This window comes from Heterocephalus glaber, unplaced genomic scaffold, assembly GCF_053883595.1.
Source record: "Heterocephalus glaber isolate CG9 unplaced genomic scaffold, H.glaber_assembly_v1.0 deba00000621, whole genome shotgun sequence".
Taxonomy (NCBI): domain Eukaryota; kingdom Metazoa; phylum Chordata; class Mammalia; order Rodentia; family Bathyergidae; genus Heterocephalus; species Heterocephalus glaber.
Genome location: NW_028258153.1, coordinates 3,513,002 through 3,790,571, shown reverse-complemented (window position 1 = coordinate 3,790,571; position 277,570 = coordinate 3,513,002). Strand labels below are relative to the sequence as shown.

Genomic DNA, 277,570 nt, shown 5'->3' with positions numbered 1-277,570 from the left:
CTTTCCATGTACCAGTTTCTACATATTTCATATAGAAGCCATCATCTCTCATCTGCTTGGCTTCAAGTTTACTATGAGACTGACAATCAGATATTTTAGTGCTGGACAAAAAAGTTTAAATTCATTCTCATATAAATATAATATGAACCTCAACATGACCTTAAAGCTGGCTAAGGAAACTCTCCCACTGAAAAATTGCAACCGGCTCGGAAAAGGCCATGTTGCTAAAAACACACTTTGGTTTAAATCAGAAACCACCTTCCGAGCAGTAAGGAGTCTCAGGATTTCGTCATTATATCTTTTCTTCCGGAATCAAAACTGCCCTCCCTCCTCACCCTTGAAGCCACTTCAATAAAGTCTCTTCCTAGTGGGCACTCAGAGGAAGTCATTTGTTTGATGTATGTATTTAATTTCTTGTACATTTTTGCACCTCATCTGCAAATCTCACTTTCTATATTTATCTGGAGACCCTCTGAGGGCCTGCTGATGTTGACTCTTTCTTTCTAAGGAAAAGGAATATGTGGGCCAAAGGGAGTCGTGCAAAAACAGGGATAAAGAGTGAATAAAACTGAACATCCGGCTACCTGCCCGGGACCCCTCCTGTCCCTCAGAAGCTTTCCTATCAATAAATATCTTCCTACTTTAAAAAAAACAACAACACTGAACATCAAGGTTCAGGGTTAGTATCTTCTTACTGCTTTATAAAGCTGAACTTTATAGTTAAGACAAAATATTGGATTTTCTTTCCTAGTTGATGACCTCACTGCTGGATTTGGATATATAGCATCTTTCCTTTGAAAAACTGAACGCTTTAGAACAAATTTTCTCTAAATCATTTTTCAAGATTTCCTGTTACTTCATCTAAAGCTGCTTTCCATTAATAATCCCTCAGCATAAAGCATCAAGACACATAGACACTGTAATTAGGGGGATTTCAATTACCTATGTGAGGAGGCAGGTAATTGACAATCTAATTAGTCTCATTTCAATTACCATTTTTCTCTTCATTAGAGCAGTTAGTTGGAGAGTGGAGAAGATTTGTAAAATATTCCAAGGCTATGCATTTTCAAGCTAGATTTACTAAAGATTAAGGTTGGACTTTTTCAAGGCCAAGGGAGCATAAGAAATAGGAAGGTAAGAGCCAAGATTGCTGCCACATGCAGGAGCCAGCATTTTAGAAGTTCATTGAGCAAAAATGTGATGTAAAACTCAGGGGTAGAAGCTGGCAGGTGATTCAGGTAGAACTCATTCATTGTCCGAAGGAGAGTTTATTTGAAATATGCATTATTGAATGAAGTAATAATTGTTCTTTTTATTGAATACTTTTTTGGGGACCAAACACCCTATAAGCATCTGACATGTAGTATCCTTTCACTTTTATACTTAGATCAACTCCATGAGGTTAATGATGTTATACTCCCCATTATATAGGTGAGGAAATTAAATGGCAGAAAGATTATGACATTATCCACATACAGTCATTCTGATTCTATAACCGTGCCTTAAAATTCCATGTTTATCTTTGGTCTCTGGAAGAGCAGAACATGGCTTTGGATTTCAACAGACCTAGGGGTAAATCCCAGTGTGTGATGAATATAAATTTTAATATTGAGCAATTATACATTATCTTTTTAGTTAAGTCTTTGAAATTCAATTTATATTTTGTACTTTAGTGTATCTCAATTCAGACTAGCCCCATTTCAAATACTCGGTAGCCAGCTAAAGCCAATGGCTACATATTGGGTAATGCAGATGCAGATTTTTCAGGAATCCTATGCACTCCACCAGTCCCTTAGAGCCCCCAGAAGATTTCTATATACCCTAAAAATAGGGTAAGCCCTTCTGACCCAGTTGGAATTCTAGTGCAACTGCAGGCAATACAATCTTGAAATAAAATTTGAACATCTGTACTAAGCTTTGTTACCATTATAATGCTCTGGTATGCTATATTTAATTTAATCCTCACAGAAAACTCACACTTTATAATCCTTTTACAATTTAAATTTCCATTGATTATTGATGGGTTCAACTACCATGTTCTAACTATGTTATTTGGACAAGTTACTTAACCTCTCTTGGATTCATTTTCCTAATAAAATAATAATGTAATAAAAATGTAACAATCCCTGGCATGGAAGGTAGCTGTAGAGATTAGAGAGAATGTACAGGAAGTATCACAGAATAAACGCTCCGGAGGGCTAGTATGTATTTAAACCATGCTGACTCCAAACCGCATATCCTTCCCCTAAATCAAGCCATCTGCATGAACAGGTAGGTCTAGAAGATTTCATTTTTAATGAAAGGCAGAAGTCTAGAGTCTGGCAGAGCAATTTCTCATCCAGATAATGCTGACTTCGACACGATACCATTGTTTTCTAAAAGTCCTTAGTTCTCAACTTTTCCACAGAGTTCCTGACCTAACTTTGTATATTCTCTGGCTTGGATGGTTTGGATTGTTAAATGCCAGTTTTTTGGAAGGATTCTCACCTTTTGATGACACTTGATAGACCTAAATCTCTCAACTGTATGAGTGTTCAAGTCTCTTCCTTTGCCTGGACCACTGGGCTTTCACCAAAGGTTGAGTCCTGAATTTCTTGACACTGCATTTGACCATGAATCAGGACTGCTTACCTGTTTTCAGGAATGCAGACTCCAGGACCACAGGTTATCCCAGAAGAAGAAGCTTCCAGGGTAACACTGAATGAGTGACAAACAGGCTTGTAACTTGCAAAGTTGGCCATTCATATTACTCCGTGCAAGCACCTGCTTATTTTAACTACACATGAGTCTTGTTCAGATTGTAATAAAAATGCTGGCCCCAGGCTTGATGCTCTTGGATTTCATGAGAAATAAAAATCTTACCCTGGGTATTTATTTGGTGTGCATATTTCACACACTTTCATTCCTGAATTTTTATCAATCTTTTCACTACTCCCATATGCTGAGAAAGAGGACAAAGTCAGGTGGGTCTTGAGTCTTTTTAGTTGTAGTTCTAAAATGCTATTCTGTTTATCAAAAGACTTATAAGTGGCAGTGGAATGTGAGTTCCAGTGGGTAGTTGGGAGGGGAATAGACTTTCAATAGCATGGGATCTACTCAAAGAGATTGGAGCACAGATAAAGCCAAGGATCAAAGAGGGTAAGGCTAGGTCTAAGGGACTGAGTACAGAGGGAAGGGCCAGAAATCCAGGTACTTAAGATGAAGGTTTAATAGCATTGACTCCATCAGTTCTCAGATGAGCTTACTTTGTCTATTACTTATCACCACAGTTACTTTTTGAAGCCTCCAAATTTTCCTCAGGAAACTTTCCCTATAAAGAGCCTAACAAAACTTTCTTTGGTTGTTCTTTGAATGACAACACAAATCAGAAGTTGTTCACCCAACGTGCCCCTCCTGAGGGACTGTTCTTTCTATTAATGTTTTTATGACCATGCAGGTTCTGGAAAATAATTTCTTGGTTCTGATACCTGGATAATACTGACCACCTTCTGAACCAGAAGGGAAAAATACTTACTGTCTCCCTACAGAGGCTTGAATCTGACTGACTTCAAGCCACGACTTTAACTGCGGAGGACTTTCCAAGCTTTCAAAGGATCAGCATGGATCTTCAACTACTCACCATGGCTCAAGCTAAGACTCCTACTGCTGAACAAGTACAGCTCCTCTCTCAAGTACAGTCCTGAAACTCTTATCAATGGGGATGAAATTTCCAGTGTGCTTTTTAGAATATGCTGTATATTATTTTTAAAATGTGATTGAGCTAGAGACTTGCTCTCTTTTAGCACCACTTCAAAAGGGGAGGAACAAAAAGATCAAATCCGTCCCCACCAACAGAAAGACAATGTTCAGTTAACCTTATTCCTTCAAATGCCCACGGCTTCTTTGGTTCACCAACTGTCATAAATTTGCTCCCTCCAAGCACAAAAGCTTTCTTTGAGGTTCAGAGGTTGAGTTTTATCTGCCTCCAGGGATACAGAGTTGTTCTTTTCTGCATTGGAGGGCCCGGAATACTGTTGTTGGCCTCTTTTGAGGCAGGTTTGGTTTTCTAATGAATGAGTTGTGAAATGAGTGAAATGAAGCTCCCTAGGAGGGAGATAAAGCAACCTTGTCTCCTCCAACGCAGACTGCATCTGTCTATCACACATCAAAGCAAAACCAACACCTACGCAAATCAATCCACCCCTACAACTTCTGTAAAACATTAACTCCCCAAAGCAAGGGAAAGAACTGGACTATGGGGTGACTCACACTTCTCCATTTTCCTTTAGGTAAAGAAAAACAGTGCTCAGTTTGCATTCTGCTAAAATTATTTTCAGGTGGTACATTCCTTCTATTATTTTTTATAACTGGACCATTGGCTAAGACCAACTTTTGGTTCAGTTAATGATTCCACATTTCAAAGGCACTGTGGGAATGGATTGTGATTAGAAATAATCAAGTTCAAATATGCAGTTTCCTAGATAGAATACTGTACCGCTGAGTGTCTTACTGCCAGAGGATTCATGTTCTCAGTACTTTTTTCTAAATTCAATTATAAGTCTATAGGACTATAGAACTAACGATGAAGAAAATCACAGTGGAAATATAAACAGAGTAAAAGAACTCCTCAGTGCTTCTTAAAGTTCAAATTCTTTTTACAAAGATTTGCGTTACTGAAAGTAATGGAAATTATAAAAACAATTACAGATAAATCCATCAAGAAAGGACAAGGGCCACTCATCAACCCTAGTAGGGACTGGAAGATATATGAAAATTGAAATATTGGGATGTCTTGATCTGGGCTACAATCTTCTATTCTGAGCTACCATTAATGGACTAGATCCATTGACCTCCACACTTAAATTGTGTTTACAATTTCCCAGTTGTATTCTGGGCATAGTAATAGCTGTCAATTGTGAAATAGATTACGTTGTTCTGTTTTGATAGCTAAAATAACATGAAGCAAACATGTGAAATCAATAGAGTTATTTTGATCAATCCTTTCGAGCATGTGACTACCCAGTTCCACAATCGTCAGTTATCACAATTGAAAGAAGACTGAAATCTCCATGGAACGACTGCTTCCAAACTATCATGTAGGGAAAGTTCAATTCATCTGCACATCCTTCTGTAAAATTTGAGACATGTGGCACCATTTTCCTTTTCAAGTAATGTAAAGAGGATGATATCACATCTTCTAACAAAATTTTGCAGGACTTTTCAAGGCTTTACCTGGTTTTCCTCTCATTATTGATAATTTTATATACAAAGGATAATGAAAATTAAATACTTTATGTTTTTCCTTATTTTGAAGCAAATGCATATATTTATTGATCAATGTTTATCTGGTTTTCATGTTTCAAGTCTCTTGCTCCAAGGACACATTGTAAAGTTGGGGTATAGCTGCTCGTCTGCTAGATTCCAAGTGTAAGAGTAACCAGAATCATGTCTCACTCATCTTCTGTTGCTAAAAAGCCTGATGTGACACCCAGTGCCAAGAAAGCAGTCCTATTTTTGTAGGGTTGTTGGATGGATTTTCAAACGTGCCTGAATGTCACCAGAGAATTCCAAATAATTTCAAAAATATCAGTGATGAAAAATAAAAGAATGATATTGTTTGGCTTATTGAGTGATTGTAGGATTATCTGGGATGAATTCATTTTCCAAACAAAATGACACCAGCAACCTCTCATAGCCAGTGTAGTCAGTTAGAGTAGAGAGCAAGACTTCAAGGTACTTCAGACTTCTAGTTTGTTATATTTATATATTTTAGGATAAGGCAAGTACTAGCTCTATAAACCAGGTTCTACTTTAGGAGGACTTTTAAATAGGGATAAAATTATTCTTCAAGGCCTTTTTTATCCTGTTTCACCTTAAGTAATGTGAAGCTATTCAGGCGACTGTGTTGGTAACAAATCTTCATGATTACATTATTCACAATCAATTCTATGAACTCCAGGGATATCAATGAAAACAATGGCAAGTAAAGTTCCATAAACATATAACTACCTGTGTTGATGAAAAATTCATCAGTTTCCTTTTCTTACAAACTTTCATCTAAAATTCTGCCCTATGGTACCCACACCTAATACAAGCAGTTATAAACATGGAATTTTACATATAGTGCTTATCTATCCACCTAGACCCTTCTATTAAGGGTTCTGATTATTCCTGCAGTTAAGGAAACTGTTTTCCTTAGTATCAATCCTCAAATGCATTTAATTTAAAAACCCTTTGTTTATTTCATTTAAAAAATAATAATAATTATGAAACATCATTCTAGATACATTTTGTTTAACGCTGACTCTACACTGAGCTCTGATCTCTGTTGGTCATGTGGGATTGTCCAGGAGGAGCAAGACTGCTGCTCTCATAGTTTTACGTTCCAGTAGGGAAAGACCAACAAGCAAGGGATTTTGATGTAGTGTTCAGTGCTGTGACCACACACAGGGCGAGGGACAGTGTGACAAATATGACAAACACATACCTCATGAACAATCTCTCTGAGGAAGTCACTTGTCATTATACAGACTTTGGAATAAATTGCCTTACATCCTCTACCTGAAAAGATAAATAAATAAACACTTCAGATACATCTTCAAAAACAAATAATCCTGGTTGTAAAGCCTCATGATTATGATTCAGTAGAAGATAGAGAATGTTCCATGTGAAGGAAATCCACTTGGCAGAACTTGCAAGGCATGCCAGCAACCCGATAATGTGAGGAACTCGCTGTTGTAAGTTCATGGGAAGTGTTCCAGGTGACATTTCCTGAAAACTGAATGCCCCCTTACCCAAAGGCCTTCTGTGAAATGGCTTTCCTTCTTAGACCTTCCCAGCTGCTTTATAGCTTAGATGAGTTCAACTCCTTTACGTTTTTTTCTTCAGTTTTCCAAAATATTTTAGCTTCTGTTCCATCATTTAAGGTCCAGAGAGCTTTACACTCTAGTGGTCCTGTGGGTTACCTTTGCTTCTAAATCTAGCTTATAAAGCTTCCTTCAAGAAATGTTCCTGATACATCCCCTAGCAAGGTCAGCAAAATTTTCTATAAATGACCAAATAGTAATTAGATGGTGTGGGCCACCTGTGGTGTCTCCTGCTTATTCTTAGTTTTTTTAATTGTTTAAAAATATAAAATAATTCTTAGTTCACAAGCCTTACAAAAAAACCTCTGTGGCCTTGATTAGCCTGTGGGCCACTGTTTGTCAACCATCAGAGCACAAATCATGTGGTAAATGTGTAACATATATTTGGTTATTGAAATTCACAAGTTTTCTACACTGTGTAATCTTGGGCAGGCAGTTTTCTAAGAAAGAGGCTTGCTTAGGAAAAGACTCAGGACTCACACATTCATATGAAGTCACTGATATCACACTCACACACCCTTACACACATACATTACACACTCACACACCTGTCACAGAACAATCCAATCTGATGAAACAGATGGCATAGTGGTTCTCAACCCTGGCTATATATTCGGATTATCTAGGATACTCTTTAACAATACCCAAGCTCAGGCCCCAGTGTAGACTAATTGAATCTGAATGTCTGGATGGGAGCCCAGGGATCTGTATTCTTTAAAGCCCTCCAGGTGATTCTATTTTGCAGGTTGGTTAACAATCAATGTTTTAGAGCTATGGTTCTCAAACTTAGTGTGATTCAAAATCACCTGAGGGTTTATTACACCCAAGATGGTGCCATACCCACAGGTTCTCCCTTGCAGTAGCTCTGGGTGGGGTCCTAGAGTGTCTTTTGTTAACAGTTTCCCCAGTGATGTTGTCACTCCTGGCCTTGGAGCTACACTTTGGGAAACACAACACAGAGAATGGAAAATTCATCCAGGTGAGAACTCTTCTTCAGTTGGGACTATTAACTGATATGGTTAGCTAGTTGTTTTGTTTTTCCTTAGCTTGGAAGTTTTTAGGGTCAAGCCAAAGAAAGTTAAGAAAGTAACTTGAGGGCAGGGACCATGTGAAAGCACAGAGTAAAACCATAACAAATATTTGTTTAATTTAGAACAGGAGAGGAAAGTGATTTTGCTTTTCTACTGGAGTAGGAATGAATCCTGAGCAAACAGCAGAGACATTTCGAAGACTGCTTTGAACACATCTCCCATGACAGGGAGAATGCTCATGCTGAGGAAAATTTACCAAAGCCAACAATGCTAACTGAGCGAGTTAGTGATATGGTTAGGGCCATGTATTTTGAGGAACTCATCTAAAAGACATGACAGTGCCATAAGAACTGGTAAAACTCTATTGAAACTTTCATCCATGAAATTTTGCTTAATAAATAAAGAATCCCATAAATTCTGTGTCAGAAGTTCTTTTCATCAAACTCTGGCAAAGAGAACCTGAGAAATCCTCGCTACCCAAAGTGAGGTCCCTGGACCTGAGCAAGTCACTTGGGGATTATTAGAAATGGGGCTTTATTCTAATTTCAGTGGCCCACAGGAACTTCTGCTTTCATGGGCTCTATCTTCCATAAGAAAATGGAAAATTACATATTATGATTAGGTTAATTTAAATATATATTAACATCATATATTACGACTTTTTCTTTAACAAAAAGGTTTTTGATTCTTTTGACTTTAAAAGAAGTTGAAACACTTAATTTCTACTCTGCTTAACAGACAAGATGGGCATGAAAAGACTTAGGCTCCATCTCAGACTTAGCAAACCAGAATCTGCATTTTAACAAAATCTCCTAGAGAGGCAAATATGCGTTAAAGCTTGAGAAGCATCCTCTAGAAGTTAAGTGTAGCTTAACAAATGAGTGAAAAGTGTAATTCTTATTTTTCTATACTTTCTGAATCCTAAAACATATGCTACCTGAAAGTATACTCCCAAGTCAACTGTGTGTCTCTGAAATCCCAATGACCTTGGGGTTGTGCTGTCTATACTTACCAAGAGCTCTGCAGCATGGTCCACACGGAAGATGTAAAGGGAATTGGCATTTTCACTCTATGCCTCTAATAACATTAATGAATACAGGAAATGGTGTGTTTGTGTTGAAATACAGCTTCCAACCTAAGAGAAAAAATATAGCTAATGTAATAGATGGAATTTATCACCAGTTTCAAAATAGCTATGGTAAATTTTCTGTCTCTGATTCTTAAACCATTTTAACAGTGAAATTACTTTAAAATTCTAAATATTAAAAAGCAAATAGGGGTGGGGTTGTACCTCAAGTGATTCAAGTTTATCCTTCTTTATGAAAGAGCAGTACTCCATTGTGTATAAATACCACATTTTCCTTATTTATTCATCTGTCAGTGGACATATAGGCCACTTCCAAGATTTAGATCTTATGAATTGTGCTGCTATAACCATGGATATGCATGTATCATTGTAATATGATGTCTTTAACTTTTTTAGGAAGATACCTGGAAGGAGAATAGCTTGGTCAAATGGAATTTCTAGTTTAGGTTTTTGAGGGATCTCCATATTGATTTCCATAATGTGTATATTAGTTTATATTCCCACCAATAAAGTAGAAGGATTCCTTTTTCCATGGAACCTTTCCAACATTTGTTAAGTGAGATAAATCAGACACACAAGCTTAAATATTTCATGCCTTCTCTTATAAAAGAAACCCAAAATATAAATAAAGAGCAAGATAAAAGATAGGTAATAGAGAAAAGAGAAATAGATCTTTTGCAAAAAGGAAGAGCTAGAGGGAACAGGGAGAGAGAAGAGAGGAAAGAGGTGAAAAAAGAATGAAGATGTGTTAGGTACATGTACCAACTCCACACAAAGAATGTAATCATTACGTACTCCAAATGTACTAATAAATACAAACTTAATAATACATTTTTAAAAGACTGAAACAAATTGGCATTCTCTATTGAAGATCCAAAATGGTAACATTGTAGCATATTTTCAAGGAAAGTGGTGACTGTCAAGCAATCAAGAAGTAAAATAGGGAAATAAGTAAAAAAGTAAGAATCAAGACATCCATCCACCCACAGCATGAGATGAACAATTTAGCAATAAATTTATAGATCAAGATGAAAGTGGAACTCAAACACCAGGAGAAGGACTGAGCTTCTATGCCTTGTCCCTGGCATTTGTATATAATCCTTTAGAGGAATAAATTCATAATGAAATATATAGAATTCATCTGGCTGGAGTAGACACATGGAGAGGAAGATAGTTCCTATGACAGATATTCTTTTCTTTTTGTAGGAACAAGATCACTGATATTTCTTAAGTTATGACAATGTGCCAAGCAGTATAGCTATACTGTAACATGTTATCTCAAATAATGGTCAAAGAATCCCAATGAAATAATGGTAGCCCCATTTCACTGGTGAGGAAGTCTGTCTCCAAAAGTTCCAACAGCTTTCTGACGGTGAGAGCCAGGATTCAAAGGCCAGTCCTATTGATTCCAAAATATGTGATCTAAACCACTGTAACATATCGCCCTGCTACTAAATGTTGGGTAGTAATAAACTACTGCTGTCTTACATTTTATGAAGATTTGTTTCATTTATTTCGATAACATTAATAGCAATAAGAAGATAAAACAGCCCTTTGGGAGGATGAAGCACGAAACTGGTGAAAAGCATGATAGAGTTGCAAGCATTAAGTGCAATGCCTACTTTATAAATATGACACTAACACCTGTTTCTTCATTTTCCTTATTATGTAACATTGTTTGAAAACTTATAAAACAAAATAAAGAATTATTCCACTAAATAGACTACATTTCAAGTTTGAATATCGAAATAGATGTTTCTATGGTTAAGACTAATATATCTATCTTATCTAGAATATTAATTTTGGAATGTGATCTTCTCAGTGAATATTAAATAGCAAAAATAACCTTTGCAAATTAGAATCCCAGTCCCACAAATCCAGTATCTGTTCATCCTTTGAATTCTATCCATCTTCAATTCTGCAGGCCGTGGTTGTGTTATAAAAGTCACAGCAACACGGAGTTCCGATTTGTCGATTACACTTCATAGATATAAGGGCAGCCAGATAAAATCTATTAGGCCAGCAGAGTACCCACTAATGTTCCAGTGGCAGTAATTAAATCCGGATGGAAAAATAGCTACAAATATTTCCCCAAACCTGAACCAGATGTTTTGGCAACGGGATGAAGGCACAAACCTGAAAAACTCCACATGTCATGAGCAGAGGCTCTTCAGAGGGAAACTGGGAGCCTCAGAATGCACACTGTCTCAGCCTGCTGGCAATATTAAATAACAGCACACACACACACTCAGAGTCTCCCCCATCCCCTTATCTGTACACACAGTATGTCCAAGCACACAAAGAAACAATCAGAACTGCAAATTTACTAAAGCCTTTTTAATAATAAGGCACAATAGCTAACACATTTATATTTCCACTTGTGAGGACACAATCCATTCATGCTAGTGATCCAACTCCCTCACGCCTCATAGATCATCTTTCCAGGTAGCTTACCCAGGATACAATTTCCTAATTAATAGGCAATAAAAATATTAATTATTGCCATTTTCATTTAGTGTTCAATTAACAAATGAAAACATAAAATGCAGTTCACGGCTGGACAAAGGTTACCTGGGGAAGCCATAAATCACTGGTATGTTTTTATTTCTACTTTTTTGGTGGCTCACTTACCCACTTCTATGAGACACCCACTCTGACCTATTTCCCCTCCCGGTAACTCATGTGAATATCTTGACAAAATGTTTTCCAGCAAGGGAGAGCTCATTCGAGCCCTGGCATGTATATCTACCATGAAGCTGTCATGCTATCCTGTCATGAAATGAGATGAGAAGAGTCATTTGATCCGTGGAGACTTAAATTAATAACGGTGACGCTGGTTTCCATCAGCAGGGCCAGCACAGTGGCTGTGAGGATGCCTGAAGCAGCAGGGCTGTAATTCAGTGCAGCGCACCTTGAACTTCAAGAAGGGAGGCATAAAAGGCAGGCCAGACACTGTGCCCACACAAGAATGTGGTGGCCACCGGAGTGACACTGGCCACTGTCTCCTTAGGCTGGTGAATTTCCTTCTGTCAAGTCAATTGCTACCCTAGTAAATATCTGATCAGAGTTAATTTATCTCCAGTGTTAAGGAGGTTAATGACACTGTTATTTTCTCTGCTACTGAGTTTTCCTGCATGCCTGCAGGATAATATTCCTAGTAACCACCTCAGAGGGAGGAATCACTGAGAGGAACTGCCTGGACCATAAATAACCTTTAAAAAATAATGTGTCCTTTAGAAGGAGGAAATCAAGCAAAATAATGTCAATTACAGAAACTGTGGAGGAAACGTTTCAACTGTCACAAGACAGTAAAATGGCCACACATTCCCATAAAACACAATAGCAAACAAAATCCTACATAAGAGACTGGAGGTATCACTCCAAGCAGTTCTTCTCAGTTCAGTTCGAAATTGGCTAAGGTAAGAGTGACACATATTTTCTAGTTATCCCTCATAATTCTTCTTGCTTTATTTCCCCCTCAAAGGTTGCTTTAGAGACCTGAGCCTCTCATGGCAGAGAAGTACATTTAAGGGACATCTTTCCTTAACACTCTCAGTACCAAGAAGCCATTCATTCGAGATTCAAGAATGTTCTCAAGAAGTGATCAGCTCTGTGCTCCTTGTGTCTCCCCACATTCATTGATTATATCACGACTTTTTTGATCTGCTCATAGCTAACTTTGCAAAAACACATTTGTATAAAAGTCCCTGGTGTTAAAAGCACCATTTAGAATGTTATTCTCAACTTATCAATAAATACAACAAGAGACAGTTTGGGATCCTCCGTTGCTCTGCCTTTCAGCGATTCTCAAACTGAAAAGATTGTTCTTGAAATGCTTTGAGTAATGACCAGTTCATTGTTATCCTTTAGAGCTAAACTTCTCTTCTTTCCTTTTAAAATCCTGACCTCCATAAAGGTACAAATTTCCAATGATGAATGTCATTATATTGTATACCGAAAATGTACCGATAAAATTTTTTAAGAACCCTGACCTCATTAGCATTATATTAAGTTCCACCCATACAGAGAAAGAAATCTATTATTCCTGAAGTTTTTCCAGCCAACAAATTTCCAAGCAGTAGTACTACAAATGATTCCCAGCAAAAACTGCAGTGTGAAATTAATGAAAAATTTTAAGTAACCCCTCAGGCTCTTACTATTCTATCTTTGGAGAAACAGTTTTAACCTGGCTAAAGCAAGTGTTAAAATGTTTTTATGTAGCCCTGTGTCTTGCCTCTATGTAAAAATATATGGAACTTCACCCAAGAAGGTCCAAGCTATTGCTGAAGTCACATACCTCTCTTTAAGATAGCTCTTCTTTTATTTAACCAAAGGTAACTTTTTTTTTCTTGCATTTCTTTCCTTTCACCTTACATCACATGTGTTTCTTTTTTGGAAGGTCTTTTCACACAAAGGAGCCGAGAACTGATCACCTCATGAGAGTTACAGTATGTAGGAGGTGTCAGTAGAAAATAACAAAGATGAGTTGAAATGCTGATGCAGAGAGATCAGCTGGATTTACTTGCAAGCTAAATGATTTCCTCTTTTGTGCTATTTTTGAAGGATCTAGCTCAAACACCCAAGCCCTGACATGGCTTGGATATGGTTGGAATGTGTCCCTTGGAGTGTCACATGTTGGGAGCTTGGCCTTTGAGGATTCATGTGGTGATGTTAGAGGTGTGAGGTCCTGAGCTCCTAAAAGTACTGCCTTTGGAAGGAACTAAGGTATTTCTCCTGGAATCCCTGAGTCTCCTGGAGAGGGTGGTTATGAAAGAGATAATACTGACCTTACCCCCTCTTCTCTGGCTTCCTGTCTGGCATCGCGATCTCTTACTCCATCATGACAACACTTTAAACCCTCACCACAAGCAAAACCAGTGGAGCCACCCCATCTTGGACTTTGAGCCTCCAAAACTATGAGATAAAACAACCTCTTGTCTTCAAAAGTAGCCTGCTTCAAATATCTCTTTACAGTCATTGAATATGGACTGGCATGTATCCTTTTCCAAAACACAGGAAGTATTTTATGTTCTGGATCTCTTGGACTACTCCTAAATAGTCAAAATGATAAATACTGGTTCTGCGATTTCCAGAAGCCACACAGACACACATACACACACACGTGAAATTGTTTCCCTGGCCTCCTGACAGTTTGTTCAGCCATTTAGTGTCTTATTGTTCCTCTTGGATGGACCATGCTTTCCACAGCATCTGGAAATTAATCTACCAGGTGCATTAGACTCATGAATTCTAATTACAGCTAGAAAAGTGTGCATACTTATCCCCGTTGAACATATGAGGATACGAAAACTGAGAGAAGATGAGCAATTGTAGGGATGGCACAGCTGTTAGTGTGGAAAGAAGTGACTTCAAAGCTTGTGCTCTTTGTGTGTTGCCTCTGCCTCTCAATGTTATGTACCTTGTGTTGACATTCCCCACCCTAGGAAACAACCAACATCTCCAGGCTAAATACTTGTCCAGACATCAACTTGACATTGGTTATTATCTCTGAGTACCTGACAGTATCTGTTTGGGTTGTGAATCACTGTTTTGGAAACCATTCCCTCTTCCCAGTAAAAATCAGAGGTGTAAAAACTAATTTAATCATCTTCATGAGTACTATGGCTGGGATGGTATATTTTTTTCTATTGTACTATCACATAGATATGTTATTTGTTGGCAGTACAAACACTTGAGATAATTTAGGGTGTGGTGATTCAGAAGCACAACTGCTAAACAAATTGAATAGGGAGGGTAAGAAACATCAAAATTGGAATTCAAGAGACAGGCAAGGAAGCCAAGGAGTGAAAATCTAGAAAGTACATCATCACTACTGCCACTGAGCAGCTTGGCTGGGACTCACAGCAGATCCCACAGTGGCCATCTCTCCTGCTGGGCTGTACCCTCTCAGCACAAGACAACCCAGTTGACTTTCCAAGTCTGGTAGGAATGTTAGATGGTGAAGCCTGTCACCTTCCTTTTTTCTGGTCTCCAGGTAGTGGAGAGAAGTTGGATAGATTCTGTGGTAAAATGCCAGCTTGACCTCCCAATCAAAACTCACAAAGTTGAGACTCATCAAAACCAGAAAAAGGGCTCTTTTTTGAGCATTAATAAGTGCCCACCACATGTAGCTCTGAAAGACTCCTGCAAATGGTTACGTTTACCATAAAAAAATCTTCACAAATGCGTATTTGAGTGGGTGAGAACAGAGAAAGATGACTCACGCTTTCCTCAATTCCTGAGTTTATAAATGTGTTTGTTGGTGGTTGGTTTTAAACATATTAATATTATTTTCAAATATTTGGTTCTGATTGATATTTCAACTCATGCCAATGGGATATAGGAAAGAATCTCCTATAATTCAATATATACCTCTTTTCATTATTACAACTAGAAAACATAGAAATACTCCTCTGGAAAAAATGAGCACCCAAGGGGGAACAATCACTCAGTAGAGACAAAGTCTCGAATCCTACTTTCCAATCATCACCTTACAGAGAGCAGTGGCTCTCCCTGGCATCCGTGCTTCAGACTGAGGTCCCTCATTTGTGATTTGGGACTAATAATATCCTGGTAGAACATCTACAAGGATAAAAATGGTAATTCCTGGAATATCCCATAGTAAGCACTCAACAATGATTAAATCTAAATGTTTATCTTTCTACAGGATTATATCCAGTAGTTATAAACTATTAATCATCACAATTTCCTCCCATAACTACTCTGTGCTCAGAAGGACAACTCCATATCCTAAGTACCTCTAAGTGGGCAGTTCCAGATGAGGTTACTTTATTGGGTTCTAAAACTTAAACCACAACTATAAATCACATTCCTCTCCAACCTTGATGTTATTGAGATTCTCTTCCAGTGAACTCATTTTGCCTGGGGAGTTTCATCATTTGATAAAGCCTCAGGGCCAAGAAACCATCTAGTTTTGAAGCATTTAAATAGGCTAATGGGGGAAAGGGGCAGGATAGTTCGAGGTAGCTTCCTGTGCTCTTGGAAGCTTGCGATTTACTTACGGAGCTAATTCAAAGGCAGAACCTTCCCAACAGTAAATTAATATGCACTTGAGTCCACTAACCAACAGGGGCTGTTTGAGCTCTGGGATGGAGTGATCAGTGGGGTGTAACATAAGCAAGAAAGGGGGAAGGAAGCAAGAGTTCCTGGACAATATTTGCTCTTGAAAAGGGCATTAAAGGAAGAAGATAATTGGAAGAAGACAAGAAAAAGAAGTTAGTCTAGCCAAGTAATCTAGAATAAGATAAGGCAAGATGGAATAAGGATGTTTTAATGTATGCAAGAGAAAAAAATTAATATCCAGAGTGTTCAGTAAACCAGAAAAGTCGCTTTCTTCATTTTCTCCCACCTCCAGAGGAAATTTCCTAGCTTGTTTACTAGGCTGCCTGAAATTAGTGTTGATATGTCATATGGACCCTCAGAACTCCTGGTAACTTCTCTCACCTGGAGTTTACTACTGACCATAGCCAACAAACTATGTTTTCATAGTAGTCCTATGTCCTTCATAAATTATTTTTTCCAGTTTTGGGACTGCATCTCTTACACTGTTCAGGTTTGTTTTAAAAAAAAATTCTTTCCCAAAAAACTGGTTTTAGGATCCCTGGGGACCTTCCACATGTAGTTGCCTTGGGGCTTTTCTAAATCTCTGAGATTCCTCATTTTTACAGCAATGGAAGGAAGTATTCCAAAGGGAAATTCACATTTACAGTATGGAAGGTAGCTTAGGGACTTTAATTTAGGTTCCAAGAGGGTTCTTAACAAAAAGCATTTGTGAGCCTTTGTTTGAAATGTTATTTTTATGATGCCAGCTATGGTAATTGTGTTATCCTTTATGTATTAGAGGTAGGTAGCTAATTTCCAGAGTGATTCTGTCCATCATTGTTAGACTAGGTGTGTATTGTCCTGATCTCATCAGCCGACTGCTGATTATTTTTCTTAGTAGAATCATAAACGTTTTTAGGCCTCTCTCTTGGATGTTATTTTCTCTATTTGGAATAGCTAGTTATCTTTGTTCTCATGGTAATTAAACTCTACTTCTATCCTGTATCCTGGTTGTATTCACATTGAAGGTGATTGAGACACCCTTGAACAGTATTGAGATATACTAGGAAAGTATTAGTTCCAAATCTCTCAACTTGTTGGGTTAGCTCCTGAATTTATTTTTATACTATTTATATTTTCCACCTTTAAAACTTAGCTCTTTAAATCAAGCATGGTGATGCATGTCTGTAACCCTAGCACTCCAGAGGATCACGAGATTGAGGCTAGCCTGAGCTAAATAGAAACTTGTTTCTCAAAACACACACACACACACACACACACACACACACAACTTCTTTAACATTTTTGCCAATACTACCATATGGGATTATACAAACTCAGGTCTAATGGATTTCATAGAAACTTTTGAAACTTTTGCTCCTATAGTAAAAGAGCACTTGAAAGACAACATAGACTTACTGTCATGGTTTTACAGCAAATTTATATATTCCAGTCATCAGAGGTACTCTGAGATGAGAAAGTTAACCGTGATGGAGGTTCTCAGGCCAGCATTTGCCTCCAACACTTTTGCTTAGTTAAGGAACTCTGAGGAGTCTGTAGTATCTGCAGTTCAATGTCCCCAGGGCCACCAGTATATGTGAAACAATAATGACTGAAGCAAGAGTTTAGTACCTGTTAGAGAAAGGAGGAAAAACAACAATCAGAATAAAACAAGTCGCTTTTGTTTTAAATATCTTTCCAATATGTTCTTTGATCTATGTTTGTTTGAGAGAATTTTTGTCTCAGGAGAATTCTAACAGCTATTCTCTTCCCAAGTCAAAGACTGGCCACCTACAACAAAAGGGTGGGAGGAGCAAAGACTGGCTTCCCTAAGAGTAGTTGTTATTCATTTTCTCACTTAATCTGTGAATTCCCATTGAAACCTTACTGTGGCTCAATTAAGCTACAGGCTGGCTTCCCCCAGTGGTAAAAGAAGGAGACATAAGAAGAGAAAGACAGATTAGGTTTGGGGAAGATTAACAATGAAATGAAGTGCTTGCATATTATTACCCAGCTCCTTAAAGTTTGCAAAATCACACCCAGCATAGATCAGGGATATTAGTTATCCACAGCTATTTAACAAAGTATCTACAAACTTAGTAGTGGAAGAGTGTACAAACATTTATTATCTCCTATATCCTGTGTCAGGAATCCACATGAGTTTACCTGGGTCCCTCTGGTGTACGGACTACCAAGAGATTGTGTCTAACTCTCATCTTAGACCTCAGTAATGACTGAAAACTCAGTGTGTGGATCACCTACCACTGAGTTTGCCTGTAGGGTCATTGGCAGTCCCTTGTTCCTTGCTCTGTGTTGGTCTGAGGGCTTCCTCCTCTTGCTGGCTGTTGGCCAGAAATTTTATTCAGTTCTTTGTCACGTAAGCTGCTCCATAGGACATATCACAATATGGCCACTGGTCTTCCATGTAGCAGGCAGGAAAGAATGTTTAGGATGAAAGGCACAGTCATTCTGTAAACTCATCTTGGAAATTATATTGAATTACTTTTGCTAATTCTATTTGTCAGAAACAAGTCACGAGATCCAGGCCATGCTCAAGTGGTGAGAATTCCACAAGGGTGTGAATCCCAGAAGGTGAGTACATCTAAGCTGCTATATACTTCACTACCTACAGGCTTGGAGAAATTGGAACCATATGCTTTCCTCCTGTCTGCCGATTAAGAGGTACAAAGACTAGAAATAAGGTTCTTCGGATTGTGGATACAGCTGAGATGTCTATAATGTCCTGGTTTTACCAGGACAGTCATGGTTTAGGCCTCTTGTCCAGGCCTAAAATAATGCCCCCATTCACTTTCAGAAGTACTCAAATTGGAGGGATAGATTACATCAGAAGTATCAAATATAACTTTCTGTGTTGCTGGAAATGTTCTGGTTCAATATGAGAGCTAGTAGCAACATGTCAATATTGAATACTTGAAACATGGCTGAGCAATTAATTCTTAGCTATATTTAATCTTAATTGATTTGAATTTTAATGGTCAAATGTATAATAGTTTAGTTTCATAGTCACAAGTCAGTCCTCAACAGAACAGCATAGTTCTATGATTATTTTTTTTTTCTCAGTACCGGCGATCGAACTCGGGACCTTGCACTTGCAAGGCAAGTGGCAGAAGCACTGAGCCAAATCCCCAGCCCTAATTCTATGGTTTTTCTAAAGCCATCTTTCTACAACAGGTTAGAGTCTGAGATTGGAGAGCAACCACTTTGACCCAACTCTGCCCAATATGGTGATCACTTTAATGCTATGGACATCCAATAAAGAACGTTCTCCTGTAAAAGGAAGCCGAACTTCACAGAAGTTTTGATTGGCCTGTCCATCTTCACTTTCTTTCTTTCCATTTATTCTATAATCATGCTGATCCAAATGCTATCACTGCTGCCACGCTCTCCCCATAGAACGGCTCTTGCTAAGGTCACAAGTGACCTGCAATTTGACATAACCCATATATTTTCAAAAATTGCATCTTTCTATTTCTGATCATCCCTGGCACTTGAAACAATTTCTCTTGTGATAGCTATGAAACTTGTTTCCACTAGTTTTCTTCCCACCTTGCTGGCTGGTGTTTCTGCCTCCTTGACTAGCCCTTTCTTTTCCCATTGTTCTCTATATATCACCTTCTTTATGAGCCATGTCAATTCCAACTCTACAACATATCTCAAATCAATCTCTTCCATCTCTACTTCATGCTAGACAGTGTGAGCCACCCTCATCTAATCTATCATCGTAATCTCATAACTGGTTTTGTGACTTCTGCTCTGGCCTTTCTCCATTCAGCAGACAGTGGTCTTTGTAAATGAATCAAGACCACCTCTCTCCACTTGTTAAAATGCTTCCAATGGGCCCACAAATCCCACATGATCTTCTCAGGCTCTTCTCTCTGATCTCTAGCCAAAGAAGACTTCTTTTAGTTCCTCATATATGCAAGCACTTTCCGGCCTCAGGGTTTTCACTTGCTCTGCTTTCTCTCCTCCGAATGTCTTTTCCTAACGTGAGTAACCTCTCCTCTGTGTCAGTGCTCGCGTCTCAGCTGGTAAGATCACTCCCTTACAAGATGACCCTAATCTAATTTATGTGTCTATTATTCTTTTGTAACATTCGTTATACCTTAATGGGTTCATTTATTTAATGTATTAATTTCTCATGAATGTAAGCTTCACTATGCAAGGATTTTATCTGTTTTGTTTTATATTGTCTGAATTATCAAGCATGGTGCCTGGCACATACTAGTTGCTCAATAAGTATTTGTCACTTGAGTGATTTTCCTTCCTGAATGTAGTGCACCATTTGGAATTAGCCTTAAAACTTTGAAATTGCTCTGAGGACAGCTTAATATTTTTATGCTTTTTGATGATTCCTCTGCATGTTCTAGTCGAACCATTTCTAATCCTTTCTTAATTTTTGGCAGTTTTCATGTTTGGGAATTTGATGAAGACTCTCTGGCACCTGGGAAAATAAAACAATGAGCAAATGAATTCACCCTGAGTCATGGTCCAGCTGGGCCTGCGGTTTCAGCCTATGTTCTCAGCTCCAAAATCATCAGCAGCTGATATGGATAATGTTCTGTGTACCTGTTAAGTTTGTGAAATTAATTCCTAACTTGGCGTTTAAATCCACCTGTCTCCTCTCTGGACCAGCCATGCTAGGACAAGTCTCTCTCTCTCTCTCTCTCTCTCTCTCTCTCTCTCTCTCTCTCTCTCTCTCCTGCTTCATTTGATTAGTGTTCGTGGACATAGACTTTGCTCTTTCCGATTTTACATATGACTGTTTTGAACTTCATATAGGATACAGAGCCCGCTTTAGCACAGCTCCAGGCTCTCTGCCTCTTTGCATCTTTTCCCACCTTTCCTGGTCCCGCTCCTAACACCTACCTAATGTGCTGCCTTTGCAGAAGCCTTGGTGTGTGGTGGAACATCCCAGCCCTGCCTTCCACCGTCCAGCTTCCAAAGGTGACTCAGGCAATGCCTACACACTTCCTCCTCCTTTACATACAGTAAGGTTTTAATCTCATTGGTTCCCGGTGGAAAAAATGGGCTGCATTCCTGCAGAAATGTAAAGGCTGAATATGAACCCATTGATTAGGGACACCTGGAAGGGCTCTATCCCAGCAGTTGGCGGCCCACACCAGGGAGTCTGTGCCTCCTACCTTTGTGACATTCTCTGAGCCCTTGTGACCTTCCCTATCGTTTATGTCTCACACCTCGATGTTTCATCATCCAGAGAGCCTCTGAGATTATCCTCATCATATTTCTGTCCACAAAGGCTGACTCAAAAGACTCCAGAAAAATCTACTGCTTTATTGTTAAATCTCTCATTGTTTAACTACAAAGAGCAAAATCTTTTTTACAGAATGTTTCCAGAACAAATCCTCCTTTCTCTTAGTATGTTCTACGACTGTAAAATTGTTTCTATAAAAACATATCCATATGCATATTCATTAAATATTCCATTAATACAAAAGTACCTAACCAGCATACGTTCTTTATTTCTCAATGCAATTAATATGCTACTCAATTCCCTGAGCAGCTGAGACTTCTTCCTTCTATCTAAAGCTGCTAGGTTGAGATGTCAGACTGATGCTGATTGAGTTACAGAGTATCACAGTGTGATCTTGGAGAAGTCACTTTACATTCCTGAATTTCAGTTTCTTTATCTATAAAATGGACATACACAGTACCAGCTGCCCTGCAGGGTTATGTAACAAGATGAGAGTACCAAGTGATAGGTATATTGAAAACTTAGGCTGAATTATTTTTGAGTCTAGAGATGGAGACCAATTAACTGTGGAGCAGGTCTTCTCTGTTATAGGAAGAGTCTCCTAAATGCCTGACTCAAATTACACAAAAGTAGAGTGAATCGATAACTATTATCTAGGACATAATGTATAACAAAATCTTCCAAGAATCAGTCAAGACTCCCTTTTCTTGGGATCTCTGAAGAGGCAAATTGGTCCCCGTGGAAGAGCAGGTCAATGTGTACAAGGGTTTGAGGGAGAGGATGGTCCAAAATCCATATTCCCTATGCAATGGTGATATGATGTCAAAGTGACTTGTTGATGTGGACTGAGGTGGCGTTCGAAACTCAGATATCAAGAGGAGGTCATGATAGGTTTGGGGGACAATGGCTGATTAATGGACTATGAACTAAGGAGCCAGAAACTGGAATGCAGAGTGGGCAGCACCGCATGCTGACATAGAAAGCCAGTGCATCTCAGCAGCAACAGGCAAACCTGACCTTGGGAGGTGCATGACCAATCTTCAAAAACACACTGTAGGCTCCAAGAAGCAGCAACAGTAGCCTAACGGGATGTTCATTTTCTCTTCGCCTTTCTTTCTCTTCCTTTCCCTCTTTGTCCTCTTCCTTCTCCTAGGAGAGTTTTGCAAATAACAATATACTATATAAAATATGAGGCTTTTTTCCAGCTTTTGCATGACTTTTCCTGGAGCCCAGTACACCCAAATCCACACTGAAGTCCTGCCAGAGACCAGCAGGGACCAGGAATGAAAACAAACCATCTGAGAAACACTTAGAACTCTCCTTAACTCTGAAATAGATGGTGCAGAGGAATATTTAGACAACTGTAGACTAAGGAACCAAAAACGAATCAGCTCTGAGTTTGCATGTCAAAAGCTACATGGAGGCCTTTGTAACAACCTCCTACTTCCCATTTGTGACAGAAAATAGTCCTTCACTTCACCTCTGATGTGAAGCTGCCACCACTTCCTGTGCGACCAGGAAAGATACCTACTGTGAGATTCTTACTAAGGTTTTGGCCTTCAGCTAGGTCTTGGGCTCCCTCCCCAAAACTGTAGCACAGAGTCTAGCATCCTTAGGCAAGCTCCTCCGGCCATCCTGCAGCAGGACTTTTTCCTTAGGGTGCGTGCATTACCCACAGTCCCACACAACACAGCTTCTCTCCCACACAGAAACCTAACTTGCATCTTCTTTCTGTTTGTCTTTTCCTTACCACACAACAAGATCATCCAACTCCTCTTCTATTTTCCACACCTAGGATCCTCAGTCACATCTGCTTCCAAATCCCTATTTCTAAAACCAGCTTCTTTTACCCTAACAGTTATTCTGAAATTGCCACTGTTGTCTCAGTATAAACTGTAGTCATGCCTGACTCATAGCACACACTCCCTAAATATTTTTGAATTAACTATTTTTCTTCATGAACCCAGGATACAATAAATTATTTTTAGCCATTTAAAAATTTCAGCCTTGCTGTAATATTAATCATTTTCTTTGGAAAGATTTACTACCTTCATCCATCTGTCTTTCTGGCTTTAATTTATATTTCTATTGTTACTAGCGATAATAATGATTGCTATGTATTATTTATTTGTTGATTTATTTATATGCTGCCTCGTTACTTGCTGTACCTAAGAACTTAAGACAACTTGCAAGAATACAAAACACACAGCAGTATGACACAGATTACAAGTGGAGGGGAAGGCAGGAAAAGAAAAGGACGAATTTAAAATGGGTTTTAGAATACAAAAGTGAGTGCAAAGCTTCACACCAGTAGGACCCATACAGCTGTTCTGAGTCAGTCACTAATCTGATTCTCAAGTTCCTGCTATCCGCATCAGGAGGAGAGCCCAGTCTTTGTGACAATTCAGTGTTTATAAGACAAATGCAAAGGAGTCACTCAGGAAAAAATACAATAATTTAGGGTAAGACCAGGCAGGAATGACTCCCTGAGGGACCATTGAAAAGAGTTTAGAGTGCCACATGCCCAAGCAGGCTTACAGGCTGCACATAGGAGTTTTATAGGACTGTTGGAACACCGCTCCCCTTCGAAAGCCTGTGGTATCTTTCCCAAGGACAGTAGAATATAAACATCTTGACAGGGTGTGGTACCTATGATATGATGCAGACATACAGTTCTCTGGTGATCAGGCTTAATCCAGAAGTAAATATAAAGATCTGGAAGAACAGATGCACTGTAGCTTCCAAGAAATTTTTCCTAAAGTTTGCTTTTCTCAGCAAAGTTTTGATTTAAAAGTGGGTGCCAATCACTATCAATGAGAAATCCATTACTTGTCAGCTGCTCTGTACTTTATGGGAATCCTCAGCCTAACCCTAGAAGTAAGTGGGTATTATTATTCATACTATGTTGATGAGGAAGGACTCCGATGAGAAGGCAACCATGGCTAGAAAGAAAGGTGATAGGCATTTGACATCCAAAGGCTGGATTCCAAACTTTCCTAATTGTTTTAAATTATGAAAATTTGCAAACATTCAGAAAGCAACCGTATAACCATCACTGTGGTGGACAGATGTTAACATAGGTCTGCTCTTGTCAGTATGCCAACTTTCCTCCTCTTGGTGCCTCTGTGGTGTCTGATAGATGGAAACAGACTGACAAAATTTGGAAGATTGCCTTTTTCCAACCACACCAGCAGAGACATTTCTGGCTGCCTTCTCTTATAAATCTTTAACTGCCTTTGCACAAAATGGAGTGGGCTGCATTATGTAAAGCACACTGAGCTTCTTTATTTCTCCCTGGGCATGCATGCAGGTGCAACTGGGGACTAAACCACGATTGTGTCCTGGAAGAGGGATGGCTCAGCTGTTGGATCATTGGCCAACTTCTGACAAGGGGAGATGCCTGTCCTCCTTTACCCCCATCTAACCCTGGTGACACAAAGCACAATATATGATTGGCTAGTAGTTATTTTTTCTTCAGTGTGGCTCAACATAAATGAGATATGTTGGAAGCATGTTTATTTCAAGGGTGCCATTTTGTAGGCAACTGAACTTTTACATATAAGTTCAGTGGTGAAAATTTTGATTTCAGATATTAAAGTGGACTCAAGAGCCCATAATCATATGTGTGTGTTGATTTTCATCTTCTTCCATATCCTTGTTAATGTAAAATCTGGAAAGTCATTAAAAAATGAAAGAACTTTTCAAAATCCAAATAGAGTAAATTTTAAGAATAAGAATGAACAAAGCTGTAGTTGGCCCACCCCACCCCATACTCTTTTTTTTTTTTTGGTACCAGGGATTGGGATCTTGCATTTGAGAGGCAGGTGGCGGAACCACTGAGCTAAATCCCCAGCCCTTATTTTTAATTAATAAATACTACACTGAGAGGCTGAACATCTAGGAGGACCAGTGGCAGATGCACACTGATACATGATAGATAGATAGAAAGAAAGATAGATAGATAATAGATTGAATGATAGGTAAAAGAGCATTTGACTCTCTTCAAGTAATTAATATAAAACTGAACAAGATGACCTATATATTTGTTACTGCACTTATGTGAAATGATGTATTTTAGTCTTATAGCTTTTATTTGTACTCTTAATTTATGAATCCCCGTAAAGAACTTGTGACTGATACAATGAATATTTGAATAAGCAGTGCTGCATTGCAAATATCCTATTAACTAACCAAAAAAAAACTAACTTAAAAAAATAATCAACAGCTCCAAAAGAGTTCAATTTCCCCGCCAATGTTTTATTCAGCAATCTATTTCAATAAGCATTTAAAGTCTTTTGCTTTCTTCAGCCAAATGTTAAAGATTTGCACTTATTTCAAGTTTTCTAAAGATTTCTTAAACCTCTCCTACTGTTTGCTTGCACGACCTTAAATAATTTTCTTTCAGACCCTTTTTCCTCTTCAGGCAGGCTGTAAAGCTTAGACTTTACACCTAGGAATGATCTACAGTGGCAGTGAGGCATAGTGTGCCTGTGTCTCCTGAACCAGAAACATAAAACAATTATATGGATCATTTGAACCAAAACGCCACCATTTTTTGTGGTTGTGTATTTCCTGACAATGTCAGTTTAGAATCATAAATATTTGTAATTAGGCAGTCCTTAGTGATCTTATTGATCGACTTTCTTTCATTTTTTAAAAATTGTACACTGAAGCCAGAGGGCTCAAGTGGTTTGTCCCAAATCATGTAACATATCCATAGCAGTCAGCACTCAGACTATCCAGTCCTCTCATCTCCGTGAAGCCTGCACAGGGCATCTGAATTTTCCAGGCAGTATTTCTTCCTGTTTTCCTCTTTTTTTTTACTTTCAACCTCATTACTTTGTCCTGTATGTGAAGACAAAGCCTTGGCTCTGGTATGACTCAAATAATAATGATTTTATAACTGTTCAAAAAGAATAAATCTTCTATTTGTTTTAATAGTTGGGTTTATTCCTCCACCTCTCAGAGGAGAAGTCAGTGTCCTCCTCTTTCTCTGACTCCATAAAAAGATAGTTAAACCAAGCAAAATATTTTAAAGCTTCTTTCCCTCCAGAAAAAGTATATATACATCTCTCTCACCTCTCTGTCTCTCTCTCCCTCTCTCTCTCTCTCTCTCTCACACACACACACACACACACACACATACACACACGTAAGCACCCACATCAGGCCAACAAAATCAATTGCTGGAAAGCAATACAATAAAAGAGACAAAAACAGCTTTCTGACAAGCCCAGTAAAAGTCTTATTTCATCACCAATTTCACGCTCCTGAACTCTGGTTGATCTTGGTCTAATATCCTTCTGTCACTATTTCTTGGTGTCCCAGCTCCAACTGGACATTGGATATGGAGCATGAATCTGTCCATTAAGGACACTGTGCCTGTAATCAAATACTAAGACAATATTATCTCAGAGTGTGTGGAGGGTATCACTTTCTTGCTCTTCTTAAGTATTCATAGCTAAATGATTTATGGACACACAAATGGATATAATGTCCCATCATATATAACAGGACTAATATTTAATGTTTCTTTTTTACTTTGTTTGAATAAAATCCCCCAAAATACTTTTAGCAAATGATCATTAATTATGTGCTTTGTCAAACGCTCTTGGTTCCTAATAAGGAGGCCTCAGAATTTACAGTCCACGGCTTTCTGCTAGTGCCCATAAATTCAGACTGGGTGACAGTGCTCAATAAAATAGCCCCATCACCGGAACAGAAACCTCAAATGCTTCACTTTGGAGCAGACCACAATTTTTTCAATGCATAGAACCCATGAAACAAATTCCCTTTATAAGTGTTTTTACAAGGGCTGTCTCAGATTATCTGAAGCTGTGTTTTAACAGGACTCTATGACCCACCAGGGCTGAATTAGGCTTTAAGCCTGTGGATTTTATCAACTCCATCCTATGAAAAGATGAGCTACCTGGGACAGAGAAGAAAACCACAGTGGCTTCTTGGGGAATATTTATCACCAAATATGTTTTCTAAAAAAATTTAAAATTTAAAGGAAAAATGTTTAAATAGAGTTGTGACTTCATAGTCAATTTGCTTAATCCTCCACGTCACTGCAAATCCATTATGCACTTGGGATGTCAGAGGGCTCTACAAATTACCACGTTGTTTGAAGTTGTCTGCTTTCTGAAGTGGCTTCAGTCATTTATTTTCACAGCAATATTATTTCTTCGACTTACAAGGTATGTAATAGCGAGGTCTTTGGGGATAGCCATCTGGATGGAAAATGATTATCTGTGTTTCTAAAGAAAAGGTAACTTGTTGTGTATATGAAATTCTCCAAGGAGCATGTAATTGTAACATTTTAAGAATAGGAAAAGCCCAAACTGCAACTTTTAAAAATTTACAAGAAATATCCAGATATAAGAGAGAATTGAAGAGAAGATAATAGAAAGTGTGTCATTTTGACCTGAGGTTACTGAGAGCAAAAAAGCAATGTATTTAATCTTGAGTTCTTTTAATCTGAAGTCATCCAAATACTTTAGATCAAAAAAGAGCAGTGTATGAAGGGCCTTATTGTCTTTTTTATTTGAATTCTGGACAGGGAAGTGAAGAAAGGTTTGGACCTTCAGTTTGGCTAGAACTAATGATTGAGTGGGCAGGTTGGATACTAGGGCAAAGTGACAGATCGCTGTGAACATTTTTCTCCGTTCTAGAAAATCTGTCCTGTGGAAGTTTAAAGCATCAACAAAGAACAGGGAAATGTATGCACTGCCCAGCCTTTTCCCTGTTTTGAAACCATTTAGCAATACAACAAACAAATGTTGCCATTAGAGATTTTATCTGGAAGATATACTTCTAGTCAAAGTCATCAACTCAGAGTAACACAAAAAGCAACAACACAACAAAGGGAGGAAGCACATGAAATGCAGGGGAAAAAATGAGGAGGGGAATCTCTCACCTGTCCAAAAGGTTTAAAGAAGATGAATAGGACAAAGAGTAAGATGAATGAAGTCAAGATCCCGAGCCCAAATATAACAACTTTCAGCTGGGGAAACTGCACCCGTGGGTGCACAGCGCAGGTTTCAGGATTCCCTGGCCAGGGTTCTCTCCACTATTCAAGAGTAAATCTTTGTAGAACGAAGCTGGACTGCAAACCACAATCTTGGCCCTTAGGTCAAGATTGCCAAACTTTGGCCAGGATCCAGCCTAACATCTTCTCTTTCCTGAAAAACAGGCCTGTCCTGGTTTTGCCCAGGTATTGTTTCATATACTGGTGTCAGCTTCATTCTTAAAGAAGAGACTACTGTCCCTAAAACAGTGGAAGCTCGTTTACCCTGGGAGACACAATTTATACATATTTGCTTCAAAGACATAATAAATCTCAGAATGACTGAGAGGGGCTACTCCTCCCAGTCCAGGAAAGCAACCTGCTCTGGTTTCCAGGACAGGCAACCCTGTTTCTTGTAGAGTGAACCTTGTATTACCGTGGCTTTCCTTCCTCTTCAGTGCCTCTGTCATTACCTACTCCTCCACTTCTTTTTTCTTACTAAAGACCAAAGTAAAAAATGTCCCAGTTCCCTAAGTCCCATTTATTGTTCAACCTTCCCTGTGCCTTTCAGGCCAAATCTTGGATCTTTTAAGAAATCTGCTTTTAGAGTCTTAAGTTGATTTCTGCTGCTTCTAATCTGTCTGCAATGTTGTATTAATATCTTGCTTGGTTTTAGAGAGACTGTGTTAAAAGTTATTTGGTACAGTAAGCCTTAAGGCAGTGTCACCATTGTTTTTTCAAAAGCATTTTGTTTCTGAGCTCTTTGATGGGAGAAGTTATTTATTTGGGTTTGAAGTTGCACTTTTGGAATGGAAAGAGGGGTTATTGGGGTCACATGTCCCCATTAGGAAGGAATTGTAACATTAAACAAGAGCACCAGTGCAGAATTTATTATTCTCTGAGTGATTCACCTTACAGGAAGGAAGCATTTGCCTCTGCCAGAGTAGAGAGATTGTTTCACAATGTTCATAACTGAAACGAAAGCAGAGAAGCAAGATTAAAACTAAACATCTCCAATTTAAACATCCAAAGCAAATTTTTCTATTGATTCATATATTAATGATCAAGAGGTATATTGAAGAATGAGTTGGAAAAGCCATAAAGGACTTCTGAAAAAAAAACAAAAACTGAGAGTAACTAATTGTGAAAGCGAGAAAGATGCTTTGAATTCAGGGCTTTTATCTGGCTACCTATAAGAAAAGAACGTTTTTTGCTGTAAATTGCCCAAGAATATCTGCCTGCAAAGCTTGAAAATGTTAGTTTGCTTCCATGGATAAAATCAGAATGGTGATTCAACCCTTAGCATGTGCACCCTGAAAGTAGCAAGTCACTAACAAAAGCATTGCAGTATTTTGGCAAGTGGTCACATCTGGCAATTTCATTAGTGCACGTCTTTTCATCTGGAAATAGATCCAGATGTTTTAGGAGAATTTGTATTGGATCTGAAAGAATCTGGATCCTTTTGGTAAAAGTCTATTTTGTAGACTGATATCAAACCCTTTAGCTCTATCTACATGAAAGGGTCCAGGTTCTGTTTCTGTGTGATTTAGACCCAATGGAAAAGCCAAATGCTTTTATAGTGTACGTGCTCCATCCTGATGGGCCTGGAGACTGTTACTCTCCTGCCTTCTACAGACCACCCATAAAAAGAAAAGAAAAATGACCATCCCTAGAGTTTAATGCAGAACGTAAACCTTTACTACTTTATTAGATACTATATTCTCACAAAAATGGACTATTCCCATTGAACTAAATTAAAAGAAACTTAGATGCATCAGAAAGCCCCAACGAAGTGATCTATTACATCTGTCTTCTTATCTTTGGACACGGATTGTATTTACAACAACTCCAATCAATAAACTATATAACAGTTTTAAAGTCCCCCCTGAGAAGTGGATACTGTAATCATTATCATTAATGTGCTTTGGTTAGATCTCACAAACCCTCCATGAAAAGGAAATTGTGTTTATTTGGAGTTATTGAGCATTAACAGGCCATCTTCTCCATTCTGTGGCTTCCAGATATCCAAGAAGTGAGGGAAATAGTTCATCAATCATTATACACTTTCTTTACCAGGGTATCGGGTCCTACCATCCAGGATGTAACACTAAAACAGCTACCACTGGGTTAATCTCATCCCATTGGTAACCAAATTCCTGTGTTACTTTTAAGGCTCTGCATTTAAATCAGACTCTCCCATTTACAGTCTGTGAAAATTTGGGCTGTAGCTCTGAGACATTGGTACCTATCTCTTCTTGGTTTCTCTAATTCTCTTCTGTACCCACTAGAGATATTACTTCTTTCATGTTAAATGTGCTGATCATGTAATATGTATAGGCACCAAACATCTATATTATGTAAATCACTGTTCTGCAATATAGCAAGTCTGACAGTGTCATAAAAGAAAATTAGGGTAGTCTGACAGGATTTAAGCAGCCACCAGTTATTTCTTAAGGTGATGTTAAACGAGATACATTATCTATAAGGAACACTGGATGGGACCTAAATTATTGCTATTAGTAATAGGTAGTTTTATTTTATTATTTCTAAGATATATGGCCATAATAATATAATATGGTGGAAAGTAACAGACATTGTTCCTTTATAGCATTATAGAACTAGAGGGAAAATGAATTCAGTTCACATCCCAAATCTTCCATGTTCAAATGTGTCTGGCTACAGCCTTGGCCACAATGCCTATCTTTATAAAGTTGATTCTTGTGAGTTCCTTTGGAACTCCCAAAAGTGACCCATTGGCTTCGTCAAATTCTGGGCAATATGAAGTCTTCTCTAAAATACAAGTCCCTGCAAGTGTGTGGATATCCATTATGGGTGCAAATTTTTTGTGTATATGTGTGTTAATACAGATAGTATAAAGCACTAAAGTAACATTAAAATGTAATCACAAAAATACCTGGGACAGTTTCATGAGGCTTTTTTTGACAGAAGTACCTATCAAATGGCTACGTAATATTGCATATAATAATGTGAAAGGACTAAGATGTGATACTTATATGTATCAACTCCTCAAGATGGCTGTATTCATCTTGTATCACAAATATTTACTATTAATAAAAAAAGAGACAGGGTATATCATTTGCAGGTAGAAATTTCCTATGATGAGTATTATCATTATGTATATCTAAATTGTACCAATAAATGTTTTGGTTTAAAAAGGTAGAAGAAAAATAACATATAGATGGGTGATACATACACACAGTGGTATGCAGGAAAATGTTTCACTTGCTTTCTGAGAAAAAAAAGACATTCACTACTTTGGCATTTGCCGGTTTCCATGGTGTAAATACTTCACCATGGCTGCTTTAAAACTATTGATGTGATTGAGCATTCAGTTTTTTTGAGCAGCCAGGGACTGGTTTTACCACATTACTTCTCTCTCTCTCTCTCTCTCTCTCTCTCTCTCTCTCTCTCTTTGTCAAGAAAGAGGATTTTTGACAAAGAGGGGGATTTAACTAGTTGATCTCAAAGTTGCCTTGCCATTTAACATTATGCTTTCTCTGTTTACATTTATGTACTATAACTTATTGGTATAGCTTGAATAGGATACTAGGTGGTCCAGAGTGACATTAATCCTACTGAAACTAAAAAGTTTATCAAAGCAGAAATTTAAAGGGCACTACACAAATCTAGGGCTTTGAAATCCATCGCTTCTCCCAGTGTTTCCCAAGTGCGTGCAGAAATGGATTTTCAGATGGCTATTTATCATTGCAATCACTTCTTTCCATGGGATTTGTATATCTTTGTGTGTAATTTTTTTTTCCCCTTCAAAATGACTGTCTTTGTTTCAGATGTTCCAAAAAGAAATTTCATTCTGTGCCCTACCAAAAATAAAAGAGGGACAAAAGTTAATTGTATCTGAACTGAAGTGTAACTATGGCCCTATTAAAGAGGTGTCGTTATGGGCTATTGATCGCAGTGCACAGGAAAAGCTTGTCATGTAAAGTCGAGAGGTTAATGTAATTACAAGAATGGGCAGCAGGATCAGCTGTAGCCCAGAAGTGGTGAATAACTAAAAGCTGCTTTAGAGACACATAATGTTGTCAAAGCATAAATAATTCATCCTAGCATTCGAGAAGAAATTACTCCACTGTTCCAGCATATTATTCAACCATTAAAATCTTGCCATTTAAAGACTTTTGATGTGGTCATATTTCCAGTTTCTAAGACATACGGAGGCATGCTACCTTTGTTAAGCCTTATTTTGAGCAGTTTTCAAAGTATCAGAGGGAATGTGGAAGAGATCCACGATTTGTTTAATACCACAGTACAGTTTTAGATAAGAGAGAAGAAGCTGGGAGGATTTATGCTGTATCTACTAGCCAAGTAGGAATGAAGATTAAGCAATATGGGATAGAAGTTTTAATTCTTGAGCTGGGCCAAGTTTCATTCACTCTAAGCCTTTGCTGCTCCAATCCCTGAGAAATTTCTTTAGTCCCCCAAAATTAGAATAAGAATGAGAAATAACACAGATTCCCCCTACTCTTCTGGTAAGTATTCTCATAACTGCTCACTGACTCTGATAAAAATGCTCTAACAATCTGGTTTGGAATTGAATTTCCTTCTCTTTGGATGTTGTTATTGTTTTGCCTTCAATCTTTCCATTTAGTAACAAGTTTTGAGCAACCATGGCAAACTGATAGCTCCAGGCCACTCGGAATCAATAACCACCTGCTATCTCTCTAGTGGTCACAACTACATTTATATGGTCTTGTTTTAGCATGTAAAAGGCAATGAATAAAACAATTAATATAAAAATGCATATAAATATGAAATAATAAACAAAAGTGACCCTTGGGGGGCACATACCATTCTCTAGTTCACTCCCAAGTCCATTATACTCCTTGAACTTTGGTCCTCTAAGATGACCCAGGTTTCTCGACCAGCTGACTTCCGTTTGGAGATCAATGAGTGGAAGACCTAGATGCCAATCTGAGAGCAGGAAGAGAGAGCTGAGGGTGCGCCTCACAGGTTCAGTTCTGGAGGTAGTTGTGCCTTTAGGGCATCTTTCAGAAGTCTTCCATGTCTCTGGCCTCCTTTAAGCTTTGGTAGTACTTTTTTTTTTGTACACAAACATTTGTTTCTCAATTAAACATTCCCTTTAAATACAAGGAATGAATTCTAAATCTTCATAAAGATGAATTAAAAATGAAATCCCTTCAGTTTAGTGCATGTAATCACTGTGTTCTTGGTCGCTTCTGGCGTTTATTGTTTAACATCAAAAACAAAGACAGGTTATTTAAAAATCATGCTACTGGATTTTTAGTTCTTCCTCTAGGACCAGCTCCATACGGAGCTGCAAAGTTTAAAATTGTATATCACCAAATTGAAGCAACTTTAAGGGTGAAACGGCTGTGCACGGGACCCTACAAGATGTAGTCGAGGTCGTAGTGGATGCAAGTATTGTTGTTGTCCTTGTAGATGTGGGGGTAGTGGGCCATGAGCGCGTCCTGGGAGCCGATGTAGATGGAATTGTAGATCTTCCAGTACATAGTCCCAGACCTTCCGAGCCAGATGAAACAGACCCTGCAGGCGGTACTGCAGCGTCCTGCAAGTACGCTGGCGACCCGGAGCCTCTCCAGCACGCCCATGTCAGCCTGGATCACGTGGGGCGATGTCTCGAACACATTGGGCCACACGTAGTTCAGCAGGTGATTCAGAGAATCCTCACAGCCAAAGTCGTACACGCCCAGGGACATGTGCTGCTCCACCGCACTGGCCTTCTGCCTGTGCGCAAGGTTCCCATCCATTAAAGCATCTTACAGTAATGGCGTCATGGCGTAAATGTAGTCTTTGCCCATTTCACCAATATATTCGAACAAGAAGAACAGCGATTTCAACACCCCATTCAGTTCGGGAACTCTGTACTCCTTCATGAGGGCGAGGAGCACTGTGAAGGTGGAGCAGTCTCGAGGATGATAGCTATGGCCACGGAATGCGCACTCTGTTCTGCCTTTCCTGAACCTTGAGGTTGTTTAGAAGCATGGCCAATACATCGTGAGGGCCAATGGCCTTTATAATATAGCCAAATGTGTTGACTGTGGCTCTACGGATAGCTTACTTGTGAGCTTTTAGGAGCTCTAAAAGCTCAAAGCAAATCCTCATCCACTCTCTTGCAGACACATATTCAGCTCCCCTGTCAGCAGTATGTCCAACAAGGTCGATACAGTTCTCTTGCACTTTCTCATGCCTGTTCTTCAAGATGGGAGTGAGTCTGGTCAGCAGATCCTTAATTGGCTGGTGGGGTCATCTTGTACATATCTATTACATTTACAATAGCCTTCAGGGCTCCAAGAATGCTGCCCAATACTTTGGGATACTCTTCACCCAAATATTCATACAGCATGACACCCAAGTGCCTCATCAACTTTTCCTTCTGACAAGTCTTCATGACCACAGCAGTGCGAGAGATGAAATCCACTGCCTGCTGCCTGACTTTGGCGGATTTGTTTTTTAAAGGCCACAGAACTGTACTGCAGATCTGAGGCAAGTATGGTTTGACTCGTTTCCCAAGTGCATTGACCACTGTGCCGAAGCCATTCAACATCACCGAGTCCTCTAGTCTGTTCTTGGAAAGCATAAAGAATACCATCAATCAGTTGTTCTTCAAGTTTGTGATCAATATCGGCTGCTCCTAGGTTGCCCATAATTTTCTCAACTGTTTCCATCACCGTTTTTTGGTACTGCTTGGCTTCATCTTTCAGATCGTCCACAATCCTGCATATGATTTCTGCTGCACCTACTTTGTTTGCTAACTCCACAGTGATATCAACTAACTGTCAGTAATTTCTTCTATCCAAAGCCATTCTGTGCTCCAGAAGTGTTTAAAGAAAGGAGGAAGAATCTCTGTTTTAGTGTAGTTTGCTTCTACAGCATCTGTTCCACAACACTGTTTTACTACCTTCAGCATGATTTTCTTCATGTCTTCATCAGGAGACTGGAATTCTCAAATAAGGATTAACATCACTTCTCTGGTATAGTAATTGGCATATTGTGGATCCACAAGAGGGATAAGATACCCAACAGCCCTTAAGAGAGCAGCCAAATCCTTCCCTCTGTGTTGGCGGATACCCTTCCACAGGGCCTTCAGCACCAAATCAAAAGACTCGATACCGTAAGGAGTCGCTGCTTCAGCCAAGGCAGCAATGGCCAGCGTGCTGATGGTTCAAACTTTCTGCTGCTCATCCGCAAGACCATGCTCAGTGATTTCAACTAAGCTTCTGAGCTGTTGCAGGATGGCACAGCCCATGAGAATCACTGTCTGCTGTACAATCTTAATACCCATGTGTCTGGCTTGCCAAGACGTCTTGCTTTTGCACACAGCTTTTAAGAATGGCAATAAGGAAGGAATGCCAAGCGCAGAGGCTACAACAGCGAAGGCTGTAGCTGTCGTGTTACAGACATACTCGTCCATGTTGTCTATGTCAGGTCTCACGGTGGAGAGCATAGTAGCCAGACCAGCAGCCTTTGCCAAATTAGAAATGATCTCTCGGCCTTCCACTCTGGCATAGTAATCTTCATCAATCAATTAATCTTGTGCACATACGGCCATACTAAGTCATCTAGTTTGTACAATATCCTATCAATGACTTTCATGCGCAAATGGCACTCCTGGTCCTCAAGTGTAGAAGGCATCAGCAGGGGAAGAATCTGATTAAACAGAGGCCCAGCTCCAAACTCCCTCGCTTTATCAGTGATCCGGCATAACGCAGCCTTTCTCATTGGAGGTGTTCCATTCTTAATTTTTAAAAGCAGCTTCATTATTTTTCTCTCCTTTTGTTCTTCTGGACTAAGTGTTGATTCATCAACATCAACCAACAGTTTATCAAAGTACTGAATATCATCAGGTTTTAGGAATGGAAGATTTCCAGAAGGCAGGTCATTGACACTTTTCATAGTTCTGTCTTCTGTCTGCATGTGGAAAACAGTCATTCCACCTAACAGTGTTGGAGTTGCTGTCAGCTTCCAGGCCAGGGTTCGAATGGAAATATAACCAGTTGGAGGTGGAAGTACCTTGTATTCTTCTGGGAATATAGCATCCAATTCTTCATCAGAGAGTGGGCAGTTTTGCTCATCAATTTCTCTCTCCCACCTCCAAGCCTAAAGCTGTTTAGTGATCATACTCATTATGTGACCTGGAGTTGGGGTGGCCATGTTCATGGCTGGAGTGCCAATGGGCATCTTTCCAGCAGTCAGAACAGGAGTGCTTCCACCCATCTGACTGGCCAGGGTCTCATCCTATCGGGACTTTCTTTTACTGGCTCCAGGAGTCGATGTCTCCCCAATTGAATCTCCACCTTGATCTGTTCAAGGAGTCTCCACCCATCCACTTCCGTGCCCAGGAGTATCTCTCTCGGTTTTGGGGGTCTCGTCTCATCTGTTTTTATGAGTGCTAGAAGTCGCGCCTCTGTGGCCCGGGGTCGCGTGGCTGGGTGTGTCGCCTCTGCCAGGAGTAGCAGCTCCTGCAGGTGTGTGACTTGGTGTGGGATCCCAATTTTTTGAGCCAGGGGTTGCTCCAGGGGTTTCACTTCCTTTTGCACCACTTGGTGTCTCATCCCATCTTAAGGATGGGGTATGCCCAGGGGTCTCTGCCTGGTCCTAACTGGACAGCTTTTTGGGAGTGGCACCAGGAGTCTGGTTGGCAGTCTGATCCCAGCGCCACTTTTGCTTTGAGGGAGGCTGGGATGCTTCTGCACCATTGCTGACTTTCAGCTCTCCAGCTTTAACTTTCTCTGCTAGCTGTTGCCCAATTTCTCTCTCTTCCTTAGTCAAGTGCTGTTCTCGCATTACATCCATGTAAGTCCAAGTGTTCATTTTAGGGTCAGGGGTCTTCCCTCCGTCTGCAAAAGGATCAAGATGCTCCGGGAAAATGATCATGGTCCCCCTGTGCTTTTTGTATTTGTCCTCCCTGTCTGCAATGTTCGATCTTCGGAGGCTGGTGGTCAGCACACGGTTCAGATTGTTCTGTTGACTGTGGAATATAGTTGAGCAACGCCACAGGGGCATGCTACCCTGGCTTCTTCTGGCCAAGCAAGCTGGTTAATGATGAGTAGTAATTGTCATCATCTTCAGGTTCAGTGGCAGCAATTGATATCATGTAGCCAGCAAATCTGCTGTCACTTTCACCATAAATCTCCTTGTCATAGTAGCCTGTGGAATCAAAGGTCCACTCCTTTTGCTTCACCAAGAGCCTGCCTTCTTGCCTTGAATCTTTCGAATTTGTGCTTCAATATCTTGCCTTTCAGGAGGGCTCCTGTCATCCCCAGAACTCATGAGCATGTCACGCTGTACCTGGATTGGACAAACAATACAGCTGATGGATGGAATATCCGCTTTCCTTATATAGTCTGGATTTGAAGCTCATGCCAGGCAGAGGGTGGCTGTGTGTCAGCTTTGGTAGTACTTTTCCACTCTTGTTTCTGCAGACTTTTGCAATCTTAGCAACACTTTAAGTCTCCAAGTTCCTCAACAACCATGGTGGGCTCTCTGTAGGCAGTCCCTTTAAAAAGGTCTTCAGATCTCTCAGCTCATTGATCCTGATTGATACAGACAGCTAGTCACCTATCAGGGGAAAATTCCCCCTCAGAACATTCTATAGAAGAAATGCCTTGTCATTGTCCTTAGAGCATCATAAAAGTTGCTAAAACCATGACCAAAACTTTTTAGAGAAAATCATATCAAAACATTCTGAATCAGAGAAGGGTGATGTCCCCTTTTACAGGCCAGGTCATACCAGCAGCCAACTCATTGTCTTCAACCACTGTGAAGAGGACACTTGTATCAGAGAGCTGGGCTCTGCTTTTAAATCATTCACATTATACACTGGCTATGGTTTATTTCAGTCATTGCAAAGATTTTCTGCTTTTAAACTAAAAGCTATGTCCCTCTGGGTTATTTCTGGTTTTGGATTTGCAATGAGATGATATAAACATGATTATTTTTAAAAAAGAAATATAAAATATTTATCCAACATGTCTGTATATTTCTATTCGTGGAGCTATCCAGCGGAAGTGTACTCATCCAAGCTGTGTGATATGTTATAGGAGTGACACTGTGGTTCGCTTCAGGCACTGCTTCCTTACTGTCCTCAGTACTAGCAAATGTTTCCATTTCTCAGCAGTACATAGAACTCATGACTTCATTCCTTCGTCAAGTCCATCCATGTTCAATCCAGTAAGCTGTTGTATCATTTCCATCTCAAAAACACATGTTAATTCTCTTTATTTCTATCATCACTAATACTTAGTGCATCCTGCAATCATCTGTGATCCCCTGGATTAATATTAATGGAATAACCTCTCTGCTTTCTTTTTTGCCTCCCTATTCTCCTTTTCACACAGAGCAGCTAGTGTGATGTTTCCAAAATTCAGGTCAGATTGCATCACCCCTTCCTGCCCCCAGGAAACCCTCTGGTGGCTCCTTTGATCTACCAGACCCCTACGCTAACCTGCTGCTTCCTGTCCTTGTCCCTCCCTCATGATACACTAGGCATTATGAACTTCTTTCTAAGTGGCAAACACAACTTCTTTGCACATCCTGGTCTTCTTGTCCTCCTGCCTCGAGCAATCTGTTTCCAGTCTTTACTTGGCTGCTTACTTCTGCCCAAATACCACACTTTCAGAGAAGCCTGCAGACCACACTCTGTAACATGCTGCCGCTCAGGCTGCCCTCCACCTCAGCCTACTATGTAGTTTCCCTTTATTACTTATCGCTGTCAACAATGCATCAATTCTATACTTGTAACTGTCCTACCTAGAATATGATCTTGAGTTCAGAAATCTTGCCCATACCGTTCACTCCTTCTTCTTTAATCCTGAGCTATTCCAGCATATAGAGTTATTGTCTTTCAACAAATATTATCAATAAATATTGATAAATAAAATAAATAATAAAATAAATATTGATAATGCTGTTTACTTTGTGCTCCAATCATTTTATTCTCTCTTAGTGGGAATTGGCCCAATCTTACCTTGCTCTCTCCAGTGCTGGACCATACTAGAATGTATGTGACATAAAATCGTCCTCATTTTCAATGCTTCAAGAATACTTTCTAAAACTTTGCTTCTTAATACAATATTAACCTAGTGGTCAAGGAAAGAACATGGAGCTTATGAATTCAGAACTGGGATACAAAGGAGAGCTGAAGAGAACAAAAAGAAGACCCAGAACACAAGTCTTTTCCAGAATGAGCGAATCCTTTCCATACCAGACCCCTAGGGTGGAGCACTGCCCCATTCTTTCTAAAATCATCAATATTAGAGTTAGTGCCTAGGATTAGCAATGTTCTAACTTCTCACTTCACTCATAGCAAACTTTATCAGGCAAGTTTGGAAGTTCAGAGGAGCAGTCTTGATTTGGAATTCTATGAGGCACTGTGTAATTGGGCAGTTTATCTAACCTCATTTTTCTCATCTGAAAATAAGGTAGTTGCAGTTGATGCTAATATCTACCTGTCCCTGCATAAGGCGGAGATGACTCAGATGACCCAGTGTCTGTGTACGTGCTTTGGGATGTGTCCTTCACCACACAAACTGACTGCTTGCTAGGCAATCATTATGGTTGAGAGAGATAGAACGATAATTTACAAAGGCAAGGGGTAGAAATCTACACCAACCATCACAAGGGTCTACAAAGAACATTCCCCAGGTGCTGAACATTTAGAGAAAATTAGAGCATTCACTTTGGCAGCACATGTACTAAAATTAGAGAACGAGAGAAAATATCAGACCTTTGTGGAGGGGTAGGAGCCAGAAGACCTTGGTCTAGGAAGTTGTGTTTTGCAAGTTTGTTTGGTGGGGAGTATATGCATTTTGTTTTGTTTTCTGAGGCACCAGGTATTGAATCCAAGACCTTCACATTGAGATACACCCCAAGCCCTTTTTAAAATTCTTTGGTCAGAGACAGTGTCTCATTAAATCACTAAGTTGCTCAGACTGGGCTTAAATTTGTCATCCTTTTGCCTCAGCCTCCCAAAGTGCTGAGACTATAGGTGTGCATCACAATACCAGGCTTCTAGAAAATTTCTGTAGAGATGATGAGACTTGAACAAAGAGCTATCATTTAGCACACAGAAAGAGGGACAGGTGACTAAGCAGAAGGAACCTCTGTCCAGAGGTTAGAGAAGTAAGAAGGAACAGCAGAAGCAGGTGCAGGGAGTGTCTGAAAAAGCCTGGGGTGTAGTAAGAAATGAGATGAATAAGCCAAGAGAGGAGCTAAACAGTGGGAGGCCCAAAACTCCAGAGGAGGAGACAGTGTCGTGATCTGGAACCATGCAGGATGTGATCAAAAGAATATCCTGTAGCACTGAAAATCTCATTTTTTAAATCAAAAGAAAACAATGCTTGCATTGGGTGGGGGGCGGATGGATCCCCAGTGAGTGCAGTAAATCTAGCTACACCTGGAGAACAGAGATCTCTCTCGGAAGCCACATTTTGTGAAGGATCTTGGCCTCAAAGCTCCTGGTGGAGAGCAGGGAGGCAAATGGCAAGTGCATCCTACAAGGGGGTCCCACTTGTGCATAACCCAAAATCTGACAAAATTTTCTTTTCTGTTTGTGATGAACTCGGCTGACTTTAAGAAATAAAAGAAGTTTGAAACTTCAAAGATTTCAGCAGATTTAGAAATCTAAGAGGCAAATGAAAAAGCCCACTTACCTGGAAACTAGTAGGTTTGGATTTGGTTCATGTGGCCTCCAGCTTGTGGGCTCAATACTTACTTTCCAAGACCTTAGTTAATTTGTTGGTTAAAAATTTGGTTAGAGTAGAAAATTTCTAAAACATTCACATAACTAGCTAGTGCCAGAGACACTAGAAACTGCCTGCTTATTTAAGTCTAGAGGCTACTTAAATCACCAGAAATATCGATTAATTTTTCTCATTTGGACTTATATAAAGGATGGAAAATAGAGTGGTAGAAATGGAAGGAGTTTGCCGGTAGCGGAAACCAGGTCAAATACAGAATGGTTGACTATGTACTGAAGTCCAATCATCGAAGATCTTACTATGGTCACAGATTTAAAAACTCACACAAAGTGTGGCTTAGAGGGACAATGGAAGGGAAGGCAGATTGGAAGAAAATGCTCTCAAACTGTGTTCAAGAGAATCTCAGCATTTCTGGGAGACTAAATCTATTATATCAGGAGGAGAGAAAGAGAGAGAGAGAGAGAGAGAGAGAGAGAGAGAGACTTTACATTGAGAACATCCCCTGAAAGCCTCTTGCCCTCAGAGGTGAGGTTTTTAGGTCATTGGATCAAGCGAGTGCTACACTCGTGAAAAATTAATCCACCAATTAGCCTATAGCTAAATCAGTTGTTATGAGGTTTTGCTGGTCAGAAGAGGTAGGTCACTGGTGGTTTGGCCAGAAAGGGTATATCTCCCTCCCTGCCTCTTCCCCTTTCTTCCTGCCTACTGCTTCCTGTCCACCATGATGTGAGTGGCATTCCTCCACCCAGATCCTCCACCAGCAGATATAGATTAAAAATGTGAGCCAAAATGGAGCTCTCCTTTAAGTTGTTGGTGTCCTGTATTTGTCCTCCGCAACAAGAAAGTGACTAAGATAGTCAAATAATTTGGGAAATGATTATTCAGCCAAATAATAGAGCTTTCTTTGTGGCAGGACTTCTTAGCACCTTTTGTGTGTTCTAGGGTTCCATGACTCAATAAAGACATCATACAAAGCAATTTCTTTTCTTTTTCTAAAATACAGACATGATTTTCTTCCTCACCATCTTCCTGCCATCTGCCCCTACAAACATTTTAGCGTATGTAATGTTTGTCAAACAATACAAAATCCCTGGAGTGCTTGACCCCTGGGTCAAATGGTCCCAGTAGAGGCCATATAAGTATTTAACTCACCCTGTGGGAGTAGAGTGATAAGCCCTAAATTAATCTTCAGGCAAAATTAAGCACCTACTAATTGACAGTTGCCATGGTAGATACTAAAACTTATTGCCACTATTATCAGAAGATTTTGAGATTCTCAAAAATAAATGCTATACACATAAAAAGATTCATAACCAGATAAATGCTCTTTCAAATAAATGATTTTTGGTAGAAGGAGTAGCACCCTTGGCCTCTACACTGAGTTACTTCCCCAGCCCTTTTTTTATTTTTAATTTTTGTTTTGAGACAAAGTCTCTAAGTTGCCCAGGCTGAGCTCAAACTTTCAGTCCTCCTGCCTCAGCCTCTCAGTGCTGTGATTGCAGTGTGGACTACAGTGTACAGTTCTCTAAGATTCTCTTATGCGCTAAGTGTTAAAAAGTATAGCAAGGACTGTAGGGATCTTGGGAGCCTGAGGTTTAATGCACTTTAGCCTTGAGAAGAGCCTTGTGTAGTAGGGGTTTGGCATTGTCCTGGGAAGTGGGCGGGACTAGGTCGGTTTGGAGGAAGAGTTGGACATTTTAGTCCAGGGCTGCTGGGGTCCACAATAAAGAGGTCAATCCACAGCCGACCATTCCAGGTGGTGAAGGAGAATGCTGGATGACCAAGGAGAAAGTTGTGGGTTACAAAGGGCTCATACACCAGGCACAAGACACCTGAGCCCCACCATGCAAAGGTGGGGAATTATGCAGTTTAGGGCAAGCATGGCATGTGCTCAGAAAATTGTCCTTGCTGTTAGTGTCCCAGGAACAGACCAAAGATGCTGACTAGCCATTGGCCCCATTTCAAGACCAATATATATTTTTTAAATTTCTGGAGTGACCATTTACAGTGGACCCTTCGGTTTATATGCTTTTTTACTTTATTTTATTTTATTATTTTATTTTATTTTTGCAGTGGTGGGGATCATACCAATGGCCCCATTGCAGTTGATCCTCTGTATTCACAGATTCCATAGCCATGGATTTAACAAACCACAGTTTGGGAAGAAATTTTCCTCTCTAGTGAACAGGTACAGATTTTGTTTTCCTCATTATTTTCGAAACTATAAAGTATAATAACCATGTATCGGCATTTACATTCCATTAGGTATTATAAATAATCTATAAATGATTTGAAGTATATATGAGAGGGTGGGTTGTACATTAGTGGTAGAGCACTTGCCTCACTTGCTAGAGGCCCTGGGTTTGGTCCCCAGCACTGAAAGAGAGAGAAAAGAAAATAAGGAAGGGGAGAGGGAGAACTGATGCAAATAGCACTTTTATTACAAAGTACTTGAGCATCCACAAATTTTGGTATCCATAGGAGTCCTCGGAACCAATTTGTACATATACCAAAGGATAAGTCCATTTCATGCCAGAAAGAGTTTAGGGGAGGAGTGAACAGAGTGTTACTATTTTCTCTCTTATTTTAACAAATAAACCACCTTGTGGTAAAGGAAGGGTTGGATGGACTATTTTTAGCCTCTTCCCAATGGACACTAGTGATAGAAGATACAGACATGTTCTAATCAAAGGTTCAGATATTCTGCCAGGCTAGCTCTAAGCACTAAGTAAACATTCTAAAAATAATATAATAAACTTATACAACCAGGAAAGACAAACTGTGGATGGAAAGTGATTTCAAGTGCTTCCTCATTCACTTTGGAGCTTTATTTGAATATCAGCCAAAATGAAAGAGCCACCGACACATCTAAGGGAAAGAGCCTCAAAAGAAGCTTAGCAAGACCTCCTTCCTGAGTATTTTTACTTCGAGGCTTAATAAGAGCCTTCCCTCGCCCATCTGGAGCTGTTCCTCAGTAAAGAGCAACACAAAGTAGTAGCCTGATAGCAATATGACCGAACCCCTCCTCACTGATGTCACGTGTGAATGTGGTGGGCCCAGTCTCTTCAGAGGTCATTCTGAAGCCAAGCAATAGGTGCAGAAATGAAACAGAGAGGGGAAGCTGCGAACAACTGGTCCTACACAGTCCCCACCCCAGCTTCACCCTTCCCCATCCTGGCCCATCCCAACTGGCCTCACCTACTCTCTATCTGTGGGAATCACAGGATGAGAAAGAAGTAAATTTGCTACACAGACTTTTTCAGGTGAGGAGATGGGGGAGAGGCTGGTCATCTAAGGTACCAAAGGGCCTAGGTTTAGTGTTTTGTTTTGTTTTTTGTGATACCTGGGATCAAACTCAGGACCTTATGCTTGCCAGGCAGGTGTGGCGCCACTGAGCTAAATCCCCAGCCCCAGGGCCTAGGTTTAGACCCCTCAGTTGAGTATCCTTTGTCCACTAAGCTTGGGACCAGAAATACATCAGATTTTAATTATTTTTAAATTTTACCATAATTGCATATACATTATGAAATATCTTAAGGATGGGACCCAAATCTAAACATGAAATTTATATATGTTTCATATACACTCAATATACATAGCCTGAATGTAATTTTATATGATGTTTTAAATAATCTTGTACATGAAACAAGGTTTCATGGTGTGAAATTTTCTACTTGAGGCATCATGGTGGCCAACAGAAAGCTTTGGAGTTTGAACCATTTCAGGTTCCTGATCTTTGGATTAGGGATGGTCAATCCAGCTTTACAGAAGTTACATTAGAAATCTCGTTTTCCTATGAATATCTTTAAGTATTCTACATTGCTTCCAGTGAAAATGCCATGTATCCATTTTGGAAATGTTTCTCCTTTTCAAATTGTATTAAATTTTGGAAGTCTGGACTCTCTTTATATTTTAATTAACCTATGACTTAAGAGATCATTATACTGGCATATCTGGTTAGCAATAAAAGAAACAACACAAAACCGGAATGGCTGGAAAAGTAAAATATCAGACATTCCAAAATAATTTTTCAGGCTCCTCTGCTGACCTTCCAACAAACCTCCAGTTTCCACTGAGCACTAGTTAAAAACCACGGCTGGGTTGGCTTCCAACTACTCCTTCTTACATATGTAGCCAGCCTCCCACCCACAGAGCTCAGCAGTTCTGGCAGAGGCCAGTGCTTGGTGTTATGAGTGAATGCAATTGGAAAGCACACTAAGTAAAATGAAGTTCATTTGGACAGGATCATGAGATAAATGCTCAGTTGTTTAACTGTCTCCTTTTTAAATGCAACTGCTTTTAGCTCCCTTCTTTTCAAAGGAAAGCTTGAGAATACAGCACATGATTTTTTGCAGGTTTTGCTTACTCTAAATAATGCAATCAATCCAGCCCCTCCATAGATAAGAGTGTAGGGGGACAACCACCAATCCCATCAGCAGTCCTGCCAACTCCATCTTGCCTGAGCCTGACCCTCTCCAGAAAGCTCACTTATAGAAAGATACCATTGAGTGCTGTCCGAGGAGCTTCCCCACAGGAAAATGTGATGTCACTGTTTCTAGGAAAAAGAAATTCACCTTGAGCTGCAATAAACTGACATTGCCTACATGGTGTCTTGCGCCTGATTGCATGCAATGGAAAATAAATCCTGGCTGCCCAGCATCCTTCTGCTAATCTATCTGTGTTGGAGAAAAGAGGCAGGCAAGATGATGTGGAATAGTTACTGCACATGGCATTCATCTTCCTGCGATGATGAAGCAGGAGACAAAATACTCAGTTTGTCAGAAACTGACAAAGCAGGGAGAAAACCAGCAGCTCATTATCATTTCAAAAGCTGAGCAGAGGTTTGAGCAGGAAAGAGAGGAAGCAGAGATGAGAACACAAGGACACATGTCCTCCCTGTAAGAGCTTGACAGAGTGAAATAAATCAGCCCCATTGAAGACACAAAGCAGTACCCATGGGCAAGGCAGCGGGGCATGTGTTTGCTCTCTCTGAAGTTTCTGAAGCATCTCCCAATTTAGTCAACGGTGGAAGAAGCCAGATGAAAGATGATCAGGATTGGAGTGGCTGGTGGGAAACTCAAGAGCCCTCCTCGGTATGAGTGTGTGGGCAGAGCAGGATGTGGAAGTTGGCATTAATGTGTTGCCATCTGGGAGAGCCAATGTGACATAGCCGGTGTACAGCAAGAGCAAGCGGTGAAGGCAAGCAAAGAGGAACTCACGGAAAGGAGGCCAGCAGACCAGCCCCGTGCCACACAGGACAGTGATGGCCAAGGTGACTGAGTGATTTCCTGGCCTTGCAGGGACTCTTTGAGGTCATATTCTGCCTGTTCAGCGGGAGTAACTGGCAAGGTAGAGTGGAAGGTCATTTCGGTTATGGACTAATTCAGGAAAGAAAATGGGAGTGAATGCATGTTAGCCCTTCTTTCTCTAAGAAATATCTATGCCTTCTTCTCCACCCAACTCCACAGTCCTCCTCTGATTGGACAGCACCAGAGATCAAGTTGGGTGTTCCCGTGCAAATGACACAACACTGAAGGCACTCTTAAATGGATTGGACCAGAAGAGTGTAGGTTTGGGTCCAGACTCTGACCCGCTTTTTTTAATTTATAGGTTTATTCATATTCACTCCAAATTGTGAACAGTCTAAATATCCTTTAATGGGTGAATATTAAAAAAACCTCTGGTATAACCGTACAAAATACCATAAAAACAACACAGGTGAATCTCAAAGACAGGATGCTGAGAGAAAGAGTGAATTTTCAGGCTCCATCCTCTAGGACTCTTTACGTGACATTCTGGAAAAGGCAAAGTTACAGGGATAGAGGATAGATAAGTTTTTATCAGAGGTTGGAGTGGGAAAACATGTCTAGATTTTTGTAGGGGACAGAACTGCTGTGTATCCCGACTCTGGCAGTAGATACATAGTCTACACATGTATAAAATGCATGGAACTGCACATCCAAATCAGTTAATTATATATGTTAATTTGGAATTTAAAGATTAAAAAAATACATCCAATGAAGTTCTTTTTAAAAATGCCTTCACAGAAATTTTCTAATTTTCTAACCTGGATCTCCACCAGAACAATTGCATTGTGGGAGCTCATTCACAGCAGTCCCGGAACCTGATTTTCCTTCTTCTCCCCTGACTCCCCCACACTGGGCCCCTGGATACTCCCTTTATGAAAGTGGGGTGTGGATAGGTTTGGAGAGAAGAGGCATCTGGCTTCTACTGGCTCTGGACTCACAGCTCAGCATCAAACTGTTAAGCGTTGCTCTTGTACTTTTTTATCTCATGTGTGGTCTCAAAAGCTCTGCAGTACGATAGCTGGTCTTGAGCCAGATCCTGGCAGTGAGGGGTCTGAAGCAACCCTGAGCTCCACCGCCTAAGGTTGGCATCCACTCATTTGTCCCTTGGACACATCTACCTGTGGATCCCAGGAGTCATCAGAGTGGGCTGCTGGCTGTAATGGTCAGCAATTCTAAACAAGGCTTTTGGGGAAAGCTGTAGGCATGCCCTTGCTTCAGAACACCCCACACACACCCAGGTCACTTTGGATTAAACACAGCAGGAACTCTAAAAAGGCTTCTAAGTCTAGGCCTCTTCTGACACAGGATTGAAACCACTTTTTCCTCAGAGAGGGTGACTTTCTGGAAGAGCACTGTGTAAACAATGTCTTCATGAGGATAAGTGTGTTGAGCTGGGAGAAACAGGGCCAGAGTACACTACTCAGGATAAAATCTGTCCTTTACATTAAGCACACACTGTGTGCTGGGCACTGTGCTGTGGGATTGTTCTGTCTTCACAGATGAGAACACTGAGGCTCCCAGAGGCACCAGCTCACAAGGAGAGGAGGTGACAGAGCTAAGTCATGGTCTGCAGCTCTAGCTTTCCAAGCCAAGGCCTGTGAAAGGAACCTTCCCTGGAGGCCTGACATCAGGCCTACCTTCCTCATGGGCCCGGGAGAAGGGAACTAACACCTTCTTTCTCCAAAGGCGTGTGAAGTACTGCCATGGGCTCTCTAACACCTTGTCTTTCATGATAGCAGTCAAATAATTAGGTGAAGGTTGGCACTTACTCCAAGAATCTCAGGGTGTGCCATGGCTCTGGCTTTGGATTTGAAAGAGTGAGGTGGGCTGTGGCAGACTCCATTCTGGGTTGGTCAGTCTGGGGTGGGCTGCTGGAATCTAGGCCGGCTACAGGCACTGGACTCTGGTCTCTTTGTCCAGGGTATCACTCACCTCACCCCACCACTGCCCAGTCCATTGCCCACTTCTCAAAGCGTAGAGAACTTATCTTCTCTTACAGTTAGTGACTTTAGTCTTTAAAGATTTGGATTATAAGATTAAAAAGCTGTAGCAACCTTTCTTTTTTCTTGCCCTTGTAAAAGGCATCATCTGGTTTGCTCCTGTATCAACAAAAGTAGAATGTTCATGTTCGGATCTTGGAATAGGATCAATAACAGATCTGTACAGCTGTCCCCAATGCAGAGGCTGTCAGGGTGGCTCACAGTGGAATTACCAAGTGAATCTCCTCACAGATGCCTGGAAACACCCCCTTGAGGCAGTGATCATATGCACAGTATTCTTGCCAAACAACTGGAACTCATGGTGGATGAACAGCTCTGAAAAGTCATCACTGGGTTGGATGATAAGCCGGCAGGACTTGGCCTACGTGTGAGCATCCGGCAGGGACATGGCATGGTACTTCATGAGGTAGGCAAGACACACAGCAGCTGAGCGGCTCATGCCAGCAACACAGTGCAGCAGTGTGCAGGCTTCTTTCATCTCCACTGAATGGAGTGTTCAGCAATGGGGTCAAAGAAGTCACAGATCTGAGATGGGTGCATGAGGAACAGGCACCTGTGTGTGCCGAGTGTTCTCGGATTAGGTGTTCACTACCGCCTCTGAGACACTGATGATGGTGATCAAGTCCCTGGGCAGCAGGAGCTTATTGTTGGCAGCCACCTCACTGGAGATATACAGGGCTCTGGTGATCTGGGAAAGGCTGCTGAGTGAGGACTGCGGGAACTGTGTCAGGAAGGCATGCATGGTGATGTCCTCAAGGCAGTGGGCCAGCAGTTGGAGATACCTGAGGCTGTGTGTCTCTCTTCCAGGCTATGTCCATGGAGAGCGCTCCAGGTCAAATGGCAGTCTTCATCAGGCATGAACAAATGAGAAGCCAAAGCTTTGTTCCTCGCTCAGTAGGTACCAGCAGCTGTCCTCAGTCAAGATAAGCGAGAGCTTCTTAATTGGCTGTCAAGACTTTCTGTGACTTTTCTCCTACAGCCAGACAGAGGGCTTCGCTCAGGAGATAGCAGCATGGGGAAGTCCCAGGTGAGGATCTCTGGGGCAGAGAAATCAGTCCGGATCCCCAGAAGAAAGAGCCAGAGGCAGATGAAAGAGGAAGCAGGACATGAGGTAAGGCAAGGTCAGAACAGAAAGAGGAAGCAGGAAGTGAGGGATGGCAGAGGTCAGAGAACTACTCCAAAGTGAGGATCCAGCAGTGTCCGTGGCCGCATCAAAGAGAACCTCGATAATAATTGATCAAATACGTATTTATTGTGTCCTGACTATGTGCTCCTCTAGGCACCATGTGTTCCAATTTAATAAAGAGTAATAAAAGGCCGGGGATTTAGCTCAGTGGTTCCGTCGCCTGCCTTGCAAGAGCAAGGTCCTGAGTTTGAACCCCGGTACCAAAAAATAAGTAATAAAAATGCACTGAAGAATTTCAAGCTCTGAAAAAGCATGAAGCATGTTCTATTTAGATTTTTTAAAATATTATTCTGGCTGAGGAGTGGAAAATCAGTGGGGAAGGAAACAAGGAATAGAAGGAATTAAATGGGACGCTCCAGCTGTAATTCAGGGTGGAATGAATAGCACCTTGGAGTTGGGTGATCCTGATGGGTGAAGTGACCGGACTGAGAATATCTTTGGATTGTGCTGGTGGCACTTGGTGAGGCTGGTGTGGGAGAAACAGAGAGAAGATCAGAAATAATTCTACTCTGAAATGTGGAGCCTGGATGAACAAGGACTGGACAAGGATTAGACCCAAGAAGAAAATAAAAGTGTTGCTTGGATATGTAAATTTTCATGTATTTGTCAAATAATAAAGTGTGATAATTCAAGTACATATGAATCTGAAGTCCAAGAAAAAAAGATGAGGCCTGGATATGCATCATGTGGAGGAGTAGAAATGTATATGTTATTTAAAAATGGGGATAGGGCCGGGAACTTAGCTCAGTGGTACCATTGCCTGCCTCACAAGCTGAAGGTCCCAAGTTTGATCCCCGGTACCAAAAAAAAGTAAAAATAAAAATAAAAATGTGGATAAATGCAATAATAGAGAAACCCTCTAGAAAGAAAAGAGGACAAAACATGTTAAAATATTCCCCTATTTCCTCACTAGCCTTAGGAATTATTTATTTATTTATTGTTCCTTAAATTCTCTTATTGGTACATTTTAGGTAAACAATACATTTACATTTATCATTGGGTGCTTGTACCTGTACATGATGTATGTTGGTTCTTAAGGAATTATTTAAAATAATAATAATACAAATTTTATCTTTGACTAAAAGAAGCATCTCAGTTCTAGCCACTTGACTCTTACGAGCCTGTATAAAGACTTTCCTCATTATTTCTGTTAGGATAGTCTTATTTTTTAACTAATTTATGGAGCTCTTTATATTTCAAGAACACAAAGCTATTCCTTGCTCATATGCACATAGTTCTGCGTGGCATTTATCTTTTAAAATTCTTTGTGAGATTAGGTTTATCTCCTTTTAGAGCAGAGAGACTTTTGTAAATAGAAATAGACTTCTCCTTCATACTTTTCCCTTTGGTACACTGTTTTACAAGGCTTTGTCCTACCACCAAGATTTAAGGACAAAAATGTGGCAACCCAGAAATTTATTACGGCACTACTTATAATAGTATTTTTAAGAACTAGAAATAAAACAAAGAACTAGAAATAGCCCAAGGATTTATCAATAATGGACTTGCTAAATATGTGACTTTACTTAATAGAATGATTTTCAGCCATTAAAAATGATGTGCCTCTATTATTGACATTGAACTATCTCTCTATATATTTAGTGATAAAACATCATTATAGGATGACTCTTTTTTAATAACTGTTTTATATGAACAACAATATTTCCTTTTCTACTACTACTAATAAGGCTAACATTTCTTTAGCACATACTATACCCCAGAATCTGTCACAGGCATATATCAATTTAATAAAGTAGAGAACCAGCTGTAGATATTTCAAGGACTTCATAATGAAGTTATCACTGCCTTTCACCTAATTGGCAAGTCAGAAATTTGGCTGTTGCCTGCTGTTCATAAATGGTTCCAGCTCTTTTCCTGGAGGCCAAAAGGCTGAAGCTTTCCTCCAGTTCATGGCCAGGGGCAAACGTTCAAAAATAACCCAATATTGACTTTGACAGCTTCCCACCTGCCTGCTTGCTCTGCTTCCCACATTTCTAGAAGCACAGTCAGCAACCACCCTCACCCGCTTCTTCTGTTATTCATCCACAACCTCCTTGCTACCCTGCTCTCCCAGAGCTCTTCTCAAATCCTCCTCCACCAGCGAGGATAGATCATATTCCCTAGGCACACTTAGTTACACCAAGGAATTATGAGGAAGACCACAGGAGTCAATTAATTTTTTCTTAAGCATTCATAGCTGACAATCTATTGACCTTCCTGGAGTTGAATCAAGAGTAATATCATTTGCATTGAAAATAAAATTGAGATGAGAAAGGAAAGGAAACTCTCTAACCCCAATGATTCTCATTGATGGAATACGAACTAGCATGGCCAACTGAAGGGAAAAGATCCCTGCATAAGCCTTGGACACTCCTGGTTCTGCTAATGGTGAACTTGGGGATGGACGGGGGGACCCAAGCATAGGAAGAGGTCACTACCTTCTAGGCTGCTTTTGATTTCCTTCTTTCCCCTACTTCAAACCCACAGGTCCTCTAAGTCTCTGCCTCTGGCCCTGTTTTGCTTTGTCTTGAGGCTATTTCCGCCATGTCCGTGGCTGTGAGGTTCTGGCAGTAGAAGGTCCTCCCAGCAGAGTGGGCTCCTGGCGTCTGAAGGTGCCCCTCCCCAGGGAAGGTCAGGACAATATATGGCGCAAGGCACCCCAAACCATTTCACTCATCTGTACTCTGCATCAACCTCGCATTTCCTGTCTCCAAAGAGTCTCACCAGATCCTAAACTGGCCAGGACTTGAGAAAACTGAGAAACCACACTGTCTTGGTCCAAAGAAATAGACACACAGGCCTTACATTTTTCTCTTCCATTAGCATTCAAGTATTTTAATGCATACCAGACTTCACTATTTTTTCCTAGGGGAGGATATTTGAGTTTTCCGTGGCTCATTTTATTCTTAATATTTAAAAATCTCTTCTCTCAATGAGGCATAGCCATAATTGCATTTGTACGAAGTAGGCTGTGTTTGGTTACTGGAACTGTTTTGTAAATGTGGTGACAAAAATCAGCTGCATGTTCCTTTTGTAAGGTGCCTGTTCCTCTTCTGAAAAATTCATGAAAGACTTGAAGGTTTTTAAGCCATCCTGAATCCCAAAATGTGTGGATACCAATGCATAAGAACTTCTAAGAAGCTATTTAAGCAGGTATATATAAAGAAAAACCCATGTGCAACAGAAAGGGCATTCAAATTGTTCCATCTAACCACAAAGAAGAGCAAATCATCCCCAAAGTATAAAATGGTTTAGAGACAGGGAATTGAGAGCTAAATTTGAAGCTGACATCTTGACAGCCCCATGACCTAGTTTCAGGCCTACAGCTCTATACGAGTGACAAATGAGGGAAAAGGAGGAAGGGTAGGCTGCAGGAGCCGGAGCAGAAGAAGCACAGGAGAAAGATAGGAAAGAGGAAGAGGGAGCAAAGACATCAAAAAACTACAAGGGGGCCGGGATGTCACTCAGTGGTGCCTCCGCCTGCCTCACAAGCTCAAGGCCCGGAGTTTGATCCCCAGTACCAAAAAAAAAAGGGGGGGAGAGGGAGAAAGGAGAGAGGACAGGGACTTAAAAAGAATTAAAATGTGTACCATTTCCCCATGCTGTATTCATTATATACTGAAACATACTGAAAAAAATAAAAGTTAAAAAAAAAAGAAATACTACCACAGAACAGAATAGGCAGACTGACTTCCTACAAGTTGCTGTTTGGTAGGTAATCAGTACATCAGAGAGACACTATAAATTTGAATATTTTAATACTTGGAAATATAAATTTATTTATTTCAGTGCAAGAGTGATCATATTATCTACTAAAACATAAAATGCAATGAGTACAGAAAGAGTGAAAATGGGTATTTTAGATTTACCTACTTCTTAGATGGCTAATATAAGGCACACAAAATATCTAAGAATTTCTTGGAATTTCTGTGTATGAGTGTAGGAATAATGTTGGAGAAGATGAATTTCCCAGGAAATTGATTTGGAGCTTGTGGTCAATGGATCTACTTAAAAATATATTTCTTCCTTTTGACAAGGAAAATATCTTAAATTTATCTCTTTAATTTCAATGTCTTTGGGTTTAAAAGATATGGGGGGGGCGCATAGCTCAGTGGTTCTGCCACTTGTCTCACAAGCACAAGGTACAGAGTTTGATCCCCAGTACCAAAAAAAAGAAAAAATATGAAAAAAAGATATCAAGGACCCAACAAACTGGAGGAAAGAGAGAGCAGACTGTGCCAGCAGGTCATTCTCCAGAATAGACCACATGCTAGCTCATAGGACATGTCTAAGTAAATGTAAAAGAATTGAAGTCACCCCCTGAATATTATCAGACCATAGTGCAATAAAATTGGAGATCAATAACATTAGAAACCACAAAACCCAACAAACACATGGAAACTGAATAACACCCTCTTGAACAACCAATGGGTCACAGAAGAAATTAAAGAAGAAATTAAACAGTTTCTACAAGTAAATGAAAATGCCAGTGCAACATACAGGAATCTATGGGACACAATGAAAGCAGTTCTATGTGGGAAATTCATAGCAGTGAATGCCCACATTAGGAAAACAGACAAAACTCAGATAAATAACCTAATGCAGAACCTCAAGCTCCTAGAAAAAGAAGAGCACACGGGCCAGGGGATTTAGCTCTGTGGGACCTAAAACCACAAGATGTACTTTGCCCATCTGCTTGTGATAAGTGTTCAGCCGTCCCCTGGCAACAGCTACCCCAATGTCCCAGGTGTAACCGTTTGCAGCTTGGGTACACAAGGCACAACCAATCAGGTTTAATTGCCAATCTAGAATCTTGCTGTAACTACTATAAAAACTCCTGCTGATTTGGAGTTGAGGCTCTCAATCTTGACCCACTGCGGTGGTGACGGTTAGGAATCCCTGCTCGAGCTTGAATAAACGATCCTCATGTGTTTACATCGGAATCAGCTCCTTGGTGGTCTTTGGGGACCTCGAAATCTGGGCACAACAGCTCAGTGTTTCCAGCTCCTGCCTCGCAAGCGCAAGGTCCCAAGTTCGATCCTCAGTAGCAAAAAAAAAAAAAAAAAAAAAAAAAAGAAGAGCATAATGAATCCAAAGCTCATACAAGAGAGGAAATTACAAAGATCAGGGCAGAAATCAAAGCAATGGAGACTAAGAGAAGAATACAAAAAAATCAATGAATCAAAGAGTTGGTTTTTTGAAAGAATCAATAAATCGACAAACCTTTAGCCAAGCTTATCAAAAAAAGGAAAGAAAAGGCACAAATACATGCAATTAAGAATGAAAAAGGTGACCTGGAAGGAAGCTCCCCCGCAGCCATCCCAGGCTCCTAGGGCAGAGAAGGTGAACCCGTCCCAGAACCCAGAAGGAAGCTCCCCCGCTGCCATCCCAAGCTCCTAGGGCAGAGAAGGTGAGCTCCGTGGGCGCCAGAAGCAGGTACCCCCCCCCCCGTGGAAATGAGAAAACACATAAACAAGCCTCAAAAACAGACTTCCAGATCACCTACAGAAACCCCAAAGGGAAATGAGATGGAACAATCTGATACTCAAACACCTGGACTCTCTGAACTGGCAACAAAAGAGGATCTGGGAAAAATGAAATCAGAAATAATTACTCAGATAACAAAGATTTTGCTCATGGTGCAAGACATGATTAATAAATCTAGAGAGAACACAGATAAAAAAAATAGAGGATCTGAGGAACATGATGGAATCCCAACATAGGAAACAAATGGAATCCATAAAACAGATACAAACAGATTTCCAAGAGATTAAAAACTCCATCGAAAGTCTATGCAGCAGAATGAACCAATGTGAGGATAGAATTTCAGATATAGAAGATAACATTGCAATTAGTGAGGAAGAAAAGAAAAATTGCTTTAAAATTGTAAGGGACCATGAGAAATCAATCCAGCAGCTGCTAGATGATGCAAAGAAGAATAACATAAGACTGATTGGAGTCAATGAAGAAAGAGGAGAGAGTGCAGATGACAAAAAAAAAATGGTAAAAGAAGTGATGGCAGAAAACTTCCCAAGCAGGGTAAAAGAACTTCACATACAGATAAGTGAGGCATATAGGACTACAGCTACCCTTAATCAAAAAAAAAGTCTGCACATAGGCATATAATAGTTAGGATTCCAGAAATCCAACAGAAGGATAAAATTCTACAAGCAGTGAGAGAAAAGAAACAAATCACATGCTAAGGAAAGCCCATCAGAATCACAGCAGACTTCTCAATGCAAACCCTCAAGGCAAGAAGAGCTTGGAGTGATGTATTTCAAGCCCTAAAGGAAAACAGCCTCCAACCCAGATTGATGTACCCTGCAAAACTATCTTTCAAAATTGATGGAGAAATAAGATACTTTTATGATAAAGAGCACCTTAGGAACTTCATCAATACCAAACCGGCACTCCAGAAAATTTTAGAAAATACCCTAGGAAAAGACAATGAGGATCACAACCCCAGGAAACCCAGCAGAATGAATCCATTGGGTGTGACAAATTAAATGCAAAGGGGGAGAATCCAACAAAAAGAAAAAGTCATGACAAGGCTTTTAAAACTTTTAATTTCATCTCCCTAATGAGTGTATAATTCAATCTTATTATTGTACCGATTAGTATTTTTCTGATTCTAGAGTTGCACACCATTCCTTGTGCTATACTGGCTATTTATCATCTTCTTATGTCTACATTTTAATTGGGTTGTCTATTAATGAGCTCTAAGAATTCTTTATATATTCTGGTCATAGGTTATATGCATTGTAAATATGGTGTGTTTAAGGACTACTTTTCATGTTAATGATGTCATTTAAAGTTCTAAATTTTGATGGAATCTCATTTATCAATTTTTTTCTTTTATACATCATGATTTTTGTATCCTAGGTAGTTCTTGTCTACACTGAATTCATAAATATTTTCCCTTATAATTTCTTCTTAAAATTTTATACTTTTAGGCTTTCATATTTAGGTTCATAGGTCCCTTCAAGTTATTTTCATGTACGGAAATAAAGGGTTGAGGTTAATTTTTTATATACAGATACCAGGTGTTCTATTGCCATTTGCTGAAGACACTATCTCCTCTTCGGCTCTTGAACTGAGTTTATATTCTATAAAATGCTAATGTTAAATAATCTTTCAAAAGTCTGTGGACCATATATGTGTGGTTCTATTTCTAGATTCTCTGTTTTATTCAAATGATCTATATGTCTTTCCTTATACCAACACTGCCTTGATTACTGTAGCTTTAGAAGAAGTCTTAAAATTAGGTATTAAATGTCTTCCAACACTGTTTTTGTTTCTGTTTCTACTTTTAACTTTTCTAGGTCCTTTGTATTCATACATAACTTTTAAATTTCAATATCCAATTCTTCATTTATAGCAAGTTTACACAGACCTGAATTTTTATATATATCTTGTGTTTTCTAATCCTGCTAAATTCAAGTACAAGTTCTAGGGGCTCCTAGAGATTTCTTAGTATTTTCTCTGAAGATGATCATTTCATCTGCATATAAAAATTTTGCTTCTGCCGTGCCAATCCTATCCTTGTTGTGTCATTTTATTGCCAGACTATTTTGGTGGGAACTAGGTTTCAAAGTTTAATGGACAGATAAAGAGTAAGCATATCTGCCCTTGTTCCCCACCTTAAGGAGAAAGCATTGTATCTTCTCCATTCATATAAGGCATTCTCACTGGAAGTATGGAGTACATGTCTTTAATCTGTTGAGAAGTTTCTGTTCTACTTCTAGGCTCCTGATAGCTTTTACCATGAACAGCTGTGGAATTTAGTCCAATATTTTTTCTCCAACTAGTGACAGGATCATATGGCTTTTTCCTTTCCTCTGTTAAAATGATGACTTTTGAGGGTGGATCTTCCAATGCTGAACCAACACTGCCATCCCTATAACAAAACCACTTTCTACATCCTGCCAGATCTGACTTCTAATAGTTTGTTTTGTTAAACAAATTTCTATCTATGTTCATACTTTTTTCTTCTATTATCTTTATCCATTTTTAGGATTAGCACAACGTTGAGTTCCTAAAATGAGGGGAGAAGTGTTCCTTCTTTTTTCTGCTTTAATTGTTTGATATAATTTATAAGTTAAGATGTTTATGAGCCTGCTGTTGTCATATAGGTAGGTTTTCAAGCTAGGAATATACTTTCTTTAATAGGTGCTATTCCAATTTTATATTTCCTCCAGAGTTAGTTTCTTTAATTTGTCTTTCAAGTTACTTCTTAGAAGTTGTCAAATTTATTTCCAGAAAGATTTTTGTAATATGCTTTCTATATCCTTTTAAATTCTGTAAAATCTGTGGTAATGTCTCCTAGATCTTAATATTGTAATTTTAAAAATGTATAATTGATATTGTGTAACAGAAAGAAAAGTTCTAAAAGAGCAGGGGAATTGGGAGGGGTAGGGGAAGAGAAGAAACGGAAAGGAAAAAATATGAGAAGAGGAAAAAAATGGAAATAAGGTCTTTGCAAATAGGGAAGAGTGGAGGGGGTGAAGGGAGGGCAAAGGAAGGGGAAAAAAAAAAGAACCGAGAGACTCGTGTAATGGTACAAGATCCCAATGATGAATGTAACTGTATTTTATACCTAAAATGTACCAATAAAGTTAATGGGGAGAAAAAAAAGAAAGCTTAAGAAGTTATAACATATCAAATTCTACAGCATTTTATTCACTGCAGTAAATAAGAAACTATTTAAATTATTTTTTTAAAAAGATTGAAATAAATCAGTTATTTGAAGTTTTCTTCTTAAAGAGGTAGTTTTTCTATTCATAGAATTTGATATTACTTATTATTTTACTTTGATTGTACACAGAATGATAACTTTAATGGTTTAAGGGTATTAGAGACATGTAACCTTAGTCCTTCAGCTTTTTGAAGGAGGAAGACAAACTCTAACATTTGTCTGCCAAAGATGACATAGACACATTATAACAGCAAATAGGGAGGATGATTACTCCATACGTTTTGTTGATAATTTCCTAGTGTCTTATTGCTGTTACTATTTTTTATTTAAAGCATTCTGAAACATTCTTACACTATTGAATGTCATTATACTATTGTATTGTACTGGGTACATCTTAAGAATATATTCTTTGCCCCTTACTTTTCAATAATTTTCTTAATTAAACATGTGCATCATTTAACTTAATTAAATATGTTCATGAGAGGCTTACACTGTGCATTTTATACAATCTTTCTAGCCTTTTAATATTGTTTGAATTCTTGAATTTATTGGAGGAGAGGAGATACACTCAAGTAAAACCTCAGGCCTTTTTCTGGATTTCATATAAATTTTCCATTTTCCAACTGCTCTTAAGGTCTATAGATACTTTTTATTAAGCTTCTCAATTTTCTGTCAATAAATTCACCTTTGAACAACAACAACAAAAAAGAATGAAAAAGGTGAAGTCACAACAGATCCAACAGAAATCCAGAGGATCATCAATACCTACTTTGAGAACCTCTACTCCAATAAAATGGAAAACACAGACGAAATGGGCAGATTCCTAGATACATATGAATTGCCAAAGTTAAATGAAGAAGATATAGAAATTCTAAATACCCCAATTGCAATGAGTGAAATTGAAAATGTAATAAAATATTTACCAACAAAGAAAAGCCCAGGTCCAAATGGCTCCACTGATGAATTATACAAGATATTTTTTTTTTACTGACTACATTAGATACATTTTATTTTGCTTCTTCATTTACAAAGATTTCAAATGACTGCATACATCAAGGCATTAACCAGAATAAAATTTCTATGGAAGCAGTTTGCTTAACATATTTCTATTATTACCTAAGGTCGATTGTATCTAGCAATTTTTTTAAGACTTTATTTCCATTTCTCATCATTTTTCCTTTCCCTTCTTTCCTTTCCCCTGCCCCTCCCACTACCCCTACCCCTTTGGACCTTTTCTTCCTATTTTGCATTATCGATTATTCATTCTAATCATTGGTACATTTTAGGTATACAATATAATGACATTTATCATTGGAAATTTGCACCTTTACATAGTCTCTCTTGGTTCTTATTTTTCACCCTTGCCCAGCCCTCCCTTCAACCACTCCATTCCTCCCTATTTATAAAGATTTTGTTCCTATTTTTCCATTTTCTCATATTAATCCCATTCCCTTCTTTCCTTTCTCATAGCCTTCCCACTTCCTTCCCCTTTGCCCCTTTTCTTCCTATTTCACATTACCTATTATACATTTACTCCTTATTTACACTTTCAGTTTCTCACACCAGAGAAACTATTTGGTATTTATACATGTGTGTCCTATTTATTCCACTTAAGAGTATTGCCTCAATGTGCATCCACTTAGCTATAAATGTCTCTAATTTCTCATTTTTTATGGATAAGCAGTACTCCATTTTATAAAAAAGTCACATTTTCTTTATCCAGTCCCCAGTTGATGGGCATTCGGGCTGTTTCCAAGTTTTAGCTATTACAAACTGTGCTGCTAGGAACATGACACATGTATATCACTGTGGTATGATTCTTTTAATTCTTTGGGGAAGATCCCCAGCAGGGGAATAGCGGGGTCAAATTGGACTTCCAGTTCTAGTTCTTTGAGGTATCTCCATACTGATTTCCACAGTGCTTGCACCAGTCTACACTCCCACCAGCAATGGAGCAGAGTTCCTCTTTCCCCACAGCCCCGCCAGCATTTGTTATTGGTTGATTTCATGATAGCAGCCATTCTTTCTGGAGTGAAGTGGAATCTCAGTGTTGTTTTCATTTGCATCTCTCAAATGACCAGTGATGTTGAACATTTTTTTCATGTATTTATTTGCTATTTGTGCTTCTTTGTCTGAGAAATGTCTATTCATTTCAGATGCCCATTTTCGGATTGGATCTTTATATTTGGGAGGTCTGATCTTTTTAAGTTCTTTATAGATTCAAGATAGTAGACCTTTGTCTGAGGAACAGCAGGTGAAGATCTTTTTTCCCACATTGTGAGTTGTCTCTTCACACTGCTGGTGGTTTCTCTTGCTGTGCAGAAGCCTTTTAATAAGAAGAGATCCCACTTGTTGATTGTTTGTGCTAGTTCATGGGCAACTGAGGTTTTGTCATAAAATCTTTTCCTACACCAATGTCTTCAAGAGTTCTACCTAACCTCTGTTCCAACTGTTTCAGAGGTTTTATTTTAATATTTAGATGTTTAATCCATTTTGATTTTAGCTTAGTGCATGGTGAGAGATATAGGTCTAGTTTTAATCTTTGGCAAGTTGAAGCCCAATTTTTCCAGCACCATTTATTAAAGAGGCTATCTTTCCTCCAGTGAGGATGTTTGGCTCCTTTATCAAAGATGAGATGGCTGAGTGTGTCTGGCATTGTTTCTGCATCTTCTAGTCTGTTCCACTGGTCCTCAGGTCTGTTTCTTTGCCAGTACCATGCTGCTTTTATCACAGTAGCTTTGCAGTACACTTGCAGGTTGGGGATTGTGATACCCCCTGCCATGTCACTGTTAGCTAGAATTGCTTTTGCTATTCTGGGTCTCTTCTTGCTCCAAATGAATTTTTGGATTGTTTTCTCAAGGTCCATGAAGTATGCTGCTGGGATTTCAATAGGAATTGCATTAAATCTACATAGCAGTTTTGGAAGTATGGCCATTTTCACTATATTAATCCTTCCTACCCAGGACCAGGGGATGTCGGTCCATTTTCTGATATCATCTTCAATCTCTCTTTTCAGAATGCCATAGTTTTCAGAGAAGAGGTCTTTGATTTCTTTCATTAGGTTGATTCCTAGGTATTTCAGTGTTTTGGATGCTATTGTGAAAGGAATTATTTGCCCTATTTCTTTCTTGGTGAGTCTGTCATTGGTGTAGAGGAAAGCTATTGATTTTTGTGTGTTGACCTTGTAACCAGCTACTCTACTGAATTTGGTTATTAAGTCTAGAAGACTTTTGGTAGAGTTCTTGGGGTCTTCTATATAGAGTATCATGTCATCTGAAAATAATGACAATTTGACTTCTTCATTTCCCACCTTTATTCCTTTTATTTCTTTCTCTTGTCTAATTGCCATGGCTAATGTTTCCAGAACTATACTGAACAAGAGTGGTGATAGTGGACATCCTTGTCTTGTTCCTGATTTTAGTGTGAAGGATTTCAGTTTTTGACCATTTAGTATGATATTGGCTGTTGGTTTTTCATAGGTGGCTTTTATCAATTTGAGGTAGAGACCATCTATTCCAATTTTTTGTAGGGTTTTTATCATAAATAAATGTTGGACTTTGTCAAATGCTTTTTCTGCATCTATGGATATAATCATATGGTTTTTGTCCTTGGCTCTATTGATATAGTGTATTACATTGATTGATTTGCATATGTTGAACCATCCCTGCATCCCTGGGATGAATCCCACTTGATCAGGGTGTATGATCTTCTTGATAATCTTCTGCATTCTTTTTGCCAGTATCTTATTAAGGATTTTTGCATCTATGTTCATTAGTGAGATTGGCCTATAGTTCTCCTTTTCAGTTGGGTCTTTCTCTGCTTTGGGGATCAAGGTGATGCTTGCTTCCAGGAATGAATTTGGGAGTATTGCTTCCCTTTCCATTTCATTGAAGAGTTTAAACAGTAGTAGCAGTAGTTCCTCTCTAAATGTCTTTTTACAAGACATTTAAACAAGAACTAATGCCATTACTCTTTAAACTCATCGAGGAAATTGAAAGGGAAGCAATACTTCCAAATTCATTCCTGGAAGCAAGTGTTACTTTGATTCCAAAACCAGGGAAAGACCCAACCCAAAAAGAAAACTACAGGCCAATCTCCTTAATGAACATAGATGCAAAAATCCTCAACAAGATACTGGCAGACAGAATACAGAGGGTCATCAAGAAGATCATACACCCTGACCAAGTCGGATTTATCCCAGGGATGCAAGGATGGTTCAACATTCATAAATCAATAAATGTAATACACCATATTAACAGAGTCAAGGACAAAAACCATGTGATCATCTCAATAGATACAGAAAAACTATTCAACAAAATCCAGCACCCATTCATGATAAAAAACCCTTCAGAAAATTGAAATAGAAGGTCTTTATCTTAATCTGATTAAGGCTATCTATGAAAAACCAACAGCCAACATCATACTAAATGGCCAAAAACTGAAAACTTTCACACTAAAATCAGGAACAAGACAAGGATGCCTACTATCACCACTCCTATTCAATATAGTTCTGGAAACATTAGCCACAGCAATTAGAAAAGAGAAAGAAATAAAAAGAATAAAGATAGGAAAAGAAGAAGTTAAACTGTCATTATTTGCTGACAATATGATACTTTATATAGAAGACCCAAAGAACTCAGCCAGAAGACTTCTAGACTTAATTGACAGATTCAGTAGAGTAGCTGGATACAAGGTCAACACTCAAAAAACAATAGCCTTCTTGTACACAAATAGCAGACTCATTGAGAGAGAAATTAGGGAAACAATTCCATTTATGATAGCATCCAAAAAAATGAAATATCTAGGAATCAATCTAACAAAGGAAGCAAAAGACCTCTACACTGAAAACTACAGCACTCTGACAAAAGAGATCAAAGAGGATACAAGAAAATGGAAAGACATCCCTTGCTCCTAGGTAGGAAGAACCAATATAGTGAAAATGGCCATAGTTCCAAAACTACTATATAGATTCAATGCAATGCCAATTGAAATTCCAACAATATACTTCACAGAACTAGAGAAAACAATCCAAAAATTCATTTGGAACCAGAAGAGACCTAGAATAGCTAAAGCAATTCTAAGTAACAGAGACATGGCTGGGGGTATCACAATTCCCAACTTGAAACTATACTACAAAGCTACTGTGATAAAAACAGCATGGTACTGGCAAAGAAACAGACCTGAGGATCAGTGGAATAGATTAGAAGATCCAGAAACAACTCCAGACATGCTCAGCCACCTCATCTTTGACAAAGGAGCCAACCACCATCATTGGAGGAAAGATAGCCTATTTAATAAATGGTGTTGGAAAAACTGGATCTCAACCTGTCAAAGATTAAAACTAGACCCATACCTATCACCATGCACTAAACTAAGATCGAAGTGGATTAAAGATATAAATATCAAGACAGAAACACTAAACTTGCTGGAAGATAAGTTAGGTAGAACTCTTGAAGACATTGGCATAGGAAAAGACTTCATGAACAAAACCTCAGCAGCATGGGAACTAGCAGAAAGAATCAGCAACTGGGATCTCATTTTATTAAAAAGCTTCTGCACTGCAAAAGAAACCACCAACAGAGCTAAGAGACAACCTGCAATATGGGGAAAAAATTTTTAGCAGCTGTACCTCAGACAAAGGATTACTATCTAGAATATATAAAGAACTGAAAAAAATCAGACCCCCCAAATTCAAATACCCAATTCAAAAATGGGCATCTGAAATGAACAGACATTTCTCAGACAAAGAAGTAAAAGCAGCAAACAAATATATGAAAAAATGTTCAACATCACGGTCATTTGAGAGATGCAGATGAAAACAACACTGAGATTCCACCTCACCCCAGTAAGAATGGCTGCTGTCAAGAAACCAACAAATAACAAATGCTGGCAGGGTTGTGGGAAGAAAGGAACCCTTCTCCGTTGTTGGTGGGAGTGCAGACTGGTGCAAGCCCTGTGGAAATCAGTATGGAGATACCTCAAAGAACTAGGACTAGAGGTCCCATATGACCCAGCTATTCCCCGGCTGGGGATCTTCCCCAAAGAATTAAAAGAATCATACCACAGTGATATATGTGCACCCATGTTCATAGCAGCACAGATTGTAATAGAGAAAGCTTGGAAACAGCCCAAGTGCCCATCAACTGGAAACTGGATAAAGAAAATGTGTTTTTTTTATAAAATGGAGTACTACTCAAACCTAAAGAATGAAAAACTAGAGTCATTTATAGCTAAATGGATGCACATCGAGGCCATACTCTTAAGTGAAATGAATAGGACACACATGTGTAAATACTGAATAGTTTCTCTGGTGTGAGAAACTGAGAGTGTAAACAAGGGTTAAAATGATTAAAATGAATAATTGATAATTTGAAATAAGAAAAAAGGTCCAAAGACAAAGGAGTGAAGGGAGGGGAAGAGGAAAGGAAAAGAAGGAAAGGAAATACTATGAGAAAAAAAAATAAATGGAAATGAAATCTATGTAAATAGGGAAGGGTGGAGGGGGTGAAGGGTGCACAGGTAATGGGGAAAAAATAAGAAGCAAGATATATCATGTACAGGTACAAGCACCTAATGATAAATGTAAATGAATTGTATACCTAAAATGTACCAATAAAATGTACCAATAAAATTAATTTTAAAAAACCCAAAAAGCATGGCAGCCCAAAGCCTTCATAACAGCTCCTCCCCTGAAGGAATTAAGGCTTAGACTTGGCTGACAGTAGAATTGATTGGATCCCCTCTGAAGAATCTATTTGGTTCTAATTTATACAGATCCAAAGGAATCCTTTGGGGTGTGGACCGAGACTGAGTTTTGTTCCCATGAGATATTCAAATATACACCTTTCACTTTTTTATAAGAACCTGCAAGAAGCCAGTTTATAACAAAGACCAGAGTAGCTGTAAGAGTGATCTTACCACAAAGGTTTGAGTCTGTACAGATGTATCAAGACCTGAGCATCATAAGGAGACAGAAGAGAAAGTATCCTTGTACACTGAACAACTGGTGCAAGATCCCAGGCTGGCACAGTCACTGGCAGCAGGTGCCTCACAGGATGAGTGATGCATCATCAGCCACTCTTCCGTAAAAAGCATCATGTAGATCTGCAGCAGCAGCGAGATGAACAGAGGTAAATCCTGCCCCTATGGTGCAAATCCACAGCATTACCTAGGTTTCCCCACAAGACATTGGCACCTTGGTTTGCAGTTTCGTTTCATGGGCAGATGCATTCATGGACTCCATAAACAAAGCTGGGAGATTTCAGAAATGATAGGAGAATGGAAGGTTCACAAAGCTATAAATCAGGGGAGGATTTGAAGCCCATGAAAATTGGATATTAAAATTGATGTAATACATTCATACTCTCAAGGAGAGAAGGATGGACAGAGGGTTCCACTTGTGTTGGTTTTTTCCTGTTAATTATTACACAAATCTACTCAAAAACAAAAAAGCTGAAGATTTAACTTCTCTAAGAGACTACCCTTACATGCGGAAAATTCCTTTGGTTAATAGTCTAGGGTTCATGTCTCAGAGGTGGAAGGTTTGGTTTTTATAAAAAGATATGCTGGGATTTAGGATGGGGGAAAAATCCATCTTCCAGGTCCAACGTTGCCTAGCAGACTCCCTTGTTACCCAAATACCCATTCTGTGGTTATGCTTCTTTTACCCCTTTAGCAAAGTGAGGAAGAGCAGAGAGCCTTAATATTTAATTGCTTTGCAAATATTACATGTGGATTTCACTGTGGAGCCCCAGCCCTGGCCTTTCCAAATTCAGGCTTTGATAAGCAGAATCTCAATGGATTTTTGCCCAATGCTTAATTGTAAATCCCATTTAGTGTCCTTGCAAGATCTTTAGAACATGAATGAACTGAGATTTCACTTAAATATAACTTAAGCTTTTAAAATGTTTAAGATAAAATTTGTCATAACAAAAATGAAGTATTGGTTGAGATAAATGTTCTGGCCAGGAGTTGGCACACTTTTTCTGCAAAGAGTGAGATAGGGAACATTTTTGGCTTTGTAGGCTATAATGTCTCTCTCACAACTAATTAAATCTTCCATGGTATTAGTTATGCCATAAATAATACATAAACAAATGGGTGTGCCTGTGTTCCAATAAAACTTGATTTACAAAACAAGCAGCTGGCCCACAGGTGACAGTCTATTTATTCCTAATTTAGGTCCTTGTATTCTGCCACATATAGGTTCATTTTTCTTTTTCGTGTTGTGTTCTTAACAATGGTAGCTATCTTTGAAATTATAGGTGGAGAGGACAGTGTAGATTTCATAAGATGGAGAGGTAGCCATCCAAAGAGCGAAATGCCTCTTGTGCGAAAGGATCAGATTGCTAAGTAAATGAAAAATTAAATTATTTTGGTAAACAGCTAATCCTCCACCTTAAAAAAAACTCACACGGGAAAAAAAAATAAATGCTGAGATAAACTCTTGGCATTATATATTTAAAAATAAAGATCTGGTAAGTTTGTGGCCTAATTGTAAAACCGCACACACACAGTGAAAATAATAGTGCTATGCAGAGATGATACATGAATTACTTTATTACGTGGACTGATGACTATTTGAAATGCATAGCTACGTAAAGTCACATTTCCTTATGTAAGCAACAAAGCTGTGTCTCTTGATTGCTGATTAAGCCCATAAATTTCAAGGGATGATAGGCATAAAGAGCTAACGCCAAGGAGAGAAACAAAACAAAAATGGAACTTGCCTGCCTTTGTGGTGGTCTCTGTCCCTGACAACAACCCTCACAGCCATAAACCTTGGAGGGGAACTTTTCTGTGAAAGCTAGTGGTTTTTCACGACCAAACGTCATGTCCAAAGATAATATGTTGATTTAAACTTTAAACTTTCTTCAGGAAATATTTTTATAGGCTTGGTTTTAGTAAGGCCTCTTTTTCAGGCAATAAATATCCGAAAGGGAACATGTTGTTTTTCTGTAGTTTCTGTCATAATATAAACACAAATTCCTCACATGATTCTCTATTTTGCCCATCAGAAAACTAGCCTCATTCAAATTTGGAAAATAAAATGATAAATTCCTAGCAGCTTCCCTGGTAGGAATCCAGTGGTTTCCACAACTTTGCACAACTAGAAAGAACTCCTTTTGATATAGGGTTTTTTGTTGTTGTTTGTTTGTTTGTTTGTTTGGTAGAAAGTGTACTTAAGTGGGTTTTTTTATTTTGGTACCAGGTATCAAACTCAGGACCTTTCGCTTGAGAGGCAGGTGCAGTGTCACTGAGCTAAATCCCTGGCCCAGTGTACTTAAGTTTTAAAGAGAAATTTATGTCAGATTCTTGTCTGCCCATGGTTTTTACCTCTTTTTTTAAATTTAATTTTCAAATTAACATAGGAGAATTAATATTATATGTACTGTTCTGTTTATTTTGACACATATGTAGACTCAGGTCAATATTATAACAGTCAGAATAGAGAACAGATCTGCTACCTCAAAATATCCTTCATGCTGAGTCTTTAGCGTCCCTCTTGCTCGCTCAACGCTCTGATTTGCTCTCTGTCACTATAGGGAACAAGTCTCTGAGACTTTTCATTTTAATAGAAGCACACAGTTTTTAATTTTCTAAACTGCCTGTTTTCATTCAGTATGTTTCTGAGATCCAGCCAAGCAGTCCTATGTATCAATAGTTCGTTCCTTTCGGTTGCTGAGTAGTTTTCCATTTTCTCAGTGTACTACGGTTTATTTCTGAATTCACCCATTGAAAGACATGTTTTCTCCAGTTTTTGGTGGTGATAAATAGAAGGGTTGTAAACATTCATTTACAGGTTTTCGTTTGTGAACATAAGCTTCAATTCCATTTGGGTAAATACCTAGGAATACGATGCCAAGTCATATGGCAAGTGTATATTTAACTTTAAAAGAAACTGCAAAACAGCTTTTCAGGGTAACCATACTATTTTACATTCCTAGCAGCAATATATGAGAGTAACAATGAGTCCAAATCCTCACCAGCACCTGGTATTAGCAATATTTTTAAAGTCATTCTAACTGGTGTGTAGTTGTGTATAATTGCCCCTAAAAATATTATTTTTATTATTTTTTGTGGGTCTTTATACTTTTACTATAAATTATATTCTCAAATTTCTTACTCTATTCTAAGAGCTAGAGATCTATTCTGCAAGGAATATTACACTTTTTCAATGTCTTCCTTTCCCCCGATTCTTGGTGATTCCAAGTTAATTGGCGTTATGGTTCCTGTGTTAGAAAGCGCAAACTCATTTGGTTAGATCCTGCTGAGGAATGAGTTGGCAATGGAGACTGAATCACTTATGGTGGGGCCACACCTCTATTTGTCAGGGATCAGCCATGTTGATTCAGGTGTGTGCGGTACTCTATAAGGAGCAGAACTGGACTGTCTCAACAAGATTTGTGTCCACAAATTATAGTACATACCCAGGCAGGCTTGCTGTGTAAAGAGGATTAATAACAAACACAGTGTATCTCAATATATGTTGACAATGTACATCATAATGGATTTGTACAAGTAGCCAAATGGAAAAGTCAAACTTGCATTTGAATATCTCGTTCTTAGACCAAAACTTCTATGGGCCAATTAATAGTGGTAACAAAAGAGGGTATAGTTGAAGATTTCAATGCGAGGATTCACTTGAAAATTGCCAGGCCACAGAGGGTGGAGGGGAAAGAGCTAAGTACCAGACAGGAAATGAATCAGTCTTGCTCTGGATGGAGTCACTCATAACCCATTCTCTTAGGGTGGACCTTGAGGTGGCTAGAAGTGGACACAGGATTAAAGGAGAAAGGACGTGCTTTGTGGAAGTATGGAGGTAAAGAGGCCATTCTTGATGCGATGAGGATGTGCAAAAGATGTAAAAAATGTTTGCATCTTATTCATTGCAGGTTTTCAAGATTGTACACAATATAAAATTAAAAATATTTTAAAAGGGGATGATTGGGCACCATTATATAGGATAATTTGGAGAGGATAGAACAGAGAGCGCAGGAACCACTTGGGAAACTCTGGAAATAATCTTGGTCTATAATTTCCATGCAGCCAAGACTAATCTCCTTTCTGGTTCCTTTTCTGCTCTTGTCATTCCTACCTCAGCCAGCACCACAATGCTTCAATGCTGGGTTACTCATGGTTTCAAATTAACCAACTGAAGAAGGTTAGAAGCAATGATCTCTTGTCGATATCACACATCTGGTCAGCATTTAGATAGTGAGGGGCAGTGGCATGAAAAGGCTATCTCCATATTTTCAGTGCAAACCTTGTTTTATACACTGATATTTTTGATGAAAACAAAGATTCGTGTTCAGTGTGATGTGAATTAATGAAGCCCCGACCCATGCCTCACTGCCTGGGGAGGTGACTGTTGCCCTGCAGGCCAGAGAACCCCTGTAAGGGACCAAGTACCTTCCTCACAGCTTCTTTTTCTTGCTAGATTTGCAGAGAAAAAGTTGCTACCATCTAGATATCCTCAGGTGCAAATCCCAAGAAATGCATAAACGAAGTTCAGGGAAGGATTGGACTTTCGATTCTTGAATTTGCCACAGGTTCCTGTGCACAGTAGTTTCTTAATGTACACAGTACTTATATAAATTGAGTTTAATCTCACCATCTTCTTTAGTATAACATTTTTTTCCTGCTCCATTTTCTTTCTTGTTATTAAAACAAGAAAAACTTAGCAGTGAGAAGAAAAAACATCTGTGAAAGAGAAGCTACTATCAAGTTGAATGTAGGCATTTAAAATAGTTGTGGATGTCTTGGCTTATGTAGACACACTTGTCGGAAGGCTATAGGTGATGTGCTGCATGGTACATGTGCATTGAAACCCTGTAGGAGGAGCATTTGTTCATACATAATCAAACATACATTTCCTAAACTTTAGGGGAAAATTGTCCAACAGAAAATCTTAGGGTTGGCTGGCAAAGTCTATTGTCCACTTACCTTTCATTCTACCTCTAAATAGCTAGAAATAAAAAAGAGGAGAAAAACACCTGGAGGGAAATCTTTGAATGATCTTGTCTTCATGAAGGCCTGCTTAATTATATATCCTTGGCCAACAGTGTAATTTTTTTTAAAAGCTCTAAAAGTCAGATAATGTTAATGACACTTTTAATGTATTACTGGGCTTTATCAACTACACCCATTCAATGACTCTGTCAATCAATAACTCAAATATTCTATATTTTAGGGAAGATTTTACCCATCCAACTGATCAAAAACTAAGAATCCAAAACTAATGCATTAGTATCTAGAAGGAAATAAGCCAACATGGTTTTTTAAAGATACCAGAATACAAAACTGACCTCATCATTTTGAAGGTAGGATTACAGACTTCACTTTATTTTAAATGAAATGATGTAAGATAAATGAGTGAGATATCACAGTAAGGAAATCATTATACATATCTGCAATTCATCTCTCCATCTAAAATGGATATCTCAGCTGTGCTTACATGCACGATAACCTAACCAGTCCCAGACTGACTTGATCAGTTCACATTGGTGTAATGATATCTCATTTTCCTACATACCAGGGAGCATGTTTTTAATTGGCCACATTTTTTAAAAGCCTCTACAGAATCAGTTTTATCATTTTCAGTGTTATGGCTACAAGATTTTTTTAACTCCTTTTAAGAAAATTACATTACTTTTTATTATGCTTCTATTGTCAGAATCTGAGTTTAAAGTTTCAGACCAGCTCCCAAGAATTAAACTAACTCCCTTCCCTCTGAGTCTTTCTATATTCTTCCTATATGTCTCAGATAATCATATATCTCCACACAGTTCCTCAAAAAGATTATGCAATACAATAACACAGGGAGAAGCCAGGACAACAACTCTTTCACAAATCTTTCCAATGTCTTTGTGTCTGAGGTTATGTGGGTCAGAATACTGTCTTCATTTGTTTGAACATATCTGGATTACTGGATTTCAGAAGAAGAATAAATAGAGACGGTTCTGAATCTGCTGCTCATCGGATATACAACCCTAAGCAGAACACTTCTGAAATCACAGTTTTTATTTCCACAAATGTTGAGGGGAGAGGAAGAGAACTCTAAAGGGTTATCACCAATGTTCCTTCCCCTCAGAAGCAGTCCGAGATTTTTTCGTAATCACCAATCAACATCTGCATGTTTAACAAACAAATCAAGACAGTTTCCCGGCTTTATTCTTTCACGTGTGCTCCGGCTCCGGGGATCGCAGTGCAATTTCCAAGCATAGCTTCTCAACTGTAAAATAACTTCCTAAATGCAATCCCATGCATAGTTCTTTGAGGCTGTGAATTCATGCTTTTCCTTTCCCTGAGCCTCTATTGCATAACTTAGACAATGCCAGGTGATGGACTCTAAATCTCATCAGGTTAATTAGCCACTGTTTATTTGTAAGCCTCAGTCCTCTTGACTTCTGAGGTCTGTTTTGTGTACTCTGTGTTTCACCACCGACCTCTGCTCATTGTAACCTCTATGTCGGTTACCAGTAAAGTTTCAGCCAAATGTTCAGTTGGTTTTTCTTTGTGTTGGCATATTGAACAAATATTTGTTGAATAAGGACTGTATCTGGTGAGGGATAAAGAAACTATAGGCTCATGTATAGTCCAGTCCATGGTTTCTACTCAATTTAGTGGGAATTTTACCTGTTTGCTGTTAACTCCTATTGCATGGTAGTTGTAAATAACAATAATAATAATAATACAGTATTTATGGAGTTCTTTTACTCTCGGTTGCAATGAACAATTGCTGAACTCGGGCCCCCTTTTCTCATTCTCATCTCCATCTGTCCTCTGTAAGCCTGAGAAGAAAAGGAACTCAACTCTCCAAAGAGCTGTCTATGGAGAGAACACACGCCCGACCTCTCCCATGACCTGAGGCCCATAGGTGGTGGACAGCAGCCCACTGTCGGGTAGTGAGGGAATGGTGCAGTGCTCCATGGAGAGTTTAAAGTAGGTGTCCTCCACACATGTGTAAATGCCAAATGGTTTCTCTGATGTGAGAAACTGAAAGTGTAATTGAGGACCAAAATGTATAATAGATACTATGAAATAGGAAGAAAATGTTCAAAGGGGAAGGGGAACTAGGCAGGGGAGGCAGGGGAAAGAAAAAAAGTGAGAAAGGAAGGAAAAAATGGAAACAAAGCTTTTGAAAAAAGGGAGGGATGGAGGGGTTGAGGGGAGGGCAAGGGAATGTGAAAAAATAAGAACCAAGATATGTCACATAAAAGTACAAATTCCCAGTGGTGAATGCGATCATAGAGTATACCTAAAATGGACTAATAAAGTTAATGAATAATAATAATGACAAAGAAAGTGTCCTCCGAGTGACACACGAGCAGGATGGTCCTCGGGGACCGTCGGCGCTGCTCACGTTAAATGTGGTTCGGGGCAACAATCTGAAAAAATTGCCTCCTCTACTCCCAAGAAAGGAGTATTTCCCAAAAGGTGAGAGGGGAGGGAGAAAAAAATGTACTGCCTAAAATACAAATATTTCTAACGTGATGGTTTTTAAAATCAAAGGCTGACGACCTGCCCCCTTCCCACTGCCTTCAGGATTAGAAAACCTATTTTGATCAAAGGTGAAGGACTTCATATTTGCTCTATGTCTTGAGTTATTGGAAAGAACCAGGTCTAGGGCTGGGGATTTAGCTCAGTAGTTCCGCCACCTGCCTTGCAAGCTCAAGGTCCCGAATTCGATCCCTGGTTACCCCTCCCCCGCAAAAAAGAACCAGGTTTGAACTAGCAGTCACTAGTGATGCCACGCATCCTTCCAGAGCCTCAGCTGCAACCCAGGAATTTAAACACATGTGGAAGCGGGAACTTGGCTTGCCTCAATATCAATAAACTTGTCTTTATAGCAAAAGACAAGGCTTGTTTGCCAGACCTGTAAGAAAAACATATCTGTTTTGTGTACTGCAGAACTCTGGTCCATGGACATTGTCACTGAATGAAGGCAGCTGCCCTTTGTGCCGGAAGGAAAAACCTAACAAGAGCTGAGGGCTGCCTGGGCTCACCAAGTGCTCTCAGATGCCTGCCTTCAAAGATCCACTGTTTTTCATCCACCAGAGATTGCCCTTTTTAAAAAGCTGGTCCTGAAATGTATTTAAGTTCTGCCAGTCACATTTCTGGGGATTGGTACCAAATCAAGACAGGCTGATTGAGGCTGATTTTGAGTTTATACAAAGCAGGAAGAGTGCATAATTTTCCATACAGGTTTTTTATAAAAAGACATCTGACCCTGTATGTGTTCATTTATACATGAAACCTTGAGGCTTATTTACTTACGTTTGTCAGTTCTTTAAAGAAAAAAGAGAAGGGAATAGACAGAAGTTGATTGCTATTGCTGCATGGAGTTTTATAAAACCACTCTAAAGCGAAGTAAAATGAGTTGTTTAAAAGAGATGTTTATATCCCTGTGCTATCTTGGTAAACTTAGTTGGCTAGTGTAAGAGAAAAAATAATTTAATTTGCCAAGGAACTAGGAAATTACATTAATGTAGTGACATAAGTATGAAAATTAAGGTAAAAAACTCAAATGTTCATCTGTCAGATTTGTATTTTTTGCTACTTATGAAATACATCATTTTTGTTTTCTCTTTGTGATCTGGAGAATTTCATAGGAAGGACTGACCTGGTTGAGAGGGAAAGTCTGCACTAGTGAGACACGAAAAGCCAATTCTTTATGCCTTCTTGCCTTATTTATACATTCTCTACTTTAAAATTCAACTCTTCTGTATTTCATCTTTCTTTTTGGAAGCAGACACCTGATCCCTGAGGTTAAAAGTGGTCACTTCGTCGCCCCATCTTGTGAACAAAGGCACTCACTGCATTTGGCAGGGGCAGCAGAATGTAATGATGAGAACATGGGCTTTAGAAGCAAAGCACCCAATTTAATTGCTGGCTCAGGCATGATGCTCTGGTTGAAGAAGGGAAAATGTTTGCAGCTGCAGAACAGGGAGAGTCATTCCCATTTCAGCAGACCATTGGGCTACAAAAAGAAATGCAGCTTAATTTGGTCACTCGTGACCTGGTACCCAGTACGTGCCCTAAGCAGTTTCCATGCTCTGGGCTGAGTGATAATAGGATAGTGAGGGGCATGTTAGTTTATATGGGAGTTGAGACTCTACCTTAAACCTGTTGTCAGAGTACTAGTCGGTAAACTGGATGCTCCTCCTCCACCTATTGTTTAAAGACATATAGACGGATTTATTCCCTTAGTCATAAAAAAAAACTAAGAACTGTCATTTCCAGATGGTGCTTTGGAGAAGCAATAAGAATATAGAGTAGTATTGGCCAAAATAGGAGAAATCAAACCAAAAATCTTCAAGGTTTTCCTTTGTCTTCCCTTAAAATGATAAAAATACATATGGCAAAGACAGATTTCTTGTGAAAACAAAGATACTCAAGTTTCCAAACCCTCTCTTCCTAAACCACTCCTAAATCAATATTTACTTCCAAGCCTAATTTTATGCTGTTTTTCATAAGAAGGGCCCTCAGCAGTGAGTAAACTTCAAACCACACAGCAGCATGCACCCCTATAAAAGTCATCTTTAGTAAGTTTTTTTTACCTTATTTCTGCTCCTCTTCCATATTGAAGTTTTGGGTTGAATTTTGAATGGGGAGTTTGGAATCTGATGTGCAAAGCAAACAAAAGAAAAGTGGTCATCTGTTTGGCTGGCAAAATCCTCAAACTCCATGAACACTAAGCACTGACGTGTGTTTACTCTGTGGGATCGCAATACCTCACTTGGGAATGTTTCTTCCTCAATTATAAAGCATTCTTTTGAATATTCTAATGGACCAATAGCATGGATACCTGAGAGGACACAAACCAGAAGTGAATAACTGAGGGAATTATTTCAAATTGATGACACCCTTGTAACTGCTACTTCTGTTTAACTCCCCCAAAAGGCCCTGTACCCTGTCATTTGTTTATGTTCTCCAATTTTTTTTCTAAAGTCTTCAGACCTTCAAAAAAGTTCACCTTTGGTTGGATTCATCAGTGTTAACACTTGGCCACATTGGTTGGCTCTTCCGTCTACTCCTGCTCTTTCTTGTTTAACCATTTAAAAAGTATTTCAACACCCTATTCCTCGGTTTCCTGTATTTCTTAAGAGCAAGACATTCTCCTATATAATCATACTCCTATGCAACCATTGTCAAAATAATTGTCGATTCAGTAACATTGTCTAATATCAAGTCCACATTCAAATTTTCCAGATTGTCTCCAAAATTTCTCTCCATCCAGGATCCATCCATGCGTCTGCATTATTTTCAGTTATTTTGTCTCTTTGGTCTTCTTTATTCTGAAACAGTCTCACTGCCATTATAAACTTCCAGGCATTTAAAACGCTAATCAATTGTCTTATAGAATGTCCCAGGGCTGAGTTTTGACATTGTGTCTTCTGACGGTTATTGTTTGGCATTGTTTATGGTCATAGTTCTACCTGTTAGTGGCTGCCTCAAATGTCACAGGTAAGATCAACAACTTGATTTTTAAGAGCTCTGCGAAATCACAATACAGGGTCTCTTGATCACAATGCAAAGGGGAACTATAATTAAAGATACAAAAATATAAAGCTTTTACCTTTAAAATAATTGTATTATTATGAAATGTATTGAGATGATAGCAATACATACAAATTGCAAAGCAGGTTGATGTCAAAATGTTATATAATACAATAAGTGTTAACAAATTCAATACATTATTATCAGTAAGTACTAATGCAATAATCACTGATCATAATATTTTTCTGACTCTTTTATGCCTATTATTAAATCAATCAAATTTATACTTTTTACAACTTCATTTTCAATCAGTAGAAGTGTCAGTAAAGGAAAGATCACAAATAATTTTTCATAATTATTAATTGGGAGAAGGGGCTTTCTTCTGCAGCTGTAAGTAGAGCTCTTGAGACTACTTCATAGACTGTGAAAATATTGGGAGAAATTTTGATAAATTGTTTTGAATTTTAATTTTTTATAACCAGAGCTGATGATTCCTGAGAAAAAGTATTTTCAATAAAAATTTAACTTACATTTTGTGAAATTCTGAATTTATGTTCCAGTGTAGATTTATACGGTAACATTGTATGTTTCTTCCTACAGTTTTTTGTAACTTGTGGAGGTCATAAAAAAGCGGGGCTTCTTTATTTGCATATATTTCAAACTCCCATTTAAATTTTTTTTCTTGGCAATAGTTAGTTCATCCAAAGTTTGATTTGAAAACAATGGTCTTTTCTATTGAATGTGGTGATCTTTAAATTTAATTTGTATTTTTAACCCTATGGATATTTGATTTTCGGTGACGGTATGCTTTCAAACCCAGATATTCTAAATTCTTTGAAGAATTCTAATGACAATCTTAATCAGTTTGGGCTCTATAACAAACCTTAGACTGTATGATTTGTACACAATAGAAGTTGATTTCCCACAGTTCTGGATGCTGGAAGTCTAAGATCAGGGTGCTATAATGTCTGAGTCCTGGTTAGGGCCTCTTCCCTGTTACACACCATCACTTTTGTTTTGTTTCCTCACAGCAGACAGAGTGAGACGGCTCTCTAGACCTCTTTTGTAGGGGCACTAACCCAGTAAATGAAGATTCTATTCTCATATCCTAATTACCTGCTGAAGGACTAACCTCCAAATTCCATCACACTGAGGGTTGGGATTTCAACATAAAACCTCAAGAAGACATAAACATTGTAAACATTGTCTATTTTCAATTACTTTATAACATTTATTGTAATGTCCTTGTGTACACTATTCTTGTAGTCATGTCTTTACATTTGCAGTAGTTGTTTTACTGAATATGGGTCATCAAAATCCCTGTTTTCTATTACTTAATCCATGGGGTCCTGGTCTGCACCAGGCATAGAAATGGGCCCTGGGCAGCCAGACCAATGGCTCAGCCAGTTGGCCATCTCCTACACACCCTCTCATGTCCACTGGTTTGAGCCCACACCTGCTGCCAGCTGGAGCCTCCCTTCTGCTCCCCCACATGTTCCATTGTCTCATCAGACTTCACTTACAAGGCATAAATTAAAAGATAAAACTATCAGTAATTTCAAAATGGAACATCAGAGCGTTAAATCTCCCATGAGCCTTTTCTGAGAGTGGGATCTATGCAACTTTGCCATGAAGCTGACCGGCCCAGGGACTGGTTATGTAACTATGCTTAAGCAATTCAGAAGGGTAGATGCCTACATATGTCATGGCCAGAGCAGGTGTGTGACAAACTGAGACATCAGAGACCAGTGGAAAAATATCTGCTTCCAAGGAGCGCTCGTGGATTGCTGTCAAGGAACAGAGGTTCCTAGGTTCAGTGCGTCTCAGGATAACTGGGACCATCCTTAAAATCCAGGCTGCAAAGACTACTCCTAGTTTCTAACATGGCAGGTCTGGGGCAGCTTACAAAGTGCATTTCTAACAAGTTCCTAGGTGACTGATGCTGTGATCCACAAACTCACTTTCAGAACCACAGCCATAGGGTGTAATGGGACCAGTTTGTTTGATATTCTAATGTTTTGACAGCAAAAATCTATATTGCACATGAAAATTTCCAAATTTTTGACCAAAAAAATTGTGCATATATAAGGTACAGAATATGATATTCTGATACATGCATATATTAGAAATGATTTCTATAGTCAAGCTAACTAGCATATCCATCACCTCACATAATTACTATTTTTATGTATTTGTTTCTTTTTGATGAAAACATTTAATATCAACTCTCTTAGAAAATTTCAAAAATATAGATGTTACAGTATTATTACCTATTTCACCACGCTGTACATTCACTCTCTAAAACTTATTCATTCCAAATAACTGAACCTGTGTACATGTTAACATTTCTCCATTTGCCCCACCCTACAGCCCCTAGAAACCACGACTCTGTTAACTCCTTTTATGAGTTTAGCTTTTTTAGATCCCATGTGTAAGTGAGATAATGCAGTACTTGTCTTTTTGTATCTGGTTTATTTCACTTAGTATAACATCCTCCAGGTTCATCCATGTTGTTGCAAATTGGAAAATTTCCTTCTTTTGTTAAGGATGGAAAATATACCATTGTATAATATATAATACACTATACATTATATAGATATATAGGATATACTTATACAGTGGTACCTCTGTTCACGAACACTTTTGTTTGTGAGTAGTTTGGTTCATAAACAAAAGTGTGTTGCAAAATTTTGTTGTTTGAAAACTCTGCATCAGGTGACAGACACAGCCATGGCCATCTTTCCCACACAAACACGAAGGTGGCCATCTTTTCCAAAACTGTGGAACAAATTAAGTTCGTGAACCGAGGTACCACTGTGTATATATTTATATGTACCATATATTTATATAAAATATGTAAATATATAGTACTTTTTATTCATCTATTAATGAACACCTACATTGTTTGCATATATTGGCTATTATGACTACTTGTACATGAGATACTGATTTCATTTCCTTTAAATATACATACAGAAGTGGAATTGCTGGATCATATGGAGGTTCTATTTTTTATTTCTTGGAGAACTGCTATGCTGGGCTAGGGATGTAACTCAGTGGTAGAGTGTTTACTTAGCACACAGGAGGGTCTGGGTTCAACCCCCAGCACTTCAAAAGCACACACATAGAAAAAAATGAATTTAGCAAAAGAACTTCCATGCTGATTTTCATGCCTGCACTAATTTACATTCTCATCCACAATGTATGAGCGTTACCTAAACCCTAAAAATCTTCTGTAGAGAAAAGAAAACAATAGAGTGAAAAGGCAGCCTATGATGTTGGAGACAATCTTTGCAAGCCACACTTCTCTTAAAGGGCTACATGTTAGTACTTTAGTGCTGCTGTAGCAAAATATCACAGACCAGGTAATTTAGCATCAATAGAGGTTCTTTCTCACCATTCTGGGGGTTAAAAAATTTCTGCAAAGTGTGGGCAGATGCCGTGCGTGGTGAGGGACGCACTGTGCTTCCAAGGTGAGGCCATGTTTCTTTGTCTTCAGAAGGAGACAAAGACTGTGTTCTCATATGGTGAAAAAGAAAGGCAAAAAGGACTCGCTGTTTCCCTAGATCCCTTTTGTAGGACACGAACCCTGATCATGTTCTAAAGGCCCACCTCTTAATATCATGTCTTTGGGGTTTAAGTTCCCACATAGGAGCTTTGGAGGAAGTGACATATGCATTCAAAACACAGCAGGCTAATATCTAAAATTCATAAGGAACTCAAACAATTCAAAAGAAAAACTGCAAATAACACATTGAAAAGTGAGCAAAAGACGCAGGCGCAGTGGTTCATGCTGGTAATCGAAGCAAGCTGGGTGAGTCGGAAGGATCAAAAGATGAAGCCCAGATGTGCCAGCTGCACAGCGACTTAGTAAGACCCTGCATCAAAATTTACAAATGAAACAAGGGCTGGGATGCAGCTCCATGTAAAAGTGCTGGAGTCAGTCCCAAGTACGGAAAAACAGAAAAGAGCAAAAGCCCTAAGTAAACATTTCTCACGAGTACACATACTAACGTCTAATGGGTACGTGGAAAGGTGCTCAACACCACTAATCATGAGGGAAATAAAGTCAAGGCTACAGTGAAATGTCACCCCATACCTATACCTGTTCAAATGACTATTGTAAAAAACACAAAAGAAATCTTATTTTTTTTAAATGTTGAAAGTTTTGAATCGCAATCAAAACATATATGTAGATTAGAATGGCCCGAGTATTCTTGATTCATAATTCTCCCACAGAGAACTTATGCTAAATTAGAAGAAGATAACAGTTAGAAACCTTAGTGTTCAAAAACCGACTAGGAAATTGGGTCAGAGATATAATTCAAATAAGGCCAAAACCAGTGGAAGTTGAACTGCATTACGTATTGTTTTAGATAAAACTGTTACTAAGTTCCCCGAAATCTAGGAAGAAACAAAAATGTCGGGAGTAAATACACAGATACCTTCAGAGGTACATTATCAAAGTAATAGGAACATATACATCGCAAATTATGGAAAGGAATTTCTCCCTATGTCTAGGAGCTGTGAGGCAAAACACACCACAGTCTTGGCCTCATTTTCATCTGAAATGCAAAGTGCTTCATCACCTTCTTCCTTTCCTTCCAAGCCTTAAACTTCCCTTTAGCACAAATACCGTACAATTGGCTGCACAAATTCAATATTCAACAGCTATAATTAGGAGAGGGAGAAAGCAAGGAAGGCATATTTTTCATAAAGTGAAAAACTACAGCTGAATTCATTTTACTTAGCTGCAATTAAAACACATTTGTGAATTTATAAATATTTTGTAGCATGGTTCTACAAGTGTTTCTAATTTGAGCGATGACAGGTGTTGTTGTTTAAAATAAATAGCAATCCTGGGGTCTTTTACTTAGGATTCAAAATATGTCACTGTGAAGGGATTAAATTGAATGCTGCTAGATTTTCTTCAGGAAAAAGAAAAAAGATCTTTATGCCCTGCTTAGTGAACTCTAACATAGATCAGAGTAGCAGGTGAAGAAGCAGCTACTCTTCCCAGGTGCTATTGTACAACTTGTATTTAATTTTCAAAATAGTCTGAGATTTAGCTCTTTGTGGCCCCATATTATGGATGAGAAACTGAGCTCAGAAATGCGCCAAGCTCAGACTGCCAAGAAACAGTGGATGTGACATTTGCACACAAACCCTGACTCTCCCACTGGAGTGGTCGCTGCTTAGTTTTGCCAACCACAGCCCAGCTGAATGCCTGCAGGCACTGCCAGTGCAGAGCAATGCCAATGTCACAGGCAGCCCAGGAAGAGGGAGGGCTGTGAGGTTCAAATGAAGAACGATCCAAATGTCTTCCTGTGCGCGTATTTGGAACACGATGAAAACATTCATTCCTAAACTGTGAAGTCAGGCTTTCTTCATTCACATCCCACCTCTGCCAGTTCACAGTTCATGACCTTTGGTAAGTTTCTTGGCTACTCAAAGCTTCATTGTCCCCCTTTACAAAGTGAGGACGATTATAGCACCTATCCCACCAAGGATGAAATTAGGTAATGAACATAATTGGCCAAGCACATGATCTAGCACATCAAGAAAGGACAGAAAACCGTGAGTAGTATGTTTACTCTAAAAAGAAGACTGAAAGCATCCCCTGTCCCCAAATATCTTATCTATCCATGATCCATACCTAAAGCAAGAACAGGGCAAGGTCAGTCTTGAAGGTCACTAAGTCCTACTCTTTTTTTTTTATGTCAATGTAAGCGTCATTTTCCCCAGAAACATTTCCCAGGTGTCTCATACATGTTTTTATAGCATTCTGTATGTCAGTTCACACAAATGATCAAATAAATTCGATTCTAATCTATTATGCTGTTTGCTTATTTGACTTTGTCCTGCTTAGACTGTATGCTTTCTTTTCTTTCTTTCTTTTTTTTTTCTTTTGGTACCAAGGATCAAACTTGGAACCTTGTGCTTGCAAGGCAGGCGGGAGAACCACTGAGCTAAATCCCCGGCCTTGACTGTGTGCTTTCTGAGGGGCAGAGATTCTTTCTGTTTTACCCAACTTTGGATATCTCTGGGAGTGCTGGCTCTCTCATTGTGACACGGGCTTCCCTAACTTGCAAAGCCTTCTGGGAATCTTCGCAGTGCTAGGCCCTGTTTAGGTCTATGGGACACACCTGCTTCTCTCTTGTGGCCTAGCATGTCCTATGCTGTGCTCTCCTCCCAGGCACTGCCAGAACACTCTTAGCATCCAAAATGAGCAGCACCCCGTGCATATGTAGAGAAGAATCTCCCTCACTCTTCATCTTGCTTTGTTGCAAGTTATCTCTAAGTAGCAGTGGAGTGCCAGTGGTGGGAAAATGGGAGTGGTCTACCCTATCGGCATAAGTTTGAAGAGGATCTGAAATCAATAAAATCAATGAAAAATCAGTCTGCTTTATACGGTCAGTGAGCACCAGCAAGTCTAACAGTCATGGTGATAAACTCCTCCCTGAAAAAAGAAATAGTTGATGATTTCTTAACAATCGCTGTGGCCATTGTTGGGCTTTGAAAAGTAATAAGAACAACAAAACTAAAAGCCTTCATCCAGGCTTCAAATGCTTTACTTTTGATAATTTATCTGTAAACCACATGGCGCTGTACATATGAGTTAATTCAGAGAATTCTCAATCATGCAGTCCTTCTCCAATCACATAGGCTCTGCTACAGAATTCCCTTTGAGGAGGAAGAAGGGAATGGTTTTGGAGTCAGCCCAGCTCATTCTGGGTACACTTTATGGTTATGTATTCAGTCCCCTGAATCCCCCGTATTCCCATGTGTAAATCATAGATTCAGAAAAAGAACGGGGTGTTGATTGTAAAGACAAAGAGGTGGGTTCTGTGGGGTCTCATAGGGTTTCAGTTCCTGAAATTTAAAAACCACAAAGAACAATACAAGTTTTAGCTTATTCAGTAAGTGCAAATTTAAATTCATACCTTTAATATTTTCCTCAATTTAAGAATTCTATGAAATTGAAACTTATTCTTTTTACATTGCTTTAAAGTAGAATAACAAATCAAGAAAATAATGATTACTGTTACTACATGATTGCTATTAAAAATAATTTTGTAGACTAAGGAAGAGGAATATTATAAAGTGATCAGCTTTAACAAATATGTTAGGTTTGCCATGACAGGCTGTGTTCTCTGGGCCTCAGAATCTTAGGAACTCAGCGTGATCTTTCAAATGCAAAAGCCCAGTTGCAATGGTTTATTTGTCAACTTGACTGGGTGAGCGATGTCTTGATGGCAGGTAAAACACAACTAGAGGTGAGGTGGGGTCTACAAGGGTGTTTCCAGAAGATACACTGGAATCAATACACTAAGAGTGAAGATTGCTTTTTACCGATGAAGAAGCTGGACATTATTCAGTCTGTGAGGGCTCCAGTAGAACAAAAATGAGGAGGAAAGGAGGCGGAATTCTCTGTCTTTTTTTTTTTTTTTTTTTTTTTTTGGTACTCGGGATGGAAACTTTTGCTTGTGAGGCAGGCAGTGGAACCACTAAGCTAAATCCCGGGCCCTTCTCTTTCTTTTCTTGACCTGGGACATTTGTCTTCTCTGGCCCTCCAACAGCAGAGCTCCTGGGTCTCTGGCCTTCTCAATAACACACCAGTATCCCAACTAGAGACAATGAATCTAAACTGGAGACAGGAAAACAAAGTCCTTGCTTCTAGATGGAACCTATCTTGCCCCAGACCCAGCCTATTCATTTCCCAAGGTTTCTCAGGCTCTGCTGCAGAGATCCCGAGGAGCCTGCCCTGCCAGTTGTCCCACATTCCCAGATCCTGAGCACATGGCTTTTCATGCAGTTGAGAATCAAGCTGGGACCTCCTCTGCCTTCAGACTGTCAGGGCAAGTATACAGTAATGTTAGATGGACAGGAGCAAGAACGACATGGTCGAAATTTAAGTGCACCCACCAAGTTAATGGTGATTAATCTGATGTGTTTTCCTCTGGGCTATATGAGGAAAGAGAATGTTGGGGAACAGAAATGGCAGAAGAGTCAGGCAGGGTTCAGTAGGAGTAGGGCTGAGGAAGGTGTGTGTGTGTGTGTGTGTGTGTGTGTGTTGCTCCAAGGGCTGGAGGTGAGCAATAAGGAGAGTCCCTGTCTTGTTGCTTTTCTGTTTCCATAGCACACCAGGTCTCAGGCTTTGCAACCACTAATTATTTATTCCTCACAGCCCTCCAGAGAGATCTTACAGACTAGGAAACACGCCGAGCAAGATCAAGTGCCTCGCCAGGCCCGCAGAGCACTTCAGTGGGAGCGAGGGCTGCCCAAGAGTTCCCACTCCTGTGCGCAGGTCCCCAGGCCCTTTCATCAGCCTTTGCTGAAAAAGGGAAGAACCACTGCCTGGCTTCCAGAGCCATCAAAGACTTGAATCCACTCACTTGTGCTTAATCGTAATTGAAGACCTTCAGGAAAAGGACTTTAGCCTTTTGAAAGTAATCTAAGGTAAGAAAAGAAAAAGGAAGCATTTAAGTTGAAAATGCTGAGTCTGGACACAATTCCTCCTTCCTTGTAGCGTGGTGACCAGGGGTGAAGCAAGATTTTATTGAACCCACCATTTTGAACCCCGAGAATATGTGGTACTTGGATCCATCTAACAATAGGGCGGGGAGTTAGCACTGCACAAGCAAGAGCGTAAGTCCAACTTCTGAGTTCACTGGAGATGCTCACAGCGGTCTCTGTAGCCCACTGCCTCCCTCCTGCAATGCAGCCACCACCCGCAGGGGGGCTCAGGAAAGCCCTGCAGCCCCCGGGGGTCCTGGCCAAAGCGCAACCCGTGACATCTCCACAAACTGACTCAGGACAATGCCTAGGAAAGGCTGTGCACAGAGCTAATTGTGTAGCTGCATCTCAAGGCCATCGCAGCTGCTCTGATGATGCTTTATATCTCCTTACCTTGGCCACTCCTGGAGTTCCGCCCCTCTGGCTTCCCACCGCCTCTGAGCTTTGATCCTTCTGTACCCCTTTAGTCTCCTCATCAGAGCCAATGTCCCACCACTCCCCTGATTCCCATCTGTTTCACTCTTCCATCTGAAATTCAATCTATTACCAGCCAAATTATTTTTAATGTATTTTTACAACTGCATATCATACTACAAAATATTGGGTTTAAACGTGGCACTTTTCATACATGCATATAACATTTCAATCATATCCATTCCCTTCATTACCCTCATGTCCCTTCCCCGTCATCCTTATTCTCTATCTCTTGTCTAATAATAGTCACCATTCTGCTTCTGTGTAATCTTTTATTTGTTGTTTTAAAGATTCCACATATTAAGTAAAACATGAAATACTTGGGGGGTTTTAGCCTGGCTTATTTTGCTTAACATGGTGATCACCACTTCCATCAATTTTCCTGAAAATGTTCTTCTTTATGGCTGGATAGTATTCCACTGAGTGTATATACCACATTTCCTCATCCATTGTCAGACGATGGGCATCTGGGCTGGTTTATATCCTGGCTATTGTGAGTTGTGTCACAATGAACACAGATATGTTGGTATCCCTATGGTGTATCAGCCGAGGTCTTCAGTTTCACTATTTTCTCCAGGTAGGCACTGTCTTTTTTCACTCTTACTTGAATCTGTGGTCTGACAGCATGACTTCCCCAGCAGCTCTCACCAGCAGTGATATGTGGGCACCAGATAATATCCTCCCTGCTCTACTTAGCCATTTCCATGCAACTTCTCATCCTTTTTTCTTCAAACACACAGACTTCACTGAGACACATCCCGTAGCACCATCCACTACCCCACCTTGTTTCATCTAGCAAGTGTCCAATGAAGCCTCCATATTTACTGAAAATTTTAGGACCCACTGCCTTTCTTGCCAAGATTAGCTTTGTCCCTGTTATTACTTTTGGTAACTTCAGCACCTAAGAAATAATTGACCCATCACCCCACCTCTCACTTCCAATAACCTTCCCTTCTGTTTATTTTCACCATCAACTCTTATGATTGTAACCTGGGTCTCATAGTAACTCATAACTGTTACTTCTATCATCTTGACTTCAAGCACTGCACTCTCTAATCATCAGTTTTATATTTCTAGCTCACATAACCCAATACTCCTCCTATCACAAAAATTCTTTGATCTTCATTCATACTTTCAACCTATTGCCTGTAACATACCTGCCAGTCTCCCTGGTGATTTCGTATCCCTCTCTACTTAACTTATACTCAAATGCCCACCCTGTACTGTGGCTTGGGTGTTGAGAAGAGACTGGATATTTCTGGCTTGCAGTATTGCATGCAGTCATAATCAAGATGTGGGCAAAGGCTGCAATCATCTGAAGGCGAGACTGGAACTGGAGGCTTTGCTTCCAAGCTCACTCAGTGCCACGGCTTTCGGCAGGAGTCTCCATGGTCGCACCATGTAGACTTCTCCATGAAGTTGCTTGAGTGTCTTAAAAGATGGCAAGAGCAGCAACCCACTCTCCAGTCCCCCTTCTGTCTCTCTTAGAAGCTATCTTTCTCTCAATAAATTCTTCCTACTCTTAAAAAAAAAAGAAAGAAAGAAAGGGCGTAGGATTTAGCTCAGTGGTTCCACCGCCTGCCTAGCAAGCACAAGGTCCCAAATTCAATCCCCAGTACCAAGAAAAAAAACAAAAGATTACATTTTTTGCAAGGTTAGACAAAAATAAACACACACACAAAATGGCAAGTGGCCCAAGAGTAAGAGCAAAGAGGAGATTATAATGCTTTTTATGATCCATTCTCATAAGCTACATCCCACCACTTTGACCATATACCACATATACCACACATGTGGATTCTTTGGTCAACAGTGGACTGCACATTAAAGGGAATCCTGTAAGATTATATTTTCTATAATCTTAGGAATCATAGCCATCTTAGTTTGTGTAAGTACTGTACATTGCATGATGTCTGAAAAATGATGAAATTACCTAACAATACATTTATTAGAGTGTATCCCCATCACTAAGTGACTCAGGACTGTATTTTATTTGTTAGAAAGCAAATAACTAAATCCAGTATATATTCAAAAGGAGGAAAATTAGGTACAGCATTTTAAAGCCAGAGGTAGCTATTTTTGAACCACTGCACCATTTTAGAGAGAAAGAAATTGATGTGCACACAGGTCAAATTATTTGCCTGTTATCACACACTTTTCCAAGTGGTAATCTTGAGACCTACTATACTTCCACACTTTGGCTCTGCCATTTTGAATACATGGGTTTGAAGGTTGACATTTTTGTCTGCCCTGGAAGGGAAAAGAATGTAGAGAAGCCTCAAACATGGAAGGTTTTTGTACACCAGTCTTAGAAGTGAAATAATATTCTTTCTCCTCAATTCCATTGGTTAGACCTCAGTCATATGGCCACCAGTACCTACAAGGAATGCTGGGAAATACAGTCTAGCTGTGTGTTTAAGAAGAAGAAATGGGTTTGGTGAGTAATTAGCTGTTTCTGTAAATCTCATGCTCATGCTTATGAGCACTGCAATATGAAAAAAAGTTTTTTGCCCCTGGTACCGGGGATCAAACTCAGGACATTGAGCTTGTGAAACAGGTGCAGTGCCACTGAGCTAAATCCCCAGCCCCCATATATGTAAGGAAAGGGTGTCAGATGGAGGAAGAGGCAGAATCGTGATCTGTCTCCACAAATAGAAATTATATGTCTTTTTAGGATAAATTGGCAAAGCAACACTGTATACCTCCAGAGACTTTCTTTTTGTTGCAATTTTTATTGTTTGTGCATTTGCTTGTTGATTGAAACTACCACTGGATACACACATCCACCCCACTCTGGGTCTAAAGCTCAATTTTTCTAGGAGAGTCTACATGTAAGAATGTCCTTGCAGGCCAAATACATCATTTCATTGTCACAACATGCTCGTAAGCTTCATAAAGAGGTCTATTTTAGAATTACTCAGAAGACAGGACCAATTTTCCTCTTCATTTAAAAACAGTAAACCATGAAGCCTATGGAGACAAATTAATCTGCACCAGTTCCCTTCTTTATTTAGGAGGGCAGCATTCCTCCAAGTCTCCTCCAGATATTTATTAGGTCCTCGGGGGTGGCAACATCTGGAATACCAGGATCTCGCCGTGCCCAGCACCAAGTACGCTTCCCTCAGATGACCCAGCATCTCACTGAGGCTGCTGGTTACTTCCATAGGCAAGAAGTCTCTGGAGAAACATTCCCAGTCCTGCTCATCAGTTCTCCATGGGTGGCCACTCTAAACCTGGGATGCCAAAGCTGACTTAGTGTTTACAGCACTTGTGGCTATTTTATGAATACTTGTGCTTTATTTTCTGGCTTTACCACGTGGTACAATATAATATGGTTCAAGAAATATTTACTTTTTCCCTCTTCCCCATGACTGGAGAGAATGTTTCCTCAGTCTTGATGTTTGACTTAGCTCTCCAACTTGCTTTGACCTCCTTGTGGGTAGAATGCATCTTTCTATCCTTGACCTAGAGCTTGACTTGCTTTTGCCAGTGGGGTATTAGTTTATATGACTTAAGAAAAAGCTTAACTATGACATACATGCATGTTTTGGCTTGGTCTGTTGCTCTCCTACTTTGGCCATGAGAAGAGCATGGCTTCTCTAGCATCTGGTCCAAGAAAGATAAGAGACATGTGGTACATTTCTGGAGTTTACCTGCAGAGTCAAGCCACAGAAGTCTTCTCTAGATCAACTGAACTCCAGCTAACCCATAAGTGTATGAAAGAGAAACAGGTGCTTACTGGTATATATATTCCATTTTAAGGTGATTGGTATGCAGTTTTTAATGTAACAATTGCTGACTGATAATATTTTTATTTGGTTTTAAAATCCATCTCTTGGGGTGAGCCACGGTGGGGTAAATACTAATCCATGTAATTCCAATGCTTTCCCATCCTCTCTGCTCCCTTCAGATCCCCTAGGACCAAACCAGTCAAAATGAAACAAAGACCTGAGTCCAGTTTGGAATTTATCCGTGATCACTTGGTACATTTTATTAATAGCGAGCACCCCATATTTCTCATGCATCAACTATAGAATTTCTTAAAAGTGGCATTTGGAGGACCTGGGAGTGTAGGTCAACAGCAAAGCATGTGGATAGCATGCACAAAGCCCTAGGTTCAATCCCTGGCACATCCCCCACTCCAAAGTTTTTGGAATAAAGTTTCATTACCAACTTAAAATTGTAGACTCAACATTTCCTTTTACGCAGAAGTTTACTAAAGTTTTCTCTATTTAATTAGCTCTCATGAATCATATGTCTTTCACATAAGTGAACTTGCCCCTCAAGGCTAGTGGTATCTTTGCTGGCAAATATTTTTACAGAAAAGGCATTTGCTTCAGAAATAAACATTTAATTTGGATAAATTTTAATAGCCACAGTGCCTGATTCTGATGAAAATGTTTACTAGCAGCATTTCTGCTGTGGAGCCATTTGTTTCTATTATTTTGACAGAAATAAAATTTGGTTGGTTGTTGTCTGAGATGTGAAATGGTTTTGTAAGCATTTCAGCTTGATCCCCAGGAAAGCAGTCACAATATTTCTTCTTCAAATAAATAGGAATCACCATTTTTCTATTCATTACTTCAATAAGAAAAGTTTAAACAAGCAAAAGGATTTGCAAAACACTGCATCAGAAAAACCTCACAGTAAACTGCAACAAAAGTTAGTACACTGTAAATATTTTTGCAAAGGTTTGAGCAATTTTGTCTTTCTATAAATTCTTGTTTGTGTAGCAAGAAAATGAAAAGTTAAAAGGAAAAATTCTGTTGTCTCCCTTTATCATTTTGGAATAGCAGATATTGAATTCAGCAGAACAATATGTATGCTTTATGAGTTATATATAAGGTGGAAAAGTGGAGTCAATTTTCATGCAAACATATTAAGCAACATAGAAGTGACTTCTGTAATTAAATCATTTTTTTTAATCATCAAAATTGAAAATAAGAGAAAACAACTTCTGAAGAAGTCCAGGGTCAATCAGCTAAATAAACTAAAATCATTCAGCCAACTAGCATTGATTGGATTTAGCAAAATGAAATTGACTTCTCTCCAACTCCACCCACTTCACAAACTAATTAAAAAAGCACATCAGCAACATCTTCAATCAGCTAAGAAAGATAAGTGGGCTTCGATGTAATCAATTCCAACTCTGTCGAGAATAGCAATAGATCCTCAAAGAACTCCAGAGAGCTTTCTGAAAGTTACTCCACATCAATCAAAGGGAAAAATTCCTCAGAGCTTGTAATTTTGGGGGACCTTTGTGGACAACGAGGCTGTAGAAAGAAAAGCACACACCAGTAGTATATTAGCATCCAAGATCTCCCTCAATTTCAGTCTACCTAAACACCCATCAAGCAAGGGTAATAACAATGCTAGGATCAGTAGGGCTTGTGGGGTCATTGGTAAATCATTTAAAATGTCTAGAGATGTATAAGCTTGTACAGTCTTTAAATGGAACAGAGGATTATTAGATTACCTTTGCAAGGATTCCTGTCTGCAGATCAGTGAAAGGCCATTCTGTGAGTGTCTCGTTCTCTTTACCAAACAGAGCGCAACAGAAGATTTTGTTCAGTTTTAATAGAAGAATGAATAAAAGAATCACTTGAAGTTCACTGAATGGCACTAGAAGTGCTATCTTTCTGTGTGTTTTCATTCTCAAAGTACTAGACATCTACTTTCTGAAGATATCTACCTATTCCATGATTTGTTCAATTGCCAGTGAATGCTAGGTAAAAGATTCAGGAGAACATTCTTTCTTTCTTTTAATTATTGAGTTAAAAAGAAAAAAGAAAAAAGGGAAAATATGAGAGAAGAGATGATATAGAATGGACTCTTGTACGATGTTAAGTTTCCAGGTACATCTCATTGTTCTCCAGTGGTAACACGGCAGGCATTGATCTCTCTCTCTCTCTCTCTCTCTCTCTCTCTCCCTTTTCTCTCTTTTCCTCCATTCCTCCTTTCTTTCCTTTTGCTCCTTCTCTCCCTTCCTCTTTTTTCTTCCCCAAGTCTCTATTGTGGTTTACAGTTGCTTTAGATAGGTGTGAAAACGATTTTAACCCTTAAAGATAATACTAAGCATCTATGAAACACCTTGGCCCAGTGATTGTGGGTTGTGAAGTTGGGACAATTAGGACAGCTGGTTCAATGAGATCACTGCGGATGCTTCAGAACAGCAGCCATTTACCAAGTACCATGGAAGTATTTCAATATGGTAGCAACTACTTACTGCAGCAGTACCATTGTGTACCTGCTAAATATCAATGCTGCCTCTCCTGAGACTATGTCTAAGAATTCTCTCTTGAGGAAACACATACTTATGGACCAAGGAATGTAATGCAGACGTTGAACTTCAGAGCTGAAAAACATTAGTACTTATAAAGCCCAAATCCTACTTTTAGAATTAGGAGTTACATGTGACAGACATCTCAAGTTCATAAAGCTCTTTGTGGCAGAGTTCAAGTCAGGCCCAGTGTCTTCTAAACGGTGCAATATTCTTTTCAAAGACATCAAGCAGAGAGTGCCTATTACATTAAGTAGGTTTTCTATCACTCTGGGCTACAGCTAGAGGAAAATCAATTTCAAGACATTGACCAGAAAATTAAAAGTCTTCCTTAAAATGTGAAATGTTATTGGTTCTCTTGAAAACACAAATTCCTCCTACATCCCACTCCTCCATTAAGACATTCAGACAGATCAAAACAGTGATAGCCAACTTATAGCAAAAGAAATGCTGAAACACAAGGACTGCAATACTTTCACAGTCCTGCTCAGTGGAAGTCCCCAGAAATTAATTGGAGAGCAGAGCACACTCTTCTCCAGTCCTACCTTCACTCTTGGAAGAGGCGTGATGTTGTCATGAAAGTGCATCTTTGGTTAGTAGACGGATGTGAAACAAATCTCAGCATGACCATTCTACCAACAGTTAAAACTTGGGTACGTGGCTTGATCCATTTCATTCTTCTTTCCTGTAGTAATGAAAGAGGAGTCATGCGACTTGCAACCTGGGTGTTGAGAATTAATCAGAATAAGAAATCTATGTTGTAAAGGGTAAGCTGAACTGTCAACTCGATTGCCTTGGGAACCAGCCAGGGGATTAGTAAGGCCTGCTTCTGGGTGTGTGTGGGTGGGTTGGAAGGTGAGAACTTGGGAAACCTTCCCTTCCTCTGGTGCTGCTGCCCTCCTCTGCTTCCCACCCACCATGCGCTGAGGAGTTTTGCTCCACGGTACCCTTCCGCTATGATGTGTCTGCCATGGAGCCAGCAGACTGTGGGCCTCTTAAAGTGTGAGTCCAATAAACAGCTCCTTCTTTACTTTGCAAGTGGCAGGTGCTGTGTCCCAGCAATGCAAGAGCTGTCTAATACATATGTGCAGTTCAGAAATCACCAAGTTCACCTGCTTGTTGTCACAAAATAATGTGATGGTTGGACTGAGGATGTGGCTCAGTGAAAGAGCCTTGGGGAGCACGTGTGAGTCCCTAGTTTTGATTCCCCTCACACACACACATACACACACAAATGATAATTTTATATTTCCTTTTTATGGTCTAAACTTGACTCATCCAACTAATGGCAGATGATCTCTAAGTTTTCCAAGAATTTCTTAGCTTCCTGCCTCTCGTGCTGTCCAGAACAATGCCATCAGCTCTTCCCCGTAGCATTGCTGTGATGCACACAATTTTCCTGCTAGCTGCTCTCCTGGGTGTCTAATTCTCATGACAGGGTCCCACTGCCTCTGCTCTAGTCTCACTGTCAGCTTACTACTCAGTCCCCCCCAAATCACATTTGGGACTGGATTAGCTAGGATGTGGTTTGCTCCAAACTTAGCTGAGGTTTAGGGATTCAGAAAGAAATTTTCAGCAGCTACCATCCCATATACTCAGTTCTTCTAATTGGATCAGCACCCTGCCTGTCTCCCAACTTACCTCCTGGGGAAAGGCCAATCACTATTTCCACTAGAAATCTCTAAGCTCTCCAATGCTTTCATTCAAGGCAAACTTCACTTCTGAACCATGGACCTCATGGAAGATAGGTATCCTCTCTACCAGCACACAGGTCAGCTCATTTCCAGCCCTGGAACCTCTTGCTTCTAGGCGTGCTGATGCTGATTAATATTTCACTTGGGGCAAAATCATCAGGTGTTAAATATGGACTGGCCTGATGGCTCAAATATGTCATTCACAAAACTCAGTGGACCTGTAGACAGAGGACATTAGTCTAGGTATTAACCTAGGATACTTAAGAACTCAAAAATATTAGAACCCCCACACACATAAAAGACTCAGTCAAGAAATAAGCAACTGAAATGAACAGACATTTCTCAGAAGAAAAAGTACAAATGGCCAATAAATATATTTAAAAATGTTCAACATCTCTGGCCATTAGAGAAATGTAAATGAAAACAACACTGAGATTCTACCTGATGCCAGAAAGAAAGCCACCAGCAAGAAATCAAATTATAGTAAAGGCTAGTAAGGCTGTGGGGAAAAGACAACTCTTCTGGATTGTTGGTGGGAATATAAGAACAATTACTATGAAAATCAATATGGAGATTCCTCAGAAAACTAGAACTATAAATTATATTCGACCCAGCTATTTCCCTTCCAGGGATCTTACCAAAAGAGTTAACAACATCATATCACAATGATACATGCATATCCATGTTTATCACAGCACAACTCATAATAGCTAAATCTTGAAAGGGGTCTACATATCTATCCACAGATGAATGGATAAAAATTGTGGTATTTATATACTATGGAGTACTACTCTGCTATAATGAAAGATAAATTTGAGTCATTGGTAGGAAAATGAATGCACCTTGAGACCATAATTATTTATTTATTTTTGGTACTGGGGATCGAAGTCAGGACCTTGCTCTTGTGAGGCAGTCGCAGTGCCACTGAGCTAAACCCCTGGCCCTTGAGGCCATAATTTTTCGTGAAATAAGTCAGTTACACAAGCTTAAATATTAATGGTTTCCCTTCTATGAAAAGCCCACAGTATAAATAAAGAACAAAATAAAAGATAGAAAATAGGAAACAAGGAGATAGATATTTGCAAATGGGAAGGGAACCAGGAGATGAAGGAAGGGGAGAGGATGGGAAGGATGTAAAAAAAGAATTAAGATGTGTTATGTACATATACACACTCCCAAGATTGAATCTGAATCCGATCATTATGTACTATAAACACACACTAATAAAAGTAAAAATTTTGAAAAAATAGTCAACGAAATCTTTTCTGAATTCTTGTGTATCATCAATTTTTTTTTTAATACAGAGTCTCACTATGTACTCCAAGTTGGCTTTGAACTCACTATGTAGCCCCAAATGGACTCAAATTAATGATTCTCCTGTCTCAGCCTCCCAACTGCTGGGATTACAAGCATGTACCAGCATTCCCAGCAAGTTTATTTCATCTTAGCACTTTATGTGGGACAAGAGTTACTCAGTCTATACCACTAAGATAAGCCCAACTATTTTTTCCCTTAAGTATTTTTTCCAAAATGAAAGGCAAAAACACAACAAAGTGTACATCATTTTTGTTATGGCCTGTTTCACCTTCTGTTCATCTGTGAACAAAAGCTCAGTTTCTGTCTCACACCCATGTAGACACTTGCAATCTCATGTGCACATGTGTACACAAAAATGCTGGTAAAGAAACAGGACCTAATTCTAAATGGAAGCCAAATCATGACAAGGTCTTAAAAACCAAAAGCCTCTTACAAACCTGTAAGTAATAGGGATTCAGCTTAAAATATTTTGTTGACTTCCAGTCTTGCATGACACATGCTAAAATTTGATTATTGTAACTCATCATTGTTATGGGGATAAGTAAGATGAAGTAGCAGTAATTCACAATATCCAAACCAAGTAAATGAAATCCACTATCCACTTAGTAAGTATTAAATCTAAGGAGGTAATTCTCAGAGGAGAAAACAAAAAGCACAGTGTAGATAAGGTTGCAGAGCAAGAAGATAAAGAGATCATGCACCTGATCACTTATCCATTATTTACTGGTGCACAGCAACCTTAAAATGTTAGAAATCATCTGCATTTTATATATGAGGAAATATAGCTATCTATCTACAATGGCACAGCTAATGATTATGGAGCTGGAATTTGGCACAATCTATTTGGCACAAAAGACAACGATTTTTGTAATACCCCTCAACATGTTCGTCCATCTGCCTGACACCCAGGCTAATCATATGTGATGATGAAGATGAGGGAAAAAATGAAGAAAAGTGAAGTCTCGATAGCTTTATGATGATTCACATATTTAATATAAAAATATATGCTAAAGATAATACTAGAGAATTATTTTTTCTTTCCTTGAATTTTAATGTAGTAACAATGAATCCCAAGCATTCATTCATTTATTCAAGTAATTTAGGCAGCATTGATTGAGCAGCTACCATGTAGTGACAATGGTGTTAGGTATGAAGATATAGACAAGAAAAAGATAAGATTCCTACTTTTGTTCATCTTAAAATCTAATGGAGGAAAACTAGCAGAAAATCAACAAGTACTCAGCAATGTTAAGAAACACTCTAAACAAGTAAGCACACAGTGACGGGAGGCATCACCCAGCTCAGACTAAGAGCGAAGGGAAGTTTCAAGAGGCACTGACTCAGGATGCATGGGGATTAGCCAGGTGGATGCAGTCTAGGAGAAGAGACAGAATAAGTGAGCACATCTGGAAAAATTTACATAGCTCTCTGAAGCTGGGATAAGTGACATTTACATCTTGAGGCTTAGTTTCTTTATCTGTGAGTTAGAAGTTGTGAAAGTACCTTTTTATGTGGTGGTAAATGGTTTGTTTGAGCTAACAGGTACCTAGCAAGTTCATGGGGAGAAAGAGGGGGAAGAGGAACATAAAGGAAGAAAAAGAGGAGGGGAAAAAAAGAAGCAGCCCTGATTTGTATCTTTTGCAGATTAGCATGGTGTAAATAACCCCATGATGGCTAATTTCAAGTCACCGAGATAGCATGAAAAGGCTCATGAGATTCCTGAAAGACATAGCTATCAGGTCTCATGAGGCTGTGCCAGCAGTTGCAGTACCTACCACTGGTTCAGACTTGCTTTCTTTGAGATTCTTTTCACTTCAATGTCACTTTCATGCTGAGGATGGCTTTTCTTATGGTCACAGTGACTGCCAGAGGGAACACTGCCTGTTGTTCACAGGAGGGCGGGTAGGGTGTGAGAATGATTGTTTCCCGCCCCATGGAAAAGAAGACTCAGGTTTCCCTCTGAACCAGTAGAGTCGAGGGTTTACTTGAGTTCTGGCCCATGAGGGTAAATTTATAGCTGGCATGGGTCAGTTCCACTCAGGTGATATAGAGAGAGACGCTAGACCCTGTAAGGTGGACCAGGACAAGATCTAACAGGAAGTACATGCTGGTGAGCTACTCACAGAAGCCCTAGACAGGCTGGGAGATGGGGTTATACCTCATTTCCAGATAGATGCAAAAATACTGGGCAAGCCAATTATTGGAAAATTAGTCTCCCTTCCAGAATTAGTCAATTCTTATTTAAAGAGCAGCCACTGTTTCTAGCATCATGGCCCTTTGTATCAGGGAAAAGTTTGATGATGTCAGCTCAGGTCTTCACTTCACATCTTTTATAAACAGCCCAGACCTGATTCATAAAGAGGCAATTTGTGAGTATCTTCTTGTGTTACAAATGAGAATGAATTTTGATTCCGTAAGTTTCTCGCCATTTTAGGGGAGAAAAAAGATGAACTCAATTAAACCTTAACTGAATGGTAAATGAGGTAGTGATTCTATTATGTCATTCACAAGATAATGCAAAAGCAAGAAGAACCTACAGGGCAATTAGCCCCCTGAGAGACTCTAATATTCTAATAAGTCACAGAAATAAATTCTGAGCAATTTAAAGAAGAGCTTTATTAATTGCAATGTTCACCTGTCCGTACAAAAAAATTGTTGCACATGAGTGTCTTCTTGCCTTTTTCTATCAAGTATTTCTTGAACTTCTTTGCAACTTTCCAGCCCCTCACATTTGCCTCTGGCTGATTTTAAATTATGCTAATTGAAAGAGGGGAAAATGCTGGTAATGGAATAAAATGGAATGCTGTTTCTTATAGCATCTGGTGCAATCTGAGCCATTTAAAAGTGCATCTTATGGAATAGAGATACGAATGAGCAATGCCAGTCTGATTACAAACACTATGGGTCTCATTAGAATATGTCAATCTGATTGCTAGGTAGTGATACACTGCAGATTAGTAGGCTATAATTGCCTCTTACATATTATGTATATAATGTATAGTTTCTCTGGGTGGATGTTACAGCCACTTTCTCTTGTGGCTATCTTTTCCAGCTCTACACAAAGCAATGTCTGTGCTCTACTAAGTTGATTTTTGCTGGGTTCTTGGGTCCTAATTTTATTTTCCTCTAAGTATTCATCAAGTTTTCTATATCAGTGTTGTAAACAAAGAATTATGTCCAGGGTGATTGCCAGAAATAAGATATGTCGGTGGTCTATTACCTCCTCAAGTGGGAGCAGCCAATGGCTCAAGGCACTTCCTCTGAAGGGAAAGGGTAAAATAACTGAGCCCAAAGCCCACTACACAGCCACAAGTCTTAATTAGGTTGTTGATTTAAGTGTGTGGTGCATTTTTTCATCGTCAAAATCCATTTGGTTCTTTACTATGACTGGAAGAATTTCAGCCCGGGTCATGACTTTGGTGCACACTCTAGGATTTGCAACCTCTTATGTGGACTCTGAAATCAGCACTCCAACAGTCACATTTTGCAGGAGTTCAGTCTCTCCAATCCTTGCTCCCTATGCCACATGGTCGCTCCCTATGCCACATGGTCTCTCCCCAACCAGCACGACAGCCCCTAGACCACTAAGGGAAAAGGGCAAATCTCTAGTCAGCTGCCAGCCAGGTAAGCACTTGGCTTAGGCACCAGAACCCCCGCAGACGCACGGTGGCCAGGGATCCAGTAGGCTTCAGCTCTTCTTGTCTTGACCCCGGATGAGCTGAATTCTGTGCAACATGAGACGCATCCCTTTGTCTTTTCTAGCTTTTTCATGAAATCCCCAAAATGTGCTTCCAAATAGATTCAGGGTTTCATTTTTCAAATATGGTTACAAAAGGCTAGATTAAACTAGTAAAGTTGGTTTCCTTACTACAGAACTTCTCAGAGCCTTCCATATACCAATGTGCTTTATGAATCTTCACTATTACTCCATATTACTTGGCTATGGAATCCTCCCCACCCCAATCTTGCAGCTACTGAATAATACACATCAGTACCTCATGCTTCAACTCAATACATACCCACTCTCTATTGCGCTGTTTGGAAAAAGTACTCATTCATGTGGTCTGCTTGGCCCACGTGGACATGTTCCACCCAGCACAGCATTTTTTATAGGATTGATTACATTGATTTCTCAAAAGATCCTGACAGTACAGGAAATGTTTACTCCCATTTTAAAGATAAGTAAAGTGAGTTTCTGATTTGCCCAAGATCACACTAGAAAGGAACTTATTACATCAAGCTCAGCTTCTACCTCTGTTAATCTTCCTCTTATCTCAGGACTCATCTTCTGTTTCTGTTTGGCTAATGACTAGCCTGTGTTTGTCACAGTCCATCATGAAAGTGAAGAATAGCATTGGAGAAGTGCTGTTCATGGCTTTTATGCTTAGAACATGGAAATGATAATTAAAGAAAATCACTACCTCTCTCTGGCTATATATCAGATGGCAATATCTTAGCTGTAATAGATTGCACTCTGCTTTTAGTGAAAAGTATAATGTGAAGATTAATTCCCACAAAACACAGTGTGTTAGATGAACATTGCATTGAAGTTATAATTTGTTCCATTAGAGCTTACCAAAAATAATCAACATGACAGATCAGTGGAAAAGAAGTTGCCTGGCAAGAGAATAGGCAAGCAGTGTTCAGAGCACAGTGACACAAACACTGCTATAGTGGCAGCACTACTATCAAAGAGAAATGTACCAGCCTGACAAATTTTTTAACCTGAGGGAGTGGAGCAATTTGGGCACATCATACAGAAGGTCTGGGTGCTGCAGAGCCTGGGGCAAGTTGTTGGATTCCAGCTGCTGGTCTTTAAATCCCACATTCCAACTCTAATTAGCAGAATGACCTTGGATTATTTTCTCACCTCTCTATGTCTTAGTCTTTTCATCTTTAAAATGGGGATAAAGGTATTCCTTCTGTGTGCTGTTGTAAGAATTTAAATATGTTCCAAAATGTTAAAAGAAATAAAAACTATAAGCTTGGGCTCTAGCTCAATTCTTCTGAAGTCTCAGAACAGGGCTTTCAGGCTTGTCCATCTGATATAGGACACAAGGCTAAAGTGGCATAGAAGTTTCCATATTCTAGTTGCATTTTTATTTTTCAGAGGGAAAAATAACTTCAAATTTCTTGTCTGGGATTAGAGCATATTCTACATTTCCCATCTCTCTCCCTTCTCCTGGGGAGACTGAATAATTAAAGGAATTTAAACATTAAACATCAGGTACTTTTGTATATAAACAGAAGGCTGTGGCTAGAGAAAGCAGTCTGTTTTGCAGAACAGCATCTGGATATCCAAGGATGAGAATGTTGAGTGTTCTAGCACACCTGAGCACTGCTCATGCTGCTCTGCACCTTTGGCAAGTATCCACCGGACACCTTCATGGGGACTCGAGAGTCAAAGCTTATAGATGCACTTTCTTCTACAGGCAGTTCTCCCTGACCTTCTCTAGGTGTACCAGCCTCCTTTATCCTGTGGTAGGCTGGCTACTTCCTCAACAGTTTCAGTTCCTCTTCCTGTGTGTTTATGATGACCTTTCCCAGCCCCCTAGCACTTGTGTTTGGCCAAAGAGATGTGCTCTATCCAGCGATGTGGGAGGTAGAAGCAAAATTCCCTTTCAAGCCTGGCCAGGCAGCTTTCAACACAATTGTCCACATCTCTGTCCCATTACGTGGTGACCTTTGGCCACATATTGAACATGGTAGCATCACAAGAAGGAAAGAACTTGGGTCCATTGGTCACTGCTTGAAAAGTTTGCAGGAATATCCTCTGTACCTTCATCAGCCTGTGATGTGAGCTAAACATGAATGCTCAGTCTGTTAAACCACTGAGAATATGGAGTCACTTTATTACAGACAGAAGCTAGCAATAATCCTCCCAAATAATACAAAATTTCATATTCTATTACACTGAAATCAATCTCAAAATTATTGGTAAGATTATATGTGGCAATTTTGACACCATTCTAAGAGCTCTTTCTAGAAGGTGTAGGGAAAAATACTTATAAGGCTGACTTTCTGTCTTGCTAACAGGAAACAATTCCAAGCCTAGTAGAACCTTACAAATCCCAAATATGCTGCCAACTGGGTACATATTAATAGAGCTGATTCCAGAATTGACTATATAATAAATAAATACAAAATAACCAAACGTGACCCAGATTCTGAAATTTTTTGTTTCACTACCTGTTTTAAAAGGTGCTAGCAATACCAAAGGGCATGACTCCGCTCTGAAGCCAATTGCTGTTAGGGCTTTGGTGAGTATGCTATAAGTCTTGAGCTTTACTTTCAATTGACAAGAACTTGACCAATTAGTGGCTTATTTAATGATACAGGATCATGAGGACAGTGTTCATCCTTTAAGGGCGTAGTTTTACTTTTGCATTTGATGAAATATTTACAAAACACCCCATTCGAATCCATACATGAATGTAATTGTTAGCATTTGCAGTTTTAGGAAATCTCTTGGATTCCTTGGAATGCCAGTGAATCCCCAAGGATCCATGCATCCCGGGTTAAAAGTTCCTGGCAAGAAGTGAATCTGAAGAGAGGAAAAAGAAGGGGAGATATAAGAGAGAGATTCATAGCATCAAAAAGGCTACTGAGAATAGCTACCAGTTGTTGAGTTCTGGCGAGATGCGAGACACTGTGTTTAACACTTTAATATATATTTAATCTTCATAAAAGCTTTTGGCATTGTAATTGCCATGGTACAAACAAGGAAATGGACAGAGAGAAGGTAAGAGACTTTCCCTAGACCGCACAATTAGTAAATGGCAAAGCCTGAATTCCAACCCAAGTCCATAGTCCTATTACAGTAGAATATGGAATCTTAAAATCAGATTTTCTAATGCACTATTCTCAAGGGTGAGAGTTAGAAGCCAATGTCTATTTTACACATTGATACATGTACTAAATTGTCATACTGTACCCCCAAAACAAGTACAATAGGGGCCGGGGATTTAGCTCAGTGGTTCCGGTGCCTGCCTTGCAAGTGCAAGGTCCCGAGTTAGATCCCTGGTACCAAAAAAAAAAACAAAAAACAACAAAAAAAACCAAGTACAATGAAAATAGAAAATAAATGGAAAATAAGTCAATGCTTTTTATCCACCATAAGTGTGCTCTGTTAGAATTTAATATTTTACTTTAAATTGTAAGGAATAACTAATTTAGAGAAACCATCTATATAGCAAAAGTTATTGAAAACACATAATCAGATTTCAGGTTTGTATACGGCAACTACTTTATTATTTTCAAATGCAAACTCTTTGCATTTAGTTTGCTATTTTACAATTTTACAAACTAGGTATAAAAGACCATAAATAAATGACATAAGTTATGTGTACCTAATGTTCTTGAAGGAAAGAAAATTACCTTGACAAATTAAAACAAAATAGAAAATCTATGTCTAACTCAAAAGATCGCTTGAATTTTGGAACATGTATGAACCAAGCAATGTTCTGTTAATTTCTTTTTCAGTATGAACTAAATTATAATATGCCTTATACATTCTAGTTTTAACCACAGTCCTTGCATATTCCAACATACTTGGAGTGATACAAAAAATAAATGCACTCTTCCATGTGTATCAATGCTTGATGTTGTTTGGACAATGTTAAAGAAGGGAAAATATTGCTTCTAGAACTTTTTGTTCACTGGTCAGAAGTGTCTTAAGCAAATATTGAGGCTATACAAGTGTATGGGTTAATACACATCCTTCACAGATTGAATATGAGGTCTCAGAACACACACGCTAGTGGTGTAGTGAGAACAACCTTTCTTAAAAGTAATTTTTTAAACACACCAGAACATTTCATTTATAAGACTGCTAAAAATAACTTGGAGCCCACAGACACACGGTGAAGGTACTTGATCTGGTGCGAGGGAACCAAGCTTCATGCTGCTTAACAGATCTGAGCATGAGTTAGCATCCAAACACACTAAGTCAGTGCTTGCTCAGGGGTTAGACACAGACCAGGACATTGGCCTTCTATCCTTACGTCTGGGAAAGATGACCTGCTCAGAGATTCAACTTCATTTTTATACATATTTTCCAGGCATCAATGCATAGGCACATCCCTTTAAAAATATATTAAGGTCCCCAAAAAGGGGTGAATGAACTTTGTCACTCTGGCATAGCTATGAGAACACAATGCCACACACCCTGTCAGAATGCAATAAATATTTATTGATGATTTTCTCTACTTGTTCAACAATAATATGGTTCAGAATCGTTTTCCTCCATTTTTCCCTGATTTGATGTTATAGCTTATATAAATGGCCACAGTTCTGCAACCATAGGTTAGAATAAGCAAGGCAGCCACTCAGATTATGTAAATTGGCAGTATGTCGGCTGGAGTTTGGTATCCTATCATTTCAATACTGAATCTTCACACACCACAACTCAGATTCGCGAAGGCTGATGCATCTTGAGGGCAACAGGAGTTAGCTGCATATTAATTACTGTAGAATTTTCCATGTAATTTAGGAACCTGAAATTGCTTGAGCCATTTCATCCCAACTACATTAATCTCAAGAGTCACTGGGATGTATTTTTCTGTGACATTGGGAGACAAAGTATTAATCCAGACATCATCTCAAAGCTGACACACATATCTACGTTCATCTCCAAAAGTATCTGATTTGCATATATTTGTTTGCATTCAACAAGTCCATTTATGCAGGGAAACAAAGGCTACTTGTACTCCATTTGCGATTACCAGACAGATTCCATCCCCTTTTCTCTCTCCAACAAGGAACTGGTGAGTTAGAAGAATTCAATCAGAATTTGTAATTTTGATAATGGACTGTCACCTGAATGGGTTTATATTCTAAAATTATTCCACCATTAAGGTGAAAATGTTTCTGCCCAAAGCTTTAGAATTATTCCTTAAGGTTAGTGTGGTGGCTACAAAAACACACTTACAGATTTAAGACATTTAACATCTCCAGGTCCTTTCCAAGAGGACGGGCATGGTCTCCAAGTCCACTGTATCATACGGTTCTTTATCTTGGAACTGGTAGGAAACCAGAACGTTTTAGATGTAACGTTCCACAACATTCACAGGCAGTCTGAAGCATGAGGATACACACACACACACACCTATGCACACGCACGCAAACACACTCACACCTATGTACACACATCAAAAGAGATAGTCTGCTCATATTTAGTCTAGGAAAAAATATATTTATATCACTGCAATGGCACACCCTGGGTAAAATGTTATTTCAGCAATGCATATCATAGGCAGCTCATGAGAACTGGCTTTGTTCTATGTGGTGGCACCTGACCTGGTGTCCACAGTAAAACCTGTCGCCTTTGGTCACTCGCTGCCACAGCGATGCAGCAGTGACATACAGGAATGGAATATGGAAATACGTATAAATAAAACCACGAGGAGTTTAGGAGCAAGCACTCTGCAGAGCTGGTGCCATAAGACAGTACATTCCTCCGTGCAACTGGAGAACAGATGCTGAACTTTAATTCTGCGGATTTCACTGGGAAACGGGGTTCAAAAATCATACATTTCTTCTTTTCAGGTATAGGTGTTACTTCATCCTTGTCTTTGCCCAGAACTGGTGTCACAGAAGCAGAAGAAACACATTTGGAAGGAATTGAGGAGGGTGTGTTCTGTTTTCTTCCAAGGGCTTTGTAATCGACAGGAAGGGCTGTGAGGCTGTGATAGCAGAATTTACTCCCTGCAGAGAAAAGAACAAGACTTTAGACAAAACATCAGCCAATATTAACAGCCAGTGACCAACTTATAATATTGTGAGAAAGAATACAGGTTCATAGAAGGTGGTATGGCTCCAAAAAAAGTACTTAAGGGGGAAGATCATGAATCCGTACTTTCTTCTGCTGAAAAAAATAATCATTATAACAACAAAAGATAATTTTTACCAACAGCTTAAGGACAACAGTTCTGAGGTTTGGATCAGAAAATTGAAGCAGAGACTAAGCAACCTGCCCAAGGTCATACACTCTGACCTCAAAAAGCTGGAATCAGAGCCACAAAGTTCAACTCTATGGCCAGGCTCGAACCATTCTGCTGAACAAACTCTCTTTGAAATAAAAATCTGGAATTGTTTCAGTTCACAGTCCACCAATGGTCACCAATAATGACTGAAAATTGCAAACCAAGAAATAAAAAGCATTGGATGTTTTCTTTGAAAATAAAGAAACTTCTAAAGAGCAAGATTATCTTTTTAGTAAAAGCTCCAAATGATCTGCAGGTAATCAGAGAGGAGAGGGAGGCTGGGGCCAGGGCACAGTGACTATGATGACAGCAATGAAGGTCTCCAATCTCTGGGCTCCCCTGAAATGCCAAGAACACATCAACCACACCCTAGAGTTCTAGACATTGGCCTAGAATCAGACAAGGCTGGCCCAGAGCCTCACCATAGCTGCTCATGGTCCTCTCAATTTGTCAAATCACCAATTCAAATGAAAAGAGGAAATTTTCCTTCTTTCATTTGTGACAAATGGCCTTCAGGCTTGCTCCTTGGACCATACCTTCCACTAAGGGGCTGTGTTTAATAGTTGATGGCTGCAAATGTAGAGCAGGGAATTAAGGAATTAAGGCAAAATGCACCTTTGCTGACAACTGTGGTTATTTTGTCCAGTCATTTATTTGTTTTTGTTCTTGGTTTTTTTTGGTACTGGGGATCGAACTCAGGACCTTGCGCTTGCAAGGCAGGCAGCGGAACCACTGAGCTAAATCCCCAGCCCAAAGTCATTTATTTGGTGTATGTGCATATTTATTTGTAGGAAAGAATAGATAAAATTTTTTCTTTGAGTGAAATGGCCACTTTTAAATGTGTACAAAACACTGTAGGTCTATTTGGAGAGACAGAAACAAGGGATTCTCACAAATTATTCATATTGAAATCAGTTTTTAGAATTGAAAATTATGAATGTGGGTTAGGGTGTAGTTATCAATATCTTCTGAAGGTGATTGTTTCCTTTCATTGCAATGCAGTTTTACTTGTGAATTTATATGAAGAAAAGAGGAGAATACAAACTTGACCTTAAAGTTCTGCAATATAATCACATTATGTGGGTGGGCACCATATATATATAATATATATATATTATATATATATATATATTTTGGGGGTGGCACTGGGGATTGAACCTACATGCTTCATACTGAGCTACATCCTCAGCCAGCCCTTTTATTATTTCTTAATTTGAGACAGAGTCTCGCTAACTCCCTAAACTGCCCAGGTTGGGCTTGAACTTAGGATCCTCCTGCCACAGCTTCCCAGACTCTGTAATTAATTACAGGCATACTCAGCAGGCAAACTGTATAATAAATAGTTTCTGTTCCTACTAGAAATTCCATTCTTAGAGGAGAAAGAATGGCCTGAAATACATTTGTCCCTTTTCAGTATGCCAACCCCCTTCTTCACTTAATGCCAGCATATAGATGTCTATTGTGTAAATATATTTACAGTTTTAAGTGAGCATTTTGTGGAGTTGAGGTTCTTGCATTATGAATGAAAATGACTGGACATCTGAAGATAGAAGAGTTGGAATGTAAAGGTTTATATCTAGTTGGTGCTAGAATAAGAGTTGAGAAAAATAAGTCTCTCTCCTTTGATTTCAGACAACTCCTTTATCATGGGGAATTTCTTGAACAAAGACCACGTAAAGCATGTGGTGTATGAGGGGTCATGAGTTGCTGAAGGGAATTCATTGTGACTAAATAAACAAAGTGCCGCTCCTTTGAGTCAGCCAGAAAGTCATCAAAATAGCTTTACCATCCGGTTCCTTTCATTGCAATGGAGCGGTACTTGCCAAGTTGACTGCCTTTCCAATTATAAAATAACAATTTCATAAATTTCTAGGGTAAACAATGTATGGTAATCCCTTAGGAGTCATTTGCTAGAGCTACCACTTTTGTATAGATATACATTTAGCCCCAACTGCCCATAAATCCATTTAAACCAGGGTTGTTTATCTGCAGGATCCCTACAACTGAACTGCATTTCATCCTGCTTGGGCCCACGCAGTACAGCATGCAGGGTCACAAGTGAAAGACAGCAGACTGAGGAGCCATCAAAGGAAGCAGACTGCCCTTTCTCCTGGAAGCTCACTGTGCTGTCCCCAAGAGCATTTCATACACACACATCATCATCATCCATCAGGAAATGTGTTATTACAAAGGTATCATCACCTCTCTAACTTACAGGGGAGGAACTAAGTTATAAAGAAAAGTGGGGTGAATTTCCCAGTGTCAGCATTTCAGATGGCTTTAGAATCCATAGCTGATCCAATGCCAGAGTCTGGCTCTACCCCTGGGAAGCAATGGGACATTCCTACTGTTCCCATGTCTCTCTTCTGAACCTCAAGGAGGCAGTGACTACACTAAACACTTTTACTGCTGATGGTGATTATTTTAGGTAATTGGAAAGGTTTGTGTTTTGGTGGGGGGGGGGCTTCCATTGGCTATGACTCTAACACATTCAAGTGTTAAAATTAAGATTCAAAATGTAATCTTTAAATGACGTAAGATTTCATATTCTACCTTTCTTTCAATCCTCACTTGATTATTTCATTTATAGAGATACCTACCAAATAGTAACAAAACTACTCCAGCATAGTATATAGCTTTAATTTCCTGGGATGTTTTAGAATCAGTACATCTTCTCTATAGAAAAGTTCTGCTTTAAATATGTTCAATACTTAGAAAAATAAGTAAACAATTCTTTAATTATTCAATGCCTGCAAGGTAACAGCCTGTTTTAATTTAATGTACAATTTCATAATGCTTTCTTATCGTAATTGGTCCTTTTTTATTGAAATCAAAATACTCAACAGCTTTGTTGAAAGAAAAAAAAATAACATTTTCTAAAAGCAAACAACAACAAAAAACCCAACCAAAACCAAAAGCTCAACCTACACTGTCAACTTTCAACATGAATTTCCAGAACTCATACTTCAGCAAAAGTGGTGATAAAACAAAAATTGTTGGAGCAGTTTTAAAAACAAATTTTACATTCCTTCTGAGCAGAAAAGCTTTTACAACTTATGTTGCAAAAAAAGGTTTCTACTAAACTGTCATGATTTGACAGCATCAAATTTAACATTCTTTGCTCGATAAGAAATAGCTTTCAGGATAAAACTGAGAGGGGGTAAAAAAGGTTATTAAATTAGCCAAGCTTTTGTTTAAGTGATAAAAATGGAACGTTTTTTGAAGTTAAAATTTTCCCAGTCCAAAGTTAGGTCTCTTGCTTCTAGGATCGAACAGAGCCATTTAATTCATCTGTTTTAAGAAAATCATAAAATAGAACCATTGAAAGCCGTTTATGAACTTATGGCTGAAAGATGCATTCTTTACTAGGTTACTTTCAGACAACAAGGAAGTCAGCATGAGGGTCATGTCTCCCACTGACATCTTTGTAAATCCTTCTCAGCTGATCCCTCTGGGGCAATGATTCCTGGAATAGGACAGAGATTAGACCAATGCAAAAGACATCCCAGCCTTCTCCAAGGAAGCAAACTCTCCCAAAGGAGGAATGTGTGATTTAACAACTAGAGAGAAAGGTCCTTAATGTTGCAATCAGGTACCCAGAAGATACGAATGTTTGGTACCAAAGGACAAGAGGAACCCTTCGTGAGCGAAAATACAGCCAGAGGCATCTCCACCTTGTGTAATTTACATTTCACGGCTTCCTAGAAGAACATTAGCGGAACCATACTGTATTTGATGTCCTTTTCTATTATCAGGAAAGGCCTGAACTCCTGAAAAAAACCCAATAATACTACCTAAAGGACATGAAAGAATACTTGCTATTCAGCGTTTCAAATGAGATCAAGTTTACACACACACATACACATTTGTTTTTTGCTGGAGATTCATTGTTGATTCTTTTGGCTTACCTTATAGATTTGAGGTTGCTTCTTTACAAGGAGGGAAGTATGAAAGTTCCCTGTTCCAGATTGTCACAGCCCATTTTCTATAAGTTAGTTATGATAAGTTTGCAGAGTCCACAAATAAGACTATATATGGCACAGCCTCGGGCCCAAAGAGACAGACTTCCTTTGTCCAGTTAGGGGTTTGGGGTCTTGTATTTTTAAAAAATCTGCTTTCCCTTTTTTTCTCAGCCCCACCATGTCCGAAGAATCCACCAGTGATGAGGACCCTGAAGAAGCAACACCCACGAGCCACATGGTTTTCATCCATCCTTTTTTCCATGCTATGAACCAAGCCCTAAAAGCTACAACTGCATCCTTCGCAACTGTTCCCGGGCATGGTCCTCACACCAGTGGAGGGAGATGACTGTAATTTATGCCACAAACAAAACACTACGGTTGTAATTCCAAATGGAGGAGGGATCAAGGATCCTCGGAGAAGCTCAGTGTCCGGCGGCAAATACAGCATCTAAACTCGGAGGGAGGCAGAGTTCTATTTATATAGTTACATGTATTTTACACACTGGCGATGGACTTAGGTACTTCTGAGAAACCATTTGTTCCAGGTCTAATCCCAATGACCGGCTGTCATTTCTGAAAAGCCCCACCGTTTCAGCAATCCGTACACCAAGCAACGCTGCAGATACTTCTTCCTTTAATTTCCGAGGGCGAAGACGAAGTAAAAAAAGTGCAGTTCTTCAATTAAAGTGCATGGATGAGGTAAACTAATTTCAAGAGTTCTGAGTTTATTCGGTACTGGCTCAGACAGGAACCATCCTGCCGTGCATCTGCTGCACCTGGGTTCGCATTGCCTGGACGCTGCTCAAAATCTTATTCTGGTGCGTGATGGCCGTGATGCCAATTCTCACCAGGTCACTGTACATGGGGTGATGAAAAAGGAGAGAAAAAGTCACAAGGGCCGAGAATCTCTTTCTCTGGACTTCAAGCAGACACACATTTGAATCAGCCACAGTTAGCACAGCACAACAAGGCAGGTGTATTAAAATGTTCAATTCAGCAATGCAGCGCAACAATGTAGGGGATTTATAGAGGCTGTGCAAAAATATACGCAATCAAAATGAGAGGCATTCCAGTTTTTGGGTTTTTTTATTATGAGTAGGATGATTATGTAGCTCAAGGCAAAAAAAAAAAAATAAGGAAAATACTACGAAATCTAGATTTACCCTTTCGTGTTACATCGCTGAGTACTTACTCCTGGTTCATGTGCACCACAGCCTCTAGTGTGGTATAACCGGCAGCTGTGAAGTTATCCTTATACCGGTCCATTTTAATGGCCTGGAGCCAGTCGCCTACTGATACGACGGCAGAGAATTCAGGAGAGCTGGGATCCAACAAGGCAGTGTTAGGTCTAGAAGTGAAAGGAGAAAGTGTAAACAGACAGGAGCTAGCAGCGCCACAGGAAAACTCAGAAGTCACCCAGCCTAAAACAGGCAAGAGCAACTGAGAGAGAGCCAAGAGAAGTTTGAAATGGAATATCCATCCTCAAGTATAACCATGTGACTTTTGCCCTTAATTTGACAAAGCTGCGAATATAGGTAATAATCACTTATTTGTGCTGAATTTCATTTCTTGAACTTGTTTCATGTGGCCCTCTTCAGAGCACTAATGCTCATAGCAAGTCTTTTAACATCCCAGCGAGGGGTAAAGAGTGAGGCAGCCTTTGTGGCTGAAACAGCCTGTGCAGAAAGAGTTCAGTGCCTGCTAGCACTGAATATTACAGATGTTACTTTGCAACTATGGAAAGCTTAGTGAAGTACGAGGAAGGAATATTGTGAGCTTGTGACCTGCCAGACTTGATGGAAGCAGAGAAAACAGCGAGAGTTCAAGTCCGCATGCTTGCAGCCCGGTCTGCAGGCAGGCTCAGGCCATTCGGCCCAACTAGGGACAGCAGGGAGTTAATCCCCTCTTTAATCAACCCAGGCCTGACCAGCACGTGCACCAAAACGGGCAGACAGAATGGCCACTTTGATCACTGTTTGGACTGTGGAATGTGCTTCTCGTATTCCTTCACTGGGGCTTCTAAATAATGATTTCAACAAATTCAAAGCCTTTCTTATTAACTTATTTATTAGTCTACTCATTTCTCAGGCCAGGTGTTTCATATTAGGCCACTGTCAAGAATGACTGGAGGCAAGAATTCTGCCATTAATCATCCTGTTGATAAACAGTAAATCACCTCTTTTAGGGAAAGTATTTATTAGGAGAATTGTAGTGATCTTCATCACGACTTCTAAATAATCGAAGGACAGATCTTCACAGAGTTATTTTATGCCACCTTTACTATGATTACCTCTACAGAAATACTGTTATTTGTTGTTACATTTTCCTGAACTTGCCTTTTCCTTAAAAGTTTGATCTTAACAATTGGACCTGACTTTCATCCTGAGATTATGTTTGAGTACAAACATTTACATTGGAATTATATAATTTCAATCAAGCAGTTCTTTCCTGGTAGTAACAAAATTAGGTCAATATAATGCCTTGATTGTCTACAAAGAAGAATTAATCCAATTCCATTTAAAATTATTTACTTTTATCTAAGTTATTTTGCTTTGCACTACTTCCTCATATAAATGTTACAATAAAGATTTGTTTTACTGATCAGCTTTATGTCCAAATAATAGTTGACTTTGTGACCTCTTTTGTACCCATTACTTGAAATAAGTTTAATATTCTGAGGAAAACTGCAGATGTTTACAGTGAGAATAATCAAGATTTTAATTCCTCTCAAATTTGAGTTACAGAATTAACACCTAGAGTTCTAGATATGCAATTGAGTCCCGGATATACAGCAATAGCATTTGTCTTTAAACCAGGACTTATTGGTTTGCTTTTCCTTCTAACTTCAAGCCAAGCCCATTAGCAATGTAAGATAGAGGCTCTAAATGCCTGACAAGGTCAAAATGACCTCAGGATGAAGATATCTTCATTCATGGTCAATTAACTCTAAGGGTCAGTCTCAAGCTTGCTCTGGAAGTATCTGTGTTCTTTGTGGAACACCATGACATTTGCCTAATTTTGTGCTGGAGCACATAACATGTTAGGTTACATCCTATTATCAGCAATACTAATAAGCATTGCACCATCAGTGAGAAAAGTTTAGAAATAAGAAAAGTGTATCCAATAATTCAATTTACTCTGTACTTTGGTGCAAAGCAGGTATTGTGTGGTATTAGAGACTGAACACCTTATGTATTCTCCTAAATACATGAGGAGCAACAAGAGACTGGCCTTAGAACCCGCAGACATGGGCTCAGGAGCTGAAGATCTAAAAGACAGATGAGGCTGACCTTGAACTGAAGAAGCTGGCTACACCTAGAAAGGAGGCCTCATAGGCCCCTTCTCACCATCTCTTGAGAACAGAACAAAAAACAGCCCAGAAATGGTAGATTTCATTCTTCTGTTCAGACAGTTACCATGTGGTCGAGTTAAGATGTGAATTTAGGCCATTTCCAGGTGATTTCAAGAGCTTTTTGTCTAATGGCCAATGATAGTGATCAGAAAGTACAGAGGAGAAAAGAAGGTTCCTTTGCTATCTACTCCAAATTCTCTTTTTCATGTATTATGATAATAAATGTATTCCTTCTCTTCCAGGACCTTGAAGCCAAGTTTTTAGGAGAAAGAGTGAAGGAAAATACCAGAGGCCTGCAAAGATTGACAGGGCTTAAACATTATGGAGGAATGAAGTATTTTAAATCATAACCTGATAAAAGGAAGAGGCTTTGAGAATCTCAGATTTGGAGATGAGGTGGTGCATCCTTGTCACAGGCCAGAGTCACTTGGTCTTATTGCTCTTGGCTTCTTAAACGATTTAGATAATAAGGGTGGTGTGCACTCTTTCAGACGGAACTGGCACGTAGGCATCCTGAATGTGATAGCAGCAAAGCTCATATGCTGCATGGGGGAAAGCTCCCAGTGAATTATGGCACAAGGAGTATCCTTGTGTACTTCGTAGGCTGACACACTTCATGTCACTCTTGCTAGTGAATTAACTACTTCTTTCACAGATGGTCCAATCCTTTTTGTTTTAAAACTCCTTCTCAAAAATTCATCTGCCTGGTTTTTGTAACTTGATCCATTTCTACATTGACTCTGTGTCCTTCTAAGACTCAGAAAGGGGAAATCAGACTGAAACCTAAAGAATCTCCTGCTACAATTAACACTTGATAAGTCAACTTAGAAATGCAGTATTTAAAGACCTTCCATCTTTATTTTTTCTTATTTCATGTTCTTTTGTCTTTTCAAAATATACCATCTACTTACTGACTTAAATGTCTTCCAAGAGTATATTTCAGCCTTTTGCTAAATTTTCAGGGCCAGCAGGATAAAATAAGCACTTTAGTTCTTTCTTTTTCCTTTTAAATATTCTCACTACTATGAGGACTAACAGGCATGAGGCTCTTTAAAAGGATGAATAGAAGTACTGTAAATTCTCGACTAATTGAGAAAGAAGCCACCCAAGTTGCAGAGATCTATCAAGTGGCCTTTGCAGAAAAGGAAGGAATTCAAATGAGTCACCACTCGCCCGCCACCTCTGATGCATCCTCTCATACATCACTACTAAGTCAGCATGGCAAACCTGGAGCTCTCCGTCCCTGTCCTCTTCAAGCTGTTGGGATTTCGGATGAGTTTGTCCAACATGTTGACAATCTGCCCAAATTTAGGCCTGTCGCTTCTCTCCTTCTGCCAGCAGTCCAGCATCAGCTGGTGGAGTGCAATGGGGCAGTCCATGGGCGGGGGTAGCCGATAGCCTTCCTCAATGGCTTTAATCACCTATGGAGACAACAGGATGCTATGTTAAGCTGCCAGGCAGGCCTTTGCTGGAGGTTCACCCTCCAGACAGGCATGTTTCTCATACATAAAGTTACCAGCAAGCTTGAGCATGGAATAGCGCCAACTCCTCCACAGAAGCCAACACTGGACCTGAGTACTGCTGGCAGCAGGAGCAGGAAGCCAGCTGTTGCTATGAGGTGTTCTCGAATGGCAAGCAATGCCAATCTGAAACTCTAAAGGGAAGGTGCGGTCCTAGTCCAAAGTTGTTAGAACCCTATTAGATCAGTAACATGGTATCAGAGTTTCGGTGGTGCCCTCAGAAATCACATGGTCCTGCCCCAACCCCTACCCACTTTGCAACACACCATTAGCACACCTACACATTCCCAGCAAAAGAGACCCTGAGCTAGCACCAAAGATCCCTTCAGGGGCATTTACAGAAAAGGAATTCCCTTGGCATAATTTTAAGCCTGAGTCCTCCTGCTCACACAGCTAACACTGGTCAACACTGGAGATGCCTAACCATTGTCCCTTTTGGAAGATTATACCTTTAGACATCAATTTTGTGTCTCTTTCTGGATCTCAATAGTCTGCAGGCTGACTCTGTTAAAAGTATTAGTAATAGATTTTTTAAATTTAAATTTTAAAGGAGACCCTTGCACACCTAAGGAAAGAAGTTAAAATGGTAGGCAATAATTATCTTATTGTGCAAGACCATCCAGAGTGCTTTGCTTGCTTAATAAGATATAAATCATTCAGCAGTCTCTCTCTGCCAATGCTAACTTTTCTAAGCTGGCATTATACTATTTTCTCATTGGCTTTTCTCTAAGCCCCTCCCATTCGGGGTATGAATCCCAGTAATGTAATAGAGTGTGACTCATGCCTCATTTAAAGAGGGGAATTGCTCCATAGTTTCTTGGCCACTCATAAGCTTTGTTTAGGAGTAACTCTGAGCTTCTGGAAACTCTTTTATTTGTTTGAAGGTTTGAAGTTTTATTTGTTTCAAATCAGCAATTTTGTTTTGTTTAATTTTGCTACCAAAATAATTATTTTGGTAGAGAAACAGTGGCTGTGCAAATACTGGTGACCACATTGAATCCACCCAATGGGTCTACTGACTGCTTAGAAGTTGGCTTTCAACTGAAGTTAATTTAGTTGGATCCAATTTCTGGCTGCCAATTTGACTATTGTCTTCTTAACCAGCAAACTGCTTCACTTTAACAATCATCTTTTGATTAATTAACTCCTTTTTCTCCCATGTACTTTGTGACATCTCATTCTATTATCTACTTCTCGAAGGTAGACTTGTCTATGGCATCTCATTTTATTCTACTTATTTGTGGCAAGTACATTAGGTCAATTTGATCTTCTGGCTTTTTTTCTCTTTTTTTCTTCCAATGTACATGGTTTTGACTCTAAACTTGATGAAAACATTTTACATTGAATTGACGAGAATGCAAGCAACATTGCACTAAGGTAACTCAGTTTGTTGTAACTTCTCAGACTGATCAATACTCTCTCAAAAGCCCTCTGTTCCCTATCAGCTTGGAAGATAGCTTGTGGGTTAACAAAGCAAATTTTCTCAGTTTACTGCTGAATCTTTCAGGGGAGAAAAGGATTCAAACAAAAAATGTTAAGTTTCTACTATTTTTGATAGTTACTTTTGTGCAATGAATTCTACCCAGAAAGGTCATTCTCCAGGTACATTTCCTATTGATTCCTGTTCTACACAGAATCTAGCACAGAGAGACAAATACATGTGAATGACAGATCTATATTATTGGTGGGCAAAATTGGCTTCAGATGATGTTTTCATGGATAAAGCCAAAAAAACATAAATAATAAGTACAACAGCCAATTGTTTTAATAAAATAGAGAATCTGTCCTCGTTGCAGATCTGAAAATATGTAAAGCGGGAATATTGGTATCTTTAGATACTGTGCCCTTGGGAACACTTAGCCACTTCTCTCAATTGAAATAAAGGAAAGTTAAGTATCAAATAATTACATCAATACATGCTTGATTTGCTCAGGTTTTTTTGTCTTTTTCCATCTGAGGGTCTATAACCTGCATCCAAATGTTGATATAAGAAGCTATTTGAAGGTATCTACATGGTATAATCACATCAAATAAAAAATCACACACACTTCACTTCCATAGTCTTTATCCAGCTTGTAGTTACCTGCAATTTAGGCCAGCTGTGCTGTCTTTCTTCCCATCCACTATGACTCTTCTTTTACGAATTACAAATAATACAGTATCAATACTACACTTCCCTTTAATCGGGATATTCACAGTAGAGAATTCTTTTTTGCCCCACTAGTGATGTAGCGCATTGGTTTCTCTACAGCTCTGAACATCTTTTACTGATCAGGCAACCTGCATTCTATTTGAGTGCACCTGGTTCTTTGTGTAATTACCAAGGCTTGCAACTTCCTGTTCCTTCAGGAGAGCAAGGCAGCACTACACACTGGAGAGAGTTTTAAAAAGAAGTTTTTCTAAAATATAATTTTAATTGATAAGCTGAATACCTCGCACTTGTAAACATCTTCTGATGGTCATTTACCTTATACATAAAAAAATGAGAAGTTCAAAAACTATAGGTGGCCATTTTATTTTGAGTTTCCAAGCCCTTTATAAGTAACTAAAATTTTTCCAGAATTAGCTCAAATGTGTTCGAGGAAGACCTCTGATCTAGGGCTCTTTGTTTGGATTTTTCCTTCCTTACTGGAGATGTTTGTAATTAAATTCTATTACTCTGGAATCTTATTAGTGTCATTATTGAATGCTATTCTGAAATTGCAGGCATCATGGATACTCCCATACGAACTAGTCCAGATGGTACATTTAAAGGGATGTGCATAATTTACAAAGGGTCATTTAGTGAAGCTTTATTTTAGAGTCCTTGAGGGGCAAGCTGTAATTACAACTATGCCAGCTTTAAAATATTCACTAGTTTTCTTTCAATAAACCTTTCATGTCAATTTTATCACATGTGAGTTTTGTTTTTTCATAATCTTTATTACATTGCCTTAAAATCCAAACATCAATTTTGCTTTAGTATGGTACTGAAAGTTCACTGAATAGAAACATTATCCCGTGGTGTTTATTATCAGTATCTATTTGTTTGTGTCTCTCTCTCCCACACTATACCGTAGAAGTTGTTTAATTCTGACCTTTGTAAGCAAAAGTCACTGTAGGTCCTAACGTGGAACTAGAATACTAAATATATTTATATGAAGAACCTTGAATTTATATTATTTCAAACCAAATGCTCATTTCATCACACAGTGAACCAGGACTTCCTGAATCTCAATGCAAAGCCATATATTTCAGAACACAGAGACTCACATCTTGATTGGACATATCCCAGTAGGGTCTCTCTCCATACGACATCACTTCCCACATAACGATTCCATAGCTCCATACATCACTTGCTGATGTGAATTTACGATAGGCAATTGCTTCTGGAGCGGTCCACCGGATAGGAATCTTGCCACCCTGTGAGCATTTAAGCCATAAGTTATTCCCTAAGTACATTACTGATATGCCATTTTTGTTTCTGAATGTAGTCACTTCTTGCCGGGCAGGACAACAGCATTCTTGAGTTAGCTCTCCCAACAATACGAGACTTGTTTATTTTAACTAAATTCTTCCAGCTTGAGACAGTTCTCCTCATATGTTTCCTTTAGTCATAGGGAAGTGACCAAGTAATCTGTCTTAATTACTTTTTTAAAAGCTTACCTATTATCTGAGCTCTGCTTAAGGCTATACTGTAGAAGAAAGGGGAGAACCTGGGGATTTTACGAAGTAACGCATGTTATCCAGCGTGTGTCAAAGGATACATAGCTAACACTTGTTTTGACTTCTTAGTGCATTCCTTTTCCCAGCAGAACAGAGGTAATGCTTAACACTGCTTTAGAAATAAAGAATAAAGGAGGATAAATATGAAAATTTCTGCTGATCACACTGTCTTTTTAGTAGTATGTAACATGCTCAATATATCTACCTAGAAGAAATGTTAACGGGCCCTTAAAGGAAGCCAAATAATAGCAGATATTAGCTCTATTACTGATTTGAATAGAGGAAAGGTAGCGTCTTAGTTACTATTTAATTTTTTAAAACATTCACAAAATTGGTAAGTCAACAATATATTACCAAGAAAGTTTAAATTGCTGCTGCTTGTTTTTTTAACCTCCAATGTCTCTGGTTTGTTTATCCTTCTGTGTAAAGTATTTTTAATTTAGTTTCAGATTTTCTAGGGCTTCATCTGAGGAAATTAACCAACTTGAATACAGACCCTTGAGCTATCCAAGCAGCCATGGTTTAAAGTTTTCTTGGGTTCATTAGGCCTATTAAACAGAACAATAAATTGTCCTGCGAATTGCTTTGATATACTGCGGTTTACTCTGCAAATCCATTGTATGGCCTCTCTTCTCTAAATATTTGGCTAAGGGTTTATCTATGTTAATGTATCATTTCAGAAGCCTCCTTTAACCTCCCTCTTGTTGACTACTGAGAAAAAAAATAAAATATCTTCAGCCCTCACAAAGAAGTATTCTTTTCGAAATGAACAGACTTGAAATTCAAAAGAGGATATGTATAAGAATCAAAACTGGAGCCAAAGAAACTGAATACTACTCAAAAACCTAAATAACCAACCAACTAACAAATCAAACAAACAAAAAATTCTCCAGTGCTTGGAATTGCAGATGTAAAATGTTGAGTGGTAGAGGGGGAGAATGGCTGGTAACTGTCTACCCCATGGATTTTAACAGTGTCAGCCTTAATAGCCAATAACTGTTTTATGATTCTGTGTTTATTCCATTAGTGTTTTATATTCAGATTGTCAGCCTAAGATAGCAGTGCCATTAACTTATACTTTTGAGAATACTCTCAACTGTGCCCTAATCCACGCTTATCTACCAGCAGTAAAATGAAGGCCATTAGATACTGGAAAACCTTGCGTAGTGTAAATGTTTTATAAATCTTGTATATACATTCTCAGATTCAGTAGCCAAACAAGCAGAAATACTACTTTGTCTTGTTTAGAATAAGGATTAAAAATAAATAAAAAAGAGCCAGAAAGAAAATCTCAGAAAAGGGAAGACAAAATAAGAAAGGAAGAAAGTATAAATGTAAATGTTATAAGTGATGCTACCTTCTGATTTTCATAGTAACTGATCATCTGTTTTGTAAATTACCCTTTATACTTGCTTCTCATTTTGCTAATGTTTAAAAACATCTTCTACATTGTCCAAGAAATTTCAGAGGAGAAAGAATTTATTTTGGTTGTAGCTGGTAGCTCTGTAAAATGGTCATACATTTAGTCTGTTTCAAAAACCTCTTTTTCAGAAACATGGTTTAGAAATGGATGCAGAGACAGGAAGAGGCTCTGAAGGATGAAGGAACAAAACAAAACAAAACAAAAACACAAAGGGCTAATTATTATTAAGGTGAAAAGATGGGATCTGTTTCATCATAATGAAATCCCAGGTGGCAAATCGTTCTTACCCTAGTAGTATAAGCTGCTTCGGGATCATCCTCCAGCACTCTGGACATGCCAAAATCAGACACTTTGCAAACTAAGTTGCTGTTTACCAGGATGTTCCGTGCAGCCAGGTCACGATGCACGTAGCTCATATCAGATAGGTACTTCATTCCAGACCCAATACCACGGAGCATGCCCACCAGCTGAATAACTGTAAATCTGCCATCATTCTTCTGAACAGAAAAGAAATGGAGAGAAATCCTATTAGGATTAGGCCAAATTAATTATCACCCTGCATTTATTACTGAGACTTTTTTGATATCTGTATCCGCTATGCAATGAAACTCAACATTATTTCCGGACTGTTCTGACCAAAGTCACTAATTCACTCAGAGTGTACTGTAGGAATTGGTTTGCTTCCTGTGATAGATGGAAATTATCCAAGTGTAATGAATCTATGGCTTAAACCACTTCACTCTACAAGAATAAATCAAATACCTCCCCCATTGCCCATGGATTATTTAATACCCTTAAAAACCACATTATTTTCTATTTCTCTTCTTCTTCCTTTGCTCTGTTCATAAAGTCCACAACTATAAGCAAACAGAATGGAAAAGGAATCTGTTAAGCATTTTCTAAACACCCATATTCTTGGGTTTAATATAAAACAGACACATACCCTGAGGAAGGCATCCAAAGACCCATTCTCCATGTACTCTGTTATGATCATTACTGGTTTACCTAGAGTTTTCCGAAAGAAAAACAAAAACCCTTGATGAGCGGTGCAGTTAATGAGATAAAAATGGGCTGTGCACAATTTTACTGCCAAGACACCTGTCTTGTGTGATCTAATTTAATTAAAGCAAGCCAAGCTTATGCCTCAGCTGTGGGGAGCTGGGGATGAAATATTAAAAGGACGAGTAGGTTTGAATTCCATCTGGAAGGTTAACCCTTTGGGTGGCTTGTTGACAAGGTCTTTAACTAAAGTGGCCTCTGGTGTCCAGAGAGCACATGAATGGATAATTGCTTTCTCAAGCAAAAGGGGGAAATGATAATGGGCAGGCCTGTTTGAACATGAAAAAATCTTTAGGATAATTAATTTATTTTGTCCCCAGAAGAGCCACTTGTGTGATGCTAAAGAAGTCATTGGACAGAGGAACTTTTTTTCTTTACTTAGGGAAACCCCAGTTTCAAGAGGCAGGGTGGTGTTGGATATTTCATGATCTGGACACATCTTAAAACCCAAGCATGCATAACGTACAGTCTTTTGTCTTGCTCTGGCCAAGGGCTTCATTTAGCCTTCCTCTTCTTTTACCCTATCTATACATAAACTTGTTCCATTTCCTTCCTTAAACTATCCACCTTGAAACACAAAACCATCACAGAAAATATTCAGTCAATTATTTCATCTGAGATAGGAATTTAAATTCAGTACTAGAACATGCTCAGTACATTGCCCCTACTTTAGCAAAGAAATCAAAATGATTTCATACACTAGGTCTAGTTGGGGGGACAAATAGCACTTTCACTCCTCTTTAGTTCTCTTTCTGAGGACCTTAGGAAATAAGAAACATTCTTTAGTTTCTTTTTTGCCAATGGACAGAAGGTCCGAAATGCCTTCTTTCTAAGGGGTGTCATTGGAGAGAGGAGGGTGGTAATCCTGTTTCTTACTCAAACGAAGGTAAAACAAAGAGTCCATAAAAGACTTCCTTGGATAAAAATAAAACATCAGTTTAATAAATCTAAAAGATTTATTTTTATTGCTGTCCATGCTGATTGTTTGGACTTGTCAGTCAGGGAAAATGGGCTGGACATTTCTGTGTTGAAAAGCATCCATTATTACTCTCAATGGACACATTTTCCACCCAGAGATGCTGTTGGCTACTTATTTTGTTTATTTTGTGCATGTGTGCGAAATCACTCACAGGCAAACATTTTGAATTACAAGACAATAAGAGTATTGAAGTGAAAAAATAAAAGTTCATACAAAAAAAAAGGCATCTTGGCGCAGACCAAAGGATGGATTAAACCTTTCCAGTTTTCTCCTTTGCAGAGGGGGGATCCTGGTGCCTCTTTCCATCCTCCATCTGTATAAACAGGATGCATTTACCCTGTACATCTGCATCCCGGTCTTTGGACAGATCAAATCATCTGAGTGAGTTCTAATTAACTTGCCTCAATCAAAAGATACTTCGTCAGCTAATGAAGAAAGGCTGGCTCTCTTGGCCAAACATTAACACCTACTTCTCTTTCACCAGATTCCTCTGGAGCTTTGGAGAAGAGAGCAGAAGAGGGAGAAGAATCTATGGTGCTCCTGCCAATTTACAAAGTTACTCAAGTAACTGCTGGTAATGAATTCACACTCTTCCATTCTACCCTTTGACCCTCACACTTCCCTAGTCTGACACTTGACACCATCTCCACAATTTTTCTACATTCTTTCTTCTGTTTATTAAAACATATCCATTTGTCAGAATCTTTATGAGCTCTGCAAGGGAAATAAAGATGAACGTCTCCATCAGCAGAAGGGCTTGTTTAAAATGGGCTGGGGCTGTGCTCATGCATAGAGGTGGCTCTTCCCCTGCAACAGGCAGGGATGCAGGGGGACAGGAGGAGGGGCACAGGGGCTGCATTTCCGCTAGAAATTTTAAATCATTTTAATTCAGCGACAACTGCATTATGCAAATACATCCAGTCATTTATAACAGTTACAGCTGTAATAGCGATGCCTTTTAAAGGCGCGGTGGGACTTTAATACAAAGATTCCCTGTTTCTTCCCCTTTTCTGCCAAGGTGCTATGAAAATCACTGTCTGCGGCAGAAAAAACACCTCGAGCTGAACAGAGCCTCTTTTTTGGAAAATGGACCTGCAAAAGTATTTAAACGTAATGTTATCTTTTAATTAAAGTAGTGAGGGGCTCCAACCAACCCTGAAGGCCACAGGCAACAGAAAAATATCCTGTCTGTAAAACTAATCTTAAAAAGCCAATAGAGGTATTCTATGCTAATTATAGCCCTCACCTTAGGTGAAAAATCATATATCCTCGGCACTAAGTTTGCTTTCTGAATGTTTCTGAACAAGAGGAAAGATCCACTTCTTCAGATAAAATAATACATTTAAGATGAGGTTTGTTTTTTTTTTAAAATTGGCCTTTATGCTAACCACTCTAAATATTTTATTTGTATCCCTTGTAAGGCAAGTTCTATTTTTATCACCATTTTCCAGATGAAGAAACTGAAACAGAATGACTGAACTACTGGCCGAGGTCATCTGTTCTAAGTACACAGCTGTCTTTGGTCACTAGGCCAATGGTTCCCAAAGCGGAGTTCCTGGACCTGCAACATTGGAGCAAGCTCTTGTGAAATGCAAGCTCAGGGGTTCTACCTCATTCGCTGATGCCAACCTACAGGGATGAGTTTTAAACAGAAGCTGCTTTAACAAATGTGTAACAGGATTCTTGTTTATGTTTAACTGAGGACCTCTGAATTATACACTTTCACACTTTGGTAAGCTACCATTTCCTCTTTGTAGCGATTCCGTGCCTTCTATCCTACTACTACTCTGTCTCACTTTTACTCTTGAACCCTTCCCAGCTCCACCCTGCACGCCCAGCTTCATGCTCTGAAGTAGCCAGCTCCCAGTACTCTGCTCCTGCATCCTTTACACAGACACATTGTATCAAACAAAGTGAGCCTTGACCTTCCAAAAGACAGCCCCACGCCTACAAGATCCTTGACTGGTGCAGTACTATAATTGGTCCCACCACTCCAGGAGCAGCAACACCCTAAACAGTCACTGCTTCAGCTGCACTGTCCACACCGCACTTTATTAGGATGTCTTAGCCATGTACAGATACACATGGGCTTTGCTTGGCAAAATGCATCTGTTCATCTGTGTCATATTTTAACTGAAGCGTAGTTCACAGGCTCAAGGAATGCTAATGGACTAAAAAAAGAAGGTTCAGCCAGGTGTTACTGTAAATAGGCACTGGATGGCACCAGCCATAAATCAGGCAGAGCAGACAAGCAAATCCCCCCCAACATAATAAAGATTTTTCAAGATTCACTCCCTGCATCTGGCACCCAAGCTTCCACACAAGGTGTGTTGAGGTTTTGGTGTGCTTTATATGAAAAGTACTTAAAATTTATTTTGCTCGCCATCTGCTCGTGCCTACCCTATGACAGTCAGTTTGGCCTGGCAGAGATTTGAAAGATGGCATGACACACCAAAAGTCTGCAATATTAATTTCCCTAAAATCTCACACAAGCTGCCTTGGAGATGGGGTATCAGCTGAAACCATAGACCCATTTAGCGCTGACTACAAGATTAATGACTTGTCCTACACCGAATTCCTCCTATTAGCAACCAGTGGGTCTGCTCCATCTGCCACTTCCCTGCAAAGAAAACGTCTGTTTAGTATCCCAGTAACTTCTAGCTTGGCTTTGTAAAGGGAGTGACCCCACATACATTTGGTGACGACGCCTTCCAAGTGAATTATGTTTGGGTGGTCAAACTGTCCCATGATGCTGGCCTCGCTCAGGAAATCTCTCCTTTGCTTGTCTGTATAACCAGCTTTCAGAGTCTTGATAGCCACACAGATCTCTCTCTTGCCAGGCACTTTGAGCCGCCCACTGCAGACTTCACCAAATTCACCTTTAGGAGAGAAAAGGAATCTATAATGCACCAGAAACACATTCAAGATTCAAGGGTTTTAGCTAACATTCATGGAGTGCTTATTATCTGCCAGGCAAGGTGCTAGTGCTTTACATAGATTATTTCATTTAATCTTTCCCCAAAACTCTGGTAGGTGCTATTATCACTTCCATTTTCTTTTTTTCAGGAGAAACTGAGGCTTAATGGAAAAATCTGTGCAAAGTCTGACAATAAGGAGCAGAGTGAACATTTTGAATGTAATCAGTCTGACTTCCCCTCTCACATGCTTATTCATTTTATTCACATGCTTACTCTTGCTTAGTTACGCCTCACATGTTTATTAATTTCTTCCTGAAAACAAGATCAAAACTGTGAAAGGTCTTTATTGTAGATATTTTATACTTCAAATAAGGAACTCTCATTACACGATATTTACATATATAGACGTACATGCAACACTCATATACATTTATATAATTTACATACATGCATTTAAATCCACCAAGATAGCTGATTTGCTAGACAGATATTCAGACACTTACCAACTCCTATGACTTTTTCGATCTTAATGCAAGATGCATCAATCTCCTTGGCAAATTCTCGAACTGCCTGGTTGGGATCTTCATATGTAAAGGGATCCACGTAAGTTCTAACACCTAAGTAATGAAGATGGGATAGGTTGAGTGAAAGCTTCTCAGGAATTACTAATTAATAGAAGTAGTCCCGGCCTAAAACATTCTTAACAGGGAAAAGTTAGGCTAGCTATATGGTCTTAGACTATTGAAAATGTTTTAAGTTTTTGCGTAGATTTTTATTAGTGAGTAAATAAAGACTTGTTCCCTGCTCAAGAGTCCCTAGCTCTACTGACTTCCTGGACTGGACTGTCTTCACATTTCAAGGACGAGAGTTTAAAAACAACCCATCCCATATACAGAAAGGGAGTCTATAAGGAAATAGTGAAGGTGCTAGCTGAATACTGTTGCCCTGGTCAGTTTCTCAGGCCTTTTGTCTTGTCCTGGACTATGTTCCACCCCACACCAGTCAGTCTGTCTTAGTAAATATAACAGGAACTTTGTCATCTGCCTTGTCTACATGAGGTCACGTTTCCTTCACTAGCTGGATCAATTAAACATGTGACCAATAATTAACATACTTAGATAAAACCCACATTAACATAGACAAAAAAAGATAGTATCACCCGCTAGTTGATTTGGGAATATAGACTCTGTATGGAACCTTCACTTTCATTCTGTTTTAGAAAGAAGGTGCTATAAGCCAAGATACTGAAGTTCCCCAGGAAGTTTGAGCTGAAGAAAATGATGCTGGCTTAATTATAAATGGTTTGGACACCAGGAAGTGGAGTTCAGCTGTACTTAGGAGTCACAAAATAATTCAGAATGTGAGTCTGAAGCAACATAGTTATACTAATCTATCTTCACTGGAGCCATTGGGACTCCTATTTCTCCAAGCATTCTCCAAGCGTTCCATCTTTTCCTTTGTCTCTGTATCTACTGTTAGGAATAATCTACTTCAGTTGGCTTTCTCTTGACACTTGTTTTTCACATAGCATTTTTGTTTCTAAACATATATACTATATGAGAACAAAATGCTTTCTTTCAGAAAGAGAACAAGGTGGACAAGTGAAACTTCATCAAACCCCTTGTATCCCATCATTGTATCTTCTAGCCTGAAAATCTTCTTCAAGCTTATTCATGTTTCTCTCTGTCACTCTTCCTTCATCATCTTGTATTAATGTGAGCGACTAGTTCCGGGTAAGTTCTTAAATGCAAAGAAGTTAAAATTAAATTTAAATTCCTCTTACTCACAAGAGTTGCGATTCAATTATTCAACCGCACATGTGACAACTGGCTAAGAGCGCAGGCAGAGCACATTGTCCCAATCCCAGAGAGTCCTATGACAAAGTACTCCTGGATAGTCAATCACTGTTCCTTTCAGGATCTTCTACTCTGCCTGAGCCATTCTGGACCCAATTCTTTGAGTTTATTCTTTGAGCCCATTTGAAACATCAAAATACCTAGAATCCACTGAATAATTACTGAGAGTCACTAACTCTGCATCATGCACTGCTGTTTTTTAGGAAGTAGTAAATACTGTTCAATTTATTATTCTTTTACTGCTCTCTCTCCCCTATTTTTATATGAGGAAAATGACTTATAAAATCTTGCCACCTAACTACAAGAATGAGTCAGCTACACTAATCCTTTTTTTCAGTGTGCAGGATAAAATAAGGACATAGAAGATTCTAAAGGAATTTCTCCACCTCATCCTAGTCTTTAATTTCACTTTAAACCATCTTGAGTCACCTGTTTGATTTTATATCTCTGAAGTATATTAACTGGGATAATTATGTAAATAATAATGGCCATGTTAATATTATTTAGACACTTCTAAACTAGAAAACAAGACATGCTCTAAAGAAAATTATTTTAATACAGCGTTCTGTACCTTGATTCAAATGTTTCTCTTCATCTGCTTCTTGTTTTGCTTTACTGTATTTACTCCGTCTATTAAAAAAAAATTTAAAGGAAAATTACTCCCCTCCAATTCAAGATGAGTTCTTGCTACCATAATTACATCAAGCAGATACAGGGCACATTTCACAGATGAGAAGACTGAGGTGCACAGAAGTGAAATAACAAGGTAAATATATTTCTCACCCAGGTAATGAGTCATGGCCAAACCCAAGCAGAGTCTAGAATCTCTGCTCTTAACCACAATTTTAAACATAAAACAAATATCTTGTAATATAATTTCAAATCCAGAGAGGAAAGATCTTCTTAGAGATACAATTATTGGCTATTTTTCCAGATTATGTACATACATGTTTATATTATATATGCATATATTCCATATTAAAATATGTTGTCATGAGTAATTCTACATAAATCAAATGGCAGTGATGTTCAGTATGATAGATAATGTAAGTCTTGGTATTATAACCATGATAACCACTACCACAAAAACTCATTAGCGTATTATACTCTTAAAGCAATGTTTTTGTTGATTTCAGCTGCTATATATAAATTTCTAAATTATTGATAAAAACTGAGATAGTAAATATTTGTTTTATGCTGGATTGCATTCCTTAAGATTTCAGAGAAAACTAGTATGAGTGAAAATGGGAAGATTTTGTTTGCTTTGTTCAATTCTCTTCCGTGAAACTGGTATACGGTTTCAACACTTTCGTTCTGCTCCTATGTCGTATGGGAGCGAATTCTGGTTTTATTGTAAAGCTTTGGGAATTAGAAATCTTTAGTACATATAGATTGTGAATCAGTAATACATAAATATATGTATTAATTATATGAACTGGAAAATCAACTCAAGACTTGGGAATACAATTTTAGCTTTTGCAGTGCTGAGAATTGATCTTAGGGCCTTGTAGATGCTAGGCAAACACTATCACTGAACTACACCTTTAAGTATAAATTTGGAATCAGAAGAATATTACAATGGAATTGGGAAATAATCTTAAGTTGATATAGCTTTCTAAAGTTTGGGAAGCTGAAAACAAATTAGTGAATGTGTTCACGTAGAGCTGTCAAAATGCAAAATTTACATTGGACTTTAGAATTATCTTGTATTCTCATTTAGTTTCAAGCCTCTTACAGGTGAGGGAGCCGAGGCTCTGACGTGAGCCACAGTGTCTTGGCAGTGTGGTCCTGTCACAAAGTCTGATGCCCTCGTCCCTAGACTCTGAACAGGCAGGAAAGCAGGATAACCATGCAACAGAAGAATGAGCAGAGAACCTAGGAAGCCAGGCAGGAAACAGCAAGGCAGCCCAATGTTGGGCATATGTACAAAGCTCCCCTCCCACATTCCTCTCCCAAGTGTCAGCAACATAGGAACCAACTCAGCAATCAGACCCTCCAAGCCTACAGATGTTCCTCTGTGTGGATAATTCCCTGGCAAATAATAATACCTTGCACTTTCACACTGCATTTAACTTTTCAAAGTGCTCTCATCACATGTATTATCTCCTCCCCTAACTGTTTGCAAAGCAGGAACCAGCTTAGCAAAACAGAGACCCCAGTTACCACGCTAAACTACAAAGTGCATATTTCAGTCCCAAATAATAGCCTGTGTTTCCCTTTGCATTTAAATTTTCAAAAGGCCTTCAGAGGATCTATTATTTAATTGCATCTTTACAGAAAGCCTATGAAAGGAATCAGGTGGAAAGACACATATTTAGCACCACTGCAGATGAGGACACAAGGCCAGGGGGCACGTGAGTCATCCAAGTCCCCTCAGCAAGTGCAGAATGTGATGGGTCCCCAATCTGGCCAGGGACTGCACAGTACCTGTCCCATTGGAGATGTAGGTCCAAGGTAACTGATAAGGCTTAATTGTAAGTGACAGCACATTTGATACCAGTAAACCCACTTACAATCAACAGCTCTTAAAATCAATTGCTCCATCAAAGAAACTAAATGGGTTGAAGTACCTTGAAATTGAACAACTTTATAGGAAAGCCAGTTTCCTCCAACCCACTTCTTCATCCATTCCCCTCTTTCAAAGGAATTGTCTGCATGTTAGGTTGGAGACTACTAAAACAACATTTTATATCAAGAAGACATCAGGATGGGCCAGGGATTTAGCTCAGTGGTTCCGCTGCCTGCCTCACAAGCGCAAGGACCCTAGTTCAATCCCCGGTTCCAAAAAAAAAGAAAGAAAAGAAAACATCAGGAGGGGCGCCCCAGGGTGTGATAGGATCCTGCCAGCCACAGGGATTATATCTTATCAAAGCTCCTAAAAGCTTTATCTGAAATTGCATGTATATCTTTCAAATCAATTTTGATCTCGAATACAGATTCACAGTTCTTTCCTTTACAGAAAAAAGATGAAAATAAGTCAATTGAACAAGAGAGCTTTGGTAGCATCACCCACCCCTGCATCATTCTTGCAGCATTGGGGACCAAACCCAGATCCTCGGCCATGCTAGTTAAAGTGCTCCGTGACTCAGCCACACACCCCAGCTCATGGCAGCCGCTTTAAATGGTTAGTGAATCAGTAAAAGCCCTAGTGTCTAGTATCCATATAACAGCCCAGTGGCCTCGAGCTGCCCAGGAGTGTGGCTTTCTGCTCTTCATTAAGTATGGTCAAAGCCAGAGGAAACACAAAATAGCAAGGGTCATTAATTATAAAGCTGACCCGCCCATCCCTTCCTCCTCCTTCTAAACATCGAAAGAGGAATTAAATGAGCAGTGAAGGGACAGTTTTAAAGACACTTCCTTGGTTGGAGAGTTATTTGGAGGAAGGTGTCTTACAAGGGTACAAGGAATGTTGAAAAAGAAACACAGTATTTCTGCTCAAAGGCAAATTGTAGCCTATTTGTTCCTTAATAATACCTTGAAAACAGAAATGCCTGCATTCCACTCTACCTTTGTCACCTGATGACCGTTTCTCTTGGGCTCAGAGTAGGACAATGTGGCTCATTATTGCCTCCCAAAAGAAAGCCCACTGAAGCTCATTCTTGGGCCAGCCAGTCTAGAGAAACCACCGAGATTACAGAAGAGCTAACTCTAAATTAACATGCCAGGCGGGTCACCTGAATGGCAGAAGAAAAGCTTTGTTGAAGATTTTCTAATTACGGAGAGGTGGACAAGCCAATTAAAAGGGGGGAAGGACTGCAGTGGTTTATTAGTGAATGGTCCAGAAGGAAACATGGAACCTTTCAAAAGCAGGAGTGAGGAAAAGGGCCAGCTCTGCAGGTAAAGCTGAAGACCCAGTAATGAGTGTATTAACCAACATTGTTGAGGAACAGCATGAGCTCTCCCAGCCATGTGTTGTTCCTGGCACCTTGACTATTCAACAAAACAAACAAAATAGAGAAGGGGACCATGACCAGGTCCCCGCCCAAACCCTGCTTTTAGCAAAATACTAACTTCTCCAATCAAGTGGACAGATTTGACTGATGCAGTTCACTGTTCCAAAACTAATTAGCAAAAGGTTAAGTAATTTATTCAGCTAAAGTGCAGATTAAAGAAGACAAAGCAATGTAATAAGGAGCACAGCTCCAGGAGGGACTCTGTCCAGTGCTCACAAAAATTCACAGAAGTGATCCTGCTTTCTCCTCTACCGTGAGCAGCCATTGTTTCTGCACCAAAGGATGCCTAAGCGTTCTTCACGAGAAGCATTTTGAAATGGTTGCAATTGAACTTTCCGACTGCACGCAAGTTGTTTAGAAGTGTTCCTGAGGTATCATCTGCCCCTAACTGTATGAATTTACATGACTTGATCAGAGCCAATTTAGGCTAACATTGAAGAGTATTCATTCCTAGGTGGTCATGATATTGCAGGAAAAAAATTAGGGCACAAGGGAAAATAGATACAGGGTGAACAGAAACTGTTTCAGCATTATGGGAGCTGCTAACTCCAAAGCAGACAAAACTAACTTGCAAACCAACTTTATTGTGTATTAGACTTGAACATTAATTCACAGATTACAACTCTCCAGTATAAGTTTGTCAAAGTCACTTTACTTTTTTCTTAAAAACAATTCTTGCTCATTAATTTAGGTAAAAGGGGTGTGGTGTTTTACAACTCTGCCATAAATGGAAATATCACTAAATATCACATAAATATCACTAGCAATCATTAAGTCAGTGTAAAAGGAGCATGTGTTATCAATTAATACTTCCACAAAAAACCAAGCTGTCCTTAAAAACAAAGTCAGAGAGACTCTGGTTGAATTCTAGTCATTTCTTAAAATTGTTTATCATGTCTGAACAATAAAATATTATGGGGAAAATAGACTAGCCCAAAACAATCTGAATTAATAATAATTTGTATACTTTGGGTGGTGAGGAAATTTTTAATGTAAAAAGAGGAGGAGTAGTTGTCAGAGAAATAAACCCAGATTCAATGGTCCTGGACCCTGGAGCCAGTGACTTTATAATTCCAGCTTATGATGTCACTGGTAACAGTCCTTTTAAGACCTTTTTTGGTGGGGAGGGGGGTTACCAGGGATCGAACTCAGGACCTTGCACTTGTAAGGCAGGTGGTGGCACCACTGAGCTAAGTCCCCAGCCCAAAACCATTTTTAAAAGCAGAGAAGAGGCTATACTGTGGAGATCACAAATGTACACGTATGTAAATAGGAAAATGGTGCCTTGCTGTTAAAAGAACATGCACGTGTGGCTTGGGATAAAATTTCTAGTAACAGCATCACACAGCCTCACAGCTTAAAACCACCTACGTGGCCAGTACTGTGATGCTCTTTGGAAGACTGACACCAACCAGAAATGAGAACTTGAAGGATGAAGAAAGGCACAGATCAATGAGGTCTGTACAAAATGTAAATTAATTTTCTGGACATAATGTGGGTGGTAAAAACATACATTTAAATCAATGGGCTTTTGTATAATCTCCTTTTAAATACATAAAATTGATTCATTCACCTAAGATCTCTAAATGTTTACACATTTAAGTTGCACCCCTCCAAAAAAAAGGTGAATCTTCTGATTAAAAAAAAAAAAGCCTGGAGATTATTCTGGCTTGCCTTAAGCTCAGGGTTTTCAGGATAAATTGAATACAGTAAAATAAATAAAACAGCTGCTATTTAAAAATCCAACAAGATACTACTGTCAGCCTGAGGCTCTTTCTCCTTAGATAACAATTAGCAACGAACAGATTTTTCTCTTTGTGGTCATCACAATAACCAACAATTTCCTCGCTATATGAATTCTTGCTACTTCTCAGTGTCACATGGCAGTAGTAGTGTGGGACTTAGCTTAAGGGGATGCATATAAGGGATTGGCTTCTTGCATTCTTCCTGGCATCAACACTGTGTTCCCCAAAGAAGCAAGAAGCAGTCCCTGTGGTAAAGGATATGACTCAGATTTTACAGCCTCGAGTGTTCAATCTGCTGGCTGAAGTCTGGCAAGATGATTTCAGGGGTACCGCTTGTGACTTTTCATTTGTACTTTCACTAAAAGCCTGGCTGACTTTTGTCCATAGTACCTATCTCCTCTCTGTTCACCTGCACATGTCCCACTTAAACACTTGTAGTCCAAGATAACAGAGCAGACAACCTGCATGGGGAGAAGAATTGGCTGAGTGTGCATGAGCTGCCGCAAGCCTGTCAGCTACCTGGCTCCAGCCAGCCCTTCCCATGACAGCTTTATGGCTGGCACTAAAGAAGAATCAATATGAGGGCAAGGGGTTGACATTTCATTTTCTAAAAAGTGATCCATTGAGGACCAATCACCAAGCTGCGTTTATCAGCCTTGGGAAGTGACAGTTTTTTTTAATGGGGGAGAAGGGACAGGAATCATCACTGGGTAACTTGACAGGCTCAATTCTCTAAGGGGGGAACTCATAATTGGAAATCCGATGCATCCTGCTATCAATCCTACCTTATGTAATAATGTGATCAATAAAAGCAGAAAGGGAATTAAGTCATCAGGCTTGAGAATGCTATTTTCTATAGCCTTGGCTTTTAATAATCTTGTCTCCCTGCATTACATTTTTGTGGTTTTAAAAAAAAATTTCATCAAAGCTAATGTTTTAAGTAGGACATCCAGAAGAAACTTACAATGAGGTGACTTATTTCCAATTACTACTGTTTGACTGCTGTACAGAAGGGCTACTTAAAATGAATAATGGAAAAAACATATAAATCTAAAGGCAAGCTGGACCACAACTACAGAATGTTTTCAAACAATATCAAAGAAATGGTCAGAACACAGAATAAGCTCTCTACTCTGCCATTGAGCATCACATGGTGCTGGATTCCAGTCAATTTTTTGTGAGGTGGAGGTAATTAATATTTAATTTTCAATTTTTTGTACCTTTAAATGTCTTCATTTTCGAAGAAAGATTGTAGGAATAGACCTTTAAAAATTCAACTTCAGAAATGTACTAATAAAAGGAAAATTTTCCCCATTAATTTCTGTACACATCGCCATCCTGCTCCCAACTCCCCACAATCAAATGGACACACACCCATGCATACAGTCCCCACGTGTTGTGTGCATGGCACATGTACATACACAAAATCAAATCGCAACAAAAAAGAAAAAAGCTCATCTTGACACACTTCCAAATTTAACTTCTCAGAGATGAAACTTACTGCTCTAATCAAATATACCTACGTATAGACTTTACACCAAAAGGAATGAACTCAGTGACAAATATAGGTATTGTACAGTATAAGGCATTGTTCCATACTGCGTTATTATGAGTGTGAACAAATCAATCTCTATATACCAGAGCATTTTGGAAAGTGAGGACAGGAGAAGCAGGTTAGAAAAAGGATGTGACAACGTAGGACATCCAGTCAAACTAACATATACAGCCATCATCCGAATTCTAGTTATGTCAGAGCAAAGTGAAAGTATAGTGGCTTGTCCAGGCAGTGGGAATAGCCAGAGGGATTGTTGGGACACTGGTAATATCATCAGCAGGAAGAGAGGACAGCAGAACAGACCTGGTCTGAGAGACAAGCACAGGTAGGTACTGGGCCCGTATTAGCTTTACTTGCCACTGTGGCGATCCACTGGTCCTAGACAAGCACTACCTCGCTATGTATATTACTTTCTTCATCTATAATATGAAAAACTTTATATTTAAGAACATCAATTTAACAACAGAAGACCCACTTTGTGAAACTGTTCGTAGTATATGGGAGCAAAGGTCTCAAAGGGGCAGAGTCCTATACAAATAAGACAGAGGAGCCTAGATTTGGGGTGTATATTGATATCAAGCAATTGGATGGCGTGAAGAAGTAGATGGAAGCAATCAAGCCATTGATATTTATTTCTCCTTTTTAGATTGTTTTTAAAGTATCAAGTTAGACTGTAAGCACTCATAAGATAAATAAGCCCAATTTATTCCCAAGAGAACTCTCATGCCCACCACATGATCAGTAGATTGCCTCTGGGATTGCTGATGGCCTTTCCAATGGGAAGACAGAAGGCTTAGTACTCATTTCTTTGTTTTAGTTACCCATGTTGTTAATCAAAAATAGGTTGAAGCACCTAGCGTATGCAGTAGTACCTATGGTGCCTATCAAAATTCTTCTGTCAATAACTCTTTAAGGCAGACAATGATCATCTGTATCTCGCAGAGAAATGAAAACTCAAGTGAAAACAGCTAGCAAATGGAAAAGCCTAATATCTGGGTCACTGTTTTACATGGTATTTCTTGCCTTTGGTAGTAACAGGGGATACATGCAACACCTTACAACAGAAAAGATTTAGGAATCACCTTTTTCATGGCTTCCTGGAATTAGCTGAATCTTCTTGGGTCTCTTGGCAGCCATGGCTGCCACCCAGTTACAACCATTAGCTTCAGTAGGGATGTGGGAAGATCAAAGCAACAGGACGGAGCGTGGCACGCAAATGCTGTTTATGATGTTAGTCAAAAGCCTTCACTTTGTATGCAGAAGACAAAAAGCTCCCTCATAAAACAGGGAAGGTGGCTGGTGGGTGGAACAATTGAGTGGCTTCAGTGCTTACCTCCTGCTGATGACAAAAGCTGCAATGAGAATGACCACTAGCACCACACTGCCTGAGACAGACACCAGGAGGACAGTGGAGTTGGCCCCATCTCCAATGATCCTGGAAGGCACTGGAAAGACAATTACACAGTGGTTACCCAACATGGAGATCCTTAAATGTAGAACTTCTTCTTGGGTCATGCTATTAGTATTCAACTTTCTGAACCTCCCTGGAATGCTCAGAGCATCTGTTATCCTTCCCTACATATTCATTCATGGAATGGCACTTTCTAACACAGCCTTAATGAGACAAAGACCTTTCTACAACTCTATGATGAACTTAAACCAGAAGACTCATATTAAATGCTGTGATAAACATAATTTGTTGCCCTTTCTTCTTTTTCATCTTATCATCATCTGTGATGGTAAAACTTAATTGTCAACTCAACTGGATTTTGAGACTCATGGAAAGGTAACTGGATTATAGGGATACTTATATTTACCTGTGGATTAGCTGAATGTGGTGTCAGGAGGTGGGGCCCAATTGGAAATGGGTCATTAGAGGGTCTGTCTCTTGTTGGCACTCTGCTGCCCAGCCCCAACAAAATAAGCAGCTTTGCTACACCATCCCCTTCAGCCATGATGCCTCTGCCTTACAGCCAGACGACCATGGACTGAAACCTCTGAAACACTAAGCCACATTAAAACTTCTCCTGCTTTAAGTTGCAGCTGTCAGTTATTTTTTCCAGCAAAAGGAAAGCTTACTAACGTACCACCCTAACTCTTACATAATGATCAAGTGTATTCCTAGGTGAGAATGACACCAGGAAATTTCACAAAGGACAAATGGTTTTGAATACCCTTCCTTTCCTCAGTCATTAAAACCCTCCCTACAACTGCCCAACTCAAAACCACTTCCTCCTTGTAGCCTTCCTGGATCACATCAAACATGTCAGTCAATCCCCTTCAGATTCTACTTTCTCTACTGATTTTTTTACATTTTTTTACTCAATAATTTGTTGATCAAATTGCATCCTTTAACTGACGCTGAAAATTCTGCCTCTCTATCTCTTCATCGAGCAGGTGCAATTTCATTGATTTTTTTTAATTATAAAGGTAGACAGATCTCATACACTTGCCGATTGTTGGTTAGGCTCCTTTGTAAACTTTTGATTTGATCAAGCAGTGGTTCAAAATTATAATACAGGAAGATTTGATATTTTTTCCAAGGAGCTTAAAAAAACTGATTTGACTTGATTTAGACAATATTGAGAAATAAGTAGAGGAAACAAAGTATTTTTGGTCTCTTCTTTAATCTTCTGAGGAAGAAGATGCCTTATCTTAATATAAGGTTTCTGTATAACCCTCAATTAGTCAGTTTAGTAATCCCATTTTTCATGGTTTATAGAATCAACAGAAAAACTGGCAATGTTTTTCATTCATCTGAAAAGACAGGCCAGATAATATTATGAAAATTGGTCTTCTCAATAGCACGAGGTTTTCTAAGTTAAACATTGGATATCTTATTTCATGCAACTTTCGTTACAACAGAATGCTTACCTACCCAAAATTATGTACACCTCCTTAAATATCACTGTGGTAGTATCTACCTTGTATTATAAAAGGAGCCCCAGAACAGTGGGGACTCGGGTACCCCTGTTACCTGTGTTGGTTGTGACCTCCAAGGGCTCACTGAAGTCTCCATAGCCAGCTGCTGTCCGGGCTCGCACATGGAAAACATAGGAAGTCAGAGGGTTCAGACCCTTGATGTCCGTGTTCCTGGCGGCTGTCCGAACTATACGATAGCTTCGTTCATTCTGATCCTACATTATGGGAAGATAAAATTGGTTAAGGCAACAGAACAAATCCTCTGTTGACTAAGTACAATATTAAAGGAACCAAGGCAGTAGGCTCAGGAGTTGTAAGTAAAGAGAGCTTGATTAACTCTCTAAACCTGATATTCATGTCAATGTTGTAAATACCACTGTTATAACTTCAATGTTGGAAGAAACGCACAGTTCGATTGTCTTTGAAAATGACTATATCCAGATCTTTCCTCATAATTTTCTTGTAAAGAGCATTAAATGGTGGTTGATGTCTTTTCTAGCTGCACACCCAGCAATTTAAAAGAAATAACTGTGAGACGGTCCCTTGTCTTTTTCTATTTTCTGTCTAGAAAATGCAAAAAATATTGTAGTCTGATTTCAATTAAAAAATCCAGTCCCCTTTCTGCCTTAATAAGGAAGCCAACAAGTGATTATCTTCAAAAAGAAAGGCAATTGTTCATTTTCTAGACATCCTTGAATGCAAATAGCTCTCTTCAGAATTCTATCCTTTAAGAGACAAGTTATTTGTAAAAATAATGCCTTCTACAACTTTAAGAGGCTGAAGAATGTAATTTTCCTTCCCTGATTTTTTATTAAAAGTCATCAAAACCCACACCTTCATTTTGCCTAGCAGTGATCTACTTAAACAGATCATTATTGTAGCTGTGATGACTCACTCTGCCTGATAGAAGGTTTAGATTAGGATTTCTTAGCTGTCTAGATTTCCATTATTAGAAAAAAATATTTTTTTCTATTTTTCAAGATAACCAACTAAAGTATAAATTTCATAATCAGATTTCAATGGGAAGCAAGGTGCATTCGTTTGAGGGTTTGCTAGTATTCCACACTTTGAAACTGGTCAATACCCAAACATAAGAAGGAACGAAGGAGCTGGGCCTTGTGGCACAGGCTTGTGTTCCTGGCACAGTGGGAGGCCAGTGCAGGAGGATTTAGTTTGATCCCAGCCTGGGCAACTTAGGGAGACCCTGTCTCAAAAGCTAAAAAGTTAAATTAAATTTTAGAAAAAGAGCAAAGGACATATCTTCGTCCAAATGCCATGCACAGTTCAATCTCTAGCCACTCCACCGTCCTGTCCCAGCAAAAAACAAAGAAGGAAGGACAGTTGCTTTTTCAAGGAATACCTTCTCATAATACTTGACTTCATACTCCAAGATTACTCCATTGGGCCGATCTGGTTCCAACCAAGCCAGAGCCACGCTGTACCTTGTGACTTCTTTAGCCTGGACCAAAGCAATGGATGATGGTGCTATTGAGAAAAAGAAAACAAAAAAAGGCCTTTCACTTTAGGAAGAAAAATGTTTTTGGTGGAATTAGTCAGTAATTTCATCTTAAGAATATCATGTAGAATTATTCTGTTTTCCTCTTGACCATTTCACTCTTCTCCAGTACAAAAGATACCTTTAACGTTCTGTAAAGAATTCATGTGGATGGTCTTAACAGGACCAAGGTTAAGTAGATTCACAGGCCTGTCCTCATCCAAACTTGTAGTTACAGCAAGAAGATGCTATTTGGGCTTTGACCTGTAAACTATGATAGCCTTTGAAGGACTTCCCTTTAAGCTCAGCGAGTTTCCACTCATCTACATCCAAGAATTATAAGTGTCATCGTCTTGATATTTAATTTTATACTAGCAAGAGAATTTTCAGCTCTTCCCAAGTATTGTAGGGAATGCTAGAAGGCAAACGATTTACATACTTTCTAATATAAATAAAAGTACTGCTTAATTACAGCAAGAGTTTTAAGTTTAAACACAACCATATAAATAATGAAGAACACAAATAAAGCAATGATGGTCTCCCTGGACATAAATGGTATTTCGCAACTATTTCACACAGTTGAAATATGGCTTTTGTCTGCTGAGTAGCAAGCCTCCCTTTTTCCACAGAGAAAGACACAAAAGCAGTCCTTTGTTGGCCGTGTTACTGGGGTTGGGAAGGAGGAGGGCCATCTTGGAGATCTGTAAAAGCAGGCTGCTCTGTGTTTGCTTCTTCTTTCTGGTGGTTAGTGATGGTTAATATCTAGATGTCTCCCCAAAGCCTCATAAGCTCCTAAGTGGGGTTTTGGGAGGTGAATGGAACATAAATGTATGATACTTATCAGTGGATTAGTCCATGGATGAGTTTATAGCTGTTGGGAGCTGAAGCCTGGTTGGAAAAGTCGCTGGGTGTGTTGTGTGGCTGGCTCCTTACCCTCCTCCCTTAATATCGGTCTCTGTCTGTGTCTGTCTCTCTCTCCCTCTCTCTCTCACCTGCTGTGCCATGGACTGTTTCTCCTCTGTGATACCCTTCTGCTATGCTGCCCTGCCTTGGAGTAGCCCAGTATGGACTGAAACTTCTACAAACTGTGAGCAAAAGTAAACCTTTCCTTCTTTAAATTGTAGGTGCCGGGATTGTGCCCCAGCAAAACATGTTCACATTGCCAGCCAGCTGTTAACAAGCTCTGCTGTGGCAGCCAGTGGTTGTGCTGATTGTGCAGTCGTCAGGGAGAGAAAGGAGCATTCATGAACTCCTTCATTTTAACTAACCAAGCTGACCTGGGAACTCAGAGTTTAGGGAGATTCTTTCTTGAACTGAAATTATATTCATTTTTGATCCTGGATGGTAAAAATACAGAACAAACATAAAAAATAAAAAGCTTCTGAGGAACAACAAACTAACATTGGGTCATCCTCAATTGTCCAGTGCATGCACAACTGCTAACCCATAACTTAGAGGGAAAAAAGAAAAAGTAAAATAAATTGCCACTAGCAATGGAATAAGAAAATCTTTGGTGCATATACTTGTGGCATTCAACTGGCCATACTACCATCACAAAGTACAAAGGGAAGCCAATCCACCAAGGAATGTCTTCTCAAGGGTTATTTGACAGCCTGGCATCTCTGCTAGGGATGCTTCTAAATGGTAAAACACACACACACAATTTTCTATCTCTCTCTTTCAATCCCAAAGCTATTCTGTATCGTATCACAGGCATAAATACAAGTGAAAGATACAGTGGATACACATGTTCTCCATCAAAGGCAACTCCAAGGTTAGTTAATACCAAGCTAGATGAACAAAGCTGCAAGCAGCAGACATATGGAAGCCACTGAACATTGGAGGAAAATGAAAAACGGAAATGTGCTCATTAGATGCATTAAGCTCCCTCCCCCCAACACGCACACACACACACAAAACACATCTTTCTCTTTACTGATTGATGTAGAGCCATTGTCCTGCAAACTACAAGGAGCAACTTTCTTAAATACAGAAGTAGCAAGGAGGCTAAGAAGGCTGCCTGACTGTGAAAAGCTATTTCACTCCAGGTAATAAATATATTGCCTAACAGAGCACTTTAGCATATACTCCATAAAAAGGGGCTCTTTAAACTCTGATGTTCGGGATTGGGAAATGAAATAGAAAAGTGAAGCCGTTAGAAAGAAAGCAGGAGGGAGGAAAATCATAAAATTATAAAATGAACTTTCTCACACAAATGGTCTGGGTTAGAATCTGATCATTGGCAGATTCCTCGGGAAAGAATTGCCTGCCCGCCCTCGCAGGGCACTGATGAACTAAGACAGCTTTTCTCTGGTTGGGTTATCACTAAACTGCTGCATGTGGGAAATGAATCCAATTTCTATTCTAGAAGTTTAAGCAGCAGTGTTCCGGTGGCCATTCAAAGGGAATATGAGCTCAGCCAAGGTACTCAAAAATCTCAAACAGAGAGTCAGCAATATAATACAATCACGTTAGCTAATAGAATATTTCTAATTCAGTCCTACTTGGAAAATTGATGTGTGCACAAAGGTGAAAATAAATGAACAGAGTGTACCTTAACTCAGGTGTCATAAAAATGCAGGGAAATGAAAGGTTAATGAAAAATACAAGTAAGAAGCAAGAAAGGCTGGATGAAAGTAGGTTAGAATAGGGGACAGGCAGAAAACTGCTGGGTTGACATTTGTCTTCATTCAGTACCAACTGCAGGATGCAGCCAGTAGAAAGTAGGATAACTAGCTCTAATTGTCAAAAAGTGTTACATGGTGTGGCTATCAAATCTAAATCCTTTAAGCAGATGTGCTTCAGAAGAGCACAACACCTAAGGACACAGTGACAAAAGCAAGCCGTGGCCAAGTGAGGCTGGGAAACAAACCTAACACATGCAACTGCGGTGTAGGACAGTAGTGTGGCTGCTTCTCTCCCTTAAAGGAGAGCTCTGTACTTTTCATGAAGATACCAGTTTGACAGAAGCTGAGTTTTGCCACACTACCACCTTGGAAAGGTGGCAACATGGATGTCCTCCACATCATAAGCCACAGAAGGGCCCTTCCCTTGCCTTTTTCTGTTTGCAGCAGAGCCTCCCACTCTCCATCTGGAAGCCATCACCCTGCCCGTGTGCCTGCCTGGAGTTCATTTCCCTAGATGAAGCATTTGGCAATGGAATTTCCCAGGCTTTTCCCACCCTAGTGGTTCCCATGCCTGGGTCTTCTCATACCACCCGTTTGCTGCCACTTCCCTCTGCAACTTATACAATGATTAAAGTAATATTTTTCTAAAGTAGACACTATTTTTAACATATCTCTGGGAAGAAATATCCCACTTACTAGCATAAATTAAGCCCTATTATTACTTCCAATTAATGGCAGGTTACCATAACAATGAATATTATACGTAAATGAAACAATGTCATCCTTGTTTGCTGGACATTCTTGCCCTCTGAGCTTTGTTAATAAGAGAAAGGAGTCAGTGCTAGGGATGCATTCACCATATCCAGGCACTGTTTTGAGATTTGGACATGTGAGCTCTCGGAATGACTGGGAGACAGTGGAAAATGAACTAAATTTCACAAAAAATGCTTCAATACCATGTGGCATCCCAACTGATTCTCCCCTAAAATCTTCTCAGATGCCATCCCCTGCCACCTTACTTTGGTAAACAATGATCAATGCTACACCAGTTAGAAATGCTTTTGATCTGGAATCCCAACACCCCAGGGCTCTACCTTTTGGTAACAAAATTACATGAAAAGATAATCAAATAAATAACAGATCAAACACCCGCCCCCATAAATGATCAACTGAGGAATCAATGCTCTAGTTCAAAAGAGGACTTCCAATTATGGAAGGAATTTCGATCAACATAAAAAAGATCAAGAAGCAAAAAGCTTCTCAGTGGCCTCTCAGTTCTAATTCACATCCCCGTACTTTGCTGGGACAAGGCTCTTTCTCTGCACCAACTCATCTACCAAGCACACCTAGGGAGTAGGCAAAGATGGGGAATGGCTTACAGAGTCCTGGCCACAATACAATCCTTGCTATTACAGTAAGTTACATCTTATTCTTCAGCATCTCCTTAACTGAAGAAAAGGTGAAGACATATTACACTGAAGATACTTTCTAATGTCAGCTTGAGGACTCATTTTTTTTAGAATTTAAGAAGACAGCGGTTCCTGATAAGCCTCTTCCTATTCAAGTTCTGTCATGGCAATGAGGAGGAGGAAGAGGGTTCTCTGTCATCGCTTCCTATCTGCAGATACACATTACACCTGCTGAAGAGTCAGAGGCGAAGCTGGAGGAAGCTGGGGACATGCTGTCCACATCCTCGCTGAGAGTAATGCATCATAGGTTGCACGGCATTCCTACCTACCCACAGACTTCCTTCAGAAAGGAGATGGTTGTTTTAAGGAAAGCTGTGTTGCCTCTGGACAAAAGCAAGCATTTTTTCCAGGTTAGAATTTAGACACTGCACATAGCAAGGAGGGCTGGTCATGCTAGTTGACAGTAGTTGGAGAACGATGATGGGTATACCAAGTCACATGGGCAAGAACAAATAAAAGGTAGTTTGCAAAGACAGATTTATCACTTCATTCAACTCAGTCCGTAATTTTCGAGCTCTGGCAGTAGAATTTCCAGAGACCAACAGATGTCAGTTTTCCTGTCCTGCAGTGCTGGTGCTGAGACCAACTGATCCTCTTATTCTCAAGAGGATTTCCAGTTTATAATGTAAACTACGTCCTTCATTTTCCATTTTACTGACAAATCATGCTGACATGTTCATTCATTCATTCAACATGTATTTCTAAGCCTTTGGGAAGCTTACAGTCTGAAGTAGAGCTAAAAAGACAATTTATGTTCATAAAAGGGCAAACATTAGTTGGCTGAAGAAAGGAAGTGTCTAGGGACCAGAAGTGGAATAAAGAGGGGAGCATGATAGAGTACAAAGATCACCCTGGGAGGACTTGGAGTAAGGGTGGTGAAGCACTGTCAAGATGTGGAGGCATGAGGAGGAAGCTGGAAGGGGAAAAGATAGATAAGAAAGTGAATGGAGGGCCGGGGATTTAGCTCAGTGGCTTCACCGCTTGGCGCAAGGGCCTGAGTTCGATCCCCAGTAGCAAAACACAAAACAAACAAACAAAAAAAGAAAGTGACTGGAATTTTCAAGGCCTGGTTCTATGTGGGTGGAAGGCTCCTCTAGGACATGGGAAATGAAAAAAAGATTTAAAAAAATTGATCCACTTGCCTTAAGTAGTCATCACTTCACTAATCTAGTAGAAAGTCAGTGGACTTAAAAATATTTGGGGAAAAAATCCTGGGTTTGATATTGACTCATTATCATCTTGAACAAGTTGCTCAAACTTTCTTGCCTCTGTTTCACCATTCATAAAATATTTGCCTTCCAGATACAAGCTTATAAGCTAGAATGCATGTTCTTAACGACAAGGTTTTACCTTGTTTTTCTCTATATCTTCACCCTTTGTCTAGCATATAATGAGTGGTCGATAAACCTGAATAAGTAAAAGTGAACTAAATGTTAAATTGATCTTTAAAAAAATCTATAGAGAGTGACACGTTTTCTAAATATAAAGCACTAGTCATAAGATAACTTTCCATCTACACCTGTTTCAGGTGACCTTCTGTGGGTTTGGTTTTGCTATTTAGGTTAACCAAGACATTGACAACTGGAGCTAAGGCGAATGACAATTCTAATTATAAATGGGATCCCTGTTTCGAAAGTGTATGTGACACTTATGAACATTTTTCAAACACACAGACTGTAAAATGTCATTCAAATGTAAGTTAACATTAAAACTAGGCTTCACTGCACCTGTTCAAGGCAGCATTTTGAGGTACTGCTCTTTAGGTTTGATGAAGGTGTTGACAATTCGCTCAGTGTTTCTCCTCTGTATCTGTAGGGCATATTCAAATAGTTCTCCTGACTTCCTAATTACAAAGGTGCAGTGTTGTTGAGATTTCTAAGTCATAATACTAAATTCAGATAGCGCCCTAAGCATCCCCCTTTGTTTTATAATACTATAGTTATCCTCTGAAGATGCACTAGTGTAAATAAAGTCAGACACTGCCCAGAGATGCCTTATTTACCATACATGCCCTTGAACATCTTAGCAGAAGGACGCAGAACCCTGAGAAGTCAGAGTAGGGGTCACACAGTGGAACAGACTTTCCTTCCACACACCCCTGGAAACTGCAATAAAATATCATTTTTTAAAGATAGAGAACAAAATCAAAAGAGAATAAAAGGGAAAATTCACCAGGGCTTGAATTTGGATGATCTGAGCCTTCCAATAGGAAGCCAAGATGAATCTCATCCCCAAACAATTTTGTACTCAAGGTTCCAAATACCCCTGAGAAACCGAGACTGCTTTTGGAATAGAATCCCCATTTTCTGTATACCTGTGATTCCTTTTGGTTTGAGAGCAGAGAACAATGTATTCAGAATGTATGTGTGGGTTTATCTCTGTGTGTTTTGGACAAACAGAAACCGCACAAGTTAGGCGGCTCTATCCGGATTCTAGAAGCAGTGCATTTCATAAGAAAGAATTACAGGAGATGCTTTGATGTCAAATAGAGGTAGCTTCCTTTAGGAAAATGGCGAATTTAACTTTCTTTCGTTCAAAGCTCAGCAGTTCTTGCTCCCCACAGATGCGAATGCTGCAATTTTCTTTTATTCACTTCCTCAATGACTTGCCATTAAACACCTACACGTCGTTTTACTGCATCAGTTTGGTACTTGTGACACCCAAATGGGAGGGAGAAGAGAAGAGACATGGAAAAAGGAACAGGGGGAAGGATCATTCAGTGTGGAAAGCGAGGAATTAAAAACTGGGGTAGCGGGGGGGAGCTGAAACAAGAAGGACTGGGCTTCATTACTGGCTCAAACTCGGGTGGGTGGGGGAGGGGAGGGGGGAAATACACAGAAGCAGCGAAAGGTCTCCAGCCTGTGGGCAATGAAGAATGAAAACGGCCCTAATGAAAGACAGGAAGCCTAGATTCCTGGATGTCAGGGGCACACAACGGCCAGGGCACAGAGGGAAGCTGATTCCCTAACCATGGCAAGGTTAGGTAAACAGATGATGCTTCCTCAAGGGGTCTTTCTCTTGGAGGGTCTGATAGGAAAAATAAATCCACAGTTTACATGTATGTCTTCTTAATGCAAATAGCATATTGAAATTTAATTACTTAGAGCTTAAGGTATTTTTTGTCCCCTCTTTCTTTCTCAATTCCGCACCACAGCTCTGATTTGCTCTTTATCAAAGGTTCGTGCATTCAAAATGCTGTCAGGCATCAAAATTAAATGCTTCCGAGCACTAATGATATCCTTGTGATTAAGGGTTTTGCATCTCAGATGCTAAGAATTCCAGGGCTAATATTAATTGCTTTCTTCTACATCCCACCAAAGGGAGAGAAGGACTTCTTCACACAGCCTGCTCTACCTATGGCCCCAAGTATCACTGAGCAATTCTTTGTGTTGTTGCTGCTGTTTTATTATTGTCCTCTCAACATTTTGTAGTACTCAATAATCTACAAAGCGCTTTCACATAGACATGACTTGTTTACAGCACATTCGATCAGCTTGAACAGCCACTGCGGTTTTTGAAAGGTAGAATTATTTAAAAAGTCATCAATTGCTAACTACCCTCCCTGGATCCATGACCAACCTAAGAACTAGGAACCTCATCCCTCGGCACTTAGTTGCTACATCATTAAGCCACGGGCGCACACTTACTTCTAGGCAAGAAGTGAAATTGTTTTTAAAACAAACAAACAAACAAATGGTATAGAAAGAGCTTGACTATTCCAAAATTGATACAGAATTTTTTGCCCTATTTGATTAAAAAAAAACCTAATTCCCGAACTCTTTAGAAGACTCGGACTTAAATGACATTCATTTATAAAGATGGAAGTGTTCATATTAATTAAGCTTAGACTTTAAAAATATAGAAGGACTGCATTTTTCCATACCGTAATTTCCAACCTCAGTGTAGAGTCTATTTTAGACAAATATATAAAAGAAAAACTGGTAACACACAGGATACAGGTGACCCATGCAACTAAGGGTTTTAAGAATCTGGTTTTTGGAATGATAATCGTGCATTTACTGAATGACTCCAGAGTAAGACTTGCAAAGCCTCTCATTTAGTTTTTATTTTTGGCTTAGTATGAAACCAAATTTTTATTTAAGACTTTTTCCCCAGATAAATGAGATAGCACATTATTTTCTGTTTTCCAGAGAAATGAGCTGCCCATTTTTTCCCTAGCAAATTCTTTATGGAGAGCTGTCAATAAAACTGGAACTAATGGAATGCTATGGTCTTCTAGGATTTCCTGAAAGGTGTTTGCATAGGGAAGGGTAAGGTGTTGGGATGCAGCCTTTGGAAAATTACCCAAGATGTGAGCTCCCTTCTCCTAAGTAGCTGTTTCTGGGATGCAGTCACCCAGCCCAGACCACATTCCCAGACTCCTTTGTGTCCAGGGTGGTTCATATAACTGGCTTTGCACAGTGGAATGTGGGGTGAAGTAATTACTTTCCTTAAAGACCTGACCCATACGTAGCTCCCCTGGGACTCTCTATTCTCTCTCTCTCTCTCTCTCTCTCTCTCTCTCTCTCATTGGAAAGTTGCCAGCTGGAGGCTGATGCCTCCTAGGTCCACCTTGAGAGCCCTCGCTCCCAAGTCTAACGTTCCCCTGGTCACCACCAACTAGATGTGACTCCAGCAAGAAATAATTTTCTACTGTGATAACCCACTGATTGACATTTGGCTTTATGGCAAGTACCTTTTCAAGTCCAGTGAAAGCATTTAGCAAAAACAGGCACTTTCCTAATCAGTGAAATCAAAGGAAGTGTAGAACACTGTTCGGCCCGCGGAAGATCGATCTGTGACTTCCAGCTGCCACAGTGGCCCCCAGGTTCCCTCCAGTTGCTACCCATGCATGATGCTCAGATACCCGCTCATTTGTGAGAAAGTGGAGCAGGCCGCCCACCCTGAGTTCAGCAACGCCAGCGATAGAGGCCACGTGACCTCGCAGGGACACAATCACAAGCACAGGTTTTCCAACAGTGAATGAATCCAGCAGAATCACAAAATACTGGGCCAAAAGATTCAGCTGAGCTTGTGTTAATGTTAAATGGGAAAAGACAGTGGGGTTCTCCAAATGGCTCAGCTGAGTTTTCTTCTTAGAAAAGATTGAGTTTAGTCTTCCTTGCATAATTAACAGCTTAAGCAGTTGAAGCCTTAGGCCATGTGAATCAGAGCTGAACAGAGAAGAGCAAAGAAATAATAATAATAATAATAATAATAATAATAATAATAATAATAATAAAATGCTCTCAGCCTCCGAAGACACAGAACACTTGCACACACTTGCCATTTTTCAGGCCCTCCCTGCTCTTTGAAGTAGTTATAATTATCACCCTTCCCAGTTCAAACTTGGAAACTCCAGCATTGGGAAATTAAATAATTTGACCAATGCTATAAAATGAGTTTTAAAACCCAAGTTCACCTGACTCAAAATTATGTGACCCTCCACCTGTGGCACGTGAGTGTAATAATCCACACACTGAACTAGCATTTATTGGGTAATTACAATGCACCAAGTATTATGCTAAATCTCTTGCATGAATTAATTCATAGAAACCTCATAAAAACTCTATGAGACAGGTACTATTATTATCCTCATTTATAGATGAGGAGAATAAGGTACAAAGAGCTCGAATAACTTGCCTTAACTTACAGCTTGTAAGTGGTTAATTAAAAAATCTGGTCCCGGGGCCCAGATTTTAAACCAATGATCTGTACAGAAAGTACGCAGTCTCTTCCCTCTTTTCACTGGTAAGAAATTGGAGACGTGAGGGATAAGGGACTCAATTTCCCACAGCTGCAACAGTAATGGGGCGAATTTTCCTGAGGTCTACCATGAAGCTTCAAGTACAGGGCCATCAGATACATTGTTGCTTGCCAGAAACCCAATGTAATTTAGACAAAATGTGCTAACAGAAGAACCCAAGCTTCTGGTGATGAATCAACCACAGGTGAACTCACCTGAACAGCTGAGCATTCAGAAACATAGAAAATAAAAAAATAGTATTTGGAGTTAAGAAAGTGAAAAGGGGTATGAGGCAAGCTTCTGAGAAGTTTACAGTGTCTTGTTCTGTTCCTTAAACCAAGGGACGGTCATGTGGGTGTTGGCCTTGAGATAATTCAATGACTACACAGGAGAGTCAGGCCCACTTGTCTGCATGCACATATGTTTCACACAAATATGTTGTGGAACAAATGCTAACATTAACTAAGAATAATAAAGCTGAAGTATCACAATTATTATTAGAAAGACCCATCCACAACCTTCAGTAAACCCCTGGGCAAAAATCTAAAAGTGTCAGGAAAGTTCTAAGTTTTTGTAAATTAATTTCTTTACCTGTGTAACCACTAGGCTCAATTAATACCTAAGCCAAACAGCAGCCACTGTCCTTTATAGTAAAGAAAATACATTACTACATGCTTGTTTCACTTTTAAAATTGCTGATATCTTGAGTCAGCCTCACTGCACCCACAGTCTAGGGTTAGCTCAACTCAAAACCAGAACGCGTCCACCAGAAGTAAAAGAATTACATAGAAGCACGGAGAATCTCTGCCACAGCTCAAGTGTGTCCGCTGTTTCGTCTGGGAGCTGCTTGTTTTACTTTCTACTTGCTTACTAAGAAATTTATTGGCAGGTTCTGATAAGGATAGCCCAACCCTTGCCAAGAGAAACATGGCAGAATTCAGTGTGTGTATTTCCTGTTAAGTAAGAATGCCAGTTTGAGGCGAACAGGAAAACAAGCCTTTCCACCGGGAGGTAACTTATAAGAATTTTCCTGAGCAAGACAATTGTTTCAGGGCCGAGGATTTAGCTCAGTGGTTTCGCAGCCTACTGTGCAAGCGCAAGGACCCCAGTTCGATCCCCGGTACCAAAACAAACAAACAAACAAACAAAAAAGACAATTGTTTCAAGATAAAACCATAAAGCTAGCAACAACAAGACTATTTTCTTTTCTTTCTGTCTCCTTCCAAATGCTGAATCTTTGTGCTGGGGCTAACCATACTGAAAAAGTGTCCAGAATTTCAAAATCTGAATTGAAATCATTTTATGCGATTGCGTGGTTAGAAAGGATGAAGAAGGTTGGTCAAAGCTCCCTTCAGTCGCCGATGATCTCTGCCCCGCGCCCCCTACCCAGATTAATTTGGAATACGTAAGGGACGGGTTTGCATCCACTGAGCAAGACACAGCCAAGAGAAAGGGAAGGGATTCACTGCTGTGAATCAAGGCTTCCGTTCCTCGGCTGTCAGCCCCACCAGAGAGCTTCAGCATTTCTTTGTCCCTCAGACAGCTGCTAATCATCCTGCTGCGTTGGAAGCCATTGAGATGCTGCTGTAACATTTAGCTTTCTGATGCCCAAAGCATCTCAATCAGTCCCAAATTAAACATGTATTAATCACAAAGGCTCTAGAAGTCAGGATGATACACGCACCCAGTAAATCTCTGCCTTGCCTTTTACTTTCCACATGCAGATTTCTATGTTTACAGGCAGAAATTCTTAAAAGCCTGCTCCAGAAACTGACCAATAAAAAGCCTTGCTCATTACTGTATATCACACGCTTGATGATTTCCAACCTCTGAAAAGCCTGTCAGAAAGAGGTAAAGCACTGATCATTCTGCCAAAAGACTCTATCCATTTCAATAAATAGCTCCATGTAGCTGTTGTCATCTTAATTTTTTATTTTATTTTAGTTATTTATTTACTTTTTGCTACCGGCGATCGAACTCGGGTCCTTGCTCTTGCAAGGCAGGCGACAGAACCACTGAGCTAAATCCCTAGCCCTTACTTTTTTAAATGTGATAACTAATTCAGGGTAGTTGTGGCTTTTCCACTTGTTGTATGTGAAGTTATAAAAATACGCTGAAAGATGAACCTAGGAAACTTCAGGGTGCAAAATCTTTTTTTTTTTCAGTACTGAGAAGTAAATCCAGGGAACTCTATCATCCAGCTATGTCCCCAGCTCGTTTGAAAAGCTTGATTTTAAAGAGTGTCTCACTAAGTTGCCCAGGCTGGGCTTCAACTTGCAATCTTCCTGCCTCTGCCTCCCTTTGTGCTCTGTTTTAAAAAAAATCTTCAAAATACTAATAATCTTCAATTGAGGTCAAATCATCCTCAGGTCACAGCTTTTAGGGAGAGTGAATGAGTGGTATCTAATTCTGGATTCAGATACTTGTTAACAAACGAAGGGAACATATATTGGCTGAAGTCTGCCTAATTTCAATGCTTTATGCTGCTAAAAGGGTCTCCATGTTATTTTTTCATACTGATCTCAATTTCACAAAGGCAAGAAAACAGCTTTATTATATTCTCCATTAAGGGGTATCCTTTACGTCTTTCATTATGAAGACGTGACCTGGAAATCAATCCACAAATAAACAAATGCAATGATATTCATGGAGGTATCTAATCACGATGATACAAAATAAAGAAAAAAACGCATTAACACACGAAACAGGCAGAAATTCTTAAAAGAAGAACAGTATTAGTTAGCCATTTTAACTTATTAGAATTCTCTTGAAATTAGATTCTTATTTTTTATTTCTCAAGCTAATGGAACCCCAGAGAGATACACAATATTTTGCAAGGTGCCAGTTTGGTGCCAGCTCAATGAGCTTAATTCCTTGGCTTTCACTGGAGCCTGAATATATCATAAACAACTCCTTCCCCATCAATGTCTCAATGATGGTCCCCTGTCTTCCAAGTTGAAGGACTAGAAAGTCAATTAGTGTCGGTTATGATGTGAACACCTGTCGACTAAGACCTGGAAGGAGACCAATTCCATTAACATAGTCACTCTATGACTGCCAAATGGCTGGGCTTTGGACCACTTATGATGTAGTCCACATTCAATGAGGTGACCTAAAGACAGAAAGGTTCAGAGTCGCATTAGTCATCTTCCAAACCATCCAATTCCCTATCAAATATACAGTTGGACCAAAGTACCTTTTATTTTTTTTCTAATGGTCATTTAAAAAAAGAGTACTTGAGCTGCTCACAAATGCATGGTGATCATTAAATTGGGGATATGAACTATTTTTTAGCAGTCACTATAATTTTTAACTCTGAACCTAGTTTTTAGCAACCTATCCTTTTTCTTGTTGCATTTAAAGTGGAAAAAAAAGAGATGAAAATATTTGACCAAATAAATTACAACATGAAATTATAGGCAAGAGATTATTACTTCTGGGGCCAGATGATCAGAGGAAATACAACAGTAAAATTTTTGTGGCAAATTGATGTGTTCTATAGCACTTGGAAGTTCCCAAGGCTAAATGTCACTTGTCTTATAAAACAATGTGAAGGGCTGAGAAACAATGACCATAGACGATAGAGTAGACTGTTAAGTGGTAGAAGAGAGTGGAAAAATAGCCACTCTCTCCTGAGACTCTTCATCTTATTCCCAATCTAGTTCCACTGTGCAGATGATAGGGAAAGTTCTGAACACAAGAAATCCAAGTATTCAAGGGATAATATCCGTGAACTACCAACAGTTCTGTTCTAAGTGTAGCCATCCTTCTTGTCCAGATTCTTGCTTGCTATGTCAATAAGTACAAAGAAGGGACCGGTAGCCAGCTGTGGTGGTCCATGCCTGTAATCCTAGCATTCTGGGAAACTGAGCCAAGAGGATCTCAAGTTCAAGCCCAGCCTGGCCAATTTAGGGAGTCCCTTTCACACACACACACACACACACACACACACACACACAAACACAGTGACTGGGTGAGCAGAGAAAAAAGAAAGAGAAACAGGGAGTTTGGGGTTAAATTATAATCAGTACCTTTTGAGAATACTTGAAATACAAATGGTCACCACATGTAAGTCCTCAAAAAAAATATGGTCATGAAACGGTATTATTGAAGCCCTCATATATGAAACTTCATCTCTTTGATAATTCTCTTAAAAGTTATGAAATATAGATTAGGAACAGGAGAATAATGTATGAGAAGAAGAGATTTTAAGCTTGGGAATTGGCAATCATAGCAATATTTTTTCAAATATTGGGGTACTGGCCAGAACTGAACTGCATGTGCCAGATAGTTTAAACTCCTACAGGCATTATAAGATCAAGGCAGAAACAACTGAGATATTAAAATTTTTAACTGTTATTAAGGTCAATAGATGTCTTTTGCTAGATCTATGCTTAAGAATTCAAGATGGGCCAGGGATTTAGCTCAGTGGTTTTGCCCCCTGCTGCGCAAGCGCAAGGACCTGAGTTCAATCCCCGGTACCAAAAAAAAAAGAATTCAAGATGACTTTTGTAGTCATAAAAAATAGCCAAGAATCTATCAGGAAAACTATTAATGTTTTAAGATTTAAAAAAAGAAACACTAAGGAGTCGGAGCATCTCACAGGAGCCTTTCTTCAACCACCTTTGCTGAAGGGTGACATTCAGTGCATCTGGCTCCACCCTAGAGCCAATCCTCAGACATTGCAAGGACATTATTAGAACAACATCTTGCCTAGAAATAATCCCACAGCATGGCCTCTAACAAAGACATGAGCAGAGATCTGGCATGCTAGGACCAGTTATGTGGAAGATTTTTGTGCGTGTTCTGCAATAGAGGACGAGACATAGAACGCAAGAGAAAAAGCCATCATGCAATGAATGGGTACGGCTTAGGTATATCTTTGAAAAGGGTGCAGAGTGACTTAAAGGGCCTCTCATTGAAACAACAATGTTTTGATATGAATGAAGTTCCCTTAATGTATTCCTGGTCTCTCAGAGCCTCCCCTGAATTAGTTAATTTCTCTGCTGTGGCATTGACAATGAGGGCTATGAATACAGCTTGCTGTTAAAACTCTCTGCCCACATTATGTAAAGATACAATTCCCAACGAGAAATGTAATTGTGTTGTATACCTAAAATGTACCAATAAAAGAATTTAACAAAATTCTCTGCCCATTTCTGCTTACGAGAAGACACAACTTTCGAGGTGCAGGATTCTCCTGTTGCTATTCTCCTTGTTCAAGGCAACAGGAACTCGGATTGCTCTCTGCAGTGGTGACCCTACCTCTGCTTCAAATGGGGGGGGAAGTGAGATGATGTAAGCTTCAAGAATTCCCAAATCTCCAAAAGCATTCCCTTAGGATGTTTCCCAAAGCATTGTTCTTCTGGGAAGCCCAGTGGGGCTCCAAGCTGTCAGGGCTCTGTCAGCAACACTTAGCATCAGAGGTTTGAAGATTTTAAAAAAGTCCTTACTTATCTTGCTAAGTATAGAGAATGCTTGATCACACTTGATGGTAAGTGCATATTCAAAAGCCCTGGCTTTTTTGTATGTACATCCTTAGCTTTGATAAAAAAAATATGGATGAAGCTATGTTCTCATCCACTTTCACAAGTGTTATGCCCAAAATACACATTCATTATGCCAAGAAAGAAAAAACCTAAGAGTTGATTCAGGAGGCAGATTTACAGCTTGCAGTAAGTTATCTAGACAAACACAAACTCCCCAGGGAGCCATTGTGAGCTGCCCCCTTTCAGTGTTTCTTCTAATGGGTAGATCCTACCCAGGCTTGCTACAAGCTGTGAGCCTGTTGGTGGCTGGTCCCTGTAGGTGGCCGGTCCCTATTGAGCATTCACTCTGAAGTAAAAACTACATATTTAAATCTTGTTTCTATGCACACATCATGGGCAAAAGGTTCCCTTGACAAGAATTTTTAAAAATCAATAATCCCATGGCTTTCATAAAAAAAAAAATTTTTTTTTGAAAGCAGGGATCAAGCTACTTGAGAAAGTTGTGCACAAAGCATATAATTTGGGAGGTGTAAACAAAACAGTGTGGGTAATGCTTCCTCTTCTCTTCCCTCCCTTTCCTCCCTTGCTGGAAATGACAGCAAAACTAAACAAATATTTCAAGTTCGTATAATTTTACCCAAACAAAATTTTAGAGAGTGGCCCTTGTGCTTTATAAAAATACAAAAGATGGCTCAGAGGAGAACCTCAATACTGTTACTTAAGCTCAGGCTTACCAGTGTATCAGAACGGGGCTGGAAAGATTTAATATAAGTTTTTCTGCTATGCCTACTTGGGGGCCGACTGCACAGAGAGAAAAGTGTTAGAGACATTTCTCAATGAAAGCTACAGTGTGCACTAGGAGAGTGAATGCACAGATGTTTGATGTCTGGTTCTACCTCTCTTTATCCATTATTGCAGTTTTGGAGAGTCTCTGAAACCCTTCCATTCTTTACTTCCCACAGAAGCAAAGTAGGAGGTGTGCGTGTGTATTCGGGAGTTCAAAAAGGTGGACACCAGAGAACAGCTCATTAAATGTCCCCCAAGGAGATATTTTTAATACTGATGGCTAGATCTAAGGTTTGCTTAAGAAATTAAAATGTAAACCCTGGCACAATACTCACTAGTCTATATCTGAAGACCCCATACAAGATCTGCTCTTCTTGTATGCCCACCCCATGACTCAAAGGAAAGCTCTGTATTTTTGGGTGACAGAGACAAGCATTTCAATTAGTCCATGTAGATTTAAGAACTCTCATGCAAGATTAGCTCTGCAGCACAGATTTTGTTAAACTAAAAACAAACAAACAACCAAAACAAACAAACTGTTTAAAGACAACAGGATGTTCCGTTGTAGACTAGACCCTGCACTCCCTGTTGGCCACCCTGAGATGGTGACTACTTTTGCCAGGTGGAAAGACATTAAGAGAATTGAGATGCCCACCTAAATAAAACCTTTGCTAGCCATGCATTGTTTAATTCTCGTCTCAGCCAGACACTTATTTTTCAGATCTCTTGATGGCTTTTCCAGAGTGCACAAGTGGGGGATTATGTTGTTGTAACAAGCTCAACACTGAGAAATGAAAAGGGAATCAGAATTAGACTGCTCAGTGCATGCTCATGAATGGATTCCCCTTCTCAAAAATGAACACGTGTGTATATTTATGTAGGAGCAAAGCAAATGGAAGAGTCAGGAAAAATAGTGTTCTCAGACTTGAGTGTATGAATAAAAGCTCCTTTTCTTGAAGTGAAATATTTTATCTTTAAAAAAATGCAACTTAACTTTTACTTATAGACAATGATTACCACTAGGCTCTATAGACAGACCATTTGTCTATGCTGCTCAGTCAACCCTGAAGTTGGATAATTTAGTAGGTTCTCTGGGAATGTGTTTGTGGTGCCTATGCTGAATGCAAAGCCTGACGCCTTTGAGTGTCTGGTTTATTTTATTTTAAAATTATGATCATAATTAGTGAGCATGCTGATGAAGTATAGTGGTAGCAACAGTATTCTATGGAAGCAAAATTCCTTTCAGGATCAAGAGACTGTTCTCTCTTTTAAAAAAATTGTACTGCATGTTTTTAAAATATACATTCATAGGCATTACGAACTAAACCAGGAGCCCATAGCTGGACCAGAGCTGTCACTGAGAAAACCACAGCCTGGCTCCTCTGAAGTTCAGTGTGTTCTTGCTGGTGCTTATAATTACACAGGCACAGAGGGGTCTCTCGATCAACTACCATTTTCTAGGCCCTAACAATTATATACCAACAACTGAAGATTCAGCAGAGATATTTCAGCAAAATCTCTCAATGGGATTGCTTCACATTCTATTTGAAGGATTTTAAAATATGTCTTCAAAAAAGAGTCCTCCATTTCCATTGTTCTATTGTTTGTTTTTCCTTTAAATTTCTTAGGAGTAAAGAAAAATAACATAATTTACTGGGGATCAAAGAAAACAGGAAATCACCTTAGTGAAAGGATAATACAAAGGAGCGGAGCATATGATTATTTATAAGAAGAAAATTGTTTGCCGGTGTCTGAGACCCAAAATGTTAAGAATGTAGACTCGAAAGAGAACCAGAACACTGCCACATCAGAGCATGTTTCCACATGATCTGTTTAAACCTGAATGTCGATGGGAAAAGGATTTGTGGTCCAAGAAAGCAAAGGCATGTTTGAAATTCTAATTGCTTTCGTTAAAATTTTTTAACATAATCAAAACAACTAACAAATAACATGTCTTGCCAAATACAAAATGGTTTCAAACATGAGATTAACCAAGTGCTAATCCATCACATCCTTTGCCTGAAGCATAGTTTCCACAAATGACACCAGAGTTTCAACATGCTCTCAACCTTGTGATTGGCCCCCTGTCTTGAGTCAGTACTCCAGAGTGGAGACCAGCTAAACTCTGCAAAGAGCAAGATAGATAATGATATTTGTTCTGTGAGCCTTTCTTTCAGCTGCAGGTACTAACTCTGCTTCTGTTGTGCCTTTAGTTCATATTATCAACAAACGAGTGGACTTTCTTAAAGCTTGATTTACAGATATCGAATTTTGAATTTTATATAATCTCTGAATATCATAGTATATTTTTATCTTTTGATTATTTTCAACCCTTTAGAAATAACTGTCATGCCTGCACATAGTAACAGGGGAGCAGGCTGAGTTTGGCCCTTGAGCCATAGTTTGCCAAATCTGTTCCAGGACACTAAAGAAAGTGTACATTTGTGCTTTGCAAATCTTAATTTGTCTTCCTTCCTTCTCAAGCTTACAGAAAAGCCTTGGTCCTGATTCTATCTCATTTGGGTTTGGTATTCCAATATGATTCTTAATTATCGACATGTTTTGTACTTGTCCTTTCCATACTTCTGGTCTACTTCAGCACTTCCTCTCATACCCGAAAACAAGCAAGATCCTCCCCTGTTGTGACCTTGTCTTTAAACACCCTTCATGTCAGGCCAAATTGGACCTCCTAACATCTTCTCTTTCTTCCAATTCCTTTCTACTCTTAGGCATAATTGTACAACAGTTCCCCTATCAAACAACTGCATTTCAACCTGGTCAGGGGCAGAATTTTGCACACTGAAGCTAAGGATGTTTACAGGGTCCCCTTCTAAAGCTCTGTTCCTAATTTTATATTTATAGTTTTGTAGGGTTCTTTTTTTCAACCATAACCACATAAAAATTATCTAAGCTCAGACCTCATAAAACCTGACTCCACCCTGCCTACAGCACATTACCTAACTCAATTGCTCTACTATTTCTCCCTTTCTCCTACCATTTCTTTGATGCTTTCCTCTTACTGTCTAGAAGACAGGTAGCAATTATACCCAGTGGGGATGAGAATTCCCACTGTTCCCCATTATCCCACTCAAATAACATAATCTGTCTAATTAAAAGATGGCAGAGAAAGAGAATGGGAACCTACCAGTTGAGTAATAAAAGACAATGTGACTCTTATGCTTAGTTATTTTCTTTTCTATGCTCATTATTTTGGTTTTATTAAATTTATCACTACTTGACAAAACTGGTTTGTTTTTTACTGTAAATACATGGCTTATCAACAAACATATTGCATATCTACTACTACATGCGGTATAGTGGGATGAGAACAAAGTGTAATGCCACTTTCTTGCTGATGTGGTTCTTTTCCCCTTGCAGTGTCATAATTGTCCAACCCCAGAACAATGCTGATCTGACAAACAGCACCAGTTCCTCTGATGGCACAGCAACTGGGAAAGGATTCGGGAGAGGCCTAGGGAGGCTCTTTAGAACTCCCTGCCCTCCAGGAGCTGAGCACTACGCTCTCAGGGAGAAGCAGAGCAAACAACCAAGCATAGAGGGTACCCAGTGTGTGACCACAGCCAAATGAGAAAAGCACCAGATGTCTACAGAGTGCTTAGAGGGCACATGGTCTGCTTATCAAACATGTCACATGAAAAGAGTTTCTCAGTCTTGGCCCAAGGGACATTTTGGACCAGAGAACTCTTTGTTGTAGAGGTCTGTTTGTCCACTATAGGATGTTTACCAGCCATCCCTGGGCTCTACTTACTAGATGTAGCAGCATCAAAACTGTCTCTACACATTGCCTAAAACATAAAATGTCTCTAGACATTGCTAAATGTAGGGAGTGGATGCAGAAACCACCCCAAATTGAGAACAACTGTCCCAGGGGTTCAGCTATCTTAGGGTTTTCCATTCAAAGTAAGTATCTTGGAAGGTTGAGGGAATGGAGGGACTCAAAGGATGAAGAATTCAGATGTATCCTGATAATTCTGCTGGAGCACTTTTGAAAATTTTTTCCATTTCTGATCGTTATGCTCCAGAGATCCATGAACTCCATGCTCACAGCTGTGTTTGTATATTTGGACTCATAGAATTTTAGGATTGCAAAAGATCTTAGAGATGAACGCGGCTTAAATGATTATGTAATCAAATATCTGAACTCCTCTAAACTCAGAGTGTAACAAATCTCCTGTTACGGTTCAGATCTATGATGTCTCTAGAAGCTCCGTTACTTCAGAGGTTGGGGGTTTGGACAATGATTGGATCACGCAGGTGACACTGATGAATCCAAAGCTAAATGTGCTGTTAGGAGATGGATCTAGTCGAGGGAGGAAGAGCAGATCTGGAAGGGTTATCTCCCTCCCTCCCAAGTCCTCATTTCTCTCTCTGCTTCTTGGTCACCATGATGTGAGCAGCTTTCTTGCACCAAACTCAGGCCATTCTGGAGGCAGTAGACCATGGACTGAAAGCATGAGCCAAAATAAACCTCTCCTCCTTTAAGTTGCGGGTGTCAGGTATTGTGTCTCAGTAATAGGAAAGTGACAAAGACAGTTTGCTACTAGGACACTGTAGCTGCACTAGAGAGATGACCAGATTGGTCCCATTAGAACGTATCTAGAACAATGTCACAGGCAAATGAAAATCGAAAATGGATATTGCCTGAGGGTGCAATTTGGAGTTAGTAGAGACCATTACTCATAGGAGTGGGTTCATAAGGACTGAAAACAAGCACTTTTGGGGTATGATCTAGCCTCATAGCTAGAAGACCAAGCCTGGGACAGTGGAGCAATGTGCAGTGAAAACAACTCAGTGATATTAATGCGGGCTGCCATAGCAGCATTTCTGGGAAAATATTTGCAGTTCTGTTGTTTGGCTAGAAAAATCTTGTTTCATTTACACAGGATTTCTTTCTGGTAGGAATGCATCCGGTATTCATTTCCCTGAGATGGTCCACTTAAGGAAAAGTAAACAGAAGCAAAGTCATCCAGAAAACAATTCACCCAGCAGTTTCCTTATCCATTTTTCATAAACATCAGACTATCTCCTCCCAAACAAAAGACAGAAGAGTTGCTACAGGAGGAAGATGGGGGAAAGCCAAATCGCATTTTGTTCCTTTTGCCTGCAGTGAAGGACAGTGACTGCAGGAAAAGATTCTGTCTCAAGGTTTCTTGTGTTGTGAGTTCAGCTAGAGAAATACCCCACCTTCCCTCTTCCCACCTCTGCTTCAGGGGCATGGGATTTGAGATAAGGGTGACATCTCAGCTGAGAATTTGCCAAAGTTCCAGGAGGTGTAATCAAAATATATGGCATATGTTTAATTTTTTTTTTTAAATCATTACAGTGAAAGACACATTGCTATTAATCCTTCTCAAAATCTTCCACCTTGCTTCAAACACACTTACCCATGGTTCTTGTCACTTTCTGAAGCAGTATTGAAAGTTCAGTTCGGGGAGTGTCTTTAGGGATTGTGATAAAAAATACAGTGAATGCTGATGCCAAGTGCTATTCAGTGGAAACGTAGGCTGATAAAAACTTAATATTACAGTTTGCTCTCCTCCACTTTATTCACTGGATCTGGCACTGTGGAACTTCTGGGTCTACCCCAAAGTTAAAAAAAAAAAAAAGGTAAATGTTTTAAATCAATTCAAGCCACTCAGAAAAGAAGACCTCCAAAACTACTCCAGAAATTGGAAAATGGTAAGAATGATGGCATAAGAGAGTTTGTTTGAAGTATGTTGGTTGGGGGGGGGGGATATTAATGGCAATTATGTCTTTTACTGTGAATTTTTTTTTAATTTAAGTATTCATTGTATTTTCCATCACAGTTCTTACATCCTCAGCTTAACCACTTTCCTTGCTAATACCTGCTGCCCTGCACAGAGTGTGCATCCCACAACATAAACAGGGCAGGCTTTGTCCTTGCAATGACCCTGAGGCCAGCTAGCTGGGTCAGAAGTGTAACTGAAGGAAGTCTTTTGAGCTATAGAAACAAAGCTCACGTCCCTCAACCAACTTATCAAAAATAGAGCTTACACACACCTTGATTTCCTTTGTCTTCTGTGGCAATGGCAGGTGTAGTGCCCAGGAGGGGAGAGAAAAGATGCTATTAGCTCCTCAAGAGAAGATCTGGCTAAGAATGGTTTCCACAGTCATAGAAGAACACAACCCCATTCACACCAACTTCAGCTGCTAAATGATTAAAGCCCTGTTAAAGCTAAATCTCCAGGGTGCAGATACTCGCACAGTTTGGGCTCATAAATGGGAAGAATGGCAAGCTGCATACAATGAATTAACTCATAATTTTGAAGGAAAGCAACTGCTTTCAGGAGGGAGATTCTCCTTGGTTTCTAGAACCAGCTGTCATGGTAGCTGGAGACCCTTCACCTTCACAGAGATGTGCCTCAATTGTTAAAAGTCCTCATGGCGGTGACCATAGGAAGAGGAACTCTGAGGGGCTTTGTGTGCATGATTTGGTGTTTTATCATGTTATGGATGACAGAAAGAACCCCATGAACACAGAGCAATGATGCAAAGCCATGAAACTTCATGCCCTCCAGGTGCTAAATGCTAACATTCATTAGTTCTATGTATTCCTTATCGAATGAGACATCGTTGCCTATAGAGAGGTCCTTAAGGAATTTAATTTAATGGAATGATAGGAACAACTGCAATTAGAACATAATTGTGTGTATGTAAATATGCTTAGGGGAGCCTTGATAGAGTTTATGGTTGCTACATTCACCCAGAATTTTAGCTTACATTATTAATTTGTACTATTATGAAGAAAGGGTTTGTTAATCAAAGATAAACTATACCAATGATTTTGAATTAGTGAATTTCAAATTACAGTAGGATAATGAAGCAGTGCTGTACACATATATAATTCTCTACTAAGTGGAAAGCTTTCTGTCTGGCCACACAGGAGGTCTCCTTATTGAAAGATTTATTTTTAATTTTGAGCAGCTTCCCAGCATTACCCTTCAAGAAAATTAAAATAAGGAGATGGAATTTTGTCCCACTCAGCAAACCTCCCAGCAGGATGGCACACCATAGGAGAGAGGTTAAAAAAAAAAAACCACTGAGTCAAAGGAATTACCTATCCACTTTTCTGCTAGATCTGAAAAAGGAAAGAAAGAAAGAAAGAAGAAAGAAAGAAAGAAAGAAAGAAAGAAAGAAAGAAAGAAAGAAAGAAAGAAAGAAAGAAAGAAAGAAAGAAAGAAGAAAAAAAAGACAACTCTATTTTAATAAGATTTTGGAGATTTTTCTCTTCTCTAGAAATGTTTCTGCACATCTTATTCTGGAAGATTTTTAGCATGTCTTCTCAATGCTCTTTTGACCTGTCAGCCTGGTAGAGGTTGGTATAATCTCGTGGCTTGAGTCCCCAAGTACAAAAAGAATCATGGAAGTCTCCACCTCAGATCTGTGGGAGTAAAGGCTATCCTCAGCCCATCTGAGAACAAGGCCTTCCTCTGCCAAACAGAGTGACTTCAGACTTCCCCTTGCATAGCAAACACCTCAGCAGTTCCAATCCTAGTTTTAATGTGGTTAGGGGACAATATTCTGATGTGTCTGAGGAAAGCCAGAAAGGTATAAGTGAACGTCAGAATACTGACTGGGTCATAAACTAGAAGCTCCAAGGATGCACAAATTGTTCTGAACCACAATAGATCCTTCTAATGACACAGGAGAAGGACCATGCAAGGTTCTGAGGTCTGTGTGTGCTGTGTCCATTGCCCTCTCCCAAAAGAGCACTGAGGAAAGGTTGGCAACTGCAGAGTGCTGGTAATGCTATTTAAAAACAAAAACCAAACCCTGCTAAACTATTCTGGCCTTTCAGGAAAAAGAAATGAAATTAATGATCACTAACAGTGTTCACACTCTAAAAGTGCAGAATTAAAATCCAAAAGCCAAATGACCTGTTCACACTACATATCGGAAAGACTTGTTCAGTTTGCACAGCTGAAGATTCCTCCGTAAGGTTTGCTGTTCCAGCCCTTGTTCAGAATATTCTCCAAGTATTCACTTTGCAAAAATTTACTGTCAAAAATTGAATAGGAAGTGCAAGGACCCGAGTTCGATCCCTGGTACCAAAAAAAAAAAAATTGAATAGGAAATGGGAAAATAATTGCATTGGATAGGACTCTGGAATATTTTTCACTAATGGATCAATTAGTACAGATATTCTTTTTAACTATGGTGTTCTTTAAGAATGAAGTGTTGTTCAAGGAAATAGGACTGTTGACAATTTATAATCTTCTTCTTGTGATATTTGTTCTGAAGAGCCTCACAAAAGTCAGACTAGAGCACATTCTCTCTCTCCCCTGTCCCTCTTTAATGCTTTAGAAATAACAAGAACCCAGCAATGGCACATAGGTGATGTGAAAACTTTTTCAGGAAAGAGCCTCAAAAGCCAGATTTTAAAAATATTTTACAGTTAAGATTTTGTGATGATTCTGTAGTTAACTCAGCAGAAACTTTAAAAGTAGAAATGTTTTTTAGTCTTCTGGATTGCAAAGAAGGATGCAAGAAATGGAGTGGATGGATCAGCCATCCCCTTACCCTAAAGTCAGTGAGGGATTCAACCATAAAAGTGGCTGCAAAACTAGTGTTTTAAGGTAAATTTGGTTAATGATACAAATACTTTCATCAGGATTCTAATAAAGGTCCATGTTGCTTATTTGTAATGTGTTACATTAAAGAACAAGCTCAAGCTACAACTGCAAGTGCTTCTGTTAGAAAATGCAGCAAATACCAGTGTAGCACTCTGTATTAGTACAACTCAATTTTATGTTCCTGTATAATCTGTAAAGGACCTGACACCCAGCCATGTGCACTTTGTGATTAACATGGCAGATACGAAGTCCAGCAGCGAGCTAAAGAGCAAGCAAGCTCACTAGAGAGTCATCCTCCCCCAATCAGACACTGCCTTATTCTTCACCTTATCACCACCATTGCATACAGGAGGACACGCGATGTAGTTAATGTCAAAAAAAATTTTTTTTAAATCAACAGTATTTGTTGAATGCAAAAATGGCCTTCTAAGCACTTTTGTATTACAACTTAGTTTCTATGTTTATAACTGGCTCCACTTCACCTGCAGAACTTTAATAGCACTAGCTGTTATCACCATAAGCCTTTTCTCTATGTACGTTCAGATTATGAAATACAAAGGACTGGATTCCTACCTGCTTGGTTGGTCGTCACAGTGACAGACACTGACTGGTCCGGACTAGGGTTATACTTGGACACTCCGTTCACTGCCCAGATTTCAAAGGTGTAGTTGGTATGTGCGAGCAGATCAGTGATGGAGACTTTGGTTGTTTTCAGGCCATTCTGCTGCGGGGTATAGTGGACCCCACTTCCGCAGGGTCGGCACTTGCTGGGGTCACCAGCTCCACACTTCTTGCAGACCACATTGTACGAGATGTCCTGGCGGCCTCCTGTGTTCTGAGGACTGCTCCATTCCAAGTTCACTGAGGTCTCATTGACATTGGAAATCAAGTTGAGGGGAGCAGATGGTGGGCCTGGAGAAAGAAAACCATAGCATCACACCAGGAACTGAAATATCCCTCTAGAATCGCTCAGAGTTTGTATTATTCTCTGCAGCTCTAGCAAGCAAGATGGGCCCATTTGGCAAAGAAAGCAAAAAGCAAATAAGGCCAGCAAAAAAAAAATCTTTTAAAAGAACAACAGAATAATATGATAGAAGGCTGTAGACATCGGTGTCATTCTCATTCCTATACAATTAAACCCAGCATCAACTGCCACCTGGAGATGTCAACAATTTCTCCTGCTCTATGCCCAGGCATTCTCTCTCCATTGGTAGGAAAATAGCATAATTTATCCAGTCTCCATTTTATCTTCTGAAAAACAGGTATACAAATATAATTCCAGTTCCCAGCACTGTTGTGGAACTCCTGTAAATTAATAGTTATAAACGTCTTTGGAAGACAAATTATGATTCCTAAGTACAGCATGCCACCAATAACAAATTAAATGAACAGAACTGTACAGATGTGCCTCTGGGGTTTAGCATCACAGTTGAGGATTATGGTGTTTATAGGTAATTGATGGGAACTGGTTTAAAATAGTTAAAGAGACATCAAAGATATAGCTGTTGAGATCTATCTCAGAGCTAGGCAAGGGTCTGTTAATGAGACCAGACATCTCCTCTTGTCCTTCAACTAATTAAGAGATGCCTTCTCTTGTTCTTCAATTACTTAGGAGACACTTCCTCCTGCCTTTCAGCTGATCAGGGCTGCACTGGACCATTTACAAACATGCCCATCCCCAATGATGTCAGAGTCTCTGAAATATAAACGATGGTGGTGATTGTCATGAAACAGAACAACTAATCGCTAATAGCATCATGGTTGGTTTTAAAATAATAATAAAAGGTAACACTATAAACCTTTTATACACCGAAAATTTATGACTCAAATTACTGTCAAGTGGAAGAATCAGTTTGGGAGAAGAGAGAATTTTCGTTGTCTAAGCCAGCTTCAAAGACACCTGTAACACTCTAATGAAAATATTTACACAATGTGACAACTGGCAAGCTCTTTCTCATTTTTATCTTCTAAGTGAAGAGCCCAAATAAGTTGCAATGAAAATCTGCAGTTTCTTAATCACTATATCTATAGTATTGCTAAAATATTTGGAAGGACTGCTGCAAAGGAAATGTTACATATCCCTCAGGAAAAAGAAGTAAACGGGGGGAAGGGGGGCTTGTATGAACTTGATGCTTTACCTAGTCAACCACAATGCCACATATGGTTCCAAAGCACTCATTGAGAGAGAATTGGAAAAGATGACCTGTGAATAGGGGTTCATATTCAATATTTATCAGTTACTTTGCAATGATGAGAGAGGCCAAAGCATTTTGGTGGCAACATTTCATATGGGAAATTTTCCCTTCATCCAATTTAATTTCAGACTTTACCAAGGAAAGCAGGTTCTCCCAATGTTCCCCTGAGACTAATTACCAACAACTTCTCTTAGCATTAAGACTGGCTACATACCCTGTGTACCTTAAGAGAAAACCTTTAAAACATTTAACCCAGTGTTGTAAAATATGTGTTAAATGTAAGTCTATGTCACAAAAGTCCTCAGAAGGAAAATATAAATTTCTTCCTTGTTTAGATTTCAAGATCATACTTATGGTCTTTAGAACAAAAGCTAAAAAATAATACGGATAAATAAATGGCTTCTGAGCAAATGAACAGACTTATTTAAAACCACAAGCTCTTAAACCACAAAAGATGTTAGAGTCTTTGGTCAAATATCTACACTTTTAAAATGAGAGAAATGAGATCTGGAAAGAGGATGCCATAATAGTGAAAGTTCATGCAATCCAATTTGTAACAGAATTTCACTAATATCCAAAGTCTCCCATCCGGAACTATTTCTACTCCATCATGTGTTCCCCACTGAAGTTTGAAAGTTAGGAAACAAGAGCTGTCCAAGTTCTGTCATGCTTGTAGCCATAGCAGAGCCATCACCAGTCTGCAGCTGATGCTGGCCATGGCTTGGCCTCTAAAGTGGGTCACCCACTGGTTCTTATTTTCCTGTAATTTCCAGGGTTAAATAAGAGTGACTCTGAAATCCATTAACCTCCTTGCCAAGGTTCTCAGTTCACTTTCACATGGGAAAATGTGACACAATGAATCAAGCACTGCAGAAGCAAAAAGTCAGTAATTAGTATGTAGGACGGGGCATGGCAGTGTCTAAACAGAGAAGAAATGGAGCAGAAAACTAAATGGTCACAGGACTCAGAGATACAACACCAACACGTGGAAAACAAAACACAGAGTTGCTGCGGGGTTTTGATGCAAAAATAAGCACTGGGCTGGAACAGTCTTCCTACTTCAGCAGAGATTTTTAAAGAAGTCCTTGAGAGTTAAATGCTCAAGGAAAGACTGAGAACAGGACAAGTTCATGTTCACCACTGCTCCATGAGTGGTTCAGAGAATTGTACTGCATGTGTTTTATACTTTGCTCTCATAGAAAATGATGGTTATATGAGAACAGACTAGCAGCCTAGAAATTGGACTGTGATAAAATCATATAATAAAGGAGAACATGAAATAAGAAATGTCTACCCTGGATGATTATATTTCCAGGTCTTTTGGCCTGCGAAGACCTGGAAAAAGACCCATGCTTTACAAGTTAAAATCATAATAGTGGTTGTGTTGTGTTTTGGGGATAGCGGTTTCTTTAACTTTTGCCAATTAAAAGATTAAAAATGTAACAAGTAAAAAAAAAAAAAAAAAAAAGTAACAAGTGTGCTTCTCATTTATAGTGAGAACTCATCTCTGCCCCAGAAAAGAAAATGTTCTGTTCTCAAGACAATGAGAAAGCAATATGGCCTTGAATACAGCCAAAAACCAATCTGGGTTCAGAGTTATAATTAACAGCAGTGCCTTAAAACCATTAGTTGCAGTGGTGGCTAAAAAGAAGAGAAAACAGGCATTCTGACTAGCATGAGGTCTTTCAAACAAGCATCCAGAAGGAGAAACCTTGCCTCTTAGACTACTTTCTCTTCCACTTTTGTCAGTACTATATCTGGATATTTAGGAGCAATTAAATGTCTGACATAGTAGCTGCCATTCTCATCAGTCATATGCCCACCTGCAAGCAAGTTTCCAGTTACAGATACAGTGGGGCCTCTGTATCCATGGGTTCCACATCCATGAATTCAACCAGTCCATCAAACATATTTCTTTAAAAATTGCATCTGTGCTGAACACATGCAAACTTTTTTCTCGTCATTATTCCCTAACCAATACAGTATATTTGCCTAGCACTTACATTGAATTAGCATTATAAGTAACCTAAAGATGATGTTAAGGGAATGGGAGGTGGGTGTAGGTTATATGTAAATACTACAGCCTTTCAAGGAACTTGAGCATTCTTGGGTTTTGGTACAGAGCTCCTGAAACCAATCCCACCTCCTGAAACCAATCCCACCAGATACTGAGAGACAATTCTATGAGGGTTACAACAAAGAGAAATAACTGCACGAGTTGGTCTAATTTTCTAGTCTCCAGGTCTACATCATACTGACAACACATTAACATCAGGGAACTTGTGGGATTTGGGAAATCGAGGTTTCATGCTTTTCAAATCTACCCAGTATTCGCCTGAAGATAAGCTGGCAGCATATCCTGCTTAGGGCATCGCTCCGTATTTCAATTCCTTATTTCTATGTCCCACTTTGCTTGTGAAGCCTAAAAGTGCCCTGCTAATCAGATACCCATTTCATATCTGTTTCTATTTCCAGTCCATGTGCTCTTCAGGAGAACTAATGTCTTCATCATTTCCCCATGTCCAGCTCAGAGAAAGCTCCATAAATGTTTGATGGGTCCGTAAACAAATGAATGAATCAATAGAAAATGAACAAAGTACTTTAATGCATCTTATACCTACCCATCTGTAGTACTGTGATATGTGTGAATTAATGCAGGTTTCTCTGAGCTAAGTCTGTACTGGTCAGCTTTTCACATAAATTTTATCAGCATTAAGCCCGTATGGGTGATCTGAATATAAGTTGTTTAATTCAAATTCCTCTTAGTGGAAGAGGTATATCAAATATTGCTGGATACTTCTGTTGGATAGGATTGGGAATTCATTCATTCATTCAACAAATATTTACTGAATGTCCAGTGTTTGTTACCTGCTCTAGAAGAGAGAGAGAAAAAAAAAATACTCTGACTCATTTTGATACTTTCCTTTCCTGATCACTTCCTGGACAGTAGAGAGAGAGTAGGAAGACTAGAGGAAAAGGAAGAGCCTCAAGGAGAAAGAAATATGGAAATACGTGCATCAGCTATGAGGACAGGCACCCTGGTCTGTCCTGGTTTTATAGACTTGATAACCTGTCACCTACAGCTGGGACAGTAAAATGTGAACTTCATCAATTAAAAGTTTTGTCAAGTTGCAATTGGCTCTTACAATTTTGCTTCCTCCACTTTGATTTCAGGTGGTGGTTTATTTAGGCATGAAGATAGGAAAACCATTCTCTCCAAAGAAAATTATTTCTAACATTTCCAAAGGAAGGCTGGAATTTTCATTATTACTCTCTTTAAAACTATATATTTTTTTCTGTTTAATTTTGTGTATCACCGAAATTAAGACATTTTAAGACATTAATTAATCAAATGTTGAAGTGTATCGAAGGGGAAAATGTTCTCCCTTTACATTTTGGATTATATTTATAAATCTCCAATGGCATTTACATACAAGTGGAAGACTCTCTCTATACCCCAAAAATGGGGCTCACATGTTAAACTGTTTAAAGTTTTCATGTTGACAATGCCCTCAACATTTCCGATATAATTCAGTGACACAGATAGTAGCTGCACTACCAGAAACAACAGTAAAATGCGAAAGTCTTTAATTTATGAATAGAACAGGGATCAGTGTACATTCTCTGTGAAGAACTTTTACTCCAAGATAGCAAAATATTTTAGGCTTTATGGGCCATATGGTCTCAGTAGGAACTACTCAACTCTGCCATTGTACTTTAAGCAGCCATAGACAATCCCTTCAACACAAGGGCATGGCTGTGTTCCAAGACAACTTTGCAAAAATAGACAGCAGTTGACATTGGCCTTCTAGGCCATCGTTTGTCAGCCCCTGCTACAAAAAGTGATGAGCTCCAGGAAGATGCTCTCTAATACTCTCACAATTTCTGTACATGAATCTAGGGATATTAAGTGTACTCCAAGCCTGTAGAAAAATAGCTCAGTCCAGAATCTCATGATTAACATCTGTAGAGCCCAGGTAATGAGGCTTGATTTTAAAAGCCCAAGTTATCTTTATTTTCATTGACTAAGGAAGAAATCAAATTCGTAAAATATGATGGGTGTATTTCCTGAATTTCTCATTGCTTGGACTGAGACAAGCAGTCCATTTCTCGCCATTGTGGATAAATTAAATGAACATCCATTCTGTTCACTGGTGTGAAATACTTTTTTGCATCACACAGCGGGTACTGGTGAAAGGTGTTACAATGGATAATTATTATTTTCTAGTGGAATGTCATCTTCGATTCACTCGACAGGAGTTTGGCAATATGAAACCAAAAAGAAACTATAGCCAGACGGTAGCAGATTCAGAGGACTATTATATCCTATCCCATCATAAACAGCTTATCATATCTTATATCACAAAGGAGGTCTTAATGCTCCTTAATCAAACATATATGTGCTCTTCTCTGGGAAAAGAAAAACTCCTGAAAATGAACCACACTCTTATCTAGAGAAATTAAGTGAATGTGATATTTAAGGATGATAATATTCCAAGCATGAAAGAAAATTCTAGTTATTGTAGACATCTTAATTCATCCTTCCTACAGTTTATACTAAAGTTTAATTTCGAACGGTTTAGAGAATATACTTGGCGGCTTTCATGAGGATTTAAAGCACTCCTTTTTGGACATTGCAATTTGTACATATCCACATGAAATCTGCATGATCCTCAAGAAGGTCATTTAAAACTATTAGCTAACACTGAATCTAATTAAACACATAAATTTCTCCAATGTGAATGGCAAGTATGGTGAGACCCATTCCATGGAAAGCGCAGGATAACAGCAACAGCTTAGTAATTGGAAAATACTCTTGATTCTTTTAGGAAACAATTGAAACTTCAAAAGATAGAAACCTGCTATGCTGTTTGGATAGAGAAGTGGATTTCACAGAAAAGGACATACAACATGCCGCATAAACCTGAAAATTGTATTTCTTATAACAACCAGAATTTAAGTGCTGAAAGACTCCAAAATCTAGAGGAAAAATAAATAAGGCTCACATTGGTTAAAAAAAAAAACTTTAAATACATAACTCAAGTATTTTGGACTTGTTGCTTGCCTGAATTCTCCCTCCCTGCTGACTCTGTATCCTGTCTGCTGCTCCTCCAAGCTGCAATGCTCCCCTCTGCCCTACTTCACTCAGTCACATCACCTTTTAATTTCCTTTTGGTGGGGATCTTAAATGTTCTGTCTTACTTACTTGTTATAACATAAGCTCCAGGAGAACATGCACATTTGTTCTAGGTCATAAGGACACTCTCAACTCTAAAACAATGCCTGACATGCAGATGTTCAGTAAGTAGTTGCTGATTGAATAGATGAAAGAAGGACAATTCCTTGGCTCAAACCAGCTCCTTCATTGAAAGCCTAACGGCCATAGCATTTGTGCATGCATGTCACAAAAGCGCAGTGAAAAAAGAAGGTCAAAGAAAAATAAAGAAAGAAAAGAAAAGGGAATCAATCTCAATCTAAAATGTTGGGGGGAAAAATCAAGGCTGCAGCTAAGGCAGGGAGAGAGTTGAAGAAAAACTGAAAAAGCTGAGCTCATGTGATAGAGTGAATTCCAGAGCTATTATAGATTTTTAATACTGAGCTGATTTTTAATCACCTTTTTAAAATTCAATGCCTGAGCCATGAAATTAATTCTGGATATGGCAAGGAACATCCCCCAAGAACACTGGCAGAAACATAACTCTTAAATGATCGATTTCTTTAAGCACAATGTCACCCCCACTAAAAAAAAAAAAAAAAAAGCAACCAGTACAAGACATATTTCTGAGGAAGGAGCAACTTGGGTCTCCAGTTCCATTTCATAAGGCTTCATTAACCAAGTGCAACTTTCGGACTGTCAATAATACTTCAGTGTCTTAGCTGCAAAGCCCTTCAGTCCTTCAGATAAGCTTTTGTTGTTAATCTCTCTCCAGCTGAAAGACAATTATAAGGCAGAGTAAACACTTGGGGTGTATAAGGTTTGACTCTGAAATAAAACCTCTGCTTCCCCCCTGACAGCTGTATATGTTGCCCGCACTAATTGCTTTCTCCCAGCCCTTGCTACCCAGGGTTAGTTTACATAAAGACTGTTGCTCAGCTCACCTCTTCTGAGATATATGAACAGTACGTAACCTTTTATCACAGCAGTTTGTGTGTTTTAATCGTGACTAGAGCCAAAGCAGCCTGTCCGTTACTAAAAATCAGAACCACTTCAATGCATCCATCACTTGTTTGTAGCCTCCTATAGAGGTTAACTTCTTGCCGAGATTTAACCATTGTCTATTTTTCTGTTATTTCTATTTTACCATTCATTCTCCTCTCCAGAAATCTTCTATCTTTTCTTTCCTGGGTGTATTAGAAGTTTAATCTCTTTTGATTAAGATGACAGGTTTAAAACTGAAGTATTTTACAAATTCTCCACTATACATGAAGACACTACAATATGAAAGACCAAGGAAAGAAAGATTGTGCATTTTATTAAGAATCAGCTAAGCTACACATTAATGTACATTTCTCACACAGCATTTTTTCATACCTTATCTTTCTTTTAATCCCCATAATAAAAGCAGACAGAAAAGTATTTATTACCCACAGCAATCTAATGACCAAAAACTAAGATAATAAAAAGTTTCATTCCTTCCTAGGAGGCTAAGGAAGGAGAATCAAAAGTTCGTTCTCATCCTGGGCAACACAGTGACTTAAAGAGACCTTGTTTCAAAATAAAATAAAAAAAAGAAAAAATTACAAAGGTTAGGGATGTAGTTCCACACAATGGCTCTAAATTCAATCCCCCCGCACCCCCCCCCAAAAAGGAAAAAGGAAAATAAATGTTGACTCATTCAAATTAACATGGCCAATATGTGCAAAGCTTTGACTAGGAACCTTGGTTCTAAGACTGAACAATTCCTCTCACAGAGCTAGAAATGATTTGAAGGAAACAATGAAGCTTACCGATGAGGTTTTTTTTAAACAAATTTGAAAATTTTCCATTTTCTCAATTCACTCCGGAGTTCAATTTCTCTTTGTTTCCCTTCCCTTCCTGAAGATGGTGAGCTAGCAGCATTTTGGCTTCTGCTCTTGCTTTAGCCATGCTGTCCTCCCTGCCTGGCTGCTATCTTCCTGCAGGAGGCTAGATAGGAGTTTCTCATAAAGGCTCATTCCCTGGTGGGAAATCACAGGAGGGGTAAAAGCAACAATCATATCTCTGCAACAGGACTCTCTCCTCAGCTCATCCTCCCCTAGGTTTCTGATGGTAGGTGGAGCAAGAGTCAACTCTCAGAGAAAATCAAAATGCTGACAGCAAAGAAGATACCCAGTTCTCACCCCAGGGGATCTCAGAAAAATGTATAATTGACCGTGTTTCAAAGAAGCATGCTGTGAATAACCACTGTATAACTTCCGTGAAGAGTGTCAAAAATACCATCCAGAAATGATGGGGCTCGGCTGATGACAAGCCACTCTTAATTATTCATGGGGGTAGAAAAATTGTGCTAACCTGACTAAGTGGCATCGGCAGACTATTCAAGCCTTTCACTTGGGCATACATTAGTGCTCCTCAAATTTACGAGGTTTCAAGTTGAATCCACATTGTACTGTTTATCCCTATAAAATGAAAAGTAGGTTGAAGAGGAAAGGGGGGCTAAAATAGCATTTCATGGTTTTGTTTTTTTTATTTTTTTTTTTGGTACCGGGGATCAAACTTGGGACCTTGCCCTTGGAGACAGGGGCCGGAACCACTGAGCTAAATCCCCGGCCCCTAAAATAGCATTTTTTAAAAGAGTTTGATCAGATGATACCTAATCTTTATGAAATATGCTTTTAGATTTTGCAAATAACTAAACCACATATAACCAGCCCAGAGCCCGTGTATGTCTTCCGTTAATAGCACACCTGGTGATTTTTGTCCTGCATACTTAGTTGTCTTCAAAAAAGAATCTTGAGGGCTGGGGATTTAGCTCAGTGGTTTCGCCACCTGCTGCGCAAGCTCAAGGACCAGAGTTCAATCCTCAGTACCAAAAAAAAAATCTTGAGGTTGGTTCTCTAGAATTACTTTCTCCTATTAGTAGTTAATATGCTAAAAGGCAATCAGGAAGGAATAAGGATGTGGTTTATTTACTCAGACTAATGTTAGGCCCTGGACTACTGAGCTCTAAGGGAGCCACTAAGGAATGAAATGGATTGAAGAGCCTGCATCTGAATGGTCAAAATGTCTTTGGTTACTTCGATTAGTTTATACAGACACATTAGCCAGCTTATGGACTCACTAACAAGGACCGGGACCCTATGTCTGAACTGAAACCAACCACATAATCTGGCAATGGGGAGTCAATGTCATAACGTGAGTTTTTGTCCTGTGACAAATGGAATGTAATATGAAACTATACTATTACACCGCAAATTTGACAGATGATATGAAATGAGAAATTCCTCTGGAAGTCTTAGATTCAGGACTTTTCAATACATATGTGTTCACAAAAATGACTGATGGTGGGGATGATGAAATAGCTAGAGATCAACCAATTGTTCTTTTGAAAATCTCTCATTAGTAACCCTGGGAATTTGGGTCTTTGTTCTAACTTTTCCAGTAACTAGTCTTTCTGGAGAAGTAACAGTACCTTCACTGATTTGTTCCATACAATGTACCCCTCCCCCATCATTCTACTATTAGGTTCTTGCATCTCCAAAGCAAAAAGAAATATGCTTTCTGGTAGAAAAAAAAGTACAGTTTACTTGAAACTGAAGGTTGCCTTTTATCCTATGGTTTATACATCAAAGCCTCACTCTAGACATCCCTCCCCAAATCCCTGAGCCAGACTGTTAAGCATGTAAATCTTCGTAGGGAGAGAATTGAACTGAACATCAGGGCACCTTGAAGAGCTTGTTTGAAAATGGATGTGAGATTCTCCAAATTAAAGCACTTAAAAAAAAAAAAAAGAAGAAAAAGAAGTCTCTCTTCTTCTGACCTTGGAAGCAAGTAAGGACTATGTTATTTTAATTTGCATTCAAATTTTAACAACACAGTCACACAACACCAATGGGATCGACATTGGGTTTCCACTGAAGATTGCTCATCATTTCATTATGGGTCATTATGTTGATAACTGTCAGGAGGCATTAGAAGCGAGGGCTGTGAGTAATAGAACTGAAATGGTAATTTTAAAACAATACACTTTCTGGAGGAAATACAGTAGCACACTAAATTTAATTAGAAAAGGCAAATGTAAAGGCAAAGTAAGTGATGTTTGTTGTTTGGAGCTGGGCTATTTCACTTTTTTGATAACCTAAACCTGTAGAAAGCTTTCTTAAATCAGGACCTTTCATCGTAGATCTTGGTAAATTTGCCCTCATTAGCTCTAAGCTCTGCCAGTGTAAATTGTCTTAAAAGCTGTAATTTTGGAATATTTTAGGCCATGTCTAAGTATCAATCAATCGCTCTTTGTTTGTTTGGCACAGCTGATGGAATTATTCAAGGCCATTTACTTGCAGACGGTGGGGCATCCAAAATCATAACCTCTTGCTTATCGAGTGTTCCTGATCACAAAGGCCTGATAAGTTTTATCAAACAAGTTAAATAAAGAGCAAAAGAACAAGGACAGATTTCCAACTGAAAAATATGGAAAACCACTCTGGTAACAGTGCTACGCAAAGATAGCAAAATAAATTAGCTATTTCTTTTTAGTCTTACAAAGCTAATTACAATCGTCATAAGGCATTTTCCTCGAACATTCTGAAATGCAGTAGGAAATTAGAAAGTTACCTTAAATACAGTATTGCCATGGCCTCTCAGTAGGAGAAAAGAAAACCTTCCTCACTATAATCATTGAACAAGCAACTAAAGTAATCAAAAGTCTTGCTGCTCTTGCAATTAGTGGACCCCTCCCAATGCTGGTGACTGCCAGACCAAAAGAAGAGAGAAATGCAAGGGGAAAGAGATCTAGAGGAGAAAGGGGCTGGGTATGTGCTGCTAAAGGACATTGATTTCTTAGTAAAAATCACATCAAAATTCTTGCTAAGAAATGATTCATGAAATCAAAATTCCTGCATCAGCCTAAATGGAGTCCTGTGTATGTATATAGAAGTAACTGTCTGTGCTACTGGCAATATTGCCAGAGAACCTTGTTGGTTTCCTTGACCAAGTGTCTGAGGTGAGCATTTATTTACATTTTTATTCTCTGGCATTAACTAGGAAGGACTCAGGAAAAAAGGAACTACAAAACCAATACCCAAAAGAATCTCGCAGTGCTTATGTGACCCCAAACCAGGTTGGATTTTCTTCCTGGAGGAGACCAATGAAGTACTCAATTTTCATTAAGAGAGAATGTGCAGAATCCTTAAAATATCTTTCTAGAGTCACCACAGAGCTGAACAGGCCTGAAAGTTACAAGCCTGAAAGAGAGGCAATGCCATCTCCTGCCATCCATCAAACAAGGAATCCAAACCCTTGTTGCCTAAGGATGGTTGGTCCACTCCTCAGTATCATCCAAGAGCTTATCAATCACATCTGACTTCTGCTCTACAAATCCTTAGGCAATTTTTGTGTGATTTCCACACACATTGATGTTTAAGGGATAGTATCCTACACTCTCCTTCCTAAACAGGAGTGGGCTATTTTCTGGAAAACATTCAGACAATGCTTACATTGAAACATCTCAGCCCCTCTCACTGGAAGCCTTACACATCAGCCTACCCAGAGGTTCCACCAAAAATTTTTCTCCAAGTAAAATTTACTTATTGAATTTTCTTCAGCCACCCAGCAGTGTGGATGGATGGTGTGAACTTTTAGGCATCTCCTGCTAAATTAGCTGATGCTCCTTGTATTCACCTGGTCTAATCGTTCTCTAAGTGAACAAAAAGTTGATTTTACAAGCCAGTGGAGCAGAGTCTCTCTTTGGCTAGAAGAATGAGTCTCCGAGAGTGTGTTTTATTTCTTCATTAGTGTGCCGTCACAGTGAGCGATCACTAAATGCAGGACTGCATAAGAATGCTGGGGTTAAAGACAGCATAATGAACAAAGAAGGTGCCTGATTATCATGGCTGTCAGCACAAGGGAATTGGGTTTGTCACCTGGCTTAACCAACTGGTAAGAACTGATTAGGGGCTGAGATCAGTTTGAAAGGATCCCTGATGTTTATGTTCCTTCCCATCCCCACATCTTGTCAAGAGAGTCTGATAAAGCTGGGGCTAGGGATGATTATTCTGTGGGTTATCTGAATAAGAGGTTCTTTGAGAAACTCCCACTGTCTCCTTTATTGAAATGGCTGCTACAGCGCTGCCCGATGGAACTTTCTATGATGATAAAAACATTCTACAGCCAGGCTGTCCGTGTGGCCACTGAGCCTTTGCAATGTGGCAAGTATCAATAAGAAATTGAATTTTATACTCAATGTTCATAACTGTACATTTCAACAGCCACATGCGCCTAGTGGCTACTGTATCAGACAATGCAGGTCCACTATCCAAAGTAGGAAGGGAGAAATTGAGGGAGAGAACGAGAGAATAAGAACTTGATTCTAATTCTGCTACTTAACTTACTAATACAAATCTCTACTAGCAAAGTATGGTCACCTTCCTGACTACCCCTTTCTCAAAGGTGTTCTTGTGAGTCAATATTTTAGCTTAAAAATAATCAAAAATTCAATCTATAGCGAGTGGTTTCAGTCTTGACTGTACATGAAATTAATGGGCTAATTTTTAAAAATATTAATATCCGAGGCCTACCCCCAGAATCCTGTGGTGCATTGTGCCCATTGGCTAATTTAATTATGTGACCAAAGGCACAAAACACTAATAGCGAGGTAGTGAGATGTACTAACAACCTGCTGCGGAGAAGGTTTAGTGGAGGAAATAACCAGCTGGAGATAAAAGAGGAAGAGAACAAATATTTGTTAGATTCCTACTGTGTGCCAGTCCTTAGCAAATATTTTCTTATTTATTTCTTAAAACAAGCCCAGATGCAGATAGTGAGAATCCATTTTACAGATAAGGAAACCAGGGCTTGGAGAGATTAAACACACTCTCAAAATCACAAACATTCTCAGTGGTCAGAGCTAAGGCCATGGGGCTGGCAAGTCTGTGCTGTGACTGTGGGCGTGTAGTTTCCTCTTCCCTGGAGCATAGGGTGGCGAATCGGTGGGATTCAGTCATCACTAGCCCATGTGTAGGACTCTGAAGCAGAAGAGGAGGAGTAGGCATTATGCAGTAAGAGTAGGACGGAAAGGATCACCTTTTACTTTCCCTCTTATAGACCTTTTATCCAAGATTCAAAGAGTCACCACTCTTCCTCCCTTCACCTTATTGAAAACAATCTCAGAAAAATGCAAAATAATTACTTTAAGTTTTAAAACTCTTTGATCCATCCCTGAGCTAATATCAGTTTTTCTTTTTATTTACATCATCAATAGAAAGCTAAAAAATTTATTCCTAGGGAAATATAAAACTCCAAAGGCTCATTAACACCATCATTGTTACACATCAGACAAATGGTCTAGTAGCACAAGCATATGGTAATGTTGGAGCTTCCCAAACACCCAAGGAGCAAGGTGAATAATTAAGTGATCAGCACACCATCCCCTAGAATTCTAAATGATGGGACAGACTCCCGAGACTGAACAATACTGGAGAGATGAGCCATGCCATGCCATCAAAATGAGTTTTAGGACATTAATATCACAATCAAACCTCAGCATGGAGAATGCTCTGCCTGTATGGAAAATACACGGACTGTAGGATGCAAAAAAGGGCAGTTATCAAGATGTCATCCAAAAATACTTTCCCTTGAGTTTATTATTGTGCCCTAAACTCTCACCACTAGAGTTGGGAGTGGGTATAGGCAGAAGTAGGAAATTCATGATTAATCTAATTACACAAAAGAGAATATAGCACAAAATTGTTTAGATTAGGGAGAAAAAAAGTTTGGTCTTGAGCAGGCAAACAAAAATGGCTGCCAAGAGAAACTACTTAAGTATATAGAAGGAATAGAAAAAAGCGGAGGCGAAGAACTCAGCTCCTCACCTATTTAGGTCACAGATAAGACTGGCCTTCTAAATGCCTGCACTCTGGAAGTTTCAGCTTGACCTAGTGGATGTGACAAGACAACCGTCCAGAGCCCTTCTGAGGAGGTGAGATGTGGTCTGGGGTGTGTTCTTTAACATCTCTGAGCTGCCACTTCCGCTGTCTACAAGAGGGAAAAACCTACCCTACAGACTCACTGCAATGTGAGCATGTGATAAGGGTTATAGACGGCACCTAATATGTTACCTGAGAGTAATTTACAATTTAGCATTAGTAGCAGCAGCAGAAGCAGTAGCAGCAGTGGTGGTGGTAGTACTATTGTCTCTTCTTGCAAAAGCCACCCCAGAGATTAGGACAATTTTAGTAGAAGTTGGAGAAGAATCTGAGATCTCTCCTCCCAATCCTTTTAAAGATGATACCCAAGTGTGCAGAATGGCAGCCCCAACTGCTCAAAAAACAGAAAAGACTTCTATGTTCAGGGATGCTACCCTTGGGACAGCCAATATGGAGTTTACAATAGTTAAAGAACAAAATAACATGAGTCATGTTGACAGTAAAAACCAAAATGTATCAATGAATTTTACATGGCATAAAAGAAACACAAAGCATTCAATAACAACAGCTATAAGGGAAGTAGAAGGTAGGCATTCCTAATCCAAAACTCCAAAATCTGGTATTTTCTGAGCACAGACAGAATAACAAGAAGAAAATTCCACACCTGTCCTAATGTGAGGGGTTGCACTAAAAATACAGTATAAATTACCTTCAGGGGCTGGGGATTTAGCTCAGTGGTTCTGCCGCCTGGCTTGCAAGCGCAAGGACCCCAGTTTGATCCCCAGCACCAAAAACCAAAAAACAAAAACCACCAACAAAAACCAAATAAAATTACCTTCAGGCTATTTGTATAGACAGCATGACATGTAAATGAATTTCATATTTAGACATGGGTTTATCCACACGATATTTCAGTATGTGGATGTAAATACTGTAAAACCCAAAAAGTCCTAAATCTAGGACTTTTGGTCCCAAGCATTTTGGAAAAGTGATATTCAACTTGTACTATTATTGACTTTGTTCTACAGAAGAAACTGTGACATCGAAGGCTAAACACTCACTCAGTTACTAAACAGTGGGCTGGGAGACAAACCACAACCTGTGGAAGACGTGTGTGATGCACTGCGAGGCCTGGTTCCTGGACACAGAAACAGAGACTTCACCTAAAGCAAACACATGATGAAATGCCTGGGCCCATCATTCCTGTACCGGGCAAAGTCATAGCCACTGCACCACAGGGTCTGGGAAGCCCAAGGTGTTCATGAAACAAATGACAACACCTAGAAACACTGCCCAAATACAGTGAGAAGAGATTTCTCTACTCCCCTACATACCTACTTTGGAAGTCCAGCATTTATTAAGTGCCTATCATTAAAGAAGCATTTATTAGGTTCCATTTCTTAGTGTTATGAATGCAAAACTATGAGGAAAGAAGGAAGAGGTGTAATACCATGTCAAGCAATGACCTCAGTGCCACGGAGCTGTCTCTTTCTTTATAGACTGAAATCACATTCCCAAACGCTGCCCTCTACCTGTGTCTCCTACAGCTGTTACGCTTCCCAAGTCTTCACCGCAATGGGAAAGCCATTTATACATTCCAATCTCAGCTCTAATTACACTGTCAGACGAGCTCTGAACTCCCAAGCTCTACTCCACAAAGCAGCTGTACATTTTGAATGCAACCAGAAACAGTGGAAAAGATTCTTTGTTTCATAAGCATTTTCCCTGCTATGATTGAGAAAGGATGTATGTTTGATCTAATTTGGCCCCTGCACACCCACCCTGGAGAGGACCTGGCAGTTTCCTGTGAGGTGGTAATGAAAGCTGCTGGCATCCTAAAACTGGGAGTTAAGCAAACAACTTACGGGTGCAGGGCATGGAGGCAGCGTCATTGTCAGCTCTGAAAAAGCCTCGGTCACAGGTGCATGAGGTGGCTCCTTCCCAGACAGAATAGCTGTGGGGTGGACACTTGGCACAAGTGGCATCCGTGGAGAGAGCCTTGTAGTATCCAATTTTGCAAGCTACAGGGAAGGAGGAAAAAAACAAACACCAAAATGTAAACCACTGGGAATATACAATGCAGCAACATGTGAGGGAAACTCCTTGATTCAGAAAAAAAAGGAAGTTTGTGCTAATCGTCAGTGATCATCTATCTGGCTTGAAATGCAGGTAAAGTAACCCAAAATTATTAATTCATGATAGCTACTCTTGAAGGGTCATTAACATTTATGGTTAGGTGACAAGGAGCCCCTTGAAGATATTTTCTTAAAACACAAGGCATCAAGCAAATGCATAGGTACCTTTTATATGCATGATCTTGTTTAATCTTTATGGAACTATTATTATCTTTAACTTAGAAATAAGAAATTCCAGCTGCGTGTGGTGGCACATACCTTTAATCCTAGGCTTTTAGCGGGCTGAGGTACAAGTATCATAAGTTTGAGCCTAACCTGGGTAACTTAATAGTTTTGTGCAAGTATTTCTCAAAACAAAACAAAATTTTAAAGGCAGGGGGAGGGACTGGGAATGTAGCTCAATGTGAATGCTCTTGGTTCAGTCCCTAGTACCACAAGGAGAGGAGAGAGGAGAGAGGAGGGGGAGAGGGGAGAGGGGAGAGGGGAGAGGGGAGAGGGGACCTGGGACACAGGAGACAGGAGACAGGAGACAGGAGGGGGTAGGGAAGGGGATGAATGGAAAGAGAAGGTAAAGGGAGGGAAGAAGAGGGGAGAGCAAAGCAGAGATGGGAGGAGAAAGGAGAGGGGAGGGGAGAAGACTCCAGCTTTGAGCAAGTAATTCCTGGTACAAGACCATGCATCTGGTAAGTTTCAGCAACCAGCTTTGACCCTAAGTGTTCTTCCCTCAAAGCCTGTACTCGTAGCTATAAGCTCTGAAATCTGAGAGCGTGGTCTTTAACCAACCAGTTGGATGTGTGTCTAAAAACTTACCCAAAAAATCGCCCTGTGATTATTTCCTATTTACAGCTACAGAGAGAGTCAAATCCAAAAAATGCAACAAAACTGACCAAGTACATAAAAGACAAGAGTTTGTAAAGTAGGACAAAGTAATAAAAACTACTAATTGTAGATTCTGGAATATACTAAGATTCTAGAATATGCTAAGAGTTTTTTAAGGCTCAGCATATATTTTGTGTTTATTTTCAAGTTAATAAAACCCTTCTGTTTTTCTCTCCCTTCATTTTTTCAGCACAATTCGCCTGCAGTGTAGAATGTCCCCCACCCCAGAGGCCAGTGCGGAGAACACAGGTCATGTAGTTCTTTATGTACCTGAGGCTTTCCATGACTTCATCTTTATAAACATCACATTGACACTGAGGACTACTCTTAGTAATGTGGAAAAATTCAATAATGCTGTGAAGCCTCATAATAAAAAATAATTAACAGGGCCTTGCTCCCCGTTTTCTTTCCATATATGGTCTTCCTGATCACCTCTCAAATTTGTCCCAACCTAAAATAAAAATTGACCAACACCATCAGTATTAAAATTATAAAGGCAAGGCCATTAAAGTTATTCTGGCAGAAATTTTAAAAACTGAATCACCCACAGTCTTCCCAGTATGACTCACTCTCGAAGGTCTCCATTTCTTATATCCTTAGGGTGAGTTTATATGAACAAAACCACCAGTTGGGAGCAGAAGCCACTGGGCATTTTCCACAGACCTGGTCACCAGGAGATACCAACCATGCTAGTGGTCTGGCAGATTTTATGAGTAAATCAAAGGAGATCCACAACACTGGTTCTTGGTGGAGGTCAGCCGCCATCCTTTGCTACACAGCTGAAGCATACAGCTTGCCGCTGAAGCCTGCTGCCCTTGATTACACATCCTGTTGGCATTTTCTCTATCCCACCCTCCGGATGGCAAGCGGAAAGGGAGTTTAGCGGGAGCTCAGAAAGGTACACAGTTACTTCACTCTTATTAACTAAACTTGTTTATGGAATTTCCTTTAACGAGCCAAAACTTTATGGCGTGTGGAGCACCGACAATAAAAGCGCTCAGAGATCAATCTCGCCCTTATTTGCTTTCGTCTTTCACTGGACCGAAGCATCTTAGAAAAACAAGTTGCTCCAGTGACTAAGATTTATGTGTCTCAAGTTGATACACATCACATAATTAGATAAGGTTCAACTTGCAAGGAGCTTTTTGGTCATGCTTAAAATGGCCCTAGGGTTTCCACTAAAATCAAAAACCCTGGTTTTGGCAGGAAGAAGCACTGGGGGTCAAATTTGGCCTTTCTACATCAAACACAAAGAGTCTGGAAATACATACACAAAGTTTCTGAGTTCCACCTGTCACTCAACCAGTCACAGTGGACAAGAAATTTGAAGCAGTTCACGTTTGGACTGCTAAGAAGGTACAATAAAAAAACCAAAAAACAAAAAACAACCTGTGCATGTCTCTAACTGACTGACTCTTGGTTGCTATGATTTCATCAAGTGCCAAAATCTAAAAATCGCAAAGTGTGAGTGGGAGATTAATGGTGACAAAAATTAGTCAATGACTGATGAATGCAGTGGGAGAACAGCATCTTCAAATAGCTTGTAAGGAAAAAAAAAGCATTGCATTTTCCTCAATTGCAATATTTCCCTAAGACTAGCTATATTCTACTTAAAAAAAAACTTAACCTGTAAGTTCACAAGTTTCTTCCTTATTTATTAACAATGAAAAATCGTGTGTTTATTATGCGATTTTAATAAAAAAACTTGCAAGTTTGTATTTTTTCCCATTTTTCCTTAAAGCTAGTATTAATATGTCACCAGGAATAAATACACATGAATTCATTTGGGAAATGGAGAGCTTTATAGCTGTTTGGAAGATTGAATGCTGCTGTTATTTTAATTCACTGACTATTTTTGCTTTTTTTCTCTTTCTTTTATGAGCACAAACAGAAAATACAAAATTGTCATTGTGCTATTCTCAGCAGCCCTCACTATCCTAACACATTCTTTTGTCTTTGACTATATTAAGACTGTTATTAATATTTCAGGATTCTTAGAAAGGTGTTCTCAAAATATAGTAGTGGTTTTTCACACACACAGCCATTTTGATGCCTACATTTAAAATGACCTACTAAATTGATGCTTCAGTACATTTCCTTGCTCTTTGTGGTTCATGGCCTTCCAGTATTCGGTGCATGGATGTGTGAGTACATGCTGCATTTATTCACCACTTATTTGCATCTTAAAATTTTCCCTATCTCTTTCATTCTAAACAAAACCAGCGTGAAAGATGTACTTGGCATAAAAAGCACTGATATGTGTTATTATTTCCCATCATTCTTTTCTGGTGAGACCTGTGACACTGTAATGTCTGAATGTTAATAACTTTATAAGCCAGTCCAAAGTGCTCTCTCCACTTGATCTTAGCCAAAAGGCCGAGAAGCGATCCAAAGTGCTTTCTCAAGAAATGTCTTTCTCCTGTCCTTTTTCCAGTGGAGTGGCCCAAGATGAGATCCATATGAGCTGGCTCTGCACTAAACCTTCTGACTGTACCACTATGGAAAGATCAGTTCACTTTAGAGAGCAAACTTTGCACTCAGTTCCTTAGCTTTCCTTGATTATGTTCTGCTGAGATAAAACATAAGAAGTAGATTAAGGGGGGAAAGGAGACAAAACCCTTTTCTTTCATCAGCTCACCCATACCTTAACAAGGTTGATCCTAAGATCCTTCAGGAAAGTCTTTGTAGAATATGTAGCTGTAATTACTTTTGGCTAAATTTTGAAATGTTTTTAAAGCTCATGTAACATTTAGATTTGGGGGTATGTAGATGTCAGTGCATGAGGATGCAATGTCCAATATAATCCTAATTATAACTACTCTTTTAAAAATACCCCATATGGGTCAGTAATGTAATTTTTCTCCTTTATAGGAAATACAGATATTGATATTGCAAGATTTTCTTCACAGTTCATTTTTAAATTAATGTACCATGTGAAAGCAGCTAATAATAGCAATTGTGAGGACAAATACCAAGCATCTGTTGAGTATTAATTGTGCTTACATGCACTATTTTGTCATAATAATTCCATGAACTTCGGGTACCCAACACTATTCCCAGTTTGCAGGTGAGGGAATGAAGGGGTTTTGAGTAACATTAAAGGCTACACACTGATGAAATAAAGCATCGAACTCCAGCACTGATGTTCTTCCACAGGTTTTGAACTCTGTACTGATGTAGGGTTAGTTCTGACCTTCAAGACAAAAGTGACTTAGAGGAGTGGGTAAGCGGGGTGGTGGTCTCCACTTTCATTTGCCCCCATGCCCACCCCACTGCTAGGTGCATCCAGCCACAGGCACGGGTCAAAATGACAGGGACAGATGACCATCCCCCAAGGACCCTTCATCAAAAACCAGTTTTAGGCCCAGGGATTTAGCTCAGTGGTTTCGCCACCTGCTGCACAAGCACAAGGACCCGAGTTCAAACTGGTACCAAAAAATAGCTTTAATCATCTCTAAGAGTCAGGTCAATTTCTGTAAGTACAATTTCTCCATAAATTACTAAAAGTTTCTGTAAGTAGCTGCTCTCAGCCAGGTAGCTAATTTATAAAATCTAATTTGAGTTAAAGTCCACACTAATGGAGGGTTAAAAAGTACCTTCCCAGGTAACAAATTTAGGTTTTATTATGGAGTTTCCTGAAAGTTAAGATGGAAATTCTGACAGTGATTCTTTAGAGGGAACTTGAGCCATTTATGCAAACTGATCCACAAGGAATATCTGGCTCCCGAGGCATGAAGATCTTCCTAATCTTATCATATAGCTGGGCTCACGCTTCCAAGTAGGCTCAATGGGAACTCTGCATTTTATGTGCTGGAAACATATAGAAGTATATCCAGTATTCTTGAGAATCTCTTAGAATACCAAAATCAATCAGTGGCCTTTATTGAACTAGTTCTGGGATTGAATGTTCTCTTTTTAGACTATTTCTTACATTAATAAGGTAAGAATAAATGATGGTTTTTTAAAAAAGCTATCTGACAGAGTTGCTGCTTGAAGACTTTTATAAACATGTGCAAGTCTTGATGCTGTTTAGGGAGGATGTGAACGTTCATTCATTCACCAATACGTGCTCCATAGTAAGATGGGGAACTTGATGCAGAAAGGTTGAGTTTGGCCAAAACAGGGTCGGTTTTCTCGTGGAGGTATTGAGATTTAGTCTTCTCTTAGTTTTCAAACCTATGGATTGGAGCTGGATGAATGCTATAAAAAACAAGACTCAGTTATTGATTGGATTCATTGAATTCTGTTCTACTCACGGACAACAAAATGTGGGCAAATACACATCTTCCCGATCATCTGCATTTCATAACTGGTTTTACACTATGTGCTGAGAATAACTGAAAAATTGGATTGTTGAAAGGACCTTAAAAATCATCTTGCCTAGGAATTCTTAAAAATTCCTGTAAAATGCACATAGTAAGTAATTTAGGCTTTGCAGGCAGTTGGGAAGACGAAGGATATTATGAAAGTGCTTATGTAACAAAATGGAAAACAAATATCCAAGATGTTTTTCAGGGATGGAATTTAAAATGTAATAGTAATAATCATTTTTTTTGAAATTACACATTTACTAACAAAGAGAAAGGAATTTATTTATTGGAGATGAAATATTTCACTTAATTTGAGTTCAAAAACAGTGTCCTTCATTTCCAAATCAATTGCAAATGTCATCCATTTAAAAAAGAAAAAGGAGAAAAGGAACCACCATGAGCTCTCAGACACACAAAAACTGGTGCTGGGCAGGATTGGACTGGCAACCATGCAGGATGATTTTGAGGATCAAGTGATCCTTGTACCCTATAGTGCCCACCTGAGTTTTAAAGGATGATGTTTTGAAAAGGGCACTTTCCTACCCTTGCTGCAAAAGAGCAAAGTCACCATCAAACTTTCTTATTGGAAAAACTGACTTGACTCAGTATGATGTAAGAAAAACCACTTTCAAATTGATTTTCTTTCCTTGATTAAATGATGCAGCCTGACTTGGGGGGGATATTCCTATCCTGTTTCTTGGGCCACTTCTTTTAGGCACTTTACAATTCTGAAATTATACATGCTGACTGGTTTTAAATTTATATTGTTTTAGGGGTTTTCTTTTCTTGGAAACCTTGAGCTTGAACTTTTTTTCACCTATGTGATAAAAGAATGAAATTGTTCTCTGGCTTCTGGGCCACTATCATAATACACCCAAAAGAGCAGGAAAAATTATTGACTTGTGTGGACAAATAACGGCCCAAGGAAAGACTCCTACCTACCCCAAATCAGGGATATGCACGGAGCAGTGTGAGAGCCCTGAAGGACATAACCACTATTCTAGGTCAGTCTAAGTGTGACCTAAGCTCTAGTTTGGGACATTGAATGGCTAAGGGAATGGTTTTAGACTAAAAATAACCTGGACCCAAATTCAGATAGGATGGCAAATTTCAGCTACTTCTAACCGCAAAAGATTAGTACCTTCTAAGCTTCCTTCTTAAGCACTACCTGCATCAGAATGACCTGGAAGGTTTTTTTTTAATACACTGGGGATTGAATCCAAGGCCTTCACACTGAGCTACACTACCAGAACTTTCTTATCTTTTAATTTGAAACAAGGTCTCACTAAATTGCCCAGACTGGGATTGAACTTTTGGATCCATCCTTCCTCGATGCTGGAATTAGTGGCATTCACCACCACACCAACCACAGTCTTCTTGGAGGACTTATTAAAGACACTACCTGGACCCTAATCCAAGTTTATAATTGCCATTAGGGCATTAGAATTTTCATTTCTGATAAACTCCAAGGCCAATGGAAACCCTACTGGGCAAGGGACCACACTTTGAGAACCATTGCCCAAATGTAAATAAATCCATCTCTAAATAAAAATATCAAAATGCACTTCATTATTTTTCCTGTACCCAAATGCTAAGGGTCAAAGTACTAGCAGAAGAGTAACCTGTTTCGGAATTAGGAAGGGACATGTCAAAAATATGACACTTTTGAAATATAAACAATAAATGACTTCCCTATAAAATGTAAATTGTTCTTCAAGCAAATATAAATATGCTCTGTAATATCTGGAGTAGAACATCCTTACATTAATATTGTGAACTTCTCCATTACCTTTCGATACTATTTTACAACTATTAAGTGACAACTGATTCTGGTTGATTTGATTTCACACTTCAAATAAATTAATTATTTTTGGATTTTTGTACACTCTGGAGAAATGATTTTCTAAAAGACAGTTGTAACTTAGAAATTCAAGTTTATGCCATTCACAGGTGGGTTTACTCTAGCAAACATCTGGGTAACTGATAAAAGATTTCCTCAGTTGTTGTGAAGGCTCTACCTTGATGCAGGTCTTTAGTATCCATGACATTATTTTGAAATGGCTTTAAGAGAGATGATAGAGATACAAAGCTTCATATAAAACTAGAATATTCCATTTGAGTTACTTTAAAATCAGATTTGTAAAGTAATATAACAGACACTCATTTAGGAAGGTTACCATATTTAGGACAAAGATATTTTATAATCAGTTGGAGCAAGAGTGTAAGTAAAGAGTGACAGCAGAAAAAAAATAGGTTACTTTTTATTTAACAATCCTCCTCTTCGTCTGATATCCTTAAACAGCGTATTTACTTATGCCAATGGTAGCAGACAGAAAGAAAAAGGCCTGATCTTACAGCTAGAGTAATGAAGATCCGGATTTGGTTCTTAACCCTGCTATTTATCAGACGTCTGGAGAGGTTATGTGACTGCTCTGAGCATCAGTATTCTCATCTGCATGGCTGATGTGATGATTAAATGAGATGATCCACGTTATGAAACATGGTACACAATTCTACTCACTAACGGTGTCACTTGGTATTTATTGCCAGTGAAGCTGGCTACATGAAGTGAAGACAGCGAAAAGTGTATTTTAAAAATGTTTTGTTTCTGAAAAGAACTGAATATAATTTATCTCGCCCACCTCTTTTTTTGGTACCTGGAATCGAACTCACAGCCTTCCTTGCACTTGCCAGGCAGGTGCTGCACTGCTGAGCTACATCCCCAGCCCTGAATATAATTTCTTGAACACTGTGAGTTAACTTATCCATTATTGTTTTATTTCTGCTTTTAATTAACAAAAGGCAGAAAATCTAAGACTGAATTCTGGCTCACACCGTTTGCAACTTATTTAGTACCCACAGGCAAGATACGATGTCAGGTAAAACTGTATTTTTATCTAAATAATGTCAACAAGTTTCTTAATTAAATAAATTATTGGGTTGGATTTTCTAGGTTTCTCCTTGTAGCTCACAAAACGAAGCAGACTTTCTCCAGTGAGCCAACAGTTCTATTTCCTTCTCTCCATTTCCCTTCCATTATTTCCTCTTACCTTAGAGCAAGCTTTTAGGAAAACAGACAAGGGAGAAAAATGACAGAAAAAAACTATGCTGAAAATTGCCTTGCTCTTTCATGAACAGAATGCAGTATAATCCCATAAATAGGTGGGTAATTCAAAACTGTCAGATGTAGATGGTTTTCCTATAAGATGCAGTAAATCCTCTAGAAGGAAATTCACATCAAGCTTGCTAAATGTAATTAACTCCATAAAAATTATTGCACACAAACAAAAAAGAATGCAATGGGAAGATAACTTATTATTTTCCCATTTGGCCATCTGATTATTTCAGGAGCTGTTTCTCTTTGGTGGATTTGGAAAGAGAGCTTGAGCAGAAGTTCAACTGAAGAGAAGTGAATTAATTTGTCAGCACATTTATAAGGCCTAGTTCCACTGTGAGGATCTCAGCTTCAAAGTTGCCCTGCAGCATAGGTGAGCAGGTGATGGGGATGGAGATCCCTGCTTCCGGTCTTTGCTAGTAAACCTGAAGTGCCTCTCATCATGGCTCCGTATAACAGCAGTGTGGCTTCCGTATTTACATGGACCGGACTGAATGAAGGTGTGAAGGGCTTCAGTATTTCTGAAACGCATAATGTGTTCTGTTCTAAAGCCTAGAGATTTCTACCAGGTTTGAAAACAGTACTGTCTCATCTTTAACTTAGCCTGATCATTACAGATTTCCTCTAAGGAGGGAGCGATCCTGCATTTGCAATAAATCACAACAGAGTGTGGTTAGAAACAAGCTTTTGTTATTTCGATGTGTGGTGAGGGGACCATTTTAGAACAGAAAGCAGCACAGTGAACTGGTAATCACAGTAAGTTTTTTTTTTAAGCATGTGTTTTGTTAAATAAAAATTTCTTATTCTACTCTAATCCTGTTCCAGTTCTCTCACTTAGGACATTGAAAATTGGCTGTATAAAAAATACAAATCACAGATTTCAATATTGCCTTCAAAAACACTGAAACAACTCTAGGAAACAGTCTAATCCCTACAACTCTACAAATGTTAGAAGTATTTTTCCTTTTTTGTTAATGTAAAATTTTTCTAAATTTCATATAACAGTGATTTTGACTTTGGTAAACTTTCAGATAAAACATTATTTTAATTTTTCTGATGTACTGATTGGTAATTTTTAATGTACAGTCTTATTAACGATACAAATTCGAGTAGAACTTAGGTGAATGACCCTATAATAATATTAAGGACATGAAAAAGATGAAACCAGCTGCTTGCCTATAAAATGAAGTTTCTGTTAGTAAAGGAAATGAAGGATAAAAAAAAAAATCACAACTGACCACAAAGAAAAATCAAAATAATGCAATATTTTAAAATGAGCTGAATGCAGAAAATGTTTAATCCTGTGTTAAGCAAACTAATCTTGGCCTTGTATTTAAATATAAAGTGACTGAAGATATCTGGAAGTAGTTTTGAAAGGTTTAAGTAAGTGCTGCCATATAAACCCTCAGTCCTCACCTCTATAGCACAGGAATCCCAGCCTTGGGATGCAAATCAGGAGCCATTTATATATACCACACTTGATTCCCCAGGACATTTTGCAGAGCACTGGGCTTTTTGATGAGTCTAAGTCGTTATTGTATTTTTCACCCTTTGATATTCGGGGTCCATGAAGACCAGCGGCTCATTACAGATCCACTGAAGACTGGAATCAGTCTGAGAACTGAATAGAGGAAGCAGCTGTTCTTTTCTTTACCACACCTCACACTCCCTCATCTGAATTTAATCCATGTGGATTAGTACCATTATGTAAAAATCCCACCCATTGCTAGGGATGGACATTGGCTCATTCACTGGGCTATTCATGTTTTAGCAAATATTTATTAAGCCTTTTCATCATAGCAGCAATAGTAATAATGAGAGTGGCTATTTATTGAGCACATACATAGAGCTAAGAAGCTGAGACTGTGACACTGTTATCTTCAGAGAGGGAGCAGATCCTGTCTCCCTCTCACATCTGGGGCGCTGCCTGGCAGAGCTGCCTCTGGGTTGCTAAGGGAGTCTTCCTGGATAACTAACCCATGCTGACTGCCACGCAAAGAACTGAGCAGGAAAACCATCCTGAGCATCACCTGAAGAAATACAGTTCAGCCAAGAAGCCAGTTCTACCCAGAAACTAAAATACCAGTTATTGATTGTCAATCAAATCACTGCACTGGGTATTGAAGGTATTTACCAAAGTGATTTAGACAAAACAACATTTCTTTTAGGGAGATCCCAGTCCAAGGGGAGGCAGAAACGCTTCTCTCATTAACTTTTTGTATATCCTATCCCTGCTTAGTTTCTCTATTTATTTAAAAATGAAGGCTGTAAAGAAAACTGGGGAAGAATGAAATATGATCTTAAGCCAGGGCCGGACCAAGAGAAATGAGTGTTGGATAATTATTTGATTAACTCCACAGCACTGCTAGTCACTGTCATCAAAATGACTTTCTAGCCTGAGTTGTCACCCTCGTGATTTATGCAGCTGGGAGGACTGAGGTAGAAACTGCTCCGGGTGCCTCTTCCATTCCGCTATGTTGATAAGACCTGAGGACCTCAGAAGAAAAAGTTGCTTTCAAAGACTGAATTCTCCCAATGTTGCAGTTACTAGCAATGTTTTTCCATTCTTTGCTGAGGTTTTGGATCATGGGTCCCATTACCATGTACATTCCAAAAAGTAATGCACTGAGAATTTTCTGAAAAGAATTTTTAAATTCTGAGTCTACATGATTTTAAAAATAAGTGATTTATGTTTCACAGATATGATCAGATGGAACATCTGTTTTTGGTATTGCAGGTAGTAGATTAAATATTTTATGCAAGTACCTGCCAACATTTAATATTATATGTGCTTTGGACTATTTTGACATTGCTTATGTCTGATGAGAACAAAATAAAAATTCCCCAGGAGCTCCCTGAAGAGACCCAGTCTAGACTAAATGAAATTTATGGAGAATTTACAACGTCTGTTTTTGGTGCAACACAGAGACAACATAGATAACCCAAAGGAAAGACCAGCAGCGCAAACACCTGAGATTTTGATGATCTTGAAACTACCTAAAAAGTACCAGCAGCAACCTGCCTTCTCCCACCTATTCATTTCCACTCCTGCAAGTTGAGAGGTTGAAAATGTATTTAATGGGCTCTGAACCTACCAGCAGCTGATGGATCATTGTCCTACGAACTGAGTTTGAACTGCTAGCAGAAAGATGTACTGGGATGCCGAAGGGCTCATCTTTGGCTTTTTTTGGTACCGTGGATTGAACTTGGGACCTTCTGCTTGTGAGGCAGACGGCAGAGCCACTGAGCTAAATCCCCAGCCCTGAACAGCTCATCTTGACCAGGATGGCCTAGCAGGAGGTGAAGGACTTACCTGTGAGCTTTCTACAGGACCACACTCCCAAGGAGGGGGGCTTGTGTATTCAGAGACCTGAGCTCCGAAGCATAGGACAATTTGCTAGCTTGCTTTTGATCCCTCTTGTAGAGCACACAAAAGGTCTCTGGATATTCCTCATTGTATGCCTGGCCGCACCCCTCAGGGCTCTGGGAGGTTCTGGGGAAAGGAAAGTGCTCTGGCAGCCTCAGCATTCTATCACCAGTGTGAATTCATGGGAAAGGGCACCGTGCCAAAAATGCTTGCAGGTAAATTCTTTGTCCCTTTCAAGTGCATCTGACTTACAATGACGACCGAAAGGTGTGCTTATCTTTTTGTCGGGAAGGATTATCAGTCAGGTCAGTAAATCTTTTCCAGCTGTAAATTATAAGTTGTAAAGAGGTACATAAGATGTAAAGGCATAATCTGCTCATTTGTTCCTATCTCATCCCGAGTTTTAAACACAAGCAGTTGAGATAGAAACAGATATTAATAATAGCAAAACTAAGATCATGATACTGACATGTTCCTAAAGTGCTGGGCTATGAAGGAAGGAAGAAAAAGGACAAAGTGCCCTTTGTAAAATATGAACGGACTAGAAGCCAAAACCAACCCATTTAAAGAAAGCAGGAGAACAAATCAGGATTATGACCAAACACAGAAATTAGTGCATATCACTAACAATCTAAATTCTTCTCAGATGTACCAGACTCTTTACTCATCCCAACAGATCTTTAGATGAGCCTTCAAAAATGACTATGACATAGGAAAATTTTAAAAAATTTTCTAGAATTGCATTTACAAGAGAGACCCTACCAAAATTTTTAAAAATGCTTTGACATTTCTTTGCTAACCAGTATTTCCTTTTTGGGTATTACAAAACAGTTGAAGATCATTTAAAAAGTTCTAACAGCCAGCCATCAAAGGTAGATTATTTTTGCATCCAGAAAAATTGAGACCAAAGGAAGACATGAATTTTATTTATTAGAATAGGAAATTTTTTTCCTCCCCCTGAGGCGTGATCATTTCTAAAGAGGTTCAGATTTGAAGGAGAAAAGATGAAGTCATAAATCTTTCTCCCAGAAAAAAAAAAATAGCATTTGCAATTTTGACAAGATGGATGCCATCACCTCCATAAACAAAGTGGACCTCATTTCTCCTCAAGGCTATGTTAATGTTCCACTTGTGTCAGAAACACAAGAAGCCACTGCATGCATAGGTAGAAAGGGAAGATGTGAATACCAGAACTGCAAAGAGTAAGAAGGGTCCAGGCTCCAGAGAGGATAAGAATTGGATTCTAGCCCTGGTACTTGTCACTTGAGGTCATTTGCCTCAGTGTCCCCCGAAGGCACCAGAACTAATAATTTTAACTATCACTTTTTAAACCTTTAAAATTGGAACTCTATACTGTTTCCCTGATTTAATAGATTGAATTATTTGGAAATAACCAGAGATTAAAGATTTAGCTTGGGCCAGGGATTTAGCTCAGTGGTTCCGCCGCCTGCCTTGTAAGTGCAAGGTCCCAAGTTGAATCCCCGGTACCAAAAAAAAAAAAAGATTTAGCTCAACTAATATTCACCAGAGTAGTCCAGTATGTGTATCTTTCTTTCTGGTACTTGTGTGGGCTCAACCATAGAACTTAGGTTCCAAACTTGGGCACTTTCCAGCCCTGCGATTAGGAGCAAGGGACTGAGTTATTGCCTTGTGCATACAACTTTTTTCCACTATTAAATTCACCCCTTCAAAGTCTCTATTGAACTTCTCTCACATGCCTCAGCAGACTTTCTCAAGTTCTCCCCTTCTTTTGCCATGCACTAAAATTCAGATCAGAAAAGAGCTGAAAAGAAAGAAATATGTAGGAACATCAGTGGTGTGAGGGTTCATTATGCTACAAACAATAGCATTGTATTGTTGAGCTTCTACACATGCCTGACATAAGGAGATGAATGACAAAGTCTATGTGTGAGTGGAGCTCATGGAACACAGATTCTTCTCGGAGGGATAGAATTTAACAGGAGAATAAATTAGTGACGTGACAGACCCAGGGTGGTGGTAGAAAGGTGACAGCTGAATTGGGACTTGAGCTAAGGAGGGGTCACCAAGTGGAGGTCATATAGGAGCATTTAAGGAAAAAGGTAAAGTTACAAAGGTCTGACAGTGAGTGTTTTACCAGGGGAGCAGAAAGAAGAGGCTTATCTTTGGGGAATGTTTCTTAAGGAATGCCAAACCAAGTCTGAGACTTGAGTTGCCATCCCAGTTTACAGCGGAGCCCTTAACTCAAGGAGGAGACTGGATTTTTATCTTCACTGTGGCAATGACATTGGCTAGGAGTCTTCTAAAAATTCTATTGGCTGCTGGTGGAAAAGGACCACCGGAAGTACAATTAGAAGCAGGAGACCATTGAGGTGGCTAAGGAAGACAGGACGGTCAGCCTCGACATAGGAGGCGGAGCTGGAGACCTGTTTCAAGTAAATGACCTCAGAGATTAACTTTGCTCTTCCTCACAGTCAGAAGATATTCCTTTAAGTGGACTGGAGATTCCAAACAAGTGACATAAGGAGTAAATTCTGATTTTCCCTTTGACTCTACCCTTCAAAAAGAGTCATGTCTATGTCTACCTGTGCAGACTGGGCCATTGCTTCCATAGCTCTTCAGGCTCAGGAATGCCTGCTGTACGTGCTATGACAAGAGTCCTGAGGAGGCTGGTAACTGGCCTGGTCTTGACGACACATGTAAGGTGGGCTACACCTTACAGGAGGGCACCCTCTGACTCAGGAACCCAAGAGGGGCCGGATTCCTAAGCATGACTCAGACCAGAACTCAGTGCAGCTGATGAGACTTGTCAACAGCAGCGGAAGCAAATGAAGAGTTTTTAAGGTTTCAGGGTGACATTAGGTAGCTGCAAGTGCAGGAAGCAAGCGTTGTGTTGTCATTCATAGGAAGCCTTCACTTTCCCGTTTCCTCTGTGAAGTGACCTTGGCCTGGTTATGGAAAGTGGCAGATTGCTAGCTGCTTTTAGGACAACTGAGAAGTTGAGCTGATTTATTCAGCTCTGCCTCTGTTCACACTTTTCTGAGCTATCACAGAGCTCAGTTCTTATCTTGCAGTAGGATAAGTCTTCATCTCAAGCTTTTAAGAAATGAAAACCCTCCCAGATGCCTGTTGCTGTAGAAAAGAAGTCTTTCTTAAAGACCCACCCATTCATCCTTCCTTTGGCATAGCTCTAATTCAGTGAAAAATGGCTTTTCACTGACTTATTGTCCATCTCCCTCTTCAGAACCCATTTCAACATTAGCAGCAGATCCTTTTCACTATTAATAGCTCTAACATTTAGTATCATACCTTGCACTGATAGGTGCTCACATCAGATGTGCTGATGAACAGAATGAATGAACTGAAAGATGACAGAGTTGCCTTTAGCATCTAAATGTTGATGACCGTCCCTAGAAGTCTGGACACAAAAAGCAACCAACCGCAACCGGGACCACCCACTCCTGCTATGAACCAAGCTGTACAAAGGTTATTTCAGGTTTACTTTCCTGTTCCTATTACCATTATGACTTAGATTTCCTTCCAATAACCTCACAGCATGACTGGTTTCTGCTGAAAGTTCCTTAAAGGAAAACAGGACAATCCCAACACTGCGGGCAAGAAGGTCTGCTGATAAGGATTCAAGGGTGGAGCAGGCGAAGCACAATTTTTATGCTCTTTTGTCACCCAGGAAAGTATGCTCCGGTCCCCAGTGAGCAAATGAATCCAGAGAGCAGAGTAGTTTTGAAAAGTTAAAATATTTAGATAAGAATAATTTCTGGAAGAAAGATAGCAGTAAAGGTTGGAAGGGGTGCTGTTGATGGGGAAAGAAGTTGTATCAAAGGCAACTTGGGAACTCAGGCAGATAGGATAAGAGATAAGGCCCTTGCTAAATATGCCACACCCTCCCATGTACAATTCCCTTGCTAAAGACTCCTTTACTAACAAAGCAGCCTTGTGGTTTAACCACAAAGCAGTGCAGTGTAACAGCTCAGGTGCCTGTAAATGTATTTTTAAAACATTATTTCAAAAATCATCCAAGAGGGCAGGAAAAAGCAAATATGATCCGCAAGGAAGCTGAGAATACCACAGTTCTGTCACAAGGGAAACCCAAGGTTCCTTGATATGCTTTAAATGAAGCCGCTTCTGAAAAGGGATTTGGGGACCTGGATCCAGAGACACCGAAGTGGTCATTGATCTAATTGCACTACAGAGTGGAAAACAAATGGCAATTCCAAAGGAAGGGTCTGTGGAGAGAGCAGAGAAGAGGAAGGGACTATTCACAGTAAGAAAACCCATTTCCTTTCCTTTCATTCTTAAGGCCAAACAACAGGACTTCTTCCTTCCATTCTGGCTGCAAAGACATCCTGCCTAGGAGACCCTATTTCTCCAAGGTATTATTGTACATGCATAAGTTAATTAGATATCTTGTAGGCAATTAGACAGGGCTGGCCTTCAAGGAACTAACATGGAGGACAATGGAGACACATTCACTGCAAGCCAGCATTGTAAAAGAAGAGAAATTACCACACCCATGTGCTTCCCCTAAGGCTGAATAGCAGTGATTGATAGTCAATAGGTATCAATCACTGAGTGGAGGACCAAGATCTGCCAGGAAAGATCCTGACCCACTCCTTACCACTGAAAATCCTTGCTCATTCCTTGTACTCTTGCTATGTGACTTGTTTCCCCATTGGATCCCAATTTAATCAATAGTACTAAGGCAGCAATACTTGTCATAATCTTACTGGTTGTCATAGTTTTGTCCACATTGTGATTTCTCATTGGATCAGTATTACTGAAGCGACTGTACTTGCAATCTCACTAGCTGAGTATACTTTTGTCCCCCTTGAACCCGCCTCATCTCTTGGCTTTGTCCCGTAAAACACCTTTGAGAAGTTAGGTGAGTAGGTAACCCACTTTCCGTTCCCCCCTCTGCCTCTCTTAGACAGAAGCTTTCTTTCTCTGAATAAATTTTCCCTACTCCTCCATTGTTCCCAGAATCCATTCTTCAATTTTAGAGAACACAAACTCCTGTTTCAGATACCTAGCAGGTTTGGGAGTTCCATCTAATCCCCCTATTTCAGTATGAATGCCAATCCCGTAGGAAGAGAGTCCCTCTCAGGATTTAGGAATAAGGAACATTAAAAGACCTGTGCATAGTCTGGAAGAGACAAAAGTTCAAATGCAAGGCACGCACAGCACAAAACACAAACCAAAAAGCAGCTGACCTCCAACACAACCAAGAGTCCCAGCCTTGCTCTTTCCATGTCTTTGGACCAAGGCTTTTTCAATTCCTGGGTAGTTTCTCATTTCCTCTCTCCTTTCCTTTACTGGCTACATCTAAATTTAAGATTAATTTAAATAGTGAATTTGTGTAATAAAGAAACTAACATATTTATGCTGATTGTATCATTCCAGTGTTTAAAATCTTTCAACTGCCCTCACTGTGTACACAATAAAATTCTGAGTAGAGAGGCCAGCCCCAATTAGTCTCTCAAATACCTTACACTTCAGTTAAACCCGAATGCAGAGCACTGGCTCTCAGGTATCTCTTCACATCTCTCCAGTCAAGAACAAATAATGAAATCTTTACCTATCTTTAAAACCACTCTTTCCATCAAGCATTCAGAAATTAGAATTCAAATATACTTTTGTATACAGTGCACTTCTGGCTTAATGTTTAGTTGAACATGTATTCATTTTCTTTATTATTCATCAAGCCACTGGTAGATCCAGGGGATAACACTTAGCCTCTTCACTACATGAATGTATACACACACACACACACACACACACACACGCGCGCGCGCGCGCGCTCACACACCAGAGTTCCTATTGTCTTATCTTGAATCAAATAAATTTGCCTTTAGAAGGGTTTAAAACCCTTGTCAAGTGTTTGAGATTTTAATTCCAATCTCTCTCCCTCAAAATCTTATTTTTTGAAAATTCATGAAACATCTAATTCTTCCCTATAAGTTAGTGACTCTCGACAAATGGAAGTCATCAATCATTATGAAATTCATGTCTCATAATATGACATTATGACATTTTGATGAAACCCCCTTGACAGTTCCACTTTTAGTATGTATTCTTTGAAAAAGTATACCATGACAAAACGCTACTACACATTCAGTAACTCTTTAAAATATATTTGCATTTTATTAATCTTAATATCAACTACATCTACTTGACAATTTCTATGGATCTTGTGTTGTATCCCACTTGCTTTTATATTTTTAAAAGTAATTTAACATTATTATTTGAATAAAGAGAAGTGATGAAATTCTGATGATTTCACATACAAAAAGATTCGGCTTTTCACAATAATTCCTTCCCTGTTCTCAAGCAGGGAATGTCAGTGGAGTAGCTATAGCATGACCTAACTTCAGGCTATGAAATTTTCTCCCAATTTGACCTTGAGTAAAGACAGGAAAAAAGCTGTATTGAAGGCTGATACAGGCCAATAGTAGTAGTAAGTATTGAAGGTCTATGATCCCAGAACTCTTGAAAGCTGAGGCAAGCCCATCACAATTTCGAGTGCAGCCTGGACAACTTAGCAAGACCTTGTCTACAAGTAAAAAATGGGCTGGGGGATGTAGCTCAGTGCAAAGGCTGAGGGTTCAATCCCCAAAACAAGAACAAGACATGTAACAGGAAGACCCATTCGGTTTAGATGTCACAGGATATTAAAACGTTAAAAAAAAAACCTTTTTAAAAAAGTGGGATTAAAACTAGCTTCAGGGCTACACCTGACCAAATTCCACAGACTGCAGAGGAACTATAATCAAAGTAGGGAATGGAGGAAGAGGAGTTGGTTTTGGAAGGAAGGGCATAAGGTCAATTAGGAGGTCATAAGATGTTTGAGGTGAGATGTTCATTATACATTTGGGAACCCAGGTCTGGAGGTCAGCAGTACCAGACACAGAGAGCTGGGGACCTTCTGTAAAAAGCGCAGAAGTCAGAGGTCTACATCACCTGTGCATTTAGAAAAAAAGCTCAGTAAGAACTTAGCAAAGACCACATCTCAGAAGCAGCTGGAGAAAAGGAATAAAAAAGCATGACAGACAAGAAACACAGAGTAAGAATAGAACTAGCATTCACTGAGCCCCTCCTGGGACCAAGTCCGGCCTTTAACATGTGTTCTCATCCAGTTCTCACCAGTTTCTCTTCACAAAGCCTCTGCCCATTATGCCACTGCACATAAGAGCCAGTCAAGAATTTTGAGACCAAGACCACAGGTTAACGCTGCATTCATTGTGGAAGACCTGGAAGGGAGCCTGAAGAAAACCATGGGAGGTCAGAAGTTTAAACCTTCAAGGAGGATGTCAAGGAGGATGAAGCCCAGAAGAGACTTTCAGATGGTCAAGGTCAAAGATGTCTGTAGCCTTTGAAAGCACTACCAGGGGCATGGCATGGGTAGAATCTAAGTCATAGGATTGGTGCAGTTGATAAAGCACAACAAATCAAAAAGTTAGCTAAAAGTATCTATGCAATGGCAAATGTATCAGTCATATAAAGCACCAAGTTCCTGTCATAGCACAATTCCTTAAAGGAATTTAAGGACCGGATGAAATTACGTCCTCTGAACCCAGTGATATCCACATTCACCACAGAACATGATTAGCAGGGTCCTCCACATTGTATTTTCTAATGTTCCATTTCCTCAAGTTGTTTTTTTTTTTTTTGGTATCAGGGATCGAACTCAGGCCCTTGCACTTGCAAGGCAGGTGGCAAAACCACTGAGCTAAATCCCCGGCCCTATTTCCTCAAGTTTTACCTTCTGAGAATTCAGTTATGTTCTTGATCATCTAACTCAAAAGCCAATATCCACTGTCATAAATTAATTTGACAGTAAAAATAAGTTATTAAATATCTTACATTAAACTATCACTGTGCAGAATTTGAAAATCCCAGGTAAGCTTCTCACACAGAAACACTGCTGACAGCCTGAGTAATAAGAAGAGCAACTAGTCCGGGGGACACTCTCCGTATACTTATTATGTAACTTGATTCTCCTTACAATTCTAAGAAGTAGGGGCTATTGTTAACTGATAACTCATTGATGTAGTCAACAGATTTTTTTGTGTGCGTCTCGTGTGTGTCAGACCATTGTTCAGTGGTGGTGAGCCTATGGCATGCCTGCCAGTGAGCTGTATCATTGAAAACTCTGAAAGGTTTGTTATCACTGATGTGGGTGCTAGGCATAAATCAAAATTCCTCTCATATCACAGGAAGAAGAGGAAAAGGAAGAGGAGAGTGGAAAGAAACAAATAACCAACCAAATGGACATAAAATGCCCAATGATGAGAAATACCCTAAAGGGGTCATAACACAACAGTAAGATATATTTCATTTATCTGATAACTGAGAATCTGAAGCACCCAAATAATCCTTGACTTTCAGAGGGTAACAAACACATTGTTAAGTCGTTGTTAGGGTTTAGATTTGAAATGTTCCCCCCAAAACTCCTGAGCTAAAAGGCTTGGTTGCCTGCTGATGGGCTTTTGGGCAAGTCAGGGGATCATGATGGTTGTATGTTTATCCAGTGGACTTACCCATCGCTGAGATTATACTTTGATGGCACTATTTGGAGGTGACAGAAACAGAGGAGAGGGGGCCTAACTGAAAACAAGAATCATGTGAACATGGTATGGTCCCCAGCCTTTTCCTCTCTGGTTCTTCCCCCTCTCCCCACTGACCGCCCCCCCCCCCCGCCCCGTTCCACTTTCTGGCTGGCATGAAGTAAATAACTTTCCTCCTGCACGCCCTTTAGCCATGATGTTTTTCCCTTGCCACAGGTGTAAGGCAATGCAGCCAACTGACCATGGACTGAAACCTCTGAAACTGTGAGCCAAAATAAACCTTTCCCCTTTAATTCACTTTCTCAGGTAAACGAACACAATGGGGAAGCAGAGGTGAGATGCAAAAGAAGTTCCCCAGAGCAAGGGCTTCCATCCCTTCTCTGCTTCCTTCCTCTCTTGCTAGATGCAAACTTCCTGACTGATTGATTGAGTGATTGATACTAGGGATCAAGCCCAGGATCACTGCACCACTGAACTATTCTGTCAATCCTTTTGTTTGGTACAGGGATCGAACTCAGGACCGTGCACTTGTGAGGCAGGCGGTGGCACCACTGAGCTAAATCCCTGGCTCTTGTCAACCCTTTTTTTTGAGACCCTGTCTCCTTAAATTGCCCAGGCTGGCAATTCTCCTGCCTCAGCTTCCCAAGTAGTTGAGACTGAGAATGTGCACAGTCATGCAGCTAACTCCACCTCTCAGCATCAGTATACCACAACAGGTAGCACAGCCCACTGGATTCTGCCTGAGCGCACTTTAATGTCAGGCTTCTGGATAAAAGAAAGAAAACACTGAAACTTGAGAAAGCGTAATCACCTGTACATAACTAAGACAAGTGGTGAGTTAAATGCGTCTTATAATTCCTCCAGCGTTCTTCTTTTTATTGAAATGAAAATGAGAATAAGAAGGCAAGCAATGGTTAACCCACAAATCTTGGTGCAGGTTGTAACACCTCAGTAAGTTTCACTTATAACTACTCTTATAGGATAAATGTTACCTGGGAAACGGTTATAATTTCCTAATGAAGACTTGTCAAATGAAGACACAAACTAGAAAAGACAAGGAAGTGTATTGTACTTAGTGACCTTTCAAAAATGCTTAACCACCTACATAAAGTTTAAATATATCTTAATGGCTTTACTTAATCCAGGGACATACAATTCCTGGAGTAATTGGATTACTTCATGATTTCAACATCTCGCTGGTCAATAAGGATTACTAAGCCCAGCTTGGGTCACTTGTCACACAACTGCTGTTTACTAGCAGCCATGACCTTGACTTAATTTGATCGTATTTTATGGCTACTGCCCATGAATGAAACTGTACATGCTCATTTTTAAGGTACGTGTTTCCCAATTCAAGGATTTAAAATTAAATTTTCCAGGTAATGATCCTATTTTTATAACCTTTATATCCTCACAAGTGTCCTATTTACTGTCTCGTTTACCCAAGATGAGTGGTGGGAAGAAAATAAAGAGGCAAATTCTATAAATCTACAAATATGTAATTTTACAGCCTCCTGAAAGAGCTATTTTCAATGCTCACCAAATTACAAGCCCATGATAGAAATTTCTATTTCATAAAAGAATGCAATAAAAATTGATGATGTAAACTAGATCAATCTGTCAAGTAGCCTGGGATTCACAGTAGTCTCAGGGCAAAGTGGCTCCAAGTCATCTGTCACTGTGTACTCGGAGAGGACTTGCATTAGCCTGCATGAAACTTCCCATTTAGGAGAACGAAAACCGCCGTGAGCCAGAACGTTCAACGTATATATTCAGTTAAAAGGTTAATTTTCTGACTCATGGTTAGGGGTATTAGAGCTGCGGAGGAAAACAAGTTATCATATGCTCCCTAAATTATGTTTCAGTTAAACAAGGCATGGGAGGTGAATGCATGATATGGCCTTTATGTAAGTAAGTCCATTAGTCTCAGCAGAGGGAACACTGGTGATGGTCACGCCATTCCCACGTTTCATAAGGGAAGGCAAAATTGCTCAGTGGTTACACACAGGCTTGGGTTGGTGGCCAGACAGACTCAAATTAAATGATGGTGCTGTCACTGGAGAGCAATGAGATGTAAAACGTGGCTCATCTGTGGCTCCCTGCATGAAATAGGGTTGATGGCACAGGAGGATTAATGAAAAACTGCCCACAATGTACTAGACATATGTTGAGTCATTCTATATAAATTGGGGAGGGGGAATCACTTCATAATTAAATTATGATCAGGACTGTCTAAGACCCAATGTAACCTTGCCTGAGAGCCAGCTACAGCATGCAGAAATATAACTCTGCCTTGTGCCTCAATGGTCTCATGATGCTGTGATGCTCATGGGCAAGATTACATCATTACTTTCCACCTTGCCCCTGTGTTCTCAGATAATAGGGCATCAGATCAAGAAAATCCTCTTTCTGGCTCTCTCTCTCTCTCTCTCTCTGTCTCTCTCTCACACACACACACACACACACACACACACACACACACACACACACATCCTGGTTCTTTGAGAACTGAGTAGTAATAAAAAGAGGTGGGGAGGGGGCCGGGGATTTAGCTCAGTGGTTCCGCTGCCTGCCTCAAAAGCGCAAGGACCTGAGTTTAATCCCCAGTACCAAAAATTAATTAATTAATTAATTAAATGGCAAATTTCACCTGGGGCAATAACAAATTCCTTATTAGCCTGCTCTCTCTACCTACCTACTATTGTAAGAATGTTTTGCCCATCTCAGGATCCTCATCAACATAAGATCCTCATCAACATAGGATTACCGCCACCCTCTAAATCATCCTGTTGTATGTACCCAATAAATAGGGTCTAGCTCAGAGTGTCTTTGTCTTTGCCCACTGAGGCACTGACTCCTGGTCCCCCATGTATTATTAAATTATGTTTCGATCGTCTTTCTTTCTTTGGCCCTTGTCATCCCCCTTTCTAGGCAGATCAGAGGACTGATCAGCTTCTGATAGACATAGCCTCAAAATGTATCATATACATTCTTATGAACTCATAGCCTCCATCCTCTGTTCAGAGGGTTACTTCTTGATACTGAGATTCTGTGAAAAAGTATTGCTGAGACAAGTGGACACAGAAGACCTAAGCACCCATTGCAAACTTTGGGGGGCTGTTTCTCCATAATGGGAGATGTAGTATTTAACCCCTCTACACCTCTGACTTAGAAAGCTGTTTTTCCACTTTTAGTGCCTGAGTAAGAAAACAAAGATTCAGCAAAGATTCCAAGTAGCTAAATGTCTAAAGTAGAAGTCCAATTGAGGTTTATCATATTCTAAAAACATTTATGACTAATATTTATTGAATGGTTATGGCTTGGCAATAATGTTACTAAATATTTAAAACAGACTAATCAATAAAGAAAAACATCATCCCCCATTTAAACTAAGAAAACAGAGGTGTGGGGAGTTAAGCAATTGCTGGAGTACCTTCTGCAAATAAGTGGCATACTCAGGATTTGAACCCAGGAAGTATAATTCCAGGACCACCACCACAGACATAATACTCCCTGCCATGAAACTTTCCACCTTGCCCCTGTGTTCTCAGATAATAGGGCATAAGATCAAGAAAATCCTCTTTCTGTCTCGCTCTCTCTCTCTCTCTCTCTCTCTCACACACACACACACACACACACACACGTACAGCACAAGTGTTTAAAAATGATAAGTACAAAGTGTGGGTCTACTAGCTTGTCTTTAGGAGGACATAAGAAAATATCATGCTATGTTTAAAAATTTGCTTAAACTCAACATGTTCAATCCTTGAGGCCCTCTTGAGAGTGACACATGCTTCTGATAATGTCATAGGCATGTACCCACATGTACCCACCTGCCCGGTGTCTCACCATAAAACACTGAAAGGACTGGAACAGAAAAGGAGAAATACAAATTGTGACCTTGGGAAGAGGTAGCTGAGGTAGACATATTCCTTGCAAGATGCTCTGCACAGACTTTTGCTATCTTCAGATTTAGGACAATGACTCAGCCCCACAGGGCACAGACATCACTCCTTGAGCTTGAGTCCTCTCTCATCCCCTCCCCCAGCCATTCACAGCTGGGTACAGGAGCCCCGAGCCCCACAGGGAGTCCACATGTGTTCACTCTGCAGACAGGAGGGGGCAAAGTGTTCCTTTTCCTGCCTTCCTAGGCAAATTCTTCAAAGGACTCAACCCCAAGTTGGCATGGATCCATCCTGATGCTATCAGTAGCTTTCCTGGTATTTATCTATCTCACAACAGTCCTATGAGGTAAAGATTATAGTTCTGCTCAGTCTACAGAAGGGGAAACTGAGGCAGAAAAAGATGCAATAAGTCACCCATCACAGGGCTAATAGACGAGGCAGGGTTTAGACTGAAGCAATCTGACCCAAAAAAGCTCTTGAAGCTGCCCTAAAATCCCTCCTTTTAATATTTTCCCAATGTAAGAGGCTCCTGGGCAGAGACAAAGAAATTCTTTCACATATTAATGGTGTTTGTACATCTTTCCCAGGCTGCACCCCTACCCTACTGCTCCCCAGTTTCCTCTTCCTTCCTTCTCTTCACACAGAGCAGACAAACCTTATCTGTTGTTTAAAACACAGAGCTATGCCTGTCCTGTCCCCTCCTGTGTAAATGCAACAGTTTCCTGATAGGGAGGCCTGTAATCCATAGTAAAAGTCTGATAAGAGTCTCTTAGGTGAGAGAGCAAACATATTAGCTTTACAGGAGAATGCACTCACTGAGTTAAAAATACACAAAAAAGCAAGAGTGACCAGCTCAAAGCAGCAAATAGCTGCCTGGCTAAGCTGCCTCCCTACTATAAAATCTCCTGTACAAATAATCCGATTTCCAGGCTGGATAACTATCTTAACAGAAAGTAAACAGAAAGTATACATTAACCATCAGATGCACCCCCCCCAGTTTTAGACAGCCAATTAAACATTTTCTCTGCTCACTCACACCACATTCTACTCCTAGCCACCTCTTGCTTGATTGACTCTGATTTCCTTTGAATCACCATGGCCAAGTCTGAACACCTTTCTCATTAGAATAGCATTGCCCGAGATTCTCCCATTGCTCCTTTGCAAAGCATTCTCCCAAACAGGACCTCAGTTAATGAACTGAATCATCAATACAATCCCATAAGGCAAGAGTTCTGTTTCTCAGATTAAGAAACTGAGTTTCAGGGAGGTTTCCCAGCCAGCAGAAGCAGGAACTGCACCTTCTGACTCAAAATCCAATTCAGAGGTGTTCTTGTCCCTCCATTCCCATTACTTTCTGGTCTCTACATCTTTTTGGGTCCTGTGCTTTTGGGTCCCATCACATCCCAGATTTTTAAATATTTTCCCGATGCATTAACTGCTTTTAGCCTCTGTGTACTATGTCCTTGGAAACAGTCAGATAAAGCATGTGTGTTCTCAAATAAATCAAAAGCATAGATCGCTTAAAAAAATCTACCATATACCAAAAAAGGAAGAAAAGAGAGAGAGAGAGAAGGAAAGAAAAGAGAGAGAGCAAAAGATTATTCCAAGAACACTCATAATATAGTAATAGCATTTCTCCCTAAGTAATAGGGTTGAGGGTGATTTTCTTATGGCACACTTCTAAACATTCTAAATTGCCTGTAATTAACATATATTATGCTGTTTGACATGAGGGAAAAATGATTTTAAAATATGAAGCACTGAAAGCACTGGAAAAAGCCACAGCTGCCAAGGGAGAGTGTGCAGCAGAAGGGGACTGACTTGCCCAGGACTGACAAGGGCTGGTGGAGTTCACACAGTACAGAAGGGCAAGCAAGAGGCAATCTTCCACTTTGCTGCAGGAGCTGGGACCTCTGGAAAACAGCCACCACCCTCCACTAAGGGCGGCCACCCTTACCACCCTGAATATGCCGATCAGTACCATCAGCAAACACCTGTCCTCGAAGAGAAGTTCAGGACCCTGTTGGATGAGTACAGAGGGAGTTGATTATTGTGCAGTGAGAGAGAACTATTTTGAACAAATGCGCTAGAGGTATCAAATGTGTGACTCTAAATCACCAGAGATCACTCATGCAGCCTGGACTTAGAAGCAAACTTTGCATGGTGCTGGAGCTCCGGCCTGGGGTCCCCTTAGCAGTCCTAAAGTAGCACAGGACTGAGACTCTGCCACAGGACTGAAGGCAGTGCACAAAACATGCTGCACCATGAGCTTTACGATGCAAATCAACCTTTTCCCCTACGTTTTCCTCCACAGGAAGATGAACTCTAGTAAGAGAAAGTCTCTCCTGCCACAAAGCCATGCATGAAACTAGAGAAACCCTCAATTCAGACAGCAAAATCATTGTGAGTGTTATGTTAACTGAATATCAAAATAATAAACACATAAAGCAAACAGTCCAGGAGGGCAGGTAATAAATCACAATGCTTGTGGGGATCAGACCTCATTAGGTTGGAAAAAAGGAACCCTGTTGTACAAGCTGGTTATTAGAACAAGGTTCTCTCTCTCCTGGATGCTTTTTTCTTTCCTCTCTCTTAAAAAGGGGGGTGGGGAGAAAAGGGGGACAGACAAAGCCCAAATCTTTCAATACGTGATTTCTTATTGTATATGTCCCAGCAAGTTGCCATCAACTGTTATTTGTTATTAAGGATCTGTATAAACATTCAGACAAGGAGGCTGACTCACCCTTCCGGAACAGAGAGAGAAAGGACTGGATCACACAGTTACTGTTCAGGTTAGGCACCTTCCTTCACAGGGGCGAGGGAAGGCAACATTCTTTGATGGGAAAGAAACATTTGAGCCCAGTAGCAAGCAAACTCTAGACTGGAACAAACCAGCCTGGATAACCATGGGCTGAGGGACTTGAAGGTAGCTTCACACCAAGCAGAATCCCACAGGGGCTAACAGGGGCCAGGGAATCTCGGGCATCCTTCCCATGAGCAGAGTATCACCAGGAAAACTATTAAGTGAAGATTCTTGGCTCTGAGGGAGGAGAATTTTGTGTGTATGATTTGGAAAAGAGGGAATCCTGTTCTTTAGCCCCATGGGGCATGGTCATACCCCTGTCCAGCCAAGGGAGAAAGGATCACAGCAAGACCAGTGGTCTACAAGAGGTCACTCATTTTTGGAGTACAAAGATAAGCACATCCCATAGACTCAGTCCAGGTTCCATACTCCACTGTGTTGTGGGCAAATGTGATTTTTTTTCTATTGTTGCCAAATCATGCTCAATTTTTAACTTTTTAACTAAAAACTGTACATGTTTATGGGATATAAATATGATTCTTCAAACACCACGGCTACTCCCTCCCAAGTATCCTAGACGTCCTCTAGGTATCAGCTGTGACTAAAGGCAGTATGGTCAGTCACACCTCAAAGACCTATTGGCTAATTACAAGAAACATAGGATCAGCCCCATATACCCACCTAGCACCAAGTTAAGAAAAGAATCAGGGTACAACTACTCCAACTGCAGCAAATAAATATGTTGCAAGCTTCTCAGGAAAGCAAGGACAGGCAAAACTAGAAAAGTCTAAACCATGCCGATATCAAAACAGCAAAATTAGAAAAGCAGTGTTAAACTTTCTACGGTGCTCTGAGAACGCCAAACTCTAGTTAGAAAATAGTCTACACCTAAGAGTTTACTAGTCTAGTATACTTAATAAATTAATACTTCTGTGCTTCTGAAATACTGATCATTTCCTGCATTCCTCAAAGCATTAGACCCGTTTCTGCTTGCAAAAGCCACACACACTACTCAAAATCCTCTTTCAAAGAACTTTTTGCACTACATAATTTTTACAAATTCCTAACAGTCCTCAGGCAGGAATTTCATAGCAATTACACATGGAAAAAGAGGTTCTAATTCAAGACTGAACTGTGATAGAAAGGGAAAATACGCACATCTACTTCCTTTACAAATAGGCACACTTACCTTCCAACTCGGGGGTGATTTTGGAAAATATCTTTTTTCTTTATTGATGTATCTAAAATACTTTTTAATTTTTAAACAACAAAACCAATATAACAATCATAGCCACCCATCTATGTTGTGCCTGATCCAAGTTATTTCTGTAAATCTAGAAATAGATGTAATGCTTTATGTAGATGTCAGTTTTCTTTTGTTTTTGGGGTTTTTTTCCATTAGCTACTGAAACACAAACAAGATTTTTCTCCATACAAGGGTCTCGCTCAGCTTGGTTTTGCTTCCAGAGAAGCAGCCATGGGAGGCAAATGCTTGCTAAGCACAGGGCTCAATGAGTAAGCAGACACCTTGTGCTCAGCTTTAGCTCTGCAGCTACACTGCTGATCCCTCTGCTTTGCTTTATCAAGAGAATAGTAGCAGCACTCTTTCAGTGGGGGGGCCTCAGAGGCAAATCAAACATATCGAGATGCTTGCAAATAGGAATACTGGTCAATTGTCACAGATATGTTGTAATTCATCCCATTGGAAGATGAGGAAAAACTTCTGATCTTTTGAGACAATCTACTTCTGATCCCTGGCCACTTTAATTTTCTAAACAGGTATCAAATTCTTCCTTCTACTCATAATAAGGAAGATTATTAACTTCTAGTTCTTATGAAGAAATCAACACCTTGGACTCACTCTTTGAGCTTGCAAAAGACCAGCATGAAAGTCAGGGTTATTGTGTTGAAATTGCTGATTACAGATACACACACAATCATGGTGGGCCAGGAGCTGCCTCCTGCTCTCTGGGTGTTTTGGGGCCTCCCAAGACACCCTTGGTACCCAGTCCAGGATGCCAGGTGAACAGAGTAATGCTACTCAGCACTAAGCTGGGCCTCTTAGGGCTACCCCATTGCAGAGGCCTGCTGGACAGGTTGCTGCTGCTAGTTTCTGCTCCCACCCCATTCTGCTTTTACTATCAGGCTCTGAATGGAGACCCCAGCACCTAGACTGTGGACTCATCAGAAGGTAGCCTACTATTCTGGGGGTGCCTCTTCAGCTCTTTGAGCTCCTTTAGGTTTACTCAGTGGGTTTTGGGGGTGAGGTGTCGGGGTTTGGGGAAGGGGCTGTTTTTGTTGTTTACATTTGGAATATGGAGTTGCTGAGAAGGAAAAGCAAATAAAACACACACACACACACACACACACAATTTCCTTATTCCATTTCATCAGAGCTACAATTTGTCTATTCTATTTCATGGAAACTACACCAATGACCCTGGCATCTAACTAGGGGCATGTTAGATTTAGCAAACTGTGCACATCATTATAATAAACCCAGCATTGATCCTACCACCAGGCAGCTCTACATCTCCGAGCACTTGCATTTGTTGATGTCCTTCAAATTCTGTTACAGTGCATTACAAGTACGGTCTGGTCACCGCCCCCCCCTTCTCTCCCCCTTTTTGTGGCCGTGCTGGTGATCATATCCAAGGCCTTGCTCACGCTAAGCAAGCACCCACCCTTACCCCTGAGACATCCCTATCTGCTTCTCTATTTCTGTTCCTGCCCTGTAACACTTGTTAATTCCTGTAACCTTTGAATGAGGAAATGGAGGCAGTGTCAGTGAATACCACCCCCATGTGAATCAGTAAAGGACACAGATGTGTAATTTGCCTGCAGCAGTTGATGTCTAGGCGGGAAGAGGAAGCTGATGTGTTCAAAGCAGAAGTTCAAAGGTGTGTCCTTGAGAGAAAAATGCTGAAACCCTGGTCTACACCCACCTGTGACTCCTAAAGTCAAAACAGCTCTGACACTCACAGTGAAGCACTGTGAATGAGTTCCAGTTTGTAGAGTTTCAAAAAATATCTAGTGATGATAGAACCTGAGCCTGTGCCCTCTCCAAGGAAATTGATCTGGTTTAAATGCACCAAAAAACTTACACCTAGGAGGACAGGATTTGGATTGTAAAGACGAGAGAAACCCCCATTATGAAACATCAGAACCATGCTCTTCAGGGCTATGTTATTTCTGCTTCTGCTTCCAAATAATATTGACAGTTAAACTTTGGCCAACTCGAGGGCTGATCATAAAATCCACCAGAACCATACTAGAAGAGCTTGGGACAGAAGACCCTGTGAGACCACCCTTTTCCCTATCTCAGGCACACTGTGTGTTTCACAGTTAAGTATACAAAACAATTACCCGAGAGCAGCCCTAGTAAAACACTATTCTCTACTAGCAATTCTTTTTTTTGGTACTGGGGATCGAACTCTGGTCCTTGTGCTTGCGCAGCAGGCGGCGAAACCACTGAGCTAAATCCCAGGCCCCTCTACTCATAATTCTTATTTGCTGTGTTCAACCTGAGTGAACAATGGGAAATATCAATCCAACTACTTGTCTTACAGGATATCAGCAAGAGAATATTTTGATGTCTTTGTAAGGCTATTTAAAAGGATGAGTTGAGAATTGCCCACATGAAGAATAAACTACCAATGTTTACTGAAGAATGAATTTGTACAAAAGCATACATGCAATTAATAAATTGTTGGCATTCGGGTTACCCACAGTGGTTATATTTTTCTGCCCTGATCTAACCCCTATTGTTGGCTTACATTGGTCTTCTTGGTGAATCCGCATCCAGCCCTGCTCTAAACAGGTTTTCCTTTTAACTGGAATGCTGTACTGATTCCAGAAGATTCTAGATTCTGTAACACCAGCACAGGGAAGGGAAAGGGCTCCCTCTTTAGATAAAACTGCATTTTGTTGATGCCTGGTAAGGAGTAAATCAGCTTTTCCACTGGTCTGGCTGCAGGGGCTGAGGTTGTGTGAATTTCCCTACCTTTTAGAAGGAATGTCACAAACTTCCTCCAGGCTGCATTGCTGGTGAATGGGTTAGCGCCAACTAAAAATCTCAATAGTCAATACTTTTTGACTGCTTCCTCTTTGTTCTACTAGGGCCACCACATTTAGCTGACAATTTAATTTTATACAAATAATCAAACCAAACGGCTTCCAATGACTTCTCCATCCAGAAATGGTTTCCACAGAATAAAGGTAAATAACTCACCCCTCTCCTACAGAGCTGCTCTTCACTTAAGACAGCAGCTACCTGATTTAATTTGTTTCCTTTGTTTGGTTTTGGAGCTGGAGATTGATTCCATGGCCTTAGGTATACTAAGTATGTGCTACTTCTGTGCTAAATCCTCAGCCTTAATATTTTCACTGAGCACAAAGAATATTATTCACAGCATCCAACCTAAACATACAGGGTATTGACTAATTGCTTCTCTTCTGATGTTGACCTCATCAGTTGTTCAGAATGCAAGCTCATAGACCTGGCCAATCCCTTTGGGTTAAAAGAAGCAAGTTGCCCCCCCGCCCCATTATCTCTCTTGGGTCTTCTGTTTAGCCTGGGGATCTGCAAAACTCTTAATTCTGTTGTCCAGAGTCGATCTTAATGGTACAGGGAATAAGATTTCATCAATGGCTTCCCAAAGCTATTCCTGAGACTAAATTAATGAGATCTGCCTGGGAGCATGTTAAAAATTCAGATCACGAACTCCAAACTGTTGATAGGTGCCCTTAAAAATGTTCTTTGGTGGCCACGGCTGTCACTCAGCAGTAGAACACATGCTTATTAATATGCTTGAGGCTCTGCGTTCAATTTCCAACACCGAAACAAACAGTGCATTTGTAAGAAGCACTACAAATGATTCTAATACACAAACTTCTTTCTGGAACCACTACGGTTCATAATCAGGCAGAAAATTCAAGAAAACACTCACCCTTTCCACTGACTTATTGTACACATACTTACACCCCTATGAAAATTAACCATGTGTTGGCTTTGAGCTTCTACAATAGTTTCAAATTCCAAATGAAAACAAACACTATCCTCTCATCCACTACCCTAGATCACTCATCTGCAAGGTAATAAGGAATCAATCATGCCAAATCAAGGGCACTGCTCTTTCTCTCTCTCTCTTCAAACACCTGATTTGTTGCTTTCTGCTTTTGTTTAAATAAAGTCAATCATCCTTTAGATATAACCTTCAAGTCAACTTTACTGAGGCTTTCCTTATCTGTCTTTTGCATACTCAAAGTAATAATAGAACAAAGATTTTGGTAAACATTACAAATCCTCCTATCTATGGCCCATTCCCTTTGGTTGGGTAAAAATCTACCGCAACAACTCAAGTACAAAAAGAATCTTCCAGGATAAATGGCTGTCCATGGCTGGGAGATAGCAGGCAATCAAGCGGTATCTGCTAAATGAATTGGGGGGGGGGACTCAAATTCTTCTGCTCTTCAAAGTCTTTCAACATCCAGCCTCACCTACCTGATAAATCATCCCAATCCCAGGGAAGGGCCAGCTAATTCCTCCCCTTCTTTCAAGAGATGGTTGTTTCTCTACCATCTTAATTTCTATGCAGATTATCAATTGAGTCTTCTCCTTGGATATTTCCAGGAAACTCCACACAACACGTAATACTCTTTCTGGTCTCTGCAAATGAGTACCTACCATCATAGCATACATTTTGACCTGTTAAAGCTATAAGGCATGCAGCAGATGACTGTTCCAGACAACTACTTTCTAGATGAGAAAACTGAGGTGGAAAAGCTGAGAAAATGTTCATGATCAGATAATTGAGTAGTTGCAGAACAGAGATTAGAAGCTTAGTCTGAGACCCTAATGTATTCCTTTCCTCAAGATTACAGTTGTTTTGGGCCAGGGATTTAGCTCAGTGGTTCTGCTGTCTGCCTTGAAGCGCAAGGTCCTGAGTTCGATCCCCGGTACCAAAAAAAAAACCCAAAACATATTTTACAGGTGTTTTGGGAACTTGAGGTTTATGTGAGAAATGGTTTTACATAAATGAATCAGTGCTCACCCTTTCACTGAAGGCTGACCTTCAGATTACTTGCCTTAGGTTGTGCTGCATTAGATACCTGATATTCTTGAAAGATATTTCCGAAAGTCTCATTAATATCCAAACTAGAAAGTCTCTAAATCAGATGTGATTTGGTCAATTCCCTTATTTCTAAAAGGACATTCTTATATCCTCAGTTTAGGATGATTGGAGGCATAACGTGAGAACATGGATCACATCAAAACAAAGAAGCTAGAACTGTAGTTAAGGGCTCAGGTGTGGTCATAACGAGACTCCACATTAAATGTGGGCTCCTCACTTATTAGCTATGTGACTCTGGGAAAACTACCTACCCTCACCGGGGCTTTGATTTTTTTCATCTCTGGAAAGAGGATAATGACAGTTATGATTTCAGCAACAACTTGTGGCATGACAATACAATACTTAAGGTAAAGTACTTAGAAAAAGACAAATTCTCACAAGCTAAGTTTAGCAGCAACCTTAAAGCAAATTATTTAAATTAGTACCAGAAAGGGGTGGAGGAAGATAAACCACTATATGCCTCGGGCTTTTGAGTGTGTTCATGAACTGTTACACAGGTCCACTCTTAATGTGTCTTTAATCATTCATTCATTCATTTCAGTAGCAGCTAGGTATCAGGCTGGGCTCTGGGCTCTGGGCTCTGAGGGCTCAGCACCTCTCTTCCATGGAGGGTACCCTGCAGTTGACAGCTAACTCCATGGAGGCTGCATCCACCATGTCCTGACTCCACTTCCTACCAATATTTCCCAATATTTGCACTCAAATCAAGGTAAAAGTCAATTCCCAGAAAGAGTTTGTTATTTTACAATCATTCATTGTTCTTGACTAAAAAATAGTATATGGTGTGACTGATCTCATTTATCAATAACGCAGTCTATGAATTCCTGGATTTCTACCTGGGCAAAATTATTCATGACTGAATATATTTAAAAAGAAGAACCTAGGGGCTGGGGATTTAGCTCAGTGATTTTGCTGCCTGCTGTGCAAGTGCAAGGACACAAGTTCGATCCCCGGTACCAAAAAAAAAAAAAAAAAAGGACCTAGGCATTTTGAACGACAGTTCCCAAAAAGTTCTAAAAATATAGTTAGACTATTTTAGTAATCTACAAATGCTCTTTTCAAGATTCATTTGCATGAAAGTCACTGTATTTGAACTTCAAAAAAATGTTTTACTTTAAATTACACAGGCTCCTTTGTATAACTGCACTGCCCTGTAAAAGTGACACAGAGCTGGGTATGCAGCAAGCACAAAATGAATAATTTATTGAATTGAACTAAGGACCTAAAACATACTGGGATGAAATAGAGGTGTGAGTAGGGTTGTAAGTCTTCTGTACTAAGACATGAATGAAAATCTTCTTAGGGACATAGCTCTACTTGTAATTTATTTCCACATTATTCTTGTATATAATATTATTTTTGGCATGTTAATGTATTGTCAAAGAATTCCAATCTAGTGACATGACAAAAGTTATATTTCATTTTGGAAGATTGAAAGTGTGAAAATCAATTGAATTATATTATCAATGACATGCAATAAGGGTAACCAGTATATTCTGGGGAATGTCACTTCTCTGGGATGATTAGCAGCCTAGAGCTATTCGGTTAATTACTAGAGCTTTATTCTTACTATTATAATCAGTTGAATTTGCTGAAGGGAGATAAAAACTCAAAGTTCATTCCCCTCCTCTAAAAAACTTGTGATTTGCCAGCACCCACAGAATTCAGGTCATTAACATCTTTTCTTGACACTTGACTACTCCCATAAGTTTATGCTGGCAAATAAAATAAGTGCTGAAAGTTGAAGTCACTCTTTGATCTAGTAAATAAACATGGAGGAAATTCAGCCTCAGTTACTCTTTCAATTTATGGTATATCCAGTTTTGTAATAAGATGGTGACAAATACTGGTTTCTTGCTGAAAGTACATGATACATTCTGTGGATATGCTACAAAAATCAATGGGCAGCTTACAAGTAAACAAAACCATCCTGACATTTTTACATTTTCATTTTTATATTTCATATATCTTTCCATTCACTTCAGTGACTACACGTGGAGTGCCAGGACCAAACAGAACTCCGTGTCCTGTATTGTTTGGCACTATAGCAGATGCAGAGATAAATAAAATATAAACTTCTTTGAAGAAAAGCATAGATTCTAGCACAGAATAGTTATATACAGTTGTATAGGTTGTTTACTGAATAAATGCATCCAATTAAAAGGCAGACTGAGACATAAAATGCAGTCTCAAGTCTTTCACCAAGCTTTGGTCTCTGACACTGGGCCACAGCAATCCAGTAGTAGATGCAGTAGAAGTAAAAACTAATATTTATTGACTTATTACTGTATCTCAGGCATGGTTTCCATGTGTTTTCCATACTTAATTCACCCACAAAAACTGGATGGAGTAGGTACTATGACTACCTGCATTTTATACACGAGTAAGCTAAGCACAGAGAAAATACTAGACTTGTTTCAAATCAAATAAATAGTAAGTGGGAGAGCGCTTACTAAATAATATCCTGTGCCCTGAAAAGATGAAATGTCATGAGGACATTTAAGTATTGCAATCAAAATACTTGAAGAGTTACCAGGGAGAAGAAAGAGGTGCTTCAGCAGGTCTGGGGAGCAGGTGTGGAGCCTCCAGGCAGGCAGACATTTAGAGCAGGTTCCACGGAAAACGAGAGGAAGAAAACAAGCACACACCGGGGACAGAACACTGGGAAAGCTGGGGCACTTCCCTCCACAGAGCCTATTTAAAAGCCTGTGGTGGTTTCAGACCAGGACTGGTCTTGTGATCAACATCTACATATGGCAGCATTTGTGATCAATCCCTCAACTTGAGACCAGATAGAAAAGGGCAAGTTTTACCCAAACACTGCTCATTAGCACTTGTCTGTCCCCCTTCCCCGCTTTGCTGGGGATTGAACACCAGGCTTCACTCATTCACCCACGTTAGGCAAGTGCTCTACCCGAGCTACACTCCTATCCTTTTTATTTTGTTTGGAGATAGGATCTTGCTAAATTGCCTAGGCTGGCCTTGAACTTGTTATCCTTCCTCCTCAGCTTCCCAAGTAGCTGAGATGACAGGAACCTGCTATCATGACCAACAGCACTTGTGCACTGCACAACAGTTTTCTTCTTCAACAAATTCTATTTGGAACAAAATACCTAGCTGCTGTTTTTGTGATTATTCAAGTTTGCATGTACAGAACAAAACAAAAAATACATTGTGATACACAGTCGCCAGTGAACCAAGCATTTTCCTGTCACAACAGTCTAAGAAGAGATATAAATAGGATCAGTAGGTAATTTAAATAATTTGGTCAACACAACTTAAATTGTCAAGTATGCCAATCTGATCAGCTTATTTTTTCCTTTTTTTTAAATTGACGTGACCTTTGTAAAATTTCAATTTACCATTTTTTTTCTTTTGATACAGGGTCTTGGAACGCAGCCCTGACTGGCCTTGAATTGTTATACAGCCCAGGCTGGCCTGGGACTCATAGTATTGCCTCAGTCTCCTAGAGTACTGGGATCGAAAGTGTGCAGTGCACCACTGACAGACCTGGCTGAATTTTACTTTTGATGAGCATATGACAAAATCTCCTGTACTAATTCATGTCCCCAGTACAAGACCAAGAATATTACCAAGCGAGTTTTTTATTGAATCTGCAAAGTCCACAATCATCTAGTAATTGTAAGGTAGCAAAGCAGTTAGCTCCTCCAGCCCCTCTCTGCAGCAAGGGATACTTGCCAAAGCTTTTCCTACTAATGACTCCCTCTGGTTTCTGCTGAAATTCTTCCTTGGCATGGAGCTGACTGCTTATCTTTGATGGGCTGGCCGTCCAGGCATGTAGGGAGCTCGCTGACATAGCAACAGAGTGAGATGGGAAGGAACTGGAATCCAGGGTGAGATCTACAGAAACTGACTCAAGGTCAAACCAATGTCCTACACAGGGAGGACTAAGTCTTGGTTTGTAACAACTGCCTCTCAGGACCTCTATCCAGAGAACAGAGATCAGAAGTGGCAACGCAGCCCAAAGGAGAAGAACCAGAAGTCAGACCAGCAAGCCATGTTCAAGTTTCTGATGGCTCAGAAACGTGTGTGATTGAGAAACAGGGTGTAGCACCCCAGGGTGATGGAAAGGCAAGAGCTCAGTGCTGAAGGACTTCAGGGTTATAGCAGGTGGGGCTGGACCCAACAGAGAACTGGAAAGTTGAGCAGGAAAGAGAAAAGCAAGTCTAGTTTCTGAGCCAATGTTTCTGAGTCAATCAAGTGCGTAAGAAGCTGTAACCACGCCAGATAAACCCTAGTATTCACCCCAAGCAAAGGAGAAATGCGGTTTACAACAGCAAAATGGAAGCAACCTGGAAGAAGGTGACTTGAAGGTCACCAGTAAAACCATCACAATAGAGAGGTAAGGGCAAGTGCCACCACACAGAGTCAAACCATTGGAAACTGAGTCGAGCAGAGCCAGGAGATAGCGGACAGGTACCGTGCTGCGGCTAACTGTGACTTTATATGTGTCAGGGTGATTCTTGCTCTGCGTTCTGCAGGGGCTCCACCATGAACATTATTCGCTTCATAAATGAAATGTGCTAGGGGCCGGGGATTTAGCTCAGTGGTTCTGTCATCTGCCTCACAAGTACAAAGGACCCCAGTTCGATCCCTGGTACCAAAAAAATAAAAAATAAAAAAATAATAAAATGTGCTAACTCACTTAATGTGAAGGTAGGATCAAAATGAAGGTGTGATAAAAAAATGCAGTAAATATCTAAATTTAAAAATAATCAGTACGATAAAAGATATATCGCGGTTAAGCCCTCTCCAAGCAGACCCCCTCAGTTTGAGCCCTTTTATCCCACCATTCTTGCCACTTTCCCAAACAGTTTGGGAAGTCCTCTTTCGTAACTTTAGCTGCATTGTGGCTGCCTCAGTGTCCTGAATCTATTTAAAACATTTACATTCCATGGTCATTTTGACGTTGGAGAAGAGCCAGAAGTTGTGTAGTGCCAGATCTAGTGAATAAGGTGGAGGACGCACCATGATGCTTTTACAAGCCTGCTTCTATTGGGTGGCGCTCAGTAACAGCACCTGTCATTATTTTTGACCATGCCTCATAAAAACACAAAAGAAAACTTTCAGAATTACTTCAGAAAGTGGTTAAGACTGATGTGTATTCAAAGTGAGGGAGAGTATTTTGAAGGAAATTCACGGCAATGTGTTTTATTATAATAAATTTTATTTAAACATTCACCATATATTTCAATCACACCTAGCAAAAAAAATTTTTCAAAAAATATAATACACTTTGATGGTTCTTATTGTTAAGGGAAGACGTACAGAAGGCAGAATGAATGGTTTAGGTGCAAGAACACACATCCACAGTTTCACCACTGGGGAAAACTACCTGTCTCAATGAGGACGGCTTCCAGATCTAAGTTAGGGTGTGCAGGAGTCTTGCACTGAGAAAAGGGGAGGGAAGAGGAGTAGGGAAGAGGGACAAAGAAAAGCGAGCAATTTCTCCGTATTTGGTTCACACAATTGGAAACAAAACAATTTCTAATAAGTTTAATTTGTTTTAAAAAGAGAAGGTATAAAACTTCACTAGAAAATTAATATTCCACCATGGCTAAGTAGGAACTGGGAGATAAGTGAACGGAAAGGAAGGGCAAGCACTTAAGTGACCCAAGTTTCAAGGTGGTAACACTCTGAGGATAACAAGATGAATTCTATGGTCACAGAAACTATTGACTACACAGCAATTACTACATTTAACTCATGGGGAAGGAGAAGCAGCCAACTCTACAGGGATTTACACTCCGGGTTTCTGGATGTGTAGGTATTTTTAAGTCCACGTTTGGCCCAGGAAGTCATTTTCCTATCCAGTTAGTGCAACCCTGAAGGCATTCTATAGAACTGTAAGACCACAATGCTTAAGCGATTATAAAAACAATCATCTTCATCAAGCTGAGTTGAACAATGACTTTTTGAAAGGCAGTTTTTTGTTGTTTTTTTTGGAGGGGATGGGAGTTTCAGGATCAGGATGCTCCTGAAACAGTGGGAGGGAAAAGTCGCAGTAGGTTTAGAGGCAGTAATTTGCATCAGGCAACTTAAAATATATATAAGCTTTTATGTTAAACGGTAGCTGCCAACAGCTGTCACAGGTAGACAAGGAATCTTACATTTGTTTAAAACAAGCCTAAAAATTAATTGATTTTTTTTAAAATAAAAAGAAAGCCTTTGATGGGGGAAAAAAAACCTTGAGAAAGTAAATTCTTAGAAGAACAGTTCTCACAAGTAAGTGCTAATGAGTAAAATTGCCTCCACTTTGGAGTTCTTTTCATTAATGAGTATTGCATGGAAATTAACATAGGATGGCTGGATATGTATGCTATTTCTCATCAGTTTGTTTCAAGCCTAGATGAGCATGTATCTCAAAACTGAGCTTTTCCCAGTATGCATTAAAGCTTTTAAAAATGAATGTTTTTCAACCCAATATATTGAATTATTACTTGAAAAGAATGAAGGCTATGTTTTAAAGTTTTGCAGAGGATATTCAGGGCGACATGATTAAAAGCAACAAATAAAAATAACCGAAATATCCCAAAATACAGGACAGCTGAAGAAACTGTGGTAAATCCAAGCTATAGACAGCCCTGCAGTCATTAAAAATGATGTTATGAAGTTACATTTATTGATCTGGAATGATCTCATGATCACACTGCACGATCATTAACTCATCTTGCAGTGTCTACGTGTGTGTATGCACACATCAGAGAGTGTTTGGAAGCATAGAAGGGAAAATGACAAGCGTGCCTCTCATTATGTGAAAAGAGTGAAGATGACCTTGCCCAGTAGTTTGCTAGTTTCCTTGTTTGTTTGGGGGTTTGTTGTTGTTTGTTTTTTGAGACAGGGTCTCACTACGTAGCCCAGTTTTACAGTTTATATCTAGATGTCCCCCAAAACTTCAGTCCCCAGTGACTTTGCCCATTTCTTTAGATCCATACACTCCACCAATCACCTTTTTCTTTACAAACAATCTTTCTTAAACCCAATAACCTTACAATCCATATAGTCCCTTGAATATGACTTTAAAACATATTTAGACATCCTATTAAGTAGTTTCCCATGCTATGCTTAGCAGCTACATATACAATAAAGTCAATACCTTTAAATCTGCAATAGGATAGTTGAATATTAAGCAGATGAAACAAAGATTATTAATAAATGAAATATTAAATATTTTCTTTAAAGTCAAATACTGGATAAATAATAACATGGATATGAATTGTGTGTCCAATAGTGCAAACATTGCCATTTCATAGATAAGGGCTATACGGGATGGAGAGAGTAAATGATTTCTACAAGAGTCATATATCTAGAAGCACCCAGGGCATCCAGGAGGTAGTTCAGACATCAAGTATCTTAGCATGCTCAGATTGCTATCACAAAATGTCATAACAGGGTAGCTTGTGAATGGTATAACTTTCAGAGTTCTAGAGGCTGGGATGGCTGTGACCGAGGCAGATTCATTCAGTCCTCACTAAACACAGGCCCACTTTCAGGCTTGGAAAGCATGCCTTCTAGCTGTGTTTTTGTGCTAGAATGGGTTAGGTAGCCGCAATCTAGGCCACATCCCAAAGGTTCTACCTCCTAATATCATCCCCTTAGGGCAGCGGTGGCAAACCTATGGCAGGAACCAGCCCCCTCCATCCTCTGTCAGCAGGTGAGCCAAGTGGCCCCACATTGCCCCCAGCAGTTGAGTGTCAGATAACAGCACACCAAAGCACTCCAAGTGCAAATTTTACCTTTCAATAAAAACCTATTCTATCACTGAAAGCCCTGTTATTGTTTTTCCTTTTAAGACAAAAGATAGTAATGTGTGAGTTGTTTTTTCTAAACTAAAACCTCAGTATTCAAGCTCAGTTGCAGTGTTGGTACTTAGTTTAAATAGGTGGATTGCCATTAAGGGCTAGGACTACATGACAAGAATTTGGAGGGATACAACAATCTCACAAATATCCCCTACAAGACTAGGTAAATAACACAGGTGCTAAGATATGAAGATAGAAGCCTTGATGAAAGACTTAACTCTTACAGATCTGCCACACGCTTACCACCTTTTATAAAAATAAAGGCAAAAATGTAGAGAAGGAATGAATTGAAACCCCCTACACACACATACACAAAATTCTTATGTTGAAATGCTAACATCCAAGGCAATTATATTTTGAAATGGGCCTATTGTGAAGTTAAAGGAAATAGTCATGAGAGTGGAGCCTTAACCTGCTAGCACAACAAGCCATAAGGAAAAGAAAAGATGCCGGAGATTTCTTTCTGACCTAGAAGGCAAAGAGGAAAAGACCATGTGAAGTCCCAAGGAGAAGATGGCCCTCTGTGAGCCCAAGAAGGGACTCTGTCAGGAGCCAACCCCAGTGATACCTTCACCATAGACTTCAGCCTCAGGACACAATGCTGTGACAGCACTCCAGGCCCACGCCTCTCCCAAAGTATCAGTCTCAACACACTCACAACTTATTTTTCTCTGCAGTTACAGTCAGAATTGAAAAGCAATAAGAATGTAATCCTCCACCTGTCCTGGAGCAGCAACCTCATCCATTCAAACCCTCTACTTCCAGCAAATATAAACTAAACTGATCCTTAGCCCACCTCGCCAATCCATCATCCCTTAAAACAACCTGCTCTTCTGGGATTTTCTAAAAATAAGAGTGGAAGAACCATGTACCCATGAATCAAACCTCAAATTCTCTAACACAGGTGGCCACTGCATCCCTGGGCAGTTTCTCCTCCAACACACACGCACACACACACACACACATACACACACACAAACATGAGGTCCATACTGTATGATCTGGAAAGCACCTGTTTATCAACAAGAGTCTACTTTCCAAGTCCATACCATGCATTTCCACCTCTTCAATGTCTAGGTACAAGAAGAGATGCCTAAGAAACTGAAGTCAACTGTTGTTCAATGCTCCATTTAATTTTCTCAAATCCTTCTCTCAGACCGTAACTGCAGTAGGACTTAGCTTGTCTCTCTTCCATGTTCTCATCTGAGCTTACTTCTTTTGTCACATAGTGTAGATGTTTCTACAGTCTGCCCACCATATTAGACGGTGAGCTCTTCCACAGGGAACAGGAGAAGGAAAGGAGATGCTGGTGTAGACTCAGAGAGGCACAGCACATCCAGCCATTCAAAGCTCAGTGAGGCTGGGGAAGGACCCACCCACCGAAAACCAATAACCGCAACCAAGGAACAGGCTTGATCTCAGTTCAGAAGCCTTAAATTCCAGGTTCAGGGATATGGAACTTGGCTCCTCCAGGCCTCCTTCAAAGACACACAGATTGCAACTTGCCCCACGTCATCTCTGGGCTTCTCTTTCCATCAGGACCACCAAGAAGCAAGACTCAAAAGGTTCAGACCAGGCACTAGTCCTTATTAACTCACTATATACTTCATTAATTTCAGCCTCAGTTTCCTCATCTGTAGAATGAGAAGCTTGATTTCTAAGACCCTTTCAGACTGAAAATTCTCCAAGGCTACCAAGTCCACTAAGGCTACTTCATCCACTAAGCCATTAAGTGGTAGTGGGTACTGAACCCAGAGGTGCTCGCTCTCCCACTGAGCTACATCGCCAGGTCTTTTTGTTTTTGTTTGGAAACCGAGTCACTCTAAGCTACCCCAGATCCCTCAAACTTGTGATCCTCCTGCCTCGGGAAGCAGGATTGCCTCCTTAGCTACTGCCTCAGTCACTAGGATGACAGATGTGATGGGTGCCAAGGCACCCAGCAAAAGATATTTTTGTGGTTGCTGTACCACTTCAGGATGTAATTGGCACTGGGAGCTGAAAGGTCTGCCATTTCAACTGAAGGTACCCCTGGGGGAGGAGGTAGAAAGGATGTGGATGCTGGAATAAGGGGACACACACTCCTCCTGTTACAGTTTGCCACTCCATCTCTTTTCTCCCTATTGCATGAATAAATTGCCTCCCAAATAGTTTCATTACATTGCCTTTCCTGTTATAAACCTGCTAATAAATACTCCAACCAAATCAGCTTAAAATTTCATTTAGACTTTTAAACTTTTAGACCCTTAAAACTTCACTCCTTTTTTCATAGTTTTTCCTTCTGAATTTCCAAAGATGTACTGCACAAGCGTTTGAGAAATCCAAAAGTTCTCCATTGGCAGTCTGTCCCTTCGTTAAGATGAGAGATGAGTTGAATCTGTATTAAAAACACCTAATTTCTCAGTCAAGTTCAAGGAAAATGTATCATCGTTTTCTGCTGTGATACCGAATCAAAGAAAGAATAACTTGGCCCGTAGTATATTCTATGACCAAGTCTCTGGCTTGCAGTTACATTTTGTTCTTGGTAAGGCCACTCAGAAGAATACAAAGGCCATCCATAGGCAGGTAAGTATTTGACAAATCTTGGAGTAAATACAGAGTACTGCTAACATAAGTCTATTACTCAGGCACTCTAAATAGTTTTCTTACAAGGAATATGTGGTAGATCCTACATCATTCGTTAAACCAGGGAGATATTTCTTTCTCCTAGTTCTTACCCAGGGAAAGTATGATACAGAGCTGGCAATTGTGAAGGCTGGAGCCAGCCTACCTGGGTTCAAGTCATCTTGAGCAGTCCGTGGCCTTAGGTACCTCTCTGTGCTTCAGCTTTCTAATCTGTAAAATGGGGATAATCACAGTACCAGCCTGTCAAGGCTGGTTTAGGGCTAAATAGGTTAAAATTGGTAGAGCATTTGGTTGATGATCCTTATTACAGATGATTTCATAAATGTAGTAATTTCTTCCCAAAGACATTTTCCATCTCTTTCATGGGGAAACTTAGACTGGAGTACATTTAGATTTAAAGAAAATAAAAACAAAGAAAAGTTGCCCACTGGGAGTGACAGAAGAGCTTCTCCACCTTTCTATGTTATATGATCCTAGACTTTGATAGCTTCCTGTAGGAAACAGGAAATATCTAAACAGAGTACCCAAAACTCTACTGTCTTTAGAATTATGAGTGACCGTACAGTTTGTCAACTGAGATGAGTATGGATCCTGGGACACTTGAAAATGTAAGGGAAGTGTTGGCCCCTCACTATGATGAGGAGACAATGGGCTCTAAGCGTCCAGGTCTACTAAGGGTACTAAATGTCTGTATGAAATGACGCTTGCCCACAGTTGTGTGGGGAAGACCTGCAGTGCTTGGTAGATTTACCAGTGAAGAATCTTCTTGCCCTAAATGCCAATGGTACCCATGTTGAGAAACACAGAGCTTATGATCTCTTACACCAGGGATACGGTTAAGTGCTGGCAAGTTGACTAACCAGTGTGAGCTCATGCAAATATATGAACTCTGCCTCAAAAGGCTCAATGTTAAGCAGTTCTTCCTTATGCTGAGGCAGTAGCTTCCCTCTGGTCTTCTTTCTGCCCACTGTGGCCCCTTGTCTGTTCAGTGAAGTAGAAAATAAAACCTGCCAATTCTCAAAACAAATTCAAAATATTTACAAATCATGATGTCAAATTTGCTGCTCTAAAGGACACCCCGTATTTCTGCAGTCATTTCATATTTTCCCTCTCTCTCTCTCTCTCTCTCTCTCTCTCTCAATAAAAAAGAGAGCACACAGCCACAGGGGATGCCTCTACTTTTACTCTACAGTGAAAAGTAGCTTTCCCTATGGGATATTAAAAATGTTCTCAACTAAATTCTCATTACAAGCCAGGCTCCGGCTTAATACCAGCTCAGCCATGCCTACGAACAAACTCTGGTTTAATGATCACATTAACTTTGACTTATATGTTTAAGATCTGCACAAATAATGAGAGATGTCAATAATTGTAATTATGGATGAGTGTAATGTAGCATCTTTGCTTTTCACCATCAAGGCGACAGAGTGAACATAGTCAAAGTCAAAATCAAAGAATATGTCTGCTACCATAAACTCAGAAATCCATGCATTGTATTCAATTTGAAAAGCAATTGGACCAAGTTCAAAAACTAGTTCTGTTGTTGTAGCTGTTACACTTTTTATTAAAGTCTAGCAAATATACAGAAAAGTGTCTAAATCTCAAGGACACAATCCAGAGTTATAGTAGAATCTTCCACCTTGCCAAGAAAAGACTTCACACACACAGTAACTTTCTTTCCTGTTAATTTTAAAATAGAAAACTACCCTAATTTTATAAACTGACTATAAAACCAAAAACTGCTGAGAAAAGGCAAGAAAAAGCTTAAGTATGGTGAGAAAGGAGACAGAGAAAATAAGTAAGCTGATATCACATGGATATTTACTAAAAATTAAAAGAACAATAGCTGTATCTATTGAATACTGCAGAGGCACCATTTTCTATGTAAGATTTACACACTTTGCTTTATTTAATTTAATATCAGTATGAGTATGGGGTATGTATTTTTATTCCTATTTTATGGAGGGGAAAATCAAAGTAAAGTTAAGTAACTACCTCATAGTCATATAATGAGTGGCAAAGCTGAGATTAAAATTCAGTCATTATTCCAAAGCTCTGGCTCTAAATTACCAATTTCAATTAACTGATCAAATTCAAAAGACTATATTCTTGGCCGGGAATTTAGCTCAGTGGTTTCCGCCGCCTGCTGCGCAAGCGCAGTGACCCGAGTTCGATTGCCCGGCACCAAAAAAAAAAAAAAAAAAAAAAGGCTATTCTTTAAAATTCATTACAACATTGCACCTTTTTTTTCTCCCATAAATGCAAGGAGAGTATATAGTTTGTTATCATGAGAAAAAACCTACTAATATGGTTTTTTTTTTTTGGTACCGGGGATCGAACTCAGGTCCTTGCACCTTCAAGGCAGGCACCAGAATCACTGAGCTAAATCCCCAGCCCAAACCTAGTAATATGTTAGACCTCATAAATGTAACTAAACAAAAGTCAACCAAAGGAAATATTTGAAGTTATCTTTTTAAAAAATTCAATATTCGCTTTTTCTGGCAAGTGCTTAAAAATTATAAATATGATGTGACATCACAGTTAAATTGCACCTATTAAAATTGGGCATAAAATAGGGATGGTCACAACCTAAAGTATTATTCATTACGGATCTGGAAACTCTGACCAATGTTTTATGATAAACATCAGAAATAAGAAATCTAATTTAGGCCCAAAAGAGAAAAATATATAATTGCTTGCAATAAAAACTATTTCCTCTCTAGAAAACCCTGGGGACTTAACTGAAAACCTATTAATATTCAGACAGCTCAATAAGGAGATTGGATGTAAGATAAACATACAAAAATCAATAGCCTTCCTGTAGATCAGTGATAACCAGCTATAAGATATAATGGAAAATATTGAAAAAACTCAATGGGTTTGTGTTTTTCCATCATTATCTATAGTAGACTCAACAATCCTCTTGAAAAAAGGGATTCTTATTAGCATATTTTTTTAAATTGTAATAGTTGTGATTTTTACAATGCAAGATAATGCTTTTTATCAATAAAATACTTTATTTTTCTAGAATTAAAGACGAAAATCTAATAATGCTTTTTATAACGTTTGAGTCCAGTTGCTAAAAGTAGAGTGCAGGATTCTTGCCATAGCCAGTAAGCACTTAAAAATTACTGAAATAGTTACTGGTACTACATTGTGTGAAAGAGGATCATAAAATCCTTCATGAAGGCTAGAATAAATTAGGTACTTGGTTTATTTTGGCTAAGTACACCAGCCATTGTTGCTCTGTGAAGGATAACTTCCCCATCACAATCTATTTCAAAGTTTTTAAATGGCTTTTCTTTTCATTTATGCAAAAATAATGTTCTCATTGTTCTTTCAATACGAGTTTCTTTTCATCAAGAAAATACTACACACTTGTTTATTTTACTGTAGCCTGGTATCAGTGCTAATTTTAAACTCTGGAATACAAACAGAGAGGCAGTTCCAAAGGAAAGTACTTTAAAATTCAACCAGAATGCTCAAATATTACTTTCATCTGTATCCTCATTGCACCTTGTTAAGGAACACAGATTCATGAAATCTCAATTTCTCTCATTAGTTAATTAGCACCTTTGCATCTTAAGGACTGCAGCCTTGTACTGTTAATTATTTCCAAGTCTTCTCCCAAAAATCAGGGGCTGCTCATGTCATTTTTATTCCTATACATAGGTTTACAGGACCATGATAAGAAACAAACCTATAAAATATTCTTCTGTAAGCAGAGGCTAAATGGTACAAAATGGAGTGCTCTAACAGCTAAAGGTGAGTTCAGTCAACCAGTGCCCTCCTATTGATCTCTTATCTTTCCCAACACTTTTCTTCTAATCCTCTCCATAATTACATGAACTGCAGAGCTTTCCTGAAGCTGTCAATTCCTCTCACGTCATCCATTTTCAAATGGCCAGTGCAGAAGCAGGCTGGGCACTAGATCAAGCTGTCAATGTCCCCCACGCGGCTAGGGACAGTCCTCTTGGCATATCTGTCAGGGGCCTCCTAGGGTTCTTCAAAACTCTTCTCCCTTGGAGGAGGGCAAGAAGGGTGGAGGGAGCAGCGGAGTATTGATCCATTCTTTTAACATGCTAATTTGCCTGGGGCTGCTTCCCTCACTGCCAAGCTGGACACTTCAAAAGGAAACTGTTTTTCAAAGTGGAGATGTCTTTTTCAAACACTTAAAAACGGAAAACAAATGAATCTAAGTATCAAGTTCACAGTGCTATGTGAAAGAGGTTGGTCAAATAGAAACAGTAAACACACAGAAAGGGCATCTTAAATTAATTGATAGTAACAAGAAATTGGAAAGTTTGAAACATATTTTAAGCTTTGTGCCTGGCATAATCAATTAGAATGTAACCTACTGAGTTTAACATTAATCTTTGGGAGAAAAATTAAGGCTGATATAATTAAACTCATGAAAAACATTAATAACATTGACTTGATGAATGGGCATCTTTTTAAAGGAGGAAAATGAAAATAAAATTAAATGTTCATTCAGTTGCATCTCTAACTGGAAACACACCATGAAGTCTAGACCAAAAAAAAAAAAAAAAAAAAAAAAAGTTGGGAGATTGCCACATTACAGAAGTATTTTTGTTTATTTCCTCTGTTTTCAGTTTATTATTTCATCAGTAGAACATGGTAGAGATAAGATCACAACACATAATGAGGTGGCTCAATATTGCAAAGTACTGTAATTTTAAGTTTGCAAAAATTAACTCACGAAAAACAATGATTTGCAATTTTCAGGTCATGTATTTCTGGGAATATATTGTGAGTTGTGAATGATTATTAATGGAAGAAGTCATTTTAAAGACAGAGCAGTACCCATCATGGAGAATCCAGCTGACCCAGCTATTCCTCTGCTGGGTATCTTCCCCAAAGAATTAAAAGAATCAGACCACAGTGATTTATGTGCACCCATGTTCATAGCAGCACAATTTGTTTTGTTTTTTGTTTTTTTGGTACCAGGGATTGAACTCGGGTCCTTGCGCTTGTGCAGCAGGCAGCAAAACCAGTGAGCGAAATCCCTGGCCCCTACAGTACCACAATTGGTAATAGCTAAAACTTGGAAACAGCTCAAATGCCCATCAACTGGAAACTGGATAAAGGAAATGTGTTTTTTTAATAAAATGGAGTACTACTCAGCCATAAAAACATGAGAAATTAGAGACATTTATAGCTAAATGGATGCACATTGAGGCGATCCCCTTAAGTGAAATAAATAGGACACACATGTATAAATGCCAAATAGTTTCTCTAATGTGAGAAACTGAAAGTGTAAATAAGGACTAAAAGGTATAATAGATAATGTGAAATAGGAAGAAAAGGGGCAAAGGGGAAGGGGAAGTGGGAAGGGTAGGGGAAAGGAAAGAAGGGAATGGAATTAATATGAGAAAATGGAAAAATGGAAACAAAGTCTTTGTAAATAGGGAGGGATGGAGGGGTTGAAGGGCGGGCAGGGGAATGGGGAAAAATAAGAACCAAGAGAGATTATGTAAAGGTGCAAATTTCCAATGATGAATGTCAATATATTGTACACCTAAAATGTACCAATGATTAGAATGAATAATTGATAATGCGAAATAGGAAGAAAAGGTCCAAAGGGGTAGGGGTAGTGGGAGGGGTAGGGGAAAGGAAAAATGATGAGAAATGGAAAAAATGGAAATAAAGTCTTTGTAAATAGGGAAGGCAGGGGAGGTGAAGGGCAGGGAATGGGGAAAAAATAAGAACCAAGATGCATCATGTAAAGGTACAAGTTTCCAATGAGAAATGTAAATGTGTTGTATACCTAAAATGTACCAATGAAAGAATTAAAAAAAAAGAATCCAGCATGGAAAGCTGTAGTGGAAAACTTGACATGTTAAATCAGGGATGTTCTTAAGGACAAAGGCCCAAGAGAAAAGCATTCCCAACTGGCTGGGTCTTAACTGATCATGAGGTCGGCCCATATTTACCTGCCAGAGCAGTGTAAGAGGAAATCAGTATTCTGTTAACCTCTGACCCTTGGGATCTGAGGCAGACAAAGGCCCAAACGGGAGCCCTGGGAGAACACAGCCAAATGTCAAACAGCAGGGAAGTGATTGTGAGGGAAACATTTGGCGTGGGCATAGCCAGCTTCTCTGGGACAGACTGCTATTCACAGAAACAAGCCATGAAGAGATAACGCCATAAAATATGAACGAAACAGAACCTTTTTCGCCTGGCTTCTAAATTGTTAGTTTTATGGGACTTCATGCTGAACAGTATGAAAAAAAAAATCCAATTTGCTTTGAAGCGCATTAGTCTGTCTAACATCCTAATTATTGTTTACATTGCCATTTGCCTTCTATTAAGAATTGAATAATTACCCAGCACTTCATAGTTTAAAAAATACAAGCAAACAGGATTATCTGGGTAATTAAGAAACTGTACCACAGCTTTGAACTGGTGTGGGAAATATCTGTACATGTAAGGGAAATGATAATTATCAATCAATTTAGTCTGAATGGTATCTGAAGGATTTTGAGCAATTTGAGATCTGTAACTTATTAAACAGAGGTTAGTAAGATCACCTTTGAGAAGTGTGGGTCTCTTTAAATCCATCCTTAGAAACAAGAGCCAGATCAGCAAGCAGCTGAGTTTTCTCATCCCTTAATGACACCAGGGAACGCTGGTATAGAGCGTTCTGCTGCTCTTTAATCCTAGTAATCCATCCCAAATGGACTTTGAATAGCATCAGACTTTGTTAGGCCCTGTGGAGCTAAACCAAAGGCCCTTCCACCTTTAGATGCTGTTTTAACTGACCTTGCCTCCACATAATGACACTGCAAAGCGGAGGCAGTGCCCGTTTTCTGCCCTGCTACATCAGTCTGAATTCAAGACTAAGTGAACTTCAAAAACATTTCATGCAAAACCCTCTTCTTCTAGTTTACAAAATGCATTATGATCATGGCCTGTCTGAAGATAGTGCAGTTTTCAAGCAGAGTGTGAATTCTGTTGGGCAAAACAGTCAGGATGCTTGCACTACCTTTGTAGAAGGTATAAAATAAACGTAAAGTACATTTGGAGAGTTTGGGGTGTAATTCGGGAGACAATGTTTAACCAAAATACATACATGTACTAAGGTAAATCTACCTTTTGAATAAGAGTTTTACCTGGGGACAGAAGGGAAAACAATAGATTTTACATGTGATTCATGCTACGAAGACAGACGTATTCATTCCTACATGCAGAAACCCTGATGAAAGAACCAGCAGTGATCTGTGTATCACACACTTTCAACATCTACTTGCTGGAGGAGTGGTTGGATTCCAACGCATTAGTGACCCAAAGTGATTTTCCAAACTTCCAGGAGACTGGATAATTGTTTCACAAATAATTTCATCTTTTCCTTCACATTTTTTAAAGCCCTTTGTTGAGGCACTTCTAAACATTCCTAGCATAATCTGAAGAAGGGCATCCCCTCCCACCTCAGAAAGACCAGCAAGATTCCAGCTGAAGCTGTCACTAAACAGACAAGCCCAGGGATGCACTAAGGCTGTGTTCCTTTTCCAAGGGTCAAAGTGAAATGAGCAGCGGGAGCTTGGGTTATTCCACATGGGGCAAGGGGCTGGAGAGTGACAACCAGTCACACTGGGGTGGGGGCTGGGGGACAACACAAAAAGAGTCCCGTGCAAATAGTGGGCACTGGGCTCCTACCCCGAGTCTCTGGAAGCATTCAAATCAAAACCGAATTAATTTGCATGGTGTCTAAATCATTGGGTTCTGCATAAACAGAAGGCGATTTTGGCTGGAATTTCCAAAGGAAGCCCTCATTGCTTTTGTGAAAGAGGGAAATGGGTGTGCTGTTTTGCATGAGGGTGCATACAGAATATGCAAATGAAGAATCTGCAGCCCAGAGAGGCCAGGCCTGGCAGACAGCTGATGACCTGCATTCACCCAGAAAACACTGGGTGTCTCCAAAGGGAGTTGTACGTTGTCCCAACATGTTTGTTTCCCAGGAAGGCAAAATAGACCCTGAATATTCATAGAATGTCCATTTAGTCATGGGACTATTAATGACCCTCCAGATCATGGGACCAAGTGACCTCACCTGCCCTCCTCCCTAAAACAGTTCAGAGGTACCAGCTGTAATGGGATACAATGAGAAAGGTTTTCTGCTCCAAGTGAAAAAGATACAGTCTCTCTGGTCCAGGGGACAGCTGAGGCCTTCTTTAATCATTCCTGCTCACAAGCACAATAAAACTAAGGAGAGCACTGAGCCATGTTATTGGACACAGATAACCGGTTTTTAAGAAGCCAAAAGCTATAAATTGCTGCCTAATTTTATAGAAACATCTAAAGGATTGAATAAATAAAATGCCATTCTTCCAAGTAACCTAAATCTCCTACTAGATTATGAAAAAGTTCCAGAACTTTCGTCTTTTCATTCCAATTTCTAAAGCATCTAAGTGACCTGTAGAAAGGCAGCAGGGCGCTGTGCATCATTTGTCAGAGAAACTAAAAAGCCACTGGATCACATAGAGGTTCTCAAACTTTTTGGTCTCGGAAACTTTTTCCACTCTTGAAGTTACTGAGGACACCAAAGCTCTTCAATTTATGTGAGTTGTAGCCATCGACAGAAATCTCCAACAGCAAATCTATTTCATGTTAACACAAATGTTATAGTTTAATGAAAGATAACTACATAACCCAAAATCAAAGAAAACTAATGAGCAGAATGACATTATTTTACTTTTTTGAATCTGTTTTTACTGTCTCCTTTAATAGAGGACACCAGATTCGCATACATGCTTCAGTGTTCAGTAGCAAGATAGCACAGCACACATCAGATAAACTATGGAAAAGCCCTCCTGTACACCCATGAGAGAATGAAGGAAAAAGACAAATGCCATCTTTCTGTGAAGAAAGTTTTGACCTTGCAGGCCACATGCAAGGGTTTTACAAAATTACCCAGCTGGACTACATTTCAGATCCCCAGCACAATGACTTGGAAAATGGAAGGTTATCAACACAGATCAAGACCAGCCATTCATGACCCTTCATCATCTCTCAGGGTAAGTCACTACTGTGCCCTTCAAACAAACAAACAAACAACTAACAATCCTTTACTCTGGAACCTGATTGGACTGCTTTCACTGTGGGACCGAAACTGATCAGAAAGCCCACATTGTCACCACATTCCTAACAACAACAAAGAATTTAGAGTAATAATTTCCACATCCTAGGTAGATTAAGACTCGAGCCTCTCTCTGTTCTGAGCCCTTTATGCACACATACCTACGAACTTGAAGTTAAGGGAAGTTGAATGAGTGTCCACGATCACACATCTGGTTAAGTGGCTCAAGTAGAAACTTGACCCAACTCTTCAACTCCAAAGACATCTTTTAACCGCATGCACTAATTCTGTTAACTACAAGTGTTGCAGAAGAATGTTCAGCCCAAGAGATGATTCGTGAATGTGATAAAAAATAGTCAAGACTCAAAGTAGGAATCATAAACAAGGGCCTCATTAATTTTTCAGTCACATGGGAAGGTTTTGATACATCATGTTGACCCAGTGAATTATAATTCCACCAAATAAATGTTTAATATGAAACAGCCCTGAACTCTTTATGCATTCATTTATTTATTCATTCATTCAATGAACATTTAATGAGACTCTGTTGCATACTCATAACTTGAGGCACTAGTTTGGATACACATTAATTGGACTCATCCACTCACAAAAAAATTTTACTAAATTTACCATTCAAGATGAAACCATAAATGGACCAGGGATGTGGCTCAGTGGCACTGTGCCTGCCTGGCAAGCACAAGGTCCAGAGTTCGATCCCTGGTACCGAAAAAAAGATGAAACCAAAAACACACAGAGCAAGGTTAATCACTCTATTTTTAAAAAACAAAAGTGTGCAAGTTACAAATGTTGTTTAAAAACATTACCAGGAAATAGAGAAAATATGAAATGATGCTCATGATACTCAAATATCATAAAAGAAAGATGACAATTAAAAGGTAAACTGTATTTCTTATTTTCTTTTAAATATATGTACATGGGAACACATGGGCTGTGTGACAAAACATGAAGAATATTAACTCTTAAAGTTGCAGTGAGAGTTTGAAAAACTGCGTGTGTTTGTGTGTGTGTGTGTGTGTGTGTGTGTGTAGAAAGTGGGAGACTTCATTATTTACTTTATACAATTCTGCTTTGGAAATTTTTCTGAAAGCACACATTTCTTTGGTAATATTAAGTTCATCAATTAAATGCAAAAAAAAGAAAAATTGAGTGGTGAAGTTCATTGCCGTGAAAATCAAACTTGTATCAAGCCACCTCTGCTCTGCTTCATGGTAACTGAAAACCCATTTAATCAGTCTTTTTTCCTAAAGGCTCAAGTATTAACAGAGTAATTATGTCCTAATTCACTTTTGAAAGGTACATGGAGGCTCAGTTGGACTAAAATAAGTCATCAAATCTTAAATACCACATTTCAAAAATCTCTAACTGAGATAATTCCTAAATGAGACTTTGGTGAACCCAAAATAGAGGCCACTCCATGATTCACACTCACCAAAGAAACCTGGCCACACAAAGAAGGAAAAAAAACCAGAAAAAAGGACAATAATTAAACTTTGCTCTTCTCATAGATGAAGAATTACGTTATTCAGTGATCACAGTCATGCTTCAAAGCTGGAGATAAAAGCAGCTTTGTGATTCAAGCAATTGATTCTTAAAGACACGATTCAAAGGCAGAAGAAGAATTTCAAAAGTGGAAAGGATATAAAACAGTAACTCTCTGAACTATATTTTAAATGCTTCCTCTCCATCCCATCTTTTTCCTATGCCCCTTTTACAGTATATTAGAAAAACAAAGTAAGCTTTTTTGGACAGAGCTCTCTTTTTTCAGAGCATAAAGTTAATGTTTTTTTTTTTTTAATTTTAGAGCCACCAGGTCATTTCTGTCTTGTTTTCTTAAAAGAGCTTTTAATAAGACTTCTTTTGCTGATATGAACACATTACAGATATAATATTCAGTATGAGTCCTAGATAATAATTCAGTTTATAGTGAAATTATATATTATATGTATGTGTACATATACATTTTAATTAATTTTTTTCTGTTATGGTGGAGGTGGAAGGCTTACCAGTCTCAAGCACCGAACCACTGAATCACACCTCCATATCAATACAATTTATATATTTTACCAATCCTTGATTCCTGCCTGGCTTAATTTTGTCACAGGTGTTTCTTTGGCCTTAAGACTAACCCTATTAAGAATGTTTCCTTTTGGCTAGTATTATTTATATGCATGCGCTCTGAAAAATACTGCATGTTAGTATTCTCCAAACAACAAATCTGGGCCTCTCTCTTTTAACTTCTTACGATTTTTTAATGAAGCAAAAAGGAAGAGAGTAAAGGACGCTCCCCTCTGTTCCTTCAGCTTAAGGTTTCCTCAGGTCCTCAGGCACATTTCCTCACCAGAGGCGGACTGAAGAAGCAGGCTCTCAGCTGGATTTTCGATCTTTTCTCTGACAGTCTGACCAAGCCTGGTGTCTATGCTAGCAGTTCAGTTTTCCTCAGCACCCTGTTCCTAGGCCAGTGCTCACTCCAGTCCCGGGGCTAGGAAGAGGCCAGCCAAGTGGCTAGCACTCTTTGTCGTCTTAAGGAAACCAAACCAAACCATTTCAGAAAATGCTATTGAAGCACACAATGAACTTGCAGCTGCCCTGGGGCAAGCTCACCATCTCCCTGCCACTCTTGACACCTTCCTGGCTCCTTCACATTAACATGTATTACTGGGCATAAGAACTCCAAGAGGAAGTGTAGTTCTATCCTGAGGTCTCTTGAGGACTCTGGTGGATGACCAGGGTTAGGTTCAAACAACAGCGGACCAGAGACCCCACCTCACCCAGACCATTTTTAGCCAAGGATCCTTAGTCAAACATTTAAGATCTTAATCAATCTTCCCTCTGACCTCTCAGACCTCAAGGAAGATGGATGAGGAAGTAGATGACCTTTCACCTGTCCTTCTATTTGTCCTGCCACCACTGACTCATTGAAAAGACAATGGGGAGGAACCTGCTGCCAGAGTTCTGAAGACTTGGCCCATTCTCTTTTACATTCCTTCTTAAGCTGTCTTTACACTCTTTTTTGTCCCATCCCCAAAGCACTTGTCTCTCATTCAAAGGAAGGTTCTCTTTTTCGTGGGGGGTGGGAGGGAGGCACTTTCCAAATATCGTTTTCAATATGAAGTGTGAAAATGGTCATTAAAGAGCAAAAGATACAGAGATGGTTCCTATTCTAGCCAAGACTTTGGAGAGTAGCTGAAAGATAATTTCCTTTTATTGTTTCAACTCAACATCCTTTATGTCAACAGCTATGACTTTGGGGAGAGCAGATGATCAAAGAAATTTCCACCTATTTTATGATCTACAAGGTGACCTTTACCAATTTTCAATCCCTAAGTCTTATAGCAAGTTTGTGAGTTAAGTAATACTTTTCTCATCCCATTTTATAGATGAACAAACCAAGGTTCAGAAGGCTTAAGAAATGTACCCAAAGTGATACAGCTAAGTGACCAAACTGAGATGGATTTCCTTGTCTCCACGTTTTTCTGCTATGCCTGGATGCTTCTGCTACCAGTAATGTCGAGAATCAATGATTGTTATTTGGGATTTTCATGGTGTTGCATCATCTTTTTTAAGTTTGGAATTTAAGAATCCTTGCCATTCAAATATTTCCTTCTTTCATAAATTCAGATATTCTTACTTGGTAGAAATAAAACTAATAATCAGAGTATAAGGTTTTGTGCAAGTTGCTTCTTAAAGGAGCTAATCCTTTTACGAGAAAAACAAAATAAAATATTTTAAATCCTGGTTTCATGCATGAAAACACTGAAGTTACTCGAAAATGGCTCATTCAACTTTCCTCTCCCATTCACAGCTTGAAATAGACGGGACCAGGATCATCAAAGCCCTCCCCTTCCATGAACCACATGATTAACTGGATTCCCTAGATTATTTCCATAAAGCAAACCACTAAAATGTTCAATTGCCTTTACATTCACTTTGCTCTACATCTTTTCCTCTTTTTCCCCTAATTTGGGCTGTAAAAATGTCCAAGAGTTGCACAGTGTAGCAATGAATGAGTTACTGGGCTCTATGACAATTGAAAATCAATGGCGTTAGATACAGGGAGATGAGCTAATGCTAGAAGGGTGAACATTTTAGCAGGAAATGGGAACCAATGTGTCTGTGTGGGTTTTTTTAATATATATAAGAATCTTGACATGTGAACATGTGCAAGTCTTGTCTTACAAAAATTGAAATGGCAGAATAATTTACTCTAAAATGGGGTGTGGTGTCATTGCCTTGTTCATTTCCCCATTACGGCTATGATCATTGTAATTTAGTTGCCAATAACAATGCCCTCACATATTTTCTAATGTTCATATCAGAATAAACTCCAGGGTCCAATTCATTCAGAATAGCTTATGAAGTTAGTTGCCTAGTCAAAAGCAAATAAAACAGCAGAAAATTAATCCATGCAGAAAACTTTAAATTCTGATTTGCAAAGTTTTAAGTTTACAAGTTCTCCTTTCTTACTCTAAGTCAGTCCTTATTCTGATTAATTTGCAATGAAATTAAGGACAGTTTATTTACTCCTAGAAATAACAATAGCAGATTAGTAATGGTGCTTGGGAAAAATACAAACTAGGAAAAGGGAAGCATTTTCTTTGGGTTATGACTACTGACTCCCAGTCAATCAAGTACAAGGCCCCACAGTGAATCCCACCCTGTCATTAAGGTGGTTGAAATGCCAGACAAATTGTTCGTCAGTCAGTTATTTCAGTCCCTTTCATCACCAAATCAGTTGAGCCATGCGGGGATGCAGTCCACAATTCAACAATCACCAAGAGAAAAGATGACTGATCTGTTGCAGAGGGAACACGGTTATAGTGTAACTGTGGAGCAATGACCATAACCATTCCGGGGAGGCAGCAGTGGACTATCGACAATCACTAAAGACAAAAACCAAGCAAGACAAAAACTTGGGATAACTGAGTTTTGTAAGACTTAAAGCACCCATACATGAGCCATCCATGTAAATATGGATACAAAACTCTTTTGAAGTAAAAGATCTCATAATCTCCCTAGCATTCTGATAGAAAGGGAAAATAAGCCAAGAATGATTGCATACATTGATCTTTATGTGAAAAAAAATCACCTTAGTAATATGATAAGCCATAATTAACATGGTAAAAATGCATTATTTTTTCAGAAACTCAATAACCCAAATAGATTGCAATTTACTATTGCCCCTGACCACAGATCAAATAAGAAGACTCTTACTAACTCTATTATCATCTCCTAAGAGAAATAAAGAGGTCCTCCAATAAGATTGATTTCACTTAGAGACCCTGTCAATGAGTATTCAATGGAAGAGGACATTCTTGAAAAGCTCTTTCTCCACTTCGTTACTTCCCCACCAGTCTACAGGTAGAGGGGAAAAAGAAGGTTATTTATGTAGCTCGATTTTAATCAGTGGCAGGGAACTGGAACAGCACAATCCTGATTTCACACTTAAATCATTCAAGCACATATACTTAGGATGAAAGATATTCACCATCTTTGTCATTTTACCAAGTCTATACATAGGAAAACTATGGCTCAAAAATGTGTCCGCCCTCCTTAAGTACGGATCAATCAAGCCCATTTCTTCAGCTTGTTCATTTACATTTCAGAGGGTACAACAAGCAGACTCGATCTAAGTGCCTGTTAGCAAATGTGCTTGGCCTTTTGCTGATTACAGCAGCATCATTTATTTTGTCAGTGTTAGAAAAGTCTCAGCCTTGCCACCTGGAGCTATAGCACTTACTCATTAGACCCCTCTGTCCCACCACATCCCACAGGGGCTGCTAATTACTGGCTTTACTCCATTTAGTTTCATCTCTGATTTAATTATGTGCACTAAGCCCTAATGAAAAGTACAATATGGCTCCTCTTACCTTGGCATTCTCCATTCTGCTCTTCATGCCCAGCATTGCATAGGCAGTTGCCAATGGGGACCAGCCATTCACCATCTGCCCCACAGTACATTTTTGGCACATCCTTCTCTTCCGAGTTGTTGACACAAGAGCCTCGAACTTCCACCAGGGAGGAGGTATCAGCCCCTGTGATGGTGTCTGGAAACTGGGCCAGATTGCGAACAGTGAGTGGGCATTTCTTATAGAACACTCGGACTGACACCAGGGCAATGCAGGCACCGACATCCTGAAAAGCCAGGTAAAACCCCTTTTTGCTCAGTGGCCCCACATCCCGGATCTCAGTGTTGAGCTTCATGATTCTGTCGCCAATGTCTACTTGGGTGAAGCTCTCATCAGCAGCAATGGTGTCAATCTTAGCAAACTGGCTCTCTCTGATGAAACGTTCCTTGTCATTGTCTGATTCGTAGTAGTACAGGTTAAACGTCTCCTTGCAGGTCCCCATGACTCCTGGGAGGCTATTGCAGTCCCGCAAGGTGAACTTGATCTCAATGTACACCCTCTGAGCTCCTTCCCGGGTGATCCAATCAGTTCGCAGCCAGTTATTCTGGCTGGGTTCCATCACGTTGCACACTTGGTAGGTTCGGATTGGTGTGTTTTTTTCATCCATGATACTCACTTCTTCCCACTACAAAGATCCAGGGGAAACATGTCAGTAACAAAGCTTCATCATATATGATTTGTCAACTCTGTTACTCCACTCTAGTCTAGTATTCTACTTGCATAGGGCATCAATCAACTATTTTTCTTTCAATAATAAAGAAAATTATTGTGCGCCAATCCTCATGAATAATGCATCTTATAAGAGATCAAACAGTATTTTATTGAGGAAGTGACTTTAGGTTTTTTTTTTAACTGTTTAATTTTTTCTGCCTAAAATCCAAAGGCAATCATGGATTTATAGCTTCTGAGTTCTCAGCAGTTCCTTGTGGTGGTCCAACAACCTCAAATTCACCTATTACAACAGCTACAATTTCAAGTGGCAACTGTTCAAATTTGCTCATACATGAAAAAAAAACAACTAGTATGTGTATTGTTTCAAACACTGAACAGAGATCAGCAAATTAAGGGCAGGAAGAACAGAGCTTGCCAAAGGAAGACGATTATCAGTTAATTAGTTGTGCTCCTGTCAGAACTTTTCTCTCTAATACCTAAAAAAAAGTCAACTGAATTTTTTGGCACCACCACTACTCTTTAAAAGTGGCAAAGAAAATACCATCATTCTGGTTTCTGTAATCCTAGGAAGACCGCAAATTTTATGACTGGGCTTCTCAAATATACTCAGGAGGAGAAACTTTTCAGGAGCATATATTCAATTAAAAAGTTTGCACACCTTCTTAAAAACAGACACGTAGGTAAAAAGGAGTGAATACTTGCTCTGCTTCTAACTATCCAGTGGACAATGAAAATAAAATTGTAAGTGGTGTTTATGATTGAAAGCCCAAGACCTTTAAGCAGGTCAGTAGTGTTTTCATTTCATTCTACTTGCTAACACAAAGATGGTAATGGTAGAATCATCAGAATTCAGAGGAATTTACTGTAACTAGAGTGGTAACTTCACTCTCCCTATTGCTTTTAAAAATAATCCTGAAAACACTAAGACAGTTTGGGTTTCTAGCTCCTAGGAGGGTTGTAGGCAGCCTCCAGTTCTTCATTAACATCTACAGTAATGCATTGATATGGATCTGGCATAAATCAGCTTAAGTACCTAACACATGAATATAATTAAAGGGAAAAAAGATAGTTTTACAAAATTTGCATTCTGCAATAGCTCCACTTAAGTTCCATTCAATCCAAGAAAGTACATAGAATCATAACGTATCTTTCCCATCTGCACACTGGAAAACTATTAATGGATGGAAAGGTTACTATGTGAGGGGTCATAATGCATAAAATGTTGTATTCCTTTCATCTGCTACCATTATGAAAGTTGGAAGTGGGAGGAGTAAGTGCCCTGTGGTGATTAGAATTTTCTTTTATCTAGCAAGTAATAAATCACCAGTAATTTACTTATTTGGGGAAATTCATGTAAATCCAAAAATAGATCCCCACCTTCAAAAAGACCTATTCAGCATCCACCTCATCTCAGAACAAAGGGAAAATGGGAAAACGCATTTATCAGTGTGAATGAAAGCACAGAGAGATCTCACCATAGATTTCATACAGGTCTGGTGTGAACTGTCCAACCTGAGAATCATTGTCTAAACACACTGATCAATTCACTAGAAAGAACAATGGCATAGCTTCCCTTATACAATGAGCATCAGCAGACTCTTTAAAGAAACACAGCCATGATATTAACTTGTTTAATTCTTTTTTGTTTTTGCTACAATGTTACACCATCAGGATCCATCACTTTCAGTTTCTAATGTTCTGCAGAATTACTCTTGCGGACAGTGAGCTGTCTGTCTGGACTCTGCCTCACCTTTGACTGATTGGAATTGTGAAATCAGGTTTCTTTTCAAAAGTAACACTAGCAATAAAGACCAAATGTCAATATCACACAACTACCCTAAGTTTCCAACAAAGATATGAAATGTTCTAAGCACAGGGAGAGATCTAAGAATAGTAAAAGAATGAACATGTTTTTATTTTCAAGAAGGAAGAAATTTTGAAAGACAATCCGTGCATGCCTAGTTGGTAGACACACAGTTTATCCCTTCTCAAGGCTAGAAAAAGTCTTCTTTAATGATAAAATGTAAGTTTTGATTAAATTTTACAATTTCACATACAATTTCTCAATGGCAATTATGTCTTTTGGAATGACTAATTCTGTTGTAAACTAATGAAAGTTCACTTCTAACCTTTTATAACAATGCTTTAAATATTACACTCTTAATACATAATAAAAGAAGAAAAACTTCCTATATCAGCCCATAGAAAGCTCTGGGCCCTATACAGTAAACTGCATAGACAACTGAAAGAAGTATATATAGTAAACTTTCAAGACAACTGAAAGAAGTTTTGTGTCTAGAGAAAGTGACCAGGTGTTCTTTCAGAAGTTCTGGACAGGGAATTAAAAAAAGAAAAAGAAAGAAAGAAAAGGAAGAAAAAAAAAAGACGTTCTGTAGCATATTAAATTGCAATAAAAGCTTTCCAGAAACTAGATAGATCACAGACACGGTACTCTCAAATAAGTCACATGTATATTTAGTGAAATGAATTAGTTCAAAATCATACTGGATGTATTCTCTCCTCAAACTTAAAAGCAGCCCATAGGAAACATATGGCTCATTAAATGTGTTAATAGAAGTACAGACAGTTTCTACCTTCAGTTTTGCTAGCACTTGTAATACACTTTAACCTATGGAGAAATCCTCCTGGTAGAGCAGCCTGGGAAAGCCCCGCCTGATGCAGTGACCTTTCCGGGGTATAGGATTAACAATGAGCCTGACTCTCACTAAGATAAAGCTGTACCTTTCCTCACATTCAAAGGATGAGGGCAATTGCCTGCAATCAGTGGTGAATGCAGCCTGTCTACACTGCCAGCAGCCTGCCAATCACTCTCTCTCTCCCCTTTAAAAAATGGTTTTGGGCACGGACTAGAATTTTTCAGCAAAGAGCAAGACAACAACAGCAGTCAAGTTCAGACAGATAAAGAAGAAGACACTGCAGTCTCTGTTTTATTTCAGACAGATTATAGTGCCTGCTTTGATTCTTCATTTTTTATCACCATTTTCTTGCCTGGTCTTATTTTGGAAACATCTTCTTAACAGTTTCTGTGAATCTTTTTTTTGTTGTTTTTTTAAATCCTTTATAGTCGATTCGATTGTTAGACGTGGAGAGCCATGCTGGGTGTTAGCATTACCATTTTTTGCCTGGTAAAGACTCTTAATCCTTCATTCTCATTGTTTTTAATCAATTGACTGAGTCATAAACTATCAAGCATGTAAAGGTCAGATAATTTGCTTGATTTTGAAAGGATGTAAGAATTATTTCAATTTGGCAGAAGTCAGAGTTACACTCAGTACTGACTTCTTTCCAGAGCTGATTCATTCTGACTTGTTACTGGGGAGTTGGGGGACGGCTGGGTGAATCCAGCCAGCGACCTAGCAACAAGCTCTGAAGCCTCTGAAGGAGGCCGTCAGTGAGGGCTGCAAATTTGAGAAGAAATCAACAGGGACAGCGTCCCAAGTCCCAAAGATCTCCATTCAAATACTCCAAAGTTTTCACATCTAACACCAACAATGCACAAGCTTGTAGTTTTTCTGCACAGAGTAGGCCCTGACAGGAGCCTACCAGGCTTTCTCTTGCCTGTAGACAGAACAGCAGCTGATTTAAGGTCGTGATAGCAAGGTAAGGACCCTAACCCCCTACTGATGTAGGTACAATCAGAAATGTTTTTTCCCGGGTATTTTTGTGTATATTCACTGTCCTCATCTGGAAGCAGAACAATTGCTCTAAAGTGAACCCTGTCAGGGCTTCATGGCCATCACAGTAATAGCCATAAATTCTAATTTGGTCCCCTGATCATATTTCTTGTCCGTATTTTAGTTTTAAATAGGCATCTAAGTCTATGCGTGCACCAGTCTCCTAATTTTGAAACCCCCTTCTGCCCTTTTGGTTTCTAGTTCCTCCATGACAGAGCCATCCAGAGGGAGTATAGGATTTCTCCAACAAAGCGTAATTCACTTCATAGGCCACAGCGGAAATCTGACCCCCTCACCACAATCACCAAGAATCAAGCCATTAGGACTCTCTGAAAGTTGCTAATCACTCCTTTTTTACCCTTTGCAGCAGAGAGCAATTCAGAACTTACCCCTCCTTCCAGAGGGCTTGCTATCCACCCAAGTTCTCCCTGAACGGATCTGGAATCCAATAAAGTAACTGCAAAAAAACAAAGGAAAATAGATTAATTTCCAATTGGAAAAAGGCAATAATACAAAAACCATTTGCCTGAGCGTTTCCATATGTGCGGAGCGGGTGCATATCCAACTCTGATCAAAACCTAAACTTGGTCTCACTTAGGTAAATAATCATTACTCACTCGATCCCCTCCCCTCTTTATATCTGCAGGTTCTTATTTATTTAACTTGCTTAGCATTTAAAATTCCATCCTGGGGCTCCGTCAATTCATTTTCTAAAGAGGATGAATAGAGAATCTCAAGCACAATTCCAAAAAACCCCAAAAACCCAATATATTAATGTAGGGCAGCAACACTTGAGAGCAAAAGCAGCGTTCATCTCTGTCTGGTATCTACTAAAAGTATTTGTTTGTGCAAGTTTCAGATGACCGTATAACTCATCCTCATGGCGACAGAAGCACAAATGAATTCTATCAGACTATGCAAAGGTTCAGGGAAAAAGCTGTCTCCTGTTAACATTTTCCCCCTTCCCCAGCAAATAAATAGTCCCTGTATGTGGTATCCGCTGGTTAAAAAATAAAATAAAATCGAAGTTTCAGAAAGCGGGGTGTGGGAACTGGGTGCCAGACGTGTGGAATTAGAATGCAAATGTTCTCAAGTGTTCTGTCTTTCGCAGGTCTTTTGGAGAACAATCAATCGGAGACTCGTCCTCCGCCCCCGGGAAATCACTGGTTTGAATTTTAGGTACGGAGTGGTACCTAGTGGATTTAACATGCTTGTGCTACACCTCAGAGTGTGCCTCAAAGCTTAGGGGGGAAAGGAGCGAGCGCCTACAGAGCTGCAGTACCCCGCTCGGGCTGGAACAGGACTAGGCACTGACGACACTGAAAGGGATGCAATGAATTCGAAACCTCTTCACATTCCCTTTCCCACCGCGATCCGCAGGCCTGGAGGTCGAAAGGCCCATCTCAAAGGCATCTCTGGGTTATTAATTTGATCAGCGAGGCTGGTCCTTCGGGCGGGGGGAGGGGTGGGAAGGCCGAGGCTCCATCTTCGCTCTTGCGCCCCCAACTCCCAGTCTCAGGCCCAGGCCCCCGAGTTCTGCCCATCTCCCTCTTATTACACCCCCTAAGTCAAGACAGTTAAAACTCAGCCTTTCCCCCGATTCTCCTGGGGAGCTGGAATTCCAGGGGTCTGTTCATCATTTTTAAACGTTGAGTCTTCCCGGGGTCGCTCCCGCCCGGAGTTGCGCCCCCTCCCCGTTCTCTCCTCTCGGTCCCCAGAGAAAAGCCCGCTACATCCATTTGGATTTATGTAAGGTGGATTAGGGACACAAAGGGAACAATAAGACCCAATTTACAAAAAAAGGGAGGGAGTAGAAAGGGAGGGTAAAAGGGAGAAAAGGAAACGTGATGGGAATAAAAAGCAACAAAATGAATTAATTTTTAAGGAAAGGAGGGGCCCGGGAGGGGGTGTAGCCCCCTTTCAACCTCGGTGCCTTTTTGTCCAGCATTCCCAAGTTTTGCTTCCAAAAGAATACGCAAAAGGAATCCAAAGAAAGAAAGGGGGGAGGAAAGAAAAAAGAAAAAGAGAAGAAAGTCCACGTCGGGAGCGAGAGGTCTAGGAACCGTCCTAACAAGTGTGCGAAGTAACCAGGAGAACGCGGGACCCACGATTCCGCTCACGACTCCCACCCTGGGGACTGAGCGGCGGCGGTGGCGGCGGCGAAGACCGCAATCGAACCCAGGTCCGAAAGAGGGGTGGGGGCGATCTGGAGCGCGGGAGAGCGCCCCTTTCCCGGGAGCAGCGTCTACGGGCAGGTGTACACCACGGTCCGGGAGCCTCCGTCTGGAGAGCTCTGGGTACCGGCTGGCCAGCCAAGGCTAAGTTGGTTTTTGGCTCCCTCCTTCGGAACAGGGAAAATGAGAAGCCTGCACAGGGACGGGTGGAGGGATGGACAGATGGCTGCGGAGACCGAGAGGCGGACGGACAGATGGACAGACGGACGATGGATGTGGTGAGGGAAGAGTCCACAAGACACGACAAAGGCTACACGCACGCAGGGTGGACCACAAGGGTTTCGCTGGGAGAGACGCACAAGCGCGCGCGGGGCCCACACACACACACACGCTTGCGCGCGCGCCACGCGTACACACATAGCTTTCCTCTCTGGGCCCAGCAGAACTAAAGGGTCGCCCCCCACCTCCCGACATAGTCCTCCCCGCACGTCTGAAGAGAAGCGCAGAAAACGGCGCCCAGCGGGACCTGTCCGTCCCGGGCCTTCGCTCCAAACTAGCCCAGTGCTCCGTGCCGGGCTCGTGATGTGAAAACTCGACGATGCTCAACTTGCGGGTGGATGGTCCTGGTGTACGGGGCGATCGGAGGAGCTGGGGCTGCCCTAGGCCGGCGATCGCACCGAGAGGCGCGGGCCCGGGCGGAGAGATAGGAGTCTGAGGCCGGGCGCTAGAAAGCAGGTCACTGCCGCCCGCGAGCGGCGCCACGACCTCTGCGAGGCTGAGCCCCGGAGTACGGTCGGGGGAAGCGCAGAGCTCGGGAAACTTTGCAGAAACCAGAGCTTGAAGGCTTCCACGAGAAGCCGGGAGCCCCGCGCCCTCACTGCGCCGCAAGCTTGCGCTTCCCCCTCGCCCGGGGCTGCTGGGGAAGGGGACTCGTCCTCCATTCTGTGTTGTTTTCCAGCCCGGGCCGGAGCTCCGTGCATCCCCTCGGGGCGCTTCATGCGGACCCCGCGGGAGGATGCTGATCAACTTTGGCCTTTGGCTACAAACTTGGGCCCCCCCACGCCCACACGGGTCAGCGCCACGGGGTGGGCAGCCCGGCGGCTCTGCGGCGCCCCAGTTCGGACTTTGAGTTCCCGCAGTCTTCTCCCGAGTCGGGACGCACGGCTCCCTCCAGGCTCCGCATCCCGGCCGCCCCGCGCTCCCTGGGACCCTTCCCCCGCCGATCGGGTCCTGTCCGTGCCCGACCGTAGAAAGCCCACCCCGCGCTTACCTTCATTCGCCGGGTACACCCTAGAACCGGTGACAGCGTCGCAAATCCCAAAGAGAAACGAAAAGAGGACGAAATAGAAAATCCCAGCCATGGTTCGCCGTGCCAACGCTGCTATCCTGCCGCTTCTATCCCAGCGGAATAAATGCTTAAGTTAGGAGTGCAGCAAGCTGAAGACATTGCCAAGAGGGTGGGCCCGGCCCGTGACGTGCGCCCGCCAGTCCGGGGCCCGCGGCCAATGGGGGAGCACACGGGGTGGCCCAGGCCCCGCCCCCAACCAGAGCCCGCCCCCACCCCGCCCTCTCGGGCTCCTTGGGGCGCAGGTCTCCCGGGGCTCGAAGGGGCGAGCTCTGCCGGGTCCCGGTCCCCGCCGGAGCGAACCCGCGTGGTCCCCGACTCCACTGAGGGACGGGGTCCCTGGGCGACTGTGGGTGCGTCCGAAGACTGACTTAACTGTGGGGAACCTTAGGAAATGTTGGCAACCTTCTCTGCCCACAACGGGAGGTTTGAGATGGAGAAAAAGGTCCTCACTGAAAAGCAGTAAGGACAAAGTTGCTCGGCCCCTTCGCTCCTTCCCGGGGGTCCGAAGGGTGGCGCCCGCACACTTGCTCCTGCGCGCCACCACCGCCACCGCGGCTGCCCTGCCCCCTCGGAGTCTGTGGCGCTCCTCGGTCTGCAGAGCTTTCGGGGGACTTTGAGAGCCGGAGAATTCGTTTCTCCTAACCCTAGAGAGCACGGACACAGACGTCCCCAACGTCCAGCCCGCCGCAGGGCTCAGTCGCTCACTCAGAGAAAGCTAGCGTTTTTCTAGTATCGGGGTCACGACTCCTGCTACAGCAAGACGCCTCGAGACGGCCAAGGATTCAGGGAACCCGCAGTGTGCTTCCCGCGGGGAGCCCCGGGCTCCCATTCCGGGGCGGAGGGTTCAGAGAAGAGGGGCGCGCTGTTAGCGCCGGGGCTGCAGCCGCAGCGATAGCGCACGGAGACCCGGAGCCGTGCGCTTCCCGCTCGCCGCTGCCGGGGACCGCGGGAACCCCGGGCGCCCCTGCCCCGGCGTCGCGGGTGCCACTGTCGCCCTCCGGTGTGCTGCCACCTCTGGGCCGGGATCTGTCCCCGAGGCGCGCTCGGGTCGCGGGCGCAGCCACCTGAGCGCCGAGCGGCGACGGCCCCTCGGCCAGTTACTGGGGACCGGGCCCCGGCGCAACTCGCTGCCTTCTCTCTAGGGGTTCGGAGGGGGGCCCGACTCCCAGCGAGGAACCTCCCTTCCTTCTCCCAGGACGCCCCTCCTCTGGCTCCCTCCAAGGCAGGCCCGAGTTTTCCTCGCGAGCCCGGGTCCCAGGGGGAGTGCGACCGCCGGGAACTGAGAGTGGCTTTCCAGGCCCTGCCGCAGCTCTTCGTGAATCAACCGCGCCACCTGCCGGCCAGATTCGGCCGTGCGGGGCCACGAAAGAGGAAGGGGGCGCGGACAAAGACCGCAACCAACGACCGGTAGAGGTGGCTTGTTTTAGTCCACCTGTCCCTCCCTGTCCGGCGCAGGCCGGCCGCTACTGTGGGCAGCAGCCTGGAGGGTCGGGGAGTCCTGTCGCGCTTCTCGCCACCCAGATCACAAACATCGGGCTCAGAAAGCGTTTTGAGGAGAAACTCAGCAGTCGACATCCGAGGGGTCGCTTGCCTGAGTAGCTGCTCTCCCCAAAACTGGACTCCTAGACAGAGCCGGCGCAGCGAAGGGCAGTGTGGGACAGAGACCGGCCGCGCCGCACTGGCCGCGGTTTCAGGTCCTGGGCCTCGGCAGCAGATCGCGTTTGCCCCGTGCGAAGTCAGACCTGGGCTAACCGCACAGGCGAGTTTTACTTTCACAGAAAACAGTGCGCTCGGCGAGGCGCTGGGCAGAAGCCGGGTCGGTGCCCTGGAGGGACAGCTTGTGCGGCGCCTGGCATTTTGGCCCTTTGTTGAAAGACCTGTAGAAATGTCCCTGTCCAGGGGAGTGGATTGCAGTTCAGTTACTGTAGCTACTGACTTTACATAAGTGCGGGGCGGGGGCGACTTATGGACACAGAGGAGAAAATATATATAGCAATAAGGCCCCTTGAGGAATGCGTTTCTAGGTTCTGTCGTGTGTCTTTCTGAGTTTTACAGAAACCAAGCTGAATATTGGTCGCCGTCATTTGGCACACAGATTCGAAAGAAAAGAGCAATCCGAATTCTTTTTGAAACAATAGATGCTAGTTGCCGCTCTGCAGGAGCTTGATTGTTGAATGTATCTGTGTTTGAAATGGAAAACTGACTGCCTGCATCGTTAAAAACCCTAAAATTTCTTTTAAAAAGTACCATCCCCCCTCCCATACACACACTGAATATTAAACAACAACAAAAAAATCTTTCCCAGCCACAGCTGCCTAAGAGCAAGGCATTATTTGCTAGGATATGTCCCCTGATTCCCCTTTTTTCTTTCCAGTTTTCATTTCAGGCCTCCAAGCAGCCCAATAAGCGGGACAACCAAGAAGCAGGAAATGCTAACCTGGAAAAATTACTGTAGCTTCCTGTGTAAAGCATTTCTGGGCTGCGGATCAGAAATGAGCTGCTGTCATCCATTGCAACTACTTAGAGGAAAATTCTTCTGTCCATTGGGATTTTGTAGAGGAAAAGTGTTCTGACCTAAGGAACGAGATTCCTCCTAAAACTTGAGCAAAGATGAAAACATGATAGTGCCCCTGGTCTAACATCAAGGCAGAAACTGTCCTCCACTACATAACAGGAAAGCTCCACAGAGTTTTCAACAAATCAGTGGAGTCATAAACATATCAGAGAATATTGTGCTTTCCAAATGTACCTAAAATTACCTAATTTTAAAATAACATACTTTGGCTCTTTTCAAACAAGCCCCTCGGTGCTGTAAGAATTAAGGGTTATTTTGTGTGCTCTAAGAGACATGTCAGAATAGACCTGCTAGTGAGCTTAATGAAAAAGTTAATTAAATAATGTGAAAGCAGATTTTTTTCTTTTGTACCATGGTCAAAGACTTGAGCTACAAAGTACATTGTAAATGGTAAGTTAAGTTGTGGCTGAATTTCAAAGGTATTTCTAATCTGTGGAAGATATTTTAAAATGGAAGCAGGAATCTGAGAGTTTCCGGCTCTCTGTGGAGGTTCAGTCTCACAAAAATAATGAGAAAAGGGCCTTTGACCTGTGGACAAATAAGCAATGGTAACACACGGGAGGCTAAGATAGAAGGTAAGAATGAAAACATGAATCCACTTTGCTTTTTTCCAGACACAATAGCAGATTTTTCTAGTTACTTTAGCTGGGTTTCCCTGAGTGTCAGTCTTTGTATCAATAAAATATCAATGACGTCCTGTTATTTTAATTCAGGCATCTCTGGTTTACTGTCCTGTATGGGCTTTGCTGGCTGTGTATCTTTGCATAAATTAATCTCTCTGAGATATGGCTTTCTTATCTGTAAATTGTAATTATGCTATATAATGCATTCATATTGAATGGATTTTATAGCTTACACATTACAGTACCTGGCACATGATAGATAGCTATTATTACGCTTTAATAATAGTTCATTAATACTTACTAATATAAATGGGAAATCATCTATTCAACTTGAATCTTCCTTTTCACAAGGAAACCAAACTCTGTGATTTACCTTTTGTGCTCTATGAGAAGAGGATGCTTTCTTTTGCTAACTCCTGCTGGTAGGGAGAAGAAATGAATTCTAACATCTTCCTATCTTCTTTATTTTTTCTTATTAATTTATGTCAGCTCACATCCAGCTCTCATATTCCTGGTTGATTCAATGGTTTTGAACCTAGGGATTATACCTGTCTTCCAATATGATCATTTCAAAACTAATGAAATGAAACAAGATGTAGGGAATCCAGAGTTCCACAAGCAGTAACCAAAGCTCTACCTATGTCAGAAAACCCATGGCCACAAGCTCTGATCTTAAAATACAATAACCCGGAACAACATTTGGTGGGCTTCCTGAAGCCTCAGGAACCCTAGTCAGAGGGTTCAATCCTCTGATGTCAAGGCTTTGATGTTCTTTCTTATGCAGATGAGAAGCAGAGCTTTGATTAGCCCTTCACACCTGAGTGGGAAAAAAGGCTGTGGAACTGGGGGGTCTTGATGATCAAGAAAATGAGACTGCAACACAGCAAGAGACCTTTGAGCAACTGAGTCACAGAAAGACCGACGGGAAGGTTGGAGGGCCCAAGGGGGCAACTGAGTTTATTCAACTCTGACACACATTTCTCAACTGCCAACTGTATGCCCAGCACCACATTTTAGGATTTCGAAGGTTTCTTCTCAGCCTTGACTGTGCATGATACAGCCCAGACCCCAGGGACAGGAGCCAAGAGGAAACCATCAGGAAGCTTTCCTTCTGGAGACTCAAGGGAAGGTGGAAAGAGAGAAAGGGCACCTGCCAAGACACTCAGTTCAGTTCCGGACCAAGGCTAGATGCTTGGGACGCTTCAAAGAGTCAACAAGCCTTCATGGAGGAGAATTTGGAAATTTGCGTAGATAATGGAAATTTATGTGTTCTAGAGGAAATACCACCTTTGAGATTATATTTATTTATCTTGTTTGGGGCTGCATTGCATTGCACACATGTGTTAAACACTAGAACTGTGCTATGTTTTAGGCATGAAAGCCATACCCCAGAAGAAGTGTAAAATATCTCTTCTTTGGACTCCTTGAATACATTTATGACATTGGGTTCATTCATTCTAACTCAAAATGTGACTGTAAAATAACAAGTAATAGTTATTAAATATTTGAGCTATTAATATTTTCACGCTTGAGAGATATGTTGATTTATGTTAATTAAGAGAGCTTTTGAAATTGTGCTTTGATTATGATGAAAAACTAATGATAATATATATGTGAATAACATAAAGTTGACACAATTTGTAAGCCATTTTAAGGAAGGAAAAATTAATTATCTGGTCAAACTACCAATTTGTAGAAATACTGCAGTAGTTCCCTTCTTTTTCTCTTTCTGAAAGACAAAGTATAATTGCAATGAAATTCCGTAAGAAAGTAATATGGCCATGCACATAATTTGCGATTTAGTATATAATGAGGATATAAATTTGGAAACCTAACTTTTCCTTCCCCCATCAGCTGAAAACATTTACAAAGCACTTATGTTCCAAACATTTATTTTGTGTTTTCAAAAGAGCTCTGAATATTCTAAAGATACCTAAAATGACAGATAATATATTTCTCTACGTACAATGTAAATCCCTTAAATTCTTGCTCAGGTAATGGAATTTTATAAGTGTTCTAGAAGAAATACCACCTCTGAAATTATATTTATTTAAGTTTTATTCCTTTCATCCAACCATTTATTCCAGCTTGTAAATAAGAAAAGGATTTTCCTTGCACAAGATTTTGCTTTTGACCATTTCTTCAAAAGGATGAAATATTTTGGAAACTCAGTGAAAACTCCAAGAAACATAATTATTTTCCCCTGAGTTCTATACTATTTAAACTCCGGTATAGAGCAATGAAACCTTATGAAAATCAGTTATACATAAATCAGCTCCTTATGGGAAAGAATGAAAAAGTGAGATTTGTAAACTTAATTTACTTCAGGGACTTTCTGGACATAGAGAGTTTAAAAACAATGAATTCATAAAAGTCTTGACTCAGGCATCCGGGGACAGGCACATGTCACACAACTTTAGAATGTGCTGATCAGCCCTCTTTACACCCAGTGATATGTAGAATCACTTTCTCTGAGACCTTGACTATGTCTGCACAAATAAACTAGCTTAATTTTGGCAAACAATGAGTTATTTGAAGTAGGGAGGCAAAAAAGAAATTCAGTTAGTAACGGATCATTTGGCTCCAACTGACATTTGAAGTATATCAGTTCAACCATTTGTTTTTCTTCGCATTCAGCTCTGTGTGTGTCTGCACTCCAGGTTCTGCTTTTGCTGGAGGATGAAGGAGTTAAAAATTAGACACCAAAATAGAGAGTATCGTATCCCCCCGCGCCATCTACGATTGAAAGTTTTCGCTCTCTATAAAAACAACTTGTAAAGAACAGCCTTAACTTTGCCAACTTTGGTGGGAGTGGAGTGGTCTCCATTTAGGATCAATTTTTCCCCTATAGAGAGTATTTGTGCATTATAAATATTACAGGATTTACTCCCTCAGATTTGACACCCCATTTTGGCATTCTGGATTAACATGTGGGATGATATATATATGTAACCACTTGTTAAGTTTCTATCACCTTTATCTCTTGCAGCTCTGAACTAAAACCAAACTGAACCAAACCATGCAGAGGGGATGGAGAGAGGAATTCCGGTATGCATTAACTTTAAGAGTTCGGTCCCATCGCTGCAACTACAAGCTGCCTATTTATATTGCATTAAACACCTATCAGAAGTAATTGAACATTGGCAGGAAATTAATCAAGTCTGTGTCATTAAATGGTCAGTTTACTGCCGCTCAGTAAAGCGGGATCCCATTTCCTCTGTGTGTCTCATTATGCTCTCATTTGAAACTTTTATAGTTTTCCCTGGGATTGTTGCAATTTAAAATACTTCGATAAATAACTAGCTGTGTCCAAGCTGCTTAGCAGGGTAAGTTACCCAGGGAGCTAAATTTGCAATGCAGAAATCACAGCAAAGACAGAAATCAGAGCAGAGGTAATGAGGAAATTCAGAATGCTTCAGGTCTTCCCACTGACAGCTTTCTTTAGCAATACACCTCTTGCGTCATTTTCTATTACATTTTCATGTGTACAGATACCCATCTATATATAAACTCAGGTCCTTGTTTTAAAAACCTGACTTAGATTACAAGTAAGATTAGCTGGCTTTAAAGCTCCTATACACAAGCACTTTGCATGTGACAAATCACCGTGGTTTAGCTCTAGATCTGGAAAGGCCTGTGATTTAGAATCTTCCTCTTGCTGCTCTCTGGTTTAATCTACTCAGCTCTGTTTTTGCTGTGTCCACCTACACACAGCTGTCCATCTCCCCGAAACCTTTTTGCTGTCAGTCAAGTGACAGCCTTGGATAGAAGCTTTGTGTGCCAAGGCCTCCTGAGGGCCAGCGCTACATTTAGATGGAAGGCAGTGGGGGTGGTGAGGGAACACAGGGTTTCTTCCAAGGCTGGCAGTGGGAGACAACTGGTGGGAGGGCTTTGGTGGGTGGCTCCTTCAGAAACTGCTTTCTCAAACACACGCAAAAATGCAAACATATATACCAGACCCCCACATCTGCAGGCCAGCACCACTGTAATGTAAAATCATGCTGGGAAGTCAAGCATTCCAAGGCCCGTGGAGGCAGGGAATAAAGCACTCTTCTGTACTTTAACAGGGATTGGTGCCCAGTATGGTCCCTAGTTTCTCTCCTAGTGTGAGAGATCAGATGGGTCTAGCTTTCCCTTTCTTGGATTCACTGATTCCTAGCTGACCTGTAAGTACTAACATCTCTTCCTAAAATTACTTGGGAACTTTCATTTTAGGCTAATTGGAGAGTAGCTGGAGGAATGTTCTGCTAAGGATTTTGTATGGATTTCATCCTGTATGATTTGATGTCTTAATTTTGGAAGGAGGTTGCATCTTAGAACATGAAGCCACACTGTTGAGATAGCTCTGTACTGTAGATTACTTCCCCATACAATCAGATAGGTCAGTAGAACAAATTAGTTTTTGATCTCTAGGAAAATCAGCCTGAATTGAGATGCAGGCCTTATTTTAATTACTTTGTTTTTATTTAGTCCCATTTGCATTCTGATGATAGAATCACTGAAACTTGACTTCATATTCTTGAGCAGCTAAGGTTTAGCACCTTTAGGTAAAGTGTTCAAGTTTACAGTAAAATCACCGGGAGCCCAGGTATTTTCTAAAAGTAAATGTTTTAATTTTGACCTCGCTGTTGAATATGAAATATGCTTGGCTCTCTCTCAATTAAGAGATATGTCACCTATGATAGCTAGTACAGTTTACCAAGATAATGCATTAAAATTTACTTTTTACATTAGCTATGAATACATCTTATCTTGATTGTGTTTCTATTTCTATTTTTGTTTTACTGTAGCTAGGCAGGCATAAATCAAAAATTGTGAATTTTTAAAATTTGAACATTTTGGTTTAGATCCCTATACCAAATTGTCTAATTTGCTGTCTGTCTAGGAACACTGTCCCTTGTTACAGCTGGATCCCTCATGTAGCCAAGCAAAAGGCAAGTAGTAATTGTTCAGGAGCAAGAGTGTAGGCAATAAACCTGAGCAAATACCTTTCTAACCCAGGAGCTTATTTAGGATGTTAACACAGATGCTTAGCAAACCCATGGGGAATGTATGGGGAATGCTTGATATACCAGTACCTTAAACTTGTTAAAGTGGAAAGCTAATAATTACCAAGAAAATAATTTTTTATCTTTTTTTCTGAACACTGTTGATCTTCCAAAACAGTGCTTCTTTTTGATACTTGGTGTAAAAATAGTAAATGTCTAAGGAAAGTAAAGAATTCTGGGAAATTTACTATACCTATACCTGATACAAGTGTTGCAGAGATACTGAAGGTCTTAAGCTCTAAAAATTAAAGTCATATTATTCATTCTGCTCATTTTACACAGATTCTTCCTCAAAAATAATTTACCTATGTATAATTCTGTAATGTTTGGCTCTTCATGTTCTGATAAAACAAGCATGCATAATTTGAATCTAATATCACTTAGAGTTCAACTTTTTTGACAGTTGATTAATTTTCAGAATGATGAAATTGGTGAGAACAAATGAAGCAGTACTCAGAATTAATATTTTAAAGCTTTGAAACTCCCAACAAATTACAGTTGGTTATGCATAGAAGTAGGCTTTTAGGAAATTGTCTTCTTAATAAGATAGTGCTAAGAATAATATTGGTCTTTAGAATTTAATTTGGATGAGTTTGGTGTATCTCAGTGCAAATGTTACCTGAAGATTATCTGTACAAATAACACACATGGGTGCACACATAGGCACAAATCACACAAACCCCGAAATATTCTTTGGAAGCCACTGAAGTTCATTAATTTTTAAAAAATATGCCTTGCGTGTAATACCTCCTACCTCCTAATCCAGAATAAAAGCAATTTGTGTGGAAGATGAGGAAGAATGGCTGGTAGATAAAGAAAAAAACAAATTGCTTAAAATATCAGCATCTGTATAAAATTGCCTGTTTAAACTCGAAATGAATTATTGGTTTCCACTTTCATATCACTGAAGTTCTCTTTAATTCTTTCTTCACCATGGAAAATGTACATTTTTTTTCATGTACACTGAAAGTGTTCAATTTGAGAAATAACCACAAAAAAAGAAATCTCGGAAAGTAGTCTCATTGTTTTCAGAGGGGTGCTTCTCTGTATATGTTACTGTAAATGATCACACTGTCACTATTCTATGCAATGAAACCAAACTAGATGATGGTGGGAAATTTCCCAAAACTCTGGAAGATTTACTTCTTTTCTGTGATTACACAGGATTTGCATTGACTTTCCTTATGGGCCTATTCACGACAGCCATTTGGGGAAGAAATGCAAATTTTCACACAATTACTTGCTTTTTGCCACACCAAATGACCAGCCTTGTGTTGTAGCACATTGGACAAATGTGCTCACTTCTGTAAACAGAGCAGCTCATTGCATTCCCCATTATCCCTGCAGTCAACTTTGGATTTCAGGAGCTGGCAGATTGCCCCCAAAAGCCAGACATTTGCTACTTCTTCTAGCTGTTCCTTTGCCTGTAACAAAGAGAGGAAAGAAAGAAAACCTGAAACCAATACAAATAGCACAGCCAACCATTAGCAACAGTGCTGAAGAGTGTGAGGATTTAGAAGATTCAAATTGGTGATAAAAACAAGGTGTGGAGAAACTAGTTCTTTAAATTACCTTGGTTCTCACTCTTTATAGGTTGGATATCTCATTTTATATTTTTATTTTTGGCAGTAGTGGGGATTGAACCCAGGGCCTTTATTCTGAATTATACCACCAGCCCTTTTCATTTTGAGAAAGGTTCTTCCTAACCATTAAGTTACCCAGGTTAGGCTTGAAATTGTGATCCTCCTGCCTCAGCATCCTAGAGTGCTGAGATTAGAGGTGCACGTCACCATGCCTAATTTCCATTCTGACATTTAACGATTATTGTCAAAATTAAGTCTTTTATAAAAGTCTATTTCTTCTTGTGTATATCATAGTAGATTCATATACAGATATATTGTTGGCAGTTTTGACCACTTGAGATAATCTTGATTATGCACGACATGTAATTTGTAACTTTTGAGACCCAAATTTAAATTACATGCTTTACAGCTACAGCAGGGGAAGGAGTCATGTAAGGGGCCCTACCTGATAACTTGGATTCAAGCTTATCTCATCTCTCATGGTCCCTGTTCCTCACCTCATACACAATAATTCTTTTTTGCATTTTGCACTTTCTAGAAGGAAAATGTATGCCTAAGTAAAGGTTTGCCCTTCTCATCTACAAAATGGAGCCAATGACGGCACCTCCTTCCGGGTTGACACAGGAGTGAAGTGACGTACCCTCACTCCCATCTCCCCATTCCTTGCAGTTCCTAGTTTCTATAATCAATATTGCACTTTTTGCTTGCGAAGAACTAGATTGTTTTAGATTCCACATAGAAGTGAAAATACGTAAAATTAGTCTATTTAGGTCTGGCTTGTTTCACTTGGCACAATATTCTCCAGTTTCATCCATGTTGTTGCAAATGATGGAACATCCTTTTTAAAGACTGAGTAGTATTCCTTTGTGCATTTCTTTATTCATTCATCTATTGCTTGACATGTAGGTTGATCCCGTAACTTGGCTAACTATTAACTAGTTCCATAATAAACGTGGGATTGCAAACATCTCTGATCAACAGATTTCAAATTTGGGGTAGTAAATACCCAGAAGCGGGATTGCTGAATGGCATGGTAGTTCTATTTTTAGTTTTATGAAAATGTTCGCACAGTTTTTTATAAACGGATTGACAGCTCCACCAACGGTCTACAAAGAGTCTCTTTTCTCCGTGATGCCCTCAGTGTTAAATTCAGGCACGGATGCACTACTATTCAATAGGGCATCATCTTCTGAAGTACTGTCTTTTGGAGATATTAATCTGTTTTTATATTTAGATATTTTAAATGATAAGGGTCATCTATTGCAGAATTTGTGTGTATGTGTCTGAATCTGTGCATGTATACATGTGCGCACAAACTTTTATTGCTTGGTTATCACAAAGTACAAACACAGCTTTTTTCCTTCTAGACCTGACATACACTTTCCAGTACAAATATCAGTCAAATCACTGTCTCCTAAGAGCAAATGATACAATCTGAATTAATGGGAAGTGTATTCTGTTTACAATGTAACAAAGCAGAGGGTGGAAATCAAGCACTTTAGTGCAGGGCACTACAAACATGTTAAACAACGAAAGGCACACTGTATGAGAACGAAAGAACCTTGGATTCGGGATTGTTGGTGTTGAATGGGCAGCTGCAGCTCAGTAAGCCTCAGCTTGGAACTGTATCATCTTGACAGCCCTCATTGGTTCTGTCCTAGTCACTTTCCTTCTATTTCTGGGACAAAATGCCCAACACCTGCAACTTAAAGGTGGAGAGGAATATGTTGGCTCACGTTTTCAGTCCGTGGTCCACTAGCTCCAAGGCAGGATGGCATGACAGAGGGACGTATCACAGGAAACGTGGCTCATGTCCACTTCTGGCTGCCCGGAGGCAGAGAGGGAGAGGAAGATAAATCCTTCCAGTTCACATTCCCAGTGCCGTCCTCTTCCTACAAACCCCACCTCCCAACACCAAGCCAGCTGTAGCGTACCCCCCCCCAATCCATCACCTTTCAGAGTACTCACTGAGGAGCTCATGACTTGGGGGGAGGGGCTAGATATAAACTGTAACAAGTTCTAAAATAATGTAATCCTAGTTCTAGCATTTTCCACACTTTCCCCCCGTGCAAAAATAGTTTCATATTGAGTCACTTCCAAGTGATGATCTACTATTCATAAACAAAGTAAAAATCAAATGGGATATCTACAAAGTGATGTCTTTGTAGCTAAGTTCCTTATTTTCTGTAAAAAATTCTATATGAAGAATAGTTGAATCCTATATTGCAGTTTGTATAAAAAAGATCTGCTTCCTAAAATTACTTGTTGCAAAACTGAAACCTATTAAAAATATAGAAAATACTTTATAGATTTAACTTTTGTTATAATGCTAACCTTTATTGTGTTTATGAATGCAAGTTTATGAATTCATAACTTTCACAGAGGGTCTTCATAAATAATACAACCCACTTAAATCTGCATGTTTCAAATAGCAAGGTAACAAGCAAACCAACAGATGGACGCATTTTTAATTAGTCAATCCATTGGTATCTTTTGGTTAGAAAATTCTCTTGCAGATTTGTAACAAAATCTTTCAAGGGGAAAAAAAACAAAAATCAAAAACAAATGCAGTCTCAGAATCACAGGTTTCCTAAAAGAATTATCTATTTCAATACTTTGATAACCTATTCAGTTTTCATATAGTGATAAATTAAACTAAATTATTGGTGGAAAAACAAATCAAGCAAAATAATTTGAGACTATTGCATATCTGAGACATGAATAAAATTATCATCAGACTCTAGCTTCTTTTATGTTTACCAGTTTTAACTGAGTTAAGTAAGCCAGTATGATTCAATTCAATTCAAGGCTGTTTTTTGCAATAGTGTAAGAAAAGAGTCTACAATATTATGCTTCAGTTTTCAATTTGCATTATACTGACAAATAACTTTGGGAAAAGATGCTCTTTGTTTTGGAAAAATTACTAGAAAAATGAGAAGATAATATTTATCAAAGGAAGCCAGATGCAAAACTGTGAAAGGTTTTCAGAAACTATATTGGGTGGTTCTCAATTTTAAAAGACTGTCTTTTTCTAAAAAAGAATAAAATTGTCTATCAGATTATCTCTTCATATGCACGGAGTAAAAGGAATGGAGAAATGAAGTAATTATTTTGATAATTCAGGCACTTAAAACTTTTCTCTGAAATATCAAAATGATTGATATGATAATTTTGACTGAATTAGTCAAATTACTCTTTCACAGTTTGCCTTCTCATTACATGAGCAGATACAATCTAAGTGTGGATGTAACATTTATAAATGCAGAACACTAAACGCATAGCTTACAGTACCTTTCAAGATTCATCCAATTATATATAATTACTTACCTTTTGGCAATATAGGTAGTAACAACTTGTCATCCACTTCTTCAAATGGCCTATTTAGACCTTTTCCTCTGAGACCTGGTAGCATGTAAAGTATGTTTGCTATGTAAAGTATTTCAAAGTATGACCATAGACCATTAGAACTACACAACTGTTATCAACGATTTTGGCAAATGCATATATGAGCTATGAGTAACAATTCAAACATTGAGCGAAAAATTGGATGGTGATGATGTTCACAATGTTTTATTAGCTCATTTGACAAAATATGTTAAGGTCAAAATATTATATGCTTCTACAAAAGCTGGGAAGGAAGGAAATAGGGAAGGAAAGAAAGAAGGAAGGAAGGAAGCAAAGGAGGAAAGGAGGGAGGAAGAAAAGAAGGAAGGAAGAAAGGAAGGAAAGAAGAAAGGAAACATCAGTCCTAAACTGGAAATTCAGTGAATTTCTTGTATAGCAAGTATAAGACTTGCTATACAAGAAGTAGTAAAAAGTATAAAGTAGTAAAAGTATATACTTTTTCATTATATGATTACATTTTTATAGGTTAGAAACATAGAGTAGAGAGAGAATAAAAACCAGCTAGACAAAGCCCCAAATAATCTAATCCTCTATAAACAGGTGTAGAAATCAAAAGAATCTCCTAGAATCTAGTTTCATCTTTAAGATTAAGATTTTCTGTATAAAACTAGGTGAAACATTTGTTTTCAGAAAATTAATAAACAAAATTATTGATTATGGCTGGAAAAAATGCTTTAATATTAATTAGAGAGGTGAGGAGTCAGAAGAACTACATAACTTTATGTATCTTTTTTTTCTCTGAGATGAAAAGATGGAACTTTCAAATTGGAAAGGGAAAGAAAGGAAAAAAAGATTGAAATATAAGCAGTAAACTATCAGCCCCTGGGATTGATGCTTGGAGTTGGTGGTGATGAACAAGGCAGACATAATTTCTCTACAGTGGGAGAGAGGAGAAAAGAAGAAAATGGAGAACAACTTGAAATAGATCTTATTCTTTTAGTTGCTGTCCATCTTCCTCTAAGGAAAATAAAGCAACTTCCAAGCGCAAGTGCAAAATCATGGCTGACAGTCCTTAACTCACCCTGAGAATGAAGGGATATGAAAAAATTGGCAAGAGACAAATGGCATCTGGTTATTTAAAATGTGAAAAGGTTAGATTCCAGAAATTATCGACCAATCAAATTAATGATGATCTCTTGCAAAATGTCCTCACAATCCTAACAGATTGTTAAACAGACAGCTTGGGAACATGAAGAAAAAGAAGAAGTGAGTATTTGCCATCAGAATTGTTCTACCAAATTCAAGTTATAACACAGTACATAGGGTATTTCTGGCACATGATACGCAGCACCCAATAAAGAGTTGTTGACTGTTATTGTTTCTGGTAGAATACTTAGACAACACCATAGCCTATCTTAATTTTAGAAACACAGTGACCAAGTGTTTCATATCTAATGGACAAGGTGGCTTTGTCTAGTTTCAGGCATTTATCAGTGATTAAGATGATAATCAAAAGTAAGCTTCTCATATCTTTGAATGGTACATAACTGGTATGAAGAGTTACCTCACCAAGCAAGAGCCTAAGTTAAAATGATCTCGGTCCACTGGAACAGGGGAATAAAGCTCCAAGGTGAAGTGCTAAAGCGCTTTTAAAAAGTGTTAGGTTTAGGAAAGAAGGGAATGGAATTAATATGAGAAAATGAAAAATGGAAACAAAGTCTTTGTAAATAGGGAGGGATGGAGGGGTTGAAGAGGGGGCGGGGGAAGGGGGAAAAATAAGAACCAAGAGAGACTATGTAAAGGTGCAAATTTCCAATGATGAATGTCATTCACTAAATTGTATACCTACAATGCAGCAGTAAAATAAAATTTTTTTAAAAATGTTAGGTTTAGACTTTTAAAGATCTGTCATAATAAAGAAGCGATTTCATATCAATTTGTGTAAAAAAATGTAAGTTTATTAAATGAAAAATCAGCAAAAACAAATGCAGCTTTAGCCGTCAGCCAAGCTCTAGACTCCTGACTCTAGAGAGGAGAGATACTGCGGTCTGCAGAATGTGTGCCGTCACACTGGGAGTGGGTGTCGACTCTTCTGAGGTCCACATTTTTACGGGACATTGACGAATGACAAAAACCCGGGGGAGGGCAACAGGATGGTTGAGCCTGAGGCCACATCTTCTGAGAAACTGAGGGAAGTGGGTCATGCTAACAAAGAGAAGCTTAGCTTAGCAGACCCTAGCAGCAGTCCTCCAGCCCCGGGAGGGCTGCTCTGTGGAAGAGAAGCCTCCATCATCTGTTTTGTGTCAAGGGTAGAACTGAGATCAGCAAGTAGCTTTATAAGGATGCGGATTTCTTGTCAATCTATGGCAAAAAGTGTCTTAGAATTTGAGGTTTTTTCGCATCTGCTCGTCTCTTAAGTAGCGCTGTTCAAGAAGGATCCTGTTGATCATTTATCAGCAAGGGAAATCTGAACAAGGGAAATTCTGTGTTGATAGGAACATAGAATTCTTTAGCCTCTAAGAGTATTTGTGGAATGATGGCTAAAGAAAACAAATTGCTGGAAACTGCAGAAAAAATTAGATCTGGAAGTTCTGCATAGGATGACAGCCACTGAAAATGTCAATGAAGATTAAAAGGGCAATGTTTGTCTGAGGAAAGATTTGGAAGAAGTATCCATTACGTGGGACAATGTTGCTTATAAAAATATGATGTAGAACTTAACTGTAAGCCATATTTAAACAGAAAAATGAACCAGGTGAAATTAACTTTCAAGATGCATTTTATTTACCCCCATATATCTGGCATATTGTTATCATTTCAGCATAGCCTTTAAATTAATAAAATTACTAAATTAATAAAATTACATTCTTTGTTTCATATGAAATCTTTGAAGCCCTTTATGTGTAGGTTTTCCTTCTAGCACATCTTAATCCAGACTAATCCCATCTTCAGTGCTCACTAACCACATGTAATAACTGGCTGCCATACAGGATGGCATGGACTAGGAGCTAAAGTCCTCAAGCAGGACTGGTTCACATAAAAGGGATTACTAGTAAAATGAGGCTGAGTCATACAGGTTATCAAGAAATTTTGGCGACACAGCCAAAATAAAGAGCATAGCAACGTAACGCTATGGAATGTTTTCAGTCTGGCAGCCACAGAGTGATAAGAGCCAGGAATACAGGTGGAATTTGACCAGAGTAGAGAATCCAACCGAGGCCGAACTGCACCTGCCCCACTCCTGGTTGCCCTGGCAACCTGACTCCCTCCCTATGCTAATGACATTATAATGAGAACATCCATATGCAAATGAATTAAGTGGTAATTACAAGCAGAGCCTCACTTGTTCTACTAGCTCCACTTAAGAGAGCGGCAGCTGTGACAAGAGTTGGGGAGAATTTGATAATGCACAGAGGAGATCACAAAAGCAAAGAATTTGAGTTGTAAAGCAAAATGCTTATCTGGAGCCAATTCAATAGACAATAAAGTTATGTATTTCCATATTCACATTGTTCCTTCTGTTTGGCTTTCCTTGCTCTTACCATCACTCAAGGGGAGAGAGGCCACCCAGGGGAAAGAGGGGAAAGAACTTCGAGACAGAAGGAACTGTAGGAAAAGCACAGTTTGGAGAGATCAGTTCCTTTCTACCTCCCCCCATTTCAAAATGAATTACTTATGAATTGTTCTAACTCTCAGCCCGTCCATGGGGATCCACAGTGGAAAACACTGAAATTCTGGGAAAAGATAAAAAGGAGAAAGAAAGCCTGTCCTTTATTCTTGGTTCTGATTTGCTCTTAATTGCTTTTTGTAGTTTTCCCCAAGTAGATCAGAGCCACATTGTAATTAATAGTGAACAAGTTGAATACTGAACTCCAGAAAGCTGATAACCCTGGCAACATGATGTGGGAATAGTGAAGGAGTAGGCCAGCAAGCCTGGAATGGAAAGATCATGTAGGGTCAAAAGGAAGATGTTGGTAAGGGCCCAACTGTCAAGGAACACTAAAATAAGGGGTCTCCAGAAAGGTGTCATGGAAAAGTTTTGATGTGAGGAAGTTTAATTTAGCCAGAGTGAAAGTATAAAGAGGAAAACAATCTTGAGTTATTGGGATCAGTAAGTTAAACGATAATTTTTATGCAAGTGAATACATATAATAATGGTAGCAGAAAGTCTGAAAAAAGTAACTGAGGAACAGAAATTTCTAAACCAAAAATTAAAGTGCAACTCTGGATATTGATAGAGTGGGAGAAATGAGAAAAACAGAAAAGAAAGATAACTCCAGATTAAGTCTAGAACTTTCTCCGTAAGTGACAAGGGGACAGATGGGGACATTTCAGTGACAGTTGGATGACTGTGGAGTTTCAGCCTGGGCATTGCTGACATCTTGGATCAGAGTTCTCCCTTATGGGGGCTTCCCTGTGCCTGGGCAGGGTGGGCTGCAGCACCCTCGGCCTCTACCCACCGGGTGACACAGCAGCACTTTCCATGTGACAATGTCTCCATGGATTGCCATATTCCCCCAGGCGTGGGGTGGGGGGTTCCTGAGTAGTGGTACATGCTAAACCAGCAGTTGGGAAACACCAGTAAAGAGAAATGAAAACAAAAACAAAGTAGACTGAGGTAGCAGGAGGACAACCAGACAGAAATATCCAAATATGCCAGGTCTGGGAAGTGCATAATTGAAATTTCAGAAAGAGAGAGATAAGACTATGGAGATGGGAGGACTGCATTGTTTTTGTGAAGGAGCAATAATAATGAGTTATTTCAAGTGAGAGCTTAGAACAACAACAAAAAGCATAGAACACTGGACTAAACAAAACTTGAAAAAAAAAGAAAAAGAAAAATCACCATTGAGAAGTCAGAGGCAGCTTGCTGGGGAGAAGAGAAGGAAGCCAGGTTGGGTCACTAGATTCCCCATATGAGGAAGGTAGAGGAGGAAAAGGCTGAGAGGGCTGCGTGAAAGAAACCGTGGATGAAGGTGACATGTGGATCTGGGGATCTTGCAGAGGTGACGGTAAAGCCCCTGTGTGTTTGCAGAGGTGGCACGGGGTGATGGCGTTGAAATAAGATTTCACATAGTCAAACAGTGAGCAGAAGGTGATGAACAGGTGAGGCTTGATTATTTGGGGGGAACTTTGACACTGAAAATCAGAGGAGGATGAGGACACCTAGAAAATGGCACGGCCAATTAAAAAGGAAGAAGTTGGGTTTTTCAGATACGAAATAACAGAGCAAGCAGCCAGGAGTCACTGAGAGACAAGAGAGGCTGGTTTCGCCGGGCAAACTCCAGCGTCTCAATTTGATCCAAGAAGAAGGCAGAACTGCTGGGATGAAAGTCACCCTCTTAACACTTCCCCAAGATTCTCAAGAGGGGAACAGAAAACCCAGTCACAAATTTACTTTTTGGTGAAAGTGGGAATCTAAATCCAAAACCTTTCTAAGGGGAAGGGGCTTTCCACGGTACACCTTTTGTACTGCAAATGCACATTAATTGTTGCAAAATATATGTAGTTTTGTTTAAAGAAAGGCAAAGGCTGGGAAATAAAATGTACTTTTTTGGTCTTTTCTCAAAGCAGGAATTCTAGAATGACATTGTGCGCGATTTTTAAGCACATTATCTGTGGGAGTGAGACTGTAGAAAATTGGTCTTTTGCCAATTGCCTGAGTCAGTTGATTGGAAGTTGAAGCCAGAGGACTGCAGTAGTCATAAGTACGTGCAACTGAAGGGGAATATCTTAGACAATTTGTAAGAAAAGTGGATTTTAGGTCTATGAAGTCATCCACTATGTTTATCTTGTCTAAAGTATAATCTCACATCCCCCAGAGAAAAGAATTCAACAACTAAAATCTCACATTATGGAATTTACTTTCTGTTATTTTTTAATCAACATTTCTAACTGTCTATCCACTTAAAGCTAATTAGATTCAGAGGTGCTCTCTCTACAGTGTTAGATTATTGTTAATATTTCTAAGTTATATGAAAACCACACACACTCACTGAAACTTTTTAAAAGGTGCATATGCTACTCTCTGTGATCCAGAAAAATCTCTCCCATGCATCACTGTAGTTGCTTCCCAACAACAAATTTAATGTGAGCATAAATAATACATATTTTTGGCAAAACCACTTTATATGAAATCAGAAAATCAAGCCAGGCATGGTGACACATGCCTGTAATCCTAGCACTCTGGAGGCTGAGGCAGGAGGATGGCTATGAATTTGAGGCCAGCCTAAATCATAGAGTGAGACACTGTCTCAAAAGCCCCTCCCCAATATTCAGAAATTTAAGTGTTGAATGCAACATGCTGAACTGGTTTTCATTTAATTGCTTTTATAGGCTTTTTTTTCTCCAAGTCATGGAATAATACCTAGAGGATTTCAGAAATTTTAGTCATAAAACTTTATTACACTTTATCTATAACCTTCTTTCACATTTTCTTTTGAGTTGCTCTATGAAAATGTACTTATTGAAAATGATTTACTGAAAAAGATTACTTGTGCAATGCATACTAAGATACTCCATGTAAAGCATTTAATTTGAGTGAAATATATTATATTGTAATTGACATTATAAGATCATAATTATAGATAGGCAAAGCCTTCTTGGGTTTTTTTTCTTATCTTTCTGCCAAGATATAGTGCATTCCATATTGACTCAAACACGCATACACATTTTTTTTTGAGTGCCAGGCACTGTGTTAAGTTTTAGGAATGCTACAAAGTTCCTGTCGTCCTAGAGGTAAGCTTCCAGTGTGAGTGGACAGCAAGCAAGCAAATGAGCAAATGGCATAACATAATTAATGGGACAGAAGAGAGTATGTTAGAACAGGCCATTGGATAAGGTGGTATATATGACTATATGCAATATATTGTCCAGTGTGTCCTCCTTGTTTATATATGCAATGTATGTTACAGCTCCACATATATATTTATGCTGGGTTAAAATAAAATTTTACTCATCAAAGTTAGAAAGTAAGTCTCTGAGTGCCTGATTAAAAAGGAACAGATATTTAAAGCACAAATTAATTTATTTTAACATAATCTTGCCAGCAGTTAATCTAGCTATTAAAGTTTAATTCTAACACATTAACTTTGTTTATAGGAAAAACACATTGAATAAGTTTAATCTGTTTATGTTCATACATTTTGTTTCACTTAAAGTTTAAGAATCAGATTAAATATACTACTTTTATTGTGATTTAACATTAAATTTATTCTTAAGGATTGCTAATAGTTATATATTTGAGGGGTTTTTTTATCTTTCCACTTCGTATTATGATCCATAATTTGTAAATCAGAAATAAACGCGAACTTTCCATCAAAGAACTTGTCATTTCTACCAGATCATTAACCTCTGCCATTTGTATACATATGTATGAAGATTATTTACTGTATCAATGCTCCCAATAAAAACTGTTTTAGGATGCAATACAATATTAAAATTATAGCAACATATAAAACTCAGATAGGACAACATATTCAGAGATGGATACAATAACATGAACACAGTGTAAGTTAACTCCTTTTCTATGTGTGGTTAAAATACACAAAATGCCAGAAGATATAAGAATAGTTAAGATATAGGAAAAAGTGATTTATGTGGACAAATACAAAGGCTATTGCAACAGATATGAACACAGTACGCTATACTGATGTAACATGAACTATCCCAGTTAATCTTGAAATGCTGGCTTCAGGACATGGTTGACATTTTGTAGGGTTATTTCCAAGCAATATAATTCATCCAGGCACCAAGAGTTCTGATTATTTTACAATCAGTCAAGTTATTGCTCTGGAGAAATATTTTTTATTTGTAGATTTTCTGTATTCCTATAAATTAGTAACCAATATTCCTAGATATCCCTGGAAATGGATTGTTTATACTCAGGTTAGAAACAAGCCTGGAACATAAAATTTTGGTATAACTTATAGACTATGAACCTAGAAAGTCATTCTACAAAAGCCTAGGAATTTCAAGCTACTAATATCCTAAACTCTAATAGTACAATCCAACTATTTAGCTTTATGGATTTTTTCAAAATGGCCCAATTCTATAATTTTCAATGTTGGTTTTCTCACTTTTTATATAGACTTTGAAAATATTTTAAAAGACAAAGAAACAAACAAAAACCTGTTCTAATAAACTTATCAATCGTCCAGCAACTAACAAATGTTTAATATTGTAGTAGGTCCTGTGAAGGCCAAAGAAGTATTAACCATGCTGGCTGCACTTGGAGATCTTGGAATTTTGATGGAAGTGAGGTAAGAAACAAACATTATTTGGAGGTTAAAGCAACAGAATATAATAGAAACAATTATAATTCACTCTAATGTTGCATGTGTGTGTGTGTGTACATGCCACGTGGTATTTTGAAATCAAAAAAACAATACTTGGATATAAACAGCAGGTTGATAATGGGCAGTAATGTGAGAACATAGCTTCTGTATATTTTGTTGTTCATCTTGTCCCAATCTGGGTTCTATTTTTGAGATAATTACTTAAAGGAAAACTGAAGGGAAGTGGACAGAAGCCTTGCCTGTATCTCTGTCCCCAGCAGCTGTCCACATGAGAGCCTCTGATTGGCTGTGTGCCCTGGTGTGGCCAGCATTGTTCTGACCTCTTGGAACACTGTGATTGTGCTAACCGAATTTATGAAATCCAGCAACATCTGGTGGCATTGGTATCCCTGTTTAGCTCTGATTGTCACTCCATGTCACCGGATGAATGTCTCCTGGGTCCTGTTGGGAGTGTGTGATAATAAAGCCTGCATTAGCAAATGTTGCGAGTGGGGGAAGGCAGTGGCATTCTTGGGCCTCCCCATACGGGAGCAGAGTGGGCAACAAAGGGGAGGTGGCCGGATGCACAAAAGTGCTGATGCCAGAAGGCCTGACACGCTGCAGGCGGTACGTGACATCTTGAGGCTTCTGGCTGTTGTTGGGTGTGATGTATGTCACCACCATGATGGATGACTTTCAGATCTTTCCCATTATATCATATCTGTAAGAAATTCTCTCTTCCTCAAATGTCTTTTTGTTCCCCTACCCCTGAGCCGCAGATGGCATCTGCCCACGCATTCCCATTGTGTGAAGTCTACAGAGGACTTTGCCATTCTTCTGGGATCCTGTGTATGGTTGAATTACTAGCATTCAATTAAGTCTTGAAATTATGGCTTTGGGCAGTTTAACCTCTTTCAATAGAGTAATGAAAACTATCCTGGCCATGTAGGGATTTCCTGAGGGGTCTCCAATACATTTTTAAGATCTTAAAGGATTGAATCAGTAGATAAAATAAAGAAAGACAATTTTCTTTTTCTACCTATTTTGGGGTTAAATCATTCTTTAAGGAAATAATATTATTTTTGAGACTAAAGCTATTTGAATAAACACATGAATTCCTAACAAGTCATGAAGTAATTTCTTAATTGCAAGTTGTAGCTTGACAAAACAAGAATTCATGTAAGATATGGAGAATAACATGCACCAACTGATAGTGGCGCAAAGTTATAGCTTCTTCTGCCTGACTTTAGCTCAGTGGCATAGATTTTACAGGTCTGATTTATGAAGTAGATGTTTTTTACTTAGGAAAACCGGCAATGGTGAGTAATGTGCAGAATAGCAGATTGATTATACATAGCCTTTCCTGTTCCTTTCTTATGATTTTCCCAACCAGTATGTTAACACAGAGCATGAGTGATACTTGCTGATGAATTGGTGAATCAGCAGAGGGATTTTCTTCTAAATGATAGAAAAAAACAATACGCGATCCATATACTCCCAGGGTCAACACAGGCCACATGGCATATGCAACATGTGGCTGGCTTGACAACTGCAACAGCAGGTTCCAAGGCAATGTGTAATCATCAGTGGGTTGCAGCAATAGGACTGGTAGAGTGAAGAGCACACAAATCCCTGGAAAGCTCATATTAGTTTTAAATAATTAGATTCAGACTCCAAGTACTGAGTAAATTGAGTTTAGAAGGTAGGATAGAGAGGCATGGTTATCAATGAAATGTTGGAATTCCCAAGGGAGGGCTACTTACGTGCACAGATAAAGAATGAAAAGCCTCTTGGAGAAACTCAGTATCAGGAGGAACACTCAGTTAACAGAGGAGATAAGAAAGCAATCCAAATGGGGAAGTTAATGAAAAAAGCGACAAGAACCTGGATAAGCACATGAGCAGGAAGACAAAAGGGGCCAGGGACATCATAAATAGGAGGCTCTGGTCCAGCCTCTGAGAAGGGCCAGTGATATTTGAAGTTTGATCTGGTGAAGTGACAACCAGTATCAACACTGAGTGTGCCAAGGGAAAGCAGTCTTGTGTACACTGACATTTTTGTATACACTGTGTATATATCAACAAAATTCACAAGATAGACACCATATCAATTGAGTCTAAAATGGTGTCCATTCCAGTTACCTATGCCTTCTTCCAAATTACCACATTTGTTTCCCAAATCACCAAACCTGTGAGTTTCTGGCTGTTATTTAAAAATGCAGTTCTATTCCTCTTCCACAGAGGTCTTGGTTGAGCAGAACAAGCTCTTTTCTTATTTGAGCAATCTAGATAAGTCTTAGGATTAGGATATTTTAGAAGTCTGACTAGGAAAACCAAAAAAAATGACCTAGATTTCATTTTTCTTTATATATCATACTTTCCCATTCAGAAATAAGCAGACCAGATTATATTTTCTATATAAATACATTAGGCAGCAGGCACATAATACGTATGTTTGAATGACTAGGTAAAAAAATCTAAGACTTAGGATCTTTCTAAAGAAATGTAGCCTAAAGCTTCAAGGTAGTTTGATAACAGATGAAAGGAATTTTCAAGAAAAGTAGTGCTTAATCTGTTTTAAGTAGAATTCTCAGAGACAAATAAACTTGCAGTTAGTACATCGCATGTTACTAAGTGACTTGATAACGTACAGCTCAGTGATTTTGTCCAGTGTGTGTGGATCAAGGCTGACCTCCCTGGCTGCGATGGCCCCGGTGCGTTCTTCTCATTGAACTTTGAAGCATCTGAAAGAGCACACTGCATTCCAATGGGAAGCCACATTAAACCACATAAGCAGACTCAACTGGCTCCTTCGTATCAGTTCTAAATCATATAGAAGTCTGAAGTACCAGGAGTTTGTGAGTCAAAAAATATTGGAAAAGGGACTAGAGCAAGTTTCTTTCTTTATTTTTTTCTTTTTTTAGTTGTTTGAGACAAGGTCTCACTATGTAGCCCAGGCTGGCCTTCAACTCACAGTGATCTTCCTGCCTCAGCCTCTTGAGTGCCGGGATTATAGGCCTGCACCTGGCTACCACACCTGGCTCATAGCCATTTTCTGATTTTAAACAAAGACATTTGAACTTTCTGAGAAAATCCCCAGTCGACCTTTACATCGCAGTAGAAAATGAAGTTCAAAGGTGACTAAAAGTTATTTTTTCTAAATAAAGCACAGAATTTGTAAAAATCAATTTCCAAAGGAAAAATTCTATCTGTAGTAGGCATGGTTTTCAAAAAGTTCCCAAACAAAGAAATGTAAGAGTATGGTTTGTAGAGCTGCCAAGCCATTTCTGGACAGCAGACCCCTATTTCTGATGGAAATGCAGAAGTGAAACAACGGTGCAGAGAATTACTTCACTCCCACAGAAGGTTTGGGTTGATGCCCAGTCACTAAATCATGAGTCCAGAAATCAGGCTGCATATTTATAACTTTGAACTTTCCAGTACATGAATTAGAGGCATCTTAGGCATTGTTATTAGACATACATTGTTGTTACTTCAGCAAAATTGTGATTTGATTATCCTTAAGAAAATACGAGCTTTACCTTTTGATAAAAATGGTCTCACAGAACTAAAGGATATGTGGAAGAAAAATTGAAGGGACTCTCCAAAGACTCCGAAGTTTCTCCACTTCAGCGTCATTATTTTGGGCTGAGAAATTCTTGGGTGTAGAGACCTGTCCTGCATATTACAGGATGTAGTAGTAGAGTGGCATCTCTGGTCTCTACCCACTAGATGCCAGCAGCACTTCCCTCCCCAACTGTAACAATGAAAATGTCACCAGGTATTTATTACCCGTCCCCAGGTGGGAGAGGGAGGATTGCCCCTAGTTGGGAAAAAGCTCTTCTAGTGCAAGACTCGTTCAGAGGAATGTGATTCCACGCACCAGATTCATTTCTTTGGCTTCTCAAGACAACGATCTCCAAAGGACTCCTGATCATTGCCAGTACAACACTGTTCTTTTTGTTATGGGAGAGTGTTTATTTCTTTTCCTATCCTATCATTTTTTTCATTTTGTTTTTAGTTTTTCAAGAGCTGCAGGAAAAATGAGTAGACTCACTTTTGTCCAACAGCCCAAGCTTATTCCTTTAACAAATAATGTAAGAATGTTGCACTGGGAGGCAACCTCCTCTCTCTGGACAAATCCATTGTCTCGCAGTCCTTGGTGCTAAAGAGGTTCAGGCTTTAGTGTCTTTTCTGTGCTGTTCTAAGGGTTTACTTATAACATTTTTCATTCCCCTCCTACCTATTGTCCTTTGCATATTCCACTAGACTTAGCAGTAGTTTTCTTCTGCCTTTATACTGCAATGGAAATTGCAGTGGTAAGGAATCCATGTCCTTGAATATTGCTTTGATTCACATAGGTAAAGCCTGCATTTTGCTTTCAGGTGAAATGAGCCCAGGAAATTAGTTTATTAAACATGTAAAGTTCTTGGGTCAAAATAAAAGGATCTGTGATGATATGAAAATACTCTTATATCTACCACAACATTAAAAAAAGATTCCAAATTAAAATAGATACATTTGTTGGAGACATTAACCTCACACGAGTAGGTTGTCCCAAATTTGTATTATTTCTTTAAAAAATTATTTGCAGTTTAAGTATTTATATTCCAAGGGTAAAAAAAATAAGTATGTACCTGCCATTGTATACACTGAAAGCTAAATATCATTTGAAAATGCATTGTTCAGATTCTCCAAATATTTTTGCTTTAAAGAATCAAGTTCAGAAAGTTTACCTTCAGTGCTCACATCTGATCAAACTGTACCATGGCTCATAAATTTATCTTCCCCTGGAAGGCTAAATGGAATGATGAATTGTTCATTTGCTGTTTCTCCCCTTCCTGCAGGTAAGAGCTTGCATTTCTGATCACCATCTGCTCTCACGTGTTTCCCTCCATTTCATGTGCTGTCTCCTTCATCCTCCCTCTTCCATTCTGTTACTAGAGGATAGTAGGAGAGTGTGGTTCATTGACTTGAATGTGATGAAAGTTGTGCGAAGTAATAGGCATAAGTCATAGGCACATTTTTAAAAGGCTGAATTATTTACAACTAAACACATGCACCAAAGAACTATAAAAGAGCTGTGTCTAAGAACTTTTTTTGGCCCTCAAAGAATCAACAATCTTTATTTAGTACAGAGCACTGCTTACTATTCACTTCAATCAACATCCCATCTCTAATGATTGCTTCACTGAGTGGCATCCACTCAGGGCTCCAGTGACAAATATTTAATAAAGGGAACTCCTCCTACCTTTTTTTTTCTTTCCCCCATATGCATTAATTTAATTACTTCATTTTAACAAGGAAAAGCTGCTCTCTCAAATGCCACTTCAATATTTCACACCCTTGAAAACTCTATAACTGCATTGATTTACAGAGAAACATTTTGAAAGATGAAAGTTTTGGGGGTGGATTATTGCAAGAAAAAAAAATGTACAAGACACTTAGCCCACACAATGGAAATGTTCTGATGTGCTTCTCTCCTTCAGAGCTGGTGAGCATTGCCCCATACTTAGTCATTTCCACAGAATGGCATAGAAAATTTGCTTACTGCAAAGGAGAAAATAAAGACATTTTACTTGCTTTGTAGAAGGCTTGATTTCCCAGAGACTTTTTTTTTCCTTCTTTTCTTCTTCTTTCTTTTTTTGGGTAGAATTTTCTGTGTGCTGAAGACATTCTGTTCTGGTGAGTGCTGCACTTCTTATTCATGGCAATTACGCTCACATCTTTGATCTTGGATGAGATCTCTGGTGCATATTTTGTTCTATTTATGTCTTTGATCTGATTTCTTGTGGTTTTTTTAAGGTTGTGTTTTTATTCAAAAGACGTTCAGCCTACAACATTTTAAAAGGAAAAAAAGGTGACATTTAGTTTATCCATACGACATTGTCTTTTTAGACATATGGATAAATTAGGCTGTCTTTATAGCTCTCAGCTCCTTCTTCCAATATACGAATAATTTGTGTTTCTTTTTTAGCTGTCATAACAATGGAAAGCTTTGCAATCAGATGGATTGCAACATGGTCTATCCAATCCAGCCTAACAGTTTTGCAATCTTATTTTATTTGATCTTCCAAGGATCTGGATGCTGATACAGCTAAAGAAGTTCATATAGAGCACTTGCTTGTGGGTGACTTAAATTTTCTTATTTATTTATGATTACCATAATCATTTCATTTAATATGAATTTGTTTTCTTGCTTATGTAACACATCATTTATATTCAGGTGTCAAGAATTCACCTAGGTGGCTTCAAGGTGATATGTATTACTAAGGGGAGATTAAATAATAAGATAACAGCTAGCGGGTCGCTGTACTGATGCAAAGTGCTATGAATAAGGGGGCCGCATGGGACGTGGGAATGTACATGACAAAAATTGGTCACCATGGCAACATTTGAGCAGTGGGAGACAGGGAGCTGAACTGAGCAACCCAGAACTGCAGTGGCCTGATTGAAAAGAACTGCCTATGATTTAGCCTGACTGGCTTGTTATGTAATATGTTTTCTGTACTATGCAAATGACTACAGAAATGTGAGACTCCAAAACAGTCTATAAATCCAGACTGCAATAAAAACATGCACCTTTCTTTGAGGGGTAAGATTAGGTATTCCAATTTGTAGCAACCCAGAGGGTTTTTTTGTTCCTAATGATCTGAGACTGTGAGTATTATTACAGGTATTTCTTTATAAAGCCCTGTCAATAAACAAGATTTCCATATTTTAGAGACTTATTTATGCAAACACTAAATATCATTTTACAAAAGCAAGGAAAACCAGAATTATGAGGCATAGAAAGGCTGCACAACTGTAAAAAATTGTTAAATTGAACAGCTCCATAGTAAGCCTCATTAGAGGAAATATAATTCAATAAAGTTTTCCTTTTAATTCATTTCTAGCCTGCTTGCTTTTTGAATTATTTGGATAATTGCACCTGTTTTCCTTTTTCAATTGATTTGTACTACACAGAGTCCCAAAGGCCAAATGATGTTTTTTTCTGTTTCGTGTTTGCACAATATGATGGGAGCTTATAAGGGGTATGTTTATCATATGGATATAATCAGGACAACCAGAATATAACTTATTCAGAGTGATAAAGAATAATGATACCTCAGTTAATAAATCTTCTAAATATGAAACCCCTTCCCAAGTTTCAATGCTGTTAAGCATACAATATGTTTTATGTATCACAGAAAGAGGAATTGCAATGAATCTTGTAGTTTAATGCCAATAGTCTTGCTAAGCTGTACATATGTAATAATGACAATAATAAAATTAGTGGTAATTTTAGAAAAGACTAGAGCTTAAATTTACTGAGTACTATGTATATTCTAGATACTTTTAATGCTTATAGAATTGCTATAAGATGAAGACAGTCATTCTCCCATTTGGCAGATAGAGATTTTAAAAGGTAGAGTAACTTAACCAGTGTTATACAAATAATAAACTGCAGAGCTTTGATTAGAACCTGGAACTACCTGGCTCCAAAGTCACCTTTCATAAGTGTGGTTTTTTTCCTGCTACCTGGTCAGATTACTTCTTATAAAGACCTTGCCTCTCTATTCCTTTTCTGACCTTTTCCTCTGTCTAGATCATTTCATACCAACTCCAATTGCAGCCTGCCCTTGGAGTTGCAACTTCCAGCCATGCACCCAGGCCCTGGACACTCTCTTTTCCTGCTTTGTCATCTAAAACTTATCATCTTGCCTAATACCCTTGCACTTCTCAGAAAGTTTCCCTCTCTTGTGATAATGTGTCAGCTATGGTCTGCTTCTATTTTATTTGGCTAAACTAGATTAAGAAAAAGAATTTGTCGTTGAGTCAATCTTGACTGCCTGGTGCAATGGTCATGAAGTTTCTCACTCTTTTCTATCTGGCTTGTTACTTAGCATTGTTAATGATACACATCTACGTTGCTTTTGTGTAGCAGTAGCTATTTTTCAGTGCTGTTTCTGCATGGTATTTATTGGAACATTCCATCATCTACTCATCTTCTTTATTATCGATGCACTTTGGTATGTTTCCTGTTTGGGTATGTAATGGTATTATGTATGCTCTGGTATGTATCTTTTGGGAAATGCATGCATATTTCTCTTTATGTGATACAATTGGTGGGACATAGGGTAATCTTATGGTCCAACTCTTGACAGTAGACATTGCCAAAGAGTTTCAAACATAATTACATCATTTGCTTTCCCACCAGCAAGAAGAATGGGAAAATTCCAACTGCTCAAGGTCTTCAGTGACACTTGGTGCTATCAGTAGTTTTAATTTTAACCATCCTGGAGGGTTGGGGGTGTGTTGCGTTGTATTTTATTGTGGTCATCTGATTAATAATGAGGCTGAGAGAACTTTTCATATAGCTTTTATTCATATGAATATCTATTGTGAAGAACCTTCAGGAGTCTTGTCCATTTTTCCATTTTATTATTAGTCTTTCTTATATTAGTTTGTAGACAAGCATTGATTTTAAGCGATAAAGTGACACATTCATAGATCATATAGATGGGAAGTTTTCTGCTCTTTTTTTTCTCTTTTGCAGATCTTTATTTTCTTCTCTTATGGCATTTGAGTATTAGCAAAGATACAATCTAGTCTGTTGTAATAAGAAGTATGAAATACAGTGGCTGAAATAAGGTAGAAATTTATATTTTTCCTGGGATATAGAACAATTCAGCTGTGTTATACTGATGCTCCTTCCCTCTCAGGTCCTGAAATCCTGAAGATCATCTTTTTGTCTAGAAGGTGAATTCATTTCTATCTTTGTATTTGGACTCAAGGGTAAGAGGAAAGAAGAGGGGCATACTTTTTCTCCTTTGGGCAAATGATTTGAAAGCTGTATACTTCTATAGGCATCCCATTGCTAGATCCTAGCTGCATAAGCAAACTTCCCTTACCGAAAGGGGTCTTGGAATATACTCCTAATTTGGTACTCATTTTGCCTCTCTAAATCTTTTAGCATAGTGGAAAAAGAGGAGGAAAAGTGTTATGCATGGACCGCAGCCTTTGCCATCACTACAACTACCAGATTTCTCAACAATAAACTAATAAAAGGATTTCTCAAGTAGGAACCTTCCGTGTATACCTCCTTCAGAGAATTTGAACCGTGTTTGATAATCCAGGTAGCAGTCTGCAACAAAGATAGCATTTCCTAATGCTTGTACAGCTTACATAAGATCACATGGAAACAAAGTGAAACATATTTAGCTTGCCAGGTAGGGTTATTGTCATTATAAAGTAGTGACAATATTTAAGGGAATTGTATTAGTTTGCTAAAGCTGCTGTAACAAATGCGGTAGACTGTGTGGCTTACACAACACAAACTTACACTCTCACAATTTTGGAGTTCAGAGACTGAGATCAACATGTCAGCAGGTTTGGTTTCTTCTGAGGCCTCTATCCATGACTTATGGATGCCATCTTCTTGCTATGTCTTCCCCTCTCTTTGGCTTAAAAATTCTATCTTTTCCCCCTGCCTTGCCGTGTTATGCTCTCTGCATGTGTCTGCAGGCTAATCACCTTTTCTTATATGGACACCAGGGACACCAGGCATTGGACTAGGGTCTCCCACAATGAATTTGTTTTAACTTAATTACCTCTTCAAAGGCTCTATCTTCAAATGTGGTCACCTTATGAGGTACTGCAAGGTACGATTACAACCTGTGAATTTAGGGAGAACACAGTTCAGCTGAGAGCCAGTGTGAAAGGCAGATTAACTGACTGTAGTGGTGTAAGTATCTATAAGGATGAGTCTTAATGGAAGAACAAGGGAGGCTTGTGAGAAATTTCAGTCTAGCATTTTTTAATGACGTTTATTCTTAACTTTGAAAGTTTCCAACGACTGTGAAATTTCTTCCTTCCCTTGTGAATTCAAGGTGTGAGTCAGTATTTATGAGATTCATCCTCCTTTCCCCATTCGCACTTCTTTAGTGAGGTTCTTGTGTGTGTGGCACTGAACATTTCATTCACCAGACATAACTGCATCCCTTTCGCAAAGTGCACAGTTGGTGCCAAGGTGCCGAGGTGCCATGGCACAAGGTCCCATGTGCTCTTAACAGCCGGTCTGGAAGTGGGATCTGAGATTCTTCTCCTGTCTCTCAGTCTGTTCTGTGCTAGTTGCAGACTTGAGGAAACTGTGATTTCCTACTGCCAGACAAAGGAGAGTCAGTGTTTAGGATAGGAATCTTTATGTTGGGCGCAAAGAGATGAGCACAAGGACTCTGGAATGAAGTGACTTATTTATTTATTTGGTACCGGGGATCAAACTCAGGACCTTGCACTTGTGAGGCAAGTGCCGGATCCACTGAGCCAAATCCCCGGCCCAGGACGCTGGAGTGAGCAGGGCATTATGACAGCACACCAGGAACAGCATGGAAGGAGATCAGGGGCTAGGATGAGTAGCTGTACAGATAAGATGGAGACTGGAAGGGAAACGCACTCATGGCTGTGATGTTGATAACAAGACAATGTGCTTTATTATATTGCCTCTTCTCTCCTGCCATCACTAATGAGTTGATAAGAAGCTTATTTGGTGTCCAGTAAAGCCTTGGTTTGTGAGCATAATTTGTTCTGGAAGCATGCTTGTAATCCAAAACACTGCATATCAAAGCGAATTTCCCTATAAGAAATAATAGAAACTCAGATAATTTGTTCCACATCCCCCAAATATTTATATAAAATCATTACAATCCTGTAGTATAATAAAAATAATAAAGAAGATACAAAATATAGAGAAAAGTCAACAAATTAACCTGCACTTACTTTTGAAAGCCTTCATGGCTGATGTGAGGGAGACAAGAGTGAGGAGGGTTATTGTGTGAGACAACTCGATAAATGGAATCACTGCTATCTATTGGCCCAATGGAATCTTTTTCTTTTGGTGCAATTTTAACAAGGAACCCATCCAATGACACTTGCTTTTGCCTCCTTGTGAGGATTTTGCAGAAATGTGACATTTCACTGTTATTAAACAGATTCATCACTTGCACTGCTGCAGCCTTATTCACGTGGTGCTTTTCTACAAGATTTTGCAGTTTCCTACGTTTTACACATCTCCCTAATCTCATTTGAAGTGAGGGATTCCTTTGCCTTTTTCTCCTCCTCCTCTGCAAATGAGATCTCCATAACCTCTTGCTGTTGGGGGATGATCACCCACAATCCCAGAGACGGGGCGGGGTGGGG

General features: G+C 39.6%; 1 protein-coding gene and 2 pseudogenes across 2 annotated transcripts; all 3 read right to left on the bottom strand.

Annotated features, from left to right (window-relative positions):
- Nucleotides 1–33,651: 33,651 nt before the first annotated feature.
- LOC101726730 (splicing factor 3B subunit 1 pseudogene) lies at nt 33,652–37,564 on the bottom strand (annotated as a pseudogene).
- Nucleotides 37,565–48,492: 10,928 nt separating this feature from the next.
- LOC101726361 (dual specificity protein phosphatase 18-like) lies at nt 48,493–49,085 on the bottom strand (annotated as a pseudogene).
- Nucleotides 49,086–101,181: 52,096 nt separating this feature from the next.
- On the bottom strand, nt 101,182–245,058 carry Epha4 (EPH receptor A4). Of its 2 annotated transcripts, none has more exons than XM_004864483.4 (18): nt 244,866–245,058; nt 241,811–241,878; nt 237,016–237,679; nt 178,242–178,397; nt 161,693–162,031; nt 136,253–136,377; nt 134,948–135,107; nt 133,304–133,415; nt 125,289–125,347; nt 123,365–123,478; nt 122,637–122,822; nt 118,849–118,910; nt 118,193–118,402; nt 116,030–116,179; nt 112,485–112,678; nt 109,069–109,253; nt 107,852–108,760; nt 101,182–103,665 (listed from the first exon to the last, which is right to left on the bottom strand). In XM_004864483.4, the coding sequence occupies exons 1-16, from the start codon at nt 244,954–244,956 to the stop codon at nt 109,094–109,096; spliced, it is 2,850 nt and encodes a 949-aa protein (XP_004864540.1). In that variant the 5' UTR covers nt 244,957–245,058; the 3' UTR covers nt 101,182–103,665; nt 107,852–108,760; nt 109,069–109,093. The 2 variants fall into 2 exon arrangements, with proteins under 2 accessions (XP_004864540.1, XP_004864539.1); XM_004864482.4 differs by having other exon boundaries at nt 109,098–109,253.
- Between the last annotated feature and the right edge of the window lie 32,512 nt (nt 245,059–277,570).

What these genes read in the sequence shown, in the direction of transcription:
- Epha4 (XM_004864482.4), bottom strand. Translation starts at nt 244,956, where the DNA reads ATGGCTGGGATTTTCTATTTCGTCCTCTTTTCGTTTCTCTTTGGGATT. An exon ending in GGAGGTCACAACCAACACAG is followed by an intron (nt 133,416 to 134,947) that starts GTAACAGGGGTA and finishes TTGTCTTTCCAG; the next exon opens with TGCCTTCCAGGATCATTGGA. An exon ending in GTGGTGCACATGAACCAGGA is followed by an intron (nt 108,761 to 109,097) that starts GTAAGTACTCAG and finishes CCCCATGTACAG; the next exon opens with TGACCTGGTGAGAATTGGCA.